General features: G+C 40.9%; 7 protein-coding genes across 11 annotated transcripts; 2 read left to right on the forward strand and 5 right to left on the reverse strand.

Annotated features, from left to right (window-relative positions):
* Positions 1–4,681: 4,681 nt before the first annotated feature.
* Positions 4,682–148,529, forward strand: oxr1a (oxidation resistance 1a). 4 transcript variants are annotated; one of them, XM_079561757.1, is made up of 18 exons: positions 4,686–4,839; positions 8,381–8,470; positions 16,282–16,367; positions 58,659–58,846; positions 102,308–102,390; positions 117,935–118,042; positions 119,186–119,299; positions 130,438–130,590; positions 132,147–132,331; positions 133,093–133,832; positions 136,989–137,154; positions 139,178–139,343; positions 141,452–141,532; positions 142,958–143,083; positions 145,431–145,583; positions 145,661–145,756; positions 146,624–146,697; positions 146,769–148,529. In XM_079561757.1, the coding sequence occupies exons 3-18, from the start codon at positions 16,351–16,353 to the stop codon at positions 146,902–146,904; spliced, it is 2,586 nt and encodes an 861-aa protein (XP_079417883.1). In that variant the 5' UTR covers positions 4,686–4,839; positions 8,381–8,470; positions 16,282–16,350; the 3' UTR covers positions 146,905–148,529. The 4 variants fall into 4 exon arrangements, with proteins under 4 accessions (XP_079417882.1, XP_079417885.1, XP_079417883.1 ...); XM_079561756.1 differs by lacking the exon at positions 8,381–8,470 and having other exon boundaries at positions 4,682–4,839; XM_079561759.1 differs by lacking the exons at positions 8,381–8,470; positions 141,452–141,532 and having other exon boundaries at positions 4,682–4,839.
* A 1,292-nt stretch (positions 148,530–149,821) lies between these two features.
* On the reverse strand, positions 149,822–160,252 carry sqlea (squalene epoxidase a; the record flags this gene model as incomplete). Its single annotated transcript, XM_079560676.1, has 12 exons — positions 149,822–150,067; positions 154,781–154,868; positions 154,964–155,060; positions 155,621–155,763; positions 156,304–156,399; positions 156,502–156,673; positions 157,435–157,548; positions 157,630–157,726; positions 158,199–158,376; positions 158,870–159,122; positions 159,510–159,628; positions 159,904–160,252. 12 exons carry the CDS (start codon positions 160,250–160,252, stop codon positions 149,875–149,877), a joined length of 1,899 nt encoding a protein of 632 aa, XP_079416802.1. The 3' UTR covers positions 149,822–149,874.
* A 73-nt stretch (positions 160,253–160,325) lies between these two features.
* Positions 160,326–165,936, reverse strand: LOC306966473 (uncharacterized protein). 2 transcript variants are annotated; one of them, XM_079561240.1, is made up of 14 exons: positions 165,826–165,936; positions 165,489–165,565; positions 165,331–165,403; positions 163,864–163,976; positions 163,700–163,725; positions 163,457–163,594; positions 163,248–163,357; positions 162,854–162,949; positions 162,670–162,753; positions 162,465–162,591; positions 162,284–162,389; positions 161,019–161,201; positions 160,836–160,910; positions 160,326–160,756 (listed from the first exon to the last, which is right to left on the reverse strand). In XM_079561240.1, exons 1-14 carry the CDS (start codon positions 165,851–165,853, stop codon positions 160,673–160,675), a joined length of 1,320 nt encoding a protein of 439 aa, XP_079417366.1. In that variant the 5' UTR covers positions 165,854–165,936; the 3' UTR covers positions 160,326–160,672. The 2 variants fall into 2 exon arrangements, with proteins under 2 accessions (XP_079417366.1, XP_079417367.1); XM_079561241.1 differs by lacking the exons at positions 165,331–165,403; positions 165,489–165,565 and having other exon boundaries at positions 165,826–165,909.
* Positions 165,937–167,993: 2,057 nt separating this feature from the next.
* rnf144b (ring finger protein 144B) lies at positions 167,994–178,930 on the reverse strand. Its single transcript, XM_079562182.1, has 7 exons — positions 178,623–178,930; positions 175,515–175,619; positions 173,126–173,186; positions 172,041–172,254; positions 169,985–170,123; positions 169,137–169,226; positions 167,994–168,231 (listed from the first exon to the last, which is right to left on the reverse strand). The coding sequence occupies exons 1-7, from the start codon at positions 178,791–178,793 to the stop codon at positions 168,058–168,060; spliced, it is 954 nt and encodes a 317-aa protein (XP_079418308.1). The 5' UTR covers positions 178,794–178,930; the 3' UTR covers positions 167,994–168,057.
* A 4,454-nt stretch (positions 178,931–183,384) lies between these two features.
* On the forward strand, positions 183,385–185,461 carry LOC306966043 (uncharacterized protein; the record flags this gene model as incomplete). Its single annotated transcript, XM_079560677.1, has 5 exons — positions 183,385–183,468; positions 183,701–183,842; positions 184,064–184,105; positions 184,337–184,492; positions 185,266–185,461. 5 exons carry the CDS (start codon positions 183,385–183,387, stop codon positions 185,433–185,435), a joined length of 594 nt encoding a protein of 197 aa, XP_079416803.1. The 3' UTR covers positions 185,436–185,461.
* A 1,579-nt stretch (positions 185,462–187,040) lies between these two features.
* On the reverse strand, positions 187,041–190,451 carry LOC306966045 (dynein regulatory complex protein 9-like). Its single transcript, XM_079560679.1, has 8 exons — positions 190,275–190,451; positions 190,033–190,161; positions 189,881–189,965; positions 189,345–189,494; positions 189,167–189,241; positions 187,636–187,767; positions 187,274–187,363; positions 187,041–187,189 (listed from the first exon to the last, which is right to left on the reverse strand). The coding sequence occupies exons 1-8, from the start codon at positions 190,430–190,432 to the stop codon at positions 187,064–187,066; spliced, it is 945 nt and encodes a 314-aa protein (XP_079416805.1). The 5' UTR covers positions 190,433–190,451; the 3' UTR covers positions 187,041–187,063.
* Positions 190,452–192,650: 2,199 nt separating this feature from the next.
* Positions 192,651–194,206, reverse strand: LOC306966046 (uncharacterized protein; the record flags this gene model as incomplete). Its single annotated transcript, XM_079560680.1, has 1 exon — positions 192,651–194,206. One exon carries the CDS (start codon positions 194,204–194,206, stop codon positions 192,695–192,697), a length of 1,512 nt encoding a protein of 503 aa, XP_079416806.1. The 3' UTR covers positions 192,651–192,694.
* Positions 194,207–202,794: the final 8,588 nt, after the last annotated feature.

Here is a 202,794-nt window from a genome sequence, read left to right on the forward strand (position 1 = left end):
GACATTCATCATTTGGGAACCACCGCATTATAATTACTGCAATGAATTCCCCTCTTGGCTCAAGGCACCAGTCACCTGGCCTAACATGGCCTATTGTGGAGGCTTGACTTTGTCTACCTTATTTAACAGACAAATGAGACATTCATGATAATATATAATAGAGATGATATTTACATTTTGTTAAGGTTAAGGCTTTTATTTGTTATATCATAATTGTCAATAATTAAGTGAGTAATATTATCAGCAATATGAGTGTGCGATGCTGAATTCTTTTGTGCTTTGTCTCGTCATCTGCTATAGAATGGTTGAAGGTTTACACATAACTAGGATACTACAAGGTCAGAAAATTATGACAGGACAGGACAACATAGGACAAAGTATTATGGAGTCACACAATTTTCAAAGTCATCACATGTACATGAATAAAATAGATTACTGCAAATTCATCATAAGTTAAATTAAATTATTCATTCATCACAATTCATTAATAAATAATTACATTTTATTATCTAATTAATTGATTAATTCAAGTTTTGCAGCATACAGCCCTATGGGTGCATTTCATATTTTGCATAAGTAATAGTGATTTAATCACCTTAGCGCTAAACTTTGGATGAGGGACAACGTTTTTTAGCACTTCACAGTTGCCCCTGACTCAAGCCCTCGAAGCAGTTGTACTAAGATAGTTCGTAAGAGGAATTGGAGCTAAACCGATTTAAGCTAAATAAGGCAGGCATTTATAACTTTCTGAAATTGTCAAAGTTCAATAGATTAATTTTACAATGATTTGCATATGTTTGGTTGTAAAGTTAGAGCCTCTCTAGTATTGGTACATCTGTCAGAGACCAACTGGTTATACTAGATACAGTGCAAAACGTCATGGCAGCTTAATTGGTTTCCTTTGTTTTTTGTTCTGATGAAATTAATAAAAGTCAAGATTGCAAGATAAACTGCTTCACACCAAAGCCTCTTTGCAATGGTCTGAAGAAGAGGTAAATTCATTAGGTGGCAGCTTAGTTAAAAAACAAAAAGCAAGGCAGCTAAGGAATACCTAATAAAGTGCCCTATTATTTATTTTTTCCTACGGCACATTTTGTCCATCTTCAATGAGAACTTACATAACATGCCTGGTTTGTTCTGACATTTGAAATTTCACATTACTGCTACAAGGACATTGCACTTTATTACTATTCTAACAAGGTATTACATATTCCTCATGGCCATGAGTCACCTCTTTGCCAAGTACAGCCAGCATGAAAAGCCTTAATGCCAGGTCACCTTGACACCATTTGTGCCATATCTGGAGGCAGTGACCATTTTTAAGTTGTTGCTTCCAGCTTTGACATTCAGCAGAGCAAAATCCACAATTCATTTCAACCAAAGATGCACAAAGCCACCACTTTTTTCCTCCTATTATAGACAGACACAAAAAGGAAGGGCAGTGCAAAGGCTAAGTAAAAATAAAAGGTTGTGAATTTGACAGAACTGAGTGTTTCTCAAAAGTAGCGGTTGCATTCAAAACATTAGAGCACATAACGTATGTATGACCTGATGAAGACCACACAGGTCGAAATGGGTCGTTGAGTACCTCAGATCTTGAGTACCTCAGATCTTGTTTGGTCTTAGCACCAGAGCACAAAAGTTTGGCCTAGACAAGGGATCTTTTAGAAAATTTACCCTGGGATAACCTGTAGGAGCATATTTTATATAGCTTTATATGCTATGGATAGAAATTATACATCTGCTTTACCATGCAAATCTAAGAAATATATATTTTAGAATATAATATAGTTTGCTGGACTGTATCGTCGACTTGGACTGAGTTTGGTTAAGCTGGAGGCACCTGAGTCTAGAACCCAAGTTACAAAAATATGACTAGTGATTTTACTGAAAACAGCAGGTTCTCTTACAAATAGTTTCCTCCAACTCCATCAGGATTAGCAGGAGCTCTACCCACACAACAAAATTCACTTTTCAGGCCAAAGTAATGCTCAGGGCTGGTTGTATTTTAAACACTTTATTAGATGTCACAAAATGTATTTAAAAAGATATCTGGTTGTCACATGAAGTAGAAGCTTCTGCGAATAGAATTGAAACATCCCAAATTCAACCAAAATCCTCCATTGGTATAAACACTGGTATCTGCAGCATATTGCACTATATTGACAATATAATGTAGAAAAACCCACATTATTGAGTGAACTTATGTGCAATAGTCCAAACCACTATGGTTAAGACCACACAACTGAATTTATTTTTAGAGCTGTATTATGTACTTTCTTCACTTCTTGGCAGAACCACATCTACCTCAAAGAAATGGCACTATAACTTTCTATGTAGCTGAATAAAGCCAGTTCCTGTTGGTTTTATCTTCAGTGTCACATAAAGCAGCTGGTTAGCTGCGTGACACTTCCGCACTGGGCTGTCTGTATCTCAGAGACCATCACCAAATGTCGCCAGGGCACGCCTATCACTGCACGTGTCGGTGTGCCTTTATTAAATCAAAATAAGTAAGCGCTGAGGTGATGCTTTAATGCTGCATCTAAAAGTCATTATGTCACATACGTGTAGTGCCTTTCTCATATGTCAACTGCTGACATTTATTTTCTTCCCGGTATTATCCAGATTTGGCACTATATAAGTAAGTACCGCCTTTGCACTGAACAGGGAAGGGCCTGGTCGGTACTTGGACGGGAGACTGTTTGAGAACACCAGGAAGCCTGGGTGAATGTAATGAGTGAGTGGTTGGTGGTGGTCGGAGGGGCCAATGGCGCAGACTGGTTGCCTTGCTTCCGTCAGTCTACCCAAGGGCAGCTGTGGCTATGATAGTAGCTTACCATCACCGAGCATGGTGTGAATGAATAATGCACGAAATTGTAGTGCTTTATTTGTCATTGAACAACAGTACAACAAAATTGTGTTCAGGTGTTAGTCCTGGGCCGCTGCGACTGAGCCGCGCCACCACTGTGGGCCGACCTAAGCATGTTTTTGGAGGTAGGGAAAAACAGAGCTCCCGGAAGAAACCTGGCTGGCTGCCTCTCTGAAAGTGCACTGCCTCCTGGGTTTGTGCCTGTTTCAGAGCTTGGTGTCCTGCACTGGTCAGCTCCTCCACCTCTTCCTTCCTCTTCATCCCCTGCAGCTCCCTCCGCTCCACAACAGTCTTTCACATCTTCTGGGAAGAGTTTAGCAGTTAATCAGTTTTATTCTCCAGTGAATGTCCATCAGCCAGAACACTAAAGGGCTAGAAGGCTTGTGTGGCTTAGCTGTACATTTGCTCCAAACATTTAACATGATTTCTCTCATGATTACAAGTTTGTCTGTTAACTACAAATACAACAGACAGATGCTTAAAAAAGACTGCACTAAGGTTGTATTTACTATGTTTCCAGTTTATATAAACTTATAAGTATCAGTGAAACGCTGTTAGTACCATCAAAGCACAATGTGCTTTGATGGTACTTATGGTACTTATGTGATCATTTCTTGTTTATTCAAATTAGTGCATGCCACACCTTTTACTACTGCTGTTGGTGGAAACACCTTCTGTTTCTTATCTTTTCATTTATTCATGTGAGAGCGGTGGGGCGTTCGGTGGGGTAGGCATCAGTCCTTCGTCTCCTGCCTCCATGCAGTGCTCATCGATTTCAGCCCCTCTCTGCTGAAGTGCGCCATCAATCAATACAGTAACAAGTCTTCATTTAGACTTGAGAAATGCACTTTCCAGCTCAGTAGGCACACAGTCCCTGTGTCATGAATGCAGCCAGTGTTTGTGAGAGAAGCTTATAGGTCCTTCCTTTGGCCTTGAAACTTATCTGACCAACAACTAATACATGACTCCTGATAAACTACCAGTCAGTGAAAATAGATATAATAGATATGTGAAGTTTTATTAAGATAGACAAGATTAACATGTTTTAATGTTGTAGTTAAAACAAGTGTGTGAAATATTGTAAATAGGAGTGGATTGTTTTGACCCACTCATGATACTGTATGTCATTTGGGTAGTTGTAGGCCTAGTCTAGTGCAATAGGCTTATACCAGAACCAAACCATCTGGGATTCGGAAAAACAAAGACAAGCACATGCATATTATTTTATGGACAAAAGGGGTAAAAGATATACTGGTAATCATATAACACATTGTGTTTGGCATGGAGGTTTTAAATGTAAATGTGATACTCATATGTTTACGTAAAAAAAAAAGAAGAAAAAAAATAGACACTGTGACACATGCACGTGTTACACATGCTCTTCATTGGGCTATGTGTTTTTTATAGATATATCCAAGAGCATTCATATTGCATGGAGTTAAATTTGTTAAGACAAGTAATTTGGACCCCAAAAGTAGACACAGAGGAAAACAATTCCGGAATGAAAAAGTCTTTATTCTACACGGCTTTCTGCTCAGTGCGATTCTCGGACATCTAGTGGCAGCATTAAGATACGTCAAAGATATTCTTCGCTAGGTTTACTTGAAAAAAAAATTGAAAGGTTAATCTGCTGATCTTAGCCTTTTACATCGTAGTCTGCGCATTCTCCATCCTTTCCATATCTCTGTACAGCTGACTCCACACTGCACGTCCCGGGAATAACAACTCCTCCTCCTGCCCACCCCATCGCCTTGCCGGTGCTCGTATTTGGTATGGTCCGCTCCTCCCCTATCCTACGTCTCGCGGATGGTAGTTTCTATTGGGAGAAGGTCAAGTGACTCCGCATGTCTGCCTCTGTGTACAACGTCCCGCTATGGTGCACGGCTGATGAAGAAACACCTCTAGCGCTAATATCGACTGTGTTCAAACATGATTGTGACCGAGACTTAGCGCGCGATGTGCCTGTGAAAGTAAGTACCAATGTCGGCCTATTTCTATCTTCCAAACCTCTAGCGGGGCTAATATTATGACTCTAGCCGGAGAAGTCGTCTCCCTATTAAGATTTAATGTTTGCAAAGTGTTGTGTTTCCATTGAGTTGCTGCAGCTTACGCGTCCCGGATATTTTTGAACAACTCTCAGAGGAGGATGCTGTCGTTTCTAGTGGAAGAGAGTGTGATGCTGGTGCTGGAAAGCGAGGGTGGCTCTGAAGCCTCTTTAGTCACAGGGGGGCTGTTTTGGCACTGACAGGGCGATGTGTTAATACTATAATGGAGCTTACGCGTTCATGTTTGGAATATTCTGGGAAGCACATGCGTTTAGATGATGCGTAAATTGTGCGTCATAGACTTTTAGACGTGCATGACTCCTCTTAGAAGATGTACTCAAATGTTGTGAACGAAAAGTTGTTCAAGTCTGGGAGGGGTATGCAGATTAAGATGTTAAAAGATAGTATACTACCTGGTGGATTTTAAGATCAGAGTTAGACAAAAATCAAAACGAGCAAAGAAGTAAGCATAGTAGTACAAATGGTGTAAATTAAAAACTATGAATCATTTATTTGTAACCAAAGTAGAATTTAAGGTGTTTTTCCCACAATGTAATTGGATGTTTACCTCTTCCACTCTACAGTGCATGTAAGGTCATCTTCAAAGTGGTCAGGGATGAAGTTCACTCTCAAGCAAAAACAGTTAGAGAAAAGAAAGTATATACACCAGAGTGTTCCCAAAACATGCCCTGTCGAGCATCATGCAGCTAAGCCTATTACTGTATTGCATAATGGAATAAGTTATTGCTGCTCTCCATAAGGTGCACATTGAAACTCCCTCAGGGCTCACATAGTGAGACTGCGTATTGTCCACAGCAGTAATCTCTCATTACACTTCTTAATAAAAGGTGCAGTACATGGTGGTCAGCATGTTTGAGTATCCAGCTCAGGAAGGAGGAAAGCTGTCCAGAGACACTGTGCTCTGCTGAGTAGGTTGTCTGCTTTCCTACGCAAAGATGTTCACATTAAATTTGTAATAAAGAGTTAGTGTTGTTATCATCTATACTTAATATTTATAAGATCACCTCAACTGTTAATTGTGAAAAATATGTGCTTTACTCATTCTTTTCACTTGAATATTGAATAATTGTACATCACTTGAGGTGCAAAGTAATGGTTGAGCTGCAGAATTACAAGGGTCTTTGGATAAAATGCTATTTCTCTGCATGTGCTCTTACCTCTGAATAAGGAAGGTAATATCTGTAACACCAAAGGCCTTGGAAAGTAAATTCTGTACATTCTTGGCAATGTTATATTTGCTAGTATTAAGTCGCAAGGTATTGTATTACTATATAGCGTTCTTTTAGTTTCGTTTTCTCATTATGTAAGTACTTGTTGATGAAATGTCATGTTGCATTGGCATAAACAAGATGGACGCTGTTTTCGCTGTCAGGCTCTGAGGGACGACACAGTCACGGACACTTTGAATGATGACTCTCATGATGAAATTATGCATGCTCCTGCTGCTCTTCATTAAACCTTCACCAGGTCGTCAGCAGCCGATCCTAACCGTTGCCTATTGATTTTACATTGGTTAATGAAACTGGATTCTATTTGATTTAATAGGAATTATTATTACATGTTGGAAGCAAATTTGATTGGAAAAGTTATTTTTAAGTTATAGCTGATGTTATTCTTAATTAAACTCACATAGGAATCACATAATGTTGGGATGTGATGCTGGGAGAAAAAACCTGAGAGGAATAAAAATTTTAACCAATGCAAAACAAGGTGTGTTCAGGAGGAGAATGGATAGATGAGTGGAAAATCTCTCTTAGGGGAGCATTTTTTCCATAACAACAAAGGTCTGTTCAAAGGTCTGTTCAACGTGTTATCATTATGCAAGTGGTGTTTGAAGGACATTCTGTCATATGTGTGTAATACTCACTGTTTATGTCACAGTTTGTCTGAGCATGCTGTGCTGAAATGCTTTTATTTTTTATCAAAGTTTCTTGTCCCTGCAGGGAAAATTTGTCAGCTGCCTTTGCTCCATCCTTCAAAGCTGTGGTCAGGATCGAATATGACGTGAGCAAACTGTATGGATGTGCTGATAGCAGGATTTCTAGACCTTAATGCAGGTTTCTATTTTTCATTTGTGGATTACACAAAGACATCCGCTGTGTGGCTAAGTGACCATTTGTGGCTGGATATTTGTAGCTTTCACCTTGCCAGTTATTGGTATTCTTGTTTTTACATATTACTTAATGTATTTACTATATGCCTACAATTGATGATGTTGAAGTGATGTTGTTTGCTGAGGGGAAAAATGTACAGCGGAAGTGTGTGTGTTGCACAGAAGCCATTACATAATGACAAGAGCAGTGCTGCTGATTTGTGTCCCTTGGCTGTATAAATGCAGTTCCAGGAATCCAGTTTTAAATAAATTTTCCAGGGCTTTTAAGAAATATGGTTTTTCATTATGTACTTCATGATTAAATTGGTTTACAAACAATGCTGACAAAGATGCTTAATGCAGAGATTCCCTGAGATGATAATGTGGTTTTGCTTTCTGTGGGAATCAATCATAGTTGAGATTGAAGCAGGTTAGCCTATAATCTTGTTGCTGTGTGTCTTTTGGCGTTGCTGCCAGACAGAAGACTGAATTGTGTCTCTGTTGGCCAAAGGTATATTGTAAAATAGACTGTCCAGTTAAATTGATTTTTGTTATATTATTCAATAACACAATGGTTATTCATTTGTCAAATTAATTTATCATTATAGAAGATAGTAATATTTTATTTCCTTTGTAAAGACAAGTAGGTATGAGCGATGATTGCCTTACTTGGACATGTTTTGACGTTCGGCTGCTGTCTTTGTTGCTCATACCTACTTGTCTTTACCATAAAAAGCAGTCTGACAGGTCTTGAAATGTATTGTTTTGACATGAAGTTCCAGCTGTCTTGATTTTTGGACATTGTGGTATTAAATCTACCTGGATGATGAAGGATTTCTATATTAAGCTGTGTATTCTGTACTCTCAGTTTTCAGTACCAAGGGGATGGGGATGAGGATTGGATAAGAAAGTGGGAGTAAAAATAAGAAGTGGCACTGGTATTCTTTTTTTCACTCTCAACCTTTACTAATTTGTACAAATCCGATGAGCAATGTTTTGTTTTCTTGTGTTTTTGTTCCTTTTCCGCCTTTTTTGTCTGAACCAAAGTCGTTATTTCACTGTGTTACAGTCATAATCTCCTGAGTCTTAGGAGGATAAACATCTTGAGAACACAGAGGTTAGCCGTGACCAATTCGCAGTCGCAGTTGGACGTAAATTGCTTTTTGAAGGTGCAAGTCCGCGTGTGTTGTATTAGATTTACCTACACAGTAAACTGGCTGTGGGACTAGTTGGAGGATTACACAGGATTTGTTGCGCTAAGCCACTGGAAACAGGCCCACTAACCCTGTCTCCTACTCTACTCCCTCCTCTTCTGCCCTTATTTCCTATATGTCGTCTCCTCTCCGACTTAAGCCATGTACATAAAAACATCATGTGACTCCTGCCTGGCAGCCTGCTGATTGGATCATTGAGTGTTCCTAGACTGTGATTGGTCCACACATAGTAAGTCACCTTACTTGAACTTTAACAGTGGGAATTTTCTTAGAAATCAGAAATGCGGAGGTGTACCATTTACAATGTTCTTCACCTAAAGATTACAAAAACACAGTAAACATTAAAAACAGATATCTGGTCACACACATTAACTTCTTCACTCAAAATCTCAAGACTTTCAGCAACAAAAATATGAATTTTGAATCAAAATAATTATTGTGCGCAAACAATGCCTTGTGGGATTTGGTAGAATAGCCACAAAATCCTATTACAGTATTTTGCAGGAAAATGGCTACTGAGAATAAATATATGTATTGCAATGTTAGAGGTTGGTTTGAGTCATCAAATTCTGGATGAATGTAGATTGTTTGAAGTATACATTTTAGGACTTATTGTCTGTAATAAAAAGTAAAACTTTGAGAGTGTGTGAATGGAAGGTTTCATTTATGTAAACTTTTGAGCATTGCTTAAAAGAAGTAGATTACTAGATTGTTGTAAAGCTTCCCTGTCTGATTTAGAATATGTGTAGTAAAGTATCTTTTGTACTTATTACAGTAAACAGCCATTGACTTTGTCCCACAATATTCTCCAGCATGTCTGGTAACAATGTGTAACCACTGTTGGACTGAGTGAATAAAAGCTCTTAAATTAAGAGAGCTCGGGTTGTGTTTAGTGGAAATGGTAATTTGAGCAACATTTATGGGGCTCCATATTTTCGGCTCTTGACTGCACTGTTCCCGTAAGGATACAGATTCTAATATTACCCAGACCAGACAATAAAATCTGCAGCTATTTCAACTTGATTGAGAGAGTGGAAAACAGCGTCTTGGTGGTAAATTAGTTGTTGGAATTCATTTAACATGACATCTTCATTTGGCTTGATTTCATTAGATTACTCAAATAGTAGTAAATAGTTTATTTATTTTTATTGACCTTTATTTAACCAGGATAGTCCCACTGAGATAAACTAATCACTATTTATGAAACAGTTTGAACTGCAAGATCACATTCATCAAGATATTTTGTAACATGGTGCTCCGTGATATCTTTAATCAGCTGAGGAGATGGTCATGTCTTCTTTTTAAAGCGTTGTGGGTGGTCATCGGCACACTCTTGCTTTTGAGAAGCATGAATAAGCAAAGACACACTCACAAAAAGCAGTGCAGTTAGCATTATTATTTTTAAGACTTTTTCCATCAATCATTTAAACAATCCCTGATCTTCCTGGCAGAATGTGGGAAGGAACAGTAAATATTCATAGACTTTTTTTTTGCAGGTCAATGTTTATGTACAGTGCATCCAGAAAGTATTCACACACCTTCACCTTTTCCACATTTTGTTAGGTTCCAGCTATATTCAAAATATTTTTCCTCATCAATCTACACACAAATACCCCATAATTACAAAGTGGAAAAAAAAAATAGAATTGTGTGCAAATGTATTAAAAATAAAATTAAAACTGAATATCCGATGTACATAAAAGTATTCACACCCTTTGCTTTGGTGGACCCTATTTCCACTGATTGTCTTGAACCCGATGGTCCCTCTGACAGAGCTCCAGCTTTATTCTAAGGAAAGGGAAGAACTTTTCAGAAGGACAACCATCTCTGCAGCACTCCACCTATCAGGCCTTTATGGTAGAGTTGCCAGACAGAAGCGTCTCCTCAGAAGAAGGCACATGACAACCCACTTTGGCCTGAATCGCAAGTGTGATGTCTGGAGGAACCCAGGCACCGCTCATCACCTGGGAAATACCATCCCTACGGTGAAGCATCATGCTGTGGGGATGTTTTTCAGCGCCAGGAACTGGAAAACTGGAAATCGAACCCGGGCCTTCTAGCTGTGAAGCACAATCGCTAAGACTTGAGGCTGTAATTGCTGCCAAAGGTGCCTCAATAAAAGAGTATGAATACTTATGTACATTTGATTTTTGAAGTTTGCAAACATTTTGAGAATTTTTTTCTTTTGCTTTGTCTTAATGGGGTGTTGTGCGTAGATCAATGCTGTTATCCGTTTTCGAATAAGGCTGTAACAAAACAACATGTGGAAAAAGTTAATGGGGTGTGTGAATACTTTCTTCACTGTATGAAATTGTCTTAAACATTCCACACCGCACTTTATAACAAAAGTTGTAATAAAAGAGTTTATTTGGAGGCAGATAGTTTGCTATAGTACCTCATGAATAAAGGAAATGATGCCGAAAGCACGAGTTAGTTCGAGAAAGAATATAAATGTGCAGTAATATTGTGAATTATAGTCAATCTTTAAATTCCCATGGCTCCAGTTACTTTTCATTCGATTTTAGTCTAAATGTCATTATGAGTCATGATTACACAGTGAAATGATCCAGGTTTGCCCACATTGACCTTGAGTTGGTTTGAGAGACAGACGAGATGCCCCTGAGACAATATCCACACGCTGCAGCCATTAGACCAACAAGAGTGAGGAACGACAGGGAGAGTGTTTATTCTGCGCCCAGTAATTGACTGAGAATCTCCATAATGGCATTGTGTTTCCTGCCAGGCTAATGTGACCCCTATTAGTTCAGGAAAGATGCTGCAATCAGGCCCTGTATGCACTGCTATGCACAGGAGATGAGAAGAGAAGACTGAGGAAGGGGGAAAGGATTTGTTTCGAAAAAGACAATAGAACGACCAAGGGACAGTATCAGGGGACCAGGGGCTGATGCTGAGGTGAGTCATCACTGCAGCTGATCAGAGCAACGTGGCAGATTATCAAAGGAAGTTGACACACAGACATAAACAGTAAGCAGCCGCAGGCATCTGTAGGCTTTGTGTTTGTCCCAAGCCAAGGTAAATTATTAACAAGGCAATGTCAGAGCTGTAGTGGCAACCCCTGGGTAATTGATAGAAATCATGATCGGACCCTGTGACATTCTGCCAAATTGGAGAAATAGTGAAATTATGATTGATCCACTCCGCCTTCATCATACTCTGAGTAGATTCAACCAATTAAAATGAAGTGCAAACTCTCAGAAGAAGCAGATACCTTTAACTACTGCTTTAATGGCAGTCTAAAGCTCTTGATTAATAAAACATCCAGGATGATGCAGAAAAAAGTCCAATGGATTGACACAGCTGGATAATTTCTTGATTTCGATGACCGACGGTTTAGAGAATGAAGTACTTGTCAAGCAGTATCGATTCAATAGAGTTTGTTCATGTATCGGATGTCTGAGATTCCTGTTTATTATTTGGACTAGAGTTTTGCCTCGTGCCTGTGCAATCTTCAACACTTTGTACTGTCACGGGGGTTACCATTACAGATGTAAAGTAAAGCAAACTGCCCCACAGGAATTAATTCAACCCTTAAATTGGAGACGCACCACAGAGGAAAGAAAAAACAAAACCGAAGTTGGCTCTTAGTGGCACTCAAAAACATTTAACATGCTGTAATTGTGGATAAGTGCAAGGAAAATGGAAATCTCGAAAGCCTAATAATGTATTTACTTGCGTAGTGTGTCTTTATGCACTCTGTGACTTTATAAACAGTGAATGTTGTGCTGTATTTTTCGACAGAGCGTCTCACTTTTATAGCCATTTCTGATTTAGCTGTGTGCTGGCCCGGCTAATCCTGATCCTGATCAATAACCTCCTCTGCTCCACTCTGGGACTGGGCCAGGAGCTGCTGATGTCTGGTTCTAGCTTCTTTTCATTCATTTGAGTCAGCTTCCTGTACCTTACAATGCTGGAATTTGAACCTGAAATTCAAAACATGTACATCTAAAATACTGTACTATCTCTTGAGTGAATTATTCTCAGCAGTGAAGATGATAACCTTTTTTACCTCCTTCCAATTCCTTGTAGTTTCCATGTTAATACTGATTAGCACGGTACTTAAATATGTGTCAAATTATTCAGAATTAAATTTATAACTTCTCTCATAGCGGTTTGTACCGATTTGGCAAAAGTCTCCAGCAGTCCTCTGTGTGATTTTGATCAGCTCTTTTTTGTTTATTCTTCTCAGTTAAGGCTTCATGTTAAGGCTTTGTTTATTCTTCTCAGTTAAGGCTTCATGTTTATTTTAATATGGACAGGATGCATTATACCCATCATAAAATGATCACAACAGGGACATTTTCATTCCCAACTTGAAGATAATATCCAATGTTTCATAAAAAAAAAGTTCTATTGTACCAACACTTAGCTCATGTCTCATTTACTGTCGGTTTTTGCTGCCTCTTGCACTGCAGTTTTCCGGTCCGTAACTCAGAGCATTGTGCAGATCGGAGCATGGGCTTTACCTGCTGTCCTACAGTCTGACTGTGCTCGCCTCTCTCCATTACATGCTCCAGTGCTGATCGTGTTTGTCAGGATGCACTGCACGCCTCGAGACAATTAAGACCACACACACAAGACCAGCCTAATGAAGCCGGCACAGAAAAAAAATCATCCAACAAGGCTCTTTTTAGATGGACACACTGATGTAGTATTTACCTGGGCTGCACCTAGTATTAAAAATTCTATATTGCTCTTGCTACACTCAACGTATCCAGAAATTGTTCAATAAATAAATGTCCAATTAAGTCTTGATTTGAAGCCTCAATAATATGCCTCACGTGGTTTACTCCTATAGCGCTTGTTTTTTTCTGGTCCTGGTTTAGTCCTTGTCAAGTAATATTTTAGTGCTTCTCTGATGTACTGTTTATCACATTTTAGAACTTACAAACATGACACTAAGCTGGTGCCTTATTGTATAAAGTTGAACACAGTAAGGCTCACTTAGATGCTGTGATGAGTAGGCGAGGCAAGGCAAGGCAAGTTTATTTGTGGAGCACAATTCATACACACGGCAACTCAAAGTGCTTCACAGTTGCATAAAATTACAAAAAAACAGATAAAGATGTAAGAATTAAAAAACCCATAAAAATGAATCAATTACAATAAAGGCAAGAGTGCAGATAAAATACTTTCAGTTGTCATGTAGGCAAAAATAACTGTTTTCAGCCTGGATTTGAACATTGTCAGAGTTGAGGCCTGTCTCACATCCTCGTGAAGACTGTTCCAGATTTTAGCTGCATGAAACTGAAACGCAGCCTCACCATGTTTATTATTGACTCTGGGAACCACCAGGAGACCCCTCCCTGAAGTTCTCAGGGCCTGAGATGGTTCATACGGCTGTAACATGTCAGAGATGTACTTCGGTGCTAAACCATGAAAAGACTTGTTCTCAAGCAGAGCAAATGCATGAATAAGTCTCTTGACACTATTCCTCTGATCTTAGCAATGTTTTTCAGATGGTAAAAAGCTGCTGATGTTATTTGTTTGATGTGGCTGTTTAAGTTCAGGTCTGAGTCCATGATTACTCCTAGATTTCGAACCTGATTTTTTGGCTTTAGAGAGAAAGAGACTCAAGGTGACTGATAACTTTGTCTTTTCGTCTGTGGGCCAAAAACAATGATGTCAGTTTTGTCTGAGTTTAGTTGGAGAAAGTTGTTTTGCATCCACAAACTGATCTGTTTGATGCAGTGACAGAGTGTATCTACAGGCCCATGTTCACCAGCCGTCAGTGACACATAGATTTGAGTGGCATCTGCATAGTCGTGGTACGACACATTGTTGCTGTTTATTAGCTGACCCAATGGAAGCATGTACAAGTTGAATAAGAGGGGTCCCAAGGTTGACCCCTGGGGGATTCTACAGGTCATGGCAATTTTGTCTGAGACACAGTTGCCAACGTCCTGTCCTCGAGATAGGACTTGAACCAGTTTAGAGCAGTACCAGAGAATCCCAGTAAAATAAAGACAAAATCTTGAATATTGAATGCCTCTCTCACTTAAAAAATGTTTGCCTTTGTTTTATTCTGTGACTTTAACTGTATTCTGTATCGTATTCAGAGCGTCTCACTCTTAACAGAGCTTGGAAGTGTGTTAGATTTACTTAGTGACCTGGCAGACAGAGTTGCTCCACAGCTCTTTTCTTGACTTTTTGTAGTTTTCTTTTTAAGCTACTTTCAGTCTATGGACAATGTTTGCGAGTTCCCCCTTAAATTGTGGATTTCCATTGTAATGTTCATCTGATGCCCAACTCTTTTCTGCTGCTGATCAATTCATCATTTCTGTATATGTGGTCTAGTCGTGTTTGGAGAGGCCACATGGACCATTAATCTGTGAGGTTGTTGTGAGACTGCTCAGAGACATTTACCCAAATGAGCCAAACCATCAAATTCAACCTTTCGGGAACAGTTTCATGACTGTTAATGTAGCAAACTGTGAGGGGAAAATGTTTGATCTAAATTCATTTATTTTGCTTGACTGTTTGATTAATCATGGTTGTTGTTTTTTTGCATTTGGGTATTGATTGATTGTGGATCATATTAAATGTTGATGTTGAAGCGAACAAAGTGGTTGCATAATTTCAATGAAAGAAAGAATAAATTGTAAGACATGGTCGAACATACTAGTTCCAGCCGGCAAAGTTTAAGAAACACATGATTTATTTTAGATTATTTTCTATTGCTCCAAGCTACTGTGTATGACGGCTTAGCAGTGTATAACAAATTTGAGTTAAGGTCTGTTTAGATGGGGCTAGGGCTGTTTTTTTCCCTTGAAACCAGTACTTTATCAATACCTAAATGATACTTTTGGGATACCTATACTATATTTGTCATCTAGAACTATAAAGCAGAACAATTATGTATTTATTAAATAAAAGACTATTTCTTTTAAATGTGTATCATTTATTATATATATTTCTTGGTAGGGGAGAACGGGGCTGTTTGTCACATGGGTTGGTTGTCACATTTACTTGCCTCATATCAATACCCACTCACACTGTTTTATATATAATCCTCTTGAATCACCATTCACCACCAGCCACAGCCTGTGTTGTGTCTGCTTGTTTACTCCTCCTTTGCCCAGATCCATTACGGAAGTGACTACATCCCGCTTCAGTGTCACCCAATGAATTATCACCTGTTTCCACTGTCAGAGGCCTTTGTTCAGCTTTTTTTCACCCGTATTGCCCTTCTCAACTCATCAGACATATTCACTAAGATAATTTACTGTATGCAGTCCTTTGAAAGAATAGAAGGGGCCAGTGCTGAAGCAAGTTTGAATTGGTACTTTCCCTGTAGCATTGTTTTTGTCCTGGTAGCACTTGTACCGTAGATGGCAAGGCAAAAGCAAAGGTAGGCCTTTGCTTAAATTATTAAACCCTATCTTCTTGTGTCTGTGGGCTCTGATAGCCTTTGCTTGCTTATGTAAAGGTTTACTCACTGCTATTAGATAACACAGTGAAACAGGTTTGGGGTTAGATTCCCAGAGTGTTGCTTAATAATCTTCACGTGCGTTGTTTGTGTTTACCTGCATAAGCTAATATGCAGTCCACTTTTTAATTACCTTTTAATTGTGTTCTTCCACTTGCATGTCAGCACTAATTAATTTCACTGTAGGCAAACACAAGCGGCTGTTCTATGGTTTAGTGTGTCTTGGCAACCATGATGATAAGCAAGTCTTAATGGTTTTAGAGGAGTGCTGTAGCATGTAAAATATTTGATATGTATATGAATGTGAGGTAAAAATAAATAAATAAATATATATATTTTTTAAATGATACAAATGGATTTTTACCGAAATGATACAAATGGATGTTTACCGTGTAACAGAATAGTTGTACCATTTAATTATATAAACCTGACCCTATGGACTTGCCGCTGTGGTGCTCTCTTCACCTCCTGCTGCTCACCTTCACTCTCTGTTAGTGAACACTTTAGACACTGTGGGCTAAACTGTAATGCTGAAAATCTAACGTTCTTCTCTCTCTCTCTCCCTCTGTCCTCTCCCCGGTCCGTTCATGCAGGTTTGAAAAGTCGACATCAAACCACGACCTCCCGTAGCCCCTAAGAAGGAGAGAGAAGACGCTGCCGACATGTTCAGCACCAAAAGGTCAGCTCAATGTCACTTCTGATCTTTTCTCATGTACAGGGGGGGGGAGGGTCTTGGGGCCGTTTCTGATGGCGTATCCTGGTAATGGCTGATATTTGTGGTCATCTGCGTTTTTGTCAGTTGAGTTTAAAAAATATGCAGCTTTGAAGACTGAAGGGCTTGTTGTGTTTCTGGGGGGAAAAAAGAAATGAAAAAAGTTTCAGGGCTGCACATGATATTAAAACAGTGAAACAAATAACCATTGTAATGTCAAAGCAAATGTTATGTCTACATAGGCAGTCCATAGCACATGGAAAGGCCCCCCAATATTCCATATCGTAAACAAGGACCACAAATGCCAACCACAAGCACTGAAACATGATTTTTTTTTTGTGTGAAAATAACATCTGTGGTGCTCGGGCATCTTTTGATGTTATTGACTTGTTTTGAAGTGCAAAGGAAAGAGATTGAGAGAGGTTGATAAAACATAATTATTATTTGGCACTTCCCATTTAAAGGATCTGTTTCATGCTATTTTAGCCCTTCCAAAGTAAAGTATAGACATGTATATGATATATTGTACCACTGCCACAATGGAGCACTCATTTTTGTGATAAATATAAGTATTTTCTGGAGGTATTTTTCAAACCCGGAAGACACGACGCCTCGATTGAGTTAACTCCGCCCCCTCTCTCGGCTCATACAACTTTACTGTAGTAAAGAAAGAAATGAAATGAAATGAAATAAAAATACCACAGCAATAAGTGAAGTTACAATGCAGTTATAAGGAGTTGACATCTGCAACACAGCTTCATAAATGGCTGACACACACAAGCTAACACGTGTTTTGATTGACTTACCGCTCTGTCCTGGCCGATGACACTATGATGTAAAACACGTCAGAGTGTCACAACTCAGTCGTTTTCCAGGAGAGGGCAGGATTCAGGTCGATTGCTGAAAACTGCGTGATTAATTGTCTGTGAGAGTAAATTCTACGCCAGAAAAGACAAAGGGAGAGAGGGATATTGTACATCCAATGACAAAATGGAGATACTTTTTTCCACTCAAACTTGGCTGTAAATACTATTTAAGTGGCGCTATACTGCAGTTAGCTTTGCCCGTTTGCCTGTTAGTTTCTTCTTCGTGATTCCATTAATGTGTATTGCGCTTTGGGTTGGAGCAGGGAAAGTTGCAAGTGTGGTTTTCTGGCCAGAGACACAAGGGGGAGATGAAAGACCCTGTTATCATACCATTAACACTTGTATGATCCCTAGAGGGACTACGAAAAGGATTTACTCAGGTAAACAAGTCAGTACTGCTTTAAAAGATAAGTTATAACCAAACAAGTTTGTTTTTCACATTATTTTACATTATTTAAGTATTTGTATTGTTGTCTTCTCACTGAAGTGCCTTGCCTGATGACAAAACAACAGGCTGCAACAGGGGAGGGCTGCAATAGGAGCTCCTGTCGCCTATGTACTGCATTATTCTAATGTAGATACTGGACAGCTTGAGATGAAGCTTTAGACCCATTATGAACATTGAAGTGTCATTCGTCCACATCCATCCTCTCTGTCTTTTTCACTATTGTATGATGATAAAGACAGTTGCTGGAACCATGATTAAACGACAGCACCTCTCTCTCAGTCCTCTGGGGCCTGCGTCAGCACCACCACTGTGACACGGATACGCTCATCCCCTCTGTAATAGGGTGCCATCTCCACATTCAAAGGCTCCGTTCTTCTTTTTCTGCTGAATACAAAACAAGACATTTTTCCACGGCTGAACTGCTGAACCAAACATAAAACGCTTCAGTATTTGCGGTAGATTACGTTGTTCAGTTGTGGCTCCTTCATCTGTGGGTTTTTTCATATTGGTTTTTCCTCCCGGGTCGCCTCGAGATATCTGAGCACATACAATGGAGGGGCTTAATTAAAAGTCCCTTATTAAACCGTGAGAATTCAATCGTATTAGGGAAGCACAGCGTACATTTGATTTGGATGAAATTAGGAACAGGACATGGCAAACAAAACCGTTGTGTTGTGAATAAGCTGAGTGCGCTGTGATTGTTTGTGCTCATTATAATGTAACTGGAGCACTGTAGACTCACTCAGGATATCTCAACGATTTGGAAACTACGTGCTAGCGCTCATCGCTCTCTTTGTGTCTACTTTCTCTACGTCTCCTCCACTTAGTATTACTGCTTTAATTTCATTCACCATTTTGTCTGAATAAGATGTCGCCACATGGATTTGATATGAAAAGACAACAACAAAAAAAGATGATGAAAGCAAAACCCTCATGTTAGTGCCTGTACTCATTTTGTTTGATCCCGTTGACACTGTTGTTGGCACCAGGTCAGCCCTCATTGTTTTGATAGATCTTGTATTGGGAGTGACATGCTGTTTGTTTATATTTCCAACATAAGCCATGCTGGACTGTTACAAGTGTACATTCTCAATAAGATGTGTTGGCAGCTATGCATGTCTCAATCCAAAACTGCTGCGATGTTGCGAAGCTGGTTGCCAATTTGCTTTTCTAAGCCTGGCTCAAAGCTCTATTTTCCCGGGCTGATAGCTACTCCAAACACAGACAACCTTTGCAAACAACAGAGAACATGATTGGCACTCCACTCCCTTTGGTCCTGATCTCGGTGGTTCGTCCTTGGCGTACACTTGTTACATGATGACACAGTGTCCAGATAGTTGCACCTCAGCTCCATTCATACGGTGATCAATATGTCACATCCGCGCAGAGCCATTTAATGACACCAGTAATTACACTTCCAACTAAATACCAGCTCTGACATTGACCCCCTGCTCTGCCTGACCTCCATAAGCAGTAATTGGATATCTGAGTGCGTGGAGCTGGGAGGTGTTGATCGACATCAAGGGGCCATGGACTGGATTATTTATGTATGCAGAGGTGAAGGAAGCGTCTGGGGAGAGGGGGCACACTGGGATGTGTTAACCCTTTGCAAAGGCCCCAGGAGCCAATCATGGAGCAGGCTTGTGCCACGCATATGAATACTGCCCTTGGGTCGACCTTGTGGTAAATTCCTATCGTGTGCTCACTGCATGAAAGATCGCTTTAGAGATGTTACATTATTCCTTTTTTCAAAAAGGGCATTTCAAAGTAAAACATTTTCTCTTTTCTTTTCAAAGTATAACATTTTCTCTTTGTAGAATGTAAAATGTGGAGATTTACTTGGACAGTGTCGATGTTTTATTTCATTATTGGAATAGTTGTCATTTTCAGCCTCAAGACAGGGCAGAGTTTACACCTAATTGTTGTGATTGGATGATCATTGGGGAAAATGACAGTTTTTCCCTAAGGCACTAATTGAAGAATTGGAAGTATGTAGATTAAATATGCTGCAGCATTATAGCTGATATAGCATTCCTATATCAGCTATAAACCTTTAAACCCATTATGGCAAGTGCACCAGCATTTTGCTATTCTCACCGAGCTAGGAGCACATTAGCAGCACTTGTCCCTGTCTAAGCCTGCTGGAACAATGTGGATATAATCACTCTGCCTGCCGCACAGGTCTGAGTGAGTCTCCACCTCAGCAGCTTACTGTAACTGTGCGGACAGCAGCCACATTTTGATCAGCAGAAGTTTTCAGTGGCGCGCACTTGACCCACAGGAAGTGACAGGATCAGTATTAAAGCCTGGAGTCTGCAGAAAGTGATGAAGAGTGGACTTTGTGATAAGGATGGAGAAAGGAGAGGGATCTTGTGTCAGGGTAATGTACTGTACTGTAGTCATTGTTTCATTGTGATCCACTGCAGAAACTAGAATTCTGACCAAAAAAACGATGGGATTTAAGGTGTACCTACAGGTTTTTCATTTTAATATCGTTGGCTTTTGTGTCACAACAACACATTGTTGAATCAATATAGGATTAGATGAATAACACATTAATTCATAGTGGTTTCAAGTGGGGACCAGCACATAATAAACAAAAGTGTACTGTCCCTTTGAGGTTGTACTGTTCAATCAAGCAAGTAAACCGGGGTATGGATTTTAGGGGACAGTTAAAAGAGGGAGTGTTCACTACCACATGGTCAAACGTCGCATCCACCAGAACGAACGACATTTGCATTCAAGACACTGTGGTCCAGTTGAGGTTATCGATATGAAAGAAGTCTCATGCCTCATGTTTTGTTGCCTCTTCCTGTCATCGTCAGGAGGATAAACAGTCCATCCTGACAACAGTGGATTTATTGTGCATTCAGAAACACACAGCCTTGGTTTTGTTTTGAGTGTACTCTTAGCATTAGCAGATTGATGCTTGTTGTGCTTCAAAAGGGGCAGCAGTGTTCAGGGATATTTGTGTTTTTATGTGTTTCAAGGATTGCCATGTGGAAAACAATAGTTGTTCATTGGCGTTATTGTGTACAATAGGAGTAGTTTAGACTTTGTAGTGTTGTTTTGTTTTATTCTAGGTCACCAAAATCCAAACAGACCACTATTTTATGTTTATTTGATAGTATTTACCTACTATCAGGTGTCATTTTCTGAGAAATAATTGAGATGCTGTCTAAAGGATTTGCCCACATACCGGCCTCTAAACAATAATAAACACAATGTCCTTATGCTGAAGCCCTCTTGATTAGATGGCCATTTAAGGCCTAATTCATATATGTCTGAGTAACACCTAAGGATACTTTTACTAGAACAGAAGAGGTGACAGTAGTTTGATGGTTTGTTATTACATCCGCCACCCCCACAGTTCCCCAGCCCGGCACCTGTCAGTCATTTTGATGGAGCTGTCTGTCTTCAACCTCCAAAGTCTATAAATCTTCAAAATTGTCCATTGTTTTGGTCCAGGTCTTGCTCTGCTGTTGCGATACGAAACGTTTGCCGTCTTGACCCTGGGTGATTTCGTAAACAATATATTATTTTCTGGGACATACACTTAATTTTGTAATATAATAAAAAATCAAATATAAATCTTCTAATCATCGCTATGAGCAGCTGAGGGTTCAAATGCTTTCAGGTTAACCACACTTTGGTTAACCTGTATGAGCCTGTCCCACATATAGCCTTTGCAATTTGAATAAAACCCAGAAGAGTGAAGCTTTATAACTACCAAAGTTGAACAAAGTGCTGTACACAATAAAAATGTGTTATTGTCTTTGATAATTTGCTCACATCAATCTGATCTTGGGTCCTGTTGCAGATTGCTGTAACACTGCTGCCCCTCCTATCCACATCTCCAATCAAAAAGCATTGCCTCACATATCAGATCAATGCACAGAGGTTGAATGTCACCTGGAGAAATTGGTGAAAGTGAGCCTCCGGGCCATCAGCAGCAGCTAATGAAATTTTGATGCTGCCTTATTTAGAACTATATTTTACCAGATTACGTTCCCTGCTCAGTTTCCAACTTCAAAGAGCAGCTTTCACCACTACTGGGGGTAAAGCCTATAGCTGCACCACTCTTCAAAATTGGATAGTTCTTCCACAATTATGAGCTCGGAGGAGTATCCCCCCCACCCCTCTTTTCTCAATCGTTCACAAAGCTTTTAAGTGAGTTCTGACTCACTGTATTTCTGATCCGTTCTCCACTTTGCCATGTTAATCCGTGAAGTGATGTGCAGCGTGTTTGTGTGGCTTTTTCCATTAGATTAGTATTTTTCATCACTTGTGGAAAGATGAGAGATCGGGATGAGAAGTGGGAGGAGCACCAGCGGCTTATAAACACATGATGGACCTGTATATTTGATGACATTCACATTCAGACATATTTATTGCAGCTATAACATCCTAACATTTCACATTTAAGTCTTTAATTATAATATTTCTCCCCTTCAAGGGCCGAGTGATATGACAATATAAAATTACATCTTCGTCTCTCAGATTTATAGTTTGTAATTTTAAATGTTAAGTTAAACCGGTTCTTTTAAATTCAGCTCTTTGCTCAGTCCACTTTGTTTACTTTGTGTGACCCTAAGCTCTGGCTCTGAAGTCAGATTTTACTCGTTTTGATGGTGGATATTGGTGCATTTCTGTTCATTCTGTTATAGTAACACATTTCAATCCGATATCCACCATACTGTCTCTTACTGTCTTTTAATGTTTTGTCTTGTGGCCGCAGCCTGCAGTGCTCAAACACTGCTCACTCTCACAGCATACCATCACTTCTTACAATCAACCTTCACCTTTGGCCCCTTTCTTCCCTTGCAACTCCCTCTCGTCTGCTAGATGAATATTCTGTTTAGCGGCAGCTGGCGCCCATGGGAGATCACTGACCTGGGGCGAGCACACACAAAGAGGCAAATTAACGTTTTATTTCATTACTTGTGTTGGAAGCAATGGTGCCGCAGTACTTTCCAATGCCATCCAAAGGGTAAATGCTGCTCAACGAAGTGGGAAAAAAAAACCACAAACAGTGTACCAGCACTTTTACATAACATGTTGCCACTACAGCAAATACTTTATATCTTCACACCACGTAATTTACACAGGGCTATTTAGCAACTTTTAAAATAATTCTTTTAAAATATTCACTTTATCACCGTCTGCCCACTGCAAACACTTAAGACTGAGTATGGATGATGTGTTTCAGTTACATCATTTTTTTTGAGAACTTTGCTTTAAATTCTTAATTGCACCATTCTCATCAGTCTCCAACCCATGTGTAGGTCCGTCTATGAGCTGGCAGTAAAAGACAGTGTAAGAACAATGGACACGCACTAGTCACATACAGCCAAAAAAAGTATGCTAAAAACCATGGCCTGTGAAGCAGGGGCATCATGAGTCGCTGTCTAACCTCTTAACTCCCACCGGAACATTTTCTCCAGTTTTGGCTTTACCCAAATCTAAAAGCTTCTTGGAAAAAAGTGTCAAAATAGCAACAAAAAACAGGGCTAAAACGAGGATGAAAAAGTCACAAAAACCTGACAAAAAAGTGACAAAAGAGCATCAAAGAAGTGACGCAAATGTGATGGAGAAATGTACTAAAATGTGGCAAAAATGCTAAACAAAAACAATGAAACAAAATGTCTAAAAAGGGACGACAACGCAGCAAGAATGCGAGGAAAAAGATCCTTCTAGATCAGTTTTGTAGGTCTGAGCTTTCAAATGAGGCATTGCTCCGGCCTGTAGATGGCAACCTTTTAGATAAGGTAAAGCTGATAAGAGAAAATACTTCATACTTTATATCAGAGAAATCATTTGTCTTTCATTTATTCAGATTGTATGGAGCCGGCAATTGTCACGTTGACATTTGCATCAATCTTACTTATACCATACCAGCCATTTTTCAGCGCTTTCATCATCTCATTGTCGTGTCCTTGTTGTTGTCTCCTTTCCCAGAGGGTATGAAGTATGTCATGCAAACTGAATTGGCCACCAGTCACCAGTGCGCTGCAAAAGCCTCAATGCGTTATTCGCTGTTGGGGAAATGCCACACGGAGACGAGGACCTTCATTGTGCATGCCCTAATCACTTTTTATGGCCCAAAAGATTCCACGTCTTATATAAGGCCAGATTGTGGAGAAATAAATGAATAAACAGCTTCAAAAAAGGGAAGTCAGCGTGACGGCAGATATGATTGTGCTATCTCCCGTCGCCATAGCGTCACTTCAATTTGCTGACTGCTGTGACGTTGTTGTTGTTTTTTCCTCCTTGTGATTGTGGGAAAAGTGCAGTGGATGGGTTTATTGTCACGAAGACTTTTTGCTTATTTTGATGAATGCGTTTTGAGCTTGAGCTTATCTGACGGAAAGCGTTTATGCTGTCTCACCCGGAACTGTTCAGAGAGTGTGACTTATTAAGAGAAGCAAAACAATGATTAAAATCCCCCCCGATCATAATAAATCTGTATTATCTGAAAACTGTCAGCGCTTGATAAGGACAGTGGAGCCACAATAGCTGCTCTTACATAAACAATTTTGGTGACGCAAACATGGCCCCAGTGAATGAATGTGCTTGCCTGTCCTCCTTTTATCCTCGGAAACATAATTTGATTTATTATACTCTTTTATAGTATTTTTGGTGGCACGTTGGCTGAGTGGTTTGTGCTCTTTTTCTTGGGTTCGCATCCCAGACCTTTTCCCCTACCTCCAAACATGCTGCTCAGATCGGGCCGATAGTTGGCTCAGAGTTGCAGCAGCTTATGAGGCCTTTTATATTTGTCGCATGTCTTTTTGCATTAAATTGTGACCTAATTGCGTTGAGGATTTTTCGACGGCACAGAAGATGAGGCACTTAATAGACCTAAACACATTAATTTCAGATTTTACCATCATTCATCACACACTGCTTGTTGTTGACGTACTGTGTGCTTTACTGAATCCATCTTCTGTGTTGAATTTTACATTTGCTTCATTCTCAACAGAAAGTGACTCACGTCTCACCATCTAAAGTGTGCCACTTACTGTATTTGTCATGTGACTCAGTGGGCCTTGACTTAACGGCTTGCTTGTAAAGTTATAGAATCAGATATAGTGGCCTCCCAGCGCTACTAAACATTAAGGGCACCATGGATCGGTTCAATAAGAGATATCCAGTGACGACAGCTCTTGATTTGTGAGTGGAGCAGATGGGGCAGTAAAATGTCACTTTCATTACTCATGACTCTAAACAGGCAGAATCATGAAAAAAGAACAAATTCCCTTTTTATACTGAATGTGTGCGCCTGAAAATGTAGTCCAAATAATAAAGCACTTCAGGTCATTGGAGGAGGAGCTGAAATTGGTTTAGAAGTTCATTTCTACTGTGAGGCAGACTTTAATCGTTTGGCTCAAGGTTCAAAATAAGGTATTGTTAAATTTGCCAATAAAATTTTGTGACCGCAAGTGCATAATACATTTTTGAAAAACCTCGATGAAACTACTGCTGTTGTGATGCTGGGCTGTACAAAAAAGTGTATTTGTATAATTGGTGTTAAAATCCACAGCCCCTGTTTTGAAGGCGCTCCAAACAATCTACTCAGTTTGGTGCTTATTTTAAGTTCGCCGCCAATTTCAGCTTTGAAGTTAAGATAATAAGCTGCCTACTCTGTTTATGTATAAAGATAATCCATGATATTCACTTCATCTTCTTATCAGCCCGGTTACTGTGTTTGACCAATTTAGTATTAGAGCAGTTTTCTTACGGTTACACAAACTGGTCTAGAATTTGACAGGTTGAGTTTTTTTTTGAATTTGTGATGCCGGCTCATTTAAATCAGTGACACATCAATCCTGTTGCTAAAATTACATTATGATCTGATCATCCTTTGAGATCTATTACGTTTGCCTCATTTTAGGCAGGGTTCAAAGAGAGGCTAAGTTGGCGTTAGTGCTCATCATTCTCCCACACTGGGCCGCGGCCACTCACTTCCACTATGAACACACTTCCCTCTTCTCTCTTCTTTTAGTGAGAGTAGTGCAGGAGAGTGGCCTGGGAGGCTGGATCCAACAATGTGCTTCACTAAATTCATTCGACGCTGAAGGATTTTTATTTGAATCTACAGTTGGTTATGTGCTCTCCTCGCACATACATAATGGATGAACAGGCAAAAAGATGGTATGTGTGCATTTGGAAGCATGTTTAAACCACAATTCAAAAAAAGCGAGGACATAACCGCATTCATCTGCTGCTCCTCTGTTTATTATGGATGTTTACATGTTTATCGTGACGTCACGGCTTAGCAGCAGCGTGTACCCTCTGTAAACAACACATTATTCATCAGCTAATTAAAAGTAATATAGCAAATGCTCAGACGAGTCAGTGAGACTTGTTGTTGGATGTGCTTTTCCGTATTTTGTATAACATTGAGAGCTTGGAATGACCCGCCACTTTAAATGCCCATCTATGCGTGTAAATTAATCAGATGCATATTTTTCATGTTAGCGACGCGTGCACAAACAGATAGTGACAAATGTACTCGGTGGTCCGGAGACGTCTCAACATAAACTGTCCTGCCTACATCTATGCCCGACTGCTGCTGTTGAATTCAAATCACATCGCCCCTCTCCCCGCGCCGTGGAGCCTAAGGTTGAGCCGTGACTCATCAGAAAGCATAGAGAGGGTTAGATAACGTGGATGTGCCCTGAATGATAGATGCATAATACGTGAGGGCTAGTTGCTACGACAGCAAAGTGTAGTAGGGGTAGGCACGTCGTGTTCAATGAATGAATAATTATCGCAAATGTTTTTGAGGTAAGACGCTGCAATAACACAAAGGCGCTAATGAGGACATGGGTTCAGGGCCAAAAGGAGCAGATGATGTGTCAGTTAACAGATAAGTGGGGAGGATGGGGATGCCAAGGCTGTGCTGCTTCGTATCCTGGAAACGCTATTCTGAATTAGCCCCTTAAAATAAAAATAAAAACCAAAAAATGTAACAAAATATATATGAAATTAATCAATTGACAACTAAAGGGCTGCAAATATTTGAAACATTTTTGGTTTTGGTGTCAAAGTGGTTGTAAGTTTGGTTTCAAGTGTGGTTTCAATGGCTGCTATTTACAAAAGGTCTTATTTAGGTCATGTCCTTCTGAATATGCCATCAATGTCCTTGTGAATATGCTATCTCCATTGTTTCTCACGTGAAACCTGCTCACTTCTTCAGGTGGCACTAAGGGTCATCTACATTTTGTTTCTCTTCCTTTAACTGTGCATATCGCAGTCTTCTCTCAAATATTAATTCTCCAGAACGAGATTAAAAACACACTCACCGTTAACTGAATCTTGATCAGTTTGAACTTTAAGATTGCATTGCTCTTTGGTTGTGAATCATAAAGATGTAACATGCTTATAAGATGACGTCTCTGCTGTCCTAGTACAAATGCGAAAACATGCATGAAAGACCTTTTATATCTACACAGGGTTTGATATCGCAAACGCTCCTTCATAATCTGTGTGAGATTATAGCTGTTTGTGAGCTATAAATCTGGCGGAACTATATCAGAGCAAAACATTAGACTTTCATCACAAATGAACTATTTCAAGAATTCAATCCACTGCTCTGCGCCGTTTGGTGTGTGAGATAGAAATAGTCCTCCTGAGGTTCCTTTTCAACATTAATCTTTCTCAATATGCATAGCTTTTCCACAAATCCTGTTTTTGTAATGGCACTTTTTTCTTTTATTTCTGAGCCAGGGTAGAGGTATTAGAGTTTAACGCATTGTAGCCACTGTTATGCTCACTGACAGTTTTTTTGTCTCCTGACCTCTTATGGTTGCTTTAACTTATGAATGAAGACCAGCTAGGATCTGAACTGATTTATTTATTATTAACGGTGGCTAGATCCCCTGCTTCAGTATAAAAATGTTGTGGGCTCTTCTGGTTTCTTTTCACAGTGCAAAGACATCCAGGCCATTCCAGATTATATTTGTTTATATTTATCACACTGAAATGGTTCCGATCATCAAGCCCATTTTTATATCACACAAGGACATTTCCAGTGAATACAAAATGCAGTTTCCAAATGATTATCACATTTATTAAGGGAAAGAAAAATCCAACCCCTCTTTGGCCTCTGTGAAAAAGTAAATGCCCCCTCTGTGATTAGCTGTGAATGGCCAGATTTTTTTGAAAAGCTGAGTTCAGTTATATCACAAATATAACCTATAATGCCATGAAATGACCCCAAGAGTGCAACGACGACTCATCCAGGAGGTCACCAAAGACCCCAGAACGACATCTGAAGATCTGCAGGCTTCACTGGGCTCAGTCAAAGTCAGTGTTCATGACTCAACTATAAGATAAACACGGAGCAAGAGTTCCAAGGTGAAAACCACGGCTGACAAATAAGAACGCAACAGCTCGTCTCTCATTTGCCAAAAACATCTGGATGATTCCCAAGACTATAATAATAATAATAATAATAATAATAATAATAACAATAATAATAATAATAATAATAATAATAATAATAATAATAATAATAATAATAATAATAATAATAAAAATTGCCTTGATGAAACATTTAAGTGTGGTGAACATAATCAAATGTAAGAAATCAGGAAGGGAGCAAATACCTTTGACTGCACTGTGTGAGAAATGATAAATCTTATCAATAAATGATTGCCTTTACTGAATGTAGAAGTGAATGAAAGTATATTAACTATGGAGTTTATGTCCAACAGAGACAAGGCAAGTTTATTTGTAGAGAACAATTTGTGCTATACAGACGTAGAAGGAAGTAGTAAAGTGCATAAATTAAAATCACCAAAACACACATAGTAGTTACACAATTGAAGCATTGAGTGGAGAACTATTTTCAGCCGGGACATTATCAGTGGCACTTTACCCATGTTAGACTTGCACATGCTTCAGCTTTGGAATAAACAAGAATAAACTACTACATTTTACTTTTCCTCTCAGTTCCTTAATGTGAGGTGGAGCATTTGTGTCTCTGTCCTAATTACTCTGTTAGATGTAGCCTTCACTTTGGCTCAACCTAATACTGCATCTCTCAATGAAATAGTCACTCCCTCCCTCAGACCTGGGAAGGATGAGCACAGTGCAAGGTGCAGCCTGTGATGTGTTTACGGTCTTCTCGGGTTGATTAAGTGTTGAGAAGGCTGGCTGCTGCTAAATTAAAATGGCAAGGTGAGAGGGGCTCGACATCACCAGCTTTAGCACTTCACACACCCAATGCACAGTCTGCAACAACAGCAGAGGTGTGCTTATAGGACAATACTGGCACATTTACAACATTACCACAGCTAAATGTCTATGGAAAACAGCAATAGGCTTAGTAATCAGATATTAGCTGTCGTAAAAACTCTCAAGGTATTGGATCTAACTGCTTAACCCGCTCCCTTTTCTGATAAGAAGTCATTCCAGAGACCACGCTATAGATTCATACATTCATTTTCAATCGTCTTGGTTTATGAAATTGAGACATCCATATGCCATGTAATGAAGCTTCTACGTAAACTCAACCTGGAAAACCTTCCTGCATCACTCCACTCATCTCTGGCTGCACCTCACCAGTCATCCAATCATTGCTTCATCTCAAGTCGCACCTCTGTGTCAGCCTATTACCGCAACAGCACGTTCCTGCTTCAACCAACCATCGCCCAGGATTCCCCTCTTAAGCCCCCTCATTCACTGCCGCTTCCCAGCGTGTTGCGACCCTCCTCCACCTGGCCTCGTCTCTACTCTTCTCGTTGAGGCTCGTCATCCACTGGCCGCCCCGGGCCTCATCCTCTACCACCACCACCACCAGTGAGAAGACTCTTCTACTTTCATCTGTCATGTGTTTCGTACTGTTGATTCACTGTCTTCCACCGGGGTCTGAGCGCCAAACTTGATTCATGTCCAATATAACTCTTCTAGTGCTGCTTTGTTTCTGTGAGTTTTTCCAGGTTGAATTGGATGCGTTTCCCTTCGCACTTCCGTCTGCCCCTTCCATACTGATCATATGCTGCAATCCCCACAATTAGTCTCCATATGGATGTGACTGCGTTAATGCGAAAGTCTGTATAAAGTCCATGGACGATAACAACAGGGTTATAGCATCACTTAAAGCCATGCAGGAAGAAAGCTGTAAAGATAGAGCATAACTTTGTATTTATTCTGTAGCATCGATGTCTCCGTAACAATGTCCCATACATGTGTAGCTTTCAATTTAAAATAAAGCATGCTGTGCCTTAGTGTTCTAAGTAAAAGAAAGAACGATGGTTGCACTTCATAATGGTGCAGGAAAATGGTGAGGTCAGAGCAGGCTTTTCTGTAAAACGCTACCAATCAGCCATCCAAAACAGCAGCAATATGTAGAAAATAAAAACGGTATTTATGTCTTATGTTCACTTTGTTTAGTGGTGTTTTTGCGCTAAGAACCTCAAAGGAGACCGTTTTGGGTGTATTTTCTTCCACGTATTTCTCCATGTATACTTTGCCTAGTCAGTTTTCTCTTGCTTATATTTGACATGTTTTTTCTGCCCGTTTGGCCCCCTTTTCTTTCAGTTTTTTAGGCTAACTGCTATTGTAGCTGTTCTGTGAGACATCAGAGACGTGCTGAGTCTATAGCTGGTTTCTTTTTTCTTACAGGGCTGTTCTCTTTAAGTAAATCTATCAACTTGAATTTGCCTGGTTCCTGTTTAAATGAGATAGTTGGATATTCACATTATTTTATTTGAGTGAAGGAAATGAACGATTATTACATAATATATTGCATATGTCTCTCTCTGTAAAATGCCTAAACAGCAGATTTGGTGGTCGTGCAGCCGCGAGCATCTGCTGTATCTGAGATCAGAGAGTGCGTCATTCAGCTGCCAGAAAACTACAGGCTATTCTGAACTTGTGTTAGACAGACAAAAAAGAGGACATCAATTTGTTCTTGTCCTTGTTCTTCTCTTTTTTTCTTTTTCTTTTTGCACAGGATAATGTGTATTGAGTTATTTGCACCAAACTATGTCCAGGCTTAAACTTTGTTAAGGAGGCGCTGTCAAAACATGGGGGAAAATAACGTGGTGCTTCTTCTTGTGTTATTCCAATTAGTTTTGCAGCCAGAGAAAATTGAGGTGTCAAAAACAGCCTGAGAGTGATCAGAGATTGACGCGAAGAGGAGTTCCTTCCTTTGTTAATTAGAGACTGCAACTCTTTTGGAGTCATGCCCAGAAATATTGTGGTTGGAAAAATAAAGCAAAATCAGCCACAGTCTTAACTGCAGAGGTCACCCTAATTTCTTGTTTTACCACTAAATTACCAGCTTAGCAGACAATTTTGTATTAAAAATAAGTTGCGTGCACACAATTTTGAACAGGCATGCTTGGCAGTTGTTCATTTTTTGCCCTATTTTTAAGTGGTCAATTTTCTCTGTATTGTTTTTAGTTATTAACCTGATGCCAACAAGTGCTGTCAAGGAAAAGTGGAAAAGACTGCTGCCAGCCAATACTTTATTACCTAGTTAGTTTACCTGTTGTTCTCTATGTGAGTTTACAAATATGAACTTGACTAGGGTCGTCATGATACATTTTGATCCAGTCTGATCCAATACTTGGGCACAGGAAAGCTGCTGATACTGAGGACCGGTCCGATTTCACAGGTGAATTTAAACAACAGTGTGACATGTAAAAAAAAAATGCTAAGCTTGAGATAAACGTTTTCTAAAGTCCATGTACTTTAAGTCACTACTCTGTCCAATTCTTCTATAGTTCTGCTTCCACTGTGAAGACTAAGAAGGAGTAGAGAGATAATGTGAACACTTTCTCTGTGATTATAAGAGCGTTTACTTTCTGCAGTGGCCCCATTACCAGTCATTTTTGAAAGTAGCGTCATTTCTGGGAGGTCTGCAGGTCTTTATTTCGAAAAATATAAAGGGCTATCAGATTGGTGGTTTGGTTTAGGACCTTGTTGAGTCTGACCAATAGTATCATGATCAAATCCAATTGGAACAACCCTAAGTTGTCAAGCTCGTGCATGACAATGGAGGTAGTTGGTATTTCGGGCCGAAATACCAACCTTTTTGAGTGACAGTGTTGGCTTTTAGCGGCTCATTTTGCACATTAGGACATTGCTCGAGCAAGTAGGGGGTGGAAAATACATCATTTTAACATTTTGATTCTGTCTAGTCCCTTTAGCTTTAATTATAGGGACCAGTTTTACTTCACAGTTTTACTGAACACACAGTTCAAAGATAAAAGATTACATTATAAAAAAAATCTTTCCACAAATAAAATCTAGACAGCCTCTGTGTGTCTTCTGCCAAAAGATCAGAAACAGCTTTCATTCAGCAACATTGAGTGGTGGTCTCATAGCAGAATCCAGGGTCATCTAAAGGTTGATGTCACGCTGTGGCAGTGGTGGTTGTGGCAAGGCTGACCCACACCTGTCAGCCTGTCAGCAGCACGCAGTATCAAAGGCAGCACTCTGAGGTATTATACACTTTCATCAGCTCTTTATCAAAGTATCCATAACATCAAAGATTGCTGATGGGAAATGTCCAGAGAATTTCTGCTTCTAGCATGTTCTGGTCTTCAGTTATCTCTTTATTTTTTATTGTTGCATCACTTCTTCCATAATTTAACAACAGTGCTAGAAATCAAATCAAATGTCCTTGCAATTAGTGCTCTGTAACGTGATTTATTTGTATTGATATGACATAATGTAGTTAGTCGGATGTTGGAAAAGGTGCTCTTTCTAAGATTACTGCATCATTAATCATAGAATAGGCTGTGGTTACGCGGTCAAAGTTCAACAATACTACAGTGTAAGATGATACACATAGTGGTGTCGGGGTTGTAGCTTGTATAGAAGTTATTTTAGGTAATGAAAAGGTGGAAGATGAGAAAGACGAGGAGGATGGATGGAGCAGGGAAGCCCGGTGCTCAGTGAGATTAAACTCGGGCCATGGCGGACTTCACATAATGGCTTGAAGTGGTTTTGGGAGAAGTCTGCTTGTTTCTGTAAGATGTGACTGAAGTAAAAGGCTAGCATGAATACACACAATTGCCAAAATCGTGCTGCCCAACAAACTACTCTTATACATCTGTGCACAACAGTCATAAAAGATGCAACAATGGCAGCCCCCAGTCGACTGCCTGTGTTATCCTTGACACGTTTGACATTTGAAACTAACATATAGCCGGCTGTAGTCATTCCAAGCCCAAGGACAGTGGACCACAATTATCATGAAAGGTCACTGGTATTGCAGAATACTCCGTTGCATACATAATTCACAACTATCGGCTGTGGGGCAGAATATATTATCTTGTTGCTAGCTAAGCCCAGCTCCAGTGCATTGTGGTTTTAATGAAATACATTTGATTAGCCTCAGTGGTAAAGATTCTAAAGTGTCTGAATGATCAGAGCGAAATGATTAAGGAACTTGTATTTTGGATGTGTTTTTCTAATAGAACACACTTTATTGCAGACCAATATCAAGACTTACCGACAGTTTAAGGAAACCTTGTGCATGCTAAATTAACCTGAGTTTCAAATTGATTGGGTTTAAATAATTCAGTGATTTGTGTGCCTAATGAAGATTCATGTGCCGTGTACCTGTGAGGAGACGCCCTGGGAGCTGTAGTTTGAACGCATGTGTCAGCGCTGGAGGTGTGTTTACAACATCACACCTACAGTTAGATTTGCTGATCAGAGAGTGAGAGGGAAGCCTATAAGCTTCAACCAGGGCAGGCCCACACAGATGTATGTTTGCAGCTGTTAATCACAGAAAAACAAAGAAGAGGCCTTGTTGATCTCTTGGTGAGGGGTAAGATTAAAAACATTTAGATTAAAAAGTTGCCTCGCACTCTGAATGTGTTCTGTTAAATTGTGTAGTTTCAGTTCCAACATTATGTTTTCAATTTAACAGAACGACAACAAAATAATGAAAATACAACTAAAAAACTGTACAGTAAAAAACTGCAAGATATAACTTTGCGGATGTGACACATCTCAGTCTCGTTTGTAAGCCCAGCATCCATCCCTGCAAGAAACTTAAAGCCTTTTTATCGATCCTGAACTTACAGACTGGTTCATATTGTTTACATTACCATGTATTACAGTAACACAGTACTGTGCATTGAGTTGCCTTGTGTACGAAATGTGCGGTATAAATAAAGTTGCCTGGCCTATTGTTCCCTGAAAGTTGTGAAAAATGTCCGGTTGTTGTAACTGTAAAAGCTCTTAAGCTGTTAATAATTCTAATAACTACTGGTCTGTTGATGGTCAGCCATGTTTTTGTTTGTTTGTTTTTACTTCACTAATAAAGAAAAGGTTTTCTCCACCCTGGAGATCTTCATGTCTCTGACTGCCATGTAATGTCAAAACAATGGTGTGGTATAGCTGCAGGGCTTCTCTGTGTATGAACGTCATCTTCACATTTCCCTGTCAGACACTTGTTGACAGAAAGCATTAAAGTAACCTATGTCAGTGTTGGCGCCTTATAGTATTTTCTACAGGGATTTGTTTTCTACAAGTGAAGATGTCCTTGACTATATTATCAAAATCCATCACAAAGATGTAGACATTTGTTGTAAATAGACGGAGACTGACAATGGCTGAATGTTCTCTGCTGTGCAAAAAGTAAAACAACCAAAAGCTTAGGTCGAATCTTCTAAGCTTTTGGTTATAGATAACTCCCATGTGCATAATTTTCTCTTGCACTATAAATGGATTTAGTAGAACCGCTGCTCAGTTGTTCATCCAGCTGGTTCTTTCATAATCTTTTGCTCTGGACGATTAAATCTCTCTCTTTCTAAATATGATTCTAGAGAGATTAACCTGTAGTCAGACAATAATTTGAACTTCAGTCTTTTCCCCAAGATTTATTCTAGTTTATCCGCAGAATAAGAAAGTAAACATTTTGATATTTATTTCCTAAACTGCAGCTTTTGTGTCTGCTTCTGCAGGATAAAGTTAACACACTGTTTTGAAGGTGGCGCATCTCGCGCTACAATGTGGGAGTGCAAAAATTTCGGGCTGACAAATGGATTATCTTAAGGCAACTTTAATGAGACATACTACTACATTTCAGAACATATATTAATATACTCCATATTAATGGTAGTAATAGACATAGCTAATGAGACTGCAGTATTGGAGTAGTGTGCACACACGTGAATCTGCTGGTCGGCTGGTGGGCTGTTTGTGCCAGAGGTGTTTGGAGTTTCCCTGACACTGACAGATGGATGCGCGGCTAACGGAAATGTTACCTCTGCAGCTTTTACTCCGCTGCTCAGGACATCTGGGTCAACATCTGCTATGGCATTTCAGACCCCAAGTCAACTCTTTGTTTTTGAAAGTTTCATGCTTGTTTGTTGTTACGACATATTCAGAAAGCTCAATGCATGCATACATTAGCGTTGCTTGGCACTTCTTTAAGTTCATGCTAGGTGAGTGGAAGTAATATGTACCTCATTTGCATTCAGTGCATAACATTGTACTTTAAAGAACGCTATAAGGCTGATATTATTTCTACAATTTGTATTCAGTGCAGTTCTACATTTATTTACGTGCTAATACATGCCATTGGGCTCTTGGAACGAACTGGAAAGACGCCATTGTCACTGTGCGGATTTTCAACATCACATAAAAAGGTCACAGCAGATCTGCAGGCACCAAACAACTGACCAGAAATGTACTTTCAGTTGAAACAAGGTTAATTGTTCATGTATGTTGATTTGGCCTTTTTACAGAAGTGACTGGAGGGGTATGTACCTCTTGTTTATAATACAAATGGCAACTTAACATTTTGAGTGTAAAGTAGTTTGCTTTGTGGCAGGGATTTTTTCCTCTTTGTCAAATAACTGCAGATTTTGGCCAAAAAATTTAAATTAAATTTAAATTCATTGTTCATCATATGCTTATGACCTCACACAAGATGTTAGGCAGGCGACCCAGATGAAAATTAAAAGAATTTGCAGTATTTTTCAGCATTTCTACAGTAAATTTGTTCGCTGCTAAGAATAAAACTCTTACTTGCCATAAAAAGATAATGTAAAAAAAAAATGGGGTGATGGATGTAGTAATGTACTTAAAAAATGTGTCATTTATTTTTTATAATTAATATTTTACATCAATGTCAGACTCATGTACATAAATCCGGTTGTTAAAACACATCCTCCATCATTTTCATGCCTACGTTGGTAGACAGGGGGCAGCAGAGAACCAGTCAACCAAAGTGCAGCCAGTGTCTCCAGATCGGAGAAAGCTTGAATTGCTGCCGTCCCAAAACTTCGAATGTGGAGAATGTGGGATTGTGGGTAAATGATGCTATAGCAAAAACAGACAGAAGAATTTGGGTCACTGCTGGCCTGGAGGAGGTCTGTCACAACAATCGGACTGTTTCTTGGCTCTGTCTCTCTCGGTGGCAGCTTGTGAACAGTTATCACAATCATGCACAGAACTGGGGAGATTACTGTACGCATGGCCGACTGTTGGAATGCATTTGAGGCAATCTCTCTCTATGTGTGTATATGCTTATAGCCTCCTTTGGTTTCTTTACTTCTAACCAAACAGAAGAATTGGAGGATGATGATGGGTCGGGAAAATATAACTTATAATCTTGCTAAATTAAAACGGTTGCCTCTGCGCCTCTTATCAGCTGATCACAGATGGATTCCAGATACGGACCCTTTCTCTGATTACGTCTCCGCTGAGTCGCCATCCCATAACACTGAGCTGAAGGAGGTGGACATGCGCGTCATGCACACTGCCATAGCCTGCAATCCTGTGCCCAGTTAGATCAAACAACAGCGCAGACAGAGTGACTCATAGGCAGATGGCAGCGCAGGCCTCTCTATCTGCCACCAGGACCCCTTATGCTTTTACCACCTGGACCGGGAACCAAGTGGTGCGCCCATGGTGACCGGCCTCACACGCTCACACACACCCTTCACAACCACCACATCGACACATTTCTCCAGAATTTCCAACTGACTGGATTCCTCAAAAGTGTTTTTTTTTCCAATGTCGTCAGTGAATAGTATCCTGTGGAAAAATCATTGCACCAACATATGATTGTCACAGAAAGACACTTAACATTTAAAATAAGGACATTGTGACTTTGATAACAGAAAACAAAGACTGAGGCACACCTGATGATGGCAGCCCTCTCCCTTCATCAGCACAGGGGGTTGTGACCTTTGACTGGAATAAGCCAAGACACTAATAACAAGCTTAAATCTGCCTGACCAGTGAAGAGTTCACTCTCCGTTCTCCTCTTTCTCCTCACCTCTCTGTCCTGACTGAGCCGCGCTGCTTGTATTGTTGGTTAAATAAATTAACCCAGTGGCCCACTCTGCTAATGAGGACATGGTCACATGACAGCTCTCGCCAATGCTTAAGTTAAGCAGTTTGGCGGATCAATGCCATTATCTCTACGACACAAGAGTCAATGGAACCTGTTCAGCAAACAGCTAGGTATGTAACCCATTATTCACCCTTTACTGAAGGAGCACATTTTTCTGTAGCAGTAAGTGATTTTAAAAAGGATTTTTGGACCTAGGCTTTAATTTGAAAGGGCAGCGTAGAGTGAAAGGGCAAATTCTCGGAGCCAGGAATTTCTGCCTTACGTGCAGCAGCCTTCCCCACTAGGCTGCACAGCGTGTGGCTATTTTGACAATAGATTACCAGTAAAGTAGATGTGGTTGAAGCAAGAATTAGTGAAGCGTATGGATTTTACTGAGAATGGAAAGGAACAATTTGTTATACGAACAAATGTGAGTACAGATTAACTGTTATGGGATGTTCTCTTGCTGTGCCCAGTAACTATCAAAAGTTGTTCGAAAAAGAATCTTTTGGAATGAAATGAAATGAAAGTAAAGTATATGGTCTAATCTGCCAAATTACTGTAGCACTGGGGCGACGCACTACATGCTTGGATGAGGCTATATGGCTATGTACTACACGCTTGTTTCTTTGTTTTCAAGGCATGCACATGTTGATTACAACTTACAACGAATCACTCCTGAGACTCTATTGTACATACTTTTAGTGGGGAATCCGAAGCACCCTAAAGAAAATTACAAAGATTTGGGGATTTGGGGCAAACTCCACACAGAAAACATCTTCTGTACTGCAGTATTGTAAAAGTTATTAGAAAGAGAGAGAACATTTCCTGTTTTGTTATATGTTCTGAAGCAGAATATCATCCAGCATTTTTCTGCTTTCAAAACAAAGTCCAAACTCTTAATTCCCTGAGCAAAGCAATTTCAGAAAGCTTTGGTTTCAAGAAAACAAAAATCCTTTTATTTTTGAAACAAGAATGCTACAACCCAGCGTCCCCTCCCCAGAGAACCGTAAGAGAAGATTTCATTTAGGCTTACTGGCATTGTGGAGGAAACAATTGGCTTGTCAGACAAGGCAGCTATCAAAGGCAGGTAATTTTTGAGGCGTGCTCAGTACCATCTTAATAGGCACTTGAAAACCGTCTTCAGATTTGAACAGCAGATGGTGGAGTCATCGTGAGGCTGCACTGACAGCACTCTAGCTGAAGAGCTGTGTGTCATTGGAATTTTACACATTTGTTCTGCAAGAATTTTGTTTCTGTGATGGTTATATCACACAAACTCAGGGCTGTGTTTGGATAAAATGTCACAAAGCCTTGTAAGAAACATTATTGAATATGGTGCTGCAATCATCATGAGACACTGACATATCCATCCATTTATATTTTAAACAAATTCTCCTTTCTGTGTCATTGTGGCTTCTTTGAGCCATGCCACTTTTGAATTTCCGTGCCTTATACTTTCTTAATGGAAAAAAAATGCATTTGCCAGGTAAATAATGTTTTTCAAAGTGGTAGCAAGTTGCGAAACTGAGCTTTAGAGCTATTTGCAATGTTATATTGTTCTCTCATCAAAAACATACCTGGAGCAGTGTTTTAACCCACCTGCACATCTTTGAGTAATCTTTGAATCTACCCCGGAGGCCATTCTATATTGGGCATCAGCACCCAAGAAACTCCTGAGGCCCTAAGCATCCAAGAAATATATTCCTCACCTCTCAAACTCTTGCTAAACTTAATCCTCTCATCACAAAGACTTGCCGAAGCTTCACTGCCCCCTCTCCCCCACTCTTTATTGAATCAGCTGTGCAGTGACAGGGAGCAGGAGGGGGGGGGGGGGTTTATTTCAGTGGTTTTAGAGATCAATATTGCATTCTCTGCAAGATAGTGGCACATGTGTTTGAGATCATCACCGAATTTCTGCAAAAAAGCATAATACTCTTTTATTATGTATGTTGCTAAAATATGACTTTGAGATTAGAACTGAACAAGGTAGGCATATAGATACAGACGGCATCTCGTCATAGAAGGGGGCGTGGCCTCGCCGAGGGGGAAAAAAATCTTTTGAGAAACACATTTTTTCCACTCTTTTTAGCCATTTTCTGGTGGAATATGAACTTATTTATCCCATAAATAAAGTCAAGTGTAAATTGGGCCCATACGGATATTTTCTCATAGCAGATTGTTCAGTAGAAGTGAAAAAATGGGAGTTGTAGCAAGCGCTAGCTAACCGTTAGCATTAGCACGATGCTAACATGTAGCATCATGTTAGCATTCTCCATTATTCATGTGTTTATGGGCTGTTCAACCACTTTGCTCCTCTCCATGTCTTTGTATCATTATTTAGTAGAAACTATATTCATAATTCAGCATTTGTTAAAGTAGTTTTTAAATAATTTGAGAAAGTTTAGATTTTTTCAAAATTGTTTTCCCCCTTAACTGTTTCAAACATGACCATATATGGGCGATCCCAGAGAAGCCCAGAGATAGATACAGACGGCATCTCGTCATAGAAGGGGGCGTGGCTTCGCCGAGGGGGAAAATAGAATCTTTAGAGAAACCCAATTTTTCACTCTTTTTTTGGCCATTTTCTGGTGGAATATGAACTTATTTATCACATAAATAAAGTCAAGTGTAAATCGGGCCCATTTGGATATTTTCTCACAGCAGATTGTTCAGTAGAAGTGAAAAAACGGCAGTTGTAGCAAGTGCTAGCTAACTGTTAGCATTAGCCCGATGCTAACATGTAGCATGAAGTTAGCATTCTCCGTTATTCATGTATTTATGGGATGTTGAACCACTTTGCTCCTCCCCATGTCTTTGTATCATTATTTAGTAGAAACTATGTTCATATTTCAGCATTTGTTACAGTAGTTTTTGAATAATTAGAGAAAATCTACATTTTTTCGAAATTGTTTTCCCCCTTAACTGTTTTCAAAAATGACCATATATGGGCGATTCCAGAGATGCCGTCTGTATCTATAGATACAGACGGCATCTCGTCATAGAAGGGGGTGTGGCTTCACCGAGGGGGAAAATAGAATCTTTAGAGAAACACAATTTTCCCTCTTTTTAGCCATTTTCTGGTGGAATATGAACTTATTTATCACACATAAATAAAGTCAAGTGTAAATCAGGTCCATATGGATATTTTCTCACAGCAGATTGTGCAGTAGAAGTGAAAAAACGGCAGTTGTAGCAAGTGCTAGCTAACCATTAGCATTAGCCCGATGCTAACATGTAGCATCAGGTTAGCATTCTCCGTTTATTTTATGTATTTATGGGCTGTTGAACCACTTTGCTCCTCCCCATGTCTTTGTATCTTTATTTAGTAGAAAAATATATTCATAATTCAGCATTTGTTAAAGTAGTTTTTAAATAATTAGAGAAAATTTTCATTTTTCCCCCTTAACTGTTTTCAAAAATGACCATATATGGGCGATTCCAGAGATGCCGTCTGTATCTTCCTTCCTCTTCAACTCCTGCTACATCTCTCTCTAACGTCTACCTTATAGGATCAAGATTGTTAAGAAGGTCTTGATAAGCCTATATACTGTACCTGGCAAAGCGGAAACTATGCCAGGGCAAAGATTAGTGGATCATGTGGATCAGACTTGGCATTGTTACATAAACTGGAATGTGATGGCTAATACAAAGCAGCGAGATTATACATTTCTTGCGGTCAATGAAGTCAAAGGCAACATTTAATAAGGCGAGACACTGCAGTTGAATAGGGAAAAAATGTATATTTACAGATATCAATTTGAAACTTTTGCTGTAGATCACTGGCATAAATGTAAGAAAAAAATACATTGCAAGTTTTCTGTTATTTTATCTTTTCATATAAGAACAAGGTGTTTTATGCCTAAAAATGCCCCAAATTTCCCATCTTTTTGGTGACAAAATCTGAATAATGTATAGAGCTACATTCAAATGTATGGTTTCATTTTATTGATAAATGAGTTACCAAGACGTTTTCAGAGGGGATTAAGGATATCTTGTTTAGTTTTAAAATAGTGTTTTTTAGTGGAAAATTTTGTAAAAATTTAATTTTCGCCTTATTTTTTGACATTCAAAACTCAATAAATGGGGCTAGGGATTAAATCATAAAAAATCCCTCTGAAAAAATCTTCCAAATATCGTTCAGTCCAAGGCTGGAATATTTTAAGTCTTTAGGTCCGACTGACGTGGACATAGTGTCGCCACAATGACAGAAAAATGTGTTTGGAGAAAAAGGCCAATGAAATTGCATTGTCCCATATAAGTCTATGGGCAAACATTGAATCAGCGCAATATTTAAACATGTTATTGTGAAGATTAGGTGTATTTTCTGTTTCCGGGTGAAAGCTTGTATGTTCAGAGACCAATTTGGCCCAAAACCTGAAAACTGAATAAAAATAGTTTTGCCTGTAGTGTCTCCCCTTAAAAGCCAATCACTAATCCATAAATATCTCCAGGAGTTGTACGTATCGAGTACAGCACTGTATGAATGGCATGAAGAAGTGTCATTAATAATACATAGTGCCCAGCCCTAATTGTGGGTCTCCATGCACAGTGTCTCTCCGGGAACACAGCAGCATGAGCTTGGGCCAGGTTTGAACAGTAAGCCACTGATTAATGAGCGATCACTTTACCCACTCTGGCCCTGCCATGCAAATAATTGTTTTCAGTATTCAATATTTCTGATCACACATGAAGCAATTACCTTATTTGTGAATGCAACACAAGCCATTTTGCCCCACGAATTAAACAAAGGGAGGTTTGTAAATTATGACTTCCAGCTGCAGATTTATTCAGAGGACACAACATGACGCTCTGTTTTGTTTACGGTTCTGCGATGGTGCTGATTACTCCTGTGTTGGCGTGCACATTCCCTCAGGGCTGTCGCCATGGAGAGAAGTAAACAAAACAAACATGCATATACCCATTAACTCCTTATCATTACACAGATTTATTTCTCTGCGTTGTATTTGTCATTTAGTTTGGACCAAGCTGTATACAGACCCTTCGAGTGTCTTGAAACAATAGTGTGTTTAGGAAAAATAAAAAATCAACATTACCCAAAAAGGATATTAAAATGTAATAAATATAGGCACTTCTTCATGTTGTGACGCATAGGCTTTGTAGCAAGACAAGGTCACTCAGCTATTATAAAAAGGTCAGAGATCAGATGATGCCCTCTCCACATTGTTTGGACATGTGTTCACAGTGTTCACAGCTGTGGTCTGCACATGTCTGACCTGCATGGAAGGAAGCAGAAGTCGGTACACTTGTTTGTTTTGTAAGTTTGCAGGAGATTTGAGTTGACAAATTAATGGTGGCAGTGCAGTGGTGCGGTAGATGCTCTGGGGAGAGAGAGAGGAGAAGGAGCTTAGCTGGATGCATAACATGCGCAAGCCCTCCGCTGTCCCAAACCCAGCTGGGGCAGTCTGTCGCCCCCCCGCCTGTTGGTGAAGACATGGGGCGATGAGAGAGAGTTGAATGAGAGTTAACATGACAAGGACAAAGCAAAGACAGGCCATGAGCTACATAGATGCTTATTATTATTGTTGTACGTCATCTAACTATTTAAAATAGATGTGAACATATCCAGAATATAATGAGTAGAAATGTCTTAGTACAACCACAACTACTATTGCTGCTACCAAAATATCAAAAGATCCCAGCCCATCCTGCTGGCGGGAACACAGGTGTGAGCTTCCAAGAGCAATAATCAGGTATACTGCAGAACCTGGCCTTAACTGAGTGCACTTTCTCCAGTTCAGCTTTACCCAAATAAAAAAGGTCACATGTATATTGTATATAGTTCTATGGTCACAGCCGACAGGCCTAACGTCTCATTTGAAAGCTAAGACCTACAAAACTAAAAAAAAACTGCTTTTTCCTTGTGTTGTTGCTGCATTGTCATCACCTTTTTTTTTTAACATTTCCTTTTATTGCTTTTTTGTCACATTTTTGTCAAAATTTTATTTTTATTTTTGTCACTATTTTGACGCTTTTTTCAAGAAGCTTTTAGATTTGGGCAAAGCCAAACAGGAGAAAAGGTGCTCAGTTCAGGTGGGGGTTAAGAGGTTAAAATGTTAAAGTGCCCTCACTGTTGATAAAAAAAATCAAGTAAAAAAAAAAAAAATCACTATGGGCACTATTTGCCTACTAGTGTAAGTCTATTTTTATTTACTACCATTTCTTAATTTGTGGATTCTACTGCTATCACTACTATTAATAGCCACTTGGAAACGTTGTGAATATACAGTAGTTGAATGAATAACATAGATGAATGACTCATTGGTTTTTAACGTTAGCATGTCTTGCTCTCATTGTTTAATCCATGTGATTTTTAGCCTTTGGAACTGAACACTTAACCTACACCCCGCGCCAAAATAAACATAATCCAAGCTTTAATCCCAAGTGCCCCATTGTAGAAGACGAAATATGTAATATAATGGTAGCCTGGAGACACCATAAGGTGAGACTGACTCAGAATGGGGAAGCTTGAATTTTGTGTATAGTTTGGTGTGGCTGCCTCTGGATATGCCATTATAATTTGTCAAGTTGAGTCCAGGCAAAAAGAAAACAAAAAAAAAGAGAGGCAACTTTTTTCTTTATCTTGCAGGGATTTAAAGAAAGTCTACTCCACACCCACACTGTAAACAGAACCAGCAGCTGCAATCTCTTGTGCACTGTGTTACAAACTGACAATTTTCGAGCTAAAAATACCCTGCAGTTTGTTGACGTTTGGGTATTAGTGAGGATAATGCTGTGCTGATAATAACTGTCAGTCTCGGGCCAATGGAGATTCTGCAGTGCACATAGACCTATAGGGAAAAGGGCTCAGCTATGGTGCGCATGTGCAAATAGGATTACTAATCTATGTGCAGGTCACCCACATGGCTTCACTCTGCTACTGCGTTACTACTCTGAGAAAACTGTGCATGTAGTTAGATTTCCCCATGCAGTTGTAATATTTCCTTTACTGTTCATTGCTAATCTGTCAAGCAAACAGAATCTAAAGAGTCAGTGCTATATTCAAATTATTCATACGCAAGGAATATGATATGGCCTCATTTGTTACTTTAATATTCATAATAGCTTATGTTGAGTACTTGAAGATACTGCACATGCATCCATAATAAGGTACACTGAAAGAAATGTCTTACGTACTTACTGCCTTACTATGCTATTCCTTCTGTTTCCGAGGATTGCCATTTTCACCAATCGCCGCCCCGTATACTGTAGGCTCCTCTTGTTTGCATCTGAATAGTATACCGTGTCCTCACCTTGATGGGCCTTTTGATAGACTCCCATTGTCAAGCCTAGTTCAGCACTCAATCACCAAACCTTTTATCGAGTTGGGCAACAGGATTTAGGAAAGCGTTTCGCACGGTATTGAGGGAACAATTTGAACGGATGACTAGATTTGTGAAGAAGGAGAGGCGTAGCTGAGCTGGATTAGCCTGTCAGAACGGTACACTGTGGAGCTCCCGGGGCGGCAGATGTACAGCCGCAGGGCAGAGGGCTTGTACATTTGGTGAAGTATCTTTGTATAAAGACTGGATCGATCAATTAGTCTCGCACACTGCATCTAAAAAAGCTGCATACCATACTCAGGTAGCCGATGTCCAAGATATATTTATTCAGTATAACGTTTCGGTAGATCCTTCTTCAGATCTTTTTTTTTATGAACCATAGTGCATGTGGCTGGTCCACTCGACAAACTCTGTTGTTCAAAAAATAAAATATGATCTGAAGAATCTATTTCTGCCAAAATATTATAAAATAAATATATCTTGATCATCGGCTACCTGATGTGCGATGCTGCTTTTTTAAATGTTGAACATACCATAAAAGCACACAGTTATCCTGAATGATACAGGAGATTCTTTATGAAATGCACCTTTTGATGTCAACAATCAGTAACAGTAAAGTTGAAATATCAGTAAATTGGCCCTAAAATGTAACAAAAGGCATCTCTGTACAAATACAACCTCAGACCTTTGTCCTCTTAAATAGTAAAATAAAATTTGAAATGTGCATTTGTCTCCACTGTAACTCATTGTTTTGAGCCTCTCATTCTTCCAGATGCTGACCATCAGGAGTCTGAGTGGTCTGACGACAGGCCTGTTCAAATGCTGATATTCAGATTGATAGAGAAACACTGTGTTTCATATTTGTAACATCCAGACACTGGCTTGGTGAAAACTCAACTGTCCAAAGAAACAGCAGATAGTGTGTTTTTGGACTGTGAGTACCAAAAACACAGTCACAATAGACAGGAAGACAGTATATTCCTTACAGAGCAATGTTCTCAATGCTTAGTTTACATTTAAATTGATTACAATTTCAAGCTTTTTATATTCAGAACTAGAATTGCTGTGACTTGCGGACGCATAAATCTCAATTTCACATCACTAACCCATTTTCTTTTTAGTTCCTCACAGACCAGCATTTATTTTCATACTTATAAATGTAGAAGTCTGACAGGAAAGTGCACATCACATGACTCTGCTGAAGAAGGCAGCCGAAACATGGAAAGGCATAAAAACATCTTCTTTCCATCTTCTTGACAAATTGACATCCATCCATTCATGTTGGTAATTATGCGTTTGTCTTATAGCTATGGTCAGTCTGTTGAAAATGGAGCGTGCCCACAGTAACGCGGAGTAGACATGCCTTCATTTACTATTACCATTGTCAGTTGGCTTGAGAATTGAATCCCCACCCTCCTTGTTTAGCAGCAGGAGGTTTACCACTTTGTCTCCCCACAGCTGTCCAGTATGTCTTTGATAATAAGCAGTGCTGCATAATCTAAGAAGTTCACTCTGTTACTTTATATAGAGGCAGTTTGTATGCATAATCCTGAAGTATGGCTTCATGAAGGCTATGTGAGAAAGTTAACAGATGTCCTGTTTGAGCGGAGCTGTGCTGGGAATACCAAGTGGCTGAGCCTGTGTAGCGCTGGCTGGCTGCTGTACCAGGAAGGCAGGCTGTTCACGAAGAACTGCCTAGCGGGGTACGTCACTTCTGTCTCTCCTTCTCACACCCTGCTGCAGTGGCTCATCAGAGGCCAAATCATCTTGATGTTTTAGAAGCATAAAAATAGGCCTGTTTAAGAGCCTACATTATGTTAAACAGACCTTATCTCGTTTTTAAACTTTTTAAAAAAACGTTTTCTTTACTATATTAGTTTCTAAAGGTTACAAACCTTTTTTTGTTTGAGCCGTCCTGAATATAATATAACAATTCTGACCCGGTTTGTTTGTTTGTTTGTTTGTTAACTTTATTGTCCCCGTAGGGAAATTTGTTCTCTGCATTTAACCCATCCTTCGATGCCGCTGGGGCAACCCGTAAGGAGCAGTGGTCGACGGCAGTGCCGCGCCCGGGGACCCATCTCCATGATGTGGAGCCAGGCTGATGGTCAGAATCACCTGGCTGGAGGATTCACCTATTGCACATGTTTTTAGTGGTAGGGGAAACCGGAGTACCCGGAGGAAACCTACGCAGACACGGGGAGAACATGCAAACTCCACACAGAAAGGCCCCGTCCTTGGTGGGAGTCGAACCCGGGACCTTCTAGCTGTGAAGCGGAGGCGCTAACCGCTGCGCTACTGTGCCGCCCCGTTTGATCTGATCATTCAGCTGTCAAAATTGTCTTCACTCCTAAACTATTCAACTTTGCAACTTTCATGTTTATTGTTTGTTTTTGTGGGCTGTTCCTGGACTGCAGTGGTCATCGTCCATACAAAATGTACAGAGAATAGGTATAGTGGATTGTAGTCAACTGGTGACAGGGAACCACATTACGGTTCAATACGGTGCATGTTCAAGTATCATTCTCAAAATGCTCAAAGAGTAAATTGTAATTTTGTGTACGGGGATAGTCATGGGCGCTCGGTCATAGCGTTATACCTTACCACCATAAAAACACTCAATGAGGAGTCTGATGTTCGATTCAGACCAAAGCATGCTGAATTGATAGGCAATTTGTAGCTGGTTTAATCTATTTTTAGCCATTTTAATTTACATACAAATGAGTCTTTATGCTAGGTAATACTTCAAATGTATGATGTGTGTCATAGCAGTTATTTTGTTCCTCCATGTTATTAGTCTGATGCATTGCTTCCCCATTATAGCCTATGGATACCGTTTGACATGCACATTTAGCTATGAACAAAAGTCTTGTTATATTCCACACTAAGAACTCCCAACACAGTCGTTAATATGTTTTATATGTGCTACCACGTTGTGCCTGAGCGTGTGGGTGAATGCCAAGCAGTCTAAACTATTTGCAGCACGCCCAGGATAAAGACGCAGTACATACACGTACCGTATCTCCTGAAATGAATACTTACTAGACTTTGTGATTAAAGGGACAATATCTGTCATGTTGTAGCCTGATTGGTAACATGTGCCTCAGAAAAGTTGCGACAACATCACGTCACAAATGCTGCTTGTTAGTATCAGTATCAGTTTGCACTCTACATTTCTCTATGACAAAGTATACTCACTCACATAATCCACATGAATGGCCCAAGTATTATCTTCAACACCACACATACTGTACAACTCCACAAAAACACATTTATGACTTATTTTGAAACTTTTTGCTGTCTAAATCGAGATCTTACGAGCAGCTTCTAGAAAATTCAAGATTATCTATTAATTGGAATAATGTTTCAATGGAGCCAGGGGGTTATTGTTTACATGTTTGGTTGTTTTGGTCTACACTGCAGGAGCTATGCTAATTTAATGTGATTGGTAAGCATCATGGGATTTGTAGCAATAATAAACTAAAGAGGATTTTAAAAGGTAAAACACTGCAGTTATCATTCACATTAAAACATGTGGACACTACAGTAGGTTAGATATATTTACCAGTGTGACTCAGCAGCCTACAGAGTTGCTGTACTGCTTTCAATTTCACTTTTTATATTGTTTTTAGTTAATGTTTGCTACTACCCACAAATATGGCGGATCTCCATGGTAACAGTGAATTTTCCCGAACTCTATTCTTGGACTGTTTGCATCCTTCTGATGCTTAACAGTGTGGCTCCCAGTGTTACGGATGTTGAAATGTAGATGAAATGCCTTGTTGGTATTTCTTTATCATTCCAGGTAGTACATGTACCGTGTTTAATTAAGCTCATGTGCATCTACAGGGAGGAACCACTCAAACAAAGAACATGAATCCATTAAAAAACTGGTTGTAAATTTGTCTGTTTGGCCATGAATCTGCCTTTGCCCTCACTGTGGCAGGATTTGTGTGGCATGATCATCTGCTGCAGTGACTCTGGCTGTGACAGATGTGGCTGCTTTCAAACCCACAACGAACAGATGCATCAATAGCTGCCAACACAATGGAGTGTGAATGTTTTGGCTGCAAGTCTAGCCCTAAAGCAAGAGGTAATATTGTAATAGAGAATGCATCCTCAGTGAAGGACACAGGACAAAGAGTATTGTGGTTTTGTCCTTGTTTATTCTACTGTTTATTAGGGCTGAAACAACTAATCGATTAATTGACAACAAATCAATTATTAAAACGGTTGACAATTACTTTAATTATTGATTAATTGCTTTCTGGTATACACAGACTCAAAATGACATGAACATTTTGTATTTTGATACATTTCTGTATATCTATACATCTAAATGTTTAACAGGTCATTTGCAGTCAAGGCAAGCTTATTTGTAGTGCACAATTTGTACTCAAAGTAATTCAAAGTGTTTTACAGAACTGAAAGGCTTTTCAAGTAGGTTACATAAAACATCAATTATACTGTAAATGATTATCAAATGTAATAAAATTGAAGAGTGCTGATAGGATACTTTCAGTTGTCATATTCTCAGTAAAGTTGAGGCCTGTATTCAAGCTGAATTGCAGCCTCACGGTGTTTAGTCCTGACTCTGGAGACCAGAGACCTTTCCCTGAAGTGCTCTGGCTTGTACTTAGATGTACTTTGATAGTGGAGCATGAAGAGACTTTTAAATTTACACATGTAGAGCCGTTTTAAACTCTATTCTCTGAAGTCAGTTCAGATTCCAATATCACTGGACTAATAACATCCCATTCCTGGTTCTAGTCAAGACTCTTTGGATGTACTGCAGATGTCTTTCAGCTCGTTTAGGACAAAGACTTAGAATAGAATATTGATAGACCTCTTGCACTAACTCCTCCCCATTTACATTTATTTCCCCAATGCATGATGGCAGCGTAGTCTCCCCCTACAAAGCATGTTCTAAAAAAGGCAGGTAATTCTGCCCCCTTGAGGTGGGCTGAGCAGCAACAAGCCTCCACAGTGCTCCAGGCCCTGTCAATCAAAGCCTTAGGCTTAAACTTTTTAATTCTACTGAACAAAAAACAACGTGCTTAAAAGCATGATATCTTGCCAAACATTGCCACCTGGATCACAGCCATTTTTAGGGGGACAAAAGTCTTTGGAAACAAGCTTTTAAGCAGTGTTTGGGAGGTATAAAGCCTCCATTGGAGTCTGTTTGAAAAGTTTCTTTTGGAGTCGCTCCTGGCCACCAGGGGGTGGTATTGCAGCAATGTCATCTCCCAGCCCAAGACCAAAGAGCGCTTCCTCCCGCCCCGACCTTTTTGCCCTTATCTCTTAACCCCCACATTTTCTCCAGTTTAGCTTTACCCAAATCTAAAAACTTCTCGGCTGGAGCTTATAGCCTACAGGCCGACGTCTCATTTGAAAGCCAAGACCAACAAAACAGATCTTTCTCCTTGCTTTGTTGCTGCGTTGTTGTCACTTTTGAGTGTTTTCATTGCTTTTTTGTTGTGCTTTTGTAGGGGTTTTTGTTCAGTTTTCTTCACATTTTAGTCAATTTTGTTGTTGCTTTTTTGTCACTTTGTCAACGCTTTGACTTTTTTTTTCCCCAAGAAGCTTTTGGATTTGGGTAAAGCCGAACTAGAGAAAATGTGCTCGGTTAAGAGCACATTTTTAAGAGGTTGAGAGGTTAAGGAACAGGCTTCACAAGAGGAGAATAGGCGGCCATGTGAATTTCACAGGCCACACAGGATCATTACTGTGAATGGGGCTGGAGTGGATTACCAGCTATGTCTTGTATCTTACATCTGTGAATGGACTGCTCCAGTTGAATGTTTTGTTGGTAAAGTCAAAGTCTGATAGTGTATCAGAGACATAAATATTTACTATATTATGAAGGATTTCTAATGCTGTAGGCCTGAAGGCATATAATGAGATTAAACATAGGCCACTATGAAAACAACATGAAGTTAAACGGTCGGTTAGTTACGAGTCAAAATCCCACATATGATTATCTGTAAAGAAACAGCTGTGGTGTCAAGGAGAAGGTAGACTGACAAAGGCAACAAAGTAAGTCCAGCTATACAATATTTCGAAATATGATCATTTGTGCACATATGTCTGGAATGACACTGAATTCATCAACTTAATGTGATTACAAGCTGTCAGCGCTTCATAAAATATGCCCCATATGTGCTCCCTGAGTGAGACATCTATGTGCCCTTGTCCTACACGGAAACAGCAATAAGTTATTGTGTCTAAGGCCATGGTCCCAAAGCTGTTACTGCATGTCCTTCATGTGTCCGGTGTTACGCGTCCTTCCAGAAGCATTACGGTTTCAAGGTCCAGTGTAATTCAATTGGCTCTTGTCACAGCGGCTTCATGTGATGGTTAGAACGAGGGGCCAATCCAAATTCAACATTTAGCAAAAAGGGATCAGTGAAATGTGAATTTGACATTTCACTGTTTGTCCTTGTTTTTATTAGTCTGACAAGGAAGGACAAGGGACAGTGTTTGTGGAACTTATTATGAGTCTTGGTGTCCATAAGAGAAGGCATTAATCACACACACGGGTAACGTGAATCACTGAAAAGTCTGCCCACGTTGTTTCCAAAGATGCGCTAACAGCAACCAAACGAGCTAATTAGAGAGACGGCAAACAAAGCAGACTGGTGAGAAGCAGTGCAGTGCCAAACAAAGTGAAGAGAGATGCACTTTTTATGCACCGAACTTTCAGGTCACTGAAAAGAAGGAAGAAAAAGCTTCCTGTCTGCAGATTGCTGTTTATAGGCTATCACTGGGATAACTGGGCAGTGGACTGAAACTGTTTTGCCAGTCCCAAGCCTGGATAATATTTTTTTTTTTCTCCAGTAAGAAGGAAATAATGTACGTTAGACCTGCTATGCACATTGTCGCTGGCTTAGATATAGTTGCTTGGGAAACTGAAAGATGCTGCCTGCTGGTTGATTAAAACACGTCTATTTTTGTTTTCTTAATTCACAAGCACAGTCTACGTGCTTTGTTTGAGGAAATGCCTGGAGATGTCCCTGCACGGTATTCTTTCCTCACCAATTATGCTACGTGGGGCGCCGAGCCTAACTGCCATAATTAAAATCTTTCTTTTCATCTCTTCTGCCTGACCTGCCCCTCCTGCTACACTGCTGTAATGATCTAACATGATCGGCCGTACAAATGCTCAAACTGCCAATTCTCCTAACCAGCTTGTGATTTCTGCTCCACCACAAGCATTGACGTCACATCTACTACTCTAAATTGACCAATGCGGAGCCACCTCTCATTGGCTCTCAACCAATTAGAGCACAGGAGCAGGATGCAGGCTAGCAACCGGGAGGAAGAGAGGGAGGACAGTGTGGGACTGCAGCAGGAACAGTCCCAAGGCCCAGAGACATGCACTGAGCTGAAGGCTGAGCGTGAGTGAGTGGCATGTGTTACTCATAAGTGCACGGTTATCCTGTGTCTGTATTTGTGGTGGAAAAAAACAATAAACACCACCCTTAAGTAATGCCATATTTATATTATGAACACATTTGGTTTGAAAAGAAATAGTGTCTTTATCAATTTACTCAAGCTCAACACACAATTTTACTTGTGTAAGCCTATTTTAGAAGTTCTTTGAAAACGATTAATTACAATTTGCATTACAATTTCTTGCAGCTCTATGTGCAGCATCAGGTTGTGAAATGTTAGATTGTGTAGGTGTGTGTTTCTTTTCTTGGACCCTTTTGTTTTTACTCTGTAAAGGTTACATTACTTGTATGTTTTTTATTTTCACCAAATATTTCATTAAACATTATACCCTTTGCCTCTGACGAGGGGCAAACTGTGAAATGATTTGTTTTTTTTGTCAAATCCAAGTACTTTTTACTTTGTCTAAACTTTAATGACATTTTACATTCTTCCAATGTCGGAATGGACAATGAATACAAAAATTACAAAAGCAGCTTTCCTTCTTTCTTTTGTCATATTTTTGGGATGAAACATTGTTTTAGCTTTTTATTTGAATGACCTCTTTTGCTGATTGTTGGCAGATGTTGCGAAGGGACAGAAAAATCATTATTGGCATCTCACGGCCTGTTAGCTGCTATTACAGCCTGTCATTGTCTGCGTGAACAATTAGGGTTTTCTCAGAGATATCAGACATTAGCTTGAGAAAAAGTGTGGTTCTCACTAAGAAAAGCGGTTTCTGCTTTTAAAGATAATAATAAGTGTTTTTTTTGGTGCTGTTTACAAAATGCCCATGGCCGAAAGCACATCAAAGGAACACCAAGAGCTGCAAAATGTTCCTGCGGTGCAAAAGCGCCTTATGTCACAGATTTCAGGGACGCTTTAAACTGTTAGGAACAAGGAAATTTCCATCGGAGACGCTGATAGCTGCTTTATTTGTGCAAATGTTTCCTTGTTCAATTCTCCTTATCGTTCCCTCTTTAATCCCAGTCGTTGGCCTTTCGCTGCCTCTCTCTGCACACTTTGTTACAAAAGCCATCCAAGTTTAAAGGCTCATTGGTCAAAAGTGGCACATTGGCCCCTGACACAGAATTGCTGCTCTGGCATTTAGCAGGGCCGATGAGCCGCTGCCGCACTGTGGTCCATACATCATTATGCAGAGGTGTGGGACAGCAGTGTAGAGGGCAGCACTGTTTCATTATCACAACCTCATTTACATGCACTGCCACAGGTTGTTCTGCCCTTCATCTCGCTATCAGAAACAACAGCAGCAACTTCCTTCCATTAGACGTCCACAATTGTGTTTTTTCATTTGTTTGTGCGTCTTGCATAGAAAAGGTTGTATGTGTTCTTAGAGTCGCATATAATGATACTGACCCTCATTTGAAACAAAAGTGAGCTTACGATTGCCTCGTTTGTTTGGATTCTCTTCTCTTACGTGTGGAACCACTGGTGTGGTATTGGGCTACACAAAAACAATTTGATTCTTCCACACAAAGGCACAAAAATTAACTCACAAAAAGTAAGATTAATTTGACAAAATCACAAAATAAAACATTTACACTGATCAACAGAAAGTAATGCAACTGGGCAATACAACTAATGTAACTGGGATGTGAACATGTGCATTTGTTTTGTTTCGTGTTTACGCCAAGTTCGGGCCGGTCCGCACCACAGCGGACGGCTGTAGCTCTTTCTTTCGAGAGACATAAACATTGTTTAGCTCATGATAAAGTAAAGTTAATAGTTTGACCTGCGCGAGCCTAAGGCTTAAGGAAGAACACAAGGCAGCGCGAGGTAAACGAGGAAATGAATGTCAGTGATGCTCCCCTCAGAGCAGTCACCTCCTCTTGTGACGCCCTCTCACTAGTGGCGGAGACGAATAGCGCATATCCGCCACTCGGAAGATCTCAGCTCACTACAGGATACGCACCTCGTGCGCCAGGCACAAGATCTGGCCCACAGAGTTACAGAGATAGAACAGTAAAATTACAGTGGTGGCAACAAGGATATAAATATTCAATAAAATTCGATTGCTTTTGTGTTCAAACGTTTCTTGAAAAGTGCAAGTTCAACATTTGTGATCTGCAAATTCTCTGGTCTATGCCAATGCTGATTGTCAACCACATGAAATACTGTAAGGTAATGTTTTCAGTCAGTGTCAATTGAAAATAGCATCAGAACTCATGATACTATTACTAGCAAGTTATTTGTAAGTTGCACCATTCTCATTTTAACAAGCAAATGATAACAACGCACAATTGTCATTTGGCTTCTGTTGACATCACCTGCATACCCTCTATTTTGAGATAATCAGTATGCCAACACAATAATTCCTATCATATGTAAACATCTCTTACCTAAAGAAGTGCCATATTGTTGCTTCAAGCCACAGCCTGAGAGCAAGGCAATAAATAGGAATGGAAAGCAATTCAACACCAGCCTTGTATGTTTTTTTCCCCTTTTTTTTTCCATAACCCTAATCCTTCTTAGCAGGGAAGCGTGTTTTGAATTCACTCCAAATCTTTTCTTGTTGTTTATACGTCCTTTGCCAGACCACGTGAATCCCTGAAGTGGCTGATAATTTCTTTGTGAAGCTGGTTTGGCTGGAAGGCAACCATACCACCCCCCCAATGCCCCGGTCACAGTGCAGCAGAGGCGTAGAAAACAAACTAATCTCTGTGTTGGTTCGTCTTTGCATTTCCCCTCCCCTGTGCATTTGTTAAAGTCAATGATAAGAATCTAACTGAAATGTAGGCCTTTGCATTTGCTGTTTGGTCAGTTCTAAGAGCATTATAGTAAGTAGCATTTTTCTCTCTGGTGTTCGTCTCTCAAACTCAAACCTTTTATTCCAGCATATGTTTTATTATAGCATATGGAGATTTGTTTGTACGTGTAATTTGGCAGGTTACTAAACTCATTGATGCAAAATGGGTCATGCAGCTGAGAAAACGAAGTGAGAAAATCTATTACATCATTGCCATCTGCGCTCATACTCTTTCTAGGTTTAGAAAGACTCTTTGGGATTTCCTTTATTAAAAAAGTGTAAATATTTAACTGCTTGGTGCGTTTGGTGGCTGAGTGATTTGTCAACATGCATGACTCCTGTAAATTCCAATTCAAAAGAGTGCAGTTTTATTGATGAAAATCTATATTGTTTATATATTGCTTTTTCGATATTAATATCTTGAATGTTCATATCTCAATATCAATACGATAACGATGTTAAAGTTAAGTTAAGTTAAGTTATACTTTATTAATCCCCGTAGGGAAATTCATTCTCTGCATTTGACCCATCCTCAATGCCACTGGGGCGACCTGTAGGAGCAGTGAGCTGCCAGCTCGGGCCGGCGCTCGGGGACCCATCTCCGTGATGTGCAACCAGGCTGGTGGTCAGAAACACCTGGCTGGAGGATTCACCTATTGTACATGTTTTTAGTGGTAGGGGAAACCGGAGTTCCCGGAGGAAACCTACACAGACACGGGGAGAACATGCAAACTCCACACAGAAAGGCCCTGTCCCTGGTGGGAATCGAACCCCGACCTTCTAGCTGTGAAGCACGAGCGCTAACTGCTGTTCTACCGTGCCGTCCAATGTATCGTTGCTTTTTCGATATTAACATCTTGAATGTTTATATCTCAATATCGATACGATAACGATATATCTTTCAGCCCTACTGCCAACAATGGTCTAGAAGATGTCGTCCAAATTAATCAATTATATAGCAAAACTCCTATCCTGTATTTTCAACCTATCATTTTCTAGTAAATTTCCAGGCCAAATGAAAATGGCAAACGTCATCCCTATATGCACACATGGAGGTGAACATATTTTTTAAAACTACCGACCAATCTCGTAGATTTTCTAAAATTATGTAAAGAATTTTTCACAAAACAACTGAAATTCTTTAAAGCATAGCTCAATATGGGTTGAGAAATAACAGATCTACTGAGCTAGACCTCTTGGATCTCATTGAGAAGAGGAAGAAAAAGCCTTTTAGACTAACGACCATGAAACATCCATTAATAAGATTTTTTTTTTATGGAAATAGTGGAAGTGTGCTTAATACAGTATGATATATATTATATGGTGAAATCATATCTAACAAATAGACTACGGTATTCAGATTATAGAGCACAAATCCATATGTAAACTCATAGCCCGTGGAGTTCCTCAAAGCTCTGTATTTGGACCCAAACTATTTTTGCTTTATATCAATCATCTATGCCTAACTTCAACTAACTGTACTCTTTGCTGATTACACAAAAATAAAAGAAATTACTCTCATTCCAAGTAATTTCTGAATTGATCACGTTAAACACACGGTTTGATGCAAACAAGTTGTCTTTTAACATAATGAAGAAACGTATGATCTTATAAGTTCTTAAAAGTGACACTGGATCACAAAAAAGTGATGAGCAAGCTGGGTTGTTTATGGCCTTTCCTACATTCCAAAGATAAGTAAATTAGTAACTCAAATTCTCCCTCCTTCAAAGTGGAAAATCTGTAAAAAAAATAAAAGAAATCGACCTGCAGAGTTTTATTGAAGTGGAGATAATTGCAGAAAAGCATATTACTAACAGATAGCTAGTGTAAGATAAGCTTCAGTTTGGTCATGTTAGCCATGCTAATGTCTAGCTTGGGACTATGATGTTTTGAACAGTCCAAAGCAAAAAAGATAGTGTGCGTCTCTATAGCCAATAAGCAAGGGGGTGAAAAGTTGAGGGGTGAATCAAGATGAAGTGGGAATATAAGTACGAATGACCCAATTAGCTGCTAAAAACCTCATCATGAGGTTCGGCAAAAGCAGTAAATAGACAAATGCCTAGGACTTCAGATTGTGTCACCACCCTCTTGTTTGATCTTTGACTTTAGCATGTTGGTGTGTCAGCAATTAGCCTGGTGTCTCGGTCTGTGGGGGCCAGCAGAGGGCCTTCTGCTTTACTGATGAGGCAGTAATTAGTGTCCCCAGCTCCTGAGGGAGAGGAGATGGACTTCACTCACTTTGATGCAGTTTGTCTTGTGATGTGGTTGTGTAAGTATACTACTACTTACACTTTTTAGTACTTTAAGTCAAGCAAAAAAAAAATGTATATGATTTTTGACAAAATTCTTTCTTGCACGTCACTTTGGAGATATGGGTTTATTATTCCCGAAGTGACATTTGTCAGGCCAGAAGCAGCATACAGAGCGCGTGCCAGTTTATGGTTTGGGTTATGCAGCGGGAGAATTAGTTGTTAGTTCAAAGAATTAATGAAGCATTTGCAAGAAAAAGTTAATCCGCACAGAAAGGCCCCAACTTCCCCATAAATTGAACCTGGGATTTTCTGGATTGGGAGTTTTGCACACTCAAGTAGTAACAGTGTCTTTTGTCTTTGTAAAGAACATGTCTCTCATTCACACTCCTGTCGTCTGTTTGTCCCTCCACAGTCCACACACACACATTATGTACATTGAGTGTGTTCGATTTTGGGGAGAACACGTTCAGTGATAGACAGCATTTCCATGGAGATTATGCGTTTTCATTTGGCCGTTAGACACTGTGTCATGTGTGCTCCTTTGCTCCGTCAGGGAATGGGCTCAGGGCTGATATGGCCAGAAAGATACTGTGCGCTTCAGCAGTTTTGGCCCAGTGATTGAAAGAGTGTGTGCGTTGGAGCTAGTATTGCTGTTTCAGGACTTTTAACAACTATAGATAGATGGTATTCTTGAGCTATTTTTCACTTTTCGCTCTAAGTTTATGCAGCAGTGTTTTTTTTTTTACTTGATGTGGGGAAATGTTCGTCAATGCATTACTGTCAAAGAGAGAGAAACTACACCCGCTCTTGTCTTTCTGCTTTGTATGTGTTGTATGTTTATGTTTTAATAAAATAATGTGGGTACTTATACTTGTCGTTTATAAGTAACTATAATTAATCTCAAAACAGTTGTGAGTTTTCTATTTCCACACAGTAGTGGGGTTGTACCTGTAGATGACTGTATTTAAATTAAAACTTAAAGCGCCTGAACCATGCAAAATTTACCTCTGAATCATCATGTTGTAATGCTATACCGTCATCCAAAACGTACTTGCAGTGGTGCTTTGTTAGATTCACACGTTTAGTCCATCTCCCTGGTTAACTCTCAAAATGTCAGCCTACAAACTCCAATAAACATCATACGAAGGAATCACCAAACTAATCCTGCTCTGACCAAACTTTCTTCCCTGCTTAGATCATCTGTTTTTCTTGTAATTTAAAATGCAATAGGAGCATGTTAAGCACCCTCTGCTGGTGCTTTGTGTAACAACTTTTATAACATCTGAGCTAAGTGGGTATTTTCTTGACACATGCATTATGTAAGTTATACTACAGAGGCATCAAGGCTTGTGAGACCTAAAGCAGTTAAAAAAGACTAAATACAGTGTAATTTAATAGGACCTGTAAACACATCTCAGTTCTCTAAAAGTCAGGGAAAACTGTACAACACATTCATGACATGCATCTTCTGTTTGTTGTCTAAGCTTCTATATTCAAACTCAGCTGCATCTCTTTCCAGCACTCTGAATCCATTTGTGCGTGCTTGTTTTGCAGCTCCCAAACTCAGGCATCCTGCTGTCCTTCTCTGGGATCCCACTGCTTTAGGCCTCTTTACTGTAGAGATGCTTCTTTGCCAGTCGGGCTAAGCAATGCTAATAGATTCACCCTCAACAAGATTATGTTTAGCTTATCCATTTGTTATTTCAACAGTCAGAAAAAAAGGTCCTGCACGACATTTTTGTGGCATTGAGAACTTTTAATGCAAATTATACTTTATTTGGATGCCCGTGAATTCTGTAGATTTCATGTTTTTTTCCTTCAGCGTGAATGTTGTTCTTAGTTGCTTATCGCTTGCTCTTTCTCCTCTTTCAGACTGAAGAAGAAGTCTCAGTCGGTGGATATTGCCAGCCAGGGTTTCTCCCCGACTTTGGTGCCAGCCTCGCCACTCAACAAGGCATCGCCCCCTGTTGCCAAATCGCTTGCAGTGCAGGAGAATAACACCACCAACTCCCAGAGGCGCAACCCGCGAGTCGGCGAGCTGAAGAGGGGATACACCATAGGTAAATAACAACAGTTTTCTAAGCAACCATTGTTTGCATTCCAATTTATACATCTAGCAAACCCTGAATTACTGTATATTTACATGAGCACTGTGCTCCATCTAAAACTGTGTATAACTCCCAAGCCCAGAAAATTATTTGTTTATGGAAGTTACACCTTGTAGTTGTTAAGTAAACGATTCCTAATTTGCATGTAAGTGGTGTTGAAAAAATAAATAAATGATCACATTCAGAACGCACACTTGCACATAAAACGTCCTAAGAATTAATGGGAAAAAACACATTAAAAGTGCATTAGCTAAAACTTTTGTTTCCTGTGAGTTGTGAGTGTATTTGATGTTACATTTGATTCTATTTCAAGATGCCCTTATTGCATTATGCATCTTCTATTTCATTATAAATTGCAACTGAGTAACAAAGATTGCCTTATTATTATTCTGAGTGTTTGCTGATTTTTCAAAGTTAATGCTCTCTTGGCTGCTGACCTGAACTTTTTACACGATAACTGCCTTTTCCCATTTGGCATCTCCCAATTCATTTACTGTCTAGACATTATAATTGTATGAGTCTATTAGGATTTGCTTCTATGTTTTGTTGAGGAAAAGTGTCTGCTGTGGGTCTATTTCTGTGTCAGAGTCTTGTATGCAGCGAGAGTAAGTGCACTTGTGGGAGCCGACTGTTGGGAGAAGATGAAATGAGCATCAGATAAACTAATTCAAAACTCATAAATGCAACAAGACATCTTTGATCGCTTGGGCTGGTGTGTGATTGAGTTAGCAAACTGCACTGGTCAAGGTTATGAAGAAAACAGCATGGACAAAATACAGCTGAGCCACTGAGAGTAGTTGGATGGAAGGGTTTTGACGTATTCTTGCATTTTCACCATGACACCTGTAAAAAGTGTTGCATTGTGAGATTAGCAAGGAAAAACTTGAAATTGTACAAGAGGCTTCCTGTTCAGGATGAGGATGGATGGGATAATGAACTACTCAGATTACATGGTCGTAAATAATAATAATAATAATAATGATAATTAAAGCCGCAAGCGGCGTCGTGCGGCCCTCGCCCCTGGCATTCCCCCCCTTGCAACCGCCCCTGCTCGCTGTCGCCCCATGCGAGCCCCCCGATTGCTATGCTCCTTGTGAGCCCTTCTGATCGCTCTTGCCCCTGGCGACCTCACCCCTTGCGAATGCCCACGTTCGCTGTCACCCAAACCTGCTTTAGCCTCTGTCTCACACCCAAACCACCCTCTTACGCCTGATAACTCCTGCCCCATCCCACTCTCGCCTGAGCCTTTGTCACACACCGGCCTCACTCTTGTCCCAAGTAGCTTTGGTGCCCACTGTTGCCTCAGCCTGAAGGCCCCCTGTCCTCAACCTGGGCTGCTGTTCCAGATATGAAGCTTGTAACACAAGCCTATAAGTCATGTAAGTCTATCAAAGATAACAAACGGAAACAGGAGAATCAGAAAAAGACGTTGCAAACTTCTCATACTTGTTGTAGGAAGACACGTTGTACTGTAATGTGGAACGAACCAGAGGGGTGTTTAAATGGAACACCTCTCTGCAATGGGCTGCACGAGTGAAGAGGGGGAAGGGAATACACAATTGTGTCACATTACTTGGTTCTCATTGTGTACTTTTATCAGGCTCGAAAATATGTGAATCATGTGAAAAAACAAAGAATTGGAAAATTGTCATGGCAGTGTTTGAACTGGCAACCTCCTATACCAGAGACCAGCACACTATCACTGAGCTATAACTACATACTGTCAATGACCTGATGTGGGCTACTATTCTCTAGAATAACACTCCAAAATTAGGTCCCAGCACCTGAGGAGAGGTCATTTTTTGTCAATTTTCCCCCTCCATTTTCTAGATTGTTTTGACATTGTCCCTGGTGTTGCCTCAATAGTTTCCCTACTATCCTGCCATGTCTTTAGTTATGCAAATTCTGTAAGCGTTGTTCCCACTTTTTTCATGAGGGTGGGACCATAGGTGCTGAATTATGTAATTTCCAGTAGGTGCCGAGAAAAAAAAAAAAAAAAGATAAAAATAGTAAAAGTCAGAATTGATCCAGCAGCCTCATGGTTATGAACCCAATGCTCTACCTATGACACTATACAGGTACAGTTAAAATTCTAGCTGAACAAAGGAAAGTCTTATGAAACTCCCTGTGCATTAGAAATGTTAGGACAAGCTACCTCCTTCACCTAAGACGACCTTTTACCACTGAGATATAAGTCCATACAAACATGGGCCTGATGAGGGCAAGGCTTCTCTAAATTTCTGGGCCGAAATTAGGGGACAGCACCCCACTGGAGGAGAGGGAACATTTCCCCATTTTTCATGAGGGTGGGACCAAAGGCGGTAAATCATGTTCTTCCCAGAAAGAGCCAAAAAAAAGAAAGAAAGAAAGAAAGAAAAAAAACAAAAAACTTATGAAGGTCAGAATTGATCCAGGGGCCTCTTGGTTATAAACCCAATGCTCTGCCCATGACACTATACAGGCACAGACAATGTATTAGTAGAACAAAAAAATATCTTATGAAACACCCGCACTCATGGTCTTAGGCTGAGACAATGTGTACAGTGGTCCATGTAAAATGAGAAAGCATAAGAAAAGTGTGAAGGCTGTGTTAGGACTAGCTCATTCACTGAAGACAACCTTGCTACTACTGAGATATAAGTCCATACAAACATGGGCCTGATGAGGGTGAGGGTTCTCTCAATTCTCAGGCCAAAATTAGGTGACAGCACCCCACTGGAGGAGAGGGATCATTTCCCCATTTTTCATGAGGGTGGGACCAGAAAGTACCGAGTCCAAAAGAAAAAAAAAAAAAGGCGATGGCTGGGATCGATCCAACAACCTAACGTATAGGAACCCGGCACTCTACCAATGGAGCTTCACAAGCTTAGTGAATACTGCAGCCAATTGAACATTAATGTTATGAAAGACTGCACTTGTGTATTTGCAGAAAACGGAAATTACAGCTTAAGCATTAATATATTTCATCTTTTTAATTAGGGTAAATTCCTCTGACCGGCCAAAGATTTGATGAGAGGGTGCACCAGCCCAGCAGCACCCTCCATATAAAGAATATTTCGTTGAGAGCGAAATAGTACGAGGAACACACAGAGGGACGGACAGGAAACGGGTAAACTAAACTTCCTGTCACTATAAACTTTAGAAAAAGTTGATTTTGGAGGCAAAAACATGGAAATTGAAGCATCTTTCTGTGACAGAGGGGTAGTATAAACATGTACGAGTCTAAAACTGTAGCCGTTGTGAATAAAGGAGGAAATTTGGAAAATTGACGAATTTCAGAGAAAAGTCTTACAGAGGCCACCATGCTGCCTGGCTAAGACCTCTGGCCATTTCCACGGAGGATGGGTGGGACCACTTAGAACCACTTAAAACCCACTTAAGGCCCAAAGGCGCGAGTGTGTGTCCAAGTTGGTGGAGGCTCTCCGTCACTGAATTATTTTTTTCAAATTTGCATGTGGCGCTGTTGTGCCATTTTGCACGTCCCACATTGGACACTCACATTTTCGTAAATTTTTCACCAGACTGGATTTTTCGGTGATTTTTAATTGAGTTTTCGCGCACGTTCAGGGGGTGAAAATCCAGTTTTAAGAGGCGGAAAGAAAGAAAGAAAGAAAGAAAAATAATCGTTTTTTGCCAAAAAAACCTAAGCCGTTGCCGTTACCACCACATGCTGTACACCGTTGGAAAGCTCTGGCTAAGGCGCACGAAAAAGTTGCGGGTCATTTTTTTCTGGCGTGTACGTGGAGCGCGCGGTTGGCCGCTGAAGCCCCCGGGAAGGCTTTTCTGCAAAAGCAAAAACAATATAGGCGTTTTTCCATTGTAGCTGTTTTTACACATTAGACATTTTCGGAAAGCTCTGGCCGAGTCCTATGCGTCTGTCGTGGTCGGAGGTCGCTGTGATCGCTGTCGTGTCCGTTGTGCACTCCGTACGCCATCGAAGCGCACCCTGGTGCCCCCCTGCGTTGCAGAAGCAATAGTCCCTATCGCCATGTATGGCGCTCGGGCCTAACAAGGGTTCCCGTTGCTCGAAATACCATATATTATACATTTTCGGAAAGCTCTGACCAAGGCGCATGCAACTGTCAGGGTCATTACTCTCTGGTACGTACCCAGTGAATGAGTGATGACATTAACATGCATTTTATAGGGGGCGCTGTTGGGTCCACTGCCACCAAACGTCATGTCATGTATGCGGGGGTGAAGGGGCAACATGTGTATGAGTTTTGGTAATGATCCGAGCTAGTTTGTGCGAACGGGGGCCATTATTGAGGTCTCAGAAATCGCCAAAATAAAGGTCAACTTTGGGGCTCCACTGGACGAAGACCGCAAAACATAGCAAAATTCTTTGGATAACTTTTGATCCCCAACATGTGTAGATGAGTTAGAAGCGATCAGAAGCTCATTCGGACAAACGCCCACGGAGGAGTTCGTTCAAATGCGACATCAGCGTGGAGGCAATTTGACTTTTCCTCATTTTTCCACTCAAAATAGGGGACTTCCTGTTTGTCAGGGGGCGGGGTCATAATAATGTTTTTTGCTGGTCACGACCTGGACAATGTCTGTGCCCAAAGGCGCGAGTGTGTGTCCAAGTTGGTGGAGGCTCTCCGTCACTGAATTATTTTTTTCAAATTTGCATGTGGCGCTGTTGTGCCATTTTGCACGTCCCACATTGGACACTCACATTTTCGTAAATTTTTCACCAGACTGGATTTTTCGGTGATTTTTAATTGAGTTTTCGCGCACGTTCAGGGGGTGAAAATCCAGTTTTAAGAGGCGGAAAGAAAGAAAGAAAGAAAGAAAAATAATCGTTTTTTGCCAAAAAAACCTAAGCCGTTGCCGTTACCACCACATGCTGTACACCGTTGGAAAGCTCTGGCTAAGGCGCACAAAAAAGTTGCGGGTCATTTTTTTCTGGCGTGTACGTGGAGCGCGCGGTTGGCCGCTGAAGCCCCCGGGAAGGCTTTTCTGCAAAAGCAAAAACAATATAGGCGTTTTTCCATTGTAGCTGTTTTTACACATTAGACATTTTCGGAAAGCTCTGGCCGAGTCCTATGCGTCTGTCGTGGTCGGAGGTCGCTGTGGTCGCTGTCGTGTCCGTTGTGCACTCCGTACGCCATCGAAGCGCACCCTGGTGCCCCCCTGCGTTGCAGAAGCAATAGTCCCTATCGCCATGTATGGCGCTCGGGCCTAATAATAATAATAACGCATCGGTTTTATATAGTGCTTTTCTGGACACTCAAAGACGCTTTACATTGCATTATTGATTCGCTCTATACCTGGTGGTGATAAGCTACTATTGTAGCCACAGCTGCCCTGAGGTAGACTGGAGGCAGCCAATCTGCACCATTGGTCCCTCCGACCACCACCAACCGCTCACTCGCACTCTACATTCACCAGGCTTCCTGGTGTTCCCAAACGGTCTCCCATCCAAGTACAGACCAGGCCCTTCTCTGCTTTCTTGACTTCACTATGTTTACATCCAATCTGCAGACACAAATGTTCATGAAATGTTTACAAAAGGTCTTACATTCCTTACATTTAAGTCTACAACTTCTTTAGCTTCCTCATTTCTATGTCCACTATACTCACCCAAGACGTGTGCTCCAAACCTATGTCACTTCATGCCACAATAATGCATCAGCCTTGAAAATATGCCCTTGAAAATGCTCGCTCCTCCTTCCCATATGTCAATTAGAAGTTTTTTTTTTCCTCTCTGCTTGCCCTTCAGCCTGCCTGTCTGCTCCATATGTAAATCAATGCAGGGTAAACATCCTATAGCCACTGTTGTATAGTGCAGGAGTGGCTCTTAGTGGGGCAGTGTGGGGGTCAGTGTAGGATAGTGTCACATTGACTTGTGGGACAGAGACAGCGCGACAGATGTGAAGGTGTGGCTTCCAATGCGGCACATGCAATAAGCTTAGTTTCTACACAGTCATCATGCATCGACTACTGTGTTACGGGGGCCAGGCATTTCCAGGAGCCTGCATTGATTCGTGGTGGTTCCAGGTTCTGAATGTGGTGGTCAATGTGGAAATTCTAGGATGAAAGTGAGATACAAGTGGGTTTACTGTTAATATGCACAGTCACACTGATTATTAGGTCAAAACTCAGCATCTGGCCATTGGACTGAAGGTCAGAAGATGTCATGGTATCGGGGGTCATTATTGGACTTTTTGGCTCCACATTGATAATTGAAGAATCACGTTCATAATTTTACTGTATACGCTGCTATATGGTATTTTTGAAGCTACTGTGTGTTACTGCTACAGCACAAGGCTAGAGATATAGCTCCCCCAATTACATTTACTAAAGTAGGTTACGGGAAAAGCACAAAAGTGGTATTAAATAACTACTAGATTTGTTTTGGTGAATGTGGTTATTTTTTTATCCCAGAGTTCAAGCCCTAATCTGAGTGCTTTAGTAATTGACAGTCCATGGAAAATGATGTCAGTGGATAATATACAGTATTCTAACCACTGACCAAGTCGCCAACGATGAGTTAATGTACTTATCGTGACTTCCTTCCTGAAGTTAATTTCAAAGCATCAAACTAAAGGAGCCTTTCAAGCATGAGTCACCACAGTTCATCTTTTTGCTGTGGGTGATGGTGGCCTAGAATCCCTAGATAAAAGCGCATTTGAATCAAGGCATTGAGTGAAAGTGCATCTGTCACTCATCTCCGCCGTTCCCATAATTGGACACTGATTACTGACGGTCCGCTCCCTCTGCTTCATATCTTGATGGGATCTAGAGAGAAACGCCCCTTGGCATTTTCATATAGTAAACTTGGAGCCACGCAGTTTCTCTCGGGCTTGCTCATGCTAATTTATTCTAATGGGAGAGTAATAATGTGCCAGGCCGCTTGCTGTGCTGTCTGCCAAGCTTCAGCTAGACCTGTCATTACAGCCACATTGCACATTCAACATAGACATTTTAATAATGCAATCAATGAGCCTCCTGCTGGGAAAACACTAATGGCGTTTTCACTCCTGATTCAAAGAAGCAAAGTCTGATGAAATGAGAACGTTTTTATGGTAGTGTCTTTTCACTCCAAGATTGTTATAAGAAAGAGAGAAAGAGGTTTGAAGATTGTCAATTTGTGGGTCATGTTTTTGTTTTTTTCTCTTCATCATTTTGGTTCAAGCGTTTGTTTTGTTTCATATTGTAAAATGTTCCAGTAGCCTTCCATGTTGTCCCTGACACAGTGTTTCCCCTGACTCCTGATTGCCAGACCTGACCTTGACATCATTATAAGCAGCCGCTCACAGCTCCTATATTCAGTCATGGAACACCTTCACAGCCAAATAGACCATCATTAGTAACTTGGCTTTGTAATACTAAGAGGTGTACATTCAGCTTCAGCTCCCTATTAAAATGACTGCTATGTGATTTACATTTGGATTCAATACGTACTTTTTTCCCCCACCATTAGACGCCACAGGGCCTCATCTGGGGCCTGAATCACCCTTTTTCCTTGTCATTTGACTCCAGTGTCTCCGTCTCATGGGAACATAGATTTTGGTACAGAGCTTTTCACAGACACAAGTCACCCAAAAGCGCTTCGCAAGAGACATTTATTCATTTAATCCATGCTGAGCGGTGGTATGGAGTGTGTGTAGCCACAGGTGCACTGACGGAAGCACTACTGCCAATCTAACGAATGCCCTCACCCGCACCTCTCATCCAGGATGCCCAAGTTTCCCACACAGTGTCTCAATTTGACACTACCAGGCCCAACCCTACTTAGTTTCCAGGAAGTTCTTTAAAAAAAAAAAATCAGAATTTGCTCACATTTGTCATATTACACTGCTGTGGTAACAAGTTCAAACACAACACAAAAAACAGCCCAGTTAATTGCAAAAATGTAACTTAAAGCATAACTAAGTAACTCATGCCCCTGGAGGCCATAAGCGCCACTGCAGGTGTCATAGCATGTTGCGTTTTGTCCGTGAGAGTAAATACTACGCTGACAGAAAAGACTAAGGGAGAGAGGGATATTGTACATCCAATTACTCAATGGAGTAAACTTGGCTGTAAATACTGTTTAAGTGGCACTTGCCCACAGTTAGCTTTGCCTGCTAGCCTGTTAGCTTCTTCTTCGTGATTCTATTAGTGTGTATTAGGTGCTGTGGGTCGGAGCAGGGAAAGCTGCAAGTGTGGTTTTCTGGCCAGAGACACCAGGGGGAGATGAAAGACCCCCCAATCATCCCATTAACGCTTGTATTACCCCCAGAAGGACTACGAAAAGGATGTATTAAGGTAAAGAAGTTACTTAGCACTGCTTTTTATTTTTTTTTATTTTTGAAGAATGACCGGACAAGGCTTTCCCACACCTTTAGAATCAGAGGATATTCCATTTAAACCTTGTCAAAATGTGTTTCAATGCCAGACCTCTCGACTCTCTCGATTTGCTCAATGAAAGCCAGACGTATTAGAGGAGAGATGTTTTGTGTCCAGGCTCTGAATTGTATAGATTTTCTGAACATACGACGGAAGATTTGGCGCTGTCCTTGGTGCTGAAGCGAATTTTGTGTTGGAGCCGAGGGAGCGCATTCGCAGCATGTCACTGTCGATAATGGGCTCTAAGAGGAAAGCAACACTCTTCCTCCCCTCACAGCCCTCCACTCTTTCACTCCAATGATTTCTAAGCTTATTCTGCCATTTTGTCTGCAGAACAGGCTCTCTCTGCTCGCCTCCCTCACACCACTCCCTTTTCTCCACCTTGTTATCGTCTAATGTATTTGTGCTGTGTCTTTCTGGGGGCCACAGCTGAAGCTAATCTGTCTCAAGGACAAAGAGTCACAACCAACAGATACAGACATTGACAATTGTAAACCGACAGTTATTATGCATTTTCCCCCAGCATTTTTAACCTAATTTTGAATCTTAATGTTGATATTTCACATTTGGATTTTAGTATTCCAAAATAATGTAAAGTCATTCTGCCCTGATTTCTGAACATGTAAAAAAAAGCCTGGACTCATTCTATGCTGGCACAAAGGGAAGTATAGAAGTTAATACAGTATCTAGCTATAGTGCCAAGCGAAATACTGACCCTGTAAACATGTGAGCAACAGTTTGGAGAAGGACATTGCACAAGGGACCATGCAGGACAGAGGCAGAAACAGGAACAATGGGGATGACTTTGAAGAACTTTGTATTATGTGCAAAATGACCTTGAAACACTTTGTTGTAATTGGCAAATTGAAATTGAGACATGACTATACATTATGACTTAAACATGTATAAAAACATTTGTGGTATATCATTTGAAAAACATTCAGGAAAAAAAATTGTTGATGTTCTATTCCTTTGCCTGATTACAGATAATTTAGTCGTTAAAGAACAGATGGAATCATAGTAAAGGCCACTCAAGTAGCCGATATGAAATGCCAAATCTGTTAAAAAAAAAAGTTCAACAATAGAAAAGTGGTGTATTTTTAAACAACATCAACATACGTGCATGCGTGTATGCTGGCGGTGAGGCCGAAAGAGCAGGCTTCTGACTCTGCTGGCACTGCACTGTATCTCTCCACCTGACAGAGGAAATGCTAATAAACAAGACACTCACACACGTGTCGTCGCTGTTCTCTTCCGCCTGTCACCGCAGCGTGTGAGCGATTATTCCCCTGTTAGTTATTCATTGGATTTTCGCTGCGGGGTCGAGCGAATGGACAAGTGCTGGGCGGACAATATGCTAACTTCTCACCAGAGTTGGCTTGATACGCACTTCTTTCATGGAAGGGGTTTTTAAAGGTCTGGGTTTAAATTAGAAGCTACTCAATAGATCAATGATCGTGTTACCACCTTGTTGCTCTTTTACTTTGCAAGGTCCAGGGCTAAACTATACATTAGTCCCCTCTCCTTTAATTTTATTTTTTTTAGAGAAGAAACCTACAGTATGTTGTATGTATGGCAACTAAGCTGTCTATCTCAGTAAACAGATATATAGATAGGTACAGGGCCATAGTTGCCTATCTTTTGAAGCATTTTATTATACTTTATCAAATGTATTTATCCCTAACCCTTCAAAAAACCTATTAATTATTGAACTTACATGTCTTACAGATCACTCATTTCTTAAATAAACTAGCAATACCATCTCCCGCAAAAATGTCCATCACTAATACAATGACAAGGACCACGGGTAGACATTTTCTGCCTTTAAAAAAAAGAAATACAGGCATCATCCCATTCTACAATCTTAAACATGCAACTGGCTCAGACCACCTTTTGCCCTTGAATGTATTTTGTCCTTATTGCAGCTGTTTGGTTGTGTTGTCTTGAACCACAGAGGAGTTGGCAGTTATAGTTATAGCCGGCGCTGCGGGCAGTACAGCGGTGCAGCTCTGTCCCCGTTTGATGTTATAGTCCCAGGTGGCACATCTTGTGTTTACACATCAGGATCATAGCCAGAGGAGGCAATTACAAAGACATGACACAGGGACAAGTCTATGTGTTGATCCTATGGAAATGGGACAGGGACAATGGGCTGAAATGTGATTATGAAACCGCAGTAGTTCTCTTGTGTGCTCTTTGTCACGATAAGTAACGCCGGGTTATTTAGCTCCGGCGCCTGTTTTTCTACTTGGAAATCTGTTCATGTTCTTCTGTTTGTTTCTGTTCAAGGGACTGTCCCAGCAGCTTCATCCCATAGTAGGCAACAGTTTAACTTTCATATTTGAAGCACCATTTAAATACCGTACTAGATAATAAAGATAATAAAGATAGAGAAGTGATTGCTACTGTTGTGGGAAAAAGTTCAAGCTTGCATATAGTATGTAAATTGACACATTTGCGTGCATATATTAAAAAGAAACAACAAAATATTGGGATTAAAACATTTTTTTTTCCATAATTTCCCCCAACTTTCCTCCATCAGAGCCAATTAGCAGCATCTCTTCTGTACATAACATTTTCCGCATTAGTTCATCCTCCAGCGAAGAAATGGAGTGAACTGGGGAAAGCGCCTGGCCCAGTATGAGCGAGCTCGAGCCTGTCACGCTCTGACTGCATCCCAGAGCCACTGACTGTATGCTCCCCGGCAGCTGCTTGTGTGTGCTGAGATAAGCCTGAGCCGCCTGCCTTGGCTGGTATAGGCCGGTCACGTAGCACCAGAAGGCAGCTTAGCCCCACCGCAAATCCAATCCTGGGTCTTTCTCTCACCACAGTTTACTTCCTCACCATCTCTCACTCACATTTACAGACTGTATTCCCCAAAGAGCTCCTCCACTGAGTATGTTGCCATCTACAGTATGTGGCATAGGAACAGAACCTAATGATGTTATAACTATTATGTCATCATTATGTGGAAGAGCTGCATTTCTGGGGTATCATGTCATGTCACCTTGGAGGTAAACAGTAGAAGAAAGAGCTGTATGTTTCTGTATTACAAAGCCACCACTGCTGGCCACTTGAATATTTTGAATGTAGCAAAATTGAAAACAAACTATTAACTACATTGTTCTCACAATAACCAAACGTCAAGGAGGATTTGAACTTGATCTTTGGACCATGAGATGACACATAGATAATGTATAACAACATATTGATAGCATTCACGTATGCTATGCTATGCTATGCTACGCTACGCTATGTTATGCTACGTTATTCTATGCTATGCTATACAAAAGTGTCAGCGCTAATACCAGGGGGTAGCCTATCTGATCCACACAGGTGCCAAGGACCCACTTGAAGGGGACAAACTCTCCTCCTGTAGCGTGAACACGACACAACTCTTTGCATACATATTGCATACATATACGTGGTGGTAATATTAGATGAAAAACCCAAGAAAATATAATACAGTGTAAATAAAAGCACTCATACAAATGAACACGAATGAACACGAATCCTACATTGTAGGCAGAGGACATTTAGCATTTACACATGCTTTTCAACAAAACATATCAGGTTAAGATGAAGTACATCCCATCCCCAAATCAGTCTATCTGGTGATTAAGCAGATATTTGTCCAGGTGATCAACTCTGGTTCTTACCGGGTGTCCTTCGAGGATTGTGGATTGTGGAGAGCTTGTAGCTGCACGGCAATATGTTTAGTTTATGTGCACTTTACAGTGCAAGAGCACTGAGCGGGTTCTCGGACAATAAGCTGTAGATGAGCCTGTTACGTAGAATGCACCAGGTGAGTGCAATTAGCAGGTGAGTGCTTCCAGGCTGGCAGCTTGACAAAACAGTGGGATTAGCTCCAGATAGAATAGTTAAGTTATACGTTATTAATCTCTGTAAAGAAATTCATCTCTGCATTTGACCCATCCTCATTGCCGCTGGGACAACCTGTAGGAGCAGTGAGTAGCCAGCGCTGCCAGTGCTCGGGGACCCATCTCCAGATGTGGAACCAGGCTTATGGTCAGACACACCTGGCTGGAGGATTAACCTATTGTGCATGTTTTTAGTGGTAGAGGAAACCGGAGGAAACCTACGCAGACACTGGGAGAACATGCAAACTCCACACAGAAAGGCATGGACGCTAATCGCTGCACCACTGTGTCACCCAGATGAGGGATCATTAAAGCTCTCTGTCATTTCTTCCTATTGCAGTCAGAGAGCAGCAGTATGGTCATTACGATGCATGCTCCTGCCCTGTTTTGCTTGTGTGGCCTCACATGTTTTAAGTATTCAGTGTGCACCACAGGGCTTAAGGTAGACTGGGTAATATTTGCCACAATTCCACAGTTAATCCTGTGAAAGTGCTTCTGCCCATAGGGTGCCATGGTCTGCACAGCGTGTTTGATAAAAGAAGCCTAACAACAATGTGCCTCCGGGGCTGGATTCGGCTAAATAGGACCGAAGGCTGCAGAATCACATTGTTCTTCAAGCCTTAATTGGGATATCCTATTGGCGTACCTTTTCTGTCTGTAAACAAGAGATGGCGGTATTTTGTGGTGGACTACAAGTTAACTTTTACCTTTTTCAAGTAACATTTTCTACAATTCTACCCATACCTCACTGTCTGGTATGTAATGTAAAGGCATTATGAAGTTCATAGTTTAAAATATTTGGATGGGAGTTCGTTGGTCATTTGGAGGGATGAGTTATTGGTATTAATGCTTGCTCATTGAAATGCCTCTGTATTGTTCAAGGTACACCCTAACTATCATGTAAAGATTGTTTGAATGAAAACATTGTCCACATTGTAAAGTTAGCTTGCATCTGCCTGACTGAAATACGTCGACCTTGATGGTATTTGCTCTACAGAGACAATAGCAGGGCATATGGCTCTCAATGCTCCATCAATCTTGGCCTAACCATATTGTGCAAAGGTCTGGGAAGAAACCATTGACATTCAGAATCTTCATAAAAATGGATTGTAAACCAATGTTGCAGGTAAAGACAAACCTGCAACATCGCGTTTTGCATGCAGACAGGACGCACTCACCTCAAAACCACTTACCCTCATGACATCTCAATGTCGGAGAGATCAGGATCATGTCAGGGCTGTTACAACTGTCCTCTGGATGTTCGTCATCTCTAAACATTCCCCAGAGACTCGGCTCAAAGTCCTTTAAATCAATTCAGTGCTTTTAAGCAGAGTGTCCCTCACGCCCTTCTGTAGTCCTTGGAGAGCTTATATTCATCCCAAGGGGTCTTAATGCAGATGGTCATTTCACTGTCTGCATTTAGAAATAATAATGAGAAGTGGGATTTCATACTGACCTATGCACAAACTTAGCAATCCTGATAAACTATTAAGATAAAATGTTCAGTGTACTTTTACTACGGTCTAGCCGTTAGCATTAGCCAACAAACATTGCAAATTATGGTTGATGGTGGTTAAAAATCATTTCAGAATATACCTCGGAATGTACCTACAATATGCCATACATGTACGTACATTAATTTGTCTGTGGATCCTCTGGAGTAGTTGTTAACTAGCATTACAGGCCTCAACCATATAAAACCACTCTTTATAGATAGATTGTCATTGTGCCGTTGAAATCCATCTATTTGGTTCTGTTCTAGTATATTGTGGTGCTGCTCTATATGAGCTTGTCTTTTCTTCATCTATTTCCCTCAAGGCATAACAATATTACCTTGTAATTGTCCAATTAGTGTTGATGTACCTATTAAATTGGCCAATGAATTGTCCTGTGTGACTCGGTAGCTTGTAGATCAAGTCACTACATCCCACTGTGTGCCTCATAGCTTTTACCGAGAGCGAAGGCCGATGAGATTTGTAGCTGCCAAGGTTGTTGTTTTTCTTTTTCCTGCCTCTCTTTAGACAGCAACACAAACATAAATGTTTTCTTGGGTCTATGGTCCACGCAGTGAGAAAGGGCGCTCCTGGTGAATTTACAGCGGAGCCACAGTGAGGGATCGACGGGCAGGATTTATTGGGTTGCCGGTGTAATTACGTCGGCTGGGAGTCTCTCGGTGGCCGTCTCTTCGTTGGGCTCAATTTATAAATGCCAGGGAGCCAGTAATCCCATAGTTCCCCCACTTAGTTTGGAAAGGGCCGCGACTCTCCTCTCCGCCCAGAATTGATTACATATAGCTCAAATCAAGAGTAAGCAGTTTTCCTGTGTCGAACGCCAGGGCCAGCCACCGATATTGATTCATTTTACAGCAGGGAAAAAATAAGATCTGCCACTCCAAATAAACGCTCAGATTTGTTTCTGTTTTGCTCATAAACTGAAAGTGTATGATTATTTAAGAAGTTGGTGTGTTTAGTTGTGTTGTTGTGCGTTAGAAACAACAACAACAAAAAACATCAGCCAAACTGATTTGCTACTCATATATTTCAGCTATGGGGAAAAAGAAATCATGATCTTTTCCATTTGTTATTTGTTTTATTGCCATAATGTGCTGACCTAGAAGCGACTCCTCCTGTAACCTTTCAGCATTCAGACCTTTTGAAAGACCAAGTTCGAGAGTCTTTCTGTGAAATTATCGTCCCTTTTCCACAGTCTTGTTCTTGTATACAAAGTTACACCGAGAACCACGCTGGCAAGACGTACGCCAACATGTTGAAAAGTTTACAGTGGTTCTTTTAATTGGTAAACTCAAGCATGTGAAAGCAACTACTGCATGTCCGCGTTTAACCTTTGAGTTGTTGTTTGCCAAGACGTCAACACAACAGAGAGTTACCTCATGTGCTCAGGTTAAGTTCATTAGACTGATCTATCTCCGAAAGAAAATACCAATTAAGAACATCTCAGATTAGCACATACGTCTATGCATCTCTGTGCTCAACTATTACAACCTTTAGCTTTCAGTGATTGGAAATATCCGACAGGGGTTACAAGAGCGAAAATTTAAGAAATCTATATTTGTCCAACAAATCCATTGCAAAGTGTACTTCCTGAGAACTGAGCAAATGAGTGTGTGCCTCGGAGGAGCGCAAAAAACATCACAGAATTATAGATGGTGTTTACATAGCAGTTAATTGAATTTACAGAAGCACAAAGAATCAGGAAAAACAATTAGATGCGCTGGTATCGCTATATATTAAGGTGTGCTTGTTAAGTATTAAAGGGGGTATTATACAAAATCGACATTTTCAAGCTTTACATCATGTTATTATTCATTCCCTCATTAAAAACAAGCCTGAAGTGTTGCCTTGGCACATTCACGTATTTTTGAGTAATCTGTAAAAACTCTGATGGCAGCCATTTTAGGGATAGCTTTGCCTGAGTCCTCCTAGGAACGCCCCCACCTCCTGGAGACGCCTCCGAGCTTTCGTCACCAGCTGAGTAACCAACCACTGCTCCTCAGCAGAACCCCCTCCCCACTGATGCCACAGACAGCGTGTGGAGGGGGCGTGTCGGAAAGGGTCAGAGGTTCTTAAAGAGACAGAGGCCTATTTCAACACATTCGCTACAGCCATTTTGAGAGAGCAATTTTTTTTTTTTTCATCACTCTTAAGTCGTGTTATTGTTGCTTTTCCACCACGTTTTTTTCATTCTTTTGCCACGTTTTTGTCACATTTTGGAAATGTTTTTGTTGTGTTCTCATCTTAATCGCTTCATGGCTTTTTCGTCATTGTTTCATCTCATTTAGTTATTATTTTAATATTTTATATTTTTTATTACATTTTGTGGCTTTTTCATTGGATTTTCATCTTTAGTCATTGTGTCTGGTGTTTTTTTATGTGTTATTCATGTGGCGGTTAAGAGGTTGAGGTTAGGATTAAAATAGGCCATGAATAAGGATATTTTTCTTATTCATAAAAATAATATGCTTATTCATGGCCTAGAAGTATGTTAATAAATAATAGTATGATAAGCAGCTCATTAATATCTATACAAGCATATTATTCATGGCCCTTTTAATTAATAATGCTTAATGTGCACACTAGGGCTAGGATTTTATTTTTAATTTTTATATTCAGAAAATTTGCTTTTTTTTTTCTTTTCTTTTTTACAGTAATTGCCTTTGCTATCTTTGGGTTTGTTGATGCACTCTAACTAAAACAATAAATATATATTTAAAAATACACTACAGTCAACATTTGCTTTATTTTAAATGGGGGAAATCAAATTGTAAATTGAGGTTTTTATTAATAAAATCAAAGAGTTTTCTTTCTCTTTTTTTTCCGGACACAATCTCTCAGCTCTAAACACACCGTAATATAAAGCGATGGACCGATGGACTTGTTGTGATTAGAAAATGCAGCATCAAAGTGAGAGTGTTGTCTTGTCAGTGGAGATTTTGTGAGACCATGCTTGTGTCACTACAAACTGTCTCTTTGACCTTTAGCTTTTTTGGTTTTGTCCAGTAACTTAGTTTAAAGGTGCATTATGTAACTAAAATGAAAATTGATATTTGTGCCTATTTGACCTTTCAGTGGCCCTGTGGCAATATGGGTGGTTAGCATGCCGCCTTTACTTTCCATCCCGGTGACCTCTATGAGGCTCCAGGATCAATTGTTTTTAGGGCTTCAGGTAGGTTTCTCTACTGAATGTATGCACCCTAAAAATCATTAATCCTGGAGCGTCCTACCACCATGATCATGCTAACCACCCATAAGCCACTGGGTCACTTAAAGGTCAGATACACGCTAATATCAAGTTTTATTTTTGCATAAAAAGTTCCATAATGCAACTTAAATTTAAGGTGGCTTGTTTCCATAGTGACAGCATTTCACATCTGACTAACTTTAAAGCACTAAACTTTCTCTGTTAGTGGCAACAGAAGCCAGATGGCAGAAGCTGTGTCTGAATGTCCACACTATTCCCTACATAGTGCCCTGAAGTGACCAGAGAAAATAGTAATGCTCTCAAAGTTTCCCACAATGCACCTTGAAAAGTACTAATTGCAATAGTTAGAGGAGAACTCCCAATAACAGCAAGTCTTTGAACTGGACACAATTAATTGGAATGAATTGCTATTGTTTCGGTAAAAAGTTGCAAAATGTATCTGTGTATCTTTGAGCTGTTAAATGATTTATAACTGATAACTGATATAAATGATCTGTAACAATTGCAATAATTCAAACCATTTTCTTCATTCATGTAAAATCTGTGTTAGCATGAATACTGAACGGTTTGAATTTGGTCTATCTTTATTGCAGAACTTTTACTGGAGCTTAGCCAATTTTGTTTTTACCCAAGTGCCAGAGTCACTTGATCCGCGGTGAGGAACTGTACAGAGCTGCGTGTCCCAATCGCCGGATAAGTGCATAATAAGTGCACCACAGTCTGCTACACAGTGCAACACTATATATTGATTGGGATTAGGGGTTAGGATGGACATTCATATAGAGCCAATGAGTTATGAAATATATTAGTTCTGACACTTTATTAAAATTACAACTATTTAAGTGCATACCCTTTGTTTATGTAGTTAGCTGGAAACTGCAATCCTGTTACACTGTCATGCATTATAAATAAATGATGTTCATAATTTAACAATAGACTATGTATTATTTCCAAATCAACATTGTGAGTGCTGTTTTGTACCCACAATATACAGACATGACTGTACATCAATTTACAAAAAGTAAGCTCTCATTAAAAATAGCATAATTATTCCAGTTTATGCATGTGAATATTTCCATAAACATCATTACAATCAATTACTGCTGTCGAAGAGGCATGCCTTGAGTGCTTTTAGTTGAAATTTACCAGCATCCTTTGTCCTTGTGCATTCACTTCATTATGGGGAAGATGAAAAATGGCAAAGTTGGATTATGGCCAAATACGAATGGATGGAGCTGGCATTATTGTGACTCGACCACTTTTTGCCTCCCTCTTTCTCCCGTCCCTCTCCTCACTTGCCCGGCTTCAGCTCAGCCCGTTAAAGCTGCGGAGGACTCGGTGTAGAACATTCTCTGCAGCTATGTTTGCTATGCAGCGGTGTATCCAAGGGGAAGGGGCATAGCTTGAGGACATGATTTGGCCAGCCCAATGCGATGCGGTGCCGTCTTGTGCACACGGGTCACTGCTTTGGACATTCGGCGCATTGCTGGCCTCTGGAAAACTGTCACAAGGAAGTTTCGTATCAGGCGCTGCTGATCAGGCCAGATGCAATCCAACAGTCTAGGTTTATACCATGTGGAAAACACTTCACTGACTCACTATTTTGTTTGCCCTTGTTGAATGATTTTACTGAAGGTTTAATCTTGTACACCTATGCACTATTTGAAGCGATATGGCTATTTCATTCTGATCAATAAACATAAAGGGGAGCAGTGTGTAAAAAAGCCGGAGCATCTCAGCAGGTAAAAGAGAAAAAAAAGAATGCATGCATTTAGACAATATACCTTTTTGTTAGTGTATCCAATACCTGTTCTTATGATGGGATATTCTCTCTTAATAACTAAAGTCCAAGTCTGCCTACCCATTAATTACAAGTCTCTTTCTGTTAATCACGTCTTCATTGTACAATGTGCACTAATTCGGTAAAGTTACTCTTGTGGGCTAATGCTAAAGGTTTTGTCCATTTAACTAGACTAACAGCCCTCACCTTGAGTGGGTGATGTGTCCCGCGCTTGTAATTTCACCAACAAATTATCCATCTACCGCTCGTCCCTGGGGGCAGAGATTCATTATCCAATTTAGCATACCCGCGCAATCGCTGATATGGGCTGATAGATGTACTGCGTCCGGGCAATAGACAGTTTTACAGCGAGAGAAGGGAGCAAACTGCCTCTTAGTATCTTTGTTGGATTTAAGGTGTCTGGTTGAGGAGGTGGGGAGGATTAGAGATGTTATGGCTTTGGTGATTCACTAGTACCCCTTTAATGTAATGATGAAATATATGATATGTGTCTGAGAGTTAGAGCAATTAAGTCTCTGCGTATGCGCTGGTGGAGATAATAAAATAGCTATGGAAATTATAAAGCATTTATTTTGTTTATGTTCCTGCTGATACGGCACCTCTGCCTCCGCATACTCTCTCTCAGCTTTGTTTAAGGTCCATTCTCCAGCTGCAGACTGAAGTGTTTTCTTGTAATAAATGGGCATTTATTAAGGGATCAGTGGTGTATATGTTAAGTTATAGTTTGTAATTATTGTTAGTGTAATTATTGTCTTTGTTTACAAACAATGTTAAACTCTAAATTCTACTTTTACATTATATTAAAGAACAAAACATATTTTAATCAACAATTTACCAGGGTATGTGGAGGAAACCCACCTAGACATCGGTAAAACAGGAAAACTCACACATAGAATGTCCTCACATGGTTCAGAAAATGATATCCGAGTCCTTGGGGCTGTGAGGCGAGAGCCCTAACCATGCTACATAACTCTATATGTTGTGCTAACTTAACTGATGTATGGGATTATGTGTTCCATCCTTAGCGATCTCTATTGGAAGTGGGCTATTCAGAGCCATGCCACCAAGATGGGGAGTGATTTTTGTAATCACTTGTACAGTCAGGCTTTACTCCATAAGGCAAACAGCCTTGCAATCACTAAAATATCCTATAGGACAAGACTTCCTATAGGATATTTTTGCTACTAATTAAGCTGCAAACCTTGCGTCATGCAAAAAGAACAGGTTTTGATTGACAGTGAAGAAGTGCTTTTACCAGACAGCTGTGTACCTCCTGTGCAGCCTCTGATCATCAGTCGCCGGGGGCCACCCAGCCTCTCAGAGCAGGGAGACAGCACAGCACCCTCAGGATAGATGAGCCGGAGCGGGAGCAGAGGATGTAGCGCTGAAAGATAGCCGGCTCTGACGCTAGCGGTCATTGATCACAAAGAACCACCTGGAAGACAGAGCTGAGAGGAGCAGGGAGGTACAGTGGCACAGGGTCACATGTGGAGCAGCATCAGGTCAGTGTCAGACGAGAAGCCACAACACCTGAGCTGCCTGTCCCTTACAGCACTCTGACGTTGCACAGTGGTTACATGTGCTTTTTATTGTTTTTCCACAACCAAGTGTTGTAGCACTCCAGATGAGAGACACCAACTGCATTAGTTATATATACAATATGTGTACAAGGTTGATGATTGTTTTATTGACCGGCAATGGTAAAACAGAAATAACGAAAATAAATCTTCTATATAGTTTTCTTATAAGATCATTTGAAAGAAGATTACATTTTCAGGCTTATTTACTTCAACACTAGTGGTGTATAATATTTCATGATCGACTAACATTCTAGTCTTTTAATCACAAGAGGAAACAATTAACACGGTCTTCCTCGTTGACCCCTTTTTGCTTCTTACCAAAAGGAGCCGACTGATCACTGAATGCAATAGGACACGTGCCACATTGGTGTTTAGATTCATGAAGTGATAAAACTCTTGTGAACACATTAAAACCATTTGCTTGGCTCATAATGTTAATAGCACTGACATTTAGAAAAATTTATGAATATGTCACAGTCAACACTATTAACTGCAGCTCGATCTCCGTGGATCACCTTCATTGCCTCGGACACATGAACACCCGGTTATACTACTTACTTATACCACTAGTTAACAATGACTAAACTTCTTTTCACGAAGAAACATATACTGAACAATCTCTGAGACTGAGGGTTTCTCAATCATAGTGACTACTCCTTTAATCTATATGTCCTATACACTCCAGTAATTATGCGGGGTATAAATCAAATGGGTAGAATATAATTTACTGGCCTGGGAACGCTGCAGGACCCCACCCAGAACAGCTGGAGGAAGTGTGGATAGGGGAGCCTGGGTCTGAGCCTATCTAGTATAAACCAGGATTAATCAGAATAAAGCATTTCTAAATCAGGTCCAAAGGTGTGAGGAAATAACCAGTTCACACATAAAAATGTTCAAGACTAAAATGTGTCTAAATCAAACCTAAATTCTTCAGAGTCATATAAATAACATAAAAATGTACGACATACCACTTACATTATGGTCCCTATTCCACAGATTGAGATCTTCAACATACATCCAATTTTCACTTTTAGATTATGTAACGACCTTTACATGAGCTTTAACTGTTCAAACGGCTTTTCTATTAATCCTCATGTCACCTATCAACTCACGGACCACAGTCTGTAATTTCCCTCTTTAAGTGCAGCTCACACGGGCTGCATCGGGAACATTAAGTGCTCATTATTGTTCGATGTCCCTGGAAATCGAAGGATAAAGATGTTTCTCACAGTGACACATAACTTACGTAACCACACAGAATAAAGCAGCCATCTTTCGCTCTCTCACTATGGTCTGTAGCCAGTGGTGAATCAGACCGGCATTGTCATTGGTCGTCCCTGACTTAGCAGGAAGTACACCATGTTTTTTGATATGTTTTGCTTTATTTTATGATTTGTTGTTTTTCCTGCGTTTAATTTTATGGGCACTGGCATTGAAAATAATAGGACATTAACTCTTTGGCGTGGTGCATTTTACTTATAAATCAGGCATCAAGGAAACATATTCTCAAGGAGACGTGTCAAGATGCAAGGGTTTGAGGGACTCCAACAAGAGACAAATGAGATGGTTGTACAAAATGTAGTGTGTGATGTTCTTGTCCTGGAGTGCTGCTAGTGACAAGTGGCCATAGCCTGTTGCCTGTTGAGTTTTAAGGCTAAACAATTTTGGAAAAATATGTAATTGCACTCTTTTCAAACAAGTATTGTGATAGCAGGTAGATTTGCAATTCAGTTCACATTGCATGGCCAGGAGATTTAACATCATTTTAGATTAAAATACAAACCACTTTACTAATAGAAGGATCAAAGGTATTCGAGTACATGTTTGTTGGGCTCTAAACTACAGGGTTATCAGCATTTATGTAGCATCAGACCTCATTGGAAAGATGTTATTTGCAACAACACAACAGCAACAAAAAGAAGGCCCTTGAAGGCCCTTTGGGTTTGGAATGCCTTGTTATCTTTGGCCATCATATTAGAAACCCTTAAACTTTAATGAGCCATATTTACCATACAGTGAAAAGCCTCTTCTTGTTTGCTGGCAGGTACACTTGTTCAGCATGACTGACTTCTGCTGAGTTTATGTTTCAATAATTTTCAGTACGAACATGAAATTCCACTGAGTTAAATGCAGAGATTTACTGAGGCTGCTGTGTTACTGTATGTCTATGGGCATGTTCATTCTTCCACACCCAATCTGCACCGTTCACACCCGCTCTGCTTATGTAACCGCGTTTGTGTATTCTGTCCATGGGCTGACGCTGGAAAAGCTGCAGCTCCCCAGTGGCCGTCATGTTTGTTGGTCCATAATGAGAGTGTTCCAGTGCTCGGGATTAGGCTGCAGCGTACCTGGCTCTCAATGGGAAAGTGCTGAGATTAACACTTGTTCCCCAGCGGCCTGCTCCAAGACACTATACAATCTCCAAGGGCTTATGCTGACACTGCTGGCTTCTGACACACCACTGGGAAGGAGTTTATTTAAAGTTATTGCTTGAAATGATTCATCAACTCTAGTGAGAATCTCTGGTCTGGTTGCATGAATCTGAGAAAGGACACCTACATACAAACGAATTAGTAAAATTGTATGTTTGTTGGATTGGTTGAACTCTAAGGTCTAAGGTCAAGGGCTGGCTTGAGAGCTGATTGGTTGAGATGCAAAATTGTGTTCAGTAAACGTAACCTTATTGGAAATTCATAATTTTTCTACCAGTGCCTCCAAGCTCGGTTAGGGAGAGCAAGTGATGGCCCCAGGGTCCTATCTCCTGCTCTTGAGCCAGGACTTTGATCAGGATTACCTTGCTGGAGGTTTTAGCCTATGTGCATGTTTTGTGTTGATGGGAGCTCCGTAATGCCTGGAGGAAGCCCACACAGATACAGGGAATCGAATCAGAGACTCCCTGACAGAGAAAATAGTTTTTCTCGTTGAATTTATGCCGTAGATTTCTTTTGCAATGTTAACTGCATGTAATAGTTTGGTTCTCCCACTGTATGTGATGCATTCCGCCCTAAGAGTATGTAAGTACAGTCAGTTAGGAAGAAATTTCTAAAGAAACTAATTTCTAATGTTTTTGTCCCTATAAACGACCACAATGAAAAATGAAAAATTGAAATAAAACTAAATATGCTTTAATTTGTGGCTACTTACATCCAAATCGGATGAACGGTGTAGGTTTTATGTAAGCCTCCCACTTTGCAAGGGACCAAAAGTAATGGGACGAAGCAACAATAATAAATCAGACTTTTTGGTTTTTAATATTTGGTGGCTAATCGGGGGTTTCATCCCTGGTGATGCTCTGCCAGGCCTCTACTGGAAATGTCTTCAGTTCCTGCTTGTTCATGGGGCATTTTCCCTTCAGTTTTGCCTTCAGCAAGTGGACTGCAGCTCAATTGGATTCATGTGAGGCGATTAACCGGCCACTGAATAACATTCCACTTCTTTGCCTTAAAAAGCTTTTTGGTGGCTTTGGCAGTAGCTTTGGGTCATTGTCCATCTGCACTGTGAAGTCGCGGCCAAGCTTTTGGCTGAATATGAGCTCATAATATTGCCCGAAACACTTCCGAATTCATCCTGCTGCTTTTGTCAACAGTCACATCATCAATAAATCCAAGGGAACCAGTTCCATTGGCCCAAACAAGCCCAGGCCATGATGCTGCACCACCGTGTTTCACTGATGAGGTGGGATGTCTTGAATCATGAGCAGTTCCTTTATTTCACCATATTTTTCTCTTCAAATCACTCTGGCACAAGTTGAGTTGAGGATATTTAGATGTTTTTTGGCAAATTGTAATCAGCCTCCTGTTTTTGAGGCTTACCAGTGGTTTACACCTTGTGGTTAATTGTCTGTATTCTCTCTGGTGAGGTCTTCTCTTAATTGTTGACTTTGACACACATACACCACCTCCTGGAGAGTGTTATTGATCTGACTTATTGTTGTGAAGGGGTTTTCTTCACCAGGGAAATAATTCTTTTCATCCACCACATTTGCCATCCATGGTCTTCTGGGTCATCGGTGTGTTCTTTCTTTTTTAATGCGTTTATTTTTGATTTTTCAGCCTAATAATGGCTTGCTTCACTGATAGCCATAGCTCTTTGGATCTCATATTGAAAATAGTAGCAACAATATCCAAAATGCAAATATCACACTTGAAATGAACTCTGGATGTCTCACCTGTTCCTTATAAATGGGATAATGAGGGATGAGCAGACACTAGGCCATGGAACAGCTGACCAGTCCCATAACTTATGGTCCCTTGAAAAAATATTGATTGTTTCGTTTGAAACCGGATGAAAAGAGAAACAAGATTTGACCTGAATGCATTATGTGCTATAATTGATGACAACTTACTAATTACCTTCAATGACTCTATCATATGCCTAGAACAGAACGAGGCAAATTTGGAAACATGCTAGCTCAAGTAGAACAAAATCACTTACATAATTTCCATGCAGTGGGGCTGGTGTAGCTGGATGGTCGCAGTGGGAATTCTTTCATTTTCCTCTTTGGTCACACTAAACTTAATTAGAGACTGAGGCACAAAATATTTTGCTCTAACTACCTCTAGTCAATACGGCTAGAAAATATATCTCAGACCTCAGTGAGAGGGGATGGAGCAGGGCCCGATCAGAGTCTGCGATTTGAACACTGGACCAAGAAGCAGCACAAATATACTTCCATTCCATTCTATGTATTTTGCATAGAATGGAATAGAAGTTTATTTGTAAGTGTGTTATTTGTGGCCCTCAAGCTTCTTGTTGAATTGGCACACATCGCCAGAGATGGAACTTTCAATAAAAGTTAATAATTCTACACAATTATAGTCTCATTAAGGTGTGGGACACAGTTGAAACTGCTCTTTAATGCACCCAGTTGAATTTTTCTTTGTGTTGATGAACAATTTGGGGTCTGAACGCAGTGTGGACGCCCCGGGTCAAAAGATATACCTGATTTGTGTATGGACACGTTTACAAAATGCATAATGACTATTTTCTAAAATGTAAAATGAAAAACGATGCAGGTCCAAAACATTCTCACACTTTTATTCACTTCTGGATCATCACCCGAGATGTCTATTCCCAACTTGAGTGACCATAACTTCACTCCGTCATCTTTGACTTTGGTGAATTTCCTCTGAATGTCTTGTGGCATAGAAGAAATGTTGTTCTTAAAGGCTCATATCTGCTTTATACTGTATCCAAGAGTATTATGTACTTCACAAAGCTGCCAGCAGATGGCAGAGGCACGATGTAGATCTGGCCTGGATGTGGTTGACAGCTGTTTTCAGTCCGCCTACTCTGCTCCCGTAAGCCAAAACTGTCTTTGCCTGCTCCACAATAGACATATTTATAGTACCTTTGTTTTGCTTGGTTTTATTTTGAGCTTTAAACAAAGTGCAGCATTTGTTGGAAATGTGATTATTGGAGCTATGGAGCTGTGATTATTTGTGCTATTGCAATTACATGTTTACCTCCAAATACATAATGCTATTGAGTTGCTATTGAGCTATGGTCGATTGCGCTCTTTTTGGTTTTCTCTTTTTTTTATTTTTTATGTCACATTCGCTCTTCCTACAGACACTTTATAAAGGTCTAAGAGCCCGTGCTTTGCCTCGAGTTTTGAGTCACATAGGCTCCAGATGTGCATTTAAGCTCACAATTTGAAAGCTTTATTTGTTTTGGGCTAATGTTATTGTGGTTGAAGAGGATCTGAATTTGAGAGAAAGTGATCTTAGGTGCAATGGGGCATGAGTTTTTATGAAGAGTTTTTGTTTTATTTATCTTAAAGCATACTGTTGCTCTAAGGAGTTGCATATGCCCCATAAACATGCAAGATTCTGCAACTTTTTTCTGGAGCACTTCATTGTAATGTAGTAGAAGTAGGCTACTGAGTAAGGAACCCACTCAGACCTAAATAACATCACAATAATAGCATATCTCATATGTTTGGTGGCGGCGTGTCTCCGGAAAAAAGAAGAATAAAAGAAAGCTTTAGGCTATTTAACGGGAGCCATGAGATAAAGACCAGCTCAACGATTCTTGTGAGAGGAGCCCTCCGTCTTTATAACTGTGCCGCTGTAAACAGATCCTCTCCAGCGCTGCTCAGCTTGACTCCACTAGGGGCAAAATAGTTGCACTTGTGAACGTTTGTCATAGTTCCTGTTTTGGAATGTGAGCAGAGTTTTGGGCTGTTTACTTACGCACACGCCACGCGCTGTGATATGTGCTCTGTCTCCGGAGAAACTTTCTTTCTTTGAGAAACTTTCTCTGTCGCTGTCATGGATTACCTCTCCTCTATATCGGACAGCAGCGCGAGAGCTGTCAGAGCGCTCTCCCAGAGACTGTGGCCTGCCGGCGGCCCCATTCTCGAGACTCTTCCGCCCATGCAGACTCACCACAGCGGGACAGCGCACCGCCTGAGCCCCGACCTCCAAAAACGAGGTGCGTGTCTCTTTAAAAGGCGCGCTACACTGTATAGCCTACTTGTTACTGTCTGTTCAAAGTGTACACTTTTAAAGTAGTTCGTTTTTTTTTTTTGCTTTAGGAAGAAAAGGTCAACAAATGCGTAAGATGGGAAGGTATACGCGACTGACAAATGCTGTTCTCGTCAGCTATAGGTCCTTCGTTTTGTATGACTTCGCAACTTCCCTGTCAACACGCCGTGGAGTAACCCACTTCTCATGGACAAATCTTTTATTTAAAAAAATACATTTTGCATTGCAAATTAATTAGCATTGAGCAAGATTAGAGGTCATTTTTATTTTACCTCCTTAAATAGCACCAACATCATATGTCTTTAAGTGGATTATGTCTCCAATAAGGAAACATACCTTCATGAGACCATTCATGAAGATAGTTAGGAGTATTTGACTGAGTGCAAAATATTTTATAGCGCAGACTTCGTTCTTGGCAAGAGGTTAGTTTTTTGTTAGTTTTGTATAGTGTTCCATGCACAACAATATTACAAGTAGGCTTATCAAATTTAACAAGTTAAATTTGATAAGCCTACTAATATGAAGTTACGCTGGTGCATTCATTGCAGAATTTGCATTTAAACGTTTTGAGTCGATCTTGGGCCTATCTCACCGGCCTGTAGACTAGTTGGAGTCTTGAGTTGCCGCTGGTCACTGGGATGTCTCCGAGACCTCCCCTGGAGACGTGTCTCCAGATAGTCTTGGCGCAAATGAACATGTCTTAGAGACTGTATGGAGACTCTTTCAAGTCTCTGTACAGTCTTCGTGTGATCTCCGAGAGGTCTCTTTGGGGTAAAAACGTACCACCAACACAGAACATACATGAGTACTACAAAACATGACAAACAGTATACACATATACAAAGCAAGGAAACTTTATTTATACCGCGCATTTCGTACACAAGGCAACTCAATGCGCCTATATACAAACAGTACAGCATGTACAACAAAACACCTTATCCATAAACTACTAAAATTGCTCCCCCCTCACGCTCACGCACACATACTCATGGTAAAATCATGTCCCTGTGAACATAATTGCCTTCTTGTGGTCACAAGTTTGCTGATCAAGAAGCCATTATTGTAGTTGTCTCTTAAATGAGACATAGGTGGTACATTCTCCAACAGTCATTGGTAGAATGTTCCAACTGGAACAGCCCTTAATAGAAAGCACATTTTGAGCAAACGCAGACTTTTGAAACTGCACTTCACAGTCCCCCCTGTGGAGCGAGTGCTTGTGTCACTGTTCCTTCTTTTAATGAATTCATTAAGATGCGGACCCAGGCCGTTTAACACTCTGTACACAAGGCAAATATTTTTAAAACATTTAAAAGTTTTAGAATTTAAAAATGTAGATTTGTCAATTAAATTGTATATATGAAAAGACTAGGGCTTCCGATCAAGAATCTTAATAGCCTTTTTATACAACAATCACAGTAAGTGTTATAAAATTCTACTTTATTGAGTGGGAGAGTCACTGCATTTTGACGTGTTCGGATTCAGTTGTGTTGCTTATTTTGGGATAGTTTATTAGTTTGGGTGGTTAGCAATAGGCTATATCCACTTCTTTGCTTACATCACAATGTCTAGTAATAGACAAGCTACGTGATACTGAATACGCTAATTAAATAAATATATATCTGGGTCGCTGGTTAATTGTGAATTAGTTGACGAGAGATTCGAGTCTCCAACTAGTCTCCAGGCCAGTGAGTTTGGCCATTGAATGCGCACAATCAATCCGAGTTGCGGAGATGTTGCGGAGACCTCCAGTCTCTGCAACGTCTCCACAGCTCTCCTCCGGTGTGTCCCTTAGAGCTGGAACTGGTTTGGTCTTTGGTTAGTTCTTGCAAAACATGGAGAATAAATACAACTCCAGTGGTTTATTAAATAGCACATTGGAACCATTTAGTTAAATAATTGAGCATGAAATTTCTTTGACCTTGTGCAGTTCCATCAAATGACCAAAAGAGGAGTTTGATTGAAGATTACTGAATTTAAATGGCATACACAGAAGCTTTTTCTTCTTTGCTTCAAATCAGATTTGTGACTTCCTTTGGAACATTGTGCCAAGCATGCTTCTTGTATTGAATGTACTTATTTGGAATTCTACAATCATTGAGCCTGTGGACTTGAAAAAAACAAACTCGCTCTGTTTTTTTGTTTAAACTTAATTAAATTAACTGTACTGTTTTTTTTAATATTGCAATAATATTGTAGTTATCAAATGTTGCACTTTTGTCTCAGCCCCAACATGTAATAATAATAAAAAGCCGACACACAGGATTATTTTAATATTGAGTTTGTCCTGGTGACATTGGGTCCCTCTCACTCCTTTCTGAGCCCTCAGCCTGAGGCTGCTCATTGTAATGTCACCGTTCACTTTCACCTCTAGGCTGACATCTTCTCCACCGCAATTATCACAATGTATCCAACACATGCTCTCAGCGCCATAATAGGGGATTTTAATCACCTTAATTTCAAGAAAGTCCTTGGGCACTTAGTATTAGTGAGTCATCGGTGTTGCCATTATAACACACTCATAGGATAAGGTAAAGGATCTCATGAAGCAAAGACATTAATGACAGTTGTCCCAAAGGAGTGAACATTCGGTACCAGCTCTGCAGTTTACTAAGTATTCATACCAGTGCAGACACAAAAAAGAATTAAAAAAAAAAAAAAAATCCGGACCAAAACAAGGCCAAAATGGAAAGAAAACCATGACCGCAAGTTAACTTTTTCCACAATAAAGTTACCATGTGTTTTTATTTTTTGTAATGGCACTTCTGTCAATAAAGATTAATGCATATATAAAAACAACTTACTTACAATACATTTGCATAAAGATGGCTCCAAAAATCCAGTGCCTTTGAGATTGGAGATCCTTCTAACAAGATGAGGGCACTCTTCCTGCAAACCTGAACAGTTTTAATTAGTCTTGCACTTAGCCAATTAGACACTTTGTACTGTATATTTTAGGAGCATTATGTTAAGTGTCTGCAGCAGATGTCAAAAGCCGAAGAAGCCTCAATGTTGAGTATAGATAACATTAAGCAAGGGTAAATGGTTTGAATGACTTTGAGTGCACACCTGTGTATCCAGTCGGCTTCCAGATATCTGCAAAGGTACTTCTAAAAACACATCTTACTTTTAACTTCCCACATCTTACCAAAACCGAAGATCCCCCCACAAAACTGAAGCTGTACACAAGATAAACAAGTGCAAATTAACTTTCCTTCAAAATCTTAAAGCAATTAGCGTTCTTGTCTTGTCTGTGGCGCTGTGGCTTGGTTGGTAATAGAGCCTGAATACTGTATAGTCTTATTGTGGGACAGTGAGCTGCAGTGAGCACAGCTTTGTAATAATTGTTACTGATAAATGGGCCTTTCGCCTTCTATGCCAGGGGAGAGATTCACCCTAATTTTCTAAGCCACTGACAGCTGAACAAATGTAAAAAGAAATGGGGGGGGAGAAAATAAAGATTATACTGTTATTGGAGCATAGCGAGTAGGAAGACATTTTGGCTCTAGTTTCTTCAAAGATAACATCCTCCTAAAAAGCCAGGATTTGTTACTTTGCTTTGGTAGATACTCAACTTTGGACCCAAACCAAGCTGTCAAACTTCACTTAAAAAATATTGCACATGATCAAAAAAAAACAAAACACATATTCAGAATGTTTTATTGGACATGGTTGTAAACATGATCATTTTGTACTATAGACCTAGTCCTGATTGTGACTAAACAATTACTTAACCAGCACGACACCAGAACAAATCTATCACTGTTGTGGGGGGAAAAAAGCCTTATAGACCTTTTGTTTACCAACATAACATGAAATGAGAGATTTTGCGTCGACTTATTGAATTCCTGACTGTTCCAGCAATGTCTGCTGCTGCTGTGTCTTATTGCCAGTGGCTAGTCACAGAGGTGGCTTGAACTACATGATTTGACTTTATAAATAGACCAAAGAAAATGGCTGCAGGCGTGCATTGATCAATTGGGGCTGCAGTGTTGTGGTCTGTGTGGACAGCCAGGCTGATATGACACACTGCTTAGAGGCAGACATCAGGCCATCTAGCTTTGTGCAATCCATATAAAGCACAAAACGCACAATAATTTCCCCTATAAACTCAAAACGAAGCATGCATTTTCCTCCTCAAGCTGTCTATTCTCATAGCTGTGTGATAGTTAGTCATGCACAAGGATTTGAGGGGGCACATTTTCCAGCTGTGTCTGGCTAGATGGAAATTCAACTCAGTCTGACTCAGAAGAACAAGCTGTCTTTTTGCTTGCTTCTTTTTATTGAATCAAAGCAGTATTATAAAGAATGTACTGTTTTTTTTCCCTCAGCAAGGTAAAGGACAATAGATCTAGAGCTTATTGTACTGCTCAGCACGTCCTTTCTCTTAAAGTATACACTGTGCATTGCCAAATGCCAGAATTTCAGAAGTATGGGACAAAAGTCACAAATACTTCAGCTTTACTCAGTTACCATTGATGTAATACTGTACATAAATGAATATTGATTGTTTTGTATATATAGGGCTGCTCCATATATAATAATAATAATAATAATAATAATAATAATAATAATAATAATACTACATAAGGGGACACATGATTATTATTATTATCACCAAATTATCAACAAATGTAAAATGATAATGAATCTAAAGTCAAATACATCTTTTTTGTGCATATTTTACAAATGTGCAGAGGAAATCAAATAAATCATTGACATTTCTTCATGATGAGGATTAGCCTTGTTTTGCTCCGTGGCATCAATGATAGTGAATTGGAGACTGAGAGGCTTTGGAAGCTGTGGAGATGGGGCAGGGATTTTTGCGCATTTCTGAAACGGCAGGAAAAAAGACAGACAGGAACTTTATCTAATCGTTGACCTAACATTTCAAATTCACAGACCTAAACTTCAACCCTTGAATTGCATTTGTGTGTGATTCATGTAAAAACTAAATGGGACCTTTTAGTAAAATCAGCATTAAAAGAACAGCAAATTAATTGTTAAGGCAAATATCTTGACACTCTTGAGAAGCCAATGTTCTGTTCTCTTTAGCTGAACTTTATTAACCAATAGTAGTTGCTTCAGTAGTCAGTGAGAAAATTGTGTCCTCTTTGTATTTATTCAAATCCCTAGTGTCCAGAGCGGGACCCCTTCACTTTGGGCCGGTAAGGCGATCTGATAATGCCGACTTTGTGTTTCTCCTCGCTGAGCTCATCACTTCTGTGCTATTGATTGTTGCTGTAACCAAAGAGGCTTGTAGGGAGTCGCCTGCATGCGATTAACAACGCTCCGATGGACCACAGAAACAGATTATGAATGAAAAAGAATAGGGCAGCAATATGCAATCACAACCAAAATCGCAATTGAAGTGGACGCAATTAGCGAATCACAAATGCTGCTGTTATTTAGGCGTCGTAATCACATACTGAATGAATTAATTGCGCCCCTCTATGTCAACGACTAGACCTAAACTCTATCCAAGCGTAAACCAGCTTTTAACCAGGAGAAAGAACTCCACAATCAGCACAAACTGGAGCTCCCGCCCTCTCCTGCTTGTTTGTTTATTGTGAGATGGACCTTGGATGTAACAAGTGAAGCATTGCAAATATTGAAAACAGGCAGCGCTTACTCATCTGTGCTCCCCGTACACCACTAAGGCAATGCTGTCATTGGCCACAGTAAAATGGTGTCAATTAGGTTTACAAGGTAGTACAAAAAAACAAACTAAAGTCTCCATTATTATGTGTAAAATCTGCTTCCAGATATTTCAGTTTTCTCTCAAGTATTAAGCTTCTGGAAGTTGCATATACATTTATCTTTGGTTACGATCAATTTGCCGCTATGTTCTACATTTCTGAAGACAAACCAAGGATCGCTGTGATCATTTGTCCTTGTTAATAGCAATAGATCGTCCAATAATTGCCCAGTGCTGGTGATGACATCATTGCATTGCATTAGTGCCAGAAGTGGAGATAAATGCCAAGAGATCCCAATGGCCGGACATTATATATATATTTATGTATCCATTGATCAGAGCTAGACTTCAGACCACACCATCCATCTTGGCTCTTTTACCCCCTCACACCTTCACGCCCGCCTCCTCCTTCCAGCGCTGAAATATTGTCCACCGCGCAACAACCCCATAATGCCTCAAGGCTGGAGAAATGGTCTGTATCCAAAGTCTGTATCATGTTGCATCCAAAAATATAGAGGAAATGCAAAAAAAAACAAGAAGATTGCAATAATGTAATAACTTGGTTAAGACTCTGTTACTGTATGTATACTTAACATTAAGCTTTTGTTTACTTTGATCATGTGTCCGTTTTTTCAGTTATTCAGGTCTAACAACACATTTAGTGGTTTGCTATTTTACAGTAAGTTCATTTTATTCCAATGATCACGTATTTATGATACATTTTGCCGCTCTCTACAGGACTGTATTTTGTGGCCGTGCTAAGCGCCAGTGACAAATCATCCGGGGCAGATACAGTTAAAGATATGCAGCCATTGTTTCCCGATATTGATGCAGAGGCTTGTAGTTATGCGGCGCAGCAGGGACAGTGGGTTCTTTACTGATCTGTGCTGTTCCACTTAACAGTATAATGATGGATGGCCACAGTTGTGATGCAAGCATGTCAATAGTGTTCTGTTTTACAGTTTGATCCTTAAAGTAGCACCTATGGATTCAATGCAGAGTTTAGAAATTTGCTAAACAGCAAATTACTATATTTAGACCAAAAACACCCTAGCCCCATACTTAACAACCATTAACTTGTATAAGGAAGGAATCTACGACTACAGCTATAGCGGAGTGGCTGCTGCCAACAGAGGTTAATTTGGCAAACTAAAAACTTTACCTTAAGTTATTTGTTTTTCAGATCAATCATCCAGAAGGCAGTATTAATTCCTTAACACAAGAAAAATGTCCTGTCTCCATGATCATTGGGTCTCATTATGAATAAAAACCTGCTAAACAAGTAGTTGTGTCCTCTACAAACATGTTCTCAACTATGCACTGTACTGTACATGTATTTATTTGTGAGTGTAGCGGCTCATTTCAGTTTTCTGTGTGTTAGTGCCTCTGAAGTCATTTGCTTTGAGTCTAATCCCAATTGCAATACGTAGAAATTGCCTTCTTTTCCTACTTAACAACATGAAACGCTACTAAGTACATTTATTCTCACTCAGAACATGCTGCACATCACATGATCTTGTGATGGTCTTTTTCTGAACCGTAACCAAACAAGACTTGAATGTGATCCATCAGTGGAAACTCCCAGTTAATGTGTGAGGTACACCCAATGCAACGTTTGTCACTATGGAAACAATCACGTGACCCAGAATTCAAGCGTGTAAGTGTAAGTGTAAGGTTGTTTTAACACTGCGCTAACACTAGTTTTGTGCTAAGTCTGACGATTAAAGCGGGGAAACCAAGTGCTGGGGAAGAAGGCACATTGACACAACAGGAGTGAGATGAGTGGGCTGTTAATGAGAGGGAGGGGTCAGAGCCAGTTCTGCACCATTGTGGTCCTATGTACACAAAAAAGTACGCACAAAATACACACCAAACTGCCGTTCAGCAAAGTTCGGCACAAAAGCTGAGCAGGGTGTACAGGACAGCTCTGTAGAGGCTCCCAGTGTAATATCGAGCTGCATGGAGCAGACAGAATGAGCAAAACATGGTCTTAACAAAGTCCATACATGTGCAACTGAACCAGGCCGAAAACAGGATCGTTCAGATTTCTACTATACCAGTTCTGAACTGGATTGAAAGTAGAGTAACTTCATAGAGCAGAAAAAGTTGTCAAAAGGAGATGTAGCCCGTCATGGTTTGTGTTACTGTGCAGCTCATAAGAAAAACCTGCCCTGCAATTTATCAAGATCAACAAAACCGAAGTCCAGCCCTGATTGTTAGAAAGTTGAAATAAAAACAATAAGTAATGGATTGATTGAAAAAGTATGTATGTTTTCAGTCTTTCTAAATTGACCTATCAGAGTATCAATAACGTTCCTTGTCACCTTGTGTATCCAATGCTCACGTCCATTGATAGAATTTGAAGTTGCGTCTACTTTTTACTGTATGAAGCTGACACGTCTTGTGAAACGGTGAAATGTGAAATGTTTTATAGTAATTTCTGTACTGTATACTGATCGATCACAGTAGTAAGGCTTCTACCAACCAGGTGAAATGTGAAGCCCATGAATGCTGTAACAAGCTTCATCCTCCCCCCTTCGTTTCTCATGCACGGTGTAGTTTGAATAAAATTATGTTTGTTCAACTGTCCCAGCCAGAGGCAAGCTGTTATGCCTTTTATATTTGCTTCCCATAAAGACGTTTGTTTTTGACTTGGCCCATAGCGCTCACACAGACTGCCAAACTGTCATCTGTAGACATGTGACCAACTCTGCAGTACTCTCAATAAAAGAAGTTTCATTAGTAGTAGTAAAGGATGTATAAAAAAAAACCACATCTATTTGAATTTAATTTCAGTAGAAAGGTCTTTGAGTCACCATTAAACTGCAGTATCCGGATGGTGAACTCAGGCAGCACATTGCAGACAGTTGCATTAGACTTCCCGTATACGTATTTCTGATGTGGTCTCCACCCCCGGAATAGTGCAAACAAGTAAAAAGATGCTGACTCTATCTGTCCTCGCTCTTCCTCTGTAACTTTTTGAAAAAAAAATAATACCTGTGTGGCTCCTGTCCAGCACCTGTTCAGTGCAGTGTGGTGCAGAGCTCTGGCCTCCCCTCTTTCTAAAAATAACGCCTGGGCAGGACAGTGTAACCCGCAGCAAGCAGTGAAACAAGGGCGCTGAGGAAATTGGTTGGTTGTGTGTTCTATCAGAACGAGGAGAATGTAGCTTGTTGACTCTCATATTTGCTGCCTGCTTCAGTTTGTCATGGTTGTGTACAAAATGCTGGGATATATATTTAGCCATGATTCATACACAGCAGATTGTGCTGGACGCGGCATGCTTTTGGAGCCAAAGACACACTTGGGTTTGCTCTCAGCTCTATTCCACAGTGCAAATAAATGTCCAGGTAGAGGCTTTTTCTCTTATTAGATTTCTTATATTAGCTTTGCATTTTAGTGCACCCCAGGGCGTATTTTATAACATACTGTGCATTCAATGCTCTGGTAAAAATGTAGAATACAATATTGTTCTTTCGAACCAATTTGATGTACATGTCAAGTAATATGTGCACAAAGCATGACAACAGGTTTTACACTGTAGAGATTTGCAATGTTACTATTCACCCAGAAGGAGCATTTTAGGATAACAGTAACTTGTTTACCTTAATAAATCCTGTCTGTAGTCCCTCTGGGGGTAATACAAGTGTTAATGGGATGCTTGAGGGGTCTTTCATCTCCCCTGGTGTCTCTGGCCAGAAAACCACAATTGCAACATGACTGGTTCCAGGTAGGAGGCACCAATACACACTAATAGAATCACAAAGAAGAAGCTAACAGGCTAACGGGCAAAGCTAACTGCAGGCTAGCGCCACTTAAACAGTATTTACAGCCAAGTTTGAGTGAAAAAAAAATTCTCCATTGCGTAATTGGTTGTGCAATATCCCTCTTTCCCTTTGTTTTTTCTGTCAGCATAGTATTTACTCTCACGGACAATTCATGAGTAAAAAGCTATGACACCTGCAGTGGCGTTTATGGCCTCTAGGGGCATGAGTTACTTAGTTTAACTTTAAAGAGGGGGTATTATGCTTTTTTCAGCCACATAGCACCAGTCTATAGCACACTACAATGATGACGAAACCTTCTGTTGGTCTGTCAATGCAGTAAATTAGAATAACTGCCTTTTATAAAATTGCTCTTTCAAAATGGCGGTAGCAAATGACTTGAAATAGGCCTCTGTCTCTTTAAGAACCTCTGACCCTTTCCGACACGCCCCCTCCACACGCTGTCTGTGGCATAACAACACTCCGCTCGTTGTCTCCACAGTATTGAAACTACGATCGGTGCATTTTAATTTTTATTGTTGGAAAGGAGCTACTGTTTATCACTTTGTGAACAATGGCCACACAGGATATTATTTGGAGACGAACCTTCCACACCGGACGCTTGGAAGGGGCTCTTGCCTGAAAAATAACTGCTGTTTGGAGGCTCTCTCTGTGCATCTGCCATGCCCTATGGATCTCTAACTATACCCCCATGGACGACACCAGGATCTGCAGGAGCCCATAAGATTCAAAAGACGGACATTATCTGTGCAGGTGGACAATGGTTATTCGAGGTTACCCGTTAGCTTGTTATAATCGACTACAGCTCATTGTTGATGAAAAGTCTGTAATAAACCACAAATGTGTAAAGCCAGGCTCATTGTATGATCATCGTAAAGGCTGCTTCGAGTAGTTGCCTGCTTTATTGACGTTATTTGTGCATAATATGCTGCCTGTTTTCAATGAATGTTGTGAAGGTGAAGGTTGTTAGCTTGTCCTAGTGCCTTAGCTCCGGGAGAAAACCACTCGGCTACGACTCACTGTAGATGAAATGTGAGCAATAAACTACGAAATCAACAAGCCCGGCTCAGTGTGTGATCATCATAAAGGCTGCTTCAAGCAGTTGCCTGTTTTAGTGACGTTTTCAATGCATAATATGCTGCTTGTATTCAGTGAATTTTCCCGTTAGCTTGTCGCGGCTAGCTTGTTAGCTCCGGGAGAAAACCACTCGACTATGACCCATTGTAGTAAATGTGAGCAATAAACTTCCAAATCAACAAGCCAGGCTCCGTGTGTCATCATTGTTCAACGGTTCTTTATGTGTGTGGTGGTTTTATTGACTTTATGTGTGCATATTTCTAGTTTTCACGTGATGACTCGAGGTTTAGCTTAGCATTAGCTTTCTCCGGAGGCTCTGTGCATCATCAAGGCCCAGCGCAGAACCAGACACTGAAATAAGTGTTCTTGTCACCGGTTTTAATCCTGGGTGTTTCGGTAACAGAAACACTGATGTATGTCTTTGTAAAAGTCTGCTGTGGCTCCGGTTCACAACACATGAAGCTAATCCTCCATGATGACTCTGTTTACATCTTAGGACTAGACACTGCGGGGAGGGGGTTCTGCTGAGGAGCAGTGGTTGGTTACTCGGCTGGTGACGAAAGGTCGGAGGCGTATCCTGGAGGTTCGAGGCGTTCCATGAAGGAATCAGGCGTTTTATCCCTAAAATGGCCGCCATCAGAGTTTCTACAGATTACTCGAAAATACGTGAATGTGCCAAGGCAACACTTCAGGCATGGTTTTAATGAGGGAATGACTTAATAACATGATGTAAAGCTTGAAAAAGTCCATTTTGCATAATACCCCCCCTTTAAGCAAATTTCCTTAAAGATCATATTTTCTGTTTTCCCTATACCTTTACCCTTATTATGTTAACAAAAATGCCAAGAACAATCTGGACATTTAACTGTATACAGGGTAAGACTTTTTAGCATTGACAAACCTTTTCAGGTTTTTATCTTCAAAATGATGCCGGCAGCCTGTCTCACTAGTTTGACAGATTCCATTGTTAAGCAGCAGATCGTCAAGCTCCTGTTGTCGTGCATTTTTGTATTCACTTCCTCCTGTTCAAACTCCGGTGCCCTCATTGTCACGCATTTTTCTTTAAGTCAGTCAGGGATGCGTGACTTCTTGTGACTCAGGGTGTCCCAGATTGATCAGAGTCGCCTTTGTTCGACAAATGAACCAAATGACCGATGTTAAAAAAAAAAAAGTAAAAGAACAGTAGCCCTTTTTTTTCACAGGTTAATGTTCAAAAGCACATTACATTATTTGCTTTGAATTGCCTCAGTTTTGCATGTAACGCTCAAACCACTGTTCACTTTCTATGATTCTACCGTTTTTCTATAAAAGCTCTTGCGAAATTAAAGTGTTCATCTGCTTCCTGCGAGAGGTGAACAGGTGAAGTAATAACACTGATTATCTCTTCATCTTGACACATAGTGGGTGTTATATGTTAGGCAGCAAGCGGGCATTTTGTCCTTGAATTGGAATGATTACGGGTCCTCGGAGCATCACAGAAAACCTCTGTTTTTGTGTGTTGTTTTCCACATACAACGGTCAAGATTGATTATATATAAAAATGTAAAGTAAAGTAATACAAAAGTAAAAAGGAAAGATAACTCATCCACACCCCATCCCCTCTCTACAAGAAACCAAAAATGCATACAGTATAACAGATCAAACCAAATTTTAGTCACATCCAGTGTGAGAGTCAAAATGTAAAAAAATAGAATCCATGCAAATCTGAAAAAAATACTTTTCAGTCCAGTTAGTGGAAAACAACTGAATTAAGTATCTTTTCGCTTGTGCTGTAAGATAAAACAAAATATTTGAACCGTCTGTCCACATGCAGGGACCAATATTTATTAAAACTTGTCCAAGTAAAAGGTGACTCATTAGAGAAGTGAAGCTTGATTTGCTTAAGAAATTCACGCTGGTTGTGAAAGGTGTTGGGATATGTAGTCCCTCATTTTGTTGCAAAAGCCATGCTTGATTGGTGTATATTGAATGGGCTGCCTAACAAACAGTGCGCACTGGGGCCAACAGATGTTCGCAGCCTCCTGCAGCGACGGATGAAACCATAGCCTTTATGTGAAGATGCCCAGTGCTGCTGTGTGTCTGGAGTGTGAACACAATGGCCGTCCCTTGTGCCACTATCCATGTGAGGTTTAATTTTAGCCCCATCACTGCCTCCCCATGAGCCGGCTCCCCTGCAGCTGCTAATGCATTGGTCTTGCTCTTTCTGCTGTCTCTTTATTGTTCACTGAAACAATCAGTCTAGATTTAAAGGATGTTATTAAAAATGTTTTTTTAAATGTTTTGATTTTTCTTTGTTTGTTAATCGTGGGACCCCAATGTTTACTAGTGCATGTTGGAATCATTGACTGATACAATAGATATTTCTTTTTATCTTAAATCCTGTTTCCAGTACAGTGCTGTATGCAAATCCAAGCAACACCTCCACTTTTTATTGCTCAGGTCAGATTACATGCCACCAACCAGAAAAAAAAGAAAAACCTAGAGGATTACATTTAATAACACGGATTCATTTAGGGTGTATGGCCGCTTGTATAGTAGCAATCATGCACAATCCTTAGCTTCTATTTGTATGAAAGTAATCATCCTTCCAACGTTTTAATTTAGATACTGAATAATTGATTTGGCACACGCACACAGTTTATGCAACAATGCTTTTTCTCAATGTGGCCCTTATCCGAAGTCATTGCCAGTGCTACAGGTTTTTTTTTGTGAATAAGCTTTGCTGGGAAACTGTTTGATTTGGGGTTCTGAGTGAAGTAGTCAGGTTTAAAAATGCCACAAAAAGTGTCCCAAATGAGACATAGGTGGAGGAAGTTCCTAAATAATTTCTACTTTGATTTACATTGGCTCTTAGTCGTACAGAAATGTTCCAATGTAGTAGACTGGACTGGTTTAAGTTGACATCCCTTTCTGGAGAGGCTTCTTCTCACAATTTTTTTGTTTTTTTTGTTTTTTGTTTTTTATGAGATAATGAATATGTATTGTAGTACAGGTTTAGAAACAAGAAACAAGTATAGTTCAGGTGTCGATATAGTGAGTATATTACTGGTGTTGAAAAAATGGCAAGTCTTTAGCTAATCAATTATTAATGACAGATAATTATCGGTGTGTACTGTACTTCTAAATGGACAGTCCCATGCTTAAATTGGCCATGCTATACTTTTTTTTCCTTTAACAAATGTATTTATTTGGTAGGGACAGCACATGTTAATGAACACGCATGGGTCTCATGTACTGTAAACACGCCACACCGCTTGTAGCCAACTTTTTTTCTGTTTTATTTTAAATCTAGCCAACAAAAGCATAATTACAACAGTGAAGGACGTATAAAGTACTTATTAGTTACAGAAGTGAAGGAAACATGGAATATAAAACTGTACATAAGCATAGGATAAGAATGCAAACCAATTAAAACTAACCAACACAAACTAAAAAAAAAGGATCTCATCTCTGAGTGGTACAGTAATAGTCAATACTGCTTTTTAATGTGGTGTTTAAACCCCACATATTTCATCACAGCCCCATTCTTCTATTCTATTTACTCGGCCAATATTTACACCTGAAGCAGTTCCCATAGCTTTACCCACCCTCTCACTGTGTGCCAGCAGTCCTGCGCTCCACAAATAGCATTAGCCGTGTATGACTCACCATTGGAGCCTGATCAGAAAGGCACAAATAACAGGCCCCATTACTCATGTGCAACACCTACCATCCAGCAGCATTTAGCCGAGGTGTTGAGGTGTCCAAGTTAGCACAAAGGGAAACAAGATAAGCCCCTGTCTGGGAGTGCATCATGGTCTAAAATAGAGCACCATAGATTTTAAGGAAGAACTTAAAACCAATGTGCAGAAACCGGGTTGAATGGTGTAATAGGGGATGTTTCGATCCTGTAGTTTATTTTGAATCAAAATCATGCTTAACAAATTCAAACATGCAAGGTGGGTTGAAGTAAGATACACCTGGTGAGAATAGTGTCTCTTTTGTAACTAATATATCCAATATATTCAATTTTGACGCATGAAATTCCTCATACTATGTTTAAATAGAAACATTAAAGGTGCATCGTGTGACCCCTCAGTGGCGCCTTTATTTTGCATCACAGTGGCCTCTATGACACTGTAGGATGAATTGTTTTTTAGGGTTTCTGGTAGGTTTTCTGAATTAAATGTAGGCGTAACCATGGAGATGGTTCCATAAGCAGAGAAACCAGAACCACAAACCAGAAACCTTAAAAAACAATCGGTCCTGTAGTGGCATAGAGGCCACTGTGATGGAAAGCAAAGGTGCTATCTTCGCTGTACCTTTAAATAATAAAATTAATCTATTTATGGCTAAATATGTAAATACGTTTTGCATGGATCCCTTTAAAATGAGGTCTGCCTTACTTATGTACTACTTACTTACTTACGTTCTATAGTCAGAGGTCTGACGCCTCACTGTGGTATCTCTGTGTCTCCCTTGAGCATGCTTGCACTTTCATCTCACAATCTTCGGCTTGTGTCTTTTATCTCATCACTGTAGTATTCACTCCACTCGCTCATCCCAGCCCCCATCTTATCCTACTTATTCTGCCAACTACACTGACTGCTTTACAGGACCACATGCCTTTCCTTCATTTCATTAAAAAAATGTTGTTTTACTGTATTTACACAGCCACATGGCTTTACAAACCAATGTGTGTAGAACCTTTTTTCTGGTTGGTTCTTAGGTCTACTCGGCTCTACTTGTTTTGCATTTACTCGGCTTGCACACATTTCCACCTGCGCCTCAGTTTATTATATTATACACAGAGACCAACACATGCTTTAGCCACAGTTTTCTTACTTCATCTTTTTAAGGCTTTTTTTCCTGCCATCTTTGGCTTGGCACTTTCTAAATAACTTCATTTCTCCCTTAAACAGTCTACAGCATTAACTTCACATGCAGACTGCCCTTGACAAAAATCTTTGCTCAAAATTTTGGTCAACTTAAATTTGAACCATTGAAAAACTTAACACTGTTACTGTTTTGGTATTGTTCAGTGTTTTGGATTGTGGCACAAGGACCCCACCTCTTTTGTTGTGCTGAGCGGGGTAGAATTAGCTAGTGGAGAGGGTCCACTGCAGTCAGTCTCAAAGTCAGAGTCTCATTGTAGTGTTTAAAGCTAGTTATTCACGCTGAACAATTGGGTTTCAATGTACATCTGAACTAGAGAGACTGGGGACAATATTTTGCAGTTATAATCTGCAATCTAAATAATTGCAGTATTGTTCTATCTGCCAGATTGTATTTGTTCCCTTCAAAGAAAGAAAGAAAATAATGAAGATTAAAAAAATCCATGTATGGGCCAAAAGTCAAAAAGAAAAAAGCCCTCAAACCGTCGTCACACGAGCTGCAGAAAGACGAAAGAATATTCTGAAATATTTCATCTTTATCTAATTACTTGCTCTTACGTATCAAGTCTCCAATGACCCCACATTTCTAAATGTGAATATGAGCAGACCATAGATACATAAAGAGTGACAGATAGAAAATTGAAACTATGGGGGGAAAAAACAGTTGTATCCCTTTAAATACCTGTCTTTTCACTTGTACCGCTTCTCCAGCAACATTCCCAACCACCCAACCAGCATGTCGCACTTCCCCCCTCCCCTCTCTTCGCTCTCCCTCTCCTCTCCATTCCCGTCAACAGCTTCCCAACTGTATCCATCTTCCGAGGCGTGATGGAGGTCAGCTCTCTGTCTCAGGCAAGGTGAACTACTTTAAGCCCGTGTCATTGCTCTGCTCAGCAGTGGCGGCGGGCTCGAATAAGCAGGCACGGTACAGAGAGGAGGAGAGATAGTGAAGGGGACAGTATGTGAGGCAGTGTGCGCGCCATCGGGAGACAGAGGAGAGAGAGGTCCGATGAGAAAGTGTCTTGGAGAGCTGACATTCGCTGGCTGCCTGGCTGGCTCACTCACCGTTGACGAATGAGCTGTCTACCCACAGGGCTGCGGGGATACAGCAGCTTGTGTGAGGGGGAGAGAGGAACATGAATGTTATGCGTACCTTTCCTCGCTTGCTTTCAGATACCGGCCAGAAGAAGACCCCTGAGAAGAAGGATGGGAGGCGCATGTCATTCCAGAGACCCAAAGGCACAATCGAATATTCTGTGAGTACCATGCTTCACTCCATTAACTTCATGTGTAAAGTAGCACTGTTTGTTATTGCCATGTCTTTTTGCTTCACTGCTGCTATTACTGCCACGGCTGTTGCTGGTGTCTGTTTGGTACTAGCCCGATGTAGCGCTTGTGTTTACGTGTCGAGAGGCGAGCCGTGTGAGTCCATGCGTTTCGCTCATTAGTGATGGGGGATTTTGTGGATTTCTAAAACACGTGTATCTATCGGTGACTGTTTACAAAGGCAGGACTGTGCGTGCGTACTGATTGCATGCAGCTGATAAGGCTGTCAGGGGATATATGCCTATTTTGCATCCTGATGTATAGAGAAAGATTGCAGCCCAAACAGGATCACTGCTTCATAGACTAAAAGCAAGCAACTAGCCGTCTGCATGTTTGTCTTTCCATGTCTCCCTCAAAAATTGGCAAAGCATTCCAGCACAGAGCGCGCTGTACTCACGAATGACCTTCCAAGTGTGTTTTCATTTCTATTGATTTAGCTGTTGTGTAGGAGAAAGGGAGGGGGGAGTTGAGGGGGGAACAGTGAGGAGGAGAGAGAATGCGGGTGAGAGCTCTCCGGTTCCCTGGCGTGAACTGAAAATGGAGCTTGTGTCTTTTACTGTGCTTTGGCCCGTTTGTTCTTCAAATGACCCTCAAATCCAGGACTGCTTTTTCCCCTTGCCTCCCTCTGCGTGGCAACAGTGAAGAGTGCTGGCTGGTGTCTGCTATGAAATAGACCTCTCAATGTTTGGATCCCAAATATCCACCTCTTCTTCATTTTGGACTTGGTCCTTCATGTCATTACGTCTCTCAGGGGTTTGTTGGTTATTTAAAGTGATCTGTTCCCGTCCCCCCTGTCTTCAACACCTGAGCAGCACCGTCCCTGACTCCAGCACGTCAGCCACTCGGTACTTGCTGATTGACATGGCTCCCGTTTACTTGTAGGGGGCACAAATCACCAAAACAACACACACTTTGGGGCAGGTAGGACAGACAAAATGGCTCAACATAACAAGGATACTTGATAAACAGTCACGTAGCACATTGGGCTAATAGCGGCATTCAGTCTCCTCATGTATCCGCCTTATTAGATTGCTGATGGCGTGATGGATGGAGCGACCACTGCCAATTATTATTCCATAGCAAAGGAAGCAGAAGTGAACTGACTTGCTCGTAAAGCATGTGACTAAGCCCTTAAATAAGATATATTATATATGTTGTTAGATTGAAGGAAACTAATGAAAATTGCATCTTACATTGTGTAGTCGTTAGTCCTTGAGATTTGTGACATAATGTTGACGGCATTGTGAAAGGGTTTAAAATCTCTTTAATGGCTGAGGAGACTGGCGGGGAAAGTCAGAGATGCTATTACAGTTGTGCTTGATTGCTCCAGAGGGTCGAAATTGCTAAATTTGAAAGTATTTGTAGATGTTTAAAAATAAATAAATAATAAAAACTTATTTTATGCTTGGATATATCTACAGCTTGATCACCATTGGTGCTTTAATAGACATTTCACTAGTTTACAAAATAAACTCTTGAAACATTTCTGATTTTATTGGCAGCACTTCCCATATCTTGCCTGTCTATTGGCCTCGAGATGGAGAAGCAGCTCTATCTTAAACTCATCTCCTGTACCGGGGATGAACAGCCAGTGCCGTTTCCTTATTTCTCTTTCCAGCTGATAAGTTTATAATCTATTGCTCGGTGGCCACAGGAAAATCGGGGACTTCCTCTTATACGACCTTATCAATACTATCTCCCTCCCCTCGCCATCTACCACACACAGGCTCCTTCCTTCCTCCTGGCGGACATTTTTTTTCATATTGAGAAATAACCTGTGCAGCTGCATGCCCCATCTGCGTAGGCGCTGATAACACTAGGTCTATTCAGCCATGTCCAGAGATTGGTTTTACCGGCGACCAATTAAAACGTGTTTGAGTACCATCACACAAAAGGAGATGGAAGAATAAAAAACTGCAAAGGTGAGCTCTGATTGGAAGCAAACCAGAGCTGGACCAATGAAATGATGTCGGCCGCAGAAGGCCATCGTGATTACGCTCAGTTCAGACTGAAAGCATGAGCTGCCTTTGCACTTTCTTGGATTATGATTGAAATATAGTTTGTGTTCTTAAACTTAATCAAAAATAATATCAAGACTTAAGTTGAATAATACTCATGGCAAAATCGAATTTATAGTATAGAGTATTTTATTGATTTATTTAATTGAGCAACATAGCAATACAAAACTGTCTGTTCACATCCAGCCAAGGCTGATAAACCCTGGAGTTTTCCTGTTCAGCTGACGTACTTTTGGGCCGGTCGGATTAGATGTGTGAGAGATCAGTCAAAATGTGCACTTCACTTCTGTTCACACTTCAACAGCCCTGTCATGTTACGTTTTCCCAAACTTCATTTAGCCTTCATTATCTATAATCCATGGTCTACTCCCCACTGCCCCATGGTCCCAGCAGGCTTGTGTCACTGGGGCTGGTCCAGGAGTCAGGACAGAGCTGATAAGGCAATGCTCGGAGAAGAAGAACGACACTGCGGCTGCATGGATCCAGCTCGCCCCCGGTTCAACCCTTACTTAGGGGTCTCACCTGTGACACAGAAACAGGTAGTGTGTGGTGTCACATCAAGCCTTGCATTTATGAGAGATTATTAATTGAATTATTAATACATTTTCTGAAACCACTACTTTTCTGACACTCTACCTGCTTTTCGATACCAGTGCCTTAACGGTACTTTTTTTCAATACCTGTGTTATTTCCACTCAAGCAGCAATAAAAACAGAAATTAACGTTATTACCTCCTAAGCTGCAGGGCAGACCAGATCCACATCAGGACAAAAGTAAACTTTTCTAAACATGAGCTACGCTGTTTGATGACAAAGTGAAAGTACTAAACACGTCAAAGATCTGTTTCACAGTGAGAGCGCTCTCTCTGTCACCAATCATTTACCAAAACTGTACCAACAATACCTAATACACAGTGAGTGCTCACTTTTCCACAAACAGTCTTTGATATTCTCCTCACTACTGAAGCTGGAGTTGGTAAACTTATAAGCTCAGCCTCCGTAACTCTGTCGCCAAAGGTAAAGATGTCTTTCTTGTTGTCACTGCCAGGTTGTGCTCTTCTCTTTGTCTAAGGACTCTAGTTTGTTATTCAGGCTCGGTTTAGTACTGGTTTATAACTGCTTTAGTCTATGTCCTGGTTTGCTCTTGGCTCAGACCTGTCGCAGACCGGCTCTGCCATCTCTAATAATTACAAAAGTTTTAGTAAGTTATAGCTTTGCTTCACTTAAAAAAAAACAAAAAAAACAGCTGCATTTTCGCACGCGTTCATGTTGCTTTTTTAAAACCCACTGCGGGTCATATAATGACGTCTGGAGGGGAAAAGTACAGAAACAAGGCACTGAAATAATTTTGTTTTTTCAATACTGCCCCCTACCGGAGACTACGGTTGGTACCAAGTACAGTGGGGAAAATAAGTATTTGGTCTGTTCCCCCATAGACTGTCTTTTGGATTCGGCCAAATACTTTTTTTCCCCACTGTAGGTACCGTTTAACAGTACCCAGCCCGACTTTGGCGTCTGTGCTTTGTATACAAATTTAAAATCACAAAACCCTCTTGTGTGTCCCTGCCTTAAATTGCAAAATTCAGTTATGCAATTTCCTCTGTTCTACCAACTGCATTAGTTTGTTAAGGAATTGCCTAATTACCGTCAGTCTACATGAGATTACTTGCATAACTATGAAGTGCTTCAGGTTGTGTATACTGCAGGAATGGAACAATTCATTTTTGTCACGTTTCGATTTGTATTTCGCTTTGAAGGACACAATCTCGATTCATTTCAATAAATGGTGTGTGCTGAACAAGAAGTACAATTTGATTTTTTTTTTTTTTCAATAAAATTTCCTAATAAGCAAAAATAACTTTCCCATATTCAATATCCAATAATTGACTATGTATTCCATAGTAACACATACAAGCTACATGCATTCCTCATAGGGAGCACTACAAACAGCAACAACATCTCACATACAATTGACATTACTTTGACATTTGATACAGCTTATTCCTTCTGAGCTTACCAGATAGAATGGTCAGAACAATGTTTTTAATGTGATCTACTGTTGCTGCAACGTTTTGGCAACGAATGCTCCAACAGCACGGATTTCTTGTGTTTATCAGAGGCAAAGCTATAGGCAGTGACAAGGTACAGTGCGCTTGTGAGGCAATACTTGTTCACAGTTTTATCTTTATTCACCAGTACCTTCCCCTGGTCATTATAATCAATAGAAAAATCTTGGGGATACTAGTGCTTGATATCTACTTTCAACCCTCTTTACTTATGTAGGCAAAGTAGTATAGGGCATTGACAATGCGGTTTGAACCATATGCCCTACCTGATTACACCCTGTTCTTGTTTCCAGATGTGAGACGGTTCAGTAGACTTAAAGAAAAGAGGGGGGGAAAACGATTTAAAGCCATTTCACTTAGATCTTCTAGCATCACAGTTGTATTCTGTTGCCAATAATTAGTTCAAATATAACAGAAACATGTTGATACCAACTCACTCACTGCAACTTCATGTTTTGGCTTGGTCCTCCTTTCTCCTACATGCTCTTCATTCAAGTGCTCTCAGCTGAACTGGCATGGCAAAGCTCTCATTACATTTTGTTCAGTGGCACAAGTGCTGTCTGAAGAGGGCAGGATTGGTCTGGATCCATATGAGGCTTTAGACACACGGGGCCCGATCTTCCGCCTAGCGCAACAACAGCATTGCTCAAGTAGACGAAGTTGGTATCTTGCGTACAAACACCGTTGCACCAGTGATTTCGGAGGTAGCCTGAGGGTGTCACTCATAGAAAAAAGGGGTCGACTGAGGCTGTTGTTCTAAAAGCAGTGCTGACTGCAACAAGCGCTTCCTCTTCGCTACATTAACATTGCAGGCGGCCTTGTGCGCTCACTGGACAAACTAAAAACTATTGCTCTGTTGACTTTAAAAAGGTTCTGCAACTGGAATAAATACAGAATTTATGACTTTTTGTGATTAACTTTTAAATTTTGTAATTTTTTCTTGTACCGTGTTACTATTTCATTATTACAGAGACATAATTTCAATTTATAAAACGTAAAATATCAATGCTGAGGCTCCCAGACTAATGTTTTTAAGCCTATTTTTAAGCCCCATATGCCCCATATTTTCACCAGGACCCTGATGAGATCACATTAAAACCAGGACTAGATCTGGACTAAACCAATACTAACCCAGGCCTAAACTAGGCCAAACCAGGCTAAAATAGGCCAAGACGCAACTAAACGCATATAAACATTTAACCTTTGTTAAGAGCAAAATAAATTTAAAAAATAAACGGAAGTTTTCAAAGAGGAAAACGACAGATCTTGAATTACACAAGAAGCAGCTTAGGTTAATCAAAGTCACTACACCTTGTGGTGTACTGCTATGCTCATTTTGCTCAGGAAATGCATCCTGACTCTGCCGATTACCCAACACATTGCCACCAACTGTACCGCAGTCTGACAACCCTGCCCTCAGATAATGGAGATTTGCCTCGTTCACATGCAGACTGGGGTAGCAGCAGCAGCTCTAACCAACACTACCTGTCTTGTAGAAATAGTGGACATTACATGAGTCATCCTCTGAGCCAGGTGTGTGTATGGAGACGTACACATGAACAAGGGCTTCTTTTTAACTGCACTCTCTCCTGACAAATGCTCCCTCTGATTGCATTATACAGTACTGAGGAGGAGAGGAGATCCCACTGTTTGGACTCTTTCGCAGCTGCTCATTCCACACAAGAAGCACAATAAGTAATAAGAGGATGAAGAAAGGCGGGTGATGGGGTGAGAATTGCCATGGAACGCCACACGTAAACAAACAAATGATTTGTTGAAAAAATTGCTCAAATCATGTGAGCAAAAGGGAGGTGGGATAATTATTCCAACTACCCAAAAATACTTTGGCTTAGTGCTGGTTCATACCTAGATTAGACTTGCTTTTTAATGGTTGGACTAATATTTTCCAACACATAAAGAAAAATCACGCAACCATAGAGTTATGATCTCTTCCGAGGCCCTGTCCAAATAAAATAAACTTTTTGTTATTTTTATTCCGCCCCCAAGCCAACAGAAGTTTCCCTCTTTTCTACTGTACGTGTGGCAAAGCAGTCACTATTTGTGTTTCAACGAAGGCAGACTTGATCTGCCTTTATCCAGAAAGAGAACATTTTACTTAGTGAACGTGCTGCGTGCCAGAGGCGATGCATGACTTGTTTTATGTTTGCACATTTGTTAACAACTAAGGCGACATCTCTGGTCACATCAGCCCTTGGGTGTAGCTTTTTTCTGTCAGGGGGAATCTCTGCGCAGTTTCTTTTATGTCATTATTAAGATTTGTGTTTGTGTACAAAGGAAAAACAGTAAAGCATGCATCTCTAGACCTGAATCTGGCACTGGAAGAAACAACAGTCTCAAAATGTGGTATTAGGACTGCAGGTGGTTCTTCTACTGAGACTTGATGTAGTTCTTTTACACTTCTGGTTCATTCTTTTATGTAGTATGCTTTGCTGGCTTACTCATTTAAGTTGCAGTTTATCAACATTTTATCCTAGTTAAGTCCTGTTTTTGCTCTGTGACAGTCCAGGTCCTTCTTTTTCTTTTTTTAGTTAAAATGATGTCCTACAAATAAAAAATGTGCGATGTGCATTTTCATTTTCAAGTCCTCTCTGATTCTGAATGCACTTTATGGTGCCATTGAGTATGCCATTCACAGAAGCATACAGAGCCAGTTTTAAGTCTGGTATTGATCAGAACAGTAGTCGCACCTCGTGCCACGAGGCGTAGTAACTACCAAGTCACCGTGGAAACGATGTATATATATATTTTTTTTGTTCGTTTACAATTCTGTGTGACGGATCTATGGCTGATTAAACTGTAGACTGGGGGTCAGTTTCTGGTTGATCATCCATGATCCGTTTTTTAATAATATCATAGCTTTCCCTTGTCAAAATCATATAATATTTTAGATTAGGGCTGTGCAATTAATCAAAATTCTATTACGATTTTGATGATTACACTAGACGATTATAAAAATGGAATAATCAATAAAAAAAACCTACTGATTAGTGCTCACATTTTGCTGAAAGGACAACCGAAATTTAGAAGCCTCTATATCCTTTGCCCAGGGCTGGTTGTTGCAGAAAAGTCTTAAACTCTTCTACAGGAGCAGACATCACAAACGCAGCTCAAAGCAAACTCGTATTATTTCATGGCACTGGGATGATTGTTTTTTTTCCCCCTTCGCATTTCTCGTGCTACTGGCACATGCTTTGGTCCAACATAAACAAACAGCGCCCTGTGATGATGTCATCAGGCGGCGCAGCTTGGTTTGCTTGGGCAGGTGTGAGGGCTGGCCAGCAGGGGGCAGGTGAGCCAGGATAAACTGTACCATATTTAATATAATTTGGACTTTTTTGTAACTGTATTTAAAAAAAAAAAAAAAAATTAAAGGCAACAAATAATCATTTGAATAATCATGATTTCAATTATTACTAAAATAATCTTGATTATTATTTTAATTTAGATTCATTTTACACAGTTTTAAGTGATCCTGTTCACTTTGCCTCTTCTACTGCTGAAGCTCTCCAATATGTATTCCATCACCAAACTCAAAGTATAATCATAAGTATAATCATGATCACTGTGGATTTGCTGGCAGGCCTTTAGGTGACAGTAAACGCTACTGCCTGCAGAGTTTGCTTCAGGCCATTTTGAAGGTATTTAAAAGGATGTTTTTAAGCTTCAGTTATGCATGATATGTCCATTTTAATAAACCTGGGAACCATCCTTGTGCTGCAGAAACAAATGATAATGAGCGAGTGATGATGATGGTGAGCCAACGACGTGTTGAAAAATGTGTCATGATTATTACAATATGAACTCACTGGCCAAGATTAAATCAGTGCTACATGTATCAGAGCCACTGATCTAGAGCGAAGGTCTTGGCGAGATGGTATATGCCCAATATTTTCTGTCATGGTGTGAAAGTTTGGTGCATAAGGTTAGCATTAGATACATGGCACTTCACTTCCAAGATGGCCGCCCTCAGCTCACTCCCACCTCAATTATTCATGCCCAGTTGTGGATGAATAATGTGTTTTATTGATCCTCCTGATAAGCAGATAAAGGCGCACTTGTCATTAGTGGCCATGATCCTGATTGTGATGGGGCTTTCTCCTTGTTTTCCTGTCGATGTGTCAATAATCCGTCTGCGCCACTGGATCACTTTTGCATTGTCCTATCCTATGTCTCTAATTTAGTTTGAGAAGCCTTGCCTTAACTGTACAATCAATGGCCACATCCCCAAGATTTGGCAGTGTACAATGTGCCCGGATCTTTTAAAGTGATTTGCTTAATTAGAATTTTGCTATCACCGAATTTTCCTGTTGTATTATTTGTTAAATATTAAGCACAAAAAATGCACTTCCTGAACAAAAAAGTTAGCACCTGGTTTTAAGTAAGCAAATTGGTTTGAGCCTCCTTTTGGATAATGGGTGATTATCTTTCAGATGACTACAAGTATTTAACTCAAACTGATGCGTTGAATAGCCCATTTCTTAAAAGGGTGGGTAAAAAAAAAAAGAAAGCAAAATGCTTCCCAAGGTCATGGAAAAGGTGTTTGAGAAAAGTCAAATTATTGGCATGCTTCAAGAAGAGAAAATATCTACCAGAGGTTAAGAAGTCAACCCAGTGTTTTATTAAAAACTGGACGGATTGTGGGGATTGGGAAAACCATCATCAACTCTTCCAGTATCAATATAAGATCTTGGTGAAAAATGTGTGCAACACAATGCCTCAGTGAATGCGTGCCAGAAAACCTCGCTAAAGGCAATCCAGCAATGTATGCTGCTTTTCATCCATACAAAATTGTCAAGAGGGAGTTTTGTTACTACTTTATTTTGCTAGTAATCCACAAGACACACATGATAAACCAATATGGATATAGTCAAAGTTAACCTTGTTTCGTGTATTTTTGTCTTCTATCTTCCTCTCATCTTAGCCTTGGATAAGTTTTTCTAGCTTACTGCTGAGTTTGTTTTGTAGTTCTAACGATTATGTATGGAATAAGACTGAATAAGATAACACCATTTACTCAAGCCTGTGGTGTGCACAAAGTTCAATGTCCGATGCTCCCTTTTGGCTGGTTTATAGGAGATCATTTTATGTTTACAGTTGGGTAGCAGCTATTGCATTCAGTCAGCCACCATTCACTATTTATAACCCTAATGCCATAGCTTCCCACCGGTAATGACCATATGCTCCAATCAATGTGACACATAGATCACCTAATAATTCGAGTAAGCTCCAGTAAAAGGTGCTTTCAGTCTGCAGACCTGGAGCTGGCCCTATACGCTCTGCTTTTGTGCCGGGCAACAGAGGAGCTATAAAGCTAAAAATAAATAGTTCATGGATGAGGCGGCTGCAAATAGCACCGAGGGAGAATCAATGCTGTGCCCTGGAGCTGCACAAAGGCAAGGGCCCGGGCCAATGCGAAACCCCACACAGTTAACTTCTTATGGGCCACAATTAAAGCACACATTTGGAAACGTGGTGGTAATGTTCATAATAGAGGGTAGTAATGATATCACAAGGAACAAGAAGCAATACATTGAAAAAGCCTGTAAACATAGTACGATTGGTTCAGATACGCTTAAGGACCTGTTTATGTTTGGATTAGTCCTGGTTTAGTCCCGATTTAGTCCTTCATTAGATGTGATGTGAATATATATACAGTATATATATATAGTATATATATATAATTCATCCAAAAAACATGAATGAAAATGGTCATAAGACATGCGATAACTATTTATCAATCCATCTTTTCATGACTTTTCATGGGCGGCACGGTAGCACAGCTGTTAGCACTCGTGCTTCACAGCTAAAAGGTCCGGGTTCGATTCACACCAGGGACGGGGCCTTTCTGTGTGGAGTTTACATGTTCTCCCCGTGTCTGCGTAGGTTTCCTCTGGCTACTCCGGTTTCCCCTACCACTAAAAACATGCACAATAGGCCAGGATGAATGAAAGTGTGTTTGAGAGCATGGGGGACGATGGATGGACATTAGCCCGAGGCTACAATCCGGTGTGGCTTGTTTACATGCCTGAGACCCATGTATGTTCATTAACATGCACTGGCCGATCAAATAAACCAATAAATAAAAATAAAAAAATTACACATGTTGCAAAACAATGGTGTTGTAACAAGAGCAGGACAATGACGAGGTTGAGTCATTCCTGCTCTCTGAGGCTGGACATCGATCATGCCATGTTGGGTGGTCGTGCGATCATCCTCAGATGGATCATATCTGTGTGTGACACTGACAGGAAGTAAGTCCAACAGCAGCAAAATATCATGGACATGAAGAAAACATTCAGGTGTTGATCAACACTTTGTCAGTGTGCTTTGTCGTTATGGCAAATGTGTAATATCAACTAAAATGAGCTGTGCCCATAGCCTTGTTGGTGAGGCTGCAGGACCTTTCCCTCTGACTGATAAAGGCCTTGGTAATGTAGGCTATTGGCTTCATTCCTATGTAATTTTATTTTAGAGGCAAAATCTAATTAAAATGATGCTTTACCAGACTATTGTATTATCCCAACAAACTGCTTTGAGTGTGTTAGCTAGGATTGTCTTGGTTTCTGGGTAAGGACAGAGAAATCTGATTATATTTTACTACTTTAGTGGTGGCTTAATTCATTTAAAGGTTTTTCTGAAGCCCAATAACGCGACATTTATGAACTGCTGTCACATTGAATGTCAAATTTCAGTTGGGCGAGGAAGTAAGGTCTGAAAGTAAAGTATGTAAAAATCTGAATGAGCTTTGTTACTAACAATGCAGAAATTATAGCTGTACGAAAGCTTAATAATTCCTGTTAAGGATGACTCACTGATGGGGTGAGCCATTTGTTGTTGAGATGAGTTCAAGTTGGATAGATGTTTGTTTTTCTTTTTTGCTGAGTCCAGGTTGATCATGTTTTTGTTATCACAGGAGGCCAGTGGATGAACTGTGAACTGCCCATCTGTGTCCTCTCTAACAAGTGTTCTCGTGGTTGGTTTGGCTGACCTTTAACCTGTTTGCACATTCAATATATTATGATCCTCCGTTTAGATGCCAAGTTATGGCCTTGTTTAAGTTCGTCAATTATTATTTTAAAGCAGCAATGGCAATTTTGGTGCATCTCGGTTTACCTTTACAGGGGAATTGTTTTAGATGTGTAATTCAGTACAGTATATGAAGGCTCGTTAGATGGATCATTTTCCCCGAATTAGACTTTCCCCTTGTGATCAGAAAATACAGTATATTCCAGTATATAGCATTTCTACATGCTTTATTTTAGATAATGTTTATGTGTTGCTGTTTTTCTCCACAACTGTTATTTTAAGATTATTCTTTGTTGAAATACTAGTCCAGTCATTTGTCCTCAATTTAACCTGACTCATGTCTTTTTGATTTTGTCTGATTCTGATTTTATAGCCATGGGCATAGTGGTTGTCATTCATGAGACTTGTTTTAAAGTATTAGGGATCTCATGTATTCTACTTTAGTGCTCCTACACTACAGAACACCACGGTTTCTCAACTCTACAGCGGCACTAAAGCTTTCTGTTGCTCAATCTCTTCTGAGTTTTATGACTCAACCTGCTCCTGACTCTGAGTTGTCTGTCTGCATCAAAAATATCCGAAGAAGTTCCTAAAACTAATGTGCAATGTGATGCGTGGTGAGATGGATGAGGCAAAATTTTACGTTGATCAAGCTGTTCATTTATGCAAACAAAACAAGGGTTTGGGGCAAAGCTCCAGAGTGTGCCTTATTTGGTCAAATGCATGCCTAAACATTCACGTGTGTCTCTAAATATCCCACCTTGGTCATATAGATTGACATGTCCTGATCCTCGTCACCAACCAACTCATGTCAATAAGCAGCAATGATCAACAAGGAGAATTTACTCAATTTGGTATTTTAAAATCTACTCTACAGGCAGAGACTCGCACTCACCTGTCCTGCTACAGTCATTGTCTCAATGAAGTCAGAACGGCCATTTTATTGTGAAGGTAATATTGAAAATAAAGTGAGCACCTTCTAAAGACATCAAGCATCCATATTGAAATTATCACTGACTCTGCATTCAGTATACAGTTCTTATCTTCATTTATTTATTTTTTACAGTGGTTTCAATAAATTAATCTTATGTAATAATTTGGTGTAACTGTGTTTATTACTTAAATTTATTTTTACCAACAATAATGTTCCTACTTTATGAACAATATAAAAAAATCTTATAACATTCTTTTTGCACCCCTTTCTTTCTTTACAAAGCTGTGACTGTCTCGTAATAATTTATTATTTAATTTATTATTTTTTCCATATAAAATGTATAAAGATGAAAGATTCATTGACTGAGCAAATAGCTAGATATTAAATAGTCTTTAGTATTGGCATTGAACCTACTTTTTAGGATGCTGTCAGACATTTCTCACGTTCCCGTGCACCTAAACAAAAAAACATAGGCGCACTGGTGCAGTGTTTGTTTGGAGCCCTGATTTTTAGGCAGGGCAAACAACAGTGAAGAGAAACGGAGTCTAATTCTCTTGTTTATCTTCCTGCACAGTTGTAGGTTTACTGTATATTGTACATTTTGTGTGTCAGTGCCTTTATTATTGGGGAATTATGGGATATACTGTAAATGGCAAATAGAGTCTGAGGATTTTATTCAAAGTAAAGAAGGAAGGTCCATGCGAGTTGTTGAATGTTGCATAGATAACCACATCAGGAAGTACATCAGTTTAGACAGTAAAAGGAAATTGAGTAAATATGCATTATGGTCCAAAATAAATGCTGTGTAAACTTGAATTAATCTCTCTTATCTGGTTATCTCACGTGACCTTGCTATATACAGTAAGCCCACTGAGCGTTTTACTGGTCTGCCTCAACATGACTAGGCTTAAAATTGCGCTCTTATATCTAACATGCAGAGAGACGTCCCAGGACAGCTGCACTGAAACACACAGCGCCATTATCCTGTCCTAATTACACCAGCTCTGAGTCAACCTCGGCTCCTTCTCATGGGGTCCTTCTCCTGTGAGCTCCCCATTTTGAGTCCTCTCAAGTGCTTCCTTCCTGTCACGGTTGTCGTCCTTATTTGGCTGCAGGAAACTCCCACCGGGCTTGTTAGACGCTTAACTAGTTCAGACGTGTGAAGCAGATCTCTGTTGTGTGGATGGTAACAGGTGGAGACAGGCAAATGCACCTGTGCCACTCGGGGTGGGGGGGCAGCAGCTGAGTGCGGCTGCAGGTTTGACTCCAGTGTACTTTTAATATTGAAGCTCCTTTAACTATTACCTTAATGTACTGTATCCCAAAGATAAAGCAACGTGTTTGCCATCGTAAAAATTGGCCACAATTTGTTGCATATTGATTTATTTGCTAGTTTTATTTATTAGTGTGATTGAAAGGTCATTTTCTGTAGTGGGAGTTATGTGTTTATCAAAGGGACGTAAGATATGTTTCCTAATTGCATTCAATTAATTATTACCATACCGTTCATTTGCTGAATTTGACCCCTGAGGCTTGCAAACTCTTCGACGCGGCGTTCTGATGACTCCCAAATGACTCTATACAAAAAGTTGTGGAAGACATGCTTGTGTCTGTGTAAATAACATAAATCATTGAGAGTTTTTAGTTTGTGATAGAATTAAAGTATTAGGCCACAGCTCCTACAGTGTTTTCTCATGCTCTGCCAAAAGTAGAAAAGCTTCAACGAGAAAACATGCGACTGCTGCTGCAGGCTCACTTGTCACTTCACATTTTTGCCAACCACAGTGTGTCCCATGGGAGTCGGCTCTCCTATCATAGCTGATGGGACTAATTTGCATACTTTCCCAAAATCAAATCCCATCCCAATCAAGTAAATAGCACAGCACAGATCTAAAAATGGTTAATGGTGTTGGGGGATCAATCCTGGAGCTATAGCTTTGTGCGGTCTCTCTGAGTGAAGTCTGCTCTCCTCCCTGTGTTAAGGAATGGGCTCTCATCTTGGTTAAAGAGGATTGTATGGTGGTTTGACAACAAAACAAATTTGTGTTTAATAAATTTAAGCCTAAATTGTCGTCTTGGAAGCAAGTGCGGGCCAGACACTTGTGTGCAAGACACTAAACAAAATGAGTCAATAAAATCAATCAATTAATTGTTGCTCACCAATGTTTTATTGGCACTGTGAAGCTGTCTGTATGTGCAGAGGTGCGTAATAGGAAGCTATTAAAGCTCATATGACACCTTGAACACAATATTCTACAAGAACGAAGCACTTAACACACAATCAGTGTTACCAAGGTTGACTTTTTTTGCGATGTTTGATATTAATCCTTTTTTTTTTAATTCAGTGTCTGCGTACATTGGTGTGTGAATGAGAGTATGAATGGGTGAGTGGATCCTTGCTGTAAAGCGCTTTGAGTGCCTAATGTAGGTGGAAAAGCACTATATAAGTTGAGACCATTTACCATTTACCAATTATTATTATTATTATTATTAAGTGATAGGTAATATGCAGGTTTAAAGTGATGAGTATATAAGATGTAAAGTGCATATTTACACAAGTGAGAAGGACACAGGACACAATAGAAGAGACAAATGGGATACATATGGGGAGGGAGAATTATGTGATTGGATGGATAAGTAAAACAGAACTAAATGAAAGGGATATGATCATGTGTGATCATATGTTGTCATTACATTGACACTCCGACACCCCTTTGTTTTTGTTTTGTTTTTGTCTGTTCTTATGTGGTGCATTAAAAAGAGTGTGAAGGCGGGTGGGTTAGTGGATGCCCCTGGTGGTAGGCCCATGGCAGCGGAGGAATGCCAGGAGGGGCCCAAACCCCATGATATTAATCCTTGGGCGTAGGATTTGACATATGGAGAGGTAGGTTTGTGATCTGACCCTGTGATGAACTCTCTCTTTTGAGAGATCATTGTATCGCAATTCAGTGCTTTTCCGTTTGCTTCAGCTCTACTGTATGCTCAAAGAAGTGAGATCAGGTGGATTAAGACAGTTTTAAGTGTGTGAACCATCTCTTACAGGCAACATAAAGCATCAAAGTCACGAGACTTTATAGCCCTGTCTAACCCTGTTTGTCATTAGTGCAATCCCCCTTTCTAGATGAAAATGGCAAGTTTTCAAGTTTCATCTTCTATTCTTACCAGTCTTCCATCATTTTTATCTAGTATTTGTCACTGCCCTGTGATGTGTGTGCCGCTCACTTAATACCCATTGTTGCAAGTCACAGTCGCTCTGTCCGTGCTCTGAACTAACGGGTGCCAGCTTCTCACTGCTTTTCTCAGCTTCTCAAAGTCTTTATCTTCGCCTCTCTCTTCTACATTAAAAGAGACATTTGGTGTTTGGAGCAGCTGTGTGACGTGTCTGTCCTCTCTCTTATTTTGTGGTCCAGGTGGAATCGCGGGACACGTTGAACAGCATTGCACTCAAGTTTGACACCACGCCCAACGAGCTGGTTCAGCTCAACAAGCTGTTCTCCAGAGCCGTGGTGCCCGGCCAGGTGTGCACAACCGTCCTACCATCAACACTACACCAAGATACAGCATATGGGCACTCATTAACCATTAAGTCTTAATACGAAACACAAATGATTTGATTAGTTTGTTAGGGTTAATGTAATGTGTATGTAACCTAATTCTGTCCCATAGCACAGGGTGTAATGATATTTTGCAATTAAATCTATCTTACACATTTCACCCTGTGTTCTCACTAAAACTTGCTGACCCACATTTCAGGGTTGTGGTATGTAGTTTAGTTCTTCTATCCCTTTTCAGAAATAAGACTTTCCAGTTTTCGGAAGAGTACTTTATAATTAATGCTTTTAACTACTGAAAGACAAATTACTTATTACTTATTACAGTGTACAAACTTTGTGTACACTGTAAATATAATTCAGTTGTCATTATAACTACTTTAAACAGTGAATTTGAAATAAATAAAAATGATAAGGTTGTAAACCTAGTTGTATTGTTAAAATTATTTTCAATGTTTAACATAGTAGTGGTTTTAATGTCGTTGGACTGTATTTCTTGTTCATGCAGTAGATATAGAGCAGGTCTAATTAAGGCTATTATAAATGTCCCTATAGATTACCTAGGCTTCAGTATGGCCTTTTATCACTATGGCGCTGGAGCGCTGTACTTAATTTGTCATTTAGGCCCAACGTGCAGAGGTAAATTGCTTGGAAATTGATACAAAGAAGCTATTGTCAGTATCCCCATTACATTACACAGAGAGTTATACATTGGAGAGACAGTCCCATGCAAATATTTGGACAAAACTGCTGGAAATTGCTAAAAAGGGAAAACAAATCATATCTAATGGAAGCACTTTAGACCTCTGCCAAAGCACTCCTCTAAGGCATAAAGGTATACTGCCCAAACATAGACACAAACTTAAGAATATTTGCACAGCTCCACAGGCTACAGCATAAACATTTTACTGATAATTCAGCCATCATGAGCTCTCCCTCTCTGTTTGCCCTGTCCCATGTTATGATTGTGCCAGTGTGGTTGTATGTTATTTACCTTGAATAAACTGTGTGCGTGTGCGTGTGACAGAGATAGTCTTTTATCCCTATGTGTGTGAGTGTATTTGCCCATGGTCCCAGCCTGTGTAAATACATGGTGACTTGTGTTTGCAGGTCCTGTACGTTCCTGATCCCGAGTACGTCTCCAGTGTTGGAAGCTCTCCCTCCCTCAGCCCCATCAGCCCTCTATCCCCCACCTCATCCGAAGCCGATTTAGACAAAGTGACGGTACGTTGACCACACAAATGATGGCACACACGGACGCTCTCTCGCTGCGGCATTAGTCCAACAGTAAACACCGACCAGATGATTCTTTAGCTATACACATATCCCATCTGCATTTTTCTCCCAGAACCAATGAGTAATTTAAGCTTTGGATTGGACCACACCGACAAGCCTGTGCTTCCCATGTGCACCACCTGTCATCGTTTCACTGTTGCTGTTTTCAATAATCACTGGCAGACAATGAGGGGGATACGTCAATCACTGGTCGCTGATCGTCATAGAATGAGAATTTCAGATACAGGAGATTATTGTCATTGTTCAAGATAAAAACGTTAACACCCTGTCAACTAGTCATTGCTTGTTGACCCTGACATGTTGCTCTTTTCCTACTTGTAAGAAATCAGCTATAAATAAACTGTCATGGGAACAGTTAATGTTTTATTATCACCATTCTCAGACTGAGGATGGCATAAGCATGTGTAGAGGGTCCCTGGAAAAAAAGAAAATTCACTGCAGATTTTATAATGACTTAGTCTTAAAAGTTTTTAATTATAGATGGAAACATGCCCAGAAGCTAATCACAATTAACTCTTAGACGCCTAAATTTGGTCTTAGACATGATTTTTAAACTGAATTCATTATAACGTGAGACTGATTGTGAGTGGAAGGGCCTTGTGATTTTTCCTATCCAGTAACTTGTGTCCGCTCTCACAAAGTTCGAGAACCTGTTTTATTATATTTAAAGTAATTTCACCTGCTACTGAAGCGTCTGGTTCATTTTTTCCAAATATAGTGCAGCCCTATCCACACTGTGTTGACAAACTAGCTGTAGTCTAGCACGCAAAGTCAGACACGCAATGAGACTAATAGCTGTGCAGTCATTGTGTCAGTCACAGCACATTCAAAAAGCCCATAATAAATACTTGCCCCAAGCAAATCTGTCATTTTAAGCTTTTCTAATTGTCATGCTGAAGGTGTGCGTCGAAAATAACATGCCGCCCTTTAGAGAATGGAGCATCACTTTATGAAGCATCTGTTACTATCTACGTTATTCATGACTGTTCAACTTGACAACTTGTTCAGCATGACAGATCAACCATTTTTGTGTGTTTTGTTATTATTCCGATAAACCCCACCAAAACACTTCTTTGTTCTACCCATTGTCAGTCCTAAGAGGCAGCAGTCACATCATTTGAGCCTTCACTCTTAAGCCACAGTGTCTGCAGCAGCATCAGAATGAGCCAATCATTAAGAGCCACAGGAAGCGGCCAGTGTCCCCTTAAGAAATATCTCTGTTTGCAGCTCTCCATGGAAACCGCCTTTTTTTTTTTTTTGCACCACTTTGTAAGAAAATGGCTTCTGCTGTCTTTCATCGCCATCACTGTCACTTCGGCTCCCACATCCTCCCACCACCACCGCACTGCAAAGCCCTTCTCTCATCTCTGACTAATTTCTTCGCCAAAAAAGAAAGCATTTTTTTTATTATTGCTTATCTATTTGGGTCACGCCTCTGAGAGCAATGAGAAGGGGGAGCTTATTCGAGGGGGTTGTGGTGAGGGAAGAAAAGGGTTGTGTGACTGCTGTGGAAATTAAGCCTTTAAAAAGTGATGCTGTGCCTGATATTTAAAGCAACTAATGAACAAGAGAAGGCTCCCAGACAGGCAGCCAGGCAGCAATTATTGTGTGCAGAAGAGGAAGTGCGCTTGGAAGACAGAGGGGAGCTAGCATTACCTCACCACAGTGTCCATGTTGTGTGTTGGTGGAGACGTTGTGCGCCTGTTTGTCTGTCCGATTGCACTGTTATTTTTTCCACATGAAGGTGCCATTTGCGTTTTTTAAAGAATAGGAGGAAGGACTTGAATATCTGCACGCTTCAGTTTCGTTTAGAGAAGCCCTGGCATCGTTTAATTATGGGCATAATTTGGTACTGGCTATGTCCATCATAACAAGGTTAATATCCAAATAAACGGCCGTGGGAGGTTTGTAGTAAAAGTGTGGTAGGCCAGAAAGGAATTGACAAACAGTGAGGAGGAATACAGAAGATGATTTTAAAAGCATAGTGTGTAATCAGTTAAAGAGGGGGTATTATACCAAAATCAGGTTTTGAGAGTTTGAAGCATGTTACAATGTTGTTGCCTTTTGGACTTTATACCACCATCTTTATTTGTCTGTACTTGGGACTGGCATAAGGAAAACACTAGGGCTGAACGACGTTGAAGTAACTTGCGATCTGCGATATGGCTGTGCAGTATCGTGATATTTCACTGAACCATTTCACCACAATATGTTCCATTTTAATCTTCTTCTTCTTCTTCTTCTTCTTCTTCTTCTTCTTCTTCTTCTTCTTCTTCTTCTTCTTCTTCTTCTTCTTCTTCTTCTTCTTCTTCTTCTTCTTCTTCTTCTTCTTCTTCTTCTTCTTCTTCTTCTTCTTCTTCTTCTTCTTCTTCTTCTTCTTCTTCTTCTTCTTCTTCTTCTTCTTCTTCTTCTTCAAACACTACATCATCAAGACCAAAACGAGACTAAAATTGAACGATATCAGGACATGTTTAACCACAACTGAACTTCCACACATTTATAATCTGTTTGCAAAGAAAACTGTCGATCTTAGTCAGATGAAGGCTTTAGTGATGTATATATATTGGCGAATATTGCATCGCCCAATATCACGATACAATATTTTTTGCGATAAATTGTGCAGCCCTAGAAAACACTCACTCTTATCTTGTGACTCCATGGAATGAATACATGTAGACGTCAGCCAAAAGACTGTGCTCTGCTGATCCCGCTCTGCCTCCTGGCCTTGCTGATATTGGCAGCAAAGTAACACATCTTGCAAAACATGGATCACGGTCTGAATGGTGTGTGTTGTAATGTGTGCGTATGAGTACATGCATGGGCAGCAAGAGGATTTCCTGTAAGAGTTGGATTATTTGTCTCTCTCGGGCATCAAGGCGTGTCCTCTTCATCTTGTCCTGAGCCCTAACTCAGGTTGGACACACTTACTGCAGCTCAGGCTCCACAGTCACCTTCATCCCCTCCACACTATTGGCATCTCGCCGGCCACCCACCCATGCTGCTCGCGTCCTTCCTTCCTCTCTGCTGCTGGGTCACAGTCTAAAATTAGCCCTTTAGGAAGTAGTTTGCCAGTTCTCGTGCCACGCAGTGTTATAAATTGTTTTCAATAGTTTGAGCAATAATTACTTCTTTTAGCTTGCTTGAACCTCCCCCATGAGGATAAGTCTAGCTTATCAGTTTTGGCATCAACAGTATGATTCATTTTGTGCAATGTTGCACTCTTTCATAGACAAAAAAACAACAACAAAATAAACACAAACAAATTAGTCCGTTTTTATTTGGAGACAGATGGCAGACGAGTAAATTGTGTGCAGCAAAGAATCGTCAGACACTGCTTTACTGAGAAATTTCCCGTGCCCACTCAATTTAGATCTGTGACTTACCCGGCATCACGAGGTATTCCAATAAGATACCACTAAACATTTATTTCCACGACGATTTCCATGCTTTAGAAAGGTTGTGTATATCTCCCAAGTGGTGTTTCACTGCTTTAAAGCTACATTTCACAACAGTACAGTGTGTACTTTGAGACTTCTCACCTCGTTCATTTGATGTATCCCCCTCATTGTCTGCTCCCTCTTGCAGAACACGGTCATGCCCACAAGGTGGAGCTGTGGATTGATTTTTGATTTGCATCATGTGTCACTGTCAAGGTCAAAGCCTGTTGTGTTTCCTGAGGGCGTCCTTTGAAATCGTTATTGCCACGTACAGACATATAGAGCTAATATTACTGTCAGTCAAGAATAACGTTACCTGTTTTGTTATTGAACTGTCAAAACTGTATCATCAGTGTGTACATTACAGCATGTTTTATTCATATTTATCCTCAGGCCTCCGTGAAAACTACATGTTTGCAGATGTGATGCCGATTTTCCTGTCTTGCGCTTTGAAATGTGGAGAGAGAGTGATTGGTTGGAAGCTAAAAGGATATTGATTTGTGTAGTCTAACCATAGCTGTCATATTGCTGCCTGCCTCAGAGCCAGCCCTCCCCTGCAGCCTCCCTCAGTGCATTTCTAGGAGGCAGCTCTATTTACTGTCCCCAGGCGTCTACATGCTCCTGATGGGGAACACATATTTCCAGTCTTCCTGCACATCAGTGACTTCCACAATCTCACAAGCCTCTTAGGGCCCGATCTTGAGTTTCTAAACGCAGGCTGTAGACTAACTAGACTTTTGCGCTGATGAGGGCGCTCTATGCAATCTTCAGCTTCATACCTGGCGCCGTAAGTGGGCAGGACAGGGGCTGAACAGGCTCCCATGGCGATGTCATGCACAGCAATGCCCCCCCCCCAGACTTTATCTCCTACAAGTGGATGTGGCATGGCTTGGTTGGGCGTAGATGCTAGTGTTTTGATCATGCATTTTTTAAAGCAATACTAAGTAACTCGTGCCCCTAGAGGCCATAAGCACCACTGCAGGTGTCGTGGCATGTTTCGTTTTTTACTCATTAATTGTCCGTGAGAGTAAATACTACGCTGACAGAAAAGACAAATGGAGAGAGGGATGTTGTACATCCAATTACACAATGGAGATATTTTTTTCCTTCAAACTTGGCTGTAAAGACTAGGTGGGGCTTGCCGCAGTTAGCTTTGGCCGTTAGCCTGTTAGCTTCTTCTTCGTGATTCCATTAGTGTGTATTGGTGGCTCTGACCCGAAGGCAGGAAAGCTGCAATTAAGATTTTCTGGCCAGAGACACCAGGGGGAGATGAAAGACCCCCAATCATCCCATTAACACTTGTATTACCCCATTTAGTTTATGTTTAGCTTTAGCTTTCGTGCCTGGGTCACACCTTATGTCCTGGTTTGGGGCTGATTATAGTTCATAGTAGATGGTCCGACATTTTTCTAAAGTGGTACTTGGTGTAAAATAATTGCAACTCACTAGTGCACCTCTTTCCCCTCCCTATTGAGCCCTACCTCCCACCCTCGTCACCTCAAACGGCCCCCGCCACTTCACCACTACAGCGGTTACTCTCCGTCTGAGTGGCACTGCTTTCATCTCTAAATTTCTGCTGAAGCTCTGCACTCTGCTGCTCTATGCTCCCATTCTCCCTTTGATGTCACGCAGTGAAAAAATACTTTATTAAAAATCCAGGTCATTCCAGGGTAAGTTGTAAGTCAAGGCAGCCCAGCATTTTTTCCCTCTGTTAGCAAAATGAGTATCATGTCAAAATCTATACAAGTCTGTAATGAATTCTTGGATAGGAGATTCAAATTGGCATAATTTTTATCATTTCCCACTTACTCAGCTGTAGTTTGTGTCGCCAACGCTACAATAGTCTGACAATCATAACTTTATCATTTCAAGAGAATATTTCATCTGAAAAATTTACTCATGTCCTTGTTACATTATTGAATTGCTGTGGTGAGAAGTTGGGTAAAAAGATGGAAGATATAGAAACAGTGCTGAGAAGGGAGCCTCCGCCACTGCAAAGTTTTTCAGTTTACCGATAAAGAAATTATTTACTGTGAATGCACAGTCAGACCATTTAGTTAGCGTCTCCTATAGTCAGATACAGTTGGAGAATGCATTTATTATTTGATGCAAAAGGAGGCAAACTAGGGCAGCAGTGATTGAACACTTTCCTGGAGGTGTGTTTTTACAGTTTTCAATAATTGAGTAATACATAGTCCATCAACCTTCTCAAATGCAAACCCTTGGAACCTCTGTAGTGGAGATGGTCAAATATCATCGACTGGACTGGTTTAGTTGAGAAAAACTGAACTGGAAGGTTAAGTTGTATTTTATAATTTCTTGATGTTTACAAATCTTCATCACATTCATAGTAGCTTCACATTGTGGTGCTTCTTTCCGTCTTTCGCTCATGCACTCTTTTTTTTTTTCTTGAACTAACAACTGAGTTTCTGAAGTTCTTTTACTATTTCTTGATATTTTCTGCTTTTGGTGATCAAATAAAAAATCTTGTGGGGCCGTTTTGATGAGACGAGGTTTAATAAGTGGAGTTAGTCTCGTCCCTCAGCTGCTCTCTCCATCTCCATTTCTGAAAATACTGTCTGCCCCTGAGCCCTGTGCAGGACAAACACTGCCCGTTTATTAAAGGATTTTAGCTGCACTAAGGATGCGGCAGTTCAGAGGAAGCAATATTCTCATATAATGTGGTAAAACATGAGCTCTACCTCCTAAAGGTCCACAGTCTACAAAGTTTTGAACTTGGTGTTATGAAAGAACTATAGGACAGAACAAGTTTTCAAAGGTAGGATATGTCATGTTTTTTTCATAAACATAGCCTTTATGTGTCCACAGATACGCGGTAAGCATGTTCAAATCGAATATAGGTTTTACTGATACCAATTGTAAAGTTGATTTATCCCCAGTTACGTAAATATGTTCATGATGTATAAGTTGTTTATGTTTACATTTTGTGTGTGGGATTTCAGGACGATTACCCAATCAAAGTACAGAATAGGCCCCACACTTCGCCAAATCCCATGTGGAAATGAACTTTAAGGGACTTTCTCCTTCCCCCACACTCCCAGCGTCTGTCCCCACTTAAGTCCTCATTAATGCTGGTGCAGCCTCAAAGCTCAGTGACAGAATTCAGGAGGTTCTTTCAAGAGAGGAATGACATGTTCACGTATTGTCAGACTTGTGCTTGTGTCCTTTTTTACGCCGCTGAAGGCAACCTCAGTTTAGTTGTAGTTGTCAAGCCTTTTTAAACCACTGGTGCACAGGGTACAGCCATTACCTGTCAGTGTGTGTTATACAAAAGGTGAAATCAAAAATGGGGGAAAATCCTAAAAATGTTCATGAAAATATGAATTATGCCAGATAAGGGGCAAAGTTGATTTGTAGAGTACAATTTGTACACAAAGTTATACAAAGGTGCTTTACAGAACATGGATGTAATAAGGGTAGGCTACATAAAATTACACGTAGAGGCAAAGGGAAGTAATTGTTATATAATAGATCATTTCAGTGGGTGAAGACTGTACACTCTTAAATACTCAACCTCTTAACCCCCACCTGAACCAAGCACATTTTCCCCAGTTTAGCGTTCCCCAAATCTAAAAATAGATTTGAAATAAGTGTGAAAACAGCGACTAAAAAGAGACTGGAAACACGATGAAAAAGTGACGCAAAGAAGCAACAAAAACGTGACGAAAACTTGACAAAAAGCAAGAAGGAAAAAAAACGATGCAGAAAGCAACAAAACATGACAAAAATAAGAAAAAACACCCTACAAAAATGTGACCCAACGTAGCAACAGAAAAGTCACAATCAGTTTTGTAGGTCTTAGCTTTCAAATGAGACGTTACTCTGGCCTATAGGCTGTAAGCTCCAGTCAAGAAGCTTTTAGATTAAGGTGGTTAAGGCGGGGGTTAAAGGAATAGGCCACCGTTTTTCCATACTATGATATGTTCTTACCTGAGCTTAGACTAGTTGATGCGTATCTGTCTGGTCTTTGTGCCCGTGAAAGAGCTTGGTTGCTTCAAACTTCACCCCCGTTTGGAGCTATACGAATATGCTGGGAGAGGCCAAATAACAAACAACATCTTTGGTCTTTGTGCGTGACTAAGCGAACACACAAAGACCAGACAGGTGCGCATCAACTCGTCTAAGCTCACATAAGAACATATCTCAGTATGTAAAAACGGTGGCCTGTTCCTTTAAGGTTGACCTTAGTGCTACCACACTGTGACATCAGTGACATGTATTTTCTGTTTCTTGGGTGACAATATTTGGACTCCCAACATTGGAAAGCATTGCATTATTAGGAGATCCCATTACATCAGCACTGTACAGTCTGACCGAGCGCATGATGAAGTCAGTGGATGCCAATCGCAGCGTGTAAGAGGGCATTGTACAGTGATCATAGCTAAGCAGCAGGGAAAGTGGGTGATTAAGTGACTGTACTATAGTTTGTGCATTAGTTTACCACTCACTTTATCTGTCAATGTTTATTTTAACTATTGTCCAGCTCTACATCATAACGGGATATCCTCCTTTAACTTAACTTCTCTGGCATGCTTTATAATCCAAGCATTCTGCGTCTTTCCTAAGCACCTTTTCTTTTCTTTTTTTTTGTAAATTGCTGTGACACTGCGTTTTCTCATGTACAGTGTGGGATGTGTGATAGCTGTCATTTTGCGACCAACACATAGCAACCCGTCTTCAGAAGTGTCAGATGTAATAGCAGGGAATATCTGTCCTGTTTATGCAGCCTTTCTCTGAGGGCGGACATGTTTTTGCTCCTACAGCTGCTCTGCGTGTCCCAGCTGTGAGTGGGACAGGTGTAAAGAGGACACAGGTGCGAGCATTTCGTTTGGTTTTTGAGACCGAATGAAATACTTGCATGTTCGTATCATGCGTAACCTTGATGGAGGAAAAAATGGAGTGGGTGCATGACAGGCTGGACTGTAATTTATTTTGCCTGTCAAGAGTGGACACAGCCATTTCAAGCTCTTTTTGGTTGTATAAAAATTAAATGGTGCTCTTTCACTACAGGTTACAATAGGGCAGAACCGAATCAGACCGGTGGCCTTGGGAACAGTGCGGATGAAAACCTCCAGCTTTGAACTAAAGTCATGTTACCAATTGAAATGCGTGTGTCTCCATGTAGTTACTCAAGTTGCCATGATATTAAGCTTGTGCTATCATTAACTCCGCTTTGTTTTTAATGTCTCATGTTTTGGAGGCTTGTTTTGGCTGTAGCAGACCGGTGCGCCCCCTCACTCTCTCGGGCAGTCGGTGTCTGGGCTTCTGTGTGCTGTGTGGGTCAGTGGCTGCAGGCTGTGTGCGTGTGGAGCTGGAGACAGTGAACGGGGGCGGAGCCAGGAGTGCAGCAGACAGAGCTTTTCACACTGCTGCAGCTGTTTACCCGAACTGTTTCATATGGGGAAACATGAGTATGTGGCAGAAACCTTTTCATACACAGCTACCCACATTGTTCATTCAATATGGCATCAGTGGTTTTCGTAGTAGCAGTAGTAGTCGGACCAATACTCCAAACTAGAGGTTGTCAACTGGTACTGTAATGTAATGGTCATGCTGTGAATGAATGACTATGAGGCAGGCAAATGTGTGATTGCGAGAATGACAGAAAGGAACGATTTGCATGTTTCACACCAGAACTGTCCCAAACTAGAAGCGTCTTGGTTAGAGGACTTGCTGACTCAACCACTCTTTTTATATGCTCTTTGCCGCTCCTAGCACACACTCTTCTTCCCAGTTTTTGTGATTTTTCTGCTCTCTAATATCCATCTTTTAGTGTCTTCAGTTCCCTCTTGTCAGATTCATAAATCTGTTGAGTCTTATCTCTTCTTGTCCTGGTTTAGCCCCCTTTCCCCAATTGCCTTGATAGAGAGCTACCCAATTTTCCTACATTTGTCATCTGTTCTATATCTGATACTTAACCACTTTTATAGTTGTGAAACATAACCGAAAATGCTATACAAGTAACATCAACCTTTTATTTTTTCGTGTGTTTTTCAAAATCCTCTCACCTTCCGGCCGGACATGTCCTCTGCTGCTCCCACTCACCAGACAGCAGCCTGTCTGATCCCACATAATGTCTCGGAGTTCGACACATGTCCCCATAGACAGCACTCAGACAGACATCACACCAGCAGACCCACCACGCCTAGTGTTTTCCAGCCCAGTACACTCACCATCTGTGGCACATCACTCTGCTTCTATGAAGATGAATAGACTTGAGAAAAATTGCTCATTGGTGGATATGTGTCAGTATGCATTAGAACATAATTGAAATACCTTTATAAATTAGGGACACATAACCTTTTGGTGTCTGACTGGATAAAAAGTCTTCATTACCTCTGGTGGATGTTGTGTTTTGGACACCATTACTAGTCTTCCACTTTGGCTGATGCAGTATTTGTTTCACTTGAGTGCATATTTGGGATTTTGTCCATTGCACCATGACTTCTGAGTGGTTAGCCCCTTCCCCACAGCAAAACAGTCCCAATTCCTTGTCTTTTTTTCATTAGTTTTTACGTCCTCTTCATGTCTGGGTGGGTTTCTTCCGGCTGCTCTGGTTTCCCACACCACCCATAATGGACTAATCTTCCAGTTAAGCTTCCTTTGATCATGATTCTGCCTCAAAATCTGGAAATGGGTCCCGGGCACTGCAAAGCATTCGCCCACTGCTCCTGAAAGGTTGTCTCAGCAGCGTTGAAGGATGGTTCAAATGCAGACAACAAATTTGCCTATGTGCACAATAAAGTACACCTTACCTTTATAATAGTACATATTGCCTGATTTCTATTCTCCAATAATACATAAATGGTTTGTTTTTATGTTAGAACCTTAAAGCCAGCTTTTTCAGATAAGGATGTCACAGCAAAAAGTAGAGACTGTAAGATAAGAAGCATCATTGAGGAAAGTCAACTATATCATCTGATCCTGGATGTGCCTCAAAATTACTTCAAAGCGACTGTACATTGCTTCTAGTACCATTCACCCTGGAACTAGAAGATTCACAGCTCGTTTCATGTCTTGACCTTTTTTTTAAACATTATGTTTCAAAGTTTCTCTTTGGTCTTGTTCTGTTGTATCCAGGAACCTTTGACAGGATGTTATTCTGTTCTGAATAATCAAACCATTTAGCTCAAACCATAAAAGCTCTATTTTAAAGCAGCAGTGTAGATGCATGCACCCACAGGCATTCCCTCATATGAGTCTTGATATACAGAGCATATGGATGACGCACAGCGTACAGTTTTCTTTCCAGAGCTCAGTGAGCAGTTTGCATCTATAAAAATACAACTGCAGTCAGGCATGTTTTTACCAAATTATTACGAGGCACCTCTATTTGGTTTTTGGATTTGAACGTTTTAAATATAATTCTGAAAGTGCAACGTAGCAACGTTACGGTAAAAGTACAAAAGGTTGTAGGCAAGGCAAGGCAACTTTATTTATACCGCACATTTCGAACACAAGGCAACTCAATGTGCCTATTCTACTATCTCTATTTTACATTTTCGGGAACTCTTTATCTTGACTACACACAGCATTACTAATCATAAAACGTTGCCAAAGTAGTCCTCATAGTTCTCTTCATTGTGCTCTTGCTCCTATTGCCTCCAGGACTCCGATGGCCCTCCCAGACCAGATGGGGTCCAGCCACCCGTGTTCTCAGCTCTGCGTCAGTCCAGAGTGGTCTCATCCACCTCCGAAGAGGAAGAGGCTCTCACAGAGAAGTTCCTCAAAATCAACTGCAAGTACATCACTGATGGAAAAGTAAGTGACTTTATTTCTCTGTCAGTTTGGGAACTCGTGTAGATGTTAAAAGGCCAGCTGAAACTCACTATATGAGTGGACCCTTGTCATAGCAATTAGCTCTTAGGTGACAACAAAAAGTCAGGTACTCCAGCTTTAAATTTCAGATATTTAAAGGTTCACTTTTGACATTAACATGTAAAAAATAATTATGCAGTGCAGATTGAATGACAATGAAAGATTGAAGTATTACTATTGTTCAACTTTGCAAGTGATTAAGCACCTTATTTTCCCTGTAAGAAAAATGTGTCCTCTCCATTTGACCCATCCTTTGATGCCGCCGGGGAAACCTATCAGGAACAGTGGGCAACCGCCGTGCAATGCTCGGGCACCAATCTCCAGATGTGTCCCCAGAAGTAGCTAACTCCATTATTGTTACAAACAGAATTTGCCATCGCTCTTACGGGACTGTAGAGAAATTATGTCATAAAAGAAATCCAGCAGAGCAGTGGCCCACAGCCGGACGTCCTACAGAAATACAGGCCCCATGTCCCCGTCCATCACTGCCTAAAACCATGTGTGTGACTGTAGAGCCAGGACTTCAGATCCATTCTATCGAGCCAGGCCTGACTCACTCCCAGCTTTCAAATGGAAGCACTAAAGTGGTCAGTGTTGCCAGTCAATATCTCCTTCTTGATTTAGGACATTTGTGGCCTCAAATGGATTTGGCCTCTGTTTTTATGGGCACTTTTGATTACCTTATGTGTAACATGCCAACCTTGGTTTGTTTGCCTGTTAGGAAGTCCATTAGCCAAAGTTTTGGCAATAAATTATATAAACCAATACATAAAAAAAGCTCTTTTTGAGATGCATGGTTTGTTTTGTTATTGTGAACTTCAACTCTTATTTTGTAGTATAAGGAGTTACAGCAGCACATGAATTGTTTACCTTGCCCAGGGGCCATACCGCCTTGTGAATGCCCAATCTACTCATATCTTTGAAGCTAAGCAGGGTAGGGCCTGGTTAGTACCTGGATGGGACACCGCCGGGGCATACAATGAAGCCGGTGTGAGTGGTTGGTGGTGGTCAGAGGGTCTGTTGCATTTCTGTCAGTCTACCCCAGGGCTAACTGTGGCTACAGACCTCCACAGGCTATGGAGTGGATGGAAATCCCCTTCCTCTGCCTTAAGCACTTTGGGTGATTTGTGTGACAAATAAGATTCTCTTCCCTCCCTATATGTACAGTATGCTACCTAGATGAGATAGAGCTACCCAAAGGTAATTGCCAAAACGTTTATTTTTTTTAAGGGCCTATATTACAATTTTGTTGTTTTTCGCTATTCTTTGGCACTTAGTACTTTTATGATGATTTAAGGTGACCAAGCTCAGTGATCGTTATTCGTTTAAGATAAGCTCTGGATTTATGTTCAGTGTAGTCTTGTTTTAATTCCTGATTTAGGACGGCATTACACCAGATTTGTTGTTCTTGATATGAAAAATGATGCTGTGTTGTTGAATTTAATTAATTTTCCTCTCATGGAAAATCATCTTAAAATGTCCTATTTGTGTGATTTCAGGGAGCTGTAAGTGGGGTGTTATTGGTGACACCCAACAATATCATGTTCGATCCACACCGGATGGACCCATTGGTGCAGGCCCACGGGTGCGAGGAATACGGCATCATGTGTCCGCTCGAGGAGGTGCAGTCGGCGGCCATCTTTAAAGAAATCACTGACCCCAAAATCAGAGACACCGTGCCTGAGTAAGACTTCGTACCTTAGGATGCTATCATTAATGGAGGGCACCATATACTGATGTACTGTGGATGGGCTAAATCAGGCAGTGAGTGGAAGAAACGTCCATACATGTACTTAGTGAAATAACATGCTGCATTACAAGCCGTAAATGGGCTCTAACTCTAATTTACTCCCACATAAATCAGCCACGCTTTAAATGTGCCTTCACAAAGTAATTCCGCGTTTTCCATTTGCACAGAAATGCACCAAAGTAGCTGTAATCGCTGTCATTCTGCGCTGCACGCCTGATCAGATTGCATCAGCAATGAAGCGGCAGTCTAATCCTTTTCCCTCCGAAGCAAAACAAAAAGGAAGTTGCAATTACGTCAGGGTTAATGAAGTATGGCTGCTCCCTCCTACACTCTGATGGCTCACCTCTCTATGCACAATGAAGCAGCTTCTTCCACGTTGTTTCCGCCCACTGTTTTGTCTGCAGGTTTTTTTTTTTCTTTTTTCTTTCTCTATTATAATTCACCGAGCTCTAGATATGGTGCTCTGGACGTGTGTATAAAATTACTCTTTGTCAAAGGTCTTGGTGCCAGTGGTGTTAAGTCAGTCTTAAGTCAGTTTCATTTCTAGGTTTGTTCCTGGTTGGGTTGTTAAATGGAGTACAGGCCACTGCATTGATAGAGTTTAGTTCTCCTTTACTCCTGTCTTTAAGTTGGTTTATTCTTCATTTTTTCATATAAGTATCAGCAGATTCAATATGTGACTGCTTCCTTCTCAGTGACTTGGAGCCTCTGCCGTCAGAAAGACACCCATCGCAGCAGAAGGAGCCGGAGCAGCGCCTCAGGGAGCCAGGGGCCAACGACGGCAGTGGCAGCACGGCCCCACGCAGCACCGAGGGATCCATCTCCGAGGACGTCTTCACCGAATCCGAGCTGTCTCCCATCCGTGAGGAGGAGCAGGCTTCCACCGAAGACCTGCACATGGACAAGTCATCGGGCGCGTCCACCGAGTCTGTGCTGACCGTGACGCAGGTGGAGGTTCCTCAGGCTAAAACTTCTAAAGCGGAAGAAGCAGACTCTCAGGGTGGTGGCAATGGCCAAGATTCTGCATCTGTCTCCCAGGCAGCGGAAAAGGTTGCACCTCCAGCCGAGACAAGCTCCACCCCTGCTGAGGACAATCCACCAGATACTGCCACCCAAAACCAGTCAGCTTTGGGATCTAAGCAGCACAGTGTAGAAAAAGCACCAAGCACACCTACGACCACCACCAGCACTACCACCACTAGCCAAGAGCAGGATCCCAGGAACAGCCACTCTCGCCCAGGGTCTCAAAGCTCCGCCCTTCTTCCCCCGACAGGTACTCCAGACACCTGCACAACCACTGCAACCCCATCCAGTCCCAAGGAGGAGGCCAGTGAGGGGACTGAGGTCTCCAAAACAGACACTATGCAACAGGATAAAGAGAATAAGGAGAGTGGAGAGGAGACGCAAAAGGACGGGTCGCAAGAATCAGCAGAGGGTAAATATGGTTCCAAAGTCTTGTGTATTTAATGCAATTTTTCAAGTCAATATCAACAACAGTAGCTTTGACACAAATTATTCCTGTCTTTAGTCTTTCTTTAGTCTCCGTGACATATCCTTTCTCGTTCTATTATTGTGCATTTTTCTTCCTTCAGTATCAAAGTAAATACCGTGGAATTTCTCATGTTAGTCCCTGATAGCCCTGCCTGTGTGTCTTGGCTCTAGTAATGAGAATATAAAGATGCAGAGAAAGTGCTTCCTCTGTTGTTATTATCTGTGTGTGAGCTAGCAAGGCTTTTACAGCTTTATGCAGCCCTTTGATCTTTAGCTCTGGTGGTCTGGACGGCACCTCCGGGCGATAAGCTAAAGCCTATCAAACAGCACAATGCCACAAACATACCTTGTGACCAGAGGGGATGTGAGGCTGCCATTTAATATGACATCAAAACACTTTCAGAAAGATCTATTTTTATTTAGCAGTAGCACTGCTCAGAAAGTCGTCTTTGACATAGCATTAGACCAATATAGTTTCTATCAAATCACACAATTAACATACAATAAACCTATCCTCTCTAACAGTGGTTCCCAACCTTTTTTGTTTTACGGACCCTTGGACCTTTCAGTAATTGTCCGTGTACCCCCTATTTCGTTTATTTAATCACATAAAAGCGCTATTTGTAAGTAAAAAGACAATGATGCGTTCAAAATAAATTCTCCCAAAACTGCTTCCATTTTTTTTTCAATACGAAATAGTATCTAGAAAAATCAAGCCTCACCTCTCAAGATGTTCTCATTCCTAAATCCAAACATAATTCATGTGTTTTTTGGACACTCCTGGAATATTGTGGGCTCTCTTTAGAATGACAATGATGCCATACGCGGTACTGAAGGGGCCCTTTACCCAGCCACTCTGTGGCCCCCACGGTCAGGATTGCACCATTCAGCATTCAGAACTGCTTGAGTTACCTGTCCTCTGCCTCTACCGCAGGACAGCGACAGGAGCCACACCTGTGTCTGCAGGACCTTCCCCACACATCTGACTCTGTGACTATGTGATCTGTTCAGAGAGTGACCATGCATCGGTCTGTTCTGCACATAGTAGTTGTGCATATCAGTTCAACGAGTTTCCCCTGAAAGCAAAGCAGAATTGAGCTGCCAATCGTTGGTCAATAATAGCCTACCTTTAACTATTATATTACTATTATACTTTAACTACCTTTCATATTACGTTACTATAACTATTACTAACACAGTCATTGCTGTTTCTACTACCATTTCTACAATGATTTTACTTCGTAATATTAAACTGCAATGTTCTATACGATGTAGCTGCCTTATAAAAAGCCATCATCGGCCATAGCGGTAATTTTGACTGTCACTGTATTGTTTAATCTGACAAAAGCTTTTGTCAGCCCCAATGACTCACTCAGTCCATTTCTCTCTAGTTAGACATGTCACTGTGGTCCCTCAAAGATTTTCCTGCCACTGAAGAAACGAATCAAATCAGTGGGGGAGAAATTATCCTTTTCTTCTTCTGCAATTATTGTCCCGCCGAGTGCTGGGATACAAAAGCATTCCTAATTCACGAGCGCCTCTCAGCACGCCTGCCCTTTATTCTGCACACATTAGCTCCACCAGCAGCTGCTTCAAAAACATGATGCATTAAGACCAGTTTAATTTGAAATCAATTCAGCTCCTCTAAGATTTTATATGTCAATGCTTATTAATGTTTTTGTATCATTTGTCGAGCAGCATTACAGGCCTTTCCAATATATTATGTAGATAGCTTCTATACTATGTATGTATTTGTAAATGAAAGAGCCAGATTAATTCTTTTTTTAAACTTTGCATATAATACCAATTAATATAAACATCTTGTGCTGAATCAGGTTTAAACCAGGGCTACAGTTGGTTGTAAATAGGGCTAGACTAGGGGCGCACTCACACTTGTCCATCCGAACCGCGCCCACGCGCCGGAAGCCCCTTCTGCGCGGTTCGTTTGTCCAGTGTGAGTGCAATCAATCCGTGTCTGAATCGGACTCGGTTCCGGACTTTGGCCTTAGAGGAGGGGGGCCAGAGCGCGGCTCGGTTGCTCGTGTATGCGCACACGCACGGATACAAGCGGCTGTTGTATGGGCGGTTGCATTTGTCACGTAAAACAGTGAGAAACGTTTATCAAACAGAGCAGCGGCTGCCTCGCTCTCGTCTCCCCGGCCCTGTACCGCTTCGCTCCCGGGCGGCTCCTCGGATCCCCGGCCACATACCGCTCGTCTCCCCGACTGCTCACTCCCGACGCCCTGGCCGCTTCACGCACGTCTCGGGCTGACTTTACGGGAGCGGCTGCGCATCTCCCGCCCTGTGTCCGAGCTTCTCTGCTGCTGTACCTGGTTTGGCCGCAGGCTTTAGTCGGACAGATAAAACCTGCGGGTGCATCACTTGTGATTTTGGTGCGCGTTCGTGTTAAGTGCTTTGTCGTAACGTAAAGCGCAGACTTCCCTGAACATAAAGCGGTTTAACCAGTGGCCGAAGCAGCAATGAATGACATAAACTGAGCGTCATATCTTATGTTCTCGTAGCCTTTTTTTGAAGGCTGTATAAGGCTCAGAGCGGCAGGTGCTGCTCCACCCCTGCCTCAGCTGAGCTAGGTTCTATTATATTCACCATAGCCCTTTTTGTTAAACTGTAGTAAAATGCAAAGAAAAGTGGAGTGAAGAGATTTGACAGGGGCTCATAGTAGACATTATTTCACGCAGCTGTTTAGGGTTTTGTTTTCTTCCACATTATGTTGCGCTGCTGCTGCTCACGTACACTTGTAAACAATTCCTCGTGCTCGGCCACGGCTCGGTTCGTTTGTGTAAGTGTGAGCGCGGGCCGTTCGGGGCATCCAGGCCTTTCCTCAAATGAGCTAGAGAGTGGCACGGTTCGGATGTCAAGTGTGAGTGCGCCCTAGGACTAAAGTAGTCCTAAACAAGGATGAACCAAGCCTTCATCAAGACTCCTCATGCTTAAACACCAGAAGATGAATGTATGCTGTAGCAGTAAAAGAACGGCTTGTAGCACTATGTTAAATAAATCCATTGTTTATCATGGTAATTATGTAACACAGTACGTCTCTTGCGTGGCCTTGTGACAGTGTGAGTAATGTGTTTTGCAGGCTCAGGGTCGGCGGAGAAGAGGAAGCAGCGCTCTCACAAGTTCTTGTGTCTGCGAGTGGGGAAGCCCATGAAGAAGACGTTTGTGTCCAACGCCAGCGCCTCAATGCAGCAGTACGCTCAGCTGGGCAAGAAACACGAGTACTGGTTTGCCGTACCCCAGGAGAGGTCAGGGCCTACAATGTCCCGTTGTGTGGAATGTCACTGTGTTCTTTTTTTTTTGTGTTACAATAATTGTGAAAAGAAACATTGCAAAAACTCCCACAATAATGACACTGTGTCTATTTACCTGATTACAGTACCTGGGTATAGTGCTGTCTCTTATACCCACACTGAGTTACCACATTGCAACAGAGTGGTACATGAGAGTCTTTGGTGGTTTTGTAGCTAAATCAAATATGCATTCTTTGTTAGGACAGTCTCCCACTGTGCCTCCTGCCCGTCTTCCCGCACTGCCCCACCAGACTGGCTATTTATTATTTATACTGTACTCAAACGAAACTGAAACACAGCTTTGGGAATACCACTGTAAAAGATCTGCTGTTGAAACTAGTTATGAATTGCATATTTAAAATTCATGAACTTGTCCTGACCTAAGCTAAAATTGGTTTCGTTTTAAAATGATCTCACTGTAGCTACAGTGTGTTTATATCTTTCCTGCCAGGCTTGATTGCTCTTGTTGATGTGTGGTGCCAAGTCAGCAGTAGGGCTTAACTGCGTTACAGCTCTTCACACTAGAAGGAGACACATTACAAGAAAATATATTTGCTTTTGGTTAGATAACTAAATTTAATGACTTGGCTATTAGCTAAACCCATGTCTTCAGACTACTGGTGTAGGTTAACACTGCTTCTTGCATCGGGCCTAATACATTATGATCGTAATGTTAACCTTATTTTAACATTGCAGTAAATATACAAAAACTTTGTCATGGATGTTTTTCATCCAAAAACTGTAGTAATACTGCAGAGTTAGAATGATATTTGTTGCCATGTGAGCATTGCAAAGCATTGGTGTCTATCCTGGGTCTTGTAAACACACTGACTTTCAGGATGCTGCCTCTATCTGTAAATCACATCTGAATGAGAACAGCCTTATCCTTCTTCTTGCTTGTCACGGTTTCCTAAATTATTGATAATATGACATGTAAATGATAATGAGGCTCTATTGCCCTCTAATTTATTAGTCAATTTGAATTTCCGGAGTCAAGCTTGTTGTTTTTCCATTTTCCCCCAGTTCCCATTCTAGCTGTATCTAGTGATGTATGAACAATAATTTGAGTTTACTTACACACAATTTTGGTATTCTTTCTAACTTTGAGTCGTATTAGCCGATGACTTTGCGCTGTGAACAGGCCCATAGGTGAGTAGGAGGAGGCCTTCGTAAGCTGCTGCCCTGAAAACACAGTAATTCATTGGCCTTTTTGTTCAGACACCGTTGGCCTGACCTAGATGGGAGGCGACCCGCATGATGTGTCTTTAAGTGTCCCAGCATTAGAGCGGAGCAAAAGGAAAAGCTATTGAATGAGCTATATATACAACCATAACAGTGTTTACACTCAGCTCATAGCCTCTCCAAGCTCTTTTACGTCCACCAGATTAGAGACAGACTGATGCCTCTGTGAGCTTTATATCTTTCATGTTTTTTACTGTGTGAAGAAGGAAAGGTATAGATCAGGGAAATATCACATTCACTTTTAATAACTATTACTAATGGAAAAGTACCACAGAAAACATTAGGTGAAATTGATGACAGAAAATAAAACACAAATGCCTTCTGTAAGTACTGCAGGTTACATGAATATCTGAAACACACAGTACAATTGCTGACAACTCATGGTTTGTAGCTCCAGTATGAACTTTAATATCTTACAGCGAGAATAGTGTTGAAACTCAACAATCAATACAAATCCTGTAAATGCAGTTAAGAATTCTTGCACAAGCACTGACATGACAAGATAACAATGATTTACTAATGTACTGGCTTCTCAACTTGGAAAAAGCACCAACGTCTTAAATATACCGGTACATTTATATTGTTCGGGTACTAAAAGCCATTTGTGGTTTTTGAGAGCTTGAGAGTGGTCAAATAATTGGGATATTGTCTTGTACTTGTAGTAATTACATTCGGTTGTGGCTTGTGGTGCAGGGATTTTGTGTTCTGATTTGTCTTTTGCATTTCCTTTGAACAGGTCGGACCACCTGTATGTCTTCTTCATGCAGTGGAGTCCGGACATGTACGGGGAGGGTGTTCGAGGAATGGGACAAGAGCCTGGGTTTATGGTCATCAAGAAAAACGAGGTGTCGCAAACCTCTGAAGACGACCCCATCACAGACCTCAATGTCAAAGAGTGGGAGGTAATGTCTAAAAACAAAGCACTGAACTTGTTTTGTATTGTCTTCAGCCAATCACACATACATTACTTTCATTATTGCTACTGTATGTGCTATTGGCTAATCCATGTGTTATTATATTGTTAAATTGTGTTGCCTTTGAAGTGAGTTGTGACAGGACATTGTGTAGGTATTCACAATTTTAATATATTGTGAATTATCTTGTATTCCATCAGAAATGTTTAGTTAACTTTCTTATGCTTTATATTTTGCATCTTATATTACGTGTAATTGGTGTCAACACTCTTGCTTTGCTTGGAAATGTGCTTCTTAGAGCTTCCAACAAAGTATTTTGCATGTTTGTGTAATTGTTTACTCTTTGTGAGTCGGTGGTAGTCTTTTGTCATGTTGTGTGTCAGTATTGTTGGTCACCCAAGGCAATTATTTCAATTTTTTTGAATAAGTAACTTTACAATTTTTTTGTTGCAAAACACAACTCTCTCCCAATTCTACATTTTACCACTCGGATGCTCCTAATTAGCATTTGAGATGTATTAGTTTTTTTATTAGATTTTTAATTTACACAGGTAGCTACTAATAAATTACCTTTCTGTTTCCTAAAGACAGCAAATGTCTTCGCTACAAACTAGATTAAACAAACCAAATGACTGAAAATGTGTTCTTTTGCGCTGTATATGTGTTAGTGTCTCTTTAAATATAGTCGGTCTTTCCGGAATGTGTCCCGCCTCCTCAGTTACGTTCAGCCAATCAGAGGCTGGGGGTTCTCCTGTGCCCCGTTGTTATTGGATACCTGCTATGTCTGTTAAAGTGACACAGACAGCAAGGACCCCGTCGTGGAATGGAGAGTTAAATGTTTCTATTTTAGTCGAGCGACAAACCTACTCAGGCTGTTTGAGGGCGCCCATGAGAACTTAAAGCCTCTGTGATGTGACTGACGGTATCACCTCGCTCTGAAGGAGAGAGATGTTTTCTAGGAGAGTGAAGGATCAAGAGAAACGACTGACTCCTAAGTATACATGTGTATGTCCCGTGCGTCTCATTCAAGTTTTCATCTTTCTCGGGCGGTTTACTCTCTTGTTGTGCATTAGCTCGCTAGCCTTTTGCTAACTAGCCTAGCGTTAAGTGTTAGCCGGGTCAGCTGTAACTCAGTAATTGTAAACAAAGTGATCATTGTTTGGCCTGTTTTGCAGTCGGGATACAGCGCTGGGATGTTTTCATGGCTCTTGGCATTAAGTGTCAGGGCTGAGGGTTGGTCTGGCTGCTCTTAAAAGTTGGCAAATCTGGGAAGCTGTTTGTTTAGTGAAGTTATTCTCTCAGAATATCACATTGTTTTGCATGACGCGCTTGTGTTCACGCCAAACACAAGCTGTATCCCGTTAATATGCCACTTGAGATAGTGCCTGAGCTTGTCACACACCCTTTTCACAAACTTCCCTCATATTTATTTACTATGCGACTACCCCCCTGGACAAACGAACTCAAGGTTCTTGCTGAAGCTGAAACTATGTATTATTTATGACGACTGTAGTTTACCCTCTCTATTGCATTATTGAGAGCTGTAAAGGCACAGCTTGTTACCAAATAAGGTAATTACACCGTCAGTAACAAGAGCCGTGCTGCTAAACCATCCTCTATTAAACCTTTTTAACTTTCCTGGCCATAAATAAAACTTGTAGTATTGAACATGAGGTCATGCATGCTGTGCCAGTCTAGATGAATACGCCAACTTCTATTCAGAGGCAGCTGGTCTCAGTGGAGTATGCAACAGCGTGGGGTGGAACTCTGTTGGATCGGATCCAATCATTTTGTTGTCTGGTCTGGTCTGGTCTGGTCCTTGATCGAGTTTGTGTTGTTTACGGATGTTGCAGCTGTGGTTGATTGTGGCAAAACTAACTGCTCTTTGTGTTTTTGTCAGACTTTTAATTACTGTAGCTTTACTTTCATAGTGATTAAGGATGTACACAAACATGCAAAATGCCCTTCTTCCCTAGTTTCCCTAGAGCCATTAGTGTCAAATTAACTAGTGCTAACTTCAGGGATTGTTTTCTATGGGCCAGCAGCTGAACTGGCAGAGTTTTATGTTTGCAACTGTTCCTGTCTTTGTACACCAGGTAGTGTCTCTGACGGAGTACCACCGTCGAATTGATGCACTAAACAGTGAAGATCTGCGCTCACTCTGCAAACGACTCCAGGTGCCATGAATCAGCGTGACTGCCCCACTGTAGCCATCCTGCCCGGGCCTCCACTGCCCACATCAACAACCCGCCATCTCCCTTAGGCTCCACACTGCTGACTTAAGCATCCTCTTTTGCTTTAATTATGGTTATAGGTTTATAGTTTTAATAGGTAAGGTACTCTTTTGTGCCTATAGGGAAATCTCTCCACTGTATCTGATTTATCTTAGTATTTCAATGGAGGCTGGGGGTGGACGGCTGCATCATTGAACCATCTGCAAATACTGAACCAGGACTATGGTCAGGATTACCTGAAAATTGGAAAATCTTCTTCTGCATGTTTTTGGTTGAGTGTTAATGACTCTTGCAGGAGCAGCCCATTACTGCTGTAGATTTATGGAAGGAAACTGGCTTGTTTTGAGCTTTGTAGTTGTCACGTGATGCAGCCTTATCTTGAAGTGTCAGGTTGTCATGTTTTAGAGCTATTCAGCATAAGGAAGTCTTCCAATATGTTGTTGCCGTTTTAGGCATACGATTTGAAATGGGAAAATCACTTTCACGTTATAGTTTATTTCCTGTGGGGACTTGGTACGAGGTAGTAAGAGGAGCTCTATCAAACAGAGAGATGTTGTGTCAGTGATAGGCTGTAGAAAGACGGAGACAATGCAGGTAGGCTTGATTTGAATGCACACTGAAACATGAGCTCATCCCAGGCACCAGTGGGGAAGCAACTCACAATTGGCCTCTGTCTAAGGAAGATAAACCAGATAACTGCAACAGTCGGCTGGTCAGAGGAACAGTTCCGAATGATAATTAATCATTTGGCTGCGTTCCCTGTCCAAAACTGTCACTCTTCTAGAGATTCCAGTCCTGCCAATCCCAACCCAGTGATCTGGCATTGACAAGTGGCAACAGCTGCCATCGTCAGTCTGTAATCTGTGTATTGTTAGAAAGAATTTCAGCCTATAATTTCTCCTCCCTTAGTTAGATCAGGATAGGGGTTCTGTTGCTGCTGTTGTTGTTGTTGTTGTTGTACTCCTCTGTGGTTTATCATGTTTACTTTTAGTTTGCATTTAGTTTTCCCATTTGTATTTGCTAGTAGTAGTATAGAATAGACGGTTGCAAAAAACTACTCCAGGTTAACATCGAAAACGTAACCTTTGTAATAAATCTGTCCATCTAGACAATTTTATTATAATATTATACATTAGCCAAATCTAAATGAAAAGTCTTAGTTTAATCACTCAGCCATTGTCCTTTTCTCCTTTTTTTTTACTGTCACTGGAGCACAAAGAACATGTATAACAGCTTATACTTGTTCAAGGACCAATTTGTTACTAAAAATACATGGACTCATTTGGCTTATAAACCCAAATTCCACCTCATAAACTCTGGTGGTACCTTGCCTTTTGTACTGTTGTATCTGACTTGTTGCTCTTATAGATCACCACGAAGGAAGAGGTCAACTCCAAACATGGCTCTTCCATCAAGGCAGAGTTGGAGCCTGAAACGTTCAAGCCCAACCTTAAGGAGCCCAGCGACCTCCTGGAGGCGGAGCAGATAGAGAAGGTAATGCATGTGTTACAGAGCAGTTTACCTGTGCACTGGGCATCACAATTACTCACAATCAAATTGATTTTGTAATAACAAGCAAATTACAAAGACTAGAATTATTTAGGTAATATACTGTTCTCTGATATCAGTCTCCATTGGGATTTATCAAACTTGCCAATCCTGCAGTTAAGCCCTTCATAGTTCAGCCTTCTCCCGAGTGTTAATGCGTCTGAAGTTTTTAAAATGTGCACAGAGTCTTGATAACAAAAATCTCACGGGCTTTCTCACGTGCAAACGTGGTTAATCATTTTACGTTTTTTTTTAACTTGGGGCAGCATTCTCTCATTTACATATCTGATTTAGATCCCTAAAATTATAACACAGGATATTACCAATGGTGAATTTGGTGCATCATGCGCACAAACAGCCATATGCTATTGTCCAACTTACACTTGCTATTTAGCACTTGTCTGGATAAATGATCCCCTTGGTATTTTAGATGTTGCAGATAATGCATTGAAACACTGTGGTTAGTTTTGCTTTCCTTTTCTTGAATATTTGTGTAATTTGATGTAAAGAATTCTCTGGCTTTGAGTTTTCCTTGTACAGTAACAGAAAATGATCTGCCTCTTGAGTGCTGTAGGCAACATGGTTGCTCATTATTCTTTTCAGAGAATTTGTATGTGAATTTAAAGCAAGTCTGGACAGGGACACGGCAGCACTGTATTTTGTTCTTGTTTTTACTGTGCACCAAGTATGGTCAAATCAGTGAATTAAAAGGATAAGAAATGAGTAAAACAGTGGTATGCCTCAAAATATTGTTTACTTTTCTCCCCAAAAAAAGTACTTTTCAATCGTACTTTTCAATCGCCTTCAATTACTAATCCCTATGTGCAGCCTATTGCTTTTATACTTTGCTATAAATCATATGTTGTTACAAATCGTAGAAATTCGGAACATTTCACTATCTCTGTAATTGTGAAATATACCAACAGTACCTTTCACCCTCATTAGTCAACTGTACACAAGGGGAATAAAGTTACAGCTGCTGCTGCCACACACATCTGTTGTTGAGTGGATGGTCAAATGCATTTACACGAATAACATGTTTTGTGATCATTTGTCGGCTTGAGAAATGAAATGGCAGCAGTCTCTGTGATTATAGTGCACAATGTGTGTTGCTTAGGTAAATGTCACTTCTGTGGGCTTCTATCAGTTTTTGGAAGTCTTTACTTTAGCAATGTTCTATGCCCTAGAGTGACTAAGCACAGTTGAAAAAAATGGGACTATACAATTCTTTATTATGGCAAGATTTTATATTTACATGTTATACTTTAACTGCAAGTGTTTGTATTAAGGCTTAACCTGCTAGAGGGAATTTAGCATCTTTCCGTAAAAAATATTTGTATAAAAGGATTAGGATTAGGATATAAACCCATCCACCTCACTGTTTACCTTTGTAATGTAGGACAATACGCAGAGACAACATCCCAACGAGTCCCAGTCGCCACATTGACCGTTAGTTTGCCAATATAGAGCGCTCCTTAATCGCCCAGAGGAGCATGTGTGGAGCTCGCAGCGGAGCAGAGGTGAAGCGAGCTGGGCCTCATCTGCTCACGGCATCATTTCCAGACCAATGACTATACCGCTGGAGAATTGTGCTGAACCAACAAGAAACAAGCAAAACGCATTTAAGGACCATGACGACTTGACTTTCAACTAATGGAGCAATGTGACATGGGGCGAAAACCTACAGGGCTTAAAAGACACACGTTATATTTGATTGTCATTTGCCATCTTTTGGTATTCAATTCCTCTTTATTTTAGGTATAGATTCTTCTTCTGCTTCTTATTATATGGTGCCACCATACTCTCCTCTGTTAATGGGAAACATGAATAAGTATTTGGTGCGGTTACTGAAGATAAATTGGTCCAATTGTTTCGAACTGAATGCATTGCTGCAACATTGTAAAAATCACCTATACCATGTGTTCCTTATGGGACTCATCCACTCGTGTAAGATCTCCATTTGCTGCACAGTCCCACTCCCAGTTAATCCTTCGCTGTGTTGGAGGCAGTCTGCTCTGATGGAGCTGCACTCTTCTCCCCCCTGCCCCGCTCTGCTCTGTGGAGCCCTGTTACTCTTCTTTAAACGGCACGCTCTGTGAAAGGTCACTGCGGATGTAATTGAGCATTGGAGGCTGTGGCCTTTCTGTTTCATTTCCGCTCCTTTTTCCCTTTCCTTTATTGCTTTTTTTCTTCTTCTGTGAACGCACAAATCCAGAGGGTTGTTGGATAAGCAAAGCAAGCTGTTTGTATCTATACAATGAATATGAAAATGTCTTTTCTGCTTTGTCCACAGCTTGCCAAGAATCTCCCGCCTCGAACCATAGGTTACCCATGGACGCTGGTCTTTGGCACAGCGAAACATGGCATGAGCATTAAGACTCTGTACAGGGCCATGCAGAGCCAGGACACGCCTGTACTTCTGGTGATCAAAGACAGCGATGGCCAAGTAAGATGCTCAATATAGATTTGGTGTTTTAGAATCATCCCACTTTACATTATCTCATCTTTTATGTCTTTTTTTAGGTCTTTGGTGCTTTGGCGTCCGAGCCCTTTAAAGTCAGTGACGGCTTTTATGGCACTGGAGAAACCTTCCTGTTCACTTTCAACCCAGAGTTTGAGGTTTGTAGTTTATTTGTTTGTGGATGGCGCTTTATGAATTATGCAATTCATAAAATTGTTATTGAAATCCCAATCTCAACTATGGTCACTCGTCATGGGTATTTTTAATTCATCAGGTCAGTCAATTCCGTGGCAATAACGGCACTGGGTGTGGAATTTAGAGTGTTTTTAGAGAATGTTTTTGAGTGTCAATTCAAGCTATATTTATGTGGCTTTAATATCAATGAAACAAATGTGTACGTATATGAATCTATATAATTATTTATTTATGTGGCCAAATCGCCCAGGCCTCAATCTGGTTTAAATACATTTTACTTGAGATTCTTCCCAAGTAGTTTACTTTTACTGTAATATTTAGTGCTAACTGATCTCAAGATGCACAAACTCTTGCTAGTTGCTGCATTTCAAACACATGACGCTCCAACCTCCATTTCTTCTGGGAAACGCATCAGTCCATTCATCTTTCCCTTAACACATTTCCAAGAATTATACCCTTTGTATTTTCCTGTCGAACAATAACATCAGTGTCTGTAAATATGGCTCAGACGTTGAGTTTCATAATGCCTCAGAGCTGGTGTGAGAATTTCTTTGACCTGGTTGGGTTAAAGTTTACATACTGTGGGGAGTTAGGTCCATTTTGGTCTGAGGAATGCTGAGTTGCTGCATTCTTGAGCATGGTCTCTTTAGTCTTAATGTTTGTGTTGGCTCTCAGTTGTCCAGGAATGTTCCATTGTTGTAGACATTTTTAAGCACGGTCCTGTCAATAAAGAAAATGTTCAGTTGTTCTGTCATGACAAGAATTAAAGTACCCCCCAAAAAATGGCTTACAACTACATTACTGATACGTGCTCTTAATAATACTTATAGGTGTACAAATGGACTGGTGACAACATGTTCTTCATCAAAGGAGATATGGACTCTTTAGCGTTTGGTGGAGGAAGGTAGGCACACCGTCAACTCATCATGCGTATCGAAAGTGCCTTCAGAAAATAATCCTCTTTTTATTTTCCAGCGGTGAGTTTGGTTTGTGGCTGGACGGCGACCTTTACCACGGCAGGAGTCACTCTTGTAAAACATTTGGGAACCCCATGCTCTCGAAGAAAGAGGATTTCTATGTGCAGGACATAGAGATCTGGGCGTTTGAATAACCCCCACAATGCACCACAGGGAAATAAAAAACAAAGACCTGTCAAAGGGCAGAATAAAGGAGTGCATCTCCTTTTTAGTACAATGGCAACGTCCCAAAACTGCACATCTCCAGGGCTCCCCATGGTCGGAAGCCAGCTAACGGATGCTTGTTGTGCGTTACTACTGCAGTTACTCTGGAGCTTTTACTTTTTTCTTTGTGAAAAATTACTCGTGTGTATCTTGTTACCGCCTTGTGCAGCGTCTTTGCAGGGTAGTGTGGCTAAAGAAGGCCTCGCGGTGGTTCAAAGGCCTCAGGAAATGCCCATCTGTGCTGATCTCTTCTCCCTCTGAGCTGGGGAGGATGGTTTTGGACTAAAAAACACAACCAATTCTGGTCCAGAAACTCAAGGTGCACCTCTCGAACGCCCTTAGACCTGTGTGTTTCAGTTGGATGTCACGCACTGAGCTGCAGAGGGAAAGCCAAGCTAACAACTACACATTCCATTAATCTCAATGATGGAGTGTCAGTAAAAAGTCTAGTGGTAAAACGCCACCATCAGCAGCAGCGGGACGCAGCGCCACTGGACTCAGAGCCTGCGCGGCTCTGGGCGAGTCAGTCCTTCTCCCGTACCATTTTGGGTTGTGTTCTGAGGCTAATATAGAGTATTGTGTATTGTAGTCCTCCTGTTGTTCACTGTCATAGCACACCATCTGAAAGCACATAGCTATAATCGGATCAGCCATCGTCGTCGTTCTGTTCAGTGGGTGTACGTGTGAGTCCAGCTAACACCAGCTCCTGTCGGGACGCTGGCTGTACTGTTCGTAGACAGTAACGTGTTGCAATAGATTTGTGGAATATGCAAATAACTGTCCTGTGACCTCAAATACACAGGTGGGGCATTTCTGCCTCTCCTGTCGCTCTCAAGAGAGACACTTGTAAAGCTTTTACGTCTTATACACAATTGCTTTTCTGGGTATAATTTGAAAAGCCTGAGACGTGGTAACTTGTTTTTCATGCATATATGACAATTATATATTGGTATATATGATTATATAGCACTTATATAATCATATGTATTTTTGCTGTTATGTGTGACAGTGATCTATTTGTGCTGAAATTTCAGCTGTTACAATATAATGTATATTACCCTGTAAATTAATGTTATAATAGTAGATTTGTTCCGAAAATATATATATATATAAATAATAATTCTATATAAATATATATATATATAAAGTGTGGATTGGTGGGTTGCTTCTAGCACTTTAATCTGGTGTAACAACGTCAAGGCCAGGTTCTTAGATTCTCTTTAGCAGTAGCTGTACAATACTTTTTGTTTAGGTCATTAAGATGTTAACTGTTAGTAGAACGCTTGCTGCTACAATATCAGTAGGGTTTGCCCTAACACTCTGTGTCTCTGGGATGATGCTGAGGTGGAGGGGGGTAGTATTGGTCCATGACACGCAGGTAGGTATGCAGGCCGACCGAACAGTGAATCCCCCTACTGGTCTTCCACGCCAGCATTTGTGTCCATGTGAAAAGAGTCACAAAGAAGAAGGATAAATCTTCCAATGATTTCACCAGAATATCATGTACTACCAGTGATGTATAAAGAAACCAATAAAGCTGAATTGTTGTAACCAGGCATGTGTCTACATTCCTCCTACTGTTTGGACCTATTAGAAATAACTATTTTATACATTTATAGTTAGTCTTTTGTGATAGATTACATACTCGCAAACTGCTCTGCTACAGTTCGATCTAGTATTGATAATGCTAATGATATATAGCTGCCTGCATTATTTTTTATAGGCCCAAAACCCTGAAATCTTGACTCATCTGAAATTAAATGCAAACTAACAAGTCAGCAAATGTTTATTTGATATGGACATTAAAAAAAGCATGGGTCAAACCAGATGCATTGTTAAGTGTGTGGCAAAGCTGCTCCTGGTAGAGCAGGTCGTCTCCTGATCGGAAGGTCGTGGGTTCGAGTCCCAGCTCCCACGAATGCACACTTTCGCTGTGTCCTTGGGCAAGACACTTCAGCCTACTTGCCTCCAGTGTGCGTACATTGGTGTATGAATGAGAGCATGAATGGGTGACTGGTTCCTTACTGTAAAGGGCTTTGGGCCTGAGAAAAACGCTATATAAATTTAGATAATTTACCATTTAATATGCACTTGTCCGTAGGAGGCTGTTAGGCACATTTAACAAACTCATGTACAGTAGATAAACGGCTTTTACACTCAATTTTGCCAATGCATTGAACCCGAGCAAATCCTAAATTGTTTGCTTGTTCATGTGCGCCATCTAGTGGCCTTTTCTTGTGTTTTTCAGTTACTGGTGCAATCATTATGACCTCTTCATACAGTTTTGTATTAGCCAAAAATAACTCATTAGGCATTGGCGAGGCTCATCCAATATCCAGGTAGGCCGTACGTCTAAGACAAATACTGCATTGGCATAATGTCACTGGTGCTGCAGCATCCACGCACTCTACATAGCAGTAAGAGTAACACAGTTCTTAGCACTGAAACATGCTTTATGTTATAACATTTAAAAAAGACTACTTTACATATTACAAATGACACGTACTCCCTCAACCTTTTTCTAAACTATTACTTTTTTCAGTGTCCCTTGAAGAGAAATTATTCCAAAATACACATTGGATCAATACAAATATATACAATTTTATTTACGGAAAATTGTCAAAATGCCATGGCCCCACATGAACAGTATAGAGTAGGTCATATACTGTGATAGTCAAAGTGCTTATTCCCATAATAATTTATATATGTACCATCTTGAAATAAGTGGTGTCATTCCTTTGCTTCTATTTCACAATCCATGCTGTGAATAGAAATGAAGGCATGGGACTTATTGTCACAAACAAAGCATGTAACCCTTTCCAGAACTTCCAACATTTTACATTTTTTATATTAACAGGTTTAACTGTGTTAAATCTCTCCCTGTCCAGACTTTGATTTCTTCAGTAAACCAGGTACTTGAATTCAGAGTAGATGAGAGGAAGCATCACAGTGCAGGCTTTGTAAAGGATGGCCCCGCTCCGAAACAGCGCCCTGTGTTTGGAGCTCCATGACTCTGATTTAAAGTTGAAGTAAACAGCATACAGCGCAACGGCAAAGAAATGTCCGATTAGAGTCAGTGGCCGGGGAGTCAACCTGCACGACAGACAGAAGATTATGGAAAAGTTGTTAAATCTCGCAGACTGGAAATGAGTCATAGGAGACAGACCAAGTATTGAATACTATGAAACATGACTTTTTACATGAAGCTGAGTAACATTTTTGAGAATCAACCCTCTTAGTATCGATGCTGGTGTTGCTACTGAGCAAAGTAATTCTCAACTCATCACTGGATGCAGGCTAATTTAATATATAGCCTACATTAGCATATAAACACACAAGTGAGTAAAGTTTTCGTGTGGAAAAAATAGATGAAATGTAATAGACCGGGAGCCAGACCACCTCCTCAGGCACATTTTTGCTACCTTTTCCAAACTAGTATCTTTCAATAGAGTATATCCTGGGTCATTACCAGTGGGGACCCCCCATTGCAGCTCGGCCCCGTTCGGCTGTGGGACCCCAAAAACCACTTTAACGGTACAGGCTTCAAACAGAACTTTGTGATTCTATCCAAAGTAGTGCTGTGGTCACATACAGAGTCACAGATGAATGAAATTTAAAACAAAGAAAGCTGACATGATGAGGAACGAAGGAATATGACAGTTTTGGGCTTTAGCTTTTTCTTTTTCCATATATTCAACTATATATCTACAAAAATGAAAAATAAATGTCATATAGATAAGAAAAGCACTTCACAAATGAGTGCATTATTGTCTTTTTTGTTTATTTTTACCTTTTCAAATGTAAATAGAAAACTGCCCCAACTCATTAGCTTCACATGAAGCCCAAGATGAGCTCAGTACCTCAAACGGATCAGCAGCTATAACAGAAAATGTGTTCCATGTTCCCTCTCAGAGCTGTGGAATTCTCATGCATTTGTCCATATAGGCCTGTGGGAACATTCCATGGTGAAGTTACAGCTTTTTGGACGACAGTTCCACTTCACCTTTTTGGATTTGCTTCAAACTTGGCACAGTTGATGTTGATATACTAAATATTCTGTGAATACAATTTGAGCTGCATATCTTTTTTAATTTATGAGTTTTAGGGCTTTTCAAAGGGGGGTAGGGTTAAAATCAGGCCTTGATGCAACTAACAACTTTCACTAACTTTGGGGACTTTGGACATTTGTGACAGACTGTTGGGAATTTTATTGCTTATTAAATTAATATACATTATACATTATTATATCAAAACATTACAATGACAATATATAAGAATATGCTGCCAGTGTCACTAAGTGTGATATATGACGGTTCAAACATATGTAACATTAACTTAACAACTAAGAACAGTTTAGGACCTGTTCATCAGCCTAATGCGACTTTACTTAAACTACTCAGTGTTTACTGAAGCAACATGTATTGCTTTGTGGTTTACCGTCTCTTCTATGCATTTGTATTGCACCTGCTGTGTTACTAGTCCACACATGGGTATTAACGTATTGAGGAGAGACACAACTTTTTTTCATACAGTCATCAATTTTTATGTTCTTTGTTTATGCTTTCTCCTGCAACATCTTAGTTTTATTGTAAAAGTAAATATTGGACCAAATTCACACATTAAAATGACCATTTGTGAATATTCACCTTTGGATTTTTTCCTAAAATTATTAGAAATGTGTGTAACGCATTCTCCACTCACAAAAACCTGACCTGCCTGTTGCTGTTGTATTAGAGTAGATTGAACTTTAATGTCTACATCAGTTTAGATTTGTCTTCGGTTTACCATCAAGTGCTATAGGTTGATACCATACCATAAGTCTGAGTCTATCTACACCAGGGGTGTCCAAACTTTTTTCATGGGGGGCCGCATATTGAAGTGTACACGGGGTGAAGGGCCGCAGATCAGTAATTAGTGCCGCAAAACCATCGACTAGCAGAGGATTAAATTGTGCCCCCCACCTCTATCTAAGCTTAAAACCTTCATGCAGCTCAGTCTAACAGTAAAATGTTAGTTGTTTGGTTAGAATTGTATAGAATTATTATATTTCAAATAAAAAGGTCCATCTCTGGTGATGTGTACCGATACAGCAAGAGGCCGAGGGCCACCATAAATTGATCTGAGGGCCGCATTTGGCCCCCGGGCCGCACTTTGGACACCCCTGATCTACACCTATTGTGGTTAATCTTCGGTTTAGACCGAGTTTATGTGTGGTTCGACTGGATTTTGGATCACATCTACACCCAGTCTAACCTTAAAAGAACAGGTTTAGGCTCTGAATCGGTAAACACAGGCTCAGACTGGGTTAACTCAAGCTCCAGTTAGACTGACTCAGGCAGGGTTGCCAGGTCCTTGGGCAGGTTTGACTCCTGAGACCTGGCAACCCTAGACTCAGGTCAGCTTTAGACTGGGTAAAGGGGAAGGGAGTCTTATTTTATATAGTGTGTTTCATGACACAAGTCCCCCAAAGGGGGAAAAGGAATGGGGATTTTCATTCATGTCATACCAGCTGCAATGCAGCCAGTTTCTCCTGGGGCAGACTGACAGAAGCGTGGCTGCTTAAATCTAGACCACCAACTCACACTCACTTAGATGTGATGTTTAGATGGGCTTTGATTGGATTTAAAGTGGACTGGACAAGCTCAAATTTAAATGATTGAAATATTACCAAATACCAATACCACCAACACTTGGGTCTCCAGTACTCAGCGGTGATAAGCTACTGTTGTAGCCACAGGTGCCCTGGGAGCTGTGGCTATGGAAACAAGGCTGCCAGTATATGTTTCGACCAATCCGACCAGCACATCTCACTCACACACTACATTCATATATAGACAATGTGGGCTAAGTTTCATGCCCAAGGACACAATGGCAGTATGCACCTGCGGGAGCTTGGATTCTAACCGGCAACCTCACAATCACGACTCCGCTTTACCATCTGAGCCACTGTCAAGGGTAGAAATGGGATTAATTTTTAGAAACAGTCCACAGTTCCTGAGGTGTTATCAAATATGAATGATATCACATGTATTTTTGTTATATCGTTAAACCATACCAACCTTTTATCAGCCGAGGGCGATTTCAAGAGCATTAAGTTGTTTGAGAGTTACCAGTTAAAAACGAATCCTAAAGACTTAGACGTTCTGTGTAGTTATAGGATATTGACCCCATAATATAGCAAAATAGTTTTGTTTTAACCTCGTATTGAGTCACATGAACAGAAACAACTGTATTTGTATTTGATTCAAGAAAAATAAGTCTTTTATACCTTAAAAAAAGTACTTTCGTTGGTGACCCCTGCGTTAAACCATTGTGTATATTATTTAGAGATGACACTGGCAACATATTCGGTATTGATTGTCAAAGAGGTTTTGAAAAGTAGAAATAAGTACTAAAATTCCCAACAGTCTGTCACAAATGTCCATAGTCTCTAAAGTTAGTGAAACTTGTTAGTTGCATCAAGGCCTGATTTTAACCCTACCCCCCTTTGAAAAGCCCTAAAACTCATAAATTAAAAAAGATATGCAGCTCAAATTGTATTCACAGAATATTTAGTATATCAACATCAACTGTGCCAAGTTTGAAGCAAATCCAAAAAGGTGAAGTGGAACTGTCGTCCAAAAAGCTGTAACTTCACCATGGAATGGTCTCACAAGCCTATATGGACAAATGCATGAGAATTCCACAGCTCTGAGAGGGAACATGGAACACATTTTCTGTTATAGCTGCTGATCCGTTTGAGGTACTGAGCTCATCTTGGGCTTCATGTGAAGCTAATGAGTTGGGGCAGTTTTCTATTTACATTTGAAAAGGTAAAAATAAACAAAAAAGACAATAATGCACTCATTTGTGAAGTGCTTTTCTTATCTATATGACATTTATTTTTCATTTTTGTAGATATATAGTTGAATATATGGAAAAAGAAAAAGCTAAAGCCCAAAACTGTCATATTCCTTCGTTCCTCATCATGTCAGCTTTCTTTGTTCTAAATTTCATTCATCTGTGACTCTGTATGTGACCACAGCACTACTTTGGAAAGAATCACAAAGTTCTGTTTGAAGCCTGTACCGTTAAAGTGGTTTTTGGGGTCCCACAGCCGAACGGGGCCGAGTTGCAATGGGGGGTCCCCACTGGTAATGACCCAGGATATACTCTATTGAAAGATACTAGTTTGGAAAAGGTAGCAAAAATGTGCCTGAGGAGGGGGTCTGGCTCCCGGTCTATAATACTTCTGACACGCTCATGTGAGTATGTGTAACTTTTGATGTGTGAGACAACGCCTTGTTTTGCAATAATAGTAATAGTAGTCTCCACTATTATTTTGGTTAAAATGTCATTAGAAAACTATATCAATGGTACTTTTCAGACCAAGGACAATGTCTTAAAATATTTGACCTCCCAAGTACCACCAGGCCTAGATTAAGAACAAATTAGGACTTAACTTAAATTTAAATCAGTATAAATTGGTCTAAATTGAGCACAAACTATGTCTAAGCCAGAAATATCAAACTTAAAACCATTACTAAAGCATAAATAAAAGTCTAAAACTGCAGATGACTATGCCACCTGAAGAACTTGTTTAGTTTTATCAGGATCTGACAAGGGTTTGTAAGATCAATCCTGGGCTATTTTTCTTTTAGTGGTTTGGTCGTCTGACTGGGCACCCACTGGAAAAAGCATTAAACGGTGTGGTGCATAACCCCTGTTTGAGAACCATAGTAGTTGGATTGCTCTTCCAACTCATCCAATCTATGGTTTAGGGCTGTAATTTTACAACTGTACAATTTTTATCATGTATGTGCTTACACAGCTAGAAGACCAATAGGACCAGCGACACATTCCCCGCCGAGTTTAAAATACTGGAAGCACGCTTTCCTCAGCTCCTGGAGAGAATCTGGAGAAAACATGCAATGCATTACATTACAGACTGTGTTTCTAAAAATGGTCATGCAGTCTTTTGATGTAAGGTAAATGGCAGTAGGGACTCACTGTCGGTGGCAGCGAACAGCTCGTACAAGGCTTGAGCCAAAACATTGACGACAAAAGAATGTGATGACTTGCGTTCCCAGTGGAATTTTTTCTTTGCCTATTGAAAAGTAAAAAGATGGTGTGAACACAGCACTTCAGTCTCCCATCTCCCAATTCATAAGGGTTAACGTAACTACTGATGTAGCAGTGCACTGTGCCCTGGACAAATGCTGACACCCCTGATAACTAGACATAGTCATTATAGAGACGTCTGCGTCACTCCATGCACATGATTAATAAACAATATCACAGTGAGAAAGATTTGTTTGTATTTTATGCCTTGACAAAGCTATAGTAAAGGGTAGGGCTATTCAACTATAGGAAAAACAATAATCACAGTTATCAAAGTCATTAAAAAAATAATTATATGGGCATATTATATCAAATATGTTTTTTCCTTTGTTATCTATACATAGCCTACATACACATATTTACAAAGAAACACGCATACTGTCCATAAACATTCAAAAATTATATTTAGTGTGCAAAAAATGTGGTAAATATAGTTAAGTTAATAGCAAACTAGGGGAAAAGGAAGTTGTACTAAATGCCATGCTAAATGAACCTGTGTCCTCAGCTGAGTTAAAACGGTATCTCGGACTCAAAATATTCAAATACCTGCAGCATAGCCTTGTCGTCGTACAGGTCGGGAATGTTTTTGAGCAGATCTCTCCATATGCGCACATCGTTTAGAGCCACACTCATGCCTCCTCCCGTCAGAGGGTGTCGCATGTTGTAGGCATCGCCCAAAAGGAGCACACCTGCCAGACACAGACTGCGGTTTGTGTTTCAAAAGACATCAGCAAGATTTTTCTAATTCAATATGATCACATTTTCTAATTAGTGCCGAAATCGCAGTGGAGCGTGCAGTTTCTCTGATGGCGTGGCATCTGTTTAATGATGGTCTGAAGGCTTTTTGGAAATGAAAAGCATATTTATGTCACCAAAGCAAATTTCGTCATTTTATTTTAGTTTTGCCCTTCTGCGGTTGTCTCCTGGCGTGAAGTAACTTTAATAGTGATTTGGCAAACATTTTATTCCCCTTATGGTGCAACCCTCTCCATTTATCCTGGCTTACCACAAACAGTACACCGGGTGAGAGGTTTGTTTTTCCCCATTAACAATATGTTCCCATTTTCCAGTTATTGCCAAGTGCAAATGAGTGTGTCATACAGTTTTATTAAGGGATTTTTGTTTGCAAAGCCCTTGACAAACAGGGGAAAAAAACATACTGTTTTCAGATCTGAGTATCAAAGAGCTACAATCTCCTTTAACAACACACAGCGACGTGCTTGAGTTACCAGGTTTGTTGACGGGGGAGGGCGGGAGGAAGCTGGCGGGCATGGATCTCAGTCTGTCGTTCTGCAGCGCCTCCAGGAAAGGCTCCTTTAGATGCTCTGAGGAGGACACAGACACTGAACTAGTCCTAGTATTTGACATGAAGGTTTAACTGTGGTTTAGTCGTCATGGATCTGATTGACTTTGTGTCCATGCTTTACCTGGCAGTTGAGGGAGGACCCTCTCGACCATATAATCTGAGAGGTTGCGGGGCATGTCTCCTCTGATGTCCACCAGGACTCTGGTCTGTGTGGAACAGACCTGATAGATGAGGATAGGACTTGGGTTTGCGAGGACCAGCTCTGCGTGGTTGGCTTTAAACTGTGGACAATTCTGAGCAGACACAAAAAGAGTCAAACTAAATGTGTTATTTATAATTAAAACAACCAAAGCTTATCAAGATGAAAAGAGAGAGCAACTTTAATCTATATCAGGGGTGTCCAAACTTTTTTCATGGGGGGCCACATATTGAAGGGTACACGGGGTGAAGGGCCACAGATCGGTGGTTAGTGCCATGAAACCTTTGACAAGCAGAGGTTTAAAATGTTCCCCACACCGTAATTTATGCTTAAAACCTTCGTGCCAGCTCTTTGTAAAAGGTTCATACTGTCTTCTTAGCCTATTATAGTTTTGTTCTTTTAGTAAGTCAGAAGGTTTAGTTTACCTGCTTTAGTCATCCTCCATGCCAGCTCTGTCTCACAAGAAAATGTGAGACAGAGCACATTTTATTGGTTAGTTAGGTTAGAAACAACTAGGTTAATTGTTTCTAACCTAACTACTAACCTAGTTGTTAGGTTAGAATTGTGTCGAATTATTACATTTCAAATAAAAAGGACCACCTCTGATATTTAGTGATTCAGAAAAAAGGCCAAGGGCCAACAAAAATTGGTCTGAGGACCGCATTTGGCCCCCGGGCCGCACTTTGGACACCCCTGATCTAGATAGAAACAAATGATGATTGACAGATGCACTTATGAAAGATCACTTACGGAAGCCAAGATATCTATTTTATGTAAAAAGTTAGTGTTGTTCTTATAGAGGATTATAAACTAAAGGTAAAATGAGTAAGTAATACACAACTAAAAACAAAGTACCTTCATAAGACATCCAACAAAGTGAGATGATGTGTGCGCTTTCCCAGAAACAAGGCTTTTTCTGAATTTTGAGAAGCATCCGTCTGCCACCACTGTCAGAGCTGGATGGATCACCTGCAAAACAGAATAAATTAACTTATGAACAAAGAGGGGGAACAAGTACATGTTTCCAAGAATGTTTTAAGTGTCCCTCACCTTAATGTCTCCTGTTTCTTTGTCTTTGTATTGGACTCCTGTCACACAGCCATCCTCCTCCTCCAAACTGGTCACTGTGCCCTCAATGAAAGAGACACTAGAGGGCAGAGTATCACAAACAAAGAAAATCAAACATGACACAAACCTTGAAGATAGCTGTGTTAAATTCAACTTATCAACTCTTTGTATTTGACTTAAAGAAGCAAAAGGTCAGTTAATTTATAAGACACATTTTTTTGTGAGGCTTCTTGTTGAATTGGCACTGAAGCAGGTGTGCAGCACAGTTCAAATGTTAAGTGGGCTCTTACTTTTAAAAGCACCACTGACAGGTGTTGTTGTTCAGCTAAAGTGTCTTAACAGTGTGAACACTATAAAGACACTTTAGCCGTCTTGCCTGTAAGTGTTTTTCTTCTTTTTTGGGCGCGAACTTTGCCTGTAGGCTTTTTTCGAAAGTGCTGTTATGACGAGTAAGTGAGGAACATAGATTAAAGGCTGCCCAAGAAAAATGGCTGTATAAATAAAGTTTCTTCTTCTTTTTATTATGCCGTACAAATTTACACCAGACTCACTTGGGCTCAGCCATGGCAGCTCTCCTCAGGCCCATGATGAAGCGCCCGTGATGGAAGGCCCTGCCGCACTGCACCCCTTCTTCAGCCTGAGGGTACGAGATCTCCACCTCCGCCCCGCTGCTTGTGTCGTGAATGACGTACCCATTTACGATATGCGCATCCAGTCCCTCCACTGAAGCTGAGAGAGCAAACCAGGGGAGGATATAGATTGGACGTACAATGAATTCAGAAACTTTTCAGATTTTTAAATTAACATTCTAAATATCAGCTCTCAACAAAGTAAACAGAGGGGTATGAATACTTCCTGGACCCAATATATATTATTTATCGAATAAACCACCCCACTTCACTTCAACAAAGTGCTGGGCTTGATTCCCAGACCATGCAGGCCCCTCTGTATGGGGTTCATCAATCCAAAACATGTACTAATTCCTCCTATTCTTGAATCTATAGCTCAAGATCTGGACATGTGTCATCAAGCGCTGCATTGCAGTCGCCCTCTGCTCCTGACATGTTTGACATTGAAGGTCTAATGTAGGGGACACATTTCCTTGCAAGGACAATAAAAAAAGCATGCCTTACTCGAACTAGATTCGAACTCACTGAAATATGACGTGTTCAGAAACCATTTACAGAATGATTGTATGTTTAAAGTTGGCAAAAACCCTCACCCTCCAGCCCCAGAGCCTTGAGAGCCTTGTATCCTCCAGGCTGCAGCAGCTCTCCGACAATGCGGTCAGGCTCTTTGAGGTCCCTCTCCACCACAGTCACCCTCCTGCCATCCCGGGACAGTACCGCCGCCATGGCCGACCCCAGAACGCCTCCTCCAACAATCACCACATCAGGCTCCTCTGTGGCCGCAGCAGCACTGGAGTCAGAGGCACTTTGTGGGTCCTGAATTACTCTTCGTCTTGTCCTGAAGCCCTGAAGGAAAAAGGATGCAAACATTTTTAAATGTAGGCTAATTAACAATGGACGTTTCAATCCTACCAGTCTCAAATATTATATGAATGAATCTATATGCTGTAAGCCAAGCCACATTGACTTTAAGGTTTGATCTCACAATCAGTCAATTATGTATTTTGTCTTCCTACATGGGTTACATTTAGATGCTACTTTTTCTTGTAAAAAATGTAATGTATAATGTAATAAAAGCAGGGAAAATAAATGTTTTTTGTTTGTTTTTTTTAATAAAGGGTCAATTCGTACAATCTACGTCTTAGTAAAACTTCATATAATGTTGATATCTGATGCAGTTTTTTAGGTCTATCTTTTATTTTTCCTATCCATAAATGTAAAATGATAACTTACCTTTTTAGATGAAACCTTTGTTGTGTCTTCCGCTGAGTTAGTCTGGAAGATTAAATCCTTGACAAAAGGCACAACTCCCAGAAAAGTCCAAGACGCGTTTAGTAACTGGGACACGCTCACTTTGTGCCCGCAGACATATATAAAATAAAGGAGCAGCGCTGTGATTAATAACGATGCTAATAATAATTCTGTGTGGAGAAAAGTCAGCACCATGTCAGACTTTTTATAAAGATAAGTAAAGCTAGCTATTCCTAGAAAAGTCCACATTTTTAAAAGAAAAAATTGTTAAAGTTGGAAAAAAAAACTCCAATATAATCTTCGGAGGGGAAAAAGTAGCTGATCTGTGTTGCTGTTTGCTACAAAGAGATCAGGCAGAAGTCCGTCTTTGAAGCACCATAACAATCTGCAGACGGTAAAGGTGATGCTGAATAATTTATGATAATGAGAGCCAAGGACAACTTTGGGTTTGTGGCCTCTTGTCCCTCCTCCGTGGGGCCAAATTCGCCAATGAAAAGTGAGAAGCCGGTGAGCAGAGCTCGCGCTATTCTCTGATTGGACAGCAGAGCAGGCAGTGAGCCTCGGTACAGGTTATGATTGGACCAGCTGCTGCCGGGCCGGTAGTATGATCTGATGTCAGTGGAAAGGTGCAACTTTCTACCCCTGTGCGGAGGGAGGTCTGCAGGAACTATATGGATTTTCAGAAAGAGTGTTATATAGTGTTGCTTCCTTTGGCAGTCAGCCATGTGAAACTGCAAGTTTAGCCAGAGACAAAATGACATAAAAAAAAAACATCACCAGAGCTTCTTTTCCCCCCCAAACTTTATTATTAAATCACTATAACATTTACCATTCATGAGTTCACAAGATATTAACATGAAAAAGAAGAGCATTCCAAGTTAAGTCACACATATGTACTGAAGGACCTCAGTAACTATAAACATGTTTAGTAGCCTGGAGACTAAACCTTTAAGCATGAGTGCGCCTACATCATCCGCTTTACTGACTATGCTGCCTCATTTTGACACATTTCAATCATACTGTAAGTGCATTATTATATGTGTTGTTCTATGTCGTAATAACAACTGTATCTATTGAATTACTGAAATACTCTTCATTAGCTGGAGACTTCTTTTTATGTTGAAATACAGTAGAAACCATATTATTTAAATGTAGTGATTGAAGATGGTTTCATATTTTTCTTGCTTTCCAGACGTGACTTTCGGTTCTCCATTCTGCTTGATGTAGGCCTGAAATAAAATGCAGAAAATAAATTATTACACAAGAATATCTTTTTGCTCATTTCCACTCAAATTCAACTCTCGTTACCTCTAAATCTTCTAATGTGGCAGAACCATCATCAACTCTCTGCCCGAGGCCATGACTGTAGCTTGAGTATCGCTCCTAATTTAACATACACAGTCACATCATGGATTATGAAAACATTTGCAGATAAACAATAAAATGTAGACTGTCAAGTCAAGCTGAACAAATAACTAACATGTACTGTACCTTTACCAAGCCTGACAGAAGTCCGTCTTGAATGATACGAACAGCATTTCTGAGCCCTCTCGCAAATGCATCCATTGCTCCAATATGTGCGATGAATAAGTCCACCAGGTCCGTGGACTCTCTACGCACTTTGGCATCGAAGTTGAGACCTCCAGGTTGAATCCCGCCTTGTTCAATGATGGTCTGAAACACAAGAATTAGACATTACACTATGGCTGATTAAGATTTGATATAGGACTAAACTGGGGTAGACTAGCACCAAGAACCACTGTGTGTGACTTAAGTGGTGCTTAGTAGGGACACACTGCCCGTTTCTTTTTTATTTCCAAACCGCTTCAAGCAGTCACTGATAAAACATTCTTTTGTGCATGGTTTGAAGTTTCTCTGATATTCCGGTCTTGTAATACTTAAAACATGATAACATATGTACTTCCCTTGTCCACACATTGTGGTTCTGAGTAAAGGTTGATACTATAGCAACAAGCTTTTGAAGAAAGAGAGCCTGCACTCTCTATATGTACACAGTGAAAGATACAATATATGGCACACCAATTGCCAGAAAGGCAGAAGAGGGTGCACAAGGCACTGGTGTTGTATGGCAGAGGTGGGCATACTGGGGGCCGAGGGCCAGATCCGGACCCTCAAGAAAGTTCGTCCGGCCCTCGACTCTCTTTCCGTAATTTACATAATTTTTTCTGCTTTTTTCCATGGCGAATTGCGTATACTAGAGACACCATTACCATCCCCAGAGTGGGCTCAAATGGCTCTATATTTTTTATTTATTTATGTATTTCATTCAGAAGTAACATGGAAGTCAATGCATGAAGTCAATGCAGTTTGAATGAAAAGGAGGATCTTTGATATCTGCCCCATTGTCAACGTTCTGTTTTTTTGTCTTTGTGGTAAACAATATTTCCTGTTAACATCAAGCAATTTCCAGATATAATTTAGCGCTTTTTGCAATGGGAGAAACTTAGGTGAGTTATTGTTGGTGCGGCCCTCTGACTCAATTCAGGTAACTCATGTGGCCCCTTATAAAAATCAATTGCCCACCCCTGTTGTATGATCTTAAGACAAAGCAAGAATTGTGGAGGGAAAAGGGGGGTTGTAAAGGCTCTCCTTTGACTAACATGGATAGGATTAGAAATGGGCACTTTGGAGAAACAGTGTAGCTTGGGTGGCTTGTGTCATGTGAAAAGCACCATACAAATAAACTTATATTGCATAATGTTTATTGTTTTAATAATCAAAATGACCTAACTTACCTTCATCACTAAAGTGGTGTTTCTAATGTCCATGGGGAACTGGTCTGTGTCCCATCCCAGGTCAGGAGAGCCCGTATTTGAGTCCACTGAACCCAACATACCAAACCTGTAAACAAAAGCAAATGAATAGCATTATCTCTATTAGAATCTCTATTAGAATAAAAAGTTATTTTTGTCTTACGATGAGGCCATAACAATGTCATGTTCATAGGAGTGACCAGCCAAAGTGGTGTGATTAGGCTCGATGTTCAGCTTGAAATGTTTCTCAAGATCGTAGTGCTTCAGGAAAGCAATGACACTCATTGCATCTGTTTAAAAAAAATCTTTAGTACTTTTCAGGCCTAAATGAAAACCATATTCAAAGAGGCAATATTAACAAAACACACCATAGTCATACTGATGTTTGCAGGGCTCTTTAGGTTTCGGTTCAATTAGAAACTGACAATTCAGCCCAATCTTCTCCTTGTACTCTGGGAATAATTATAGATGGATATAGTGTTGGCCCATAGTTTATAGTTTATAAAAGTCTTTATAACATGTAACATTTTCATTATTTAATGAGATACTTACGGACAGCCATTTTAAAGAAGTTAGCCATGTGCTTTAGCTCAGCACCCACATCACTGTTCAGGATAGAGTGGAAACCCTCCCTTCCACCCCAAAACACTGAAAACAAATAATTGCAAAGCATGTTACATGCACAGTGATCAGGCAAAAATGTCTTGCCTCCTACATCATACAAACTACATTTGGACCTGCTCAAATCAGTGCTTATTATTCCACAACTCAACTTGGGACATTGTTTGCTTGTTGCTGAACATATTCCCACACACTATCAGGAGCCAATGCCATAACAAACAGACAATTATCAATTATTTACCAGTAGTTCAGCAACAAAAACAATAGCCGTGAACCTCAATAGTCACAACGATTTGCCTGTATGTATTTATAGCGTCTGTCATACCAAAGTTTTGCGCTCCCAGCTTTTTGGCAATATCCAGACCTTTCTTCACCTGAGCTCCAGCGTAAGCGAGCACATGGCAGTCCGGGTTAGTGGCTGCACCATTCATGTACCTGCCGGGTCAAGAACAATATTTTTACTAGGGTAAAAGACTAAAAAACAATGAGCAAAACATCATGGGTAAAACTGCCGGCACTGCTTGTTGCACTGACCGTGAATGAGCGAAGAGGTTACAAGTGACCCACAGCACTCCGACTCCAGTCTGGTTTTGCAGCTGCAGAGCCACGTCTGTGATCTCATCCAGGTTTCTGTTAGATTCCTCCAATGTGCTGCCTTCAGGAGCCATATCTCTATAAGAACCATGCAATTTGACTCTCCTAATAAGCACTTGTAGCAGAATTGTAGGGACAACAGTAGGGACTACAATATACTGTAATGGATAAAAGATCAATTACCTGTCATGAAATGTGTAATATTTCACCTGCACAAAACCAACAAAGTCTGAATAACTAATATTGTAAAACAACCATGACAGTTATTACCTTTCATCATTGGAATGTTTTTAATCTTATTTCAAGGTCAAGCTATATAAAATGTATTGTTTATTTCTTTTACTCACACCAAGTTTAGTGAAAAACTCGAAGGCAGCTCTGACACGCTTTTTGGCCGCTTCCATTGGAGTTCCTTCGTTCCAGGGTCGATGAAGTGTTTGGAAACCGAAAGGATCAGCGCCTGAGAATGAGAATTATTCACAATCTGTGCCTGAGAAAAAGCATTTCAAAGTGCATTAGTATTGTTCAAAGGTTAGAATCCTACAAAGTGTATGTATGACGGAGGTTCACAAACTGTAGGTGGTGTTCTGGGACAACTACAATTTTTGATGTTATTCTTTTTATTTTAAGCAGCGTGGTTTCATTTATGCTTGAGTAATGCATTTGCTTTAGGTGTTTTACTCATTTAGACATGGCTTACCCACAGTTTAGATATAATTTACCTTATGTCCCTCAGCCCAGATTAATCCTGGTGGCACTTAATTCATATGAAAAGTTTGAGAACCACCGTTGTAGGGTTTTGCCTTATCCTACCTGCCAGGCCCCTCCTACAATTCGTTAAAAAACTATTTTGTATTATAAAAAGCATGTAATCTGGCTAGGCTATTCAAGCTAAAAGAATTTACCCACTCATAGCAAGATGCAACACATATTATTGGCCACTTCGACCCTTCTCTTTGAAATGATATCATATGGACCATGTTGTATCAAATATAGTGAATTAACCCTTTATTAATTTGCTCAACCATTTGGTAGAGCACGCTTTATCTAATCAAATGTTCTTAATCTGCCTATCGCTACCATTTGGTTCAAGTGTGTAATACTCCAAATATCCAGTTTGGGGTTGGACCAGTTTAGACCAAGTTTGGATTGGTTTAGAGCGGGTTTGGATTTGTTTAGACCTGGTTTGGACCGGTTTAGACCTGGTTTGGTTCAAGTGTGTAACACTCCAAATATCCAGTTTGGGGATGGACCAGTTTAGACCAAGTTTGGACTGGTTTAGAGCAGGTTTGGACTGGTTTAGACCAAGTTTGGATTGGTTTAGAGCGGGTTTGGACTGGTTTAGACCAAGTTTGGATTGGTTTAGACCTGGTTTGGACCGGTTTAGACCTGGTTTGGTTCAAGTGTGTAACACTCCAAATATCCAGTTTGGGGATGGACCAGTTTAGACCAAGTTTGGACTGGTTTAGAGCAGTTTTGGACTGATTTAGACCTGGTTTGGACGCGTTTGGACTGGTTTAGAGTAGGCTTGGACTGGTTTAGACCTGGTTTGGACTGGTTCATGCTGGTTTTGACAGGTTTTGACTAATGTAGACCTGGTTTTTGCTGGTTTAGAGGAACTTTGGATTGGTTTTATGCTGGTTTAGATGAGGTTTGGACTGGTTTAGAGGAGATAACTGGGAGGTCTATCAAAAAAATAAAAACATTGTTTGTCCCCCCAATGGTTAGAAAACAATAATTTTAAAAAAACGTGTAGGGAGTAAAATTAAAAGGTTAATATGTTATGTATGTGTGTGATACTCAGCAGCCTGTACCAGTTCCACAGAAGGAGTGCCAGTAGCAGACTGAGAACCTCAGCCAGTCCCCCATGGTCTTCCCCATGAACACCTACACAAACACACTGGACTTTGAGACAGGCCCGTGAACTACAATCGTTCAGTAATTCACGCTATGCTGTAAATGGCCCACCCACCTCTTCCGCATTGTAGTGTTTGAAGCACATGACATCTGCAGGACCAGCATTGGGAACATATGGGATTTTAGAGATTCCTAAAGAATAGAGGGAAAGGTTATGTTTGCACTGCATTAATATACAGGTGTAGGTCTTCCAGATGCTTATTAAAATTATTATTATGATGCACCACATGCGCAACAACATCCTCCAACAAACAACTTTGAAAGCAGTCTGGAACTTGCACAAACAGTGCAACACTCCGTTTTAGGGAACAGTTTGTTTACAAAATAAATGCCGACCATGTTCAAAACGCAGAAAGACAGCAGGGACTATGAAGTAAATACGCCCTATTTACCAGCAAAGAATTCCTCCTGCGCAGACATTTCGGCAGTTTCTGCAGCTCAATCGGCGGATTGTTCAACGAAAGTTTGTGCACGTCATGGAAAACTCAGCGCAGTTTCACTTTTGAGACACAAGATGTCGCAACAGCTCTTAAAACGTTGAGCCACTCCATACTTTAAACTTGTCAGTGTATGGGGTTCAAACCCCTTAGTCCCTTGGCAATGGCATGGTTATTTGTTTGTGTTATATTAAAAAAATTAATAATAATAATATCATGAACACAAATAAAAAACAATAATTGCATGTTAAAGAAAGAGTGTTTATTCAAATAAAGTGGCGGTTTTATAAAATATGGCACAGCAACAGAAAAACGCTTAACATTAGACTCATCATCATTCTCAAATACTTAGAAAACACCTGCTAGTGCCTTTGGTTTGGGACACTGTCAAAACAGTAACAAAAAAAACTTTTTGTCACTCAGTCGGCACTTAATACACAGTTCTTAATGATCCTATTTGCCTTTTCTCATATGAAAGCATGTTTTGCAGTTTGCACTGTTGAACATTACATGCAGTAATGATGTATAGTGTTGAAATTCACATGTAGAAACAACAAAAGGCAATGGGTCCAAGCACCAGGCTGTGGAGTGAGGCACTTAAGCACCGAACTCAGGTTTCGTTTAGCGTTGTGAAGTTTGGCACATGACACTTCATAACACAAAAGTCTTTGTTGTATATAAAGTAGTAGCAGTAACACACTTCAACAGGACATAACATTATAACCACCATTGGCAATGAATGATAAAAGTACTTTGTTCCCAAGTCCCCAACTATTGCTGGTTCATGGTTTCTTGGACACCTCGATTATGTACTGACCTTTGACTCTCCCAAGAGCCCTTTTTCTTAAAGTCCATGGAGTTAAGAAACATCTCTGAACCAGTTAAAAACTTAAAACTTTCTTCTTCCAACACTTCAACTTGGAAACAAAAAAGCACTTCCTGCCGAGCTCATACACCCACATATTTAGAGAGAGCATAATGAAGTGATAATAGGCTACATGATACTCTTCATATGCTCATAATGTTATCATGTTTTGTGGATTTAGTCCATGTAAAGTTCCACAGCCACAACAACCTTGTCCCCTTCACCTGCTTGTGAAATAAAAATCAGGACATACATTCATTCTCTAAACATGTATACAAGAATTACAGTTTTATAAGCCCTTAATGAGTCTTTGCATAAACATCCATTTGGTAATTTTAACTATATACGAGTAATCACAGACGAGGCTTAAGTCATGGAAAAAAAGGCCTTTTTTCCCCCATGTAGCCCTTTCAAAGACAACATTTGTTTACAATGCTGGAAAAAGTGCTGAAAATCGTAAAGCCACTCTACACAAAATTAACCAAACAAAGACAATGCTACTCTTTAAAGTGAGTTATCAAAAATAAAGCAGTTGTTAGAGGGCCACGTGTATTTTAGCCTCATGTTTGGCCACATGTAGTCAAAGCAAAGCAGCAACATCTCCATGTGTTGTCCAGCTCCAAGCGAAGTTAAAGTCTGGTGTGAGGAGATGCGAGCCCACTCACAGTCTTCTTCATAAAAAACACCCGTGCTGAAATATATGCTTGTATTTTATTCTATTTGTTGGGTGCAATGTTACGCAGTATGGCTTCATGAAGTAGAAAAAAAGTGAGACAGGTAAGCCATGTTGTAGTTTGTCTGACCATACTGTAGCCAAGGTCAGTCACTGAAAAGAAGTCAGGTGTTTATGTCTTTTGTAACATGTTCAAGCTTCAGCAAAGTGCAAGCATGTGTGATAGAGCAAAGAGTTGTTTTTAATGTGTAGCCCTTTGCGACTGGCTCATCACAGAAAGTGCTACATAAAGTGGCACAGATCTGAAGCTGAAAAAATGATGGCTATGCTCATCTATATTGCACGATTAAAAATGTTTCAGTACACACACAAGTTCATCTGCCATCAGCAATTTTAGGCTGTTTTAATTTGACGTAATTTTATGCATGCTTTAGGTTAGGTGTTTTACACACAGAAATGGGTTGTGCAATCCCTGTTATACCTACAGTATATCTATCATTTTGAAGCCCGACTTATTTGTGTGTGTACTAAATCTACAGGTCTTCATGTTTTAAAATAGCGAAAGAATGAGACATCTCCCTCATAATTGGTGAACTGTGAATGGTGCTTGGTTGGTGCATTAAGAATGGGGTCCATGAGTGAGGCGCTGCTATGACGAGGACGGGTCAGATTTGGAATTGTCCTTCTTCCTCTTCTTTTGGCTGGTTTTTGTTTTCCCGCGGCACGGTTTGCTCACGCAGCACAGGATACATGGAGAGGCAAGTACCAAGAGCGGAGACGTCACCATCACCACGATGCAGATGCCCACCAGGATGCCTGCCACCTGGAAAACAGTAAAAAGTTTAAAACATTTCATTACACCAGCTTGTCTGTTTCACTGTTTAATATCTTATATACAATTATATAATGATTATTGTGAAAGGCCCAAAGATACACTCAACCAGGAAGGCAAATAACCAAACACAGACCACATCAGAAGGGTGCATCTCTTCTTACCAGTTTATTAAGTGTTTTTGTTTCTACTGAGCACAGTTTAATGGCAGATGTCCAAACAGCTGAATACAGCACAACCTGGAAAATCTTCTAGTGCATTAATAAAGTGTAGCCTAACTCTATCATAAACATACCGATAGTTGCAAATGGAGGCAATGGAGACATTCATTTGCAAACAACCATGTGATAAAGACAGTGGAAAGAATGTAACTCTGTCCATCCACTTTTTGTGGATAGAAAACATAATTATGAGGCCGGAATGTGAGATTAGCTGGATTAGTTTGGCTTAATGTCTGACATGGGCCTCCTTCTGTACACAACTGCGGAGCCAGAAACCAGCTTATATCACTGTTATGTTTTACTAAGCAAACTCTCTTAATATACAATGGAGCAGTCGCTTCCTTTTTAAATTAGATAAACGCTTCATATTTTGTTTCGCACAATGTCATTTCTGTATTTCATCAACAGTTTATTGAGCTCTGCTGGAACACAATCCAAAATCTTTAACTTTACAGTCACAGCGTTTCAGAGGAAATGTTTTGCAGAGAATAATGAACCTACTCCTAGTCACTGAGTGGATGTCTCATACAGCAGTATTTTTATTCTCTTTCAGTGCAGCGTAAAACTGAGACTTTTGCCGACCTGACTCATAGGCCATCTGGCAGAAAGTACAGTATTCTGTATTTTGTATTAATACGATGAACCATGAAATGAATGTGTGTCTGAGGGACCAACCTGTGTCCTGTTCCACATCACAGAGGCTCGAGAGTGTCCCAGTTTGTTCCTGCAGGGGCCTTTGTCATAGTGCCTTAAGAAGATGTCCCCCTGCAATGATAACAGACATTATCAAAGAACTGTTTGTCTTGAGATTTCCAATTATGTGCATTGTACAGCAGAACAAACGCGAGCATACCACAATGAAGTAAAAAACATCAGAAGTGAGAACATTGTAAAGAACGAAGACACGCACATCCCAAAAGTGAGAACATTATCACATGATAAAAGAAACTCAGAGAGTGGGAGGGAACAGTTGTCCATTATCATAAGGTCGGCTCCCTACTCCGAAGTGCTTTATGACAAAAGACTTAATTTTTCTGTGTACAATACATTAGCTTAAAAATGTGTAAAATGTACTTGTCTCTGTGATATATATAAATTCCTTTTTTATTACTCTTCAAAAGCTTCTAAATTTGCTTTTGCATTAGAACCAAGGGCTTAACGTTTGGTAAAATATTGGGGGGCCGAGAGGCAATCCCTTTCAGGGGGTCTGATTAGTTACATTAGTTAGGTTTGAATATTGGCGGGGTTGTAACCCCCCTATCCCCCCATATTTACGCCCATGATTAGAACGGTATCTATTCAGTAATCAATTAACCAATCTGTGTTATTGAACAAACACCATCCAAGTGCATTGATTGATTTTATAAACTTAAGTTATTTAGTTTAATACACTCTATGGTAAGAAACAAGAGATACAAGTTTGACTAGTATGTGCTTTAAACCACAGTGCTGAATTGTGGGTTAAGAGCAGATGAAATAGTTGTAATTGTAGTGGACTTCTAATATAGAGCTGTTCCACTCACATCGAGGTTCTGCAGACAGTACCAGCAGAAAGTGTGTTTACAGCTTTTGCACAGCATCTGGGCACAGCCTTGGTTCCTCTCGATGTAGATGCCACACATGGGACACTGTTTGATGGGCACTTCACTGTCAGAGCGGCTTCTATTGCACAAGAGACAGAAACACAAATATAGTACTCACTAATGTGTGCGGCAGATATGGCTGTGGATGCCTGGACGGTCCACGAGCAATGAGTAAAAGTTTTATTTTTAGCAAAGGGTGAGTGCTAATTTTGAACTGGGTTAAGAACGAGGTGGATATTCTTGAATTACAATGTACAGTTATACAAGCAAAGACAAAGATAGTGATTTGCTGCTTGGTGACACATGCGTAACTAAAGGTGAGACATGTGTAATGTTACTCAACAACAAAAGACAGGCTACAAACCTGACCTATATGTGGCACTTATTCAAGTACAATACTTGGGGGAAAAAATCTATTGGCTGGTTCTAGTTTTGTCCAGTTCCTTTTGGTTCACTATATCCAATACAATCTACGTAATCTGTTTCATACTTGGTGTTGAGTCCTGTCTTAAACATTGTTTTGTCCTGGATATGCCTTTATTCTTGTTATGTATCTTTTCAACTTTTTGCCATGTCATGGACCACAAAAATAAATATATATAATTGAAATTGTATGTAAAAGACACACTCTAAGTGACACAAAATTGTGACGTGAAATGAAATTTATACATGATTTTGAACTTTGAAAAGTGGGGTTTGCAAAAGTATCTATTCCCCCTTTTGGTTTTCAACCATTCCAGTGCTGCCCTGGTTTTATGTTTAGGGTCGTTGTCTTGTTGGAAGGATGACCTCCGCTCCAGTTTCAAGCTTTTTGCAGACTCCAACATGTTTTCGTCCAAGATTGCCCTCTATTTATCCCCATCCATCTTCCCATCAGCTCAAACCATGTTCCGTGTCCCTGCTGAAGAAAAGCACCTCCAGAGCATGATGCTATCACAACGATGTTTGACACTGGGGATGGTGTTTTCAGGGTTATGTGCACTATTATGGCAAACAGCGTTTTGCATTTAGGCCAAAAGGTACAATTTTGGTCTCATCTGACCAAAGCACCTTCTTCCACATATTTGCTGTATCCCCCATGTGGCTTCTGGCAAACAGCAAACGGGACTTCTTATGGTTTTCTTTTAAAAGAAAAGGTTTTCTTCTCCTAGCCACTCTTCCACGAAGGCCAGATTTGTGCAGTGTACGACTAATAGTTGTCCTGTGGACAGTTTCCCCCACCTGAGCTGCAGCTCTCTGCAGTTCATCCAGGGTCGTCATAGGCTTCTTGGTAACAGCTGTGGTCAGTGCTGTCCTTGTTTGGTCAGTAAGTTGAGGAGGATGGCCGGGTCTTGGTAGGTTTGCAGTGTTGCCATACTCTTTCCATTCCTGGATGGTGTATTTAACTGTACTTTGAGAGATGTCTGGTGTGTTCTTGGACTTCATGATCCTGTCTGCTCCCCAATAGTTTCTAAACAGACCTATGAGACCACCAAGTTCAGCTGTATTTGAACTGACATTAGATTACACACATGTAGACTATTTCAGAATCAGAGTTGGTTTTATTGCCATGGTTATGAACAGGTTCACAAGTAGGATTTTTTTTTCCGGCCTAAACATTAAACATATAACACATAACTTAGTTAAATAACTATGAAAACTTTAAACTACAGTCATTGGGTCAACGTGTGATCATTCAGAAATCATCAGACAACTTCTCAAGGCCATTGGATGCACTAAAAGGAAAGGGGGGTTCAAAATGATATATAAATTTCATTTCACTTCCCAACTTCTGTGTCACTGTGTGTGTGTCTTTCCCGTAAAATTTCAATTAAATACAACATATTTATTTTTGTGGTCCATAGCATGGCAAAATGTCGAAAGGTTAAAGGGGAGCGGATACTGATGCAATCCACTGTAAATGTTTCTTGTAATTGCCTCATGTGCACCTGTAATGTCGGTATAAACACATTACACACGTATGTTTACCTACAACCTTAAGTGAGGTTTTACTGACCTGCTTTCATTTCCGGTAAGGACCGACATCATAGGCTGCTGCTCCGGACAGGTGTGTTGGTCTCCCCAGAGCCCTCGACACCCAGAGCAGAAGACTGTGCGGCATGTGGGACAGGGCACGGCAGTGGGACGTCCCTCTGAGGTGAGCGGCACAGTGCACACAGACTGGCACTCAAGCATGGGACACCAGGCTCTGCTGGGGTCCAGCTTCACCTCTGCACAAAATTAATTGTTGGTTATATAGAAGCTTTATGTGTCTGATTTACTTTGTGTGAGACAAAAAGAATATATCCCTCATCACTCAGCAATGTTAATGGTGCTTCCACTTTTTTACTTTAAATATGCCATGACAAGCTGTTTGTGGGCTATCATCTTTCAAAACAGTATTACAGAGAAGTGTTTAATAAAAGTCAAAACGTCAATAATTTCATTTTGTTATGTAAGAAGTGGTCAGGATTTATGGGAAACCTTTAAAGATGATATTAAGTGGGAATCAGACTTTGAGTTAATATCTGGTCAGTCACTGATACATACATACAGTTGTACAGAATGTATGTCCCTCCAGATTACAAAGTTACATACACAGTCCATTGATGTGACTCGCAAATTATTAGATATAGATAAGATAACTAGGTTTATTAGTCTTTTTCTTGCAAATTGTATAGTCACTACAATATGTGTTTAGTACTTTTGTGTTAATCAGTCATGAATGTTTGTGTGTTATTGGCCTCAGTGTGAGAGGCATAAGGCCATGCAACTGCCAAACGCCCATGAGACTGACGGGTCGACTTTCACTCTGTTTACAGTTCGTCGTTAGGTCAACAGGGCACCATATTCACAGCACTTCCTTTCAGCGTTTGAAAAATATCTGTTCCTCAGTGAGATTTTAAAACGGCTGCCTGGTCTCAATAGTAACTTTGTCTCTGTAGCTGTTGAGGAAAGGGAGAAGATATCCCAGGCATGTGGAACTCAGCACTTTGATACCTAGAGCAATGCCTCCACAAGTCACGTGACCAGGAAAAACCAATTGCATGACCTTCGAGTAAACAACTTTTTTTCTCTCCACTTTAACAGAAAAATTCCTACCTCGTTCAAACTTCAGTCGTTGATGCAGCTCGGCTTGTTCAGCTGATGCCAAATCAGCAATCTGGCAAAACAAACGCACATAAAATCCTTAGTTGACGTATTTTATTCAGGAATATATCATATTCAAAATATGACTAGTTTTACTACTGCTAACCATGAAATTTAGCTTTAATTTTCACATAATCCGATTTCACTTTGAAAGGATATCACAGGTGCTCGTCATATAAAAAGTACATTTACTTCTGTAATTCAACTTAAAATGTGAAACTAATATATGATATAAAATCATTACATGCAAAGTGACATATGTCAAGCCTTTGTTTGTCATGTTTTTGATGATTTATTTATTTATTTGAGCAGTAAACCTTCTGCTCAAAAGGAGTGGGCTGAAGCCAGAAGCTTATGGGTGCCAACCCCCAAACTCAATTGACTATGGTTAAGGCTCACTTGCCTGGCTCTGCCATACTCTTCCCTGTCCATTCCACGCAGGGAATTAGTCTGGAGCAGTTTGAACGGGTGGGCCTAACGCGCACAGATTGTCAGTGAAATAAACCAATGGGACGATTAGCGTACGTGACGACAGCTGTGTCCAATTCAAAAAAACATGAAGTGAATATAAACTCACGCGGAGAACGCGAGGCAAAATCCTCAACTACTTCATCCATGATTAGTTTTGGCTGATGTTAATGTTAATTGAACTAACAACATAGAGGTGCAGCGAGCGATGTCACCTTGTCATTTCTCTGTGACGGTCGTGATTGGTTCGGCTAGGCTTTAGCCGCCAATCAGCAACTTGTTTACCGTGTGTGGCCGGACCCACCTTCTTTTGTGCAGAAAGAGGTGGGTGAGGTTTATCAGGGTAAAGGCTAACAGTCCATTTTTAAAATAGATTTTTAAATTGGGGTTTTTACAAGCTGAGCCATAATAATCAAAATGAAAACAAATAAAGGCTGCATATGTCACTTTGCATGTAACGAGTCAATCATATATTAGTTTCACAGCTAAAGTTGAATAACAGAAGTAAATGCACTTTTTCATGATATTCTAATTATATGATGAGCATCTGTAAACATAATTGTTCAAGTAGGCGGTTGAAAGTGCAACTTTACCAATCTAACATAAACATTAACATTAGGCAATTAGAAGCAGGGATTCCTACTGTTTTAGAAACAGCAGTAAGGTTTAAATTTCGCAAGAGGGTTTCCCTTTTCATTCTATGCAACTATGATTCATTCTATGATTCTATTTTAAGGTAAAGACAATACACGGTGAAGAATTCCCACGGCAATCACACAAAGGGAAGTCCTGACTTTCCAGTATATAAATGTGAAAGTGTTTTGGCCCATCCAAAACAAACATGAAACATGAGGGCAAAAACACTATAAAAGGTATCCTACAGTTTAAAACATTTTTTTTCTTTTCCTTTTGTTTAATTAGTATTTTGTCTGTAGTAAAATTAAAAGATGTCCTGAACTTTAAAACAGTGGGCAAGACAAAATTATATTTTAAAGTAAAACAACACAAGCATCACGAGAAGGAATATGACAAAAATTTACTTAAAGGGACTAGATGTAAGTTTGTCATTTTTATGCTCACTACTGCCACCTCAGGTCTCACGTGTAACTGCAGCTTCTATTTTAAGCTCGTACATGACGGCACTTGGGACCCGAATTTACAGCTTTTTGAGTGACAGTGCAGGATTTTAGAGGCATTTATTAAGCAGAAAGGCATACTAGTTTCAAATAGTCTATTGAAAGTTGTTATGATGTTATAATGGGAATGTCCTGTGATAAGAAATACCAACCACGACAATTCAAACTTTTAACATAGAAAAGGAACACTAAAGTAGAGTTTCCTACTCATTGTGAAACAACAGTAAAAGTTTTTCATATGGCACAAGAAGGCTTCCCTGCTAAACCTGCTCAATACAATACCGCCGGTTTCGATTTTGACATGAAATAAGAATTTCCTGCACAATCATGCTACAGGAGTGCCCACATTTCCTGCGTATTAAAAAGGAACTGTTCTAAGCGTGAAACATTCAAAACAATTTCTTGCATTATCTAGGAAAACAACACACAAGGGATCAAAACATGACTAATCACTGAAAAAAATATTTGGTGGCCTTCCTTTGATGTGGATTTCGCAATTTCAAAAGACTCATGATTACCATAAATCTATTGCGTGTAATTTCTAAGCTAAAACAAAATCCAAGCATAAACACACTGAAATAAATGAATACTGCATCTACCATGATATTTGTTTGCAATCTGCGTCGTAATTTACAGCAAAGATTATAGCTTTCACACACAGTGACTTAGTGGCCTGGCCTGCACATACTCTTTTGATGAGCAGCTTTATATTTGACCCAGTTTAAACCAGGGCATACCTCAGAGTCCAATAGCGCGCCTGTCTTCTGGCAGCTCATATCGGGACAGGTTATAGGTGCCCCGCCACCCTCCACAATGGCCAGCTGAACATACTGCTGCAAGCACTGTGCAGACAAACACATCACAAAACAGCAATCATTTAGTACAGACTTTTTATTTGGGATTGAAATGTTTAAAATAGGGTCGGGAGTTTGTTTTTTGTTTTTAACTCAATATTAATCACACTTCACTTTTACACTTTTTCAGTTTCCTTATTCCTTCAAGACGTTGCTCAAGGACGAACACCACGTTAAGCCAAAAACAAGTTTATTCACACAGTTAAGCCTACATAAACTTCTCCAATGTGGCAGGACAGATTTATTAAACTGTCTTTGAAGTGTCTGAAATGATCACACAGGCCTCACATTTCCACCTAAAATAAGTTAAAATGCAAGAAAGCAATTAAAATACACCTCTGAAAAATAAATACAACCCCAAATAAATGATGCTTAAATGTGATTAAGATGAATTAGTTACAAAGGCCATAATTAACTCGATTAAAAAGTTTAATCGCGTCACACCACTTGGTTAAATTGATTGCGCAAATGGGGCAAAGTAAATTATAGTCATTCATCATAAGTCATGTATTGGTTTAGCATGTGACATACAGAGGCGATGGGAAGTAAGTAAATATTACGAAAAGACAGACAGTTTTAAGGAACAGAAAATAGAATAGGTCCTTTTTCGGCAAAAAATAATAATAATAATGTTTTTTTCTTGTTTTGAATAGGGGTAATGAATCAAAGCATGTATTTTCATCACTATTAATTAAAAATATGGAAAGATTAATAGAGCTGGATACCATTAAACAATACCAGTATGTTATCAAGAAAAAAAAGTTTAGGTACTACTGGCAACATAAAAATAAAAGCATCGAAAATATGTATACCTTTAGAGATCAACTTTTGAGGCCTGGTTGGTTCAGAGACAGCATTAAAGGAAGTTACTTGGTTGCCTCTGCTCAAGTAAATGATAGAAATTTAAAATAAATAGGGCCTGATCTTGAGTTTCTAAACGCAGGCTTTAAACTACGCTATATTCTCTCTCTCTGGACATGGACAGACAGTGTTTAACTCTCAGTGGGAGAAACAGTTTGTCCTGCAAAACTGAGCCCTTTTGTCTCAAAGCATCGCCCTCAGGCTACCGGCGCAAGCACTGGTGTTTGTACGCAAGATACCAACTTCGTCTCAAGCAGCGCTGTTGTTGCGCCAGGTGGAAGATCGAGCCCATAGTCTTTTAGTCTTTTGTTTCCTTGTTCTAGATATAAATAAATATAATAAATATTTTAGTGTTGAAAAAGTGTAACTTGCATCATGCATAATTGAAGCGTACACACATTCTTTTGGGTGTCTCAATATTGCTATTTTACATTTCAAATAGCAACATAGCAAAAATATAATTTAAAAAAATGTGGTGGACAGTTTTGGGTTGCACAACTAGGAAATAAATATCGGATCCCTTCAGCAGTAGGAAAAGAAACAACCAAAGTGAACAACATTACTCAAAACTGCTTCTCCTGTGTTAGTTTTTGAAGAGGGAATAACGTTATAACCTATTAAAAGCTTGAAGGCTTGAATTTGTATGGCATGTCGGTACTGATTTAGTTCTGATGGGGTTTCGAGAGAAAATAGATGACAATCGGAGCACATTGTATTGAAAAGGCCAATGTAAGGGCAAACTAACTGAATACCCATTACTGCATGGTTTTATTTGTACAGGAACAGTGTACAACAACAACATAATGAATAATTGACCTTAACAGATACTCATGCATAATATTGCCTGTTTGCAGAGATAAGGGAGGTTGTGCCAAACAGCAGAGCATTCTGGACCGGTGTCTGGATGGCAAATGGTAAATCAATGACAGAGATGTTTATTGGCTCATTTCTTTCCTTTTGAATATGTTGTGGCAATAGGAAGCACAATATGAGAAAAAAAATCCCATATTCAATATATTTTGCTCAACCATTTCAACACCATTCAGTACTTTTCCTCATTTTTAAGTGTCTGTGGTGTGGTTTTCCGCTGTAAGCAATGAAGGTGGGCATCTAAGATGCAAAATCTCATTGATTTTGTCCAATATTATGGCTTCTTACGATAATGGATTGTGTGTCTGCTAATATTGCAATGATAATAATAATAATATATTGTGCAGTCCTAGTTGTGGCCCTAGTTTAAATACAGTGCTACCTGCAGTAACTCTACCTTGCCTGTTCCTCGAAGAACGATACATGCCTGTCTCATAGTGCATAGTAATTACAGTACGAGGGGCTGAATATCTCTACACTTATAGAGCAGGTAGGCATGTGTTTTGCCTGAAGTATACGACGTACGTACATATCATGGTTGGACGGGGCCCTTTGCAACTGAAAGTTGTATTTCAGGTTCAAACCTATCCCTCGTGTGTCACAGACTCCTGTTTATTTGACCTTGCTGCAGACAAAGATCAACACCTGTCACTTTCTGGCAACCTTGTTCTATCTGGGCATAGCACCACAAACCCAATTTAGACTCACAAAACTAATGGGCATTTGACACAGACCAATTGTATTTAGAAGATTTCACACTGGAGGCAAGTCATTTCTGTCTATAAACAGTATCTATAAACAGAGCTAAAATTTGCTACAGACAAAATAGTCCAAGAGACCAGAAAAAGCTTGATAGCTTAATTTAAAAACAACAAACTGTTCAAAGTCTGGCTGCTTCTATACACAGCTCCAATCAGAAAGATTTCCCAATAGAGAATCTATTTTAAGAACTTCAAACAGGAAGTGATGACATGAAGAAGCTCAGTGCAAGTAATCTCACTGCACAATGTTTTTTTCCCAAAAGTTTCCTCAAACAATTTGTAAGTTTAAACAGTTCGAACAGTAAATAGAACTGAATACAAGTAACTTCATGGGTACTCCACTCTCTACTGTTGTAATAACTTGTTGCTACACTGACAGGTAGATACGTTTACGATAAGTCCATTATGTCTCATAAAAAACTGACAGCAATCATGATATAACAAGTCTTTTACAAATGTCCTAAATATCCTGCATATATATTGCATTTGTTGTACTCACCGCAGTACAGAAGATGCAGTGGCAGCTCTCCAGTTCCCTTGTGACTGCAGAGGGCTGCTCCATCAGGCAGAGTTTGCAGAAAACCTCAGAAACAGGCCCAGGGCTCGCTCTCCTGTCGGGGCTGCCTCTCTTTTCAGGGCTACTTGATTGCGTATAATTCCTGGTGGACATGTTGCAGTGAAGATTTCAGTTCAGGAGAGAAATATCAAGCCAACTCAGGCCCTCTGCTGCAGAGAAAATGAATGCACCATGTCCCTGCAACAATTAAGCAGAAAATGTTAAAAAATCATCAGAACTGTGCAAATATTGTATCATCCAACAGTGGCCTGGGTAACGGAGTGGTTGTCTTATAACATATAGACTGGTCGTTGAAATTCTAATCTAGCCAAGTCATGCTGGTACTGTCCTTGGGCAAGACACTCTTTCTCCGTGTGTATGTGTTGTTTGAGTGGTTGGGGCTAGTCGAAAAGTCAAGAACATCTTACCGAAAGTATCTTACTTCGGTGGGGAGTGAAAAAATGGACACCTGAAGTGCTTTGAGAAGCTTGTCAGGCTTGTTACATAAAGTCTAAAGTTAGCGATGTCCCTGAGGACCACAGTTTTGAGAACCACTGGAATATGCAATGTGGGTGGACACTATGGCACCGAGTGACTACTTCATGTACCAAACAAATTCTCTCTAGTAGATGATAAACAAGTATAGCTTCTCAGAACCAGGGGATGAGGTGTAGTGGGTGAATGCTTCCCCAACAATCATAAGGTGACGGGTTCAAACTATTAAGGACGTTCATGTGAGAAAAATAAACTGTAAACCAACTAGAACTCAAAACAAGCTCTAGTTTAGAGTGAGTTTATGACCGCTACCGGTTTGTCCGGTTCCTGTGGTGCACTCAGATGACCTCATGCTGTTATTGCCTCCAGACTGGAATCATGGTTTAGTCACCACTCAGGCTTAAGGTGTGTGACGTAACGTTGATGTAAGATATTAATTACTGTTTTATAGACTCACTGTATAAGACTCACTCTACAAGTCTTGATAGATATCATTGATTACATGAGAGTCTATGAACCTTCAGAGAATTAAACAAAGTCGGACTGCAAAGAAAGCAACAAGATTATATGTTTAAGAAGAATGATCATGCAAGCTATAATCCAGGAATAGAGAAACAGGAGAAATGTTTGTAGTTTCCATGTATTTACCAAGAGTAACAAACAATAACACATTTCCACAAAACAGCCAGAATAAACAAGGATAAAACAGGGACAAAAACAGGACTGAAACGTAATATAGCCCCCCAAATTAGTATAATCTTGGATTTGTGATATAATACTACAAATACAGCGGTTTCACAACTATTACTGCTGAACACTTTGTGTAATAACTTTTTCTTATTTTATTCTGAGATGTAGGCATATTGTAATTTAAAATCAAGATTGAGTGTGCAATGCGGATTTCCTACCTTTCTAGATGCAATGGCATGCGAAAAAAAGTTTGCAAATTATGTTATATTGCATAACTGCAATTGCATTTGTGATATGTAACCATTCAAATTGCAATTTTCTCTTGATTGTAATATGCTAGCATCATGAGTAGCAGTGAAAATGACTATCATATATAACTTATGCTTATGAACTCTTCTCCCCATATTATATGCTTGAAGCATCACATGCAAAACATAAACAGTGGGTCTTCAGTTGTCCATGCACATTGAGATTTCTGCACAGTCACGGTGTGATCCAATGCAATGCTTTCCTTTAGGCTGGAGCAAATGAGACAGCCGCAGACACCAGGACACGGCATTGGAGCACTACTCTAACAAAATAGCAACTGAGTAGCATTTAACGGTGTTTGAAGTCAGATGGCTTAACACTGTGGAGCTGACTTGTGCAAAAGGTGTACTTGCTATATCTAAGGCATACAAATAAATCATTGTGTAGTTAAGTCTGAGTTGATGAATCTTGGAAGTGCTGTCCCAGGATAAACACATAGTCAGTATGATATCAAAACCATTTACAGACGCAAATAAGCCACTTCACTTGTATGTGTAGGTGATGTCTCACTCTGTAGCAACACAACACACTGCAAACATAGTTAGTCTTAAATGCATGCACTTTTAAAGTGGAACATGTTTTGACCCTACTCCTTAGTTAACCAAAATGTATTATCCCACAGAACATGTAACCTGCATAGGGTTCACAGGTGCAAATATGATCACAGATATAATACAGCATTCATACTGTTGTTGTTACAATGCAGTAAAAGAAACATTCTATCAGGGTAACAGGGGAAAGAGGACTTGAAGTGAAAAGCTGCTTTAACTGTGCAAAACTGTGCTGGAGACTGGTACACAATACCCAATAGCTGTGAGAGTAATTTCTCCATGCAGTGAAGATTCAAGTCACCCACGCTCTACATAAAACAGTCATGGCCCACGCTCATTCAAGTCATGGCCCACGCTCTACATAAAACAGAATCATATTTGACAACATGTTTCAAAGGCAGGGCTACATCTACGCAAATGTCATTAACCTGTCTTTGCACCCAACCGAAAGCCGTGAGTGCGGGGTCTTTATTGACTGCAATACACCAGAAGTCACACCACAAGGTTGCATTATAGACAATAAGCAGGATGTAGGTCGTAGTGCTTCTAAAACATGATGCAATGTGATGTGTGTCTAGAAAATATCACTGAAGCTTACCTTGCGTGTTCATATCAACACTGTGGTTGTTGGAGGGGACTACCCGCGTCTACATCGAAATCCGCATTGCACTTTCGGGTACATGTCTTTGGGGCTCGTTCAGACCGGCCCGGGCAAGTGCCAGCGCAAATAACGTGATTGTCGTTGTCTGTTGTGCTCGATTCCCAGGCAACAACATGTTAAAACGCCAGACTGTCCGCTCTGCAAATGTGTATTTTGGTGTGCGTACGTTCCAGCCCTCCGCGTAATGCTTGTTGTTTCCATCCAGGAAGAAGTGGGACTAGTGGCACGGGCTCGCTCCGCACTCGCGACTGCCCCTACTGGTTACTTGACTGCACTGAATGATGCTGGCTGCTTTAAATGGTATGCTATTGATATTATAATCTTGTGTTCTTGTGTTTCTTTTTCTTTTCTTTTTCTTTTCTTTTCTTTTCTTTTCTTTTCTTTTCTTTTCTTTTCTTTTCTTTTCTTTTTCTTTTCTTTTTCTTTTTCTTTTTCTTTTTCTTTTTCTTTTCTTTTTCTTTTCTTTTTTTTTAAGGGTTATGGTTATAGTTTTGTCAAATCATGTGGAATTCATGCTATCTCAAAAGAAAATTCCAAGAAAATTGCATGAAAATAAATAATTCTGACAAACAAGGTGCACGAGACAAACTATATCAAAATGAAGCATTTGCCACTTAAACATTTACTCAGTGCAGAAGGAGTAACAATTCATTTTACTCAAAGTAGACACTGCGTTATAATGTTACTCAAGTAGAAGAGTACCGTATGATTAACCTACTCTAAGAAGTACATTTTCTTCAAACAGTTACTCAAATAGGCTACATGTTCTACTCGAGTAAATGTAACTGAGTACCACCTGCCTCTGCTGCATCCAAAGCAGAGAACAAGTTCCCGTACAGCAGGGATCTCCAGCAGCTCGGGAGCTTCCAGTAGCTCTCCAGGCCTTTCTCGGTAGCTCACCAAAGACTTTCTACATCTCTACATGCTTGATAACTCAAATGCATTTTCTGTTTGCTCTGAACTTGCTGAACACAATCTGTGAACAGTTTGGTCAATTTTGTAAAGTATAAGGACTAAACTAGAGTCATTTTCTTTGAAATACTAATTATCCAGGGTGAAGTCCACCTAAGTCACATTTTACACAAGTGTTTTTGAGGCATAAGTAGCTCTCCGACCCTCTTGTTGTCTAAAAGTAGCTCGCCACGTATAAAAGGTTGGAGACCCCTGCCCTACAGGGATTAATAAAGTATAGCCTACCTTCCCTTAAAAGATGGTCTCTCAAATATGGTTCACAATTTTTATGGAATGCCTTTGCATGTGAACACGTTAGAGCTACAATATAAACAAAAACAAATACAATTAGCACTAAAATATGTTTCACAAATTAACTCAAGTTAAAGTTAATTTTACAAAAGCATGTGCGAATGCGCCACGTAAAAAGACGTAGGGGTATTTATTTATTTATTTATATATTTATATTATTATATTATTATTTATTTTTAGGATATTACATGGGGTCCCCCGATAATGTTTGTCCTGTGCGAATAGGGCATTGATAGGGCTTAAGCGTGGGCTTAAAGCTGGGGTACCTGACTTTATGTTGTTGTAGAGTAAGCTACATCTATTTTTGCCACCAGAGTATGTTGTAAACACAGCAGAAAACAGACCTTACTGCACTGTCTGACTCGTCATCAAAATGTTTATTCAGTGATGGAAGATGGAAGTAGAAGTGGCCTCCCCGCTGCACTTTGTCACCACTCAAAAGCTGAACGCGGGCCTGAAACGTGCATATAAATAATTTGCTTAAACGTTTTGGATGTGTGTGTGATTGTGAGAGCTAGAAACAAGTCTGGGCACAAACTAAAAATGTTCCAGTTTGAACAGAAAAAATCAGGTACCCCAGCTTTAAGTCAACAAAACAGCCATGATGAGCTGGAAATGCCCAGCGCATGCGCAGTTTGCGTTTTTTGGAGGCGGGGGAAACTTGCGCTTTTCCCTGCACAGTATTTACGGTGATACTGTGATCACCCGCGGCAGACTGTCTTCAACTCTCTGTGCGATGGATAATACCTATGATAATAACTCATCAAAGCTTATCGAAGACAAGCAAAATAAAGCGAACGATCGACATCCACAAAATCAGGTACGATAATAAGAGATTGTCGGGCTTTCTGCACTTGTTTTCCGGAGTTGTAATATGTTTTTAGTGCAGGTGACCTAAAAAAAACGAAACAAAAACAGGGGGAAAAGTTACGTGGCGCCCTGCTTTTGGGGCTGCCTATTTAACTTCTGAATGACATCAATTTCACATCGAGCTTTAAAATTGTAGCTACTTTGATTGTAAATTGTACCTCTTGGTCGCTGCTGTCTTTCAGATGATGAGTTGTAAGGCCGTCAGCGCCCCCTCACTTGTGCGGATGATGCACAGAGTGGTTGAGAAGAGCTGCAGGAGGGCCTGTCACCTCTTTTGCAGCTCCATAGAAAATCTGTGGTGTGACAGACTCGCCATATGTCCAGGTAAATCCTCTAATCTAATGCACCTGATTGAACCTATCTCTTCTTTTCTTTTTTGAGTTTTATCATATCACATTCTCTAAATCACTTTGGTGGATTGCTTACTATCATGCATCAAACATCATTCAAGCTCTAGTCTGTGTATAACATTAGGGATTTAACCATGGTGTGTTTTTATGGTGTTTTTCTTCTGCATTACCTAAATTGCATTTATCTAATTTTAGGTCAGAAAGAACGGGGACACACAGAGGAGCAGCATTCAGCAGGTAATTGCAAATTCACAATAGATAAGAAGTTAGATCTTCGTTTAGGGAGCCTCGATGAATTATTAAACTCAATTACATAGTGCCCTTTTGTTTGGGCGGGCATTTCTGTGAAGTTATGCTCTGTGACTTCTGCTCGAGGAATTTTGTGCAAACAAATATGACGCCAGTGTGGAATCATAACTTCCTTTTCACATTCTCTCTTCCCTTTTTACTTTTCACTGTGGCTTGTAGCAGCGGCCGCAACTTGGAGTCCACCGTCCACCATTTTGATTGTCAACATCAGCAACTCCACTCTGACTGACTGTGTCATTCGAAACGAGACCTGCGCTCCTGCTGTGGCAGAAAAGCAGCCACTGATGCAGGGAACTTTCCGGGGTTTGCATGGCGGTGAGTAAGATTTTACAGCAGTTGATAATAACAGTTAACTAAAAAAAACACAAAACATTTGACTAAACCAGTTCTAAATAAGTTCCATCTGAGACCAAAATAAACCAGTAGCTACTCGACTACCCCTAAATCTACAACAGGGTTTGTACTACAAAGCTGGATAGTAATTAGGAAAGTAACTTTTGGGTTGACTGCTTTGGATAAGTCTCTAGTGAGATGGATCCGTGGTGTCTCTCTGACAACATTTTGGTAATGATTAAAATCTATTCTGTGTATGATTATTATTGTCCTGTTATTATACATTTAAAAGCTCAACTTGCCCAACAAGCACCAAATTCCATATAGTTAGTAATAAAAGAAACATTGTTATAAGAAAGTAAATAAACGTGCTGTGGACTATTAAAATCACTATGGATTGGACTATAAAAGGGTGATGCAGAGCAGCCAGCCCTCTTGACTCACAGTAAGAAGGTTTGATCCGTGTTCCTGCATAGGTTGCTCAACCTACTACTAAAAACAAGGAGGGGTGTTTGTGAAAGCGAGAGTGGGACAATAGAGGGAAATGAGCCCATGGCATACAGTCTGGCGTGCACTGCCCTGATCAAATAAACTAATTAGTACAATTAATTTATTGCGGTTTGATGTCACACATTGACTCATGCTTTATTGTTTTGTGTCTTGTAGTAAAATCATTGTTTTTGTATCATTAAGTAAAGTCATTGATTACGTTGCCTGCCATCATCTCATTCACTGTCCTGTGCCTTTTGAAACAGATCCAAACAGATGTAGTTGGATCCCAGCATCACACTCGCCAAGTATCCAAATTAGCAGCTCTAATCTGAGCTGTGTCATCATTGGAAACAACAACTACATGCAGGTGGAGCAGACTGTGCCAAGTGAAGAGGAGCCCAGGGAAGACTGTGAAGATGGCAACTGGTCCTGAGGTGGCATACGGACCATGACTTCAATGTTTGTTAGTTGAACAAACAAAAAGAAAAAGATCATACACATTTGATGACTTGAAGAAACAATGTGAAGCAAAAAACAAGAAGAAAGTATTAAAAAAACAAAGACAAAACTGAAAGTCAATCAAGGAATTGTGTTGAAAATATCTGCTGTTTGTGGTCAGCACATGGCAAGTATGTGACTTCAACGCCCACACAGGAAGGAATTTCCAGTTTTGCAATTCTGGACCATTTCCTTCACCATTAGATAAGACAACGTTTATTGTTGTTTGACTTTGACATGTGTGATTGGGTCAGTGTATGACGAATGGTATTTTTTATTTATTTATTGACCTTTATTTAACCAGGATAGTCCCACTGAGATTAAGAATCTCTTTTTCAGGGGAGTCCTGGCCCCAGAGGGGAATCTATTGTACATGTTTTTAGTGGTAGGGGAAACCGGAGTACCCGGGGGAAACCTACGCAGGCACGGGGAGAACATGCAAACTCCCCGCAGAAAGGCCCCGTCCTGGTGGGAATCAAACCTGGGACCTTCTTGCTGTGAGGCTTGAGCGCTAACCGCTGCGCCACCGTGCCGCCCCTATTTATTATTTACTGTAGCTATATATATATATTTTTTTTTTAAGTATTACGTTTTGCCAGATAACTACTGCTGTAGCCACCATAAAATGCACTTTGTCCAGATATGAGAATACTTGAGAGTCAAAGCCTGTTTGACAGGCAGTAGACTTTTAAAAACACCCATATTGTTTGTGGTAATGTTTTGGCCTATGGTCATTTTTGTAAATTACAAATATAGCTATATATATTTGCTTTTATTTCAGAGTATATGAGGTTCAGGATGAAATGATAGTGGTTTTGTCTACACACAATCCCGAGCTCCATTGTCCTGTGCACAAAACCAATTACCTCAAAGGCTGTTACCTGAATCATATAAAGCAGCTCACTGTCTACATGAAGCTGGAGTCTCCTGTTTGTTTCCAAGTTCATTTTTGTACCACTTGCCATAGCAATAACTGTAGTGTTGTGGTGTTACTTCTATTAATGTTATTGAACAAATGCACCTGTATTTTATTGCGTTCACTTATAAATAATTGGAATCAATAGGCATTTATATTTATAAAGATCAATGTATCTTGTACACAACTGAATCATATCTCCCTTCCATTTGTAATTGTAGTATTTGGCCCTAAGATGTGGAATGCTGTGCCCCTCCATGTCCGAACAGCCCCCACTTTTATTCTCTGGCTTTTAACACTGCGTGAGCTGTGTGGCCCGCTGTGTGCTTTGTGTATTTGTGTTTTATCCTTGCCTTTTTTATTGTTTTAAGGTAGGTCTTTATTTATTTAATGTTACCTGTTTTTATTGTTTTATGGCAGGTCTTTATTCATTTAATTTTACCTGTTTTTATTGTTTTTCCTTATTTTATTTTTACATTTTTCCTGTTGTTTACATTGTTCCTTGTTTGGCCAGCACTTAGTTGTTGAAAAAGCGCTATATATATATATATAGTTGGATTGAATTGGTCATTCATTGCTTGTCAAAGCTTTCTATTTGATATTGTATGAGATATGCACATTTATTAAAAGCATTTGATGATAAACCTTTATCTTTTCTTCTTTTTCTTCCCTTCTTTTCCTCCATCCTTTTTTTTGCCTTTCTTGTCATCTTCTACTTTTTTGTAAATGCCAAGGCCTTTGCGAACCATGCATCCTCGCCAAAACGCCTCTATCTGCAATATCAAAGTTAAAAGTTGTATATTGATCAGGAATATACATTTATCTGATTTTGTATTGTACATCAAAGTCATTATTACCTTTGTGGCAGCTTTGATCAGTTCTTGTTCTTGTCGCAGTTTCTCCTGCTCCTCCTTGTCCTCCATTACAACTTGTTCATAGACTCTGAACTGCACACAAACCAAATTCAAATACCAATATTTTTATGCTATAATAAGTACACAAGAAGTAATGCTTACAGTGTTTTCAATTACGCACAATATGCATATAACACCATCAGCTCACAAATGGTACTTTTAAGCTTTTTTGACACTATATATATAGTATGACACTATTATGCTAAATAAGGAACCAACATAAATCTAATGGGGGAAAGCATTTGAAGGACCGTTGATGATGAAGATGAAAGGCTTTGTATCAAATCTGTGTGTGGTATCTTTACCGTCCTCCTCTTTTCCATCAGTTTGTCCAAGGTCAAGGTAATCTTGCAGCGAACATCATTTAGTTGTTGTGACTTTTTCTGCCGCATTGTTCGTGTTCGCTCTTCCCACAAGTCTCTACGCTGTTTCATCTCCTGGTAAATATAAAAAAATAAATAATTCAGAAAATACATTCATAATAAACGTGACGAAAGTGGCTACGGACAAATACCTCCAACAAGTAAGGCATGTCCTGAGACTGTACACTAGCCGTAAAGAAAAAGGCCAAGGACTAGTGAGCATGAGAGCAACTAACCAGGATGAAACATCTAAGATCCATAAGTACATCAAGGACAAGGCTCCAACAGATGATGCTCTCAGTGAATGTCTCAGGTGAGGTGGTGGAGGTTCCGTCATCGGAGGACAAGCCCCTACATGGGATGTACCACCGAAACATAGTGGCGAATATCAGGAAATCCGACCAATGGCTAGACAGAGCCGGACTAAAGGACAGCACAGAGGCTTATCATGGCTGCACAGGAGCAGGCCTTGAGCACCAGAGCAATACAGGCCCAGATCTATCACACCAGACAAGACCCCAGGTGTAAACTGTGCAAAGAGGCCAATGAGACAATCCAGCACATAACTGCAGGGTGTAAGATGCTGGCAGGGAAAGTTACACGGAGCGCCATAACCAAGTGGCTGGTATAATGTACAGGAACATCTGTGCAGAGTATGGGCTGGAAACCCCAAGGTCAAAGTGGGAAACACCTCCAAAGGTGGTCGAGAATGACCGAGCCAAGATCCTGTGGGATTTCCAGATCCAGACGGACAGAATGGTAATGGCGAACCAACCGGACATTGTGGTGGTGGACAAAGAGCAGAGGAAAGCCATTGTGGTCGACATAGCAATACCAAGCGACTTCAACATCAGGAAAAAGGAACACGAGAAACTAGAGAAATACCAGGGGCTCAGAGAAGAGCTGGAGAAAACCTGGAGGGTGAAGGCATCAGTGGTGCCCGTGGTCGTTGGGGCACTCGGGGCAGTGACCCCCAAACTGGAGGAGTGGCTCCAGCAGATCCCAGGAAATACATCAGATATCTCAGTCCAGAAAAGTGCAGTGCTAGGAACAGCAAGGATTCTGCGCAGAACCCTCAAGCTTCCCAAGCTTGGAGGAAAAAGAGACCACCTGCCGCTGAGCATCCAAGTGCTTTTTCTCAAACCACAGTTGAATTGTTTAGGAGGAACACACAATGGTGGAAAAATGGAACAGCACACCAACATCAAAACCATATCCCCACTGTGAAGCATGGTGCCTGGACAACGTGCTATCATTAGCAGAAAAATTAATGCTCAAGTTAAATCAAGATATTTCTCAGAAAAAACAGACATTCACAGGGTGACCTTCTGCTTCTGAAGTTGCAGAATTCCTCATTACAAAACAGCTGAAGATTTCTGGGTTCACTCACTTATTCCATGCTCATCATGCTTATGATTTTGATGAAGATCAGACCACATTTTATGACCAATTTAGGCAGAAATGTAGCACAAACCTCTTGTTGATTTGTAAGAAATTCTATTGATACTTTGTGGGTGCGTCGTTCCATGTCCATCTGCTCCTTCATCAGCTGTGACAAATCAAACAACAAAGATTATTTGTGGTAGTTGCCTATCATTCAATCTACATTCTGGTTGATGAAGCATAGATAATCATGCTTAAGAATATCTCACCTGTATCTGTTCCTCCAGCATTCTGTTTTTATCATTTGCCTCTTTTTGTAACATCTGTAATTTGTCTTCTTTGTCATTTTTTATCATTTGATTCTTTTCATTCTCTTCTTTTTTATGAGTTTCCATTAATGCCAGTTGTTCTTGCAGTTCCTGAATAATTACATTGTTTTGTTTGAATATGTAAAATGATTGTTATTCATAATTATGTTATCAGTATTCAATGTCATGCTTCATTGCATTATTCATTCACTCTGCACTCTCATCCTCTGGAGCTCTGAGCTCCATTGGCGACACTAAGATCTCTGACCAAAGGTGGACTAAATAAAGACCACTGAGGCGGTTTACGTGCCCTTTTCCCACTCTTTATTCAAAAGGGTACTCCCAACCTATATCACCTGAGTTTCAGTCTCTCAATGACCCTACAATTGGGGAATCAGGAGAGAGTAGGGTCGCCTGTGGTCAGCGATCCTTAGTGTTGTTGACACAGTATTGAATTATACTTGACCTGCTATGGCTGAGAACACATCTAATCGTACCTCAAAGATTGCACATTTGTTTTCAAACTCCTCTTCCAACTTGGTGCAAAATGCCTGCTTCTCTCTGAAGTCTGCCTTTGTCACTCTTCCACAGAAACATCAATTTACTTCAAATACAGTATTGTGTTGTTGGATGTCAAGAAGTCCTTTACCTTCTTATATGCTCAGCCAGCTTTTGTTTTCTCCGTTCTTCATCCTCTATTGTCTTTAGCAAAGAGTTGAAAGTCTGTTTATCTTCCAGCTCCACACGAAATGTCACCATTAGGTCTGATAGGATGTGACTATAAACATAGAAAGACAGCACTAGTAGTAGTAGTAGTAGTAGTAGTAGTAGTAGTAGTAGTAGTAGTAGTAGTAGTAGTAGTAGTAGTAGTAGTAGTAATAATAGTATTACCAATCTTGAATCAGTTTGTTGAGGGTGACCTTCTCATGTGGGCTGTGTGGAGATTTATCCAACTCCACTTTGAAACTAATGGTCAGTAGATCCAGCTGGTTTTGAAAGACCTCCAGCACTGCGGCCAATCTCAGACTCTGAGTCCTGGACAGTTGCATCCTAAAAGGCACGCTAGAAAATGTGTCCTTTACCCAATGAACATTTCACTTAGGCTGATGTTTATAGAAATTCTACATTCTACAATGCTCTCACAAGGTAACGTTAGCTATTCTACATCAGAACTTAAATAAATCATTAGTATTTAAATGCTTCAAGATCAATCCAGTTTACTCTCTAAAATATTAAAAATGTGTTCGAACAACAGCATAAGGTTAGTAGGCTATTCTCTCACCTGGCGAGAGCGGATGGTTGTTTACATGTTACCATGGTGACTAACGTGAAATGACGGGGGAAGTAAATAAAAATAAGTAGCCTATATGTTGTTGAGTTTTACATCATATAATACAACGTATATATATATTTAGAAATATATATATATAGCCTTATTTTATTTTATTTTAAAACATTGTGCGGTTATTCCAACTATAGGTATACTAGTTGTCCACTAGATGGTGCCAACAAACAAGACGAGTGTTAACCTTTAGATATTTGTGTGTTTAAGGGGACTGCAGATGGAAATTAGCTCCAAAAGCTTAAGTCTGGTACAAAGTATCTTTTCATATAGCCTACTGATCAATGCTCCTGTCAAAAAAAAAAAAAAAAAAAGAATGAATAAAATAAAGAAACCTATTGTACATGTTTTAGTTTGGTTTAAAATACCCATAATACCACGAGCTATGGTCAACCGAGAGGTGCTACCTCAATATGATGGATGTGAGCATGGCAACATAAGATAGCCATGCAGGAATGTGGAGGAAGACCACGAATATGAACATTGATTTGACTTATTCATCAATAGGTTACATGTGCAAATCGCTAAATGTAATGTAAACTTGCTAACTAGAGGCCGGTAATGTAGGAGCCTAAATTATGTTTTGTTCTGTAAATAATTTATTACTTTAAGTCATAATTATTTTGTTTGGTAACTTTTTGGTAATTTCGTTATGGGTTTTTGGTTTATGGTTATTTTGGTCTAATTTACATTTCTTCAAGTTATCTGGTTTAACTAATCATTTTCATAATCATAATTTTGGTATTTGGTAAATTGTTTTTTGTCATATTTTGTTTGGTTATGACGCTGTATCATGACGCTGCGCACAGTGTCGCATTTGTCCCCTGTCTGTCATTTAATGTATGTTTTTTACTCACAAAAGAGTTTTTAACTGCACATCTTGACTCCCTGGATTTTATTATTGATGGTGTTTTGGATTACTAACTTTGGACATGCTAAGGCGCAGCGAGTCATGCTGGCTTCATTTCATTTTAGAACCTACACACTGGTTTAAGACTTAACACTTGCATCAGTTGCCTTGCTGCAATGTCCTCGGTATGCTATGTTTAATTAGGCCTAAGACAAAGATTTAATATAACCAACTGTTGATTTCTGATTCTATATCCCTTCTCAAAAATGATGGCTTGTTTCCAAGTCCCAACACAGCATATCTTATTTCAGTCTACCCCAGGGCAGCTGTGGCTACAACAGTAGCTTATCACCACCGAGTATGGAGTGAATGAATAATGACGACAATGTAGCGCTTTGAGAAACTTGTTAATACAGGCTTGTAAAGCGCATTACAAGTGTAAGGCATTATTATTATTATTATTATTTCACTTCAAAAAGAAAGGAAACTTTAAAAAGTGAAAATTTTATTTCGGCTACATCTTGAATTGCCATTATACAATGCAGGATTCCACAATAAGCGTCATGCCTATGTGAGTTTTAAAAAACATTTAAAAAAAATAACATAGATTGAATGTCACACAAGTTCATTTATCACTTAAAATAAACATTATGCCCACAAAACAAAGAACAGGCATGCACTTATTCACAGGTTATCAGAAATAATACAATTTAAGAATTAATGCTTCCATTAGTCAGTAAGAAAAAGGGTCGATTTGCAGTTGTGAAGACTGCTGCATACATCATTGTTCATAATAGCACTTTACTTTATAGAATGTTAAAAGACACATTTGGGGATATATTTGGTAATGCAATGTAAGCCACCAAAGGGAGAACGAGTCGGCGTTTGCATCAATTTTACTCCCATGAGAAAAACCTATTAGAAATAAACACAACTCTTGACCTGAGTTGAACTACATACAGCATTTACCGACTCAGTGTTTATTTAACCACACGGGGGGAAAACCACCGCTCTATGCTATACCCTCTGAAATTTAGCCACTAATAGCAATATATGTATGTAAAGCAACATTCGCATTGCATATGTAACAGGTATTACTTGGTCACTTCTTTGTTCTAGCTAACTATACCATTTTAATCTTGTGCCATGGTACTCTGGAACATGGACTCTGTGAAGTTGGATCACTAGGTTTTTCAGCCTGATCTGGCTGTCGTAGAAACAGATTGTCCTAAAATCGATTTTTGGACCAGTTATTACATTCTGTTCACGGTCATGTTCTTTCTTCATATATTCATCCTTCTTGGTGCAAGTATTCTCATGCATTTCACAGCTAAGTTTATCTGAAAAGCTCTTTCCACACAGATCACAACAGAAGACCTGTTCTCTGGTGTGGAGCCTCTGGTGGTTTTCCAAAGACCATAGTGTTGTACATTTCTTTTCGCACTGATCACATGAATATAGTATTTTTTGTGGAAAATGTATTTTCTGGTGACTGGTAAATGTTTCCCTTGACCAAAATGTCTTTTTACAAACCATACATGGAAATATGAGATCTTTGCTGTGTCGAAGCTTGTGGACATTTAACGTACCAATAGAAGCAAAGTCTTTGTCGCACTTGTCACATTTGTATGAATTTGCCTTTTTTCTTGTGTGGATTTCATTGTGTTTAAGAAGATTGGCGTTGTATGAAAACTCCTCCCCACACGTATCACATTTGTATGGTTTTTCTCCAGTATGAGTGCGAACATGTGCTTGGAGACTGTAACGGTTGGAGAACTTTGCCTCACACTGGTCACACCCATGTGGCCTCTCTCCACTGTGTATTGTCTGATGTCTTTGGAGGCGGTATAATGTCGAGTAGCTGTGACCACACAAATCACAGCAGAAGGGTCTTTCCTCCATGTGAAGTTTTTTGTGATTTACGAGTTTATCCCATCTGGATAGTGTGACTCCACACTGGTCGCACGTTAGGTTAGTCAATTCAGGTGATTTTGCATGGAGTTTCTGGTGTTTTTTGAAACGATATTCTGAAACAAACACTTTTTCACAGACACTACATTTGAAATAACCATCCTGTGAATGGTGAATAAATTTATGTTTCAATACTTCTGGTGAATATCTGAATCTTTTCCCACACTGGTCACAACTGAAAGGCTTCTCTTTGGTGTGTACTCGTGAATGTATTTTGAGCTGGGCCGCCGTGCAAAATGCTTTTTTGCAGTGATCACAATTCAAGGTTTCCCCAGTGTGAATTTTTTGATGAATTTTAAGTTTATCCTTTAGTGTAAATGTCTTGCCACATTCTTCACAGCTGAAGGGCTTTTCTCCAGTGTGGATGCGCTTGTGGCTCTTGAGATTACCCAGTGAAGCAAGAGACACCCCACACTGGTCACAAGTGAAGTCACCAGCATGTAGTTTCTGGTGATGTTTTAAAGTCGATAATGTTTTGTATTCTTTGCCACACTCATCACATTTAAGTGGCCTTTTTTTCGAGTGGACTTTTTTAGGGCGTGCTCTCTTAGAACGTTGGAACGGTGGTTCACACGGGTCACTGCTAGAAGGCTTGTCCGCTTGAATTTGCTTCTGGTGGTCTCTTTTGACTGTTTCCGCAGACTGATCATATTCTTCCATTTTCACCGTCTCTATAACTGAACCGTATAGAAAGACAAAAGAACAAATATGAAATAAAGAAGTGCAACCATAATTTACAACAATTAATTTTAGATTAATCTTCTGACAAATAGCAGAGCACACAAGGGCAAATGAGAACACATTTGAGAACAATGAGAACAGGCCACCGTTTTTCCATACTGAGGTATGTTCTAACCTGAGCTTAGATGAGTTGATGCGTACCTGTCTGGTACGCATCAACTCAAGCAAAAAGACCAAAGATGTTGTTGGCATTTGGCCAAACAAAACTAAATAATGTGGACATGTTTCTTTTTCATATAAATCCAATCATTTCCATTTTGATCCCTATGGAAAATAGTTTATGTCCCGCTCGGGACTAACCCAACATCTGAACGCAATTTCTTTGTATAATTGTACAATGACAAATAAAACACTACCTTACTTATTTACTTGTGTTGAGTAGTTGAGATTGTAAACGGATCATTTTTGAAAATCTCGTACCAAAAAAAAATCCTGTTTTAAGACAAGGGTTTCAGTTCACATCATGGCTATCTGTCCCTCCTCCCCTCCCCCTTCTCTCCCTGTAACAGACCCATCACTACAGCAGCAATTCAAGGAATGCACAGGCAAGCAAAGCTTGACCAAGGCCACAGAGCTTCCTGATTAGCTATTCTTTTATCTTTTGTTGGACCTTTGTCTTCCCTATATGAAAAAAAAAACACTACTACAAATAAAAAACATTAAACTTCTTGCCCCAACCCAGCCAATTCCTTACCCATCGACGTAACATCGCAACGCATTATGGGATTTGCAGAGGACTAATAATAATAATAAACCAATGGTGATCTTAAAAGAAAAAATATTGCAGATATACACATATCACTAGTAATGACTCGGCAGCCGAGTAGTTTCACGGCTCGTTTCTTCACTGTTTTTTTTTTTTTTTTATTACTTTATTTTTATTTATTTTTTTCAAAAGAAATACAAACCATATACTGCGTTACTCGTTTCTTCACTGTTTTAACTCATGTTAGTGTGTTGTTAACTAATGTAAGTCTGTGCAAATTGGGGACTTACTTTCATTTGTTTGACACGTGTTTTATTATGACTTCTTGTAAGCTAAAGAGAATCAGGCCATGCGTCATGAACTGATACAGGGATGCGATTGTTACTGGACAGACTATCTCACTAGTGACGCCTCATATAAAAACGATCTGTGGACTTGGTCAAAGATGAGGACATGGGAGATGATGAATCACATTACAGTGTCCGATTGCCTGAACCTCTGTTTGCTGTCGTTAACAAATGTGGCTCGACACGGTGACTGTTATTGCTGCTGCCTCTCTGGGTTTCAACCAACTTCGGCAGGCGCGTAGTACCCACAAACATGGCGGATTTCCATGGAAACAGTACATTTCGAAGTATGGAGAAGTGGCCACTACGAAGCACAAAGAGATCTTAATATAAAGGTTACCTGAAAACGCAGGGTTTTTCTTTCCGCGGCGAGGTTGTGTCGGAGATGCAGCTACAGCGGCTTTAACCGGATGTGAGTGAGACGGCGAGGAGGAAATAGTCCTTTTTTAAGGCGCTGTACGTGCATGTTGTGGGGGCGTGGTCTGCTTTGACGGTGTCTCGTGGTTCCCAAACTTTTCGGACGACGACCCCCAAAATACCCAGACCAACAACTCGGGACCCCCACTGTAATATATAACGTTAATAAGTATGAGTAATAAATACAAGTGCACAACATTTAAAATCTGGTTCATTGATGTAGGTCTGTGTTTGGACAGTATGATTCAAATTCATATTTGGCTTGATTCACTACAATATACCACTTTCATTCGAAAATAGGTCAAATTAATTTCAAAATATTGTGAACATCTCGCAACCACCACTTTGGGGACTGTTCTAGACCAGTGGTTCCCAACCTGGGGGTGGGGCGCCTGCATTGGGGCCCCGAGCTTCGTCTGGTCAGAGGGTCAAGTCATAAGTGATTTTGTTTAGGCAAATTAAATGGTCAAAAATCCTCTAATGTGACCGAGGAATGAGCACAGGTTCAGAATGTCTGAAATAATTGCTTATTAGCAAATATAGTTATGTTTTGATGCATTTGTGGGACCACGATTTTGGGCTGGGGGAATGTGCGACCAAACTCCTAGCATTTATAACAATTTGAAGGTGCAAAATATTGTGATGAATGTCAAGGAGGCAAGCGTAGTTTCCACTGCTTTTATTTTTAACAACTAGTCAAGTGTACAGAACAGGCTTGTTTTCCGGAACATGTACCTCCCTCATGGTACCGCGTGAACAACATACCACTTCCCGGCATGCACCAGTGCAGCCAACGTTACATTGCCCCCACCTAGCATGATTAGCTGTCCCCAGCAATCCAATTGTCCACCACAAAGTCTCTCAAGTGCTGAGGGAGTCTCCGCTGTCTTTGAGACCCACGCTGCGGGCCACCACAGGTGGTCCCAGTTGGGGAACTTGTTGAGGGCTGACTCACATCCCCTGAAGGCTCTCCAGAAGGAGCCATGGGTTGGTAAGGGGCCAATCGATCTCTGTGGAGAACTACCACCCTCCGGAGCAGCTGTACCCGGTACACCACATCTGACAATCTTTCAAGTACAGTACAAGGTCCCATCCAGTGACTGGAGAGTTTGGGAGACTGTCCCTTCTTCCTGATGGGGCTATAGACCCATACTTTGGAGCCAGGTTCAAAATCCTGCCCCTTACTTCGGAGGTCGTACGCCCTTTTCTGCACAGCGCCCGCCTTGCTGAGGTGTTCCCGACATAGCTCGTGTACTGCCTGCAGGCGCTCTACCAGGTTGAAGAAATAGTCCAGGCCCGGTTCCCCTCGTACTTCCGGCTCCGGGGGGGACCCAAAGACTAAGTCAACTGGGGTGCGCAGTTCATGGCCGAACATCAGAGCAGCAGGCGTACACCGTGTAGACTCCTGCACAGCGGTCCTGTAAGCCCACAGGACCAGGGGGAGGTGACTGTCCCAGTCCCGCTGTCGGTGGCTGGTGAGAATGGCGAGCTGTATGGCCAGGGTACGGTTGAAGCGTTCCACTAACCCGTCACTTTGAGGATGCAATGGGGTGGTTCTCGTCTTCTTCACCCCCATCCGCTGGCACACCTCCTGGAACACTCTGGCTTCAAAGTTCCGCCCCTGATCACTATGGAGTTCCTCCGGCACTCCAAAGCGGCAGAAAAACTCATCCACCAGTTTCTGGGCAGTTGTGGCAGCGCTTTGGTCCGGAACTGCATACGCCTCAGGCCACTTAGTGAAGTAATCCATTGCCACGAGTACGTATCGGTTCCCCTGGTCGGAGGTGGGGAATGGGCCGAGGATGTCAACACCCACTCTCTCCATAGGAGCTCCTACCTGGTATTGTTGTAGCGGGGCGTGGGAGCGACGATTGGGGCCTTTCCGAGCAGTGCAGGCATCGCACCGGTGTACAAACATCTCCACATCACGTCTGCATCCCGGCCAGTAGAATCTTTGCCGCAGCCGTGACAGAGTCTTGGTGACACCGAAGTGCCCCGCTCCCACCGAACCATGGACCCAATATAGGACTGTGGGTCGCAGGGAGTGTGGAACGAGAAGCTGTAAGATTTCTCGCTGTCCGTCAGGGAAACTCCACCGGCGGTAGAGTAGCCCATTCTGGAGACGGATGTTGATCCACTGAGAATGTAGAGCCTTGGTCTCAGGGGCCAGCGCTGACACGGTTGACCACTCTGGGCGTTGGCCTGCCTCCATCCAGGAGTGGACTAGGGAGAGAACAGGGTCCTGTCGCTGGTCCTGTTGGAGCTGCTGAGGGTCGATGATCTCTTGGCTGTCAGGCACCACCGCACACTGCAGCGCCGCCACCTTAGCACCAAGATGGCTGTCATCCACTTGTCGGCAAAAACGGCATCTGCTTTCACATGGCCTCCGAGACAACGCATCAGCATTCCCATGTAGACGACCAGCTCGATGTTGGATGTCAAAGTCATAGTCCTGAAGAATCTCAATCCACCTGGCTAACTGCCCTTCAGGTTCCTTGAAGTTCAGCAGCCAGGTGAGAGAGGCATGGTCAGTCCGCAGAACAAACCGCTGGCCATACAGGTAAGGGCGGAAGTGACGGAGGCCCAGGACAACTGCTAGCAGCTCACGGCGGGTAACACAATAATTCCTCTCCGGTTTGCTGAGGGAGCGACTGTAGTAGGAGATGACCTGTTCTCCATGCTCCCCTTCCTGGCAAAGCACCGCACCCAGGCCCACATTGCTGGCATCAGTGTCCACAATAAAGGTCTTCTTTGGGTCTGGGTAGGCCAGAACTGGGGCTTCCACCAGGGCACCGCGCAGATGGTTGAAGGCTGTATTACAGGCATCCGTCCACTGGAAAACATGGCCTTTCTGGGTCAACTTGTGGAGCGGGCTTGCAATGGTGGCAAAGCCCTTGATGAACCTTCGGTAGTAAGAGGCCAAGCCAAGGAAACTGCGCAGCTCTGCAATGTCCTTGGGGGTCGGCCACTCCCGAACAGCTGTCACCTTAGCCGGATCGGTTGACACTCCTTCCCCGCTGACAACGTGGCCAAGGAAGGACGTCTGTTTCTTTAACAGATGGCACTTCTTGGGGTTGAGGCGGAGCCCAGCTTGGCGTATAGCTAGGAGAACATCCTGCAAGTTCTTTAGGGCGCTCTCAAAGTCTGCAGCATGGGCAAGTAGGTCGTCAAGATAGACCACACACCGGTTTCGGGGGATGTCAGCAAGGACTCTCTCCATTAAGCGCTCAAAGGTTGCCGGAGCATTGCAGAGGCCAAAGGGCATGACCTTGAACTGCCACAACCCTTGGCCGATGGAGAACGCAGTTTTAGGACGGGCCTCTGGGGTCAGCTCAACCTGCCAATAGCCGCTGCGAAGGTCCAGGGAGCTGAACCAAGATGAGCCTGAGATGTAGTCCAGGGCATCATCGATGCGGGGCAGGGGGTACGAATCTTTGCGGGTAATGTCATTAAGTCGGCGGAAGTCCACACAGAAACGCCATGTGCCATCTTTCTTCCGAACGAGCACCACAGGAGCTGCCCAAGGGCTGTTGGAGGGCTCAATGATGCCCGCCCGCACCATCTCTTCGATCTTTTCCTGTGCTTCCAACCGTTTGGCGAGGGGTAGTCGGCGTGGGCGAAGGCGTATGGGACGGGCCTCGCCGGTGTCTATGTCATGAAGGACAAGGTTGGTGTGGGTGCAGTCCTCATCTTTGGCAGCAAAAACATCAGCAAACAAGTCTAACAGCGATTTTAGTTGATGCTGCTGTTCAGAATCCAGGCCTTGGCAGCTCCGTGTAAAGAGGTCAGCAATGGCTTCGCTGGTCTCTGGCGACGGTGGCTTCCTCTGTGGCGCTGGTTGCACCCCCGACGGCGGCTCTCTCTGCGGCGCTGGCAATGGCTGCACCCCCGACGGCGGCTCTCTCTGCGGCGCTGGCGAAGGCTGCACCCCCGACGGCGGTTCTCTCTGCGGCGCTGGCGACGGCTGCACCCCCGACGGCGGCTCTCTCTGCGGCGCTGGCGACGGCTGCACCCCCGACGGCGGCTCTCTCTGCGGCGCTGGCGACGGCTGCACCCCCGACGGCGGCTCTCTCTGCGGCGCTGGCGACGGCTGCACCCCCGACGGCGGCTCTCTCTGCGGCACTGGCGAAGGCTGCACCCCCGACGGCGGTTCTCTCTGCGGCGCTGGCGACGGCTGCACCCCCGACGGCGGCTCTCTCTGCGGCGCTGGCGACGGCTGCACCCCCGACGGCGGCTCTCTCTGCGGCGCTGGCGACGGCTGCACCCCCGACGGCGGCTCTCTCTGCGGCGCTGGCGAAGGCTGCACCCCCGACGGCGGCTCTCTCTGCGGCGCTGGCGACGGCTGCACCCCCGACGGCGGCTCTCTCTGCGGCGCTGGCGAAGGCTGCACCCCCGACGGCGGTTCTCTCTGCGGCGCTGGCGACGGCTGCACCCCCGACGGCGGCTCTCTCTGCGGCGCTGGCGACGGCTGCACCCCCGACGGCGGCTTTCTCTGCGGCGCTGGCAACGGCTGCACCCCCGACGGCGGCTCTCTCTGCGGCGCTGGCAACGACTGCACCCCCGATGGCGGTTCTCTCTGCGGCGCTGGCAACGGCTGCACCCCCGACGGCGGCTCTCTCTGCGGCGCTGGCAACGGCTGCACCCCCGACGGCGGTTCTCTCTGCGGCGCTGGTAACGGCTGCACCCCCGACGGCGGTTCTCTCTGCGGCGCTGGCAACGGCTGCACCCCCGACGGCGGCTCTCTCTGCGGCGCTGGCAACGGCTGCACCCCCGACGGCGGTTCTCTCTGCGGCGCTGGCGATGGCTGCACCCCCGACGGTGGTTCTCTCTGCGGCGCTGGCAACGGCTGCACCCCCGACGGAAGCGCTCTCCTGGGCTTCAAAACTCTGCATGCCCCGGCATCACAAGACTGATGGAGAGTTATACTTTCTGTACCCAGGTGTAGCCTTGCTTTGGACACATCCACCACAGCGCCCCAGTTGGACAACAGGTCAAGTCCAACAATACAGGGATCTTGGATGTTAGCTAGCCAAAACTGGTGCTGTACCTGCCGGCGGCCCACGGAAACCTGCAGAGTTCTAGTTCCCAACATCTTGGCCCGCTCCCCTGTGACAGTTGTAATGTTCTGCTTGGTGGGGGTCCACTCTTTGGGACTCCTGCCACCACTGGAGCTTGGTAGGGTTCCTGGTTTGATTAGGGAGATGGTAGAACCAGTGTCCACCAGAGCACGACATGCGGTTCCTTCCATGACGCAGTCCAAATAAAGTCCGTGCGCGCGCCCCAAGCGACCGAGACGCATCATTGATGTGCTGGGGGCAATAGTGACTTCATTGGATGGTAGCTCCCCCTCGTTGCCATCCCGTGTTAGTTTAAATCTGGCTGCTCACTTCGAGGCGTTGGTGCCGGACAATAGCGAGCAATATGGCCAGGAGCCCCGCATCTGTAACACTCACCGTCACCTCTCCTTGATCGGCGTCGTTGTGGGGTGGTTGTCGTGCGCCTTGTCTCCTTATCAGCATCATCGCTATCCTCATCTTTCGCCTGATTGACACGAATGTGGTCACTGCGACGATAGACCTCCGGACAAAGGACATGCTCCACCCGCTCCGCCTCGATCAGTGCTGCCTCAAGTGTGGCGGGAGAGAACAAACGCATGTGCTCCCGCAGGCGTCCTGGTTGTAGCCCGCGGAGAAATGCCTGGACCGTAAGCTCTTCCTGGACACTCTCGTTGAAATCGGGATGACCGCGACGTGTATAACTGCGGAGGTCGGCGGCGTAGGTCCCCAGGCTTTCTCCCAGCTCTCTACGGCGCTTTGCAAGCCGATCTCTGGCATCATCCACGAAGAGGTGACGGTCAAATCGGCGCTGGATAGCACGCTTCAGCTTCGGCCAATCACGGAGCTCCGCAGGCCGTAGATCAGTCAGGATCTGTAAAGCTCGGCCCTCCAACGAAAGCGCAACATGTCCCGCTGTTTCTACAGCGGACCACCCATTAATTTGCGCCGCTAGTTGGACCTGCAGTAAGTAGGTGTCGGCCGGTTCCTCCCCGTTGTAGCGGTGGAGTTTAATCATGGACTGCCGCTGCTGCTGAGGCCGCTCTGCTGGTAAGTTGTCCGCCACTCCTCTAGCAGCTAGCATTCCCTGCTCGCGACGCTCCAGAGTGTCTTCTACGTGGAGTCGGGTTCTCTCTGTCCGGTCCATTTGGGGCGGTTTTGACGGGTTAGCTTGTTGCATTTCTCGCTGTGAAGGTCGGGCCCTGGCTCCGGCGGCTTCCTCCGTGAACTGCTCCCGCCTCAGCGCGGCATTCTCCGCGAAGGCGCCACGTCTCTCTCCTCGGTCTTGGTTAGCAAACAGCTGCCTGTCTTCCCGCTGTTGTAAGGCGTAGAAGGGTACACTTTCTTCGGGTTCTTCTTTCATCAGTGCTTCCAACTGAGAAATCATGGTTTTAAAGTTTTCACTTGACATTTCGTCAATCCCACTTCTGACACCAGTGTGATGAATGTCAAGGAGGCAAGCGTAGTTTCCACTGCTTTTATTTTTAACAACTAGTCAAGTGTACAGAACAGGCTTGTTTTCCGGAACATGTACCTCCCTCATGGTACCGCGTGAACAACATACCACTTCCCGGCATGCACCAGTGCAGCCAACGTTACAATATTTTAAATCTGGTTTAATTATGTTGATTTGGATGCTGTACTTGAATATTTGGTTTAATTTCACAAAAATATACTGTTTTTAATAATAATTTAAAAAAATCATCTGGACTTGCGTTGCGCACACATTTCAATGTCCTGTGACCCCCTGAGGTGTCCTCCTGACCCTCACATTGGGAACCACTGGTCCAGAACGGGGGTCTCTGACCTTTTTTATCGAGCCAGGGAGCTACTTTTCAGTAAAAAAAATGTCAGGGCTACTTATGCTTCAAAGACACTTGAGTATGATGCAACTTTGTCCAACCAGGAGAAATAGTAGCCAAGATAAAAAATTGGGTTTGTACTTTATGATATTGGCCCAAATGATGCAAACTGTGTTCAGCA

Source organism: Gobius niger, assembly GCF_951799975.1.
Source record: "Gobius niger genome assembly, chromosome: 8".
Classification (NCBI taxonomy): Eukaryota; Metazoa; Chordata; class Actinopteri; order Gobiiformes; family Gobiidae; genus Gobius; species Gobius niger.

Bases quoted from the DNA above. Each gene is read 5' to 3' on its own strand.
- oxr1a (XM_079561756.1), top strand. The intron at 102,391-117,934 runs GTGAGTACCATG...TTTGTGGTCCAG, and splicing joins AAGGCACAATCGAATATTCT to GTGGAATCGCGGGACACGTT. The intron at 143,084-145,430 runs GTAATGCATGTG...CTTTGTCCACAG, and splicing joins AGGCGGAGCAGATAGAGAAG to CTTGCCAAGAATCTCCCGCC.
- LOC306966473 (XM_079561240.1), bottom strand. From the start codon at position 165,853: ATGTCTGCGCAGGAGGAATTCTTTGCTG. The intron at 163,977-165,330 runs GTACAGGCTGCT...TCTCATTCTCAG, and splicing joins GCACTCCTTCTGTGGAACTG to GCGCTGATCCTTTCGGTTTC. The intron at 162,754-162,853 runs GTAAGTATCTCA...AATTATTCCCAG, and splicing joins CTTCTTTAAAATGGCTGTCC to AGTACAAGGAGAAGATTGGG.
- rnf144b (XM_079562182.1), bottom strand. From the start codon at position 178,793: ATGTCCACCAGGAATTATACGCAATCAAGTAGCCCTGAAAAGAGAGGC. The intron at 172,255-173,125 runs GTAGGAATTTTT...AATTTTGTGCAG, and splicing joins ACGACTGAAGTTTGAACGAG to AGGTGAAGCTGGACCCCAGC. The intron at 170,124-172,040 runs GTCAGTAAAACC...CTTGTGCAATAG, and splicing joins CTTACCGGAAATGAAAGCAG to AAGCCGCTCTGACAGTGAAG.
- LOC306966045 (XM_079560679.1), bottom strand. From the start codon at position 190,432: ATGCAACTGTCCAGGACTCAGAGTCTGAGATTGGCCGCAGTGCTGGAG. The intron at 189,495-189,880 runs GTACGATTAGAT...GTAATTATTCAG, and splicing joins ACAAATGTGCAATCTTTGAG to GAACTGCAAGAACAACTGGC. The intron at 187,190-187,273 runs GTAATAATGACT...TTGATATTGCAG, and splicing joins TGATCAAAGCTGCCACAAAG to ATAGAGGCGTTTTGGCGAGG.